At 46.3% G+C, this 288,358-nt stretch overlaps 1 protein-coding gene across 5 annotated transcripts; it reads left to right on the top strand.

Annotated features, from left to right (window-relative positions):
- The first annotated feature begins 1,422 nt into the window (after positions 1–1,422).
- On the top strand, positions 1,423–155,323 carry LOC115465071 (gametocyte-specific factor 1-like). 5 transcript variants are annotated; one of them, XM_030195471.1, is made up of 10 exons: positions 1,423–1,575; positions 2,299–2,429; positions 18,475–18,583; positions 44,615–44,715; positions 58,383–58,509; positions 75,191–75,274; positions 81,479–81,536; positions 103,553–103,641; positions 125,063–125,101; positions 154,675–155,323. In XM_030195471.1, exons 2-9 carry the CDS (start codon positions 2,340–2,342, stop codon positions 125,080–125,082), a joined length of 678 nt encoding a protein of 225 aa, XP_030051331.1. In that variant the 5' UTR covers positions 1,423–1,575; positions 2,299–2,339; the 3' UTR covers positions 125,083–125,101; positions 154,675–155,323. The 5 variants fall into 5 exon arrangements, with proteins under 5 accessions (XP_030051331.1, XP_030051332.1, XP_030051335.1 ...); XM_030195472.1 differs by having other exon boundaries at positions 2,312–2,429; XM_030195475.1 differs by lacking the exon at positions 154,675–155,323 and adding an exon at positions 133,943–134,001.
- The last annotated feature ends 133,035 nt before the right edge of the window (positions 155,324–288,358 follow it).

A 288,358-nucleotide genomic window follows, 5' to 3' on the forward strand; every position in this document is an offset into this window, starting at 1 on the left:
TGAGTAGGGCTGCAGTGAAGAGATCAGCATATGGTTTGACTTAACCATAGTCCTAGCTAGTTCTGTGTATGGAGCTGATGGGTGAAAAGGGTCAAGAAAAGTCTTGATTAATTATAGCTAAGTATAGGAATGGTCCTGAAAATAATAACAAACTATAAGCTGTATGCCATTAAGTAAGATTGGCCCTTGACCCTTTAATGAATGCCAGAGTTCAGTTAGCAGTTAGTACTAGGGATATGAGAAATTAATCATAATGACATGCAGGAGTTCTGGAGCCCAAATGTCTGGTGTGAGGGGCCCAGGTCATAGGTCAGTTTAGGAAATATCGAACCTATGTAACTGATATTTTTATAGAGCTGATTGGCTGAGGCAAGGTAACCAATCTATTCTTTACCATCTGGAAAGTAAGGGGGGCTAGGAGGGGGCTTAGGACTGTCCTTCTGTGACTGTTCTCTTGTGCTTGACTGCTTAAATATTTTAAATTTAAATGCTTTACTTTTTGTCTATTAGATTGTAAGCTCTTTGAGCAGGGACTGTCTTTCTTCTGTGTTTGTACAGCGCTGCGTACACTTTGTAGCGCTCTAGAAATGTTAAATAGTAGTAGTAGTAGTATTTAAGTGGGAGTAGAAGCAGCTTACAGTCAGAAGGAGAGCAGAAGGAACAGACAGAGGGAGAGACAGCAGAAGGAGAGAAGCAGCTGAGACAGAAGCCACAAAGACACAGAGAGCTGAGAAAGAGAAGAAGAGACTTAATGCTGATGTTCTACTTTGTTTGCTGGCAAATAAAGAAGATTTCTCTCTCATTTTGATGTGTGCTGTCTGACTCCTGAAGTACCACAGATTCTGCTAACAATAGGGGTAATTCATGCATCAATTCCTGCAACACAACCACCAGCCCCGCCTCCCGATCTTGACTAAGCTCCTTTTAAATATACAAATTAAATATACTTTTAATTTTCTATTATCCCCTTTTCTCTTAATTTTTGCAATAAATGCAACATGGGTCCGATCCCGAGGCTCCCGCTGTATCCGTTTTTTTTTTTTTTTTTTACCTTTTCCCTGCAACATGTCACATCGCGGGATTCTCAACTGTAAGAAGCTGGTACCGATCTTAACTACTGTTTTCTAAAGCGCCTTTTAATGAACAACCGCTTCGTGACAATGAATAAGAAAAGCAGTAAAGTCGAAAAATGAACGAAACATCTCGATCCGAAGGTTAGCGTGCATCGTCGGGCAAAAGATACTGAACAGCGTGCATGACAAGTGCGGGGGGTGGGTACTCAATGTGACCTCCCCTTGGGGGTGTCTGGATTTCTTAATTCTTTTCAGGCCGGGAGGTGAAAAAAAAGTGCACTACGCTGGGCCCCCCCCTAGGCTCCGCCCCTTAGGCATTTCCTTGAATCCACCTGGCTGCAGACGCAGCACGCACAACAGTATTGCTAGGAAGGAGGACGAAGGACTGGGCAGTGTGGGAGGTGCTTAAGGAAGGTTAAACCCTTGATTGTTGATTGAGGAGTATTGCTGGAGAAGAGAGATCCATCCGTTAAACCTCCTCGGTTTGAACGCAGGAAATCAGGTAAAGAGAAAATGGGCAACGATGGAGTCTGAATTCAGGAAGGAAAGTGAAGGGAGCGGATTCTCTGGAAGGGCTCGAGGGTCGGAAAAGGAGAAAACTAAATAAGTAGTAGAAATATGTCCAAGGGAGGTAAACGCGAGAATGAGCCAGCAACAGGGCAGTCATTATTTGGTTTTAAACATGTATGTATATTTTTTATGCTAACAATAAGCTGAGTAATGCAAAAGCTAAGTAACATTATTTTATTTAAACAATTGCCTGATATCACATCTAGTTGATTTCTTAAGTGATTCATTCAACTTTAAACACAGCCCCTTACTACACACAAGTGGAGTTTTCTAGACCACAATGCTGCCACGCGATGACTACTACTGAGGTCGTTTCTCCACTTTAAATAAGAAAAAAAGAAAAAGTGTATTCCTTCACTTAACACTACGTAATTTGAAGAGAATTGAGCGTGTAAGCACATTTCAGCTTATTGTTAGTATTATTACTCCCTTTTGCTGCAATTTCGTCTAGTGTTATCAATATTTTTTTATAGTCTTGAGTCTACCGCTGAGTGGAGCGCAGGAGGTTTCATTCAGTGCATGTGTTCTCCAGCCGTTCTTGTGGGGAGAGCGTGGTGTATCTTTATTTCTACTTATTAAAATGTGCAATAAGTCTTTTAGTCTTTCTTTGGCTAAACTTGCATGTACTTTTTCCGATTTCTTGTCACTTATTTAGTTGCACGTTACAGGCACCGGTTTTGTTTTTGAAGAGCTGACATGGATACACTGCAGCCAATCGCGTGTCCCTATAATCCAGCGCATAAAATGAGTGCTGCGGAGTTCCGAGTGCATATGCTGACTTGTAAAGTAAGAGAACTTAAAACAGCAACTTTTGTTTTCTCATTTTCAATTTTTTTTTCTGTAGAAATGTTTGCAATACTGATGGAAATATAGTAAATATGAGTTGTGGAAAAAAAAAAGAATAAACTGTGGTAAAATGACAAAGTATGAAAATTTTAATGCAGAAAGCTTAAACTTTGTGTTTAAAATATTTTTAAAGATTTATTAAAAACATACAGAACTGTGCATGTTACTTCTAAAAACCATTCATACCTACACACAACCGTGTAGAAAATTCATAAAATATAACGTTTAATCCAGCTGTAATATGCTTTTTACCGGAGGAATCATGCGATTTCCTCTTTTTTTTCAATGCTGCATGGGTGGCTCAACACCATGGTCAATAATCACTTATATATAGTAAATGACAGCAGATAAAGACCTGTACGGTCCATCCAGTCTGTCCAATAAGATAAACTCATTTTACATGGTATGTGATACTTTATATGTATTCCCGATTTATCCTTGCCTTTCTCAGGGCATAGACCGTAGAAGTCTGCCCAGTACTGTTCTTGTACTAAATCCATGTCCTCTAGTTTTACCGCCTTCCCATCTCTGGAAAAGGTTCATTTGTGGATTAATACCTTTCAAATATTTGAATGCCTGTATTATGTCACCCCTGTTTCTCCTTTCCTCCAAGGTATACATGTTCAGGTCAGCAAGTCTCTCCTCGTACAGTTTGCAACACACATCCCATACCTTTTTCGTAGCTTTTCTTTGCACCGCTTCCAGTCTTTTTCCATCTTTAGCAAGATACGGCCTCCAAAACTGAACACAATACTCCAAGTGGGGCCTCACCAACGACTTGTAGAGGGGCATCAACACCTCATTTCTTCTGCTGGTTATGCTCTTCTCTACACAGCCTAGCATCCTTCTTGCCACGGCCATCACCTTGTCGCATTGTTTCTTCACCTTCAGATCCTCTGACACCAGCACCCCAAGGTCTCTCTCCTGAGTCGAGCTTACTAATCTTTCCTCTCCTATCCGGTATCTCTCTTTTGGGTTTCCTCACCCCAAGTGCATCTCTCTACACGTCTTGGCATTAAATTTTAACTAAGCCTATTAACTAGGGGAAATGCTAAACCACCAGAGTCGTATCGTTAATACACACATTAAGACTCCAGAATTATATCACAAATACAACTTTTATTGCATCTATGTGGCTTTACAAATCAAATGACACATCTACACAACACATATAAATACACCACCATTCATTGACCATTCACACTTCACCAGCGATAACAAACAGTGCAAAGTAAATGTCATTAAACATCATAAATGTAATTCATGCAATATGGCTACTACAGTGCACAAATATCCATCAGCAAATGTCCATCAAAAATGAACTGGCACTTATGTACTGTTCTTTCTGTAAGCGCATTCAATAGCGCTGATCCTGAGTTCATGCGGCACAAAGCATACCCTTGCTTGTGCTCCACAGCCAATGTGACTCTCAGCAGTCTAAATCAGCCGCTGCGTTCATTAACGCTCAAAATAAATACATCTGCTGAACTCAAATAGTACATTTCCAGTTTTCAACTTTTACAACCAGTTGCAGGTCACGGGTGAAGGGTGACTAAAACCACCTTCAAAGCAGATGTGCTTTTCATATTCACCACAATTCCCCGATGCTGGACCGCATTTCAGTACTCTTCCTCGGGAGGAATCATCTTTTCACCTACACCATTATAATATTCTTACCACCTTCTAAACCAAACCTTAACAAACAATATCACTTCAAAATTACCCAAAATACATATTGCTTACTGTCATTTTTCTGATTGACTGCTTGCCAGGTGGGAACTCGCATGAGCGAGGATCGGAAACCGCACCACAGAACTTTACGTCAGGGGCGTGAGCTTCTCAATTTAAATACCAGGCAATACTGACCACGCCCAGTACTATTTAAAGGCATACATTATTATACCCATTCCACCTCTTGATTAAGGCCATACGGGGGGGCCATCGTCCCCCAAGTGAAAATGTAACGTTGCTCAATTATGAGCAACCAGGCACTAATATCTGCCCTTCTACTGAGGGGAGGAACCTGCATCAATATAACACAACGAAGCTGATCAATCGAGTGATTACATGCCCTCCAATGGGCCACCAGAGGGACTTCCAATTTATGACGTATATTGCTGATATTTTCAGCCAGCCTGTTCTTCAATTGCCTCTTGGTGTGCCCAATGTAGTGTAAATCACACGGGCATGTAATACAGTATATTATACGTTCGCTGGTACAAGACGTATTATGTCTCAACAAAAACTGTCTATTAGTGTGGGGGATGGTGATCATATTAGTGTCACGGGAATACTGGCAGTATACGCACCTGCCACAAGGGGAGTGCCTACCACTGCCCGTATCTTATTAGATTGACGTTTGTAAGCCACCTTTGGGTGCTCGCTGAACTCAGGGTGCACCGCTAAAATGTGCCAATATTTATGCATGATCGAGCATAGATCAGCAAGGACCAACCTTTGGTAGGGTAGGGTGTTCCTGTCAGTGGGCTTACGAAAGATGGTTGTAGCGAACTCAGTCTACAGATCTAACGATTTTTATATAAAAAAAATCGATTTCTACTTGATTTATCCTCGAAGTAAACTTAATATGAGAATCAGCCACGTTAAGAGCCTCCATGAAGGTCTTCAGTTTGCTCAACGGGCCACGCCAAAACAAGATTATATCGTCGATGTATCTTTTCCACATGACTACATATTTATATAGGGAAGAAGTATACACATATTGCTTTTCAAACTGGGTCATATAAAGGCATGCCAATGAGGGCGCTATAGTCGCCCCTGTTGCCACACCTTGAACTTGTTCATAAAATCGGTCACAAAATTCAAAATAATTGTGACAAATCACTAGGGCCAACAGTTTTTTTTTTTTTTAACACTTCAATTTTTTGATCAGGTACATGTATCTCAGCAAAATGATTACAGGCCGATTCTATGGCCTTATCTTGTGGAATATTAGTATAGAGCGCGGCTACATCAAGACCCACCATATAGAAATCATCACCCTTCTGAGGTTCCATCTCCTCCACTATCTTTAAAAAATGCATAGTCAGGTATATATGACTCTGCTTTTTTAACTAATGGATTTAGCAACATGTCCATATATTTAGACAGCGGCTCTAGAACCGAGTCTTGAGTGGACACTATGGGGCGACCGGGCGGATCCATGAGAGACTTATGAACTTTGGGCACAAAGTAAATGTAGGGGACCTTAGGGTAAGGATGACACAAATATCGCTGTTCTTGTTTTGTCAATATACCATGTAAGATGGCACTATTAACACAGTTCTCAATCACACGTTTTAAAGAAACTGTAGGGTCACAATCAATTTGTTTATAATGAGTTTGCCGTAGTTGACCAAAACCCTCCTGCATGTACTTGTGCCTGTCCATAATCACCGTTGATCCGCCCTTATCAGCCTGTTGAATTACAATGTGGTCATCCGCAAAAGGGCACACTTTTCCTTCAAACCCTTCAGCAATGTCTCCCACAAATGTATTAAACAGAATAGGCCCCAGCACCGACCCCTGAGGAACTCCACTGCTCACCTTCCTTTCCTCTGAGCAGATTCCATTTACCACCACCCTCTGCCACCTGTCGGTCAACCAGTTTCTTATCCAGTTCACCACTTTCGGTCCTAGTTCAACCCTTTCAGCTTGTTCACGAGTCCTCTGTGGGGGACCGTATCAAAGGCTTTGCTGAAGTTCAAGTAGATTACATCTAGCGCACGTCCCTCATCCAGTTCTTTGGTCACCCAGTCAAAAAAGTCAATAAGATTCGTTTGGCAGGATTTTCCTTTGGTAAAGCCATGTTGCCTCGGGTCCTGTAACCCGTCGGTTTCTATAAAGTTAACTATACTTTCTTTCAGCAGCGACTCCATTATTTTTCCTACCACTGATGTGAGACTTACTGGTCTGTAGTTTCCCACTTCTTCCCTGTCTCCACTTTTGTGAAGAGAGACAACATCCACTCGTCTCCAGTCTCGTGGAGCCTCTCCGTCTCTAAAGAGCTATTAAATAAATCTTTAAGAGGTCCCGCCAGAACCTCTCTGAGCTCCTTCAGTATACTGGGATGTATCCCATCCGGCCTCTTAGCTTTGTTCACCTTCAGATTCTTCAACTGTTTATAAACTCTTTCTTCCGTAAACAGCGCAGTATCCACTCCATTCCCAGACGTTCCCTCGGCAGCCAACCGCGGTCCTTCTCCAGGATTTTCCTCCATGAATACCGAAGAGAAATAATTGTTTAGCATGTTTGCTTAATCTTCATCACTCTCCACATAGTCATTCTCATTATCTTTGTCTCGCAATTCCATTCCTATCTCTTCTCCTTTCTCCAATATATCTTGAGTCATCACCTCTTTTTACATCTTTAGCCATTTTTTTTCTTCCGCTCGCGCTTTCGCTAGCCGTATTCCCTTCTTCGCTTCTTACTACTACTACTACTATTTAGCATTTCTATAGCGCTACAAGGCATACGCAGCGCTGCACAAACATAGAAGAAAGACAGTCCCTGCTCAAAGAGCTTACAATCTAATAGACAAAAAATAAAGTAAGCAAATCAATTATTGTGTACAGGAAGGAGGAGGGTAGGTGGAGGCAGGTGGTTACGAGTCAAAAGCAATGTTAAAGAGGTGGGCTTTCAGTCTAGATTTAAAGGTGGCCAAGGAAGGGGCAAGAGGTAGGGGCTCAGGAAGTTTATTCCAGGCGTAGGGTGCAGCGAGACAGAAGGCGCGAAGTCTGGAGTTGGGAGTTGGCAGTAGTGGAGAAGTTTAATCCGATATTCCTTGACATCAGCAGCAGATGAATCCATTACAAATGGGTTGTGTCCACCTACCAGCAGGGGGAGATAGAGAACACTGAAAACCATAGTGCCTCTAGGACGGCTAGCTCCATCTGCCTGTTAGTATTTCTCTATCTGCCAGCAGGGTTGGACGCAGCTTGTTCAGCTCCTTGAAGATTCTGCCTGAGGTGGCTCCTGTGCTTTTGCCAGTTGTAGCAGGGGTGTTGTGGCTAAGTGGAGCCCAATTTAAAGGCACATAGGTTCGCCCTTTCCCTGCCTTACCCTTCCTCCTGTGTGGATGCAGGCATATAGGCTCGCCCTTTCCCTGCCTTTCCCACCCTCTTCTGCCTCCAGAGTACCTCTGTAGTTGTTTGCCCCCAACTTTCCTCACAGCGTTAAAAAAAAAATCGTGCTTTGACAGCGCTGCTATTTCTGAGGCTTTTCCTGACTGTGCAGTGTGACCGGAGCTCGTGGACTCGGTCCTTTGAGGTAAGAGCGGTACTCAGCTTCTCCGGGGCGGGCCCGTGGACGGCGTTCCGATCAGGGTGATTTTGGCACAAAGCCGCCATTTTGAATTTTATTCCGCCGTTTTTTCGGCGATGGCTGCTGAGGGAGTTAAGCGCTGTTCCTGTTGTGGCAAGCACAGATCAGCAGCGGGGCTCTGTAAAATGTGCTGTTTAGACGGTAGAGCCAGTACGAGCATGGCGAGCGATGATTCTTCCCGCTCGATGGAGCTGGCGCCATCTTGGAAGTGCCGCATGGCTCGACCCCCGCGGTTGTGGAGGTGTCGGAGAGCAGAGGGGCGCCTCGGGTCGAGGCTACCAGAGGAGCTCCGTTCCCTGTGGTTTCTAATTCGGAGACGGGAGGTCAGGGTGAGTTTTTCTCCCCCGAGTTTGTGCTTATTTTACATAAAGCCTTCATGCTGAAAAGAGCTCTGCTGCAGGTGTCTGACACTGTGTTGCTACCTGGTCCCCCTCCGACTGATGATGGCCCGGGGCTGATGTCACGTGGATTCCCCTGAGCATTGGATGCACGCTAAACATAGACAGGTAAATTCCCCGTCGGAGAGTGGCGCATCCCCCTTTCCCCCCCGTGGTCGGGCTGTTGGGACCATCATGGTCTGAGGAGCCAGAGGAAGGTGCTGGTTTGCCACTGGATCTGGATGATCCCACTGCGGTTTGGTACTAAGAAGCCTGCTTGTGCTTTTCCTTTGCATGACTCCATCCAAGAGCTTATTTCTGCTCAATGGGCTGACCCTGAGGGGCCCTTGAAAGTGGGCAGGGCGATGGGGCAACTTTACCCTCTGAGTGAGGAGCACTTGGCCCGTTTTGGGATGCCTAAAGTGGATGCCTTAGTCACAGCGGTGACAAAAAAGACCACCCTCCCAATAGAAGGAGGGGTCGCCCTGAAGGACATTCAGGATCTGCGGCTGGAATCAGCGCTAAAACGGTCTTTTGAGATTTCGGGGCTAGTCTTAAGGGCATCTGTTTGCAGTTGTTATGCTGCTCGAGCCTGCCTCTCTTGGTTACAACAGGCAGTGGAACAGCCTTTGGATGGTGCACAGTCCCTCGCTGAGGTTGCACCGCGCATGGAGTCGGCCTTGTCATTTTTAGCTGACACCCTCTATGATATGGTCAGAGCTTCGGCTAAACAGATGTCTGTGGCGGTGTCCGCCCGCCGCCTTCTATGGCTACGGCATTGGGCGGCTGACATGGCCTCTAATCAAAGGCTGGTGAAGTTGCCCTTTCGGGGCCTTCTGTTATTTGGAGAGGAGTTGGAGAAGTTTGTTAAAGACCTGGGGGATGCTAAACCCCAGAGGTTACCTGAGGATGGGCCGCGGCCTTCTTCCAAGGGTCAGGTGGTTCCCTCCTCCTCCAGACCTTGCTTCCGTGAAGCTCGAAGGTATCACGCCTGGGGTGCTCTGCTGGGTTTACTCAACGTGCCCGTTTTCAGCAGCAGAACTCCTTTCGCTCGGACAAACGCTCTGCAGTGGCAGGCTCAAGGCCAGGAGTTCAGGGCCGTCCTCCACAATGATGGGACGCCGGTCCACTCTTCCTTTACAGCTGTAGGAGGACACCTTTCCCTCTTTCTCGAGGAGTGGACCAAGATTACCTCAGATCAGTGGGTCCTGGACCTGATCAGAGAAGGTTACCGATTGGAATTTGGTGCCCCGCTGAGACGCGTTTGTGGAGTCCCGATGTGGCACTGCCGTCAAACGGGCGGCGGTAGAGGAGACCTTACAAGTGTTGTTGCACCTTGGAGCGGTGATCCCTGTGCCTCCCGCTGAACACAGCTGCGGTCGTTACTCCATTTATTTTGTGGTGCCGCGAAAAGGCGGTTCTTATCGGCCCATTCTCGACTTAAAGAAAGTCAACGAGTCACTAAGAGTGCAGCATTTTCACATGGAAACCCTGCGCTCTGTCATTGCGGCGGTTCAGCCAGGAGAGTTCCTCACGTCTCTGGACCTGAAAGAAGCTTACTTGCACATTCCTATATGGCCCCCGCACCAACGGTTCCTCCGGTTTGCGGTGTTGGGAAAACATTTCCAGTTTCGGGCCTTGCCTTTTGGCCTCACCACAGCTCCCCGAACCTTTTCCAAGGTAATGGTGGTGGTAGCTGCCTTTCTCAGGCGAGAGGATATCTGGGTTCACCCGTACCTCGACGACTGGCTCATCAGAGCGGACTCTACAGAAGAGAGTCGTTGCGTAACATAGTAGATGACGGCAAAAAAAGACCTGCACTGTCCATCCAGTCTGCCCAACAAAATAAACTCATATGTGCTACTTTTTGTGTATACCCTACCTTGATTTGTACCTGTCCTCTTCAGGGTACAGACCGTATAAGTCTGCCCCGCCTCCCACCATCGGCTCTGCCACCCAATCTCGGCTAAGCTCCTGAGGATCCATTCCTTCTGAACAGGATTCCTTTATGTTTATCCCACGTAACAGCCAGAGTGGTCTCAGTACTTCAATCTCTGGGCTGGGTCGTCAAAATACCCAAAAGTCACCTGACCCCCTCTCAATCTGTAGAATATTTGGGGGTCCGGTTTGACATGGCCTCAGGGTTTGTCTTTCTACCCGACCAAAGGCGGTGCAAGCTTCAGAATCAGGTCCGTCTGCTCCTGCGGATGCCTCGCCCGCGAGCTTGGGACTTTGTCCAGCTGTTGGGGGTCGATGACGGCCACCTTGGAAGTGGTGCCATGGGCGAGAGCACACATGAGACCTCTGCAGATTGCCCTGCTTCAACGATGGTCTCCTATGTCCCAGGATTATCAACGCAGACTTGCGTGGCTCCCTGCGGCCCGACTCAGTATGGAGTGGTGGTTCTCTGACAGCATGCTGCGGCGAGGAATGCAGCTAGCGCTTCCCTATTTGGTGCCTGGTGGTAACGGATGCCAGCCTGAAGGGCTGGGGAGCACATTGCCAGGGAAGCTATGCCCAGGGTCTGTGGACACCCGAGGAAACGGGGTGGTCCATCAATCGCTTGGAACTGAGAGCGATATCCCAGGCTCTTCTGGCCTTTCACAAGACTCTGGAGGGACTGGCTGTCAGAGTTCTGTCGGACAACACGACAGCAGTGGCCTACGTAAATCGTCAGGGCGGCACTCAGTGCCACTCACTGGCCGCAGAGGCTGCTCAGATATGCCACTGGGCCGAGCTACATCTGCAGCTTCTGTCAGCAGCTTACATAGCAGGTCAGAGCAACGTGCAAGCCGATTTTCTAAGCAGGTATCAAATCGACCCTGCGGAGTGGGAACTGGCAGACAAAGTGTTCCTTTAGATCTGTGCCAAATGGGGAACGCCCGTATCGGTTCTTATGACCTCAAGCACAAATGTCAAAGTCCTGTTCTTTTTCAGCAGACTGAGAGATCCTCGCTCGGCGGGGTTGGATGCTTTGGCTCAACCCTGGCCTCCGTGCCTCCTGTATGTGTTCCCTCCTTGGCCCTTAATAGAGCGACTCCTCCTTCGAATTCGGCTGCATCAAGGAGTGGTGATCTTCATTGCCCCGGATTGGTGCAGGCGGCTGTGGTATGTGAACGTTCGGAGGATGCTGGTGGAGGCTCCCCTTCCCTTGCCTCTGGTACCGAACCTGTTGACGCAGAGTCTGGTGACCATGGAGGATCCATGCCACTTTGGTCTTACGGCATGGCTATTGAGAGGGCGCAATTGAGAGACCAGGGCTATTCTAACAAGGTCATCTCCACTCTCGCAGGCCCGCAAGCGTTCCACTTCCGTGGCCTATGCTCGGATCTGGCTTCAGTTTGAGGCTTGGTGTGCTTCTAAAGCGATCACACCCATGCTGGCTTCTGTCTCGCCGATACTTGACATTTTGCAGGATGGTGTACAAAAAAGCTTGGCCTATAATTCCCTGCGTGTTCAAGTGGCAGCGTTGGCATGTTTTCGGGGGAAGGTCTCGGGCCGCTCCCTGGCTGTGCATCAGGATATTGCACGGTTTCTTAGAGGGGTGCTTCAGTTCCGGCCTCCCGTGCGGGCCCCTTATCCGGCTTGGAACCTGGGGCTAGTATTAAAGGCTCTTCAGTGTTCGCCCTTCGAGTCGCTGAGGCAAGCTTCGGAGAAGGATGTGACTCTAAAGACATCTTTTTGGTGGCCATTACATCGGCGAGACGGGTGTCTGAGCTCCAGGCGCTGTCCTGTTGAGACCCATTTCTGCAATTCTCAGAGTCCGGAGTTACGGTACGTACTGTGCCTTCCTGCCTAAGGTGGTTTCAGCGTGCCTAAGGTGGTTTCAGCGTACCTAAACCAGCCTATTTTTCTGCCCTCCTTTACTAGAGAGGAGTTTCCGGAATCTTTTGGGCAGTTGCACCTTCTGGATGTGCGCAGGGCTCTGTTGCAGTATCTGCAGATGTCAAATGCTTTCAGGACCTCTGATCACCTTTTTGTATTGTTGTCAGGTCCTCGCAGAGGGTCTCCAGCGTCTAAAGCCACTATAGCCCGTTGGCTTAAGGAAGCCATTTTTTCTGCATATCTGCTATCTGGCCGGCCTCCACCTGATGCCTTTAAGGCACATTCCACAAGAGCGATTTCCTCCTCTTGGGCTGGGACGGGAGCACTCTCTCTTCAAGAGATATGTAGTGCAACTACTTGGGCTTCTAAGCTCTCTTTTGCCCGCCATTACAGGCTGGATGTGGCTGCCAGGTGGGATGCGCTTTTTGGAGCACAAGTGCTTGTGTGTGGTGTGGCTTGTTCCCGCCCTATCTAGAGATTGCTTTGATACATCCCATTCGTAATGGATTCATCTGCTGCTGATGACATGGAAGGGAAAATTAGGTTCGTACCTTGGTAATTTTCTTTCCTTTAGTCACAGCAGATGAATCCATGATCCCTCCCTGATTGACTCTGTTTTGTGTTCAGTTTTTCCTGCAGATATGTTCCCTCATTGGGAGAAGTTGGAAAACAAGTCTTCAGGTTTTCTGTTCTGCTACAAGGAGGTTGAGTTCGTCCCTCCTTTCTGTTATTGTTCTGGGGCATTCGTTCGCTGTGAGGAAAGTTCATGCTATGCTACTTTGCGGTTTAACACTGCTTTGGAAGCTTCAAAATACTGAGAGGCAGATGGAGCTAGCCGTCCTAGAGGCACTATGGTTTTCAGTGTTCTCTATCTCTCCCTGCTGGTAGGTGGACACAACCCATTCGTAATAGATTCATCTGCTGTGACTAAAGGAAAGAAAATTACCAAGGTAAGAACCTAATTTTCCCATCTTTTCTGTGATCCTCTTGTTGCGTTCTTTTGTATTTCTTGAAAAAAGCTTCTTTTGCTCTTATTTTTTCAGCTACTTGTTTGGAGAACCATATAGGCTTCCTGCTTCTCTTGTTTCTCACAAAAAGATCAGTCGCCATATTTAGAGCAGCCTTTAGCTTGGACCACTGTTTTTCCACTTCTCCGCCTTCCCACGCTAACTGCTCCTTCAGGTATTCCCCCATTTTGTCAAAATCAGTATGTCTGAAATCCAGTACTTTGAGTTTTGTGCGTCCATACCTTTGCCCTTATATCACACTTCACATAGTCCAGCTCAATTACAATCTACCAAACTTGGTAAGTGTTAAACATATAGACTACAGAATGGGATGGGGACAGAACCCACAAGGACGGGGAAAAACATTGAAGACTGTGTTAATGAACTGGAGTGTTATTTATGTTTGATGCAGACGACAATATTTTTACTTTCTTTGAAAAACAAGCAAACATGCTGGCCACCAACTAGCAAAATTTGAATGGGGGATCCTCTACATCCTGCTACCAGCACATCTTCTAAGAAGACATCTTCTGTTGCAGGAAGGACTGTGGAAGACAGGAGAGCTAGACTGAATCCTGAGATTGTTGTTGACTTCTTATTCATCCATAGGTTAAAAAAATCATAACAGTACTTCATAGGGCATATTTCTTCCCTCTAGGGCATACAGAAGGGGTTGTATTTGTACCCCTGGACATTTTGACAGGGTGGATTAAGATTCCTTGGGGTAGTATAAATAAGCTATTGTTGGGGTTGGAAGGCTTAGAGGGTGGTGGTGAGGAGGATTATTATAGCTGCTTGCTGTTGTTATTGTTTTCTATTTGTAATTTATATAGAATAGTTGCACAGCATATTGTTCCTTTTTATACTTTAATAAAATTTAAATATAAAATCATAATTGTTCAAGGCTTCTGCAGATGAGCCCATGGGGACAGGACGGAGACGGGTTGGGAACAGAGACAGAGCCTGTGGGGATGGGGCGGGGACGGAGACAAACTTTGTCCCTGTGTCATTCTCTAATGTAGACCACTTATGCTTTTAAGGAACAAAACTTAATTGGTCCCCTTAAGGAACTGTGAAAAGTATATCTTGATCGTCACTCGGCTGTCTTACCATTCAAACTACAAGTCTGGTGCAGATGAGTTGTCCAAGAACAGCAAGATTCCACATCTTGGCTCCTCAATGCGGAGCCACATTTTGCATAAAGCTTCATCAGGAGGAGCAATCCCATGTCCTTAATCAAGTGGAGGAGTGGCCTAGTGGTTAGGGTGGTGGACTTTGGTCCTGGGGAACTGAGGAACTGAGTTCGATTCCCGGCACAGGCAGCTCCTTGTGACTCTGGGCAAGTCACTTAACCCTCCATTGCCTGCCGCATTGAGCCTGCCATGAGTGGGAAAGTGCGGGGTACAAATGTAACAAAAATAAAATAATCTATAAATGAATATAGCCAAAATTACAATCTGAAAAACATCCAAACTATCTACAGCAGCTTACCGATGAGATGATTTCCAAGCCTGTCTCCCAGAGACTGCTATATTCAAACTGATCAAAAAGCTCTTCTATTTCTGGGGGTAGAGTAATCCACCCACCCTAATGCTGAAACTACCCATAATTCACCATTCCACCTCCACATGTAAACCTGCTGGGGCTATAGTGTCCCACTGGAATATCAAGTGTTCTTTATTAAGCAAAACCCCCGTGATGTCACGACCTCTGTGCAACGTGACCTGCATGACTACTACTACTACTTAACATTTCTAGAGCGCTACTAGGGTTACGCAGCGCTGTACAGTTTAACAAAGAAGGACAGTCCCTGCTCAAAGGAACTTACAATCTAAAGGACGAAATGTCAAGTTGGGGCAGTCTAGATTTCCTGAATAGATGTAAAGTGGTTAGGTGCCGAAGGAGACATTGAAGAGGTGGGCTTTGAGTAAGGATTTGAAGATGGGCAGGGAGGGGACCTGGCGTACGGGCTCAGGGAGTTTATTCCAAGCATGGGGTGAGGCGAGGCAGAAAGGGCGGAGCCTGGAGTTGGCGGTGGTGGAGAAGGGTACTGAAAGGAGGGATTTGTCTTGAGAGCGGAGGTTACGGGTAGGAACGTAAGGGGAGATGAGGGTAGAGAGGTAAGGAGGGGCTGCAGATCGAGTGCATTTGTAGGTTAGTAGGAGAAACTTGAACTGTATGCGGTACCTGATCGGAAGCCAGTGAAATGACTTGAGGAGAGGGGTGATATGAGTATATTAGTCCAGGCGGAAGATAAGACGTGCAGCAGAGTTCTGAACGGACTGAAGGGGGGATAGATGGCTAAGTGGGAGGCCAGTGAGGAGTAGGTTGCAGTAGTCAAGGCGAGAGATAATGAGAGAGTGGATGAGAGTTCGAGTGGTGTGCTCAGAGAGGAAAGGGCGAATTTTGCTAATGTTATAGAGGAATTAGCGACAGGTCTTGTCTATCTGCTGGATATGCCAGAGAAGGAGAAGGAGTCGAAGATGACTTTGAGGTTGCGGGCAGATGAGACGGGGTCGATGAGGGTGTTATCAACTGAGATGAAGAGTGGCGGGAGGGAAGACAATAAGCTCGGTCTTGGCCATGTTCAGTTTCAGGTGGCGGTTGGACATCCAGGCAGCAATGTCGGACAAGCAGGCCGATACTTTGGCCTGGGTTTCCGCAGTGATGTCTGGTGTGGAGAGATAAAGCTGGGTGTCGTCAGCATAAGTGTCAACCTAATATCTTCCAGAGAATGACACACCGGTACCCAGTGGGACACTAAAAAAGCCTCCTTTTGTCAAATTTTTAATATTACTAATGTGCTCAGCCAAATGTTTGTTTCCTCTTAGTTTGACCTATATAATATAAATTACACAGGTACATAATACAGTAAAGTACTTGGCTACTTTTCACATGTGGTTGTATAGCTCAGATAAAATTTATTCATTGTACGTGGAATATCAATATGACTGGTGGTCAAAGCAAATTTACAGTACATACATCGTCCAACAGACTGCACAAATCTGGATGCTTTTAAAAGCTCATCAGTATTGACACTTCTCTTATATGCAATTATGGGGTGTTCCTGGAGCTCAGAATGAACCCTGATAACACCCCAGTGTTTGCAGATACTGTTACAAATGACATGACCACAGTTCGAATATGGAAGAACACACACTGGAACCATCTGCACAGCTTTTTGCTTGGGTAAAAATAACCACGGACGTTGGGCATAATGAGCCCTTTTATACACCCTTTTCACTACTTTGACAGGGTACCCCCTCTGAATAAAATGCAGCAACCCTTTGCCTGAACCTTAAACTTAGTGACTGAACAATCCAGTCTCCTCAGTCTAAGAAGCTGTCCTATGGGGATACCTTGGTTCAAAGATCTAGGATGAAAACTGCTAATATATTACTGTCCGTGCTCTTCCTATATACAGACGTAGTAAGAAAATTCCCAGGGGAAAATTGAATCTGAATATCCAAAAATTTACTGAGTTTGGTAGATTGTAATGTGAAGTGATTATCTTACATGGTGTTGAGCCACCCATGCAGCGTTGCAGCACTGACAAAAGCGTAAATCATATGATTGCGCCGGTAGCGGGGCATTTATTAAACATTTTAGCGGGTTTTTGTGAAACTTTGTTGTATGCATTTTCTACAAGGTGGTTTGTGTGTAGGTTTGAATGAATGATTTTGGAAGGAATGATGCACAGTTTTATATGTTGATTAGAGCATTTATTTCTCAATAGCTTTTTATGCCACAAATCATGGCACACTGATTCCCAACTTGCTTCTTTTAATGTGCCCCTGACACTTGAAATGGCTGGTTTTATCCCCATCATCTTTGTTTCCTTTAGAGAACCAAAGTTTGATTTAGATTGTAAGCTCTTTTGAGCAGGGACTGTCTTTCTTCACGTTATTGTAAAGCGCTGCATACGACTGGTAGCGCTATAGAAGTGATTTATAGTAGTAGTAGTAATTCTGGTGTGATTCAGGTAGGTTTGAGCATACTGAGCTTGATACAATAAAGCATGAGTAAAAATGTGCACGTTTTTTGATGTTGAAAAATAAGTCCCATTACAATAAGCTAATATGTAAATTTATTGAGACTTTAAAAGGTGCAAAAGCATGAGTAAGTCATACTAAGTTTAGCACACTTTGTTGGAAGGTGTGTTTAATATTTATAAAAATTTGCTAGACTAAACTGTCCTGATGGTCTTACTGTTCCAAGAGCAAATTCATAAAATAAGTAGTTATGAGGCATATATCTAGCCATTGAATTAAAAATATATATATATATATTGGAGGCTGGCTGGGATCCCTAAGACAGAAGGACTGTAGTCTGAAAATCCCAAACAGTTGCAGGACAAAATGGTACTTAGAACCAGGATTTTTTTTGTACCAGCTCTCTTTTCAGTTTAGGGTTTGTGTACCTCAGAAGTGCAGCATACTACCCAGAGCAGATATTTTGCCTGCCTGTGCCTCCCCCCCCCCCCCCCCCCCCCCAGCCAATGAGACTGTGTCCTGGGTCCAGTTCCCTCCACGCATTTAGGATGTATTGGCTTTTTTTTCCCCCGGCCTTAGCTAGGGAGGACAGAGAGATATCTTCGTTGAGGCCCTGTGAACAGTTACTTTTGATAACCTGTGAGCAGCTATATGTCCTGATCTCCCCAGATACTATTTAGTACACAGATGTTTAGATAGTGTTATAATTGATCCATAATTCAGTACCTGTTATTATTTTGCTGATTGCATCTTTTCTGTTCATTGTTCTAATTTTTCATGACAAGCATTTTTAGTTTGTTGCCTCCGCTTGTCTGAACTAAGAATCCTGGTGGTTTGTGTGTTGGGTCTGTGGGTGCTTTCTAGGAATTGTGGGACCACTGGGAGCGTTGCCCCAGTAACCTTAGGAATCACTGGGGCTAATTTGAGAGTGGGAGACTCGCCTAGAGGCAGTTGGAATCCAGTCGGTGGGAGGAGGGTGCTAGTGTAGAGCACAAGTGGCAGGTACAGGCGGATCTGAGTTGTGCTTGGGATAGACCCTCTGAGTGGTTGCGGGGTAGCCGCAGGTGGATACTAGGCGCAGAACCAAGCCAGAAAGAATTTAAAATTTTAATAAAAACAAACCAACCAAAAAACCCTAAACTAAACCAAAGCTAGAATTGTGTGTCAATCTAAGCATGTTTAATGAAAAAGTGATTTGATATAACTTGAAAAGGTTTGTTAAACCAGACCAAGGTGTGAAGTGGGAGAGAGCAACACAAATATGATGTAAATGCCTAGTTATGGCTCTGGCATAGTGTATTCAGATAGGGAACATTACATTCAGATCATGATAGTATTTGTTAACAATCCCTGATCTTTAATCACAAGACAAATTTTTTAAAACTCAACAGACCATAAACTCAATTTATGCCCTTCTCAAGCAATAAACATTTTATTCCAGTTTTTTTCTCCTTTCCTGTAGGAGAAAGATACCCAGCTGAATTCAAGGTTTCAGAAAACAAAATTACAATGGTGGAAGTTAGAAAACAGAAATAAACCAGCAGAGAGTATGAATGTGCCAGACACTTCTGGTAAGTAACATATCCTTTATTTGCATGCTAAGAGCATAATCGTATTTTGAGCTCTGATTTTATTAGAGTGCTGTGCCCCTAATGCACAGTTTTTTGCCAATATGATGACATTTGGTAGAATAATTAAGCCAAATGGATGGGAAAAGTGAAGCAAACAAAATAGAATTTAAATAAAACTTTAAATCTTTTGAATAGCCTAGTGGTTAGTGCAGTGGACTTTGATCCTGGGGAACTGAGTTCGATTCCCACTGCAGCGCCTTGTGACTGTGGGCAAGTCACTTAACCCCCCATTGCCCCAGGTACAAAATAAGTACCTGTATATATGTAAACTGCTTTGAATGTAGTTGCAAAATACCACAGAAAGGCGGTATATCAAGTCCCATTTTCCTTTCCCTTAACTAATGAAAGTTTAACCGCTGTTCATCATGGACAGCAGCCCAGTGCACAAATAAAAATAAAAAAGTTAAATATGTAGCATAAACACTTTTTACAACCAGACAGGGTATTCTCCGAGGACAAGCAGGCTGCTTGTTCTCACTGATGGGTTGACGTCCTCGGCAGCCCCCTCCATCGGAAAGTTTACTAGCAAAGGCCTTTGCTAGTCCTCGCGCACCCATGCGCACCGTGCATGCGCGGCCGTCTTCCCGCCCGAAACCGGCTCGAGCCGGCCAGTCTTCTTTCGTCCGCACTCGGTACGGTCGTGTTACGCCGTTCGTGCCCCAGAGAGTCGACCTCGCGCGTCCTTTTCGACGTGTTTTTGTCCTTTTTTTCCTTGAGAAAAGTTCGGGAAGCGCTCCGGTAGTATTCCGGAAGACCCTTTCGGGTTTTCTGCCCTTCCCGTATTTCTTAGTTTTTGCCCCGTAAGTTTTCTTTCGTTGTCGGGGTAGGCCTCTTTTGGCCTCGGTCGAGATTTTTCTCCCTCTAAATTTTGGTGCTTCAATTTTCGCCATTTCGGCTTTTGATTTTGCCGGCGTGATTTTTCCGCCCATGACATCGAAGCCTTCCAGCGGCTTCAAGAAGTGCACCCAGTGCGCCCGGGTAATCTCGCTCACTGATAGGCACTCTGCGTGTCTTCAGTGTCTAGGGGCCCAGCACCGCCCTCAGAACTGCAGTCTGTGTTCCCTGTTACAAAGGCGGACTCAGGTAGCGAGATTAGCCCAGTGGAACGTTTTGTTCTCGGGCTCTTCGTCGGCATCGGCACCGGAGGCATCGAGTGCATCGACGTCGTCAGCGTCCGGACCATCTTCCTTGGCTGCCGCTCCATCGACTGCATCGAGGCATCGGACCTCTGCATCGGCGCCGAGGCATCGGGCGACTGTATCGACGTCAGTGGTACCGAGACTTCGTCTGCTGATGTCGTCGGACGGAGGTGCATCGTCAGGAGTGCAGGTGAGGGCTGTCCATTCCCCTGCTGGTGGCGGTGAGCCTTCGGGTGGGTCTCCTCCTACCCTGAGGGCTCCTGCGGTACAGCCCCCCCGGGATCGACCCTCTTCGGTCTCGGCCCCGAGGAAGCGACGGATGGATTCTACGTCCTCCTCGTCGGTGCCGGGGAGCTCCGGTGACATGCTTCGGAAGAAGTCGAAAAAGCATCGACACCGGTCTCCTCCCCGCGTCGGCACCGAGAGCTCTGGGTCGCCGAGGGATTCGGCACCCAGCAGGCATCGGCACCGAGAGGACCGCTCACCCTCTGTTCAGGAGGTGTCGATGCGCTCCACTCTGGACAGCCCGGAACAGCCTCCTCGCCCGGAACAGGTTCTGGCGTCGACGCCTGCATCGACCTCTCAGCCTTTCTCTGCAGCCGCTCTAAACGAGAGCCTCCGGGCCGTTCTCCCAGAGATTCTGGGAGAGCTGTTGCGCCCTACCCCTCCGGTACCGTCGAGCGTGGCGCCGGCTGGCCCATCGCCCAGGTTGAGGTCCCCGACGTCGGTACCGCGTGCGGTGCCGACCGCGGCCACCTCCCAGGAAGGCTCCCCGACTACGTCGGCGGAGGGAGCTTCGCCGATGCGGGCGAGGGAGTCTACCTCTCGACGCCCCCACCGTGGATGGGGTTCCACCGAGTCGAGCAGGGCGAGGTTGCAGACACAGGTCCGTGAACTTGTGTCTGACACCGAGGGTGAGGCCTCGTGGGAGGAAGAGGAGGACCCCAGATATTTCTCTGACGAGGAGTCTGAGGGTCTTCCTTCTGATCCTACTCCCTCTCCTGAAAGACAGCTTTCTCCTCCCGAGAGTCTGTCTTTTGCTTCCTTTGTCCGGGAGATGTCTACGGCCATCCCCTTCCCGGTGGTTGTGGAGGACGAGCCCAGGGCTGAAATGTTTGAGCTCCTGGACTATCCTTCTCCACCTAAGGAAGCGTCCACTGTTCCCTTGCACCATGTCCTGAAAAAGACATTGCTTGCGAACTGGACCAAGCCACTAAGTAATCCCCACATTCCCAAGAAGATCGAGTCCCAGTACCGGATCCATGGGGACCCAGAGCTGATGCGCACCCAGTTGCCTCATGACTCTGGAGTTGTGGATTTGGCCCTAAAGAAGGCTAAGAGTTCTAGGGAGCATGCTTCGGCACCCCCGGGCAAAGACCCTAGAACCTTAGACTCCTTTGGGAGGAAGGCCTACCATTCTTCTATGCTCGTGGCCAAGATCCAGTCTTACCAGCTCTACACGAGCATACACATGCGGAACAATGTGCGGCAGTTGGCGGGCTTGGTTGATGCTCTTCCCCCTGAGCAAGCCAAGCCTTTTCAGGAGGTGGTCAGGCAGCTGAAGGCGTGCAGAAAATTCCTGGCCAGAGGAGTTTATGACACTTTTGATGTTGCGTCCAGGGCCGCTGCTCAAGGTGTGGTGATGCGCAGGCTCTCATGGCTGCGTGCCGCCGACCTGGAGAATAGACTCCAGCAGCGGATTGCGGACTCGCCTTGCCGTGCGGACAACATTTTTGGAGAAAAAGTCGAGCAGGTGGTAGAGTCTCTCCACCAGCGGGACACCGCATTCGACAAGTTCTCCCGCCGACAACCTTCAGCCTCTACCTCTACAGGTAGAAGATTTTTCGGGGGAAGGAAGACTGGTCCCTATGCTTCTGGTAAGCGTAGGTACAATCCTCCTTCCCGACAGCCTGCGGCCCAGGCTAAGCCCCAGCTCGCTCGCTCTCGTCAGCAGCGTGCGCCTCAGCAAGGCCCCGCGGCTCCCCAGCAAAAGCAAGGGGCGAGCTTTTGACTGGCTCCAGCAGAGCATAGCCGACATCCAAGTGTCAGTGCCGGGCGACCTGCCGGTCGGGGGGAGGTTGAAAGCTTTTCACCAAAGGTGGCCTCTCATAACCTCCGACCAGTGGGTTCTGCAAATAGTCCGGCAAGGATACACCCTCAATTTGGCCTCAAAACCTCCAAATTGTCCACCGGGAGCTCAGTCTTTCAGCTTCCAGCACAAGCAGGTACTTGCAGAGGAACTCTCCGCCCTTCTCAGCGCCAATGCGGTCGAGCCCGTGCCATCCGGGCAAGAAGGGCTGGGATTCTATTCCAGGTACTTCCTTGTGGAAAAGAAAACGGGGGATGCGTCCCATCCTAGACCTAAGGGCCCTGAACAAATATCTCGTAAAAGAAAAGTTCAGGATGCTTTCCCTGGGCACCCTTCTCCCCATGATTCAGCAAAACGATTGGCTATGCTCTCTGGACTTGAAGGATGCCCCTACACACATCCCGATACTGCCAGCTCACAGACAGTATCTGCGATTTCAGTTGGGCACACGCCACTTCCAGTACTGTGTGCTACCCTTTGGGCTCGCCTCTGCGCCCAGGGTGTTCACAAAGTGCCTAGCTGTGGTAGCAGTGGCACTTCGCAGGCTGGGGGTGCACGTGTTCCCATATCTTGACGATTGGCTGGTGAAGAACACATCCGAGGCAGGAGCCCTGCAGTCCATGCAGATGACTATTCGCCTCCTGGAGCTACTGGGGTTTGTGATAAATTACCCAAAGTCCCATCTTCTCCCAGTGCAGAAACTCGAATTCATAGGAGCCCTGCTGGATTCTCGGACTGCTCGCGCCTATCTCCCAGAGGCGAGAGCCAACAATTTGTTGTCCCTCGTCTCGCGGGTGCGTGCGTCCCAGCAGATCACAGCTCGGCAGATGTTGAGATTGCTGGGCCACATGGCCTCCACCGTTCATGTGACTCCCATGGCCCGCCTTCACATGCGATCTGCTCAATTGACCCTAGCCTCCCAGTGGTATCAGGCCGCTGGAGGACTAGAGGACGTGATCCACCTGTCCACGAGTTTTCTCAAATCCCTGTATTGGTGGACGATTTGCTCCAATTTGACTCTGGGACGTCCCTTCCAAATTCTTCAGCCGCAAAAAGTGCTGACAACGGATGCGTCTCTCCTGGGATGGGGAGCTCATGTCGATGGGCTTCACACCCAAGGAAGTTGGTCCCTCCAAGAACGCGATCTACAGATCAATCTTCTGGAGTTGCGAGCGATCTGGAACGCTCTGAAGGCTTTCAGAGATCGGCTGTCCCACCAAATTATCCAAATTCAGACAGACAACCAGGTTGCCATGTACTATGTCAACAAGCAGGGGGGCACCGGATCTCGCCCCCTGTGTCAGGAAGCCGTCAGCATGTGGCTCTGGGCTCGCCGTCTCGGCATGGTGCTCCAAGCCACATACCTGGCAGGCGTAAACAACAGTCTGGCCGACAGGCTGAGCAGGATTATGCAACCTCACGAGTGGTCGCTCAGTTCCAGGGTAGTGCGACAGATCTTCCAAGCGTGGGGCACCCCCTTGGTGGATCTCTTCGCATCTCGAGCGAACCACAAAGTCCCTCAGTTCTGTTCCAGGCTTCAGGCCTCCGGCAGACTAGCATCGGATGCCTTCCTCCTGGATTGGGGGGAGGGCCTGCTGTATGCTTATCCTCCCATCCCTCTGGTGGGGAAGACTTTGTTGAAACTCAAGCAAGACCGAGGCACCATGATTCTGATTGCTCCTTTTTGGCCGCGTCAGATCTGGTTCCCCCTTCTTCTGGAGTTATCCTCCGAAGAACCGTGGAGATTGGAGTGTTTTCCGACCCTCATCACACAGGACGAGGGGGCGCTTCTGCATCCCAACCTCCAGTCTCTGGCTCTCACGGCCTGGATGTTGAGGGCGTAGACTTTGCCTCTTTGGGTCTGTCAGAGGGTGTCTCCCGCATCTTGCTTGCTTCCAGGAAAGACTCCACTAAGAGAAGTTACTTCTTCCATTGGAGGAGGTTTGCCGTCTGGTGTGACAGCAAGGCCCTAGATCCTCGCTCTTGTCCTACACAGACCCTGCTTGAATACCTTGTGCACTTGTCTGAGTCTGGCCTCAAGACCAACTCTGTAAGAGTTCACCTTAGTGCAATCAGTGCATACCATTACCGTGTGGAAGGTAAGCCGATCTCAGGACAGCCTTTAGTTGTTCGCTTCATGAGAGGTTTGCTTTTGTCAAAGCCCCCTGTCAAGCCTCCTACAGTATCATGGGATCTCAATGTCGTTCTCACCCAGCTGATGAAACCTCCTTTTGAGCCACTGAATACCTGCCATCTGAAGTACTTGACCTGGAAGGTCATTTTCTTGGTGGCAGTTACTTCAGCTCGTAGAGTCAGTGAGCTTCAGGCCCTGTTAGCCCAGGCTCCTTACACCAAATTTCATCATAACAGAGTAGTCCTCCGCACTCACCCTAAGTTCTTGCCAAAGGTCGTGTCGGAGTTCCATCTGAACCAGTCAGTTGTCTTGCCAACATTCTTTCCCCGTCCTCATTCCTGCCCTGCTGAACGTCAGCTGCACACATTGGACTGCAAGAGAGCATTGGCCTTCTACCTGGAGCGGACACAGCCCCACAGACAGTCCGCCCAATTGTTTGTTTCTTTTAATCCCAATAGGAGGGGAGTGGCTGTAGGGAAACGCACCATATCCAATTGGCTAGCAGATTGCATTTCCTTCACTTACACCCAGGCGGGGCTGGCTCTTGAGGGTCATGTCACGGCTCATAATGTTAGAGCCATGGCTGCGTCGGTAGCCCACTTGAAGTCAGCCTCCATTGAAGAAATTTGCAAAGCTGCGACGTGGTCATCTGTCCACACATTCACATCTCATTACTGCCTGCAGCAGGATACCCGACGCGACAGTCGGTTCGGGCAGTCAGTTCTTCAGAACCTGTTTGGGCTTTAGGATCCAACTCCACCCCCCGAGGGCCCTGTTTGTTCTGTTCCAGGCTGCACTCTCAGTTAGTTGGTAAATTTTTTAGGTCAATCTCAGTTATGTCCTCGCCGTTGCGAGGCCCAATTGACCATGGTTGTTGTTTTGAGTGAGCCTGGGGGCTAGGGATACCCCATCAGTGAGAACAAGCAGCCTGCTTGTCCTCGGAGAAAGCGAATGCTACATACCTGTAGAAGGTATTCTCCGAGGACAGCAGGCTGATTGTTCTCACAAACCCGCCCGCCTCCCCTTTGGAGTTGAGTCTTCCCTTGAAGTGTATTGTTTTGTTACATACTGGACTGGCCGGCTCGAGCCGGTTTCGGGCGGGAAGACGGCCGCGCATGCGCGGTGCGCATGGGCGCGCGAGGACTAGCAAAGGCCTTTGCTAGTAAACTTCCCGATGGAGGGGGCTGCCGAGGACGTCAACCCATCAGTGAGAACAATCAGCCTGCTGTCCTCGGAGAATACCTTCTACAGGTATGTAGCATTCGCTTAATACAGTGTGTTAGGGTTTTTTTTTTTTGTATTAAGCTGAAACAAAAGGTAACAGATAAAGTAAACTGGTAGCCCTTAAAATAAGGAGTTGAGAACTAGGTTTTCAGGATATTCCTAATGAATATACATTATGTATGCATTGTCTCCATTGTATGCAAATCTATATACTACATATTAGGGATATCCTGAAAACCTGGCTGGATAACAATGCTCAGAGGACTCTGGGATGAGAGCCACCGACCTAAGGAAGATACTTCCCAAAAATTGACAAATCATAAATGACAATTACAAATGCAGAATACCCAGTTCAGAAATCAAATTTATCAAAAGCTAGTTTTGCTGTAGTATCTTACCATTTCCTATCAGGATTGAAGGGCTGTCGGTTCAGCCCTCTCATTAGAAGGAAAAGTGTGGGGGGGGGGAGGGGGGAAGCATTTATATTCTGAACACTAAGCTCATTGACCTTTTCTTTTCTTGGCTGATTTGCCTACTTAGTAATTTGTTTCCCTTTATTGTTGCTCACCATTTACTGTACCCCTACTGTTGTATTCCTTATAAGAGTTTCTTGAATATGATAAATCAATTTGAAGTCTAGGACCCTAGAATCTGTATCATTCTGTTTCAGTCTTAATCTAATATTAAACCAAGTGATATCCACTAGATGCGGTTTTTTGTTTCTTACCACGAGGACAGTGGTACATACATTCACTGTTCTTAGTGTGAGCAGCAGATGAAACCTGTGGGTTGTGTCCATCTGCCAGCAGGTGGAGATAGAGAGCAATGTTTTGCCCAGTTCCTTATAGGACGTGACACTCCCTGGCCAGTCAGTATTCTCTGTCTCCAGCAGGTGGATGGATGTGTGCCACAGGCTCCTGGCTTCTGGATAGCTCCTGTTCAGGCTTGGCCGGTTCAGTAGAGCTGGGGATGCTCTGGCTATGCAGTGCCAGTTTTAGGGGGATACCTGGTTGCCAGGTCCCTCCCTCACCCCTTCTCTCCTGGCTTTCCCTCGGCCATTCCTTCCTCATAGATTTGCCCAGTTTTGAGACGCCTGAAAAAAATTTTTTTTTTGAAGATTCCTTGAGGTGGGCTCGCACTCTTCATACCTGCCAGCTGTATTGAGTGAGGTCTGCTCCAGCTTCCTTCCTGCCAACACCTGCTGGTTCAGCTGCAGTGAAGTGTATCTTTCCTTTCTGCCTTGCAGCATCTTTTTCTTCTCTGTGGCGGCAGAATTCATAAAGCACTGCTCTCGCTGTGGAAAACGGAGCAGCATCCGGTTTTTAGGAGTGTGCTCGAGTCAGGAGGCCCTTAATTTTTCGACCTCCAAGGTTGAGGCCGAGTCTTCCACGCGCAGGAATTGACTTTTGCTCCTTCAACGATGGAGGCATCAGCCATTTAGAATTTGACCCCCTCGGTTTCCGTGGTGGAAGCTCGGCTCCCCTTACCCCAGCTTGCAGCTTTTCCTACTCCTGCAGTTTCCACAAGCAGTACTGGGTCAATTCAGATGGTTTCCTTTGTTGAGGAATTGGAGGTTTCATTTTCCACAGAATTTCTTTATGCTGCATCATGCCACCTTGCTGATGCTATCTGCGCTAGAGGCTGAGGTGTTTCCCCGTCAAATTTGCTCACGCTATGAGCCTCCCTGTACTGAGTTTGAGGCCATGGTTTCTAAGCGCCGGTGCTGGGAGTCCAGCTTGGACGGGGATTTGGATGCCCCTCTGTCTCCTGGACCTTCTATGGAAGGCAGGAACTCATCCTCTCTGGCTGTGGCAGACTTGGACAGTGTAGAGGATTTGGAGGCGGACAATCCCTTAGTAATACGGGTTTTCCTTAGGGATGGATTGCCCTCCCTTATCTCTGAAGCTTTAAATATTTCCTCTCCTGATGTGCTAGTGGTGGCTTCCTAAACCAACAATATGACTAGTACTAGAACGCCCTCTAAGGCCTTTCCTCTTCATGAAGCCATGCATGAGTTCTCAGCGCAGTGATCTACCCCGGATGTTGGGCTTCGGGTGGCGATGGCTATGGTCCGCCTGTACCCGATAGTGCACAATGACTTGAAGCACTTGAGGCTGCTTAAGGTGGATGCCTTGGTACCGGCAGTGACTAAAAAGACCACATGCTGGTGGAAACTGGTAATAGCCCTCAAGAATGTGCAGGACCATAATCTCGAGTCTACTCTTAAAATGTCCTTTGAGATGGCGCCCTTGGCTTTCAGCCAGCCATCTGCTGTTCTGGGTACAACAGGCGGTTGCCTCCTTCCTTGCCTCTGGGACACTACCTCCCCCTGAGTTTCCTGATGCGGAAACGGGGTTGGCTTACTTAGCAGTCAGGCTCTATGACTTAGAGCTTCGGCCAAGCGCATGGCTTGAAAAGTGATTGGCCGTCACCTGTTCTGGCTCTGCCATTGGGCTGTGGACTTTGCTTCCAGGCAGCTTTGGGCCTGCTGCCCTTTAAGGGCAAACTTTTGTTTGGAGAAGGACTTTGGAGATTTTAGACTCTGCATTTGCCAAAGGACAGGCCTTGCTTCTCTCTGCAGGGAAGCCAACAAATGCCACAGTTTTGTGTTAACAGAAGGTATTGCCTGGGCTGTCCTTCTCTCCTGGCAAAATCGGGCCCTTCTCAGCAGCAGTCCCTTTGGGCTGATATATACTGCTCTGGGGCTGCAGGCAGATATCCTACCCCCCAGCCTTCACATCGATGGGGTGCTGGCCCTGTCCGAGGTTATAGTAGGGGGACGTTTGTCCTGCTGGTTTGAGGAGTGAGCCAAGTTGACCACGAACCAGTGGGTTTTAGAGCTTGTTCTAGATGGCTACAAGCTTGAGTTCTCTCCTATCAGAGATTTTTTCTTGGAGTCACCGTTCGCCATTTCCTTAAGCAGGCAGCAGTTTATTCCACTCTCTATTGACCGGGTGGTAGTGCTAGTACCGACTGCAGAGCACGGCCTCATCCGCTACTCCATTTATTTTGTGGTGCCTTGGAAGGGAGGTTCCTTCCAGCACATGCTGGATCTTAGGAGGCTAAGTGTCTCTGTATATACGCCTTTTTCACATTGAAACTGTGAGATATATCTTTGCTGCAATGCAGCCCAGGGAGTTCCTCACTTCCCTAGATATCAAGGAGGCTCACTTGCATTTTTCCTTTTTGGCCTACTTGTCAGAAGTTTCTGCGTTTTTCGCTGTTTTGGCACAGCACTTCCTATTTCAGGTGCTACCTTTTGGCCTGGCAACGGCGCCACAGACATTTTTTAAGGTGATGATGTTCGTGGCGGCAGCTTGTGCCACAAAGGGATTTAGGTTCTTCTCTCTCCGGGCGATTGACTCATCTGGGCTTTCTCAGTCCAGGACAGCCTACAGGCCACGGCTCGTGTGGTGTCTTTAATCCAGTCATTGGGCTGGGTGATAAATTTTCCCAAGAGTCGTCTGGTGCCTTCTCAGACCTTGGGATATGTGGGAGTTCTTTTTGACCCTGCATATGGCTTTTAACCAGAGGTGCCTCAGGTTGCAAGCCATGTGTGCTTCCTGTTGAGGAGCGCCCCCCCCCCCCCCCCCGATTTTGGGACTATGCCAAAGTGTTGGGTTTGATGGCAGCCTCTCTGGGGATCATTCCATGATCTTTTCCGTGGGCTCTCTCCAGTGTTCTCTGAGCTGCTTGTCTCCAGTCTTGGAAGACTATGAGAGACGTCTTGTTTGGCAGGTGCCTGCCCGGCACAGTCTACATTGGTGGCTTCTGTCAGCCAGTTTAATTTAGGGCTCTATCCTTCAGGAGGCCAACTAGATGGTGGTAATCACAGATGCCAGCCTTTCTGGGGATGGAACACATTGTCTCTCCTGGTATCGACAAGGCCTTTGGTCCCCCCCCCCACCCCCGGAAGCTCAATGGCCTACCCACCTCTTGGAACTTCGGGCTGTCCACAAGGCTCTTCTGTCCTTTCAGCTATGCCTCCTGAATATATCAGGGTTCTGTTTAATAGCCAAGCAAGAAAGCTTTTCTTCCAAAGCTCTAGTCGCAGATCAGGTCCCTACTACAACATTCTCCTAAAGCCTGGAACTACATGCAGGTTTTGGCAGTGGCGTACCTAGGGTAGTTGACACCCGGGGCCAGTTAATTTTTAACACCCCCCTCCAAAATCCAGTACTAGGCATACCGAGAATATAAAACACTGAGGACCTATAGAGCAATTCTAGCATACCATAAGCAGTAATTTGTACGAGTCACACAAGGAAAAGAAAAGCATCTTAAACACTACAGTGAGCACTAGAACATCAATTCATCTATTGTAAAGTGAAACCAGACAGAATAGTACAGATCATCAATCCTGCACAGTCAATGCCAACTGAAAGCCATGTCTTTTTCACAAACAGATACACCCTAATCCACTATAGAATAAGTAATCATAAACTTTCTATTTAGACAAAAATTAAAGTGAAACCCCAAGATGCTAGATTCTGCATACAATGCAACACCACAGAAACAGAAAATGTAAATTTGAAAAAACTAACAAATACCAATCATCACTTTACAAATTAACAAATAGAAATAAAACAAATATAGAAAATAAAATACCATTTTAATGGACTAATACATTTAGCTTTCAGAGGCCAAAATCTCCTTTCTCAGGTCAATACAGTATAGTGCTGTTACAGTATCCTATCCTGACCTGAGGAAGGGGGTTTTGATCTCTGAAAGTTAGTCAAAATGTATTAAAATTAGTCCAATAAAAAGATGACCTTATTTACATGTTCTATTTATAAACATTTATTAATACATCTACAATATTACTTTATCCTAAAGCAAAAAAATAAAAAAATATATTTTATTTACAATTTGTTGTCTCTGGTTTCTGCTTTCCTCATCTTCTTTTCACTGTCTTCCTTCCATCCAGCATCTGTCTTCACTCCTCTCTCTGCCATCCTCTCCATCCAATGTCTGCCCCCTATCTTTCTCTGCCCCTTCCATCCAATGCCTGCCCCCTCTTTTCGGCCCCAAGTTCCAGCCCCATTATCCCATCAGTCCCCAGTTTCAGCTCCAGCCCTTTTCTAAACCCAAAGGTTTGTCTGTTGAGATAGAGACGGATTACAGTCTTTACAAGAGCTTGCTTCTCCTATGGTGGCTACCCTTGAGAATATCTGGAAGGCTATTCAAAGGTTTAACTTCAACAGTTAAAATGTGAGGAGATGGAAGCTATTAGAGCTAAAAAAAAAAAATGATAGAAGGATCCGACTGAAAATAAGAAACTGCATAAGGAATGGCAAGTCAAATGCAAAGCGCTGATGATAAAGGCAAAGAGGGACTTTGAAAACAAGATTGCATTGGAGGCAAGAACACATAGTAAAAGTTTATTTTATTTTTTAGGTATATTAAAAGCAAGATGACCAAGGGATAAAAAGGGGCACTCGGGGAAGACAAAACCATAGCGGAGAGATTAAATGAACTCTTTGCTGGTCTTCATTGAGGAAGATTTGGGAGAGATACTGGTGCCAGAAATGGATTAAATGCTGATGAGTCAGAGAAACTAATGAAATCTCTTTAAATCTGGAGGATGTAATGGCACAATTTGACAAATTAAAGAGTAGCAATTTGCCTGGTCCGGATGATATTCATCTAAGAGTACTGATACAATTGAAAAATGAACTTGCAGAACTATTGTTAGTAATATGTAATTTATCTTTAAAATCAAGCATGGTACCAGAAGATTGGAGGGTGGCCAATGTAATGCTGATTTTTTTTTTTTTAAAGAGGTGATCTGGGAATTTATAGACTGGTGAGCCTGATGTTGGTGCCAGGCAAAATGGTAGATTATTATAAAGAACAAAATTACAGAGCATATTCAAAAGCGTGGATTAATGAGACAAAGCCAACATGAATTTAGTGAAGTGAAATCTTGCCTCACAAATCTATTTCATTTCTTTGAAGGGGTGAATAAACGTGTGGATAAAGGTGAGTTGGTAGATAGAGGCTTATTTTCAAAGCACTTAGCTTTCCAAAGTTCCTGCTCAGTTTTTTTCTATTCCGCGCTGGAGAGAGACGTGTTACTGTCTCTCTTTGTCAGCCCCGGAAACCGGATTGTGGCCTAGCCGCGGTTTTTTCTTTGTTTCGCGTACGCGTGTTTTTTCTTAGAAAACTAAAAAAAAAAAAAAGGAGTTGTCCTCGTCGTTCTTAGCCGTGAGGGCGCTTCGTCGCGGCCGCATTTTCTTTTTTGGGTGTGCTTTTCACCGCCACCATCGACGACTTTGACCTCACCGACGCGATTTTTCCGTCGATGTCCTCGAAGGTCCCGAGCGGATTCAAAAAGTGTGGTCGGTGCGGCCAGCAGATCTCGCAGACCGATACCCACGCTTGGTGCCTCCAGTGCCTCGGCCCGGAGCATAATTCCAAGACGTGCACCTTGTGTCTCGGCTTAAGGAAGCGGACACAGGTGGCGAGGCAAGTTCTTCGGGATTGTCTTTTTGGAATTTGCGCCGGCCCTTCGACGTCGACCTCGACGGCATCGGTGTCGACGGCCGGGTCTTCGGTACCGATGTTGACGAAATCGGCGCCGACTCTGGCACCGACCCCAGGAGTACAGGTACCTTTGGCTCGCCGGACTGCCGGTGACGGCGAGCGGGCAGTCTGCCCCGGCCACTCCCTCTAACCAGGGCCATCGGGACCGAACCCTGTCGGATCCGATTCCTCGAGGCCGGGGGTTCCACCTCCTCCTCGTCTCTTCTGCCGAGCGCCGATGACGGGCATCGAAAGAAAGCAAAGAAGCACCATCATCGGTCGCCCACGGTGCACAGGACTGCCATCTCCGGTACTTCGAGGGACGACTTGACGCCCAGGGAGCGGCAGTGCCGGGAGGAGCGTTCCCCCTCGGTTGAAGAGGTGTCGCTGTGTCAGTCCGCGGGTACTTCGGTACCGTCTCATGGATCCGAGCAGTTTCCGCACGAGCACCCACACCGGCCCCCCTGCCTTTCCCGACAGTGGGCCTTGACGAGTGCCTCCGAGCCATCCTCCCGGAATCCTGAAAGGGCTGGTGCGCCAGGCTCTGCCGGCACCGGGGGTGCTTGCACCCCCGGCGCCGTTGATGGAGGCGCCGGTGTGCTCTGGCCCGATGCTGAGGCCTCCGACGCCACTTGCGGAACCGGTGTCGACCGCCACGCAGGTGGAGTCGACGTCGATGGGGGAAGCTTCGTCCCCGCTGGCGCGGGAGTCCACCGCTCGGCGCCATCATCGAGGACGTGGTTCCTCGTAGCCGAGACGGGCCCGTTTGAAGTCTGAGCTGAGAGACCTCATGTCCGACACCGAGGAGGAGGCCTCGTGGGGGGAGGAGGAGGACCCCAGGTATTTCTCCTCAGAGGAGTCTGTGGGCCTTCCCTCTGACCTACACCTTCACCGGAGAGGAAGCTCTCGCCTCCTGAGAGCCTCTCCTTTGCCTCTTTTGTCAGGGATATGTCTATCTGCATTCCCTTTCCCGTGGTTACTGTGGATGAGCCGAGGGCGGAGATGCTCGAAGTCCTCGACTATCCATCACCACCTAGAGAGTCTTCCACAGTGCCGTTGCACAATGTCCTTAAGGAGACACTGCTTCGGAACTGGCTGAAGCCACTATCTAATCCCACCATCCCCAAGAAAGCGGAGTCCCATTACAGGATCCACTCAGACCCAGAGTTGATGCGGCTTCAATTGCCTCATGACTCAGCGGTCGTGGACTTTGCTCTCAAGAGAGCACGGAATTCGAGGGATACCGCCTCGGCGCCGCCTGGGCGGGAGTCTCGCACTCTGGACTCGTTTGGGAGGAATGCCTACCAATCTTCCATGCTCGTGACCCGCATCCACGTGCAGAACAATGTGAGGCAACTGGCGGACCTGGTCGACAAGCTACCTCCGGAGCAGTCCAGGCCTTTTCAGGAGGTGGTCAGGCAGCTGAAGACGTGCAGAAAGTTCCTGTCCAGGAGTATCTATTACACCTGTGATGTGGCATCTCGAGCTGCGGCCCAAGGTATAGTGATGCGCAGACTCTCATGGCTACGTGCCTCTGCCCTGGACAGCCGCACCCAGCAGCGGCTGGCGGATGTCCCTTGCCGGGGGGGATATCATTTTCGGCAAGAAGGTCAAGCAGTTGGTGGACCAACTACACCAGCGGGAAACCGCTCTCGACAAGCTCTCCCGGGCGCCTTCAGCATCCACCTCTGCAGGTGGATGTTTTTTCTGGGCCCGGCAAGCTGCGCCCTACAGCAAGCGTAGGTACACCCAGCTGGCCCGAAGGCCTCCTCAGGCACAGGGACAGTCCCAGCGCGCTCGTTCCTGTCAACAGCGTGCGCCTAAGCAGCCCCCTGCGCCTCCACAGCAAAAGCAGGGGACGGGCTTTTGACTCGATCCATGGGAACATAGCCGCCATCAAAGTACCCGTACCGGACGACCTGCCGATCGGGGGGAGGTTGACAGTTTTTTCACCAAAGGTGGCCTCTCGTAACCTCCGACCAGTGGGTTCTCCAAATAGTGTGGTGTGGATACACCCTGAATTTGATCTCCACCCCACCAAATTGTCCACCAGGAGTTCAATCCTTCAGCTCCCACCAGGCAGGTACTTGCAGAGGAACTCTCCGCCCTTCTCAGCGCCAATGCGGTCGAGCCCGGGCAGGAAGGGCAGGGATTCTATTCCAGGTACTTCCTTGTGGAAAAGAAAACGGGGGGGGGGGGATGCGCCCCATCCTAGACCTGAGAGGCCTGAACAAATATCTGGTCCGAGAAAAGTTCAGGATGTTTTCCTTGGGCACCCTTCTACCCATGATTCAGAAAGACGATTGGCTATGTTCCCTGGATTTAAAGGACGCTTACACTCACATCCCGATACTGCCAGCTCACAGACAGTATCTCAGATTCCGTCTGGGGACACGGCACTTTCAGTATTGTGTGCTGCCCTTTGGGCTCGCCTCTGCACCACGGGTGTTCACGAAGTGCCTTGTGGTGGTTGCGGCGTATCTACGCAAGCTAGGGGTGCATGTGTTCCCGTATCTCGACGATTGGCTGGTCAACAGCACCTCAGAGGCAGGAGCTCTTCGATCCATGCACTGCACTATTCACCTTCTGGAGCTGCTGGGGTTTGTGATAAATTACCCGAAGTCCCAACTCCAGCCAGTCCAATCTCTGGAATTCATAGGAGCTCAGCTGAATTCACAGACAGCTCAGGCCTTTCTTCTCGAAGCGATGGCGCACAATCTCCTGTTTCTCGCTTCCCAGACCAGAGCGTCTCAGCAGGTCACAGCTCGGCAGATGTTGAGACTTCTGGGTCATATGGCCTCTACGGTTCATGTGACTCCCATGGCTCTCCTTCACATGAGATCTGCTCAATGGACCCTAGCTTCCCAGTGGTGCCAAGCCACCGGGAATCTTGAAGATGTCATCCGCCTGTCCGTCAGTTGCCGCAATTCGCTGCACTGGTGGACGATTCGGACCAATTTGACCCTGCGACGTCCATTCCAAATTTCGCAGCCCACGAAGGTGCTGACGGATGCATCTCGCCTGGAGTGGGGAGCTCATGTCGATGGGCTCCACACCCAGGGACTGTGGTCCCTCCAGGAACAAGATCTTCAGATCAACCTCCTGGAGCTCCGAGCGGTCTGGAACGCGCTGAAGGCCTTCAGGGATCGGCTGTCCTACCAAATCATCCAAATTCGGACAGACAATCAGGTTGCAATGTATTATATCAACAAGCAGGGGGGCACCGGATCTCGCCCCCTGTGTCAGGAAGCCGTCAATGTGGCGTTGGGCTTGCCAGTTCGGCATGCTTCTCCAAGCCGCATACCTGGCAGGCGTAAACAACAATCTGGCTGACAGACTGAGCAGAGTCATGCAACCGCACGAGTGGTCGCTCCATTCCAGAGTGGTACGCAAGATCTTCCGAGAGTGGGGCACCCCCTTGGTGGACCTTTTCGCCTCTGACCAACCACAAGCTGCCTCTGTTCTGTTCCAGACTACAGGCGCATGGCAGACTGGCGTCGGATGCCTTTCTCCTCCATTGGGGGAACGGCCTCCTGTATGCTTATCCTCCCATACCTTTGGTGGGGAAGACCTTGCTGAAGCTCAAGCAAGACCATGACACCATGATTCTGATAGTGCCTTTTTGGCCCCGTCAGATCTGGTTCCCTCTACTTCTGGAGTTGTCCTCCGAAGAACTGTGGAGATTGGAGTGTTTTCCGACTCTCATTTCGCAGAATGACGGAGCGCTTCTGCACCCCAACCTTCAGTCTCTGGCTCTCACGGCCTGGATGTTGAGGGCGTAGATTATGCTTCGTTGGGTTTGTCTGAGGGTGTGTCTCGTGTCTTGCTTGCCTCTAGAAAGGATTCCACTAAAAAGAGTTACTTTTTCAAGTGGAGGAGGTTTGTCGTTTGGTGTGAGAGCAAGGCCCTAGAACCTCGTTCTTGTCCTGCACAGAACCTGCTTGAAAACCTTCTGCACTTATCAGAGTCTAGTCTCAAGACCAACTCAGTAAGGAATCACCTTAGTGCTTACCATCACCGTGTAGAGGGTAAAGCCATCTCTGGAGAGCCTTTAGTCGTTCGATTCATGAGAGGCTTGCTTTTGTCAAGGCCTCCTGTCAAGCCTCCTGCAGTGTCATGGGATCTCAACGTCGTCACCAGCTGATGAAACCTCCTTTTGAGCCACTGAATTCTTGCCATCTGAAGTACTTGACCTGGAAGGTCATTTTCTTGGTGGCAGTTACTTCAGCTCGTAGAGTCAGTGAGCTTCAAGCCCTGGTAGCTCATGCTCCTTATGCCAAATTTCATCATAACAGAGTAGTACACCGCACTCACCCTAAGTTCCTGCCAAAGATGGTGTCGGAGTTCCATCTTAACCAGTTAATTGTCTTGCCAACATTCTTTCCCAGACCGCATACCCGCCCTGCTGAACGTCAGTTGCACACATTGGACTGCAAGCGAGCGTTGGCCTTGTATCTGGAGCGGACATAGCCCCACAGACAGTCCGCCCAATTGTGAAACGCACCATCTCCAATTGGCTAGCAGATTGCATTTCCTTCACTTACGCCCAGGCTGGGCTGGCTCTTGAGGGTCATGTCACGGCTCATAGTGTTAGAGCCATGGCAGCGTCAGTGGCCAACTTGAAGTCAGCCACTATTGAAGAGATTTGCAAGGCTGCGACGTGGTCATCTGTCCACACATTCACATCACATTACTGCCTTCAGTTGGTGTTGCAGAATCTGTTTGGGGTTTGAATCCAACTCCACCCTCCAGGACCCGATTTTATTCTGGTCAGGCTGCACTCTCAGTTGTTCTTCGTAGGTCAATTTCTGTTCTCCGAGGACAAGCAGGCTGCTTGTTCTCACGACTGGGTGACGTCCGCGGCAGCCCCCACCAACCGGAAAGAAGCTTCGCGGGACGGTCGGCACGCAGGGCACGCCCACCGCGCATGCGCGGCCGTCTTCCCGCCCGTGCGCGACCGCTCCCGCCAGTTCCTTTTTTTTCCACGTCTGGAGAGAGTTGTGCTTTGCCGCTCTCTCTGTTTCAGCCGCCGGAATTTCGATCGCGTTTACGCGGATCGTCGCTTTTCTTTTTCTCTCTTGTTTTTGGGTTATCGCCGGTTTCCTTTTCAAAAAAAAAAAACAAAAAAAACCTGAGCGTGTGGAGCACGCGCTCCCCTTTTCCCTCGCTTCCAGCGGGGACGCCGCGTTGCGGCCTAGTGGCCGCTCGGTCGTTTCTTTTTTCGAGGTGTGATTCCAGCCACCATTGACGACTTTGACTTCGCCGATGCGATTTTTCCGTCGATGTCCTCGAAGGTCCCGTGTGGATTTAAAAAGTGTGGTCGCTGCGGCCGGCCGATCTCGCAGACCGACACCCACGCTTGGTGCCTCCAGTGCCTCGGGCCGGAGCACAATATCAAGTCGTGTTCCCTGTGTCTCGGTCTCCGGAAACGGACTCAGATTGCGAGGCAAGTTCTGCGGGACCGTTTTTTTGGAACTTGCGCCGGCCCCTCGACGTTGACCTCGACGGCATCGGTACCGACGCCCGGTCCTTCGGTACCGGTATCGATGCCCGAGACATCGGCACCGATGGCATCGACCCCAGGAGAACAGGTCCCGTCGGCCCGCCGGTCCTCCGGTGAGAGTGGAGGTGAGAGGCCGCGTGGGCAGTCGGCCCCGGTCACTCCCTCAGCTCGTGGGCCACGGGACCGAACCCTGTCTGACCCGGTACCTCGAGACCGAGGGGGATCGACCTCCTCCTCCTCCATGCCTTCCGGCGCCGGTGACGGGCATCGCAAGAAGGATAAGAAGCGTCGTCACCGGTCGCCCTCGGTGCATCCGGATATCGGAGAGGAGGCGACGCCGAAGCGTACTCGTCGAGAGGAGAGGTCCCCGTCGGTTGTGGAGGTACCGACGCGTCGGGGTTCCGGCACCTCGGTGCCGTCTCCTGGCCCCCATCAGCTTCTGACGCCGACACCCCTACCGGCCCCACCGCCTTTCCCGGCAGCGGGCCTGGACGAGTGCCTCAGAGCCATCCTTCCGGGGATCCTGGAAGGGCTGATGCGCCAGGCTGTGCCCGGCGCCGATGTCTGTGGCGCCGGCGAGCTCTAGCCCGGCGCCGGGGCTGTCGACACCGCCGCCGCTTGCGGCGCCGGTCTCGACCGCCACGCAGGTGGAGTCCACGTCGATGGAGGGAGCTCCGTCCCCGCCGGCGCGGGAGTCCACCGCTCGACGACACCGAGACCCTGGTGCCTCGACGTCGAGCCGGGCCCGGTTCAGGACTCAGCTACATGAGCTTATGTCCGATACCGAGGATGAGGACTCATGGGGGGAAGAGGAGGACCCTAGATATTTCTCCTCAGAGGAGTCTACGGGCCTTCCCTCGGACCCCACGCCTTCACCGGAGAGGAAGCTCTCACCTCCCGAGAGTCTCTCCTTTGCCTCCTTTGTGCGGGATATGTCTATTAGCATTCCCTTCCCCGTGGTCTCTGTGGAAGAGCCGAGGGCCGAGATGCTCGAGGTCCTCGACTATCCATCACCACCTAGAGAGTCCTCCACGGTGCCGCTGCACAATGTCCTCAAAGAGACACTGCTTCGGAACTGGGTGCGACCGTTAACTAACCCCACCATTCCCAAGAAAGCAGAGTCCCAATACAGGATCCACTCCGACCCAGAGTTAATGCGGCCCCAATTGCCTCATGACTCGGCGGTCGTGGATTCTGCTCTCAAGAGGGCACGGAGTTCGAGGGATACCGCCTCGGCGCCCCCGGGGCGGGAGTCTCGCACTCTGGACTCGTTTGGGAGGAAGGCCTACCAATCCTCCATGCTTGTGACCCGCATCCAGTCATACCTGCTCTATATGAGCATTCACATGCGGACCTATGTGCAACAACTGGCGGACCTGGTCGAGAAGCTCCCGCCGGAGCAGTCCAGGCCTTATCAGGAGGTGGTCAGGCAGCTGAAGGCGTGCAGAAAGTTCCTGTCCAGGGGTATCTATGACACCTGTGACGTGGCATCTCGTGCTGCGGCCCAAGGTATAGTGATGCGCAGGCTCTCATGGCTGCGTGCCTCTGACCTGGACAACCGCACCCAGCAGAGACTGGCAGACGTCCCTTGCCGGGGGGATAACATTTTCGGTGAGAAGGTCGAGCAGATGGTGGACCAACTGCACCAGCGGGAAACCGCCCTCGACAAACTCTCCCACCGGGCGCCTTCAGCATCCACCTCCACAGGTGGACGTTTTTCCCGGGCCCGGCAGGCTGCACCCTATTCTTTTGCAAAGCGTAGGTACAACCAGCCGACCCGAAGGCCTCGTCAGGCACAGGGACAGCCCCAACGCGCTCGTTCCCGTCAACAGCGTGCGCCTAAGCAGCCCCCTGCGCCTCCACAGCAAAAGCCAGGGACGGGCTTTTGACTGGATCCACGGGAACATAGCCGCCCTCAAAGTGTCCGTACCGGACGATCTGCCGGTCGGGGGGAGGTTAAAATTTTTTCACCAAAGGTGGCCTCTCATAACCTCCGACCAGTGGGTTCTCCAAATAGTGCGGTGCGGATACGCCCTGAATTTGGCCTCCCTGCCTCCAAATTGTCCTCCGGGAGCTCAATCCTTCAGCTCCCATCACAAGCAGGTACTTGCAGAGGAACTCTCCGCCCTTCTCAGCGCCAATGCGGTCGAGCCCGTACCACCCGGGCAGGAAGGGCAGGGATTCTATTCCAGGTACTTCCTTGTGGAAAAGAAAACAGGGGGGATGCGTCCCATCCTAGACCTGAGAGGCCTGAACAAATTCCTGGTCAAAGAAAAGTTCAGGATGCTTTCCTTGGGCACCCTTCTGCCAATGATTCAGAAAAACGATTGGCTATGTTCCCTGGATTTAAAGGATGCATATACTCACATCCCGATACTGCCAGCTCACAGACAGTATCTCAGATTCCGCCTGGGCGCACGGCACTTTCAGTATTGTGTGCTGCCCTTTGGGCTCGCCTCCGCCCCACGAGTGTTTACAAAGTGCCTCGTGGTGGTGGCGGCGTACCTACGCAGGCTGGGAGTGCACGTGTTCCCATATCTCGACGATTGGCTGGTCAAGAACACCTCGGAGGCGGGAGCCCTCCGGTCCATGCAGTGCACTATTCAACTCCTGGAGCTGCTGGGGTTTGTGATAAATTACCCAAAGTCCCATCTCCAGCCAACCCAGTCTCTGGAATTCATAGGAGCTCTGCTGAATGCCCAGACGGCTCAGGCCTTCCTTCCCGAAGCGAGGGCCAACAACCTCCTGTCTCTCGCTTCGCAGGCCAGAGCGTCTCAGCAGGTCACAGCTCGGCAGATGTTGAGACTTCTGGGTCATATGGCCTCCACAGTTCATGTGACTCCCATGGCTCGTCTTCACATGAGATCTGCTCAATGGACCCTAGCTTCCCAGTGGTTCCAAGCCACCGGGAATCTAGAAGATGTCATCCGCCTCTCCACCAGTTGCCGCACTTCACTGCTCTGGTGGACCATCCGGACCAATTTGACTCTGGGACGTCCATTCCAAATTCCGCAGCCCACGAAGGTGCTGACGACGGATGCATCTCGCCTGGGTTGGGGAGCTCATGTCGATGGGCTTCACACCCAGGGTCTGTGGTCCCTCCAGGAAAAGGATCTGCAGATCAACCTCCTGGAGCTCCGAGCGATCTGGAACGCGCTGAAGGCTTTCAGAGATCGGCTGTCCTGCCAAATTATCCAAATTCGGACAGACAATCAGGTTGCAATGTATTACGTCAACAAGCAGGGGGGCACCGGATCTCGCCCACTGTGTCAGGAAGCCGTCGGGCTGTGGCGCTGGGCGTGCCAGTTTGGCATGCTCCTCCAAGCCACATACCTGGCAGGCGTAAACAACAGTCTGGCCGACAGACTGAGCAGAGTCATGCAACCGCACGAGTGGTCGCTCCATTCCAGAGTGGTACGCAAGATCTTCCGAGAGTGGGGCACCCCCTCGGTGGACCTTTTCGCCTCTCAGACCAACCACAAGCTGCCTCTGTTCTGTTCCAGACTTCAGACACACGGCAGGCTAGCGTCGGACGCCTTTCTCCTCCATTGGGGGACCGGCCTCCTGTATGCTTATCCTCCCATACCTTTGGTGGGGAAGACCTTACTGAAGCTCAAGCACGACCGCGGCACCATGATTCTGATAGCGCCCTTTTGGCCCCGTCAGATCTGGTTCCCCCTTCTTCTGGAGTTGTCCTCAGAAGAACCGTGGAGATTGGAGTGTTTTCCGACTCTCATTTCGCAGAACGACGGAGCGTTACTGCACCCCAACCTTCAGTCTCTGGCTCTCACGGCCTGGATGTTGAGGGCGTAGACTTCGCCGCGTTGGGTCTGTCGGAGGGTGTCTCCCGGGTCCTGCTTGCCTCTAGGAAGGATTCCACTAAAAAGAGTTACTTTTTCAAGTGGAGGAGGTTTGTCGTTTGGTGTGAGAGCAAGGCCCTAGAACCTCGTTCTTGCCCGGCACAGAACCTGCTTGAATACCTTCTACACTTATCAGAGTTTGGCCTCAAGACCAACTCAGTAAGGAATCACCTTAGTGCGATTAGTGCTTACCATTATCGTGTGGAAGGTAAAGCCATCTCTGGAGAGCCTTTAGTCGTTCGATTCATGAGAGGCTTGCTTTTGTCAAAGCCCCCTATCAAGCCTCCTACAGTGTCATGGGATCTCAACGTCGTCCTCACCAGCTGATGAAACCTCCTTTTGAGCCACTGAATACCTGCCATCTGAAGTACTTGACCTGGAAGGTCATTTTCTTGGTGGCAGTTACTTCAGCTCGTAGGGTCAGTGAGCTTCAAGCCCTAGTAGCTCATGCTCCATATACCAAATTTCATCACAACAGAGTAGTGCTCCGCACCCACCCAAAGTTCCTGCCGAAGGTGGTGTCGGAGTTCCATCTTAACCAGTCAATTGTCTTGCCAACATTCTTCCCCAGGCCGCATACCCGCCCTGCTGAACGTCAGTTGCACACATTGGACTGCAAGAGAGCATTGGCCTTCTACTTGGAGCGGACACAGCCCCACAGACAGTCCGCCCAATTGTTTGTTTCTTTCGACCCTAACAGGCTAGGGGTCGCTGTCGGGAAACGCACCATCTCCAATTGGCTAGCAGATTGCATTTCCTTCACTTACGCCCAGGCTGGGCTGGCTCTTGAGGGTCATGTCACGGCTCATAGTGTTAGAGCCATGGCAGCGTCAGTGGCCCACCTGAAGTCAGCCACTATTGAAGAAATTTGCAAAGCTGCGACGTGGTCATCTGTCCACACATTCACATCTCATTACTGCCTCCAGCAGGATACCCGACGCGACAGTCGGTTCGGGCAGTCGGTGCTGCAGAATCTGTTTGGGGTGTAAATCCAACTCCACCCTCCAGGACCCGAATTTATTCTGGTCAGGCTGCACTCTGTTAGTTGTTCTTCGTAGGTCAATTTCTGTTATACCCTCGCCGTTGCGAGGTTCAATTGACCTGGGATCTTGTTTTGAGTGAGCCTGAGAGCTAGGGATACCCCAGTCGTGAGAACAAGCAGCCTGCTTGTCCTCGGAGAAAGTGAATGATACATACCTGTAGCAGGTGTTCTACGAGGACAGCAGGCTGATTGTTCTCACCTACCCTCCCTCCTCCCCTTTGGAGTTGTGTGTTTCATCTTTTGCTAGTCATTCAACTGGCGGGAGCGGTCGCGCACGGGCGGGAAGACGGCCGCGCATGCGCGGTGGGCGTGCCCTGCGTGCCGACCGTCCCGCGAAGCTTCTTTCCGGTTGGTGGGGGCTGCCGCGGACGTCACCCAGTCGTGAGAACAATCAGCCTGCTGTCCTCGGAGAACACCTGCTACAGGTATGTATCATTCACTTTATGCCCTCGCCGTTGCGAGGTTAAATTGACCTGGGTTCTTGTTTTGAGTGAGCCTGAGAGCTAGGGATACCCCAGTCGTGAGGACAGCAGGCTGATTGTTCTCACCTACCCTCCCTCCTCCCCTTTGGAGTTGCGTTTTACTCATTCCTTTGCTTGTCATTCAACTGAGCGGGAACGGTCTCGCACGGGCGGGAAGACGGCCGCGCATGCGCGGTGGACGTGCCCTGCATGCGGGACCGCCCGCGAAGTTTTGTTCCGGTTGGTGGGGGCTGCCGTGGACGTCAGCCCCCCAGTCGTAAGAACAATCAGCCTGCTGTTTTCGGAAAACACCTGCTACAGGTATGTATCATTCGCTATACGTTGCAACCCTCTGCTCAATGGGTGGCTGTTAAGAAAGCAAACAGAATGTTACGTATTAGGAAAGGAATGGAAAACAAAAATGAGGATGTTATAATGCTTTTGTATTGCTCCATTGTGCAACCGCAACGTTCAGTTCTGGTCGCCAAAAAATATAGTGCAATTAGAGAAGGGTGACTTGTATGATAAAGGGGATGGGATGACTTACCTATAAAGGCTGAAGCGGTTACAGCTCTTCAGCTTGGAGAAAAGATGGCTGAGGGGAGGTATGATGGAGGTCTATAAAATGAGTAGAGTGGAACGGGTAGATGTGATTCATTTGTTTACTTTTTTTTTTTTTTCAAAAATACAAGGACTGGTGGGGGGGGGACACAAAGATACAAATTAGTACATTTAAAACAAATCGGACAAAATATTTCTTCAATCAACAAGTAGTTAGACTCTGGAATTTGTTGCCATAGAGTGTGGTAAAGCACACAGTTAACTTAGCGGGGTTTTAAAAAAGTTTGGATCGCTTCCTAAAAGAGAAGTCCATAAGCCATTATTAAGATTGGACTTGGGGAAAATCCACTGCTTATTTCTAGGATAAGTAGCATAAAATGTATTGTATTGTCTTGGCATCTTGCCAGGTACTTGTAACCTGGATTGTCCACCGTTGGAAACAGGATTCTGGGCTTGATGGACCTTCGGTCTGTCCCAGTGTGGCAACACTTATGTACTTACGGAACAAACTAATGCAGAGATTAGAGCTGAAAGGTTCAGTTTCCATTATTAAAGACAACACCAGGATTTCTGAAAGGATTCAACATATAGATAACTATAATAGAAGATTGAATCTTCGTGTGCTGAATTTTACTAAATCAGGTAGGATGTCTCCTTTTGATGTCTCTGAAAGAATACCTTGTGGAAGTGTTAAAGTATTCCTCGTCAGCTGTTCCCCCTTTAAGTAAGGCTTATTTCCTGCCCCATTATAAAAAAAAACACAGACGTACCAGCTGAGGGAGGGCAGGTTCACCACGGTAATGATGCTCCAGCTGGCACAATTCAAAAGCATGTATAAAGATATCCATCTTGGGATTACCACATGTGAGAATATGGCCGCCTTGTCCTCTAAGAAAACAAAGATACTCACCTGTAGCAGTAGTCCTTAGTGACAGATCGTTCATTCTCACATACCATTCCTCCTCCCCTTGGAGTTGCTTTCCATGCTCTAGTATTGTACTGCTGGCCCTGTTCTCTCACGGCGGCTGGGAAGGTATTCACACCTGCTACAGGTTAAGTATGTTTGCTTTCTCAGAGGATAAGCAGGCCATATTCTCACATGTGGTAATCCCAAGCTGGATATCTTTATGTATGTTTTTGAATTGCGCCACCTGGAGCATGTTCAGTAAATAAGGTACAAGTGTATATTTGTATAGTGACTTGCATGCAAATCATCATATTTTCTCATTGCTTAAGATTCAGAGTTAGGTTATGACTTTATGCATGAGGGCAATCTATATGCAAGTATCTATGGTAAATAGCAGTATATCATAAAATACAAATACATCAAGCACTGCAAAAATGAGAGAATTTCTCAGCTTTACTAACCTGTTTTCTTAGACCCCAGAGAGCCACAGTGGTTCTGTATTTAAATAATGTATTTTATTTTTCAGCTGACACGTTAGATCCAGAGGCCCTACTTCAATGTCCGTATGATTCAAATCATCAGATCCGAGCCTGCAGGTTTCCGTATCACCTTGTCAAGTGTAGAAAGGTGGGTTGTGTCAGAGAGCAGTTTTAAAGAAATGCCCCCTTCTTGGGCACTCATTGAGAGGTGGCAAAACCATCATTGTGAAGCAGCTAATCAGGTAGCCAGTTTTGTTGCCTTTGAGGTGGGTGTTACTGTGCTTAATTTACAGTAATTTATTCCTGGAAGCCTTTTGTTTTGGATCATTTGTTTTCACTGACATCCAGTTTGCTGGGCTGTGTGGTATTCAAGGGTAAAACTGAGAAAGTGAGGATACCTGTAATAGTTCTCTGTGGACAGCAGGATAAATCGACTGGACATGGTGACTTCATACCTGGTGGTGCCAGATTTGGATCTGTTCTCCCAAAGGCCCAGAGAGTCTAGAAAGCTGTCTGGGCAAGTGCAGGTATTCCCTCCTGTGACCATTGCTCCTCTGCCTTCAGTCTATTCCATAGCTTAGGCAACTTCAACCATAAGGATAGGTGGGAGCAGACTATAGAGAATGTAAAGAGGGTCTTGCACCTCATATGGGGTGGAAGGATGAGCCTTACCACGCTGTTATTAATTGTTATGGAGCCAATGGTGTAGATAACTAGACAATAGCAATAGAACAACGTAGAGTATGGGGAGACGTGCATAAAATCTGTTGTCATTTCATCTTTGACTTGACTAGAAACATTACTTCCAGTGCTTCATAAAGAATTTAAGGCACATGGGAGATTTCTAGATTTGAAATCTACATGGACAAAATGGAAGTTTTAAATGCTAGCCTAGGATAGGGTGAAACATAAGCAGCTTGAAGAGCTTTCCATTTAGATTGGTTAAAGAGCACTTGAAGTACCTGGGGGTAATTACAAGTCACAGCTCATGTGTATGGAGCACCTTTACACCCCCTTATTGAAACTGATCTAGGAAGACCTGAGGTAATGCAGTAGTGACTTCTGTTGTTGCTGCTATCAAAATGAATCTGCTACCAAGGCTTTTATAGTTATTTCAAGCATTGTCTGTATAATTCACTTTTTGTCTAGTGAACTGAAAGCTTGGCAAACCATCATTCTCAGTTTAATCTGGAGACATCGTCCATTAGGAATAGCTTGGGCATTATTAGCAAGGAGGAAAGAGGTATGAGGATTAGGGCTTCTGGACCTCAGTTTGTGGCAGCACAAGTCTAACATGTGGGACTGGATGGAGGAAGGGAGAGGGCAGGGGTTTGTTACAGCATTATTTTGTCTCTCAGATTCAGCTTCAATATCTCTTGACTCTCAGTGAGAGGTTCTATATGGGGATTTTCAGTAGACTAAAGGTATGGGGCAGCATGCAGGCTGGGGCATCAGTTTGACAATTGGGGGGAATGAGGTCTGACTATTTGGAATCAACTGGTGGAAGGGGGAATACAGATTTAGCAGAATCTTCAGAATGCTTATCTCTGGTCAACTAAGGAATTCAGTGTTAATTTGTACATAAAGGAAGTGGAAGTGTGGGGGCAGTGGCAGGTCTGGAAGTGAACTTGGTCTTGTACACACAGTACTCTATTTGTGGATAAAAAGGAAGCTGGTATGTACATATACTTGGGGAAAACTCATATTTAATAAAGCTATTTTAAAGCATATCACCGGTAGTAATACACATTTGCAGCTACATGACACAAATCTAGGATTAATCAATGTGTTTCTCAACACACATTTGATGAAAGTGTCTCCCCAGAAATTTTTGGCACCCTGATGACCTGGATTAGCTAGGTTGGGATGGAGAAATACTGCACGGTATTAGGAAAGTTAATTTATAAATGCAACTGCTCTATCTCTGTAAACATGGATTTAAAGTATATGCATGATCCAGGGGGGCAGTTAATCAATGTGGGTTATATATGTACTTATGACTTGTGGTAATATAAGTACATAAGTAATGCCATACTGGGAAAAGACCAAGGGTCCATCGAGCCCAGCATCCTGTCCACGACAGCGGCCAATCCAGGCCAAGGGCACCTGGCAAGCTTCCCAAACGTACAAACATTCTATACATGTTATTCCTGGAATTTTGGATTTTTCCAAGTCCGTTTAGTAGCGGTTTATGGACTTGGCCTTTAGGAAACCGTCCAACCCCTTTTTAAACTCTGCTAAGCTAACCGCCTTCACCACTTTCTCCGGCAACGAATTCCAGAGTTTAATTACACGTTTGGTGAAGAAATATTTTCTCCGATTTGTTTTAAATTTACTACACTGTAGTTTCATCGCATGCCCCCTAGTCCTAGTATTTTTGGAAAGCGTGAACAGAAGCTTCACATCCACCTGTTCCACTCCACTCATTATTTTATATACCTCTATCATGTCTCCCCTCAGCCGTCTCTTCTCCAAGCTGTATAGCCCTAGCCTCCTTAGTCTTTCTTCATAGGGAAGTCGTCCCATCCCCGCTATCATTTTAGTCGCCCTTCGCTGCACCTTTTCCAATTCTACTATATCTTTCTTGAGATGCGGCGACCAGAATTGAACACAATACTCAAGGTGCGGTCGCACCATGGAGCGATACAACGGCATTATAACATCCTCACACCTGTTTTCCATACCTTTCCTAATAATACCCAACATTCTATTCGCTTTCTTAGCCGCAGCAGCACACAGAGCAGAAGGTTTCAGTGTGTTATCGACGACGACACCCAGATCCCTTTCTTGGTCCGTAACTCCTAACGTGGAACCTTGCATGACGTAGCTATAATTCGGGTTCTTTTTTCCCACATGCATCACCTTGCACTTGCTCACATTAAACATCATCTGCCATTTAGCCGCCCAGTCTCCCAGTCTCGTAATGTCCTCTTGTAATTTTTCACAATCCTGTCGTGATTTAACGACTTTGAATAACTTTGTGTCATCAGCAAATTTAATTACCTCGCTAGTTACTCCCATCTCTAAATCATTTATAAATATATTAAAAAGCAGCGGTCCTAGCACGGACCCCTGAGGAACCCCACTAACTACCCTTCTCCATTGTGAATACTGCCCATTTAACCCCACTCTCTGTTTCCTATCCTTCAACCAGTTTTTAATCCACAATAGGACATTTCCTCCTATCCCATGACCCTCCAATTTCCTCTGTAGCCTTTCATGAGGTACCTTGTCAAATGCCTTTTGAAAATCCAGATACACAATATCAACCGACTCCCCTTTGTCCACATGTTTGTTCACTCCTTCAAAGAATTGAAGTAAATTGGTCAGGCAAGATTTCCCCACACAAAAGCCATGCTGACTTGGTCTCAGTAATCCATGTCCTCGGATGTGCTCTGTAATTTTGTTTTTAATAATAGCCTCTACCATTTTCCCAGGCACCGACGTCAGACTCACCGGTCTATAATTTCCCGGATCTCCCCTGGAGCCTTTTTTAAAAATGGGCGTTACATTGGCCACCCTCCAATCTTCCGGTACCACGCTCGATTTTAAGGATAAGTTGCATATCACTAGCAGTAGCTCCGCAAGCTCGTTTTTCAGTTCTATCAGTACTCTAGGATGAATACCATCCGGTCCAGGAGATTTGCTACTCTTCAGTTTGCCGAACTGCCCCATTACGTCCTCCAGGTTTACCGTGAAGTCAATAAGTTTCTCCGACTCGTCCGCTTGAAATACCATTTCCGACACCGGTAACCCACCCAAATCTTCCTCGGTGAAGACCGAAGCAAAGAATTCATTCAGTCTCTCCGCTACGTCTTTGTCTTCCTTGATCGCCCCTTTTACCCCTCGGTCATCCAGCGGCCCAACCGATTCTTTTGCCGGCTTATTTAAGCGTAGGGTCTTGATGCAGAAAATGGGATCTGTGCTAAAATAGCACAGCTTGTGGTAAATAACCCATCTTAACAATAGCCCATTCTCTCCCCCCCTCCTTAATGATTTTTGTTTTACAAAATAGTATTGAAAATAAAATTTCCATACTGGCCACTTATTTAAATAATAATATACATGAAAAATGAAAACAATAAATATTAAACTGTAAGCATAACAAATTTTTCAAGGATCTTTGGTCTGACACAGAATAGTAGTTCTATGAGCTGCATCCACAAAAATCCAACTCCTTCCTCCCCCCCCCCCCCCCCCCAAAAAAAAAAAGCAATAGCTAGAGCATTTCTCCTTAAGTTACCATTCAAAAACAAATGCGGATTCTCATGCCATCTGAACAATCGCAATATAAACCTCTTCACTACCAGACACACTGACATACAAAACCAGAAAAAGAAATCCCACTTCAACATGTAGCAGACCTGTCATACAAGAGTAGCACTAAAACCTCAAGAACCCTTTCTATGAACAGCCAGCATTACATACTGCGCCATAGAACACCAGTATACTTACTGCTGGTTTTACAGACAAGTTGGACTTCTACAAAAGTCTGCACAAACTACAAGCAAACAGAATACTGTACCTTGATCACAGCCAAAACATAGCTACATCTGAGCCAGCTCTGTGGATGGAAGTGGGAGCTGAGCACCCCAACATTGAGGAAGAAGCTCCTTCATTGTGTCCAAGGAGGGGCTATTGTCTGGCACCCCCAATCATTTTGAAAAGCTGGCACTTCTGCACAAACACTCGCCGAATACAGAGTACAAATAAGAAATAGAAATATGAAAACAAATTGAACTAGGAACCCCAAGAAGTTCAACTTGGCATGTACCACAACACTGGAGAAAGAGAGAAAAAATTCATTTACTTGCGTTTTTTTTTTTTAAACAAATCCACAATGCGCATTTCCCAAAACTAACACATTCCAGTTCATAAATTCAGAATAAAAAGCTTTTTTTCTACCTTTGGGCATTTTATTTTTCTAATCATGTTGGTCCCAGTCAGTTTCTCTTTCCTGGCTCTTCCCTCCATGTGTAGCAGTCCTACTTGTTCTGTTTGACATTAAATCGGACATGGATGTTTAAAATTACCATCGTAGAATCCCAAACCAGATGTATTGTTAATGGTCCCAGGTCCACTTCTCAGAGGCACAGGGTTTTGTAGCACAATAATACAACACACAAGTGTGGCTTGGAAAAAGGGTATTTTCTATAGAAATAGGCTTACAGCACGTGGGGCAGAAAGGTATTGCAGCGCTGCTTCTATGTGTGTCTGATTTTGTGTGTCTCAGTGAATGAATGTCTCTCTGTCAGAGCTGAAGAGGGAGTGTGTCTGTCTTGAGTGTTCTATGTGTGAATGTCTGTGTCCCTCTCTGGGTTTAAATATCTGAATTCTTTTTCTCAGTACCAGCCTGTGTACAATTTGTTTGGTTTGATTCTGATATCTTCTGATTACCAAAGAGGTGTGAATTCCTTTGAAGACCCAGTTTATGGAGACTGGCTTCTGTTTTCCTGAGCACTAGTTCTTAAGACATGTAAACTACGCCCAAAAGGGGTAGGAGACATCTTGTGTACCTGTACTGACATCACCAGGCATCAGACCAGGGAGGGTGAAGGAATGTCAGAGCTGCGTGTATTATCTCCCAGAGGCCTCTGGGTAGGCCCTGGATCCTTAGGCTAACTTTGTTGAGCTCTGAACTTCTGCACAAGGTAACGCTGACTTCCTTGTCATCAGCAGCAGATGAATCCATTAACTGATGGGTTGTATCCGCCTACCAGCAGGTGGAGATAGAGAAATACTGAAGGCAGTTGGGGGCTAGCCGTCCAAAGGTCACTGTGGTTTTTCAGTATTTTCTATCTCCCAGCAGGTGTAGACATAGCTTGATCAGCTCCTGGATTTCAGACTGCCTGGGGTGGCTCCTGTGCTTTGCCAGTTGAGCAGGGGTGTTGTGACTGGTGGTGCCCACTTTAAAGCCATATAGGTTCGCCCTTTCCCTGCCTTACCCATTCCCCTGCCTCCCGGAGTCCCTCTGTTGCTGCCTGCCTCCAATTTTCCTCACAGTGTTAAAAGAGCACACTTTTACTGCGTGGCTGTTATGAGGCTTTCTGGTTCTGTGCAGCTTGACCGGAGCTCGTTGACTCGGTCTTTTGAGGTGAGAGTGGTGCCTAGCTCCTCCGGGGGAAGTCCCGTGGACGCCGTTCCGAACAGGGTAAGTTTTGGCGCGAAGCTGCCATTTTAGTGCCATATTTCCGTCCAGTCTAGTGATGGCTGCTGAGGGAGTTAAGCGCTGCTCCCATTGTGGTAAGCGCAGATCATCAGCAGGGCTGTGTAAAACGTGCTCCTTAGACGCTCACGCTAGTATGAGCATGGCGAGCGATGTTTCTTCCCGCTCGATGGAGCTGGCAGCGGGCGCCATTTTGGAAGCGTCGCATGTCTCGACCCTCGTGGTTGCGGAGGAGTCTGAGTGCAGGGGTACACCTCGTTTAGAGGCTGCCAGAGGAGCTCCTACATCCGTTTCTCCTAATTCGGAGCCGGAGGGTCAGGGTGAGTTTTTCTCCCCTGAGTTTGTGCTTTTAATGCATAAGGATTTTATGCTGAAAAGAGCTCTGCTGCAGGTGTCTGACACTGCGTTGCATCCTGGGTTCCCTCCAGGTGTTGATGCCCCGGGGATGGCTTCAGGGGTTATTTCCTCCCCCGAGCGTTGGAAACACGCTAAACTCCATTCACTTGGACAAACGTTTCCGCAGGGGCCGGTTCAAGGCCAGGAGTTCAGGGGTGTCCTCCACAATGATGGGACGCTGGTCCACTCCTCCTTGCCTGCAATAGGAGGACGTCTTTCCCTCTTTCTAGAGGAGTAGACCAAGATTACCTCAGATCAGTGGGTCCTGGACCTGATCAGAGAAGGTTACCGACTGGAATTCGGTGCCCTGGTGAGAGACGAGTTTGTGGAGTCCTGATGCGGCACTGCCTTAAAATGGGCGGCGGTAGAGGAGACCTTACGAGTCTTGCTGCACCTCGGAGCGGTGATCCCGGTGCCTCCTGCCGAATGCAGCTGCGGCCGCAGTTCCATTAATTTTGTCGTGCCTTGAAAAGACTGATCCTCGACTTACGAAGAGTCAACAAGGCCCTCAGAGTACGACATTTTTGCATGGAAACCCTGTGCTCCATCATTGCGGCGGTGCAGCCAGGAGATTGTCTCACGTCTCTGGACCTAAAAGAAGCTTATTTGCACATTCCTATCTGGCCTCCACACCAGCGGTTCCTTCGCTTTGCGGTGTTGGGAAAACATTTCCAGTTTCAGGCTTTGCCTTTCAGCCTAGCCACAGCTCTCCATACCTTTTCCAAAGTAATGGTGGTCGTAGCTGCCTGTCTCAGGTGAGAGGGTATCAGAGTTCACCCTTATCTCGACGACTGGCTCATCAGAGTGGATTCGGCAACCGAGAGTCGTCTTGCCACAGCCAGAGTGGTTTCAGTCCTGCGGGCGCTAGGCTGGGTGGTCAATATACCCAAAAGTTACCTGACCCCCCCCCCCCCCCCCTCTGTCTCTAGAGTATTTGGGGGTCCGGTTCGACAAGGCCTCGGGGTTTGTCTTTCTCCCAGACCAAAGGTGGTGCAAGCTTCAGAATCAGGTCCATCTGCTCCTGCGGATGCCTCGCCCGCGAGCTTGGGACTTTGTCCAGCTGCTGGGGTCGATGACGGCCACTTTGGAGGTGGTTCCTTGGGCGAGAGCGCATATGAGGCCTCTGCAGATGGCTCTGCTTCAACAATGGTCTCCAATGTCCCAGGAATATCAACGCAGACTAACGTTGCTCCCTGTGGCCCAGCTCAGTATGGAATGGTGGCTCTCTGACAGGATGCTGCGCCAGGGAATGCCTCTTGCGCTTCGTTCTTGGTGCCTGGTGATAACAGATGCCAGCCTTGTGGGCTGGGGAGCACATTGCCAGGGAAGCTATGCTCAGGGTCTGTGGACACCCGTGGAAGTGGGGTGGTCCATCAATTGCTTGGAACTGAGAGCGATATTCCAGGCTCTTAAGGCCTTTCAAAAGACTCTGAAGGGGCTTGCTGTCCGGGTTCTGTCAGACAACACGACAGCGGTGACATACATAAATCGTCAGGGAGGCACTCGGTGCAGTGCCCTGGCTGTGGAGGCCGCTCAGATTTGCCACTGGGCCGAGCTCAACCTGCAGCTTCTGTCGGCAGCTCACATAGCAGGTCAGAGCAACGTGCAAGCCGATTTTCTCAGCAGTCATCAAATTGACCCGGCGGAATGGGAACTGGCAGAAGAAGCTTTTCTTCAGATTTGTGCCAAATGGTGGACTCCCGGAATGGATCTAATGGCGTCAAGTGCAAACGCAAAAGTACCTTTTTCAGCAGAAGGAGAGATCTTCACTCGGTGGGGTTGGATGCTCTGGCTCAACCCTGGCCCTTGGGCCTCCTGTATGTATTCCCTCCTTGGCCCTTGATAGGGCGAGTCCTATTGTGGATTCGACAGCACCGAGATCTGGTGATTCTCATCACTCCAGATTGGCCAAGGCGTCCGTGGTATGCGGATCTCCGCTGGATGCTGGTGGAGGCTCCTGTTCATTTGCCCCTGATGCCGAACCTGTTGGTTCAGGGTCCGGTGGCTACAGAGGATCCCTGCCGATTTGGTCTTTTGGCCTGGCTATTGAGAGGGCGCATTTGAGAGACAAGGGCTACTCTTAACAAGGTCATCTCCACTCTCTTGCAGGCCCGCAAGCGGTCCACCTCCGCAGCTTATGCTCGGATCTGGCGCAAGTTTCAGGCGTGGGGTGTTTCAAAGGCGATCACACCAACGCGGGCTACAGTCTCGACAGTGCTGGATTTTTTGCAGGAGGGCTTACAAATTCCTTGCAGGTGCAAGTGGCAGTGTTATGCTATCGAGGGAAAGTCGCTGACTTGTCCCTTGCTGCTCATCCGGACATTGCCCGATTTCTCAGAGGGGTGCTTAGGCTCCGTACTCCCATCCGGTTGCCCTGTCCGGCCTGGAACCTGGGGCTGGTGTTGAAGGCTCTCCAGTGTTCGCCCTTCGAGCCGCTTAAGCGAGCTTCGGAGAAGGATGCGACTCTCAAGACAGTCTTTTTGGTGGCCATTACTTTGGCTAGACGCGTGTCTGAGCTGCAGGCGCTGTCCTGTCGGGACCCTTTTCTGCAGTTCTTGGAGTCCGGAGTAACGGTACGTACAGTGCCTTCCTTCCTGCCTAAAGTGGTTTCAGCGTTTCACCTGAACCAGCCCATTTTTCTTCCTTCCTTTTCTAGGGAAGAGTTCCCAGACTCCTTTGGGCAGTTACATCTTTTGGATGTCCGCAGGGCGCTGTTGCAGTATCTACAGATGTCAAATGACTTCAGGACTTCTGATCGCCTTTTTGTCTTATCAGGTCCTCGGTGTGGAGGTCCGGCGTCTAAGGCCACTATAGCCCGTTGGCTCAAGGAAGTCATTTTTTCTGCTTATCTGCTTTCAGGTCGGTCTCCGCCTGAAGTGTTTAAGGCGCATTCCATGAGAGCGATTTCCTCCTCGTGGGCTGAAACAGGTGCACTCTCTCTTCAGGAGATCTGTAGTGTGGCTACTTGGGCTTCTCAGCTCTCATTTGTCCGGCATTACAGGCTGGATGTTGCAGCAAAGCAGGACTCTGTTTTTGGAGCACAAGTGCTTGCTCACGGTGTGGCCTGTTCCCACCCTAAGTAGGGATTGCTTTGTACATCCCATCAGTTAGTGGATTCATCTGCTGCTGATAACAAGGAAGGGAAAATTAGGTTCTTACCTTGGTAATTTTCTTTACTTTAGTCACAGCAGATGAATCCATGATCCCTCCCTGTCTGACTTTGTTTTTTGTTCAGATCTTTGCTGCAGATATAAATCTCATTGGGAGAAGTTGGAAACCAGTTCTCAGAATTTCTACTTGATGTTCTACTACAGGAGGTTGAGATCGTCCCTCCTTTGTATGGTTCTTGCTCCTGTTCTGGGGCATTTGTTTGCTGTGAGGAAAGTTTGTTATACCTTTATGGTTCACTCTGCTTGGGAAATCTCAAATACTGAAGGCAGTTAGGGGCTAGCCATCCAAGGGTCACTGTGGTTTTTCAGTGTTCTCTATCTCCACCTGCTGGTAGGCGGATACAACCCATCAGTTAATGGATTCATCTGCTGTGACTAAAGGAAAGAAAATTACCAAGGTAAGAACCTAATTTTCCCATATTCTATGTATTAACAAAGGTGGAAAGAGCAAATGACAGCATGGTTAAAAAGTGAAGCGAAAAAGGCTTTTACAACCAAAAGAACATCCTTCAGTGACTGGAAAAAGGTTCCACATGAAGAAAATAAGCAACATAAGCACTGGCTAGCAGATGCAAAGCATTGATAGAGGGCTAAAAGAGAATATGAAGAAAAACTTGCTGTAGAGGCAAATTCACAGTAACACCTTTTTCAGGTACATCAGAAGCAGGGAATCGGTGGGACCATCAGATCATGAAGGAGCAAATGGGGCACTCAGGGTGTACAAAGCTATAGCAAAGAGATTGAATAAATTCTTTGCATCAGTCTTTACTGAAGATGATGTAAGATCTACCTGAACCAGAAATGATTTTACAAGGGTGGTGATGTGGAGGAACTGAAAGAAATCTTGGTGAACCTAGAAGACATACTGAGCCAAATCTACAAAATAAGAGTGATAAATCACGTAGACCTGATGATATACACCAGTGTTTCTCGTCCAGTCCTGGAGTGCACCTTGTCAGTCAGGTTTTCAGGGTATTCACAATGAATATGCATGAACCTGATTTGTATACACTGCCTCCATTATTTGCAAATACTACTACTACTACTGATCATTTCTATAGCGCTGCTGTACACATTATATGCAGGCACTTTATCTGTTCCTAGAGGGCTTACAATCTAAGTCTTGTATCTGGGACAATGAAGGTTTAAGTGGCTTGCATATTCATTGTGGACAGCCTGAAAATCTGTCTGGTGAGGGGTACTCCAGAATCGGACATAGGAAACGCTGGGGTACACCCCAGCGTACTGAAAACTCAAAACATGAAATTTCTGATCTGCTGTTAATATGTAACCTGTCATCAAAATCGTCCATAGTACCTGAAGATTGGAGGGTGGCTTAAGTAATTTTGATTTTTAAAAAGTGTTCCAGAGGAAATTACAGATCAGTAAGCCTGACGTCTGTGCAGGGAAAAATAGTGGAAACTAGTATAAGAAGGTGTGGATAAAGGTGAGCCAGTGGTTGTAACGTATCTAGATTTTCAGAGGTTTTTTTTTTACAAAATTCCTCTTGGGGCTCCTGAGAAATTAAAAAGCCATGGGGATAGGAGGCAAGGTTCTGGTGTTAATTAGAAATTGGTTATTGGACAAAAAACAGAGGGTAGGGTTAAATGGTCATTTCTCTCAATGGAGGAGGGTGAACAGTGGAGTGCTGCAGGGAGCAGTACTGGGACCGGTGCTATTTTCCATATTTATAAATAATATGGAAATCAAAACGAGTGAGGTGACTAAATTTGCAGATAGCACAAAACTATTCAAGGTTGTTAAAACATGTGCAGACTGTGAAATACTGCAGGAAGACCTTAGGAAATTGGAAGACTGGACATCCAAATGGCAGGTGAAATTTAATGTGAACAAGTGCAAAGTGATTCATGTTGGAAAGAATAATCTAAATCGTAGTTACCTGATGCTCATCATTATCCACATAGCGGTTCACAGCATCTTTCAGTCTCCATTTTTAGTCTTCCTCTTTTCACTAATATACCTGAGAAACTTGTCACCCCCTCCTTACATTTCTAGCCATTTGTTCTTGCACTTTTTTCCAGATGTATATCTTTCTTGGCTTCTTTCAATTTCATCTGGGCTAGATGGATCACTGGTCTGACCCAGTATTGCTTACTCTCATGCTCTTATGCATAAGATAGGACTTTATGTGGCCTAGTTTATGCAATTTATCTTGTGTGGTTAGAGGCTGAATAGCAGCACTTAACTTCATAAGTGTCAGCTCCATCCCTGGAATGCCCACAAGGTAGCTGGTTTTGGCTCAGACCCTAACTGAATTTTCAACTGGTTAAGTGCCACTGAACATTTGCAATTGGCTAGGGACAAGCGATTTAAGCAGCCAGGAGCCTCTCTGGGTGTCGTGCCCGATTTTCATTTTAAAGATAAAACATTTGCATTTTGGCTCTCTGGCGCCCCTTTGCCATTTCCGTCTCCTGTTATTCTTTTTGGTACATCCATCATTCAATTCTCCAGTTTTCGATATTTAGGCTTCGTCTTTGACTCTTTTCTTCCAAAGACCAGTTTTTTGGTTTTCCATCAACTTAGAGCCGTTTGACATCTTTGATACCTCTAATTTCCATGCATTAATTCTTGCTTTTTTTTCACATCACACGTTGATTGCAATATTGTTTATGCTGGTTTACCTCACTCTACAGTGTGGAAATTACAAACATTATAGAATACAGCCATTGGGTGGTTATGTCATGCTCATCGTTCTGACCATTGGTTTCCCGTTGAACAATGGATTATATATAAAGTTGCATTACTTTTAAGGCTCTTTGAACTGGTATTCCTGATTCTTTCTTGCTTGACCATTCCCTATTGCCCTACTTGGACCCTTCGTTCAATAAATGACCATCGATTGGTATTACCTAGTCCAAGGTTAGCTTACTTAGAATCCACATAGCACAGGACATTTTTCTTTCTCTACTCGTATGCTCTTTTAAGAGTTTTAAAGCCGAATTAATTACCTGGCGCTCTTAACAGGCATTCGTTGAGATTGTATAATAAGCTGAGGAAAGGGGGAGTAGGCTCTTGAACAACACTAGTAGGTGACGTAGATTAGGAACAATCTTGAACAACACTAGTTGGTTTGGCTTGATTGTATAATAAGCACCAGATACCCATTCCTTTGTAATCCTACCCTTGTTTGATCCTTCTCTGCCCACCTTTACCTTTCTCTTAGTTGATTTTTGTGTGATTGTTATCCCTTCCCATTTTGAAATGGAGTTTTTTCTCAACCCTTAGTGTGATCGACAATTTCCTATGCTCTAATGGAGTTTTTCTTTTTATTTTAGGCTGTATACAGCTCTGCTGGTCAGAGCGGTATTGAAAGTTTTGGAAATACATATTGTCAGCACCCTAAAATTTTGCAGTGTGCGGTTTATCACTGTGCTTCCTTGGCATCATTGTGGTGGTCTGAGGTTTTGTCTAGCATGGCCTACAAATCATGAATAGACTTCTAATGCATTCTCGTTTTTCATGTCTGACTTGCTTGACCTATCTGATCAGCTGCTTAATCCAGTTGTGATATGTGTTGGCCACAGGCTGAATGTGTTCAGGAAGCAGAGTGTTCTGGCAAGATCTGGAAATGGGAAATGCGGAGTGGAGGAGTGGCCTAGTGGTTAGGGTGGTGGACTTTGGTCCTGGGGAACTTAGTTTGATTCCCACTTCAGGCACAGGCAGCTCCTTGTGACTCTGGGCAAGTCACTTAACCCTCCATTGCCCCATGTAAGCCGCATTGAGCCTGCCATGAGTGGGAAAGCGCGGGGTACAAATGTAACAAAAAAAAAATATTTTACTTTTTTAAACATATACCTACTTGAGTTGCATGTTTTTTCTGAGACTCGAGTGAAAAGTTGTGGCAATAAGCATTAGCTGACAAATTTGCAGTATTAACAGAGAATCATGAGCTAAAGTTTTGCCTGTTATATAGCTAAAATGATTCCCTGTAAATCTGAAGGGCTTATTTTATTTTTCCTCGTTTTCTGGAGATTTAAATGGAGATTAGTAGTAGAACTAGAATGTAGGATTTGGAGGAAAGTGTTTGTAATTGGAGATTTTCATTTGCAATGTCTTCTGCAGAATCATCCTGATGTGGTGAAGCAGCTGGCAACATGCCCTTTTAATGCTCGCCATCTAATTCCCAGAGCAGAGATTGGCCACCACATATCAACCTGCGATGACAAGAGCTGCATTGAGCAGGACATTGGTAAGGACAAGATTGGAAATATGCACTCTATAAAAGTGTTTCTCAACTTCTGCAAGCCAAGTGCATTCCAAAAATGTGCATATTCTAACTACAAAATAGGAAATAAATTACTTTTCTAACTTCGATCATTTTCTTTTCTAATCATATTGGTCTCAGTATCTGGTTTATGCTTTTTGTCTCTTCTCTTGCCAGAGTCTCCTGTCCATCATCTACCTCCCTTTTCTGTGTCTCTGTCTTTCCCCATGCTCAGTAACTCTCCTCTGGGCATATCTTTCTCTTCCTCCTCCTCCCCTCCCCCCTCACTAAGCCATGCAGCTTCTCCTTTCCTCCCCTCTTTCCTACCTCACTTCACCCGTGGTCACTCATTCTTTTGACACCTCCTAGCTATCTGTTCTCGCTGCTACTGTCTCTGCAGCGGCAAAATTAAACAAACTGTGTCCTTTCCTTCTCTGCCACCTACCTGTTCCCTCATCCATCGCCTCCTTGACTCCATGGCTACAAGCAATCTGAAAGCAGTGGTAGGGCCATACATAGCCTTGTGCGCACTGCTGATGGCTTTTGCCAGTTCTGCCTCTCTAAATTAGGAAGCTAAATCATAGGAGAGCAGGGCCAGTAAGAGCTGCCAGCAGCTTTCACAAGGCTATGGCCCCGACCCTGGTTTTGATTAGCATGTAGCCACGAAGTCAGGGAGGCAGTAAGTGAAGAAGCACGTAGGCATCAGGGAGGGAAAGGATGTAGTTTCTACTTGAGTCGGTGGTTGGGCACTGTTTTGTACCCCCTGTTTGATATCTCATACTTTTGGTGTACGCGTAACGTGTATTGGGAACCTATGCTCTGGGGAAGGCTCTCCACAGAGTGGATGAACACTAAATCCCATGAGTTATAGATACAAAGAACAAAGTGGGAAGTGGACCAATGACTTCATGGCGTTGAGACTATGCTGGTTTATAAAGGAGTAAACTTTATTGTAGACTCGACACAGTACATTGAGGCATGCAGCCCCAGGCTCGAGGATCTTTGGAGAGAGAGTTTTGCATCTGTCCTTAGCTCTGGCTGCTGCAGCGGTGATAAGAACTGGAGATTCTAGCACAGACTCCTGAGGCAGGCCTGTGGCCGAAACACACTACTGTGTCGAGTCTACAATAAAGTTTACTCCTTTTTATATACCAGTGTAGTCTCAACGTTCTGAAGTCATTGGTACACTTCCCACTTTATTCTTTGTAACCTATGCTCTGGAGCAGGGGTTCTCAACCCAGTCCTCGGGACACACTTAGCCAGTCAGGTTTAAAGAATATCCGCAGGGAATCATGCATTACCTCCATTCTGTATAAATCTATTTTATGCATATTCATTGTGAGTATCCTGAAAACCTGACTGGCTAGGTGTGTCTTAAGGACTGGATTTAGAACCCCTGCTCTAGTGTATACATTTCCAGAGAGGCCCCTTACACTAAGCAACAATTTCCAAAATGTATTTTTCCTTGTCCTTTGCCAGCTTTGAAAGCTACAGATTAGTACTGTTATTTTTTTATGGACTTAAAAGTAGCACCTACGAAGCCTTATATTGGACATTTATGTGAGTGTCAAACTCTTTATTTGAGAGAGACAGATTCATATTGTTGGTGGATATTGATACATATAAAATAATATAGAAAAACAGAAATAGGGAGCTCCATTTTGAAACCAACAATCATAACAGCTTTCCATACACGCTCATATCATGAATTCCCTCCTTGGTGAAACGAGGGAATTCATGATATGAGCATGTATGGAAAGCTGATATGATTGTTGTTTTCAAAATGGAGCCCCTATTTCTGTTTTTCTATTAAATAGGGAGTTAACTTATTTTATTTTTTTAATTACTGCTAAACACAATCGCGTATGTGATCAGCCTGGTTAGAATAAGGCTTTCCAAACCTATTCTGGGGACCCCATACCCAGTCAGATTTTGAGTATCTACAATAAATTATGCATGGTGAAATGTACATATTCTGAACCCCTAATGTGTGCTAACTTTATCTTGTGCATATTAATCATGGCTATCCTGAACACCCAAGTATCTGGGGGATCCCAAGGAGTTTGGGAAGCCCTGGGTTAGTGACCTTCCTTGTGATCTTGGGCAAGTCATGTCACCCTCCATTGACTGTACCTCTGGGGCACACACAACTTGAGCTTGATTTTTAGAAAAGTGAGAAAGTTAAATATTCTTAGAGGCATATTTTCAAAGCACTTTGGGAGGCTAAGTTCCATAGGTTTCTATGGAACTTTGGGAGGCTAAGTGCTTTGAAAATGAGCCTCTTAGTCTAATTTTTCAACTTTGGCATCTTAACTCTCAAAGTTATTGAATCAGGGTACGTTGGATGTCTTTCAGTCCCTGGGGAGCTCACAATCAGAGTTTGTAGTTGAAGCAGTAGAAGGTTAAGTGAGTTGCTCAAGCTCAAAAATTTGAAACTGGTTCTTAGGCCACTGCTGTTTCCATATATGCTTCCTTATCCCACAGATCAGTCCAGAACCAGCAGGTGGAGATGAAGATACATCTAAATTTAACTCTGCCATATAGAACGGCGTGCAGATGCTGCAAATTAGTAGTTCTCTGTCTCCAGCAGATGATAGGACACTGTACAGCTCTGGGCTTATCTGTAGATATTGGGACAAAAAAAGAAAGCAGGAGCTAGTTGTGCTGGGGGACAAAACTACTTCTGCCATACTCTAAAGGGTATACCTAGTGGTGCCAGGTCCCCTACCCCACTCCATTGCAAAGTTTCTCTCCTCTTTAAAACAAAAATGAAGCAAAAAGCTGCAGTACTTTTTTGTGGGGGCTCAGTGGCGGCAATTGATGTATGTGTACAGGGATATGTCCTTTAACAAGAGAATTCTGAATAGAAAGGGTCCTGTCAGATATTGGTGAGTACACAACTACTCTTAAGTCCAGTTCGGCTGCCCTTACCATCTTCTCTGTCTTTGACATCTGCTTGCACTCTTTCTTCTCCCTTGTGGTGGCAGAAGTGCTTTAATATTGCTTCAGCTGTGAAGCAAGAAGAGTGGCTTCAAATCATTATGCCTCTTTTTCTGTGTCTTTCCCTCAGCCACAGCATTTGGCAGACACTCCCAGAGGGGGTTTAAACAGCGATGTTACAAATTGATCTGACTCTTTATGGCCACTTCAGGAGGCAGATTTTCCTTGCAAAGTGCAAGAACGTCTGCCATTTTAGAGCCCTGTTCTTCAGCTGCAGCTTTGTTCAATCCTGGTACCTCCTGTTTTGCTGCCTAATGTATCAGCCAATACTGTTGAAGTGCCTCATCCTTTTTCCCCTGAGTTTTTGTTATGCACCAAGGCCATTTATTTTAAATGCCATTCATCTCAGGAGGGCATAGGGATAGCGCCTCAGCTTCAGGAAGTTTTTTATCTGCTAAAAGGAAGAGTTTGGCAGTGGATGTGGAATCGGTTTTTCAGGTTCTCATTCAGATGGTGTTTTTATCTGTGACTGGATCTTCACCTATTAGGGATGTTTTGGAAGAAGGGGCACTCTTTCCCCCCCCCCCCCCCCCCCCTCCCTCCCGATGAAGGGAATGACCCCTTAGCAGCCAGGATATTTTATGAGGGAAACGTTCCTTAATAACTAAGGTGTGGAATGCTTCCTTTCCAATGACCCAGGCATCAGCCTCTACATCGGGTCCTAGTATAGCAGTTACCTAAAGCTTTTCCTGTGCATGAGGCCATGCATTAACTCATTTTTGCACAATGGAAAACATCTGATGCCAGTCTGGAAGTAGCAAGAGCTATGGCTAAATTGTCCAATTCTCCCAGAGGAGTTGGAGACCATTACAGCACTGACTAAAAAGACTACCATTCCAGTAGAAGGTACAGGTCTTAAATATGTACAAGATAGATGATTGGAAGCAGCATTTACAACTTTCCTCTGAAGCGATTGCATTATCGCTTCAGGCTGCAGGTGTTGCTCTTAGGTGGTTAGAACTTGTCTCCACTGGGTACAGCTTGCGAGTGAAGCTAGATAATCAGAACTTCACGGTTTGCTTGGATTTTTACATGTTTAGAAGTAGGTTGGCATACCTGGCGGACACTGTTTATGATCTCTTAAAAATTTCAGCCAAGGCAATGGGTTTGACTGTTAGCCAGGTGACTATTATGGCTTTGTCATTGGGTTGCAGAATCTGCATCGAAGTATAGACTCGGTAGTCTGCCTTTCAGACGTGTTTCTCTCTGGAGAAAACAAGAGACTGTTGAAGGACTTAACTTAATCGGTGCTTCCTGGAGGACAAACCTAAAGGGTGGACTTTTTTATTTTTTTAAATGTTTATTCTAAGCAGTGTTTCTCATTTCAGAGAAGAGAGATAGTCCAGGCAAGTTTTGCTCTAACCAGAGGCCTAGATTTCAGAATAATCTTCCTGTCACAGGATAAGAGGCTTCCCTCAGCCCTTCTACTCTTAATAATGATATGGTTCTGGTCCACTCTCCTCCTCCTCCCCCCCCCCCCCCCCCCCCCGACCTAATAGGGACTTCTTGAGGGTTTTTAGAAGAGTGGACCAAGATAATAGATAGTGGGTGCTGGAGGTCATTTGGGACAAATACAAGCTGGAATTTTCTTGTTCTCCATTGTGTTTTTTTTTTTTTTTTTAAAGAATCCCCTTGCAAAGCCCTGTGCAAAAAGATGACTGAATCTACTTTACACTCTTCTGCAGCTGGGGACCATGGTTCCAGTTCCTCACCAAGATTGAATATGTTCTGAGACTCCAGTCTATTTTGTCATCCCAAAGAAGAAAGGCACCTTTTGTCCAGTCTTGGACCTCGGGCATGTGAACTGGGCCATAGATAACTGACGTCAGAGGAGGGTGGACACAGGAAGAAGAAGGAGACATCGGAGGAGACAGAAGAGATCAAGAACAGCTGATCCATCCCGTGCAGCGCCTTCAAACATAGGTGAGAGGCGCTGCACCGGCCATTATGGTGGAGGGGGGGTCCGGTGGAGGGGGGGAGCGGCGGGGACGAACTCGGGGGGGCGGGGCACGGAGGTGGAGGAGGGCAGGAGGCGGAGCATTGCTGACTGAAGAAGAGAGAGACAGGAAGGGAGGGGGAGCCCAGCAACTGCAAAGGTTTCATTTTTAACAGCTTTTATTTCACAATCGGAGCAGCGGGGACTTCGGGGGGGGGGGGGGGGGGCAAGGCAAGGCCGTCCATACAGGACGCTGCTGATGAGTGCCTTTGCCCCCTCCCGATCCTTTTTTAATTTAGTTTCGTTTTTTATTTTAGGCACAGGGAAGCAGGGAGCCACTTTTCTTTTTAAACATGCCAGCAATTTGGTTTTTCATCGTGCAGGGGGCAGCGGGGAGATGACGGCTCAGGCTTTAACGACAGGTCTGAGCTGACGTTAAATTTCTGGCGGTAAGTGAATCGTTGCTATCATTCGTATGGTTAGTGCATTCCGAATTGTCTACATTTCAATGGTAGTTTCTCATTTGCATTCCAGTTTCGTTAGCTGCTAGCTTCCTCGGAAAATGGCCTTTGATGCATGCTACATTTGAAAATTTCTTCGTTAAGGGTCATTAAAAGGGTCGTTCAGGTTTAGTGCATCTGGGCCTTACTCTGAAAATATTTTTTCTAGTAGTTTTTACTACTTCTAGAAGAATTCCAGAGCTACAGGTTCTCTTGTATGAATGGATCCTTTTCTTTGCTTGACAGAGGCAGGTGTTTAAATTTTGGATGTTTCCATCCTTTTTACCAAAAGAGGCTCTGTATTTGAATCTGCCTTTGCTTCTATCTTCCTTCTGCAGTTGAGGATCATTCGTAAGAATTTTCTTTGAAATAGTTGGATGTTTGTTGTGTTGGTGTGTATGAATGACTCATTGTTTTGATCATTTATTTTTGTGGGCCAGAACAAAGGGTTTCCAGTCTCTTAAGGCCACTATTGCTAGATGAGAATTTCTTTCAACCAGCTTATACTGTGTATGAGTAAGGAAGCAACCTCCTCCAGTCTTGAAAGTTCATTCCAATTGAGGGCTGTAGCCTCTTGGGTGTAATTTTCAGCTATTTCTTTGAGGAAATTTACAGGTTGGCCACATATCTTCTCTGAATATCTTTGCCAAACATTACAGGCTGGATATTGCTTCTGTCCCTTTCTTCTCGAGGATTGCTTTGCTACATTTCACATATTCTGCACTGATCTGTGGGATGATAAAGGTAAAATTCTTACTTGATGATATTTTTTCCTTTAATCCCAACAGGTAGTTCCATGTTTTTGGTTTCAAGGTGCATATTCAGTTCTACGTGGTTTTAGTTTATGAAGTAAATCACCAGGACCTGATGGTATTCATCCCAGAGTATTAATAGAACTGAGATCACCAGGACCTGATGGTATTCATCCCAGAGTATTAATAGAACTGAAAAATGAACTTGTAGAGCTACTGTTAGTAATATGCAATCTATCCCTAAAATCGAGTGTGGTACCAGAAGACTGGAGGGTAGCCAATGTTACGCCGATTTTTAAAAAAGGTTCCAGAGGAGATCCGGGAAATTATAGACTGGTGAGTCTGACATCAGTACCGGGCAAAATGGTAGAGGCTATTATCAAGAATAAAATTAGAGCACGTACAAAAACATGGGCTGATGAGACAAAGTCAGCACGGATTTAGTGAAGGGAAGTCTTGCCTCACCAATCTACTGCATTTTTTTGAGGGGGTGAACAAACGTGGACAATGGGGAGCTGGTGGATATTGTGTATCTGGATTTTCAAAAGGCGTTTGACAAAGTGCCTCATGAAAGACTCCTGAGGAAACTGGAGAGTCATGGGATCGGAGGTAGGATATTACTATGGATTAAGAGTTGGTTGAAAGATAGGAAGCAAAGAGTAGGGTTGAATGGTCAGTATTCTCAGTGGAAAAGCGTAGTTAGTGGGGTCCCACAGGGGTCTGTGTTGGGACCGCTGCTTTTTAACATATTTATAAATGACCTAGAGATGGGAGTAACTAGTGAGGTAATTAAATTCGCATATGACACAAAATTATTCAGGGTCGTCAAGTCGCAGGAGGAGTGTGAAAGATTACAGGAGGACCTCGAGAGACTGGGGGTTGGGCGTGCAAGTGACAGATGAAGTTCAATGTTGACAAGTGCAAAGTGATGTATGTGGGTAAGAGGAACCCGAATTACAGCTATGTCATGCAAGTTTCTGCATTAGAGTTACAGACCTAGAAAGGATCTGGGAGTAATCGTTGATAAGACGTTAAAAACATCTGCCCAGTGTGCTGCGGCGGCTAAGAAGGCGCACAGAATGTTGAGTATTAATAAAGGGTTGGAAAACAAACACGTGGATGTTATAATGCCGTTGTATCGCTCTGTGGTGCTACCGCACCTCGAGTATTGTGTCCAATTCTGGTCGCCGCATCTCAAAAAAGATACAAAGGAATTAGAAAAGGTGCAGAGAAGGGCGACGAAAATGATAAAGGGAATGGAACGTCTTCCCTATGAGGAAAGGCTGAGAAGGTAAGGGCTCTTCAGCTTGGAGAAAAGGCGGTTGAGAGGTGATTTGATAGAAGTCTACAAGATAATGAGCGGAGTAGAGCGGACAGATGTGAAGCGTTTGTTTACACTTTCAAACAACAACAAAACCAGGGGACACAAGATGAAGCTAGAATATGGTAGATTTAAAACAAATTGGAGAAAGTTTTTCTTTACTCAGCATGTAGTTAGACTCTGGAACTCGTTGCCGGAGAATGTAGTGATGGCAGCTGGCCTTACGGAATTTAAAGGGGGTTTGGACAGATTCCTGAGGGGAAAAGTCCATTGAACATAAATTTTTTTTTTTTTTTTTGTGGGGGGGGGGGGGGGGGGGGGGGTTGCCGGGTTTTTGAAGCCTGGATTGGCCGCTGTTGGAGACAGGATGCTGGGCTTGATGGACCCTTGGTCTTTCCCAGTATGGCGGTGCTTATGAAGTTTTGGCTTTTTATGTTCATAAATTTAAGAGGAGAAGCTTTCTGTAGTTTTTTTTTTACTGCTTTGGTATCAAAGTACTAAAATGCAGCTGCACACCATTCTCTGACAAATCTCAATTTAGATAGTTCAGTCTTCACCTGCTGGTTGGTAGATGCGTGTAACCCACATATTCTGGACTGATCTGTTGGGTCTTAAGGAAAGAAAATTATCAGGTAAGATATTATGGAAAAATTATTTTTAAATATGGAATGATGTGGACATTTCTTGGTGTGCATACTAAAAAGAAGGCCTTAAGAGCTCAGGAGTAAGTAATTGAATGCAGAAATAGGATATTTTACTTCTATTAGTTTTTAGACAGCAACATCAAAAGTCTTTGTCTATTAGCTTACGCTCATGTTTTGGTTTGCGAGCTTTTTTGGGGGGCTGATTTCCTGCTCCTGCATTTTAATATATAGATTAAGATGAAGATTGCAGTTCTAAGAGGAAGTGGCAGCTGCATAATGCAGGTCTCTTGAAAATCCCAGGTTTACACCTCTGGGACTTTCAAGTCAGGGGTTGTGAAAAGGAGGAGGGGTAGTCATTCTTCCTCATCTATACCCTTCCTCTTTGATGCTCATCTATTATATCCCTTTCTATCATCCACTGTGTTTTCTTACTGGTCGTTCTGCCCCAACAATTATCTTTCTCAGTGTCTCTTCTCTTCCCCCCCCCTCCCCCCCCCCCCCCCCCCCCCGGTCTCTTTGTTGGTCTACAGTTGTGATTCTGAAGCTTCACCTTTTTTTATTTTTATTTTTTGTAATCCTTCCCAATATAACCCAGTTGGCCATCCATAAGGCATTAGGTCAACTGAGGGTTTGTGCTTATTGATCCTTTGTGACCATGACTCCATGATCAGACAAATAATTTCAACCTCCTCCATCCCTACCCCAGAGGTGCAGAATGATGCACCTATGTGGAGATCCCACTCAAGTCACAACCCCAGTCATGGATTTTGTGATCCTGACCCACAATGTGGTTATTTCTAGTTTTATACATTAATAGATGAAAATTGGAGGGGTGGGAGACTTTTTTTTTAATACATATATATATGTGTGTATATATGTATACACACACAGTGCAATCCGCTCAAGTGCAAGGGTCTGGGACCAAAGAAATGCATGCGGTTAACCGGAGCGTGCACTTACCGTTGTGACCCAAAGAAGCTTGATATCTGATAAACATATGTACAGTACTGTTTTATTATACATACAGTATACAGTCTCCGTTAACTAACGTTAGGCTTACTTGAAGTTATAGTCCTCAACGCTATTGGGTCTGTGAGTTCCATAGACTGCCAGATGGTAAAAACTGTCATAGCACTGACATCCAGTGGCCCGCATGGTTTTCAGACTCTCCAGCGCTCTTGCAAAAGTGACAGGAGGAGGTTGTTGAATTTCATCAGCATGTGCCTCACTGCTCATTTCATCCTCTGTTTCATTATCAGTTATTGTTGCCTATCTTGACATCAGTGCTGTCAGTTGTTTGTAGATTGAAATCAACAGCTACGTAGCAATGGAACTCCTCTTCAGTAACACTGGCTGGGATTTCATTAACCTGTTCATCTGATGCGTTTGCAACAGCTGCATCTGTTTCATCCCTCTCCACATCCTTAACGAAGCTTGCCCGCTTGTAGCAGTTCACAATGGTTGCCTCTGTTACATGGGTCTAGGCTTCTTTCTGCATATGTAGGGAATCCAACAGTGATAGCTTACGAGCCAGTTCAGCCGCACGTTTATCCTTCCCAGTCTGGTCATCCATAACGCTCATCAGACGACGTAGCAGAAGAGCCTGATAATGTTGTTTGAAATTGGCAATTATGCATTTTATGCTGTTCCTCTCCTTCCATCTTTCCAACCATCCAACAGTGGCTTTGAATTCAGTCAGTCCAAGACTTTCTGCTACCTGGTTAGCTTTCTCCTTAAGCAGTGGACCACTGACAGGAAACTGCTCCTGACTCGAGAAAACCACCGAAGATGAGCATCTTCTACCTCCTCAGTTTTTCCCGCACGTTTTCGTTTCTGTTGTGGATTTGTATTGTTTTGCCAGTCTTCCAGAAGCTGGTCTTTCTGCTTCAAGACACGTGAAATTTGACTGGGATTGACACCATATTCTTTAGCAATAGATGCTTGACTTTGTTTTCTAATTTAAGAACTTCTATTCATTCAGCCAGTGTTAGTCTTACAGTTTCATGGCGACAAAGACCCCCGACCCCAGTGTACACTCTTAACAACATTCTTTCACTTATTCTGCTTGTGGCAGTTAAAGGGGCGGTAAATTTGAAATCTCATTGGTTGTCACGCGCCAATCGGCTTCTATATTCCATGCATGCGCTTATGCGGAGTCTTCCCTGCAGAGGAGCGGTCTTAAACCATGCATATAAGCGAATCTTGCACTTATCAGTGGTGCGCTAAACCAAAGTTTGTCCCCATAGAAATTGATGGCACCAAAAACGGGACCGAAGTACGGCATGCAGTTAAACAGAGCATGCTCTTGAGGTCACGTGACGCTATGGTGGAGAGAGGGTGTCGGTGAACGTCTCTCCGAAACCTACCTGATCATCCCCACAGCTGCGAGAGAATCATTCCCACCAAAATCGCATTACTGCATCGAGTAAGACTTCGTGCCGGTTACTGGCTACCTAGAGCGGGCGAAAACTCGGTCATGGCAGCAAAGTCAGCTCAAAAGGAAAGGCAGCGGGGACGGATAACAGAAGACAAGATGGCGGCGACTTCCCCCGAAACGAGCCCATCGGTGTCGTCCGCATGGATCGCCGAGATCACTTCCGAATTAACGGGAGTGATGGAAGAATTGTTAGACCGCCGACTGGCCCCACTTGACTGGAAGTTAGATAGTAAATTGGAACAACTAGATGCAAAATTGGAGAGCCTGACCAAGGAATGCATGGCGTTTCAATCCAAAGCTAGTGAGGTGGAAAACAGAATACCAGGAGTGGAAGAAACGCAACAAAATCTACAGAAAAAGGTATCAGATCTAGAAACCAAAATCGAAGACCTGGAAAACCGCTCCAGGCGGAATAATATCCGCTTAGTAGGTCTCCCCGAAGCGCTGGGTGGAAAACAGCTGGAGAAAGTCCTAGAACAATGGCTGACTCACATCATTGACTTTCCAGCAGAGCTTGGCCCCTTACGAATTGAACGAGCACACCGGTTGGGAGTACGCCAGATGGATAATCCTAAGCCACGAGTAATTATCTGCAGAGTGCTTAATTTTATGCACAAACAACATATATTGCAGGCAGCAAGATCAAATAAGGCTCTGGCATATGAAAATACCAAAGTACTCTGCTTTCAAGATTATTCGGCAGGAATTGCGGCTAAGAGAAGGGCATTCTCACCGGTGTGTTCAAGGCTTTTTGAAATGAAGATCCGTTTTACCTTGCAGTACCCTGCTACTCTGAAAGTAACACACAAAGGTAAACTTCACTCCTTTATGTCAGACAAGGAGGCCAAAGACTTTCTGAAAAAGTTGGAACACTCTGACAATAATAACTTTGAGGATGGGGAGCCTGCATGAGCCAACAAGATCTGGCAGCAATGAGTACAGAATGATATAAATCTGGCGATGGACACGATTTACTGCAACACTGCACATGGTGCCTGGGAAGTCCTTTGGCGAAAAACAGAAAGTGCCTCTGGAACTGAAGATGGCAGCTCTATTGACTGTTCATGTTGGTAATTAAATTCACCTGTTAATGATGTTGCAATTAAAATGTGTAGAATGTTGGGGGAATTCAAGACGGAGACTATAAAGAATATTTCATTTAGGGAATGTTAAAATGTTATATTGTTACACCGCAGGGATAAGAGGAGAGTTTAAGATTTGGGATTTTACTGGTTCGGGACTGGGGGACAAGGTGGGTTAGCGTTATTAAGTGACGGCTTCATACAAGGAAGCACACGGAAGGAGGATAGGGGGAGGGGGATTTGGGAAGGGAAGGTAAAGGGGGGGGGGGGGAAACCGACGACGAAGGGGGGCAATGCAGGGGATTATACTCGTGACTGTGGCTGTTGAGCATACACGATGGACCATTATATATATGGTACCCAGACGAACGAGACAACTAAAGTATAAGAAAGAGGGAAGCCATAGGCTGGGATGGCTTCTCTCACACACAAAAACAGTTTTTCCATCTAAAGATAAGGGGAACTTACACCATGTAAGATGATCAAAATAATGACATGGAATGTGGGGGGAATACACTCCCCCATCAAAAGATCAAAAATCTTACAGTATTTACAAAGATTAAGAGCAGACATAGTATTAATGCAAGAAACCCATTTATCGGATGAAGAACACGCAAAGTTGATTAAATGGTGGGTAGGGGACTGTATCGCCTCACCAGCGGCGGGCAACAAAGGGGGTGTGGCCATTCTTTTGAGAAAGGGGGTAGTATCCAAAATTCATAACATACATAAAGACACAGAAGGGCGTTTTGTTTTTTGTACAGCTACTATTGCTAGAAAACAAGTAATATTAGGTAGTGTGTATGCCCCAAACACGCTGAACCTCAAATTTTACAAAAAAGTAACTGCGACTATAGCCAAAATGGAGGCCCTCCCGGTAATGATAGGTGGAGACTTCAATATGACATGGGATCCTCTAGTTGATAAATCACATCCGCCATTGGTGCGAAAGAACTCTAGTACTAGAGGGCTACCAGATATGTGCAATACATTAGACTTGATAGATGTTTGGCGTACTCTGCACCCAACAGAAAGGGAATACACACACCAATCTAGAGCTCACCAGACCCACTCCAGGATAGATTATCTGTTAATCTCACGTACGATGTTTACGTATGTAGATAAAGCGGAGATAGGTCCTTGCGTGATATCTGATCACGCTACAGTTTGGATGACCTGGCAAGAGGGGGGCGACAATTCCCAGAGAGAGGGAGGTTGGACATTCCCTAGCTACCTCTATTCGAATGGGAAATTTAAAGATTACCTAATAGCTAAATGGGACGAATATAGACAATTCAACGAGGGGTCCGTAATGGAGACAACTACATATTTGGAAGCAGCAAAGGTGGTCCTCCGAGGGGAGGTCATTAGTTATGTCAGTAACTACAAAAAACAACGGGATAGAGAACTACTGCGGTTGGAAAAACAACTTGCACGCTTGAAAAAACAATATGGGCAGAATCCGACCTCGGGGGCATAAAGAATTAATCTCGATTCAGACCGAAGTAAATTCAATATTACATGAGAGGGCAGTGAAGTCCCAAACTTATTACCGCTTTCAACTTTATAAACATGGTAATAAGGGTGGCAAATTCTTGGCTAAACTGATAAACCCCCCATCTATATCAAGACATATAGCTGCTATTAAAGGCAAGGACGGCAAATTATTAAATAAGGATACAGAAATTAGCAATATTTTCCAGGAATAATATCAACAATTATATAGTGCTGGGGATAACCAGGGAGTACAGAATGACTCTTATTTGCAGAATATCGACATACCATCGTTGGACCAGATAGAGTTGGAACACCTGAATGAACCCATAAGTTGTGATGAAGTCACTTGGGCAATTACCCAAAGTAAACTGGGGAAAGCGCCGGGGCCAGACGGGCTAAAAACCGAATTTTATAAATTAATGAGCGACCACATTACTCCGATATTAGCGGAGGTTTTCAATGAATGGGTGATAAAGGGGAAGCTGCCGGAACACCTTAATTTAGCCCAGATAATAGTGCTGCCAAAGCCGAAACGTGATGAGCAACTTGTGTCATCATATAGACCTATTTCCCTATTAAATTATGAGGTCAAATTGCTAGCAAAGATATTAGCTAAGAGGCTAGGAAAAATATTACCGCATTTGATTCATGAAGCTCAAGTGGGATTTGTTCAGGGACGTTCTGTAACTAAGAACATGCGAAGTATCATATTGGCCCTAGAACACCTCAGGAGGAACTCAGAACAAGCGCTGATGGTCAGCTTTGATGCCGAAAAGGCATTTGACCGCGTGGAGTGGCCTTTTTTGTTCTCAGTTTTGGACAATTATGGCTTCTCGGGTTGGTTTGTGCAAGCAATTAAAGCCCTATATACTTCGCCTCGAGCAAAAGTCTTGGTCAATGGGAGGTGGTCTGTGAGCTTCGAGATCTCTAGAGGGACCAGACAGGGATGCCCTCTCTCCCCATTACTATTCGCATTATACCTAGACCCCTTGATTCGAGACATAATCTCAGCTAGATCCATTAGGGGAGTCGCGGTAGGAGCAATGGGATTTAAAGTTGCAGCATTTGCCGATGATTTATTAGTGATTCTCACTAATCCCAAACAATCACTTGAAGATCTTATTGAAGTATTTAAGGAGTATGGGGATTACTCAGGATTCAAATTAAATCTCGATAAATCTGAGGCCTTGGCAATTCCATTACATACCAAAACCCTTTGGAAAAATGATTTCCCTTTGAGATGGACGGAAGGCCCTTTCCGCTATTTGGGAGTCTTTTTGGCTTCACAGACAAAGGATATCTATAGAATAAATGTCACCGAGCTGTTAAGCCAAACAGAACAACAATTGACAAAGTGGAAGTTGCTTCCAGTGCCATTGATAGGTCGGGTCTGTCTTATACGAATGGTAATTCTGCCCAGGTGGCTATATGTGCTACAAGTTTTGCCGCTGAAATTACTACAGAAAGATATCAAGCGTTTTTATAAGCTAGTGGGGCGGTTTTGTTGGGCACAAAAAAAAGCTAAGCTCAAGATTCAGTTTCTGCTGGGAGCCTGGCAACAGGGCGGTCTTGGTTTGCCTAACTTGCAATATTATAATATAGCTAGTTTGTTACGGCTGGTGAGAGATTGGATCTTTTCCACAAACACACATTCACCACTACAGTTGGAAAAAACATACTTTAGTCCTTATAATTTAGTCACCTTGCTGCATCTCACTACTACCTGGATACCCAAGACTTTTAGAAGTAGTATTCTATTGCTCCCCCTACAAGAGGCATGGAAAATTTGGGGGAAGAAAATAGGGGGCAAGCCACATACATCAGAATTGTTGACCATAAGAGGAAATCCGATGTTCGCACCGGGTATGGATAATCCAGTTTTTCAGCAATGGACAGCTAGAGGTATCACATGTCTACGGACACTATTAGACGGGGAAGGGAAAATTAAGCCCCTCAGACAACTCATACCAGCTGAGGGTGGGGGCTGGGGGGATGCTTTTGGGTATGGTCAGGTAAGACACTATGTCCACTCCTTAGATGAGGAAGCGCTAAAGTTTCAACTGGGAGAAAAAGTCAAACAATTTTATGATGACATATCAGATGAGGCTCCCTCGATCTCCCAAATCCAAAAAAAACTGTGGACACTGACGACACAAAGGGAGTGATTGCCACTCCATGAACGGTGGGAGGCAGATACGGGGGCAAATTTAGATAACTGGGATATAACAGCCTATATTCGGAGCATCCCCAAACTGATCAGTGGTGTAACTTATAGAGAATGCGCATTCCGGGTGATACATAGAGCATACTTTACACAGCTCCAGCTCTTTAGAATGGGAGGGATCGACACGCCAACCTGTTTGAAATGCAAGCTAGCTGAAAATTCCTTTTATCATGCATTTTGGGAATGTATAAAAGTGAGGTCATTTTGGAGGAAAGTAGTGAATTTTTTGACTTCCACCACATCACGGAAAATAGTGGGCACCCCCCTACAATTAGTACTGGACTGCCCAGGGGCATTTCGAGGCCTTACGACAGATGAGACGTTGCTATGTCGTAAGCTCTGCTTAGTAGCAAAAAAATGCATCTTACAAAACTGGACGTCAGATAGGCCCCCTGAATATTGGCATTGGCGCAACCAGATACACCTCTTGCTGACATGGGAAGCAAGAGAAGCAAAAGGTAGCTGCCGCCGGAAAAAATGTTTTCTTAAAATCTGTGGACCTATGATAGATACATTGTCTCAGAGAGGCCGGAGCCTAGTACTTAATACGCTTTGAGATGTGGGTATACACTGATAGGACAACAACCACAGTTAAACTTTATTGGATCATAGGGGAGGGGTGGGGAGGGAGAGGTAGGGATAGGGGGAAGAGGGGAAAGGGGGAAAGTTCATAAAGAATGTCCATTTTCGAACAAGCTTTAAAGAATTACAATGATCAATAGCCTAACTCAGATACAACAATAATACCTATCACACAACAAGGAACATCAGTTGATTTAATCACTTTATTGTGCTGTTAGTTTCACGATATCTGTAAGCATTTGGGTCATCATGGGGGAAGATGAGAGGGAGGGGAATTAAAACACTGAGGATAACAGTTCAGGTTGTATATACATAAGTAGGAAGTATAATACCAAATGTCAAATGTTAATTACACATTTTACAACTGTTAAAATATCAATAAAAACTGTTGAAACTAGCAAAGAGGAAAGGGGAGGGGTGGGGAGGAAAATGTTAAAAAAAATTTTTTTGATGGACTATATAAGTTTGTATAAGTTGTGTACAATTTCTTATTTGAATCTCTGTATACTTATATTATCTGGAGGTGTTTATTATGAACTGTCATCAATAAAAATGTTGAAATATAAACAGAGCATGCTCTTTTCTGACGTGCACTTTAAATGGAGTGCACTGTATATCCTTTTGAAACATTTGCCTTCTTTTTGATTAAATTGGGTATCATTTTGCTTATTCGCTATCTTGGTTATTTCAGTTCAGGAGACCAGAAGTTACCGGAGAGAGGAGGTTATACCAGAGAGATGGCAACCACCACCATGTGATGAAGACTGGGATAAAGGTAAGGAGACAGCAACCTAGGAGCCTTGATTATCAAGGCCATTGTTGCAGTGAGTGAATTGTGAATAGCAGCATGTTGAGACTGCAGTCCAGTCCTTCACCATACTTGGTTTGTTGGCAGAGATGTAACAAGTGGTGTGAGTGGACTACTTTCTGGTTGAGGCCCAATCTACTAATGTATGTTCCCAATGTCAAGTATGTTTGTTTTTTAAATTCTGGCCACTTAAATGGATTCTGGCAGTTTTCTTCAAACGGGGGAGGGGAGGGTTGGTTTCTATGGCAATAGTCAGCCAAAAATATTTAAATTAAATATCAAGCTGCACAAACAGCAGGTATAGCTTGAAATATCTATCTAATTTGGGTATTCAAGTTGTGTATGTATTCAGTGGCACTGCCTCAACAGATAATTTGACATGTTTAAATGAAACGACCCAAGTTTGTATGAAGTTGGGAGATGTGAGAACGGTGGGTGCACTGAAGAAAAAGCTTTTAGTATATTAAAAAAAAAATACAGAGAGGAGACACATTGTGACACATTTTAAGTTAAAAAGTATTTCGGAAGTGACGTCATTGCTCAGAATGGCAGCCTAGCTCTTGAGCTCCCACTTCCTGAACCTCCAAAAAGTAACTACCAGCGGTCCCCGGTTCCGCAGTGGGCTGAAAAACGGGAGACGCGATCACTAAAGCGCCAGCAACAATGAGTAAATCCGCTGCAGCGCGAAATAAAGAATCGGAGCGGCCACCAGGAGGAGGGCTTCTAAGTGCCATGAATCTGCAGCTCGAGCGTCTCCGTCTGACTCTGATTCTGCATTATCTTTGGCCGAATCGCGGCAGCCCCCCCACTAAAAAAAAAAGGTATTTCCTCCGAGCTCCGTCAACTTCTGTCTAAAATACAAGATATCAAGGGATCGAAGGACGAGATCCTCGATCGCATGGAAGCGCTGAGCACAGACCTGCGTGAGGTGGGGGGGCAGGGTAGAGGACGTTGAGACGAGACTGGATGAACATGCTGAAACCCTGAGCGCCCACGAGAATACACCGCCAAGATTTGGCAAAGAAAAACGCTGAATTGGAATACAAACGCGACAATTTAGAAAATAGAAGCAGGAGGAACGATCTAAGGTTCAGGGGGGTGCCTGAAGGTGGTGAGACCGAGGATGTTCCGCAGATTGTGAGAACCATGTGTGCAACGCTACTGGGCCCAGAGGAAGGAGCGGTGGAGAGGGCACATAGAGCACTTGGCAAGAGGCAGGACAATAGAGTGCGGACATTATCACAAGATTTCACAAATATGAGGTGAAAGAGAAGATACTTAATCGAGTGCGGAAGGCGCAGGACTTTGAGTATGGCGAAGCTAAAATATCAGTTTACCAGGACCTCTCGTAATTTACTTTACAACAGAGACGTCTGATGAAGCCGGCTCTGGACATATTAGCTAAAGAGCGCATCCCTTACAGATGGGGTTTCCCTTTTTCGCTGTTGTACACGCTGCAAGGAACTAAGCACAGAGTTCAGTCGTTGAAAGAAGCATGGGGGACTCTCCATGAAGCGGGACTGGCCTCAACAAATGCGCTGCAGGGGGCATTGGCGCCAGCTACAAAGATGGAAGTGGGTCCCTGAGTCCGCCAATCGGCGCAACCCGAAAAAACGTGAAGGAGCAGAGGAGACCTGAACTATCCTGAGGAAGGTTTTAAGAGACTTAGTCCAGGTGACAAACCTGAGTGGAGGGTTCGTGAGCTTTTGGACAGTGTTATGGGGACTGAAGTTCTAATTAGGGAGACTTGCAACTGTTCTGCCGTGCAGGGCAATGCTCTGTTTGGAGCCCGGGTTCTGGGGCACAATTGGGTACAAGTACTGGGACTGTAAGAGGGCTATGGGGAGTGTGTGCTGGGGGGGAGGGAATAGAAAGCGGAGGAAGGGAGGGAGGGGAATGAATGAATGAATGGTCTAGGATTGATTGTAGTATGCTGCGGTGGGCTATGGTATGGGACTGGGGAGTTATGGGGTGGAAGATGGGGCGGGGTTGGGGGAGTCGGGGAGTGTAGTGGGTTGGGCTGTCGGGAGTTGGTGGGTTGCTTCCTCAATTCCCATTTAGGGGATATGTCTCCTCTGACTGGTGTTTCCGTGGGGGAAAAGGGAGGGACTGAGTGGGAGGGAGGGGTAGTGGGTGGGGGAGGGGAGGGAAGGTTGGGCCCGACCTACTGCTTGGAAAATGTGGTTTGCTATCACGATGCGGGCTGGCTCCTCTCGCAAGAATGGCGGGGGACCTTGTCACCAATTAGACATGAGTGCTGACTTAAAGATTATGTCCTATAATGTTAGGGGCCTAAACATGCCTCAGAAAAGGCAAAAGACTTTTGAGGAGCTGCTGCACCTAAAGCCACAAATAGTTTTGTTACAGGAAATGCACCTTCGCCGGAAACATGAGAAACTCCTTTCTCACCCCAGCTACCCGCACATTATTTTTGCCTCTTCTACCGAAGGTTCAAAGCGAGGGGTGGCGGTGATGCTTCATGCATCGGTGGCGGCGTAGATAATTTTTATTTTTGTTACATTTGTACCCCGCGCTTTCCCACTCATGGCAGGCTCAATGCAGCTTACATGGGGCAATGGAGGGTTAAGTGACTTGCCCAGAGTCACATGAAGCTGCCTGTGCCTGAAGTGGGAATCTAACTCAGTTCCTCAGTTCCCCAGGACCAAAGTCCACCACCCTAACCACGAGGCCACTCCTCCACCATGCGGATTAAACGAGACCCTGGGGGAAGGTTCCTGTTTGTGCGTATAGTGCTAGACCAAGTAGATCTAACTGTGGCCTCTGTGTACGCCCCGAACGAGCAGCAAGGGGCCTTTTTTTTACTAAAGTGAAAAGCACACTTGCCACTTTTGTACAGGGTTCCCTGATTTTGGGTGGTGGTTTTAACGCTGTAATGGACCCAGCATTGGATCGGTCTGGAGCTAAACTTTTTAGCCTTTCCTCTTATGGGTCCTTCCATCCCCTCATTTGCTTTGATTTTTTTTCTGTGCCATTCCAGTTCTTTTTTTTTTTTTTTTTAAGATGCAGAGACCAAACTTGCACACAATACTCAAGGTGCAGTCTTGCCATGAAGAGGTATTGTTTGCTTTATTCTCTTATTTCTTTCCTAATAATCCCCAACATAGTTTGCTTTTTTTGTTGTGACCATACACTGAGCTGAAGGTTTCAACATATTGTCCATTACACTTATGCCCAAATGATCAGAAGCAAACGCAGGTGCTAGAGGCTGTTAGTGCCATACTAGCGCCTGCATTTGCTATCGCCCCATGATCAGAGCCCCCAAGTGCGTGAAACAAAGTGCTTGCGAGCTCCGAATGCAATTAGCATGCAAATGGATGCAAAACGGGGCTTTTAGTTCAAGTAGTATGCAAATGCATGCTAAATGTATTCCTCCCCGATGATCAGCGAACACCATGGCAAACATTGTTGTGCTGTCTGCAACAACCCCTACACCAGCTCGGAGCTGGGATTAGGGTTTGCAGACCATTGTGGAGGAATGGTGAGCCCTGTCCAGCATGTATTTGCATGCTAGCAGGCTCCCCATCCCCCCCCCCCCCCCCCCCACCCAGTGTAGCAGCAGCCCCCCTCTCCCCCCCCCCCCCCCCCCCCCCCCCCCCCCCTGTAGGAGCAGAAACCATGACCCGACACCCCACCCCCAGGCACAGATTCGTGGGGGGGGGGGGGAGGGAGGGCTGGAGAGTCATCTCGGAGAAAACGTGCTACAGGTATCTGCTTCTTGGAAAGTATACTCTGCCTAGTTTGACATGCCATTGCACTTATATAGCAGTTGGTTGATGTAGACATTGTGCTTTTTTTGTTAAGATTGTTTTACAATGGTTTGTTGTAAGATTTTTCTTTTTGTAAAAGTGATACACTTTTTGATTGCAGTTATAATTAAGTCTTTAAAAAAAGGGGGGTGAGAGGATGGGAAATGTTACCCTCTCTTCCACATCTCCAGCTTTATACACTTTGATCTGACAAAGAGGAGCCGGTTGATATTGTGTATCTGGATTTTCAAAAGGCGTTTGACAAGGTGCCTCATGAAAGGCTACAGAGGAAATTGGAGGGTCATGGGATAGGAGGTAATGTCCTATTGTGGATTAAAAACTGGTTGAAGGATAGGAAACAGAGTGGGGTTAAATGGTCAGTATTCACAATGGAGAAGGGTAGTTAGTGGGGTTCCTCAGGGGTCAGTGCTAGGACCGCTGCTCTTTAATATATTTATAAATGATTTAGAGATGGGAGTAACTAGCGAGGTAATTAAATTTGGTGATGACACAAAGTTATTCAAAGTCGTTAATTGGCGAGAGGATTGTGAAAAATTACAGAAGGACCTTACGAGACTGGGCGGCTAAATTGCAGATGACTTTTAATGTGAGCAAGTGCAAGGTGATGCATGTGGGAAAAAAGAACACAAATTATAGCTACGTCATGCAAGGTTCCACGTTAGGAGTTACGGACCAAGAAAGGGATCTGGGTGGCGTCGTTGATAATACACTGAAACCTTCTGCTCAGTGTACTGCTGCGGCTTGGAAAGCGAATAGAATGTTGGGTATTAGGAAAGGTATAGAAAACAGGTGTGAGGATGTTATAATGCTGTTGCTGGGGAGCCGCAGGGGCTGGCTTGGTTGCATGCTGTTGATGCGAACGAGCGCGCTGGGGCAGAGCCTGGGCAGGCTGACGGGCAGGAGGATTGTACCTATGCTTGAGTATTGTGTTCAATTCTGGTTGCCGCATCTCAAGAAAGATATAGTGGAATTGGAAAAGGTGCAGCGAAGGGCAACAAAAATGATAGCGGGGATGGGACGACATCCCTATAAAGAAAGCCTAAGGAGGCTAGGGCTTTTCAGCTTGAAGAAGAGACGGCTGAGGGGGAGACATGATAGAGGTATATAAAATAATGAGTGGAACAGGTGGATGTGAAGCATCTGTTCGCGCTTTCCAAAAATAGCACTAGGGGGCATGCGATGAAATTACAGTGTAGTACATTTAAAACAAATAGGAGAGAATTTTTCTTCACCCAACGCGTAATTAAATTCTGAAATTCGTTGCCGGAGAATGTGGTGAAGGCGGTTAGCTTGGCAGAGTTTAAAAAGGGTTTTGGACGGTTTCCTAAAGGACAAGTCCATAGACCGCTACTAAATGTACTTGGAAAAATCCACAATTTCGGGAATAACATGTATAGAATGTTTGTACGTTTGGGAAGCTGCCAGGTGCCCTTGACCTGGATTTGCCGCTGTTGGGGACAGGATGCTGGGCTTGATGAGTCTTTGGTCTTTTCCCAGTATGGCATTACTTATGTACTTAATGCATAGAGCCAAAAGAGCAGGGTTGATGGATATGATTTGGGGAGATCACAAGGCTGGTAAGATTTAACACTGCAGTGCTGTCTTTTTTAAATGTAATGACCAAATTGGGAAGCAAGAGGATAGATGGACTTGTAAGACTACCTGTATTGTCAGTTAAAAGTAGTACTGGTAAAAGTTGGAAGACAACACTGCCAGCAGAGATGAGATGGTTTAGAGATTAATGGAACAAGTTACTGCATGTAGATGATATAGGTGAATAAATTGGCAGAGCACTGAAAATTCTGAGACCGTTTCATGTTATGGTGGAAATCACAAGCTGAGAGGGTCATGATCATATGACGTATGTTGACTAGGAATGACTTTTGGAAACATCTGTACCTGGATACCCAGGGGTTGGGAGGAGTATCAACAGTATGTTGATGTGTTGAAGTTGTGGGGAGGAGGGGAATTGAAGAGAAGATCTAGATTTAATACACAATTGGTTTTTAGCATTATTGAGCGGGGTCCTCTGTTTATGGAGACCAGTTTTTGATCATGGATAGATCAGATTGTTAGAATTGTACTAATGAATATAACCAAATGGAAGGTAAGTAACTGGTCGCTGATGCTCTCAGAGAAGGATCACTCCTTTTACAAGAAGTGCTATAATTAGTTGCTTAAGAACAGATTGAATTGTCTGAATCTAACTTTATAAACAGCAGGATGTGAAAAAATGTACAAAGCCCCTGTATATTTTATGTAAACAGGGGTACTAATTAGATGTGATGTAACTTTTTTTTTTGTGTGTGTGTGTGCAGTAAAGTTTTTTTTGTTTTGTTTTGTTTTGTTTTTTGTAACAAAAACAACCATGTTTCCTTTGCAGAGCTGCAGGAGCAGCCGGGCCCAACATTTATTTGGGGCACAGGAGCTGCATTTAACAGGTAATGACTATTCCTATTTTGAATAGACTTTTTTTTTTTTTTTTTGTGCTCCACTTACATAGATATAAATGGTTCCCAAACCTGGTCCTGGAGGCACCCCAGCTAGTCGGGTTTTCAGGTAATCCACAATGAATATTCATATGAGATTTGCATGCAGTGGGGGCAGAGCATGCAAATTTGTCTCATGAATATTCATTGTGGATATCCTGAAAACCTAACTTGCTGGGGTGCCTCTAATACCAGGTTTGGGAACCATTGGTATGTTTTCTTAGTAGCCAGCAGAATTATAGTACAAGTTTTACTCTCGAGAAAATTCTGCACAAGAAAATTGCAAATAGTGTGCAGAATTTTATAGAAGTCCCCCATTATAAGGGATATCCCTTATAATGGGGGACTTCTATAAAATTCTGCACACTATTTGTAATTTTCTTGTGCAGAATTTTCTCGAGAGTAAAACTTTTACTATAACTCTGCTGGCTACTAAGAAAACATACCAGGCATGAAATACCACTCCACACCACCATCACAGCGGTTTCCCTCAGGTTCCACCTTCTCCATTTCCCTTCGGTAGTATCCCTTCCCTTGTTAAATTCAATCTCCAGCTTTTTCTACCCCTTTTCTAAGGTAGTCTCCTGTGACAGAATGCCTAGAAGCTTCTACCCACCTTTTGTTCACCTGTTATGTACCCTCAAACAGCATTCTGCCTTCTAGAGTGTTCTCTCCTCATCCCTCAGCCTTCACTGCCTTTTATATGCTTCCCCCTAACTCCCAGCAAGACTCCTGTTCTGTCCACTCCTAAGGTATCTTTCCCCCACTCCCTGGTAAACCCACACCTTATTTTTCTCTGCCTCAATCCCCACAGCGCACACACACTCCATCCACCTTTTTACAGCCCCCCCCCCCCCCCCCCACTCCCTCCCTCCTGCAATCACACCACTACAGCGCACCAAGAGGAGGAGCTGCACAGTCACATTTCAGGCTGCATCCCCCTCCTCTGCTGTCCCAGGTCCGAGTATTCCTTTGAGCTGCATTGGCCCTCTATACAGCTGCTTGGCTTTAAGGAACAGCTAGGCCAAGGTGGCAGAGGAGGAGGAAGCAGCAGCCTGATGTGCGGCTGGGCAACTCCTCTCACACTTGCCATGCGGAAGCGTTAAGTGTGCTGGGAGGGAGGTGGCTGGAAAGTGAACACTTTGTACCGCCATGCACTGGAAAAGCAGAATGCACAAAGTTCTGCATGGGATGGCAGAATTCTGCAGAAATAGGGAATTCTTTGCACATTTTGGAGAAATCTCCTAGAAGTAATGTTCCTCTTAAACTAAATGTTATAAAAGTTCACTTCTCAAGTTACATACACTAGTAGGTGTAATGGATGAGTTTAGTTAGAATGAGTGGCTGATCGTACATATTTTGATCCATCATCAGAGTGGGTATTTTAGTGGATGTATGATTTTATCCTGGTTATAGCAATTGATTTTACACAAATTATAGAATATTTGCATGCTGGGGAATTGAATACACTTGCATATTTTCCTGCATAACCCTGCAAAATATATTCTTCCCTTCCCAATCTCCTCTTCCTTAGCGTCCCTCCGGACCGGCCCAGAATGTGACTGATGGGTTGTGTACGCCTTCCAACAGGTGGAGACTGAGAAAAAAGTTGACTCTAGCCAGCCAAAAAGAGCCCTTGCCAGCTAGAGAAAGATCCAGTAATCTCAGTCTCCAGCAGGTGGAAGGTGATGAGCCCTTCAGTCTGTCTTTTTTCTATACTTTTTTCTCTTTTGGTTAACTTTTAAGTGTTGGTATCCTTTTTGTTCTGTGTCCCTGTCATTTGTTTGAAAAAAAAAAAAAAACCTGCTATTTGACGCCTGAAACCCCTGTGGGTCCCTCAGAGCCTTGGGGCTGCTGCACTCGGAAGGCCGAGTCACTCCCCCCCCCCCCCCCAATCTCCCTGGTGCTGGCTCATTTGTCTTCCGCTAGCCTGTTTGCTTTCTCAAGCAGTTTAAGAGTTTCCTAAAGCCCCTCGAGGAGGGAAGCTTTAGAAGAGGGAGAGGCAGCTGCTGTTAAAAAAAAAAGAAAAAAAAGAAAAGAGAGCCTCCCGGTCTGCTGTGTATGCAGAGCCGTTTCTGGGCAGTGAGAAGGAGCAAGGCAGCTCCCTAGCGATCAGCTGTTAACTGGATCAGCTGTTTCTTGTTTATTTTGTTTTCCCGATGTAAGGGAACTCTGTAGCTATTCAGTTGCAGCCGCGAGATTTAGGGGCTGCTGTGTGGTCCGTTTTCTGTTCAATTCTGAAGGACTACCAGGGTGCTGGTTTTTTTTGGTGTATCATGAGTGCTGCAAATATGTAAGAAAATGTGTGATGCAAATGCAGCAGATAAATAAATGCTGTGGCTATGTTATTATTCTCCGAGGACAAGCAGGCTGCTTGTTCTCACTGATGGGTTGACGTCCTCGGCAGCCCCCTCCATCGGAAAGTTTACTAGCAAAGGCCTTTGCTAGTCCTCGCGCGCCCATGCGCACCGCGCATGCGCGGCCGTCTTCCCGCCCGAAACCGGCTCGAGCCGGCCAGTCTTCTTTCGTCCGCGCTCGGTACGGTCGTGTTACGCCGTTCGTGCCCCAGAGAGTCGACCTCGCGCGTCCTTTTCGACGTGTTTTTTCCTTGTTTTTCGTTGAAAAAGTTCGGGAAGCGCTCCGGAAGTGTTCCGGAAGACCCTTTCGGGTTTTCTGCCCTTCCCGTAATTTTCACAGCTTTTGCCCCGTAAGTTTTCTTTCGTTGTCGGGGTAGGCCTAGTTTGGCCTCGGTCGAGATTTTTCTCCCTTTAAATTTTGGTGCTTCAATTTTCGCCATTTCGGCCTTTGATTTCGCCGGCGTGATTTTTCCGCCCATGACATCGAAGCCTTCCAGCGGCTTCAAGAAGTGCACCCAGTGCGCCCGGGTAATCTCGCTCACTGATAGGCACTCTGCGTGTCTTCAGTGTCTAGAGGCCCAGCACCGCCCTCAGAACTGCAGTCTGTGTTCCCTGTTACAAAGGCGGACTCAGGTAGCGAGATTAGCCCAGTGGAACGTTTTGTTCTCGGGCTCTTCGTCGGCATCGGCACCGGAGGCATCGAGTGCATCGACGTCGTCAGCGTCCGGACCATCTTCCTTGGCTGCCGCTCCATCGACTGCATCGAGGCATAGGACCTCTGCATCGGCGCCGAGGCATCGGGCGACTGCATCGACGTCGGTGGTACCGAGACTTCGTCTGCTGATGTCGTCGGACGGAGGTGCATCGTCAGGAGTGCAGGTGAGGGCTGTCCATTCATCCCTGCTGGTGGCGGTGAGCCTTCGGGTGGGTCTCCTCCTACCCTGAGGGCTCCTGCGGTACAGCCCCCCCGGGATCGACCCTCTTCGGTCTCGGCCCCGAGGAAGCGACGGATGGATTCTACGTCCTCCTCGTCGGTGCCGGGGAGCTCCGGTGACATGCTTCGGAAGAAGTCGAAGAAGCATCGACACCGGTCTCCTCCCCGTGTCGGCACCGAGAGCTCTGGGTCGCCGAGGGAGTCGGCACTCAGCAGGCATCGGCACCGAGAGGACCGCTCACCCTCTGTTCAGGAGGTGTCGATGCGCTCCACTCTGGACAGCCTGGAACAGCCTCCTCGCCCGGAACAGGTTCTGACGTCGACGCCTGCATCGACCTCTCAGCCTTTTTCTGCAGCCACTCTGAACGAGAGCCTCCGGGCCGTTCTCCCAGAGATTCTGGGAGAGCTGTTGCGCCCTACCCCTCCGGTACCGGCGGTGCTTGCGCCTCCGGTACCGTCGAGCGTGGCGCCGGCTGGTCCATCGCCCAGGTTGAGGTCCCCGACGTCGGTACCGCGTGCGGTGCCGACCGCGGCCACCTCCCAGGAAGGCTCCCCGACTACGTCGGCGGAGGGAGCTTCGCCGATGCGGGCGAGGGAGTCTACCTCTCGACGCCCCCATCGTGGACGTGGCTCCATGGAGTCGAGCCGGGCGAGGTTGCAGACACAGGTCCGTGAACTTGTGTCTGACACCGAGGGTGAGGCCTCGTGGGAGGACGAAGAAGACCCCAGATATTTCTCTGACGAGGAGTCTGGGGGTCTTCCTTCTGATCCCACTCCCTCTCCTGAAAGGCAGCTTTCTCCTCCTGAGAGTCTGTCTTTCGCTTCCTTTGTCCGGGAGATGTCTACGGCCATCCCCTTCCCGGTGGTTGTGGAGGACGAGCCCAGGGCTGAAATGTTTGAGCTCTTGGACTATCCTTCTCCACCTAAGGAAGCGTCCACTGTTCCCTTGCACCATGTCCTGAAAAAGACATTGCTTGCGAACTGGACCAAGCCATTAAGTAATCCCCACATTCCCAAGAAGATCGAGTCCCAGTACCGGATCCATGGGGACCCAGAGCTGATGCGCACTCAGTTGCCTCATGACTCTGGAGTTGTGGATTTGGCCCTAAAGAAGGCTAAGAGTTCTAGGGAGCATGCTTCGGCGCCCCCGGGCAAAGACCCTAGAACCTTAGACTCCTTTGGGAGGAAGGCCTACCATTCTTCTATGCTCGTGGCCAAGATCCAGTCTTACCAGCTCTACACGAGCATACACATGCGGAACAATGTGCGGCAGTTGGCGGGCTTGGTTGATGCTCTTCCCCCTGAGCAAGCCAAGCCTTTTCAGGAGGTGGTCAGGCAGCTGAAGGCGTGCAGAAAATTCCTGGCCAGAGGAGTTTATGACACTTTTGATGTTGTGTCCAGGGCCGCTGCTCAAGGTGTGGTGATGCGCAGGCTCTCATGGCTGCGTGCCGCCGACCTGGAGAATAGAATCCAGCAGCGGATTGCGGACTCGCCTTGCCGTGCGGACAACATTTTGGGGAAAAAGTCGAACAGGTGGTAGAGTCTCTCCACCAGCGGGACACCGCATTCGACAAGTTCTCCCGCCGGCAGCCTTCAGCATCTACCTCTACAGGTAGAAGATTTTTCGGGGGAAGGAAGACTGGTCCCTATGCTTCTGGTAAGCGTAGGTACAATCCTCCTTCCCGACAGCCTGCGGCCCAGGCTAAGCCCCAGCGCGCTCACTCTCGTCAGCAGCGTGCGACTCAGCAAGGCCCCGCGGCTCCCCAGCAAAAGCAAGGGGCGAGCTTTTGACTGGCTCCAGCAGGGCATAGCCGACATACAAGTGTCAGTGCCGGGCGACCTGCCGGTCGGGGGGAGGTTGATAGCTTTTCACCAAAGGTGGCCTCTCATAACTTCCGATCAGTGGGTTCTGCAAATAGTCCGGCAAGGATACACCCTCAATTTGGCCTCAAAACCTCCAAATTGTCCACCGGGAGCTCAGTCTTTCAGCTTCCAGCACAAGCAGGTACTTGCAGAGGAACTCTCCGCCCTTCTCAGCGCCAATGCGGTCGAGCCCGTGCCATCCGGGCAGGAAGGGCTGGGATTCTATTCCAGGTACTTCCTTGTGGAAAAGAAAACAGGGGGGATGCGTCCCATCCTAGACCTAAGGGCCCTGAACAAATATCTCGTAAAGAAAAGTTCAGGATGCTTTCCCTGGGCACCCTCCTCCCCATGATCAGCAAAACGATTGGCTATGCTCTCTGGACTTGAAGGATGCCTACACTCACATCCCGATACTGCCAGCTCACAGACAGTATCTGCGATTTCAGCTGGGCACACGCCACTTCCAGTATTGTGTGCTACCCTTTGGGCTCGCCTCTGCGCCCAGGGTGTTCACAAAGTGCTTGGCTGTAGTAGCAGCGGCACTTCGCAGGCTGGGGGTGCACGTGTTCCCATATCTCGACGATTGGCTGGTGAAGAACACATCCGAGGCAGGAGCCCTGCAGTCCATGCAGATGACTATTCGCCTCCTGGAGCTACTGGGGTTTGTGATAAATTATCCAAAGTCCCATCTTCTCCCAGTGCAGAGACTCGAATTCATAGGAGCTCTGCTGGATTCTCGGACGGCTCGCGCCTATCTCCCAGAGACGAGAGCCACCAACTTGTTGTCCCTCGTCTCGCGGGTGCGAGCGTCCCAGCAGATCACAGCTCGGCAGATGTTGAGATTGCTGGGCCACATGGCCTCCACAGTTCATGTGACGCCCATGGCCCGTCTTCACATGAGATCTGCTCAATGGACCCTAGCCTCCCATTGGTATCAGGCCGCTGGGGGTCTAGAGGACGTGATCCACCTGTCCACGAGTTTTCTCAAATCCCTATATTGGTGGACGATTTGATCCAATTTGACTCTGGGACGTCCCTTCCAAATTCCTCAGCCACAAAAGGTGCTGACCACGGATGCGTCCCTCCTGGGATGGGGAGCTCATGTCGATGGGCTTCACACCCAAGGAAGCTGGTCCCTCCAGGAACGCGATCTGCAGATCAATCTCCTGGAGTTACGAGCGATCTGAACGTTCTGAAGGCTTTCAGAGATCGCTGTCCCACCAAATTATCCAAATTCAGACAGACAACCAGGTTGCCATGTACTATGTCAACAAGCAGGGGGGCACCGGATCGCGCCCCCTGTGTCAGGAAGCCGTCAGCATGTGGCTCTGGCTCGCCGTCACGGCATGGGGCTCCAAGCCACATATCTGGCAGGCGTAAACAACAGTCTGGCCGACAGGTTGAGCAGGATTATGCAACCTCACGAGTGGTCGCTCAATTCCCGTGTGGTACGACAGATCTTCCAGGTGTGGGGCACCCCCTTGGTAGATCTCTTCGCATCTCGAGTGAACCACAAAGTCCCTCAGTTCTGTTCCAGGCTTCAGGCCCACGGCAGACTGGCATCGGATGCCTCCTCCTGGGACTGGGGGGAGGGCCTGCTGTATGCTTATCCTCCCATACCTCTGGTGGGGAAGACTTTGTTGAAACTCAAGCAAGACCGAGGCACCATGATTCTGATTGCTCCTTTTTGGCCGCGTCAGATCTGGTTCCCTCTTCTTCTGGAGTTGTCCTCCGAAGAACCGTGGAGATTGGAGTGTTTTCCGACCCTCATCACACAGGACGAAGGGGCACTTCTGCATCCCAGCCTCCAGTCGCTGGCTCTTACGGCCTGGATGTTGAGGGCGTAGACTTTGCCTCTTTGGGTCTGTCCGAGGGTGTCTCCCGCATCTTGCTTGCTTCCAGGAAAGATTCCACTAAGAGAAGTTACTTCTTCCATTGGAGGAGGTTTGCCGTCTGGTGTGACAGCAAGGCCCTAGATCCTCGCTCTTGTCCTACACAGACCCTGCTTGAATACCTTCTGCACTTGTCTGAGTCTGGTCTCAAGACCAACTCTGTAAGGGTTCACCTTAGTGCAATCAGTGCTTACCATTACCATGTGGAAGGTAAGCCGATCTCAGGACAGCCTTTAGTTGTTCGCTTCATGAGAGGCTTGCTTTTGTCAAAGCCCCCTGTCAAGCCTTTTACAGTGTCATGGGATCTCAATGTCGTTCTCACCCAGCTGATGAAACCTCCTTTTGAGCCACTGAACTCCTGCCATCTGAAGTACTTGACCTGGAAGGTCATTTTCTTGGTGGCAGTTACTTCAGCTCGTAGAGTCAGTGAGCTTCAGGCCCTGGTAGCCCAGGCCCCTTACACCAAATTTCATCATAACAGAGTAGTCCTCCGCACTCACCCTAAGTTCTTGCCAAAGGTTGTGTCGGAGTTCCATCTGAACCAGTCAATTGTCTTGCCAACATTCTTTCCCCCGTCCTCATTCCTGCCCTGCTGAACGTCAGCTGCACACATTGGACTGCAAGAGAGCATTGGCCTTCTACCTGGAGCGGACACAGCCCACAGACAGTCCGCCCAATTGTTTGTTTCTTTGATCCCAATAGGAGGGGAGTGGCTGTAGGAAACGCACCATATCCAATTGGCTAGCAGATTGCATTTCCTTCACTTACGCCCAGGCGGGGCTGGCTCTTGAGGGTCATGTCACGGCTCATAATGTTAGAGCCATGGCTGCGTCGGTAGCCCACTTGAAGTCAGCCTCCATTGAAGAAATTTGCAAAGCTGCGACGTGGTCATCTGTCCACACATTCACATCTCATTACTGCCTGCAGCAGGATACCCGACGCGACAGTCGGTTCGGGCAGTCAGTTCTTCAGAACCTGTTTGGGCTTTAGGATCCAACTCCACCCCCCGAGGGCCCTGTTTGTTCTGTTCCAGGCTACACTCTCAGTTAGTTGGTAAATTTTTTAGGTCAATCTCAGTTATGTCCTCGCCGTTGCGAGGCCCAATTGACCATGGTTGTTGTTTTGAGTGAGCCTGGGGGCTAGGGATACCCCATCAGTGAGAACAAGCAGCCTGCTTGTCCTCGGAGAAAGCGAATGCTACATACCTGTAGAAGGTATTCTCCGAGGACAGCAGGCTGATTGTTCTCACAAACCCGCCCGCCTCCCCTTTGGAGTTGAGTCTTCCCTTGAAGTGTATTGTCTTGCTACATACTGGACTGGCCGGCTCGAGCCGGTTTCGGGCGGGAAGACGGCCGCGCATGCGCGGTGCGCGTGGGCGCGCGAGGACTAGCAAAGGCCTTTGCTAGTAAACTTTCCGATGGAGGGGGCTGCCGAGGACGTCAACCCATCAGTGAGAACAATCAGCCTGCTGTCCTCGGAGAATACCTTCTACAGGTATGTAGCATTCGCTTTATGCTGCTGAGATCTGTAATGTCATACAGTTCTACAGATGGCTAGTTTGGGGGTACAGCCAGTTTGGTTGTCCACTGTCTGCGATTCTTTTGTGGGGAGCACTATATATATATTCAGATAAACCATCTTTTCTGTTCTCTCTTTCCTCCTCCCCTCCTCCTTTTTTCCACCTTTCAGTGGAATAGGTCTAGAATACGTAGCTTTTAAGGCAGTCTTTTCAAGCTTTACTTTACAATTATTTTTGTATATCCTTAGTCCAATGCTGGGCCAATAAACAGCAGCAGCATTAGATTTCTAGGGGGTGTGCACAGCTGTCTCCTACCTGTTTTAGTGTTAACACTGACTTCTAACTAGCCAGTTCGTTTCAGCCATAGGTAGGGCTAGTAGTTATTTTTGTTTGATCAGATTCATGTGCTAGAAGCTGAATGGGAATATAAGAGCATAATTGGTTGTCATTCTTGGACAGACAGTAGGTCCATCATGCTCAGACTCCCGCCTCCAATAGTAGCCACTTCTGCTCCCAGGCGGTCCATTGAATGTCTGGCTTTCATTTACTTAGTGATGATTTTCGCAGCATTATCCAGTTAATCCTCTTTGAATTCTGATTCCTTTGGGGGGTTTTCCCCCCAACAAGTCGCCTACCAGTAAGATTCTGTATTGGCGCAATTTCAAGTGTTATAGCATTTTGGCATACCTCTGTTTTTATATGTCTTACTGCGGTCACACGCATGCAAATTGGTACTCCTGCTCTCAGCAATGAAGTTGTGCAGGTTTAGTATCTTCTCCCTGTTGGCGCTTCTTGGTGGGCCCAGACTGCTTCGGCTCAGTGGGTATTGGAGATTATTCAAGTAGGGTACGCGTTATTCGCTCTCCCTTTGCTGGTGGTTTTCCGCAGAATCTCCTTACCATGTTAGCAGCAAATGCCGGGGCCGTCAGAGCTTCTCTCTGCAGGGTTCTGCACTTTCAAGCCATTTCTCCTGTCTCTTGGGAGGATCAGTGTCAGATCTTTTCTCTGTTTGCTTTCTAGTTCACAAGAAAGAGGGTTCTTTCCGTCCAATTTTAGATCTCATGGCGGTTAAGCTAGCCCTTTAGGTGCTCTCTTATCGGTTGGTACCTTATGGCTTGTTTATTATTTAGTGTGGGGGAGTTTCTGACCTCTCTCGATCTTACAGAGGCCTACTTTCACATTCCTGTTCATCCTGCACATCAACGTTTCCTTCGTTCTTTTTGTTTTGCAGGGCTACTCCACCATTTTCAGTTGGCATTTGTTCCTCGTGCCTTTACTGATGTCAGGGTAGTTATGGTGACAGTTCTCTCAACGGAGCCCTTTGTAGTTCATCTTTATTCGGGCGATTGGTTGCTGGTACAGTCCTTGCAGTCCCTATGTTGGGTAGTCGATGTACAGAAAAGCAATCAAGGTGCAGAAAAGCAGTCTTCTACTTTCTCAGTTCATAGAGTATTTGGGGGTGAGGTTCGACACGAGGTAGGGTCGCCTGCTCTTCTGTTGGCTCCAGACAGCAGGTTGCAGACTCAAATTTGTCGCTTTGGACTGATTTCCAGCCCACCAGCGGTAGGTTCTCTGCAGGTTTGGTAGCTATGTTGGTAGCGATCTAGGCGATGACAGGACCTGGACTCAAGTGACGTTTTGTCAGAGCTCGCTGTTGGTCAAGGTGCTCATCTCAGAAGTTTTTTTTCCCACATCAAACTTTGCCTCTTTCGCTCCTAGTGAAGACCAGTCTACATTGGTGGCTTCGGGAGTCCAATTGGTCCAAATGTATTCCTCTAGCTCAGTCCAGCTGTTCTGTAGTGCCAACAGTTGCCAGTCTCCTCGCCTGGGGAGCTAACTGTCAGAGGCAGTTTGCTCACAATTTTTGATCTTGTCAGAATACATTGGTTTCAATCAACCTTTTCGATGATACAAACATTCTTCTGGATTTCCAGAGGTGTTTTCTTCTTCTCAGAGGCCGAGTATCTCCAGTACGGTCGGACAAGGCCACAGCGGTCGCAATTTTCAATTGCTAAGGAGGAACGGGGAGTCTCCCGTTGGAGCGAGAGGTGGTGCTACTGTTTCAATGCATGGAGATCCATCTGTTGGTTCTTTCATCGGCTCAAGTAGCAGGGATCCTAAATGGTCAGGCAGTTTTGTTCCTCTCGTCTCACACTGGTGGTCGCTAAGTGAAGTGGTGTCTCGGCTGTTAGTCGATTGTTGGGGGACTCCTAGAATGGATTGGTTTGCCTCCTCTGGCAATGCAAAATTTCCTCTATGCTTCGGTTGTCGCAAGGATTCCTTAGTGCAGGGCGTGGGAGATCTTCTACAATCCTGCTCAGCCGGTCTACGGTATGCTTCTGATAAAGCATTTTCGTGAGAAGGTTCAGACGCACAGGGGTCGTCTGTCTTTGGTGGAACTGGACGGGCCTCCAAGCACGTGGTGAGCCGATCTTCGACGTCGTCTGGATGACCTTCTCTTCAGACTTCCGGTCCGGCGACATTTCTTGTCGTATAGTTCTGTCGTTAATCCGCTTTCGGATTGATTCTTACGGCCTGGCTCTGGTTCGTGCTAAACTGGTTAAGTAAGGTTATTCTGAGCAGGTCGTTGAGTTTAGGCTTCGTTCTCATCAACGTTCTATGTCGTTATGCCCCCTCCCCCAGAGTGATCCAGCCGGGTATCTGCGGTGATATTGAAATCCCCGCCCACGATCACCTGCCCTCCAGAAAATCCTTGAATCTCCTGCCATAAAGTATGATAAAATCCCCACTGCCCTACATTAGGGGCATAGATGTTAACCAATGTAATCTCCTTTCCCTGCAACAGTCCCCTAATGGCTACACATCTCCCTGTTGTGTCCTTAAATTTGTTAGTAATGGTCAACCCGCAGATCTGCCCTGTAAGGATGGCCACTCCTCCTGTCCTCCCCCCCCCCCCTCGCTCTGATGCACCACCACCTCCCTATAAGGTTTTCCTCGTAACAAATGCGCATCCCTCAGTCTCAAGTGTGTGTCTTGCATAAAGGTCACATCCCACTTCAGCTTATACGATTCCTTCATAACTACTTCATTCTCCATGGTTATTAAAAGTCCATTCACATTCCAAGATCCCATCCCCAATGTCTCTCCTTTCCCCTCCTTCTCTTGCCCACTCCCCCCCCCCTTTTGTTCCCCCCCCCCTCGTGCTGATCTTGATCGAATCGATCAGCCTAATAAAAGGTACTTCCTTCTCCCCCCCCCCCCGAGGCCCCCTCGCAACTGTAAACCCCAGACCCCTCTCATACAGTCCTCTAGATATGGCCGTTACTCTATCCCTCCTTATCTCCCCCCCCCCCACACACACACTTTTTATCACCCATTCAGACATCCATTCCCTTCTACTTCCAGTCCCTTCCTCTCCTCTGTATTCCTAATGACCTATAAGTGTCCCCCTCCCCTACCTACCCTTATCCTCCCCCAGCTCCTTACAATTCCCACCTAGGATCCTCTCTTCACAAAACATTGCGAATGTTCATTGTCCTTGCAGTTTCAGTAGTCATGTCTCTGCTCCTGCTCCCTATGGTTATCAGGAAGCCCTCTTGTCCACCTTCTTCCCACGAGCTGCCACCACCTGCCATGCTGAATCCATTCTTGGTTCCACCACCGACTGTGCCTGCTGCTCCTAGACTGGAACGCCCGCACAGCCCAGCGCTCTTAATGCCTCCCACGCTTCCTCCGGCGTCTTCACTTTTCTCAATTTTCCCTCCACTGTGAGCCACATAGCAAAGGGGAAAAGCCATCTGTAACGAATCCCCTTAGCTCGCATGAATACTGTGACCTCCCTAAATGATCTGCGTTTTTGTAGCGTACTTCTAGCCAAATCTTGGTATACTCCAATCCTATAGTTTTTCCATTGAATCGCCTTCTGTTGTCTTGCTTTAGACAAAATAATTTCTTTAGTAGGAAAATCCAGAAAACAAGCTATTGTGTCTCTCGGGGCAGAATCACGCTGCAGCCCCGCACTGTGATGCACTCTCTGAAGACGGATGTCCTGCACACTCCCCTCATCGAACTCAAAATATATTGGCACAGTTTTTTAATCACCACCTTAGTAAAAATGCCCAGCTCCGATGTCTTCTTTGGGGGACAAAGATGTCGTCTGAGTAGGTAGCGTCGGAAACAGCTCTGGACTTACCCGCTCATTATTCCTGGAACTTGCTATTTCTTTGTTCATAAATAATGCCTAAGAGAAGGGGCAAACAACGTGTCAGTCCTGCGACTCCCATTTTGCCAGTAGCTGGAACGATAGACCGTTTCCTAACTCCAGGTGCAACTGCAGGTCTGTCTTCACTGCTGAAAAATGTGGGGAAAAGTGTCCCACTCTTCCGGCTTGAACAAGAAACATCTTTCAGCCCCGAAACGAGGAATCCTCCTCCCATGCCGGCGACGGCATTGAGTGCGGCCCAGAGTACCCTGGATTTACAAAGAACGATGGGGTCTCCTGGCGTGGGTGCCGAATCGCTGCCGGAGACGCCGACTTACCCTGCTGTAGAAACAGCGGGTGCAAGTGGAGGAGATAACGTCCTTGGGGAACACCGTGAGGCAGCCGGAATACAATCAGTGTTGGCTCCTTCCTCTGACTTGGAACTACCAAGTCATATTTACCAGATAGACCTCAAACAGTAACGCTGAATAATATCTGGGAGGCACTAGTAGGGTTGGAAGCCTCTTTCTCTCAAAACTTTACTTATTTCAATCAGAAATTCAACTCTGACTTTGAAAAATTTTCAGTAATAGATACAAAATTTAATATCTTTGGGAAAAGAAACTGAAGCTAACTCTACCTTAATACAAAACTGTCAGCAGATTCAAATGAATCTTATTAAAGAAAATCTTTTCCTGCAAGTACCCTCAGATTGATAAACTTTCTACAAAGCAGGTTTCAATCTCACCTTTGATAACTTTTAAACAATATCTAACTGAGGTGTTGAAAATTCCAGAGAAATCACACCCTCCAATTTCAAAATTTTTCTACATAGAGCCTTTTCGGAAGAAGGAACTTGAGCATGGAGAGAGAGGGTTTGCACCAACAGAAACTTTAGATATGAACTTAACCCAAATAATTGAAGATAAAGTGGGATTGACAACCGCTACACTTAGTGTTAATTATTCTACAACCTGATAGAGACTGGATACTCAAACAATATTTTCTACATAGAGGACAAGATTTCCTGAATTGTAAAATGAGAATGTACCCTGATGTCTCTAGAACTACACAAAAGAAGACAAGAATTTCTGAAATTGTGGCGGAAGGCACTGCAACGCAGCACTTTATTTTGGCTGAACTTTCCATGCAAGTGTGTGATAAATTTAAATTCTGTTAAATATGTATTTTTTGAGGCTAAACACATTTTTTGGAAGCTAAACTGATGGATTCACCTTTGCCACTACCAAGGACTATAATAACTTCAACTCCGTAATTAATAAAATACACCTGGTCGCTCTTATCAGCCGCCTAATTCTAGAATTAGAAGTTTAATTCTATTCTAATATATTTAATTTCCTTAAATATTGTATATTTGTCCCGGAATTGTGATCTAAAGATGAGTAAAATAGCCAATAATTTAATTATGTAATATATACTATTTCCCCTTTTGTTTATGTATTGACTAATAATCATCTTGCTCTGAACTCAAGATTTGTGCTTGAACCAAACTGTAAACATTTAATTAAAAAAAAAATGTCCAGCTCCTTTGAACCGAAAATTATTGCGTCGTGATCTGTTTTGTAGATCCTCCATTTGTTCCTTTAACTGCTTCCACATGCTTTTCTGCTTGCTTTTTTTTTTTTTTTTCATTTCTGCCTGGGCCATTTCCATCTTGTCCTCCACTTCATCCGCGCAAGACCCCAGGTCTCTGATCTCTGCCCGGATCTCTCTGAGAGCTTTGAATATCTTTCCGGACTCCCTCCATTTCTGACTTCAGTTCCTTGAACCAGCCTACTATCTCCGCTTTCGTGATTTCCTCAGTACTCTCCGGGACCACCTCCTGTGATTCCTCCTCTGAATCAGAAGGGTTTGCCTCCATCTTGTCATTTCTCTGACTTGGTCCCACCGCCTCTGGCTGTGCCTTTCCAGTCTGTTCCGCCGTATACTGGAATCTCTCCAAATTCTTTTTTGGTGGCATCCTGAAGTGCTCCTATCTTCCTTGTTTGCTCAATAGTCCAATTTGTCTTTCAGGGTGCAACCCTTTTATTATTCATCCCCGCGGAACTTCACCACAAAGCAGCCCTCCCAGGCAACGACTTCCTAGCCTCTTTTTTTTTTTTTTTTTTTTTTTATATCTTCTTTCTTCCAGCCCTACCCTGAGGCAATGTGGAATGCTGCCGACCCAATAGCCCAGCTGCCCGTATCAGGCTGCTGTACCAGTAAGAGACTCCTCCCTGCTATGCTCAGTCCCCGGCCTTTCACCCGCACTTTTTTCCTTTGGAGCACTTCAGTGGCTTGTACTCCAGCTTCCCTCTTCCCTTTGATTCCGCCTCTCCCTCCGGTATTGCCACTGCACTGCCGGTATGGCAGTCTACTTCCCTCCACCACACTCCGTCAAGCTATCGCACTGCCATCCACTCTTCATCTTCACTCCCTACCTCTTACATAGCCTCCTCGTGGTCTTCAACGTAGGGGAGGGGAAATCCGCCACGTCCACTTTCAGCGACTCACACCGACCTTTCCGGTCCCCTTCCGCCGCTCCTCCCCCGCCCTAGCTGCAGGTGCTATTTTCACTCCGCTGAGGGGAGTCTGGAGCCCTCGGGTCCGGGGGCCTCGCTCAGGGCTCTCCGGAGCTCACTCCACAGCAGCCAACTTAACCCGCGGCTCCACCGGAAGTCCTCTGCTTTTTATATTTTTATTTTGCCTAACACCAACCTACAATTCCTCCTTTAAACCCCATTCTTTAAGTTCCCAAAGCACAAAGCAAAATAGCATTCACTTACCAGAGAAATGTCCTCTTCTCTCGGAACTTCTCAGAAAGAAAGTTCAGTGGGACCTTTCCTCTTTATATAGTTTTTGAATCTAAGGGGCCTTTTTTAAACAGGCTCTTTGAAGCTGACTCAGCAACCTATGCAAGTATTCTACTTCCCCACACCATAACACTTAATTGAGGTCGCTGGATGAGCTACCTCTCCAGTAGCCAAGGAACAGAAAATAACTGCCTTTTAGAACAATATGTAAGCAAGTTGTAAAAATATGTGTGTAAAATGAAAGTACAGTGCACGCCATTTAAGTGCATGTCGGATAAGAGCATGTTCTCTTTAACTGCATGACGTACTTCAGTCCCGTTTTTGGCAGCATCAATTTCTATGGGGACAAACTTCCATTTTAGCGCGCCACTGATAAGTGCAAGATTCGCTTATATGCATGGTTCAAGACCGCTCCTCTGCAAGAAAGACTCCGCATAAGCGCGTGCATGGAATATGGAAGCCGATTGGCACGTGACAACCGAGATTTCAAATTTACCGCCTCTTTAACTGCCCCAGGCAGATTAGGGGAAAGAATGTTGTTGGAGCATGCACCGGGGTCGTCGTCATTGTGGCGGCGGCGGCGGAACTGTAAGACTTTAACACTGGCTGAACGAATAGAAGTTCTTTAAAAAATTAGAAAACAAAGAAAGTCAAGCATCTTGCTAAAGAATATGGTGTCAATCCCAGTCAAATATCAATATCGCGTGTCTTGAAGCAGAAAGACCAGCTTCTGGAAGACTGGCAAAACAATACAAATCCACAATGGAAACGAAAATGTGAGGGGAAAAACTGAGGAGGTAGAAGATGCTCTTCTTCGGTGGTTTTCTCGAGTCAGGAGCAGTTTCCTGTCAGTGGTCCACTGCTTATGGAGAAAGCTAACCAGGTAGCAGAGTCTTGGACTGATTGAATTCAAAGCCACTGTTGGATGGTTGGAAAGATGGAAGGAGAGGAACAGCATAAAATGCAAGAAACAGCATGGTGAGAAACAAGATGCTGATGACTTTGGTGCTGAAAATTGGGTTGTTTCAGTTCTTCCTACCATCTTGAACGAGTTTGCACCTAGTCACATTTTCCATGCTGACGAAAATGGTCTCTACTGGCAAGTGATTCCAGATGGAACACTTGCATTCAAACATGCTGAAACTACTGGAGGTAAAACATCGAAGGACAAACTAACAATCCTCCTTTATTGCAATATGGATCGGAGTGAGAAGTTGGAACGCCTCATAAGTACATAAGTACATAAGTAGTGCCATACTGGGAAAGACCAAAGGTCCATCTAGCCCAGCATCCTGTCACCGACAGTGGCCAATCCAGGTCAAGGGCACCTGGCACGCTCCCCAAACGTAAAAACATTCCAGACAAGTTATACCTAAAAATGAGGAATTTTTCCAGTCCATTTAATAGCGGTCTATGGACTTGTCCTTTAGGAATCTATCTAACCCCTTTTTAAACTCCGTCAAGCTAACCGCCCGTACCACGTTCTCCGGCAATGAATTCCAGAGTCTAATTACACGTTGGGTGAAGAAAAATTTTCTCCGATTCGTTTTAAATTTACCACACTGTAGCTTCAACTCATGCCCTCTAGTCCTAGTATTTTTGGATAGCGTGAACAGTCGCTTCACATCCACCCGATCCATTCCACTCATTATTTTATACACTTCTATCATATCTCCCCTCAGCCGTCTCTTCTCCAAGCTGAAAAGCCCTAGCCTTCTCAGCCTCTCTTCATAGGAAAGTCGTCCCATCCCCACTATCATTTTCGTCGCCCTTCGCTGTACCTTTTCCAATTCTACTATATCTTTTTTGAGATACGGAGACCAGTACTGAACACAATACTCCAGGTGCGGTCGCACCATGGAGCGATACAACGGCATTATAACATCCGCACACCTGGACTCCATACCCTTCTTAATAACACCCAACATTCTATTCGCTTTCCTAGCCGCAGCAGCACACTGAGCAGAAGGTTTCAGCGTATCATCGACGACGACACCCAGATCCCTTTCTTGATCCGTAACTCCTAACGCGGAACCTTGCAAGACGTAGCTATAATTCGGGTTCCTCTTACCCACATGCATCACTTTGCACTTGTCAACATTGAACTTCATCTGCCACTTGCACGCCCATTCTCCCAGTCTCGCAAGGTCCTCCTGTAATCGTTCACATTCCTCCTGCGACTTGACGACCCTGAATAATTTTGTGTCATCGGCGAATTTAATTACCTCACTAGTTATTCCCATCTCTAGGTCATTTATAAATACATTAAAAAGCAACGGACCCAGCACAGACCCCTGCGGGACCCCACTAACTACCCTCCTCCACTGAGAATACTGGCCACGCAATCCTACTCTCTGCTTCCTATCTTTCAACCAGTTCTTAATCCATAATAATACCCTACCTCCGATTCCATGACTCTGCAATTTCTTCAGGAGTCTTTCGTGCGGCACTTTGTCAAACGCCTTCTGAAAATCCAGATATACAATATCAACCGGCTCCCCATTGTCCACATGTTTGCTTACCCCCTCAAAAAAAATGCATTAGATTGGTGAGGCAAGACTTAGTACATAAGTACATAAGTAGTGCCATACTGGGAAAGACCAAAGGTCCATCTAGCCCAGCATCCTGTCACCGACAGTGGCCAATCCAGGTCAAGGGCACCTGGCACGCTCCCCAAACGTAAAAACATTCCAGACAAGTTATACCTAAAAATGAGGAATTTTTCCAGTCCATTTAATAGCGGTCTATGGACTTGTCCTTTAGGAATTTATCTAACCCCTTTTTAAACTCCGTCAAGCTAACCGCCCGTACCACGTTCTCCGGCAATGAATTCCAGAGTCTAATTACACGTTGGGTGAAGAAAAATTTTCTCCGATTCGTTTTAAATTTACCACACTGTAGCTTCAACTCATGCCCTCTAGTCCTAGTATTTTTGGATAGCGTGAACAGTCGCTTCACATCCACCCGATCCATTCCACTCATTATTTTATACACTTCTATCATATCTCCCCTCAGCCGTCTCTTCTCCAAGCTGAAAAGCCCTAGCCTTCTCAGCCTCTCTTCATAGGAAAGTCGTCCCATCCCCACTATCATTTTCGTCGCCCTTCGCTGTACCTTTTCCAATTCTACTATATCTTTTTTGAGATACGGAGACCAGTACTGAACACAATACTCCAGGTGCGGTCGCACCATGGAGCGATACAACGGCATTATAACATCCGCACACCTGGACTCCATACCCTTCTTAATAACACCCAACATTCTATTCGCTTTCCTAGCCGCAGCAGCACACTGAGCAGAAGGTTTCAGCGTATCATCGACGACGACACCCAGATCCCTTTCTTGATCCGTAACTCCTAACGCGGAACCTTGCAAGACGTAGCTATAATTCGGGTTCCTCTTACCCACATGCATCACTTTGCACTTGTCAACATTGAACTTCATCTGCCACTTGCATGCCCATTCTCCCAGTCTCGCAAGGTCCTCCTGTAATCGTTCACATTCCTCCTGCGACTTGACGACCCTTCACTAAATCCGTGCTGACTTTGTCTCATCAGTCCATGTTTTTGTATATGCTCTGCAATTTTATTCTTAATAATAGCCTCCACCATCTTGCCCGGCACCGACGTCAGACTCACCGGTCTATAATTTCCCGGATCTCCTCTGGAACCTTTCTTAAAAAATCGGAGTAACATTGGCTACCCTCCAGTCTTCCGGTATTACACTCGATTTTAGGGACAGATTGCATATTTCTAACAGTAGCTCCGCAAGTTCATTTTTTAGTTCTATTAATACTCTGGGATGAATACCATCAGGTCCCGGTGATTTACTACTCTTCAGCTTGCTGAACTGACCCATTACATCCTCCAAGGTTACAGAGAATTTGTTTAGTTTTCTCCGACTCCCCCGCTTCAAATATTCTTTCCGGCACCGGTGTCCCCCCCAAATCCTCCTCGGTGAAGACCGAAGCAAAGAATTCATTTAATTTCTCCGCTACGGCTTTGTCCTCCTTGATCGCCCCTTTAACACCATTTTCGTCCAGCGGCCCAACCGACTCTTTGGCCGGTTTCCTGCTTTTAATGTATCTAAAAAAGTTTTTACTATGTATTTTGCTTCCAACGCTAATTTCTTCTCAAAGTCCTTTTTTGCCCTCCTTATCTCCGCTTTGCATTTGGCTTGGCATTCCTTATGATCTATCCTGTTACTTTCAGTTGGTTCTCTTCTCCACTTTCTGAAGGATTGTTTTTTGGCTCTAATGATTTCCTTTATCTTACTGTTTAGCCACGCCGGCTGACGTTTAGTCTTTTTTCCCTTTTTTCTAATACGTGGAATATATTTGTCCTGAACCTCCAGGATGGTGTTTTTAAACAGCATCCACGCCTGATGCAAGTTTTTTACTCTGCGAGCTGCTCCTTTCAGTCTTTTTTTCACCATTTTTCTCATTTTGTCGTAATCACCCTTTCTATAGTTAAACGCTAGCGTACTTGATTTCCTAGTTTCACTTCCTTCAATGCCAATATCAAAACCGATCATATTATGATCACTGTTATCAAGCGGCCCTCGTATCGTTACCCCCTGCACTAGATCATGAGCACCACTAAGGACTAAGTCTAGTATTTTTCCTTCTCTTGTCGGCTCCTGAACTAGCTGTTCCATGAAGCTGTCCTTGATTTCATCAAGAAATCTTATGTCCCTTGCGTGTACAGATGTTACATTACCCCAGTCTATATGCGGGTAATTGAAATCCCCCATTATTATTGTGTTGCCCAGTTTGTTTGCGTCCCTGATTTCCTTTAACATTTCCGCATCCGTCTGTTCGTCCTGGCCTCGTCATTGGAAAGAGCAAACAACCCCGTTGCTTCAAGAAAGTTAAGCGACTTCCTGTGTCATATGAGACTAACGCAAATTCGTGGATGACTGGGGAAATTTGGAAGCAGTGGCTAAAGAAGTTAGACACTAGAATGCGGGCACAAAAGCGTCAGATTTTGCTGCTTTGTGGTAACTGTGCTGCACACAGGGATGGTGTCAGGCTGTCTACGTCAAGGTGGTCTTCCTGCCAGCAAACACTCTCTCTCTGATCCAAGCTCTGGATCAGGCCATAATAGCCAATTTCAAACAACATTATCGGGCTCTTGTGCTATGAGCGTTATGAATGACCAGACTGGGAAGGATAAACGTGCTGTTGAACTGGCTCGTAATCTATCACTGTTGGATTCCCTACATATGCAGAAAGAAGCCTGGAATCATGTTACACAGGCAACCATTGTGCACTGCTACAAGCGGGCAATCTTTGTTAAGAATGTGGAGAGGGACGAAACAGGTGCAGCTGTTGCAAACGCATCTGATGAAGAGGTTATTGACATCCCAGCCGGTTTTACTGAAGAGGAGTTCCATCACTACGTAGCTGTTGATTACGACCTACAAACAGCTGAAGACAGCACTGATGTCGAGATGCTCCTGCACGCAGGCAACAACGGCTGATGATGGAAGAGGTGAAGAAATGAGCAGCAAGGCACATGCTGATGAAATTCAACAACTTCCTCCTGTCACTTTTGCAAGAGCTCTGAAGAGTCTGAACACCGTGCGGGCCTATCTGGAGGCCACTGGATGTCAGTGCTATGACAGTTTTAACCGTCTGGCAGACGTAGTCTATGGAACTCACAGACCCAATAGCGTAGAGGATTAACTGATTACTTCAAGTAAGCCTAACGTCAGTTAACTGAGACTGTATACTGTATGTATAATAACAGTACTGTACATATGTTTATCAGATGTCAAGCTTCTTTGGGTCACAACGGTTAAGTGCATGCTCTGGTTAACTGCATGCATTTCTTTGGTCCCAGACCCTTGCACTTAAGCGGATTGCACTGTATTTACTTTCATTATTTTGCAGGGACCCTCATTTTATTTATTTGTAAGTTTGTTCCCAGCGTTTGAACACTTAGGAAACCATAAAATGTAGGTTAAGGAGACCTGTAACACAGAACTGGAGGGAGAAAATTCTACTTAGAAATGGTGATGCCAAACTTTATGTTACAAAATAGAATTTCTCTGCCGGTTTTAGTATCTTGGTGATGATTCAACCATCTACCTATGAAAATAATGGTCAAATTTTGTGTGCTCTGAAATTCTAGATTTTTGGCTTCTGGCTGTATTAAAATAGTTTGCTTTACTGGTGTGATTATTACAGCAGATCCTGCACTGTACCTCAGCAGAAGAAGCGGAGAATGCAGAATATTGTGGGCTTTGACAGAATGCCAGTTGGTGCTAGCTTTCTGCAACTTGTTCAGGGATGCAACATAATACACAATGTATCTTGGATGTATAGTAACAGAGAAAATAGTCATGTGGAAAACAGATTTACTTCTCTAGTCCTGCATATAGTGCGTGTTTTAGATTAATGAATTTTAACGTTTGTTCTCTTGCAGTGGGATCAGTAAAATGGAGCCAAAGTGCAGTCTTGGCTCCAACATAAGAGTGCCCAAAACCTTGCCATATGTACTGTCTTGGAAATGCAGTAAGTACAAGTAAAATACATACAGATCACTAGTTATACGAAATAATGTCAAAACAGCATACCTGTATACCTCATTTATGTCTTTTACACTCTGGTCTTCTAGCTCTGTTTTATTTTACATTTTTTAAGTTTGGACGGTTTTTTGCATAGGGAAGTACATAGGGCCTGATGTTCAGCCTGTGGTGAGCAGTTTTTAAGCCATTGACAGCTGAGCTGAATTAAGCCCTGATATCCAGTGCCAGGCGTTGTCCAGGCTCCAGTATTGAATATCTAGGTAAGTGCAACCGCCTGGAAGTTAACCATGTACTGACTGATATTCAGACCGGTACACAGCGGATAAAGTTAGAACAGCCTTTTTGCTTTCCTAACTATATGCACTTGTTAGCAGACTGAATATTGCTGCTAACTGGATAAGTTCCAGCTCCGCCGAAGCTCCATTCCTGGACTGCCCTGGAAATAACCAGACAGTGCCACATTGGTCACAGCCAATATTCAACAGTACTACCTACTTAAGAGCCACTGAATATTGGTGGATGGTCAGGATCCTCTCCTGACCAGAACCCTTTTGAATATTTTGCCCATAATATTTAAAATTCTAAGGTCCTTATTCAGAGTTCACTTCCCGTCCTGTTTGTAGGGGGAACAAAAACTGTTGAAGGTGGAGTCGGTTTTTTCCCCTGATACTCTTTAGCCATTAACACTTTGGTTTATGTAAGACTAGAAAAGCCCTATGACAGTTAATGTAGATCAGGGATGTCTGAATCAGTCACTGGGCAGCAATCTTTCAGGATTTCTACAACAAATATGCAAGAGATCAATTTTCATATACAGCCTCTATTGTGCACACACATTTATTCACTACTAAGCCACCTCGTCCTCTTCACCCCTAAACCCACTCCCTCAACCAACCAACCAACCCAGGCCTCCTTCTCTTTTCCTGATATCACCGAGGAGGAAACCGCCCACCTTCTTTCCTCCTCGAAATGCACCACCTGTTGTTCTGATCCCATCCCCACTAACTTACTAAACACCATCTCTCCTACTGTCACCCCCGCCCCTATCTGTCATATCCTCAACCTCTCTCTCTCCACTGCAACTGTCCCTGACTCCTTCAAGCATGCTGTAGTCACACCACTCCTCAAAAAACCACCACTAGACCCTACCTGCCCTTCCAACTACCGCCCCATCTCCCTCCTACCCTTCCTCTCCAAGATACTTGAACGCGCCATTCACAGCCGCTGCCTTGATTTTCTCTCCTCTCATGCCATCCTCGATCCGCTTCAATCCGGTTTTCGCCCTCTACACTCGACAGAAACGGCACTCACTAAAGTCTGTGATGACCTGTTCCTTGCAAAATCCAAAGGTCACTACTCCATCCTCATCCTCCTCGACCTATCCGCTGGTTTTGACACTGTCAATCATAATTTACTTCTTGCTACACTATCCTCATTTGGGTTCCAGGGCTCTGTCCTCTCCTGGTTCTCCTCTTATCTCTCCCACCGTACCTTCAGAGTACGTTCTCATGGATCTTCCTCCACCCCCATCCCGCTCTCTGTTGGAGCTCCTCAGGGATCTGTCCTTGGACCCCTTCTTTTTTCAATCTACACCTCTTCCCTTGGCTCGCTGATCTCATCTCATGGTTTCCAATATCATCTTTATGCTGACGACACCCAGCTTTATCTCTCCACACCAGACATCACTGCGGAAACCCAGGCCAAAGTATCGGCCTGCTTATCCGACATTGCTGCCTGGATGTCCTACCGCCACCTGAAACTGAACATGGCCAAGACCGAGCTCATTGTCTTTCCACCCAAACCCACTTCTCCTCTCCCTCCACTCTCTATTTCAGTCGATCCCTCATCCTCCCCGTCTCATCTGCCCGCAACCTCGGAGTCATCTTCGACTCCTCCCTCTCCTTCTCTGCCCTTATCCAGCAGACAGCCAAGACCTGTCGCTTCTTTCTCTATAACATCAGCAAAATTTGCCCTTTCCTCTCTGAGCACACCACCCGAACTCTCAGCCACTCTCTCTCATTACCTCTCACCTTGACTACTGCAACCTACTCCTCACTGGCCTCCAACTTAACCATCTATCCCCCCTTTAATCCGTTCAGAACTCTGCTGCGTGTTTTATCTTCCGCCTAGACCAATATGCTCATATCACCCCTCTCCTCAAGTCACTTCACTGGCTTCCGATCAGGAACCACATACAGTTCAAGCTTCTACTACTAACCTACAAATGCACTCAATCTGCAGCCCCTCACTACTTCTCTACCCTCATCTCCCCTTATGCTTCTACCTGTAACCTCCGCTCACAGGACAAATCCCTCCTCTCAGTACCCTTCTCCACCACCGTCAGCTCCAGGCTCCGCCCTTTCTGCCTCGCCTCACCCTATGCTTGGAATAAACTCCCTGAGCCCATACGCCAAGCCCCCTCCCTACCCATCTTCAAATCCTTGCTCAAAGCCCACCTCTTCAATGTCGCTTTCAGCACCTAACCATTGTACCTCTATCCAGGAAATCTAGACTGCCTCAGTCTTGATTGACTGCACTTTTTGTCCTTTAGATTGTAAGCTCCTTTGAGCAGGGACTGTCCTTCTTTAATTGTACAGCGCTGCGCAACCCTGGTAGTGCTTTAGAAATGTTAAATAGTAGTAGTATTTGAGAAATTCTGAAAACTCGGTCGAGTTGCAGCCCTTGAACAGTTTGGACAATACTGATTTTATGTGTTAAGATTAAAACAGATAAGTAGGAAGAGTTTGGAGTGTAAAAGAGAAAAAAATACACACACACGTTCATACATTTCTACTTGGGAGTAGTAGAGACCAGAAAGAATGCTGGTTTATTTCAGTGGTCAGAAGGGTCTTAATTTCTGACCATATTACATTTGGTAGAAAAATTGAATTCATATTTTATTAACCACCAGACCAAATTATAAAGCGAATGAGTTATGCTACTTAGCCAACAGATGGAGACAGAAAACAGATTATGACTTAAACAGATTGTGAGCCCTGCCCTATATAAGGTACCAGGGAACTATTTGTTCTTCAGTATTCTGTGTCCAGCAAATGGTGATTGAACTATTGTACAACTGATTCTGGATTTAATATCTCAGTTCTTGGGCCCAGTTCGAGAACTGGTCACCTAGTAGAATGTGGATTTCTGGGGGGTATGCAGATTCCAGCTGGTGGTGACACCATGCATGGGGAGGGAGGAGTGACACTGGAGGAGTCCAGCACCTCCCCTCCTTTGCCTGGCAAATATTTTATTGTATGCACCGTACCCCCAAATATTTATGCTTATGACACTTTTTTGTTTAAAAAAAAAAAATAAATAAATAGCAGAGGCAGCTCCCCGGTTGGTAAGGGAACCTCCAAGTAGGGGTCAGAACCACTATTACAGCAGATCGTGGCCACAAAAGGAGCACAGTACAGCAGGAGGGATCTTCAGCAGACCATTCATTGTTTTGGCAAAGGGACAAAGCTGCCTTTTGTTCCAAGGAATTGTACTACTGGTGGCAAGGGCAGCAGTATGCAACAAATAATGGAGGTGCTTTTCTGAGTGCACCAAGTGCTACTCTGAGTAACTACTGAATCAGTTTAGGGCAGCATAGCTCCTGCCACAGCTGAGCACGGGCAGTGTGCCTGAAGCATTGATTGGAGGTGGCTGAGAAGTAGCTAGTGGCCAAGATGTGAAGTAATACAAAATTCCTTGCTGGGACATGTGGAGTCTCCCAACACTGAGCTCACCTACTAACCTCCCCCCCCCCCCCCCCCCCCCCCCACCTCCACACACAGACACACACACACCAACCTCCAGGAGTTGTCCTGTGCCTCCGACCCCTTGCCTCCTGAGAGCAGATGGAGACTACCAAAAAAGAGAAACAAAAGACAAACCTAAAAAAGTACAAGGAGCTTTCAACAGTGGAGACATCAGCTTGGTATTTTTGTTAATCAGACCCAACAGTCTGTATTTTCAGCAAAGTCGTCTGCATCAGGGGCCTAAATATAAAAAATTAAAAACATAAATATACATAAAACTAGTGTTAACAAAATCCAGAGTAAAATGTTAAACATGAAAGCAAGTAAACTGATGTCTAAATACATAATACAATGGAGAGCATAAAAAATGATATAAAAAATAAAATGTTACATAATATATGATAAAATCAATAAGACAAAACATGAAAAAGCTACTAAAAGTGGATATGCATTTGGTAGACTAAAACAAATGAAATCTGCATATAATCTCATACCTTACAATGGTCACAAAATCCAAAAGTATCAAACAATGGAGATTGCCAAATCTGATTTAAAAGGGGACACACCAAATCGGATATTTAAAGGCAATTAAAAGTGGGAAAAGAACATTCAGATAACACACAAATTCTGATTGTATATGAATGAAGTGTTATTAAATGTGGTTCTGAATAAACGTGGATACAGTATTAAAAATAAACTGAATATTGTGATTCTCCAAAGACAAGCAGGCTGATATTCTCACAAGTGGGTGACGCCACGTCGGCCCCGGAGGATTTTAAAGCAAAATCTAAAAATCTCTTTTATGGTGTTCCGTCGCGCGAGCGATCGCACTGCGCATGTGCGCACACCTCTTTTCGCTCGCTGTGCGGACACGCCCCTCAGTTTTTCTTTTTCCGCGTCTGAGGAGACACTGAGTTCGTTAGTGCTTCGTGTTTTCTTCAGGTCCTCGGAGTAAAATCTCTTTTTTTATTTTTTCATTTGTACTTTTTCATGGCAGGCTCATTGTGGCTTATATATACAGGTACTTTTTGTACCTGAGGCAAGGAAAAGTTAAGTAATTGCCAGAGTCACAAGGGGCTGTGCCTGAAATGAAAACAAAGCATTTAAGTTTCTCTTTTTCTTTTTTCTTATAAAAGTGCTGGTATATTGTTATCTGTGGGCTCTCTCTCGCCAGCAAATAAAACAAGCCCACATTTTTAGGATCCATTTATTAAAACTTAACAAATGGCTCTCGAGAGCTGTGAGAGCCTGCTTCAGCACACCACTGTCTTTAAGCCTCACAAGTGGTGAAGGTGTATGTCACAGGAGAAAAGCAGGAGCCTAAGCAGGTGCAACCCTGGTCAGCCACTGAATGGGCAACCTGGTGACACAAAATCAGTGGTGTAACCTTTGAAGTGAGTCTCCACCCGCCTCTGCGTCTCCTGCGCTGCAGGTCATTCGGGCGCATCGGCGGATGTGTCTTGGACCAGATCATCTCCCTGTGAAGCGCAAGTAGTGTCTCAAAGACGAGACGTATGCTACTTGTCAGGGATGCCCGAAGGAGATCAATTCTGGAGTCCGACAGAGACCGATGCACGCTGGGTATAGTTATGCATCGAGTAGGTCTCCACCTGCCTCGGCGCCTCCTGCTTGGCAGGTCATTCGGGCGCATCAGCGGGTGTCGGTACCATCGGTGCCCAGAGCTTTGCTCCCTCTGTTATGGAGGTATCCGGGCTTCAGACATCAGTCGGTGCCGAGAGCGTTGCTCCCTCTGTTATGGAGGTATCCTGGCATTGGACGTCGATACACCGGTACCAGGTATCAACGGTGCCATCTGTACCGGGTATCATCGGTGCCATCAGTACCGGGTGTCATGGGTACCGTCGGTACCGAGTATCATCGATACCATGGGTGCCGTCGGTACCGAGTACCATCGGTGCCATGGGTACCTTCGGTGCCGAATATCATCGGTGCGTCGGTACCGAGTATCGGTACCAGGAACATTGGTACCATGGTCGGTGCCATGGGTCCCGTTGGTACCGGGTATCATAGGTACCATGGGTCCCGTCGGCACCGTGTATCATCGGTACCATGGGTACCGTCGGTACCGAATGTCATCGGGGCATGGGTGCCGTCGGTACCAGCTATCATGGGCACCATCGGCACCAGGTATCATGGGCACCATCGACCATCGGTACCAGGTATCATCGCCCATCGGTACCGAGTACCATGGGTACCATCGGTATCGGGTATCGTCGGTACCATGGATACCATGGGTATCAGGTATCATGGATATCGTCGGTACATGAGTACTATCGATACCAGATATCATGACCAGGTACCATCAGTGCCATGGGTGCCATTGGTACCAGGTGTCATGAGCACCGTCGGTACCATGTGTACCGTCGGTGCTGTTGGTGCCGGATATCATGGGTACCATCGGTACCACATGTCATGGGTACCATCGGTACCAGGTATCATGGGTACCATCGATACCAGATATCATGACTATCATCGGTACCAAGTACCATGGGTACCATTGGTACCGGGGGTCATCAGTACCATGTGTATCATTGGTACCGTCGATGCCATGGGTACTATCGGTACCATCGGTCACATCTCTGTTATGGAAGTCATCTGGCAGTCTGGTTTCGATTCCCTTGCATTTCCAGATTTTGTCCTTGGCTTCGGGACCATGGATACCATTGGATGCCATGGGTGCTACTGCCTCCTGCGGCATCTAGCTTTTCACCTGGTCTCCTTCACCGATGCTGCCTCTGGTAGGGGTGTTCGCGGCCTACTGGGGCAACTTCTCGACCCCGTCGTAGAACTTACCGCGCCTCCATATCGGACGCGTTTGGATCTGAGCTGCTCGGTTTGAGTAGTTAGCTCAGTTCAATGATGGTTCATCTGATGAACATGAAGGTCATGGGGTTTTCTCTGCTGAGAATCCTCTAGATCTTCTATCTGTCTTGACATTACAGTGGAGATTATGAATCAGCCCAATGCCCAGATGCTCGAGGTCCTGGACTACCATCTTCACCTGAGTCTTCTGCCACTCAGAACAGATAGGAGTTCTAAGAACTTGCTTCGGCGCCCCCGGGGCCAGAGCATACATCCTTAGCCTCTTTTGGAGAATGGCGTACCAGGCTGGCATGATCGCGTCCACAATCAAGTCCTGCCAGATCTTTACGAGCATTCCCACCGGAGTAGGCTAAACCTTTTCACCAAGTGGTCAGGTAGCACACGGTGTGTCGCAGGTTCCTGTCCAAGGGCATTTTCGACACTTGTAATGTAACACCTAGATTTCTGCTCTAGGTACAGTGATGTGCAGACTCTCATGACTGTGTGCCTCTCACCTGGAGGAGGAGACTCAGCAGAAAATTGTAGATATGCTGTGCATACACTTCCTCATCTCGGAAGTTCTTTAGAGAGAAGAGTAGTTTTCCTTGTGCCTTAAGGGGTCGTACCTATACTCCTACTTCTCGACAGCCGGTTCAGGCTATGCCTCAGCACGCTCGTTCTAGTCAGCGGAGTGCACCTAATCAGGCCCCTGCAGCTATTCCGCAGGAACCAGAGAGGGGTTTTTGACTGGCTCCAATTCAGCATAGCCACTATAAAAAAAAAAAATGTCCGTACCGGCCAATCTGCCTGTCGGGGGGGAAGTTTAAATTTTCTCCACCAAAGGTGACTTCTTTTATCCTCCAACCGGTGGGTTTTTTCAAATAGTCCGGTTAGGATACATTTTCAATCTGGAATCAAACCCTCCACATTGTTCATTGGGAGCTTAATCCTTTAGCTTCCATCAAAAGTGAGTACTTGCAGAGGAACTCCCTGCCTTTCTCAGCGCCAATGCAGTCGAGCCCGTTCCACCAGGGCAAGAAGGGTTGAGATTCTATTCCAGGTCCTTCCTTGTGGGTTGCGTCCCATCATAGACATAAGGGGCCTAAACAGATTTTGGTTCAGGATGCTTTCCCTGGGCATCCTTCTTCCCATACTTCAGGAAAACGATTGGTTATGCTCTCTGGACTTACAGGATACTTATACTCTCTTTGCATCCAGAGTATGTTTTTCCTAGTGCCTGGCTGTTGTTGCAGCGTATCTTCATGGACTGGGAGTGCATGTGTTCCCTTAACACGATGATTGCCCGTCTCAACAGATTACAGCACAGTAAATATTGAGACTTCTAGACACACGGCTTCCACAGTTCACGTAACTCCCATGGCACTTTTGCACATGACATCCGCTCAGTGCATCCTAGCTTCCCAGTGGTATCAAGTTTAGGGTATCTAGAGGATGTAACCCAACTGTTCGCCAGTCTTCGGAATTCCCCTCAGAGGTGGTTAATTCTCTCCATTTTGATTCTGAGGCGTCCCGTCCACCTTACTCAGTCAAAAGCTGCTGACGAAGGTTGCATCCTTCCTGGCTATCAACCAAACAATCGGGTTGTGATGTACTCGATAACAAAGGAGTACTGGATCTTGCCCTCTGAGTCAGGATGCCATGCAGATGTAGCGGTGGGCCCGCAACGCGGCATGTTTTCTCCAAGCCACTTATCTAATTGGCGTAAACAGCAGTCTGGCCGACAGGCTGAGCAGGATAATGCTACAGTCATGGTTGTTGAGCATGCCTATAGTTTCGATAGATCTTCCGGAAGTGAGATACCCCCTCAGTGGATCTTTTTGCTACTTAGTCCAATCGCAAAGTCCCTCAGTTCTGTTCCAGGCTGCAGGTTCACGGCAGGCTACCATTGGATGCCTTTCTCCTTCTTTGGGGGACAGGTTTTCTGTATGCGTATCCTCCCATACATCTGGTGGAAAAGACTTTGCTGATTCTCAAGCAAGACTGTGGAGCCATGATTCTGATTGCTCCTTTCTAGCTGCGTCAGATAGGATTCCCTCTTCTTCTGGAGTTGGAATGTTTTCCAGCTCTCATTACGCAGAACGAGGGGGCACTTCTACATCCCAACCTCCAATCTCTGGCTCACACGGTCTGGATGTTGAGAGTGTGGGTTTTGTTGAGTTTTCCAGAGAGTGTCTCCCGACTCTTGCTTGCTTCCAGAAAAGATTTCACAAAGAGGTGTTATTCTTTTTCATGGAAGAGATTTGCCGTCTGGTGTGACAGCAAGGCCCTAGATCCTACCTCTTGTCTTATACAGACCTTGCTTGAGTTCTTTCTACACCTGTCTGAGTCTGGTCTCAAGACCAACTCTGTCAGTATTCATCTTCGTGCAATAAGAGCTTATCATCAACGTGTAAAAGGTCAGCCTTTAGCTGTCCACTTCATGACAGGTTTATTTCTCCCTCAATATTGAGAGAATTCCTTGTATGTGTCTAGGGGGGATTCTTTCTGTTGGGCTTAGCACCCCCAATAATTTTGACAGTTGGCTCTTCTGCTTCGGTCAGAGCCCCTATCACTCCTTATCCAGTATCTTGGGGTCTCAATGTCATTTTCATCCAGCTGCTGCAAGCTCAATTCGGGCCACTGGATTCCTGCCATCTGAAGTATTGGACCTGGAAGGTCGTTTTCCTTAGTGGCTGTTCCTTCAACTCGTAAGGTCGGTCAGCTTCAGACTCTAGTAGCTCAAGCGCCTTAACTTACTTCTCATCTTAACAGAGTAGTTCTCCGCATGCAGACAAAGTTCTTACTGGCGCTGGAATCAGAGTACCAGCTGATACAGTCAATTGTCTTGCCAACATTCTTTCTCCCTCATCTTACAAGCCCTGGCGAAAGCAAGCTGCGCACTTTTTGCGTGGAGCAGACGAGCTCCCTCGGACGGTCCGCCCAGTTGTTTATTTCTTTTAATGCCAGTTGCTGTCGGAAACCGCATCATTTCTTCTTGGCTAGCAGATTGCATCTCCTTCATTTTTGTCCAAGCTGGACTGACTCTAGAGGGCCATGGCTCACAAAATTAGAGCCGAGTCGGTGGCTCATCTAAGATCAGTCACTATTGAAGAGATCTGCAAAGCTGCGGCGTGGTCATCAGTCCACACATTCACATCTCACTACTGCCTTCAGCAGGATAACCGATGCGTCAGTCGGTTTGTGCAGTCGGGGCTGCAGAACTTCTTTGGGGTTTAGAATCCAACTCCAACCCTCCTAAGCCCATTTTTGTTCTGTTCCAGGCTACACTCATTTAGATGTTTCTTCTTTTCAGGTCAATTTTTATTCTGGCCTCGCCGTTGCGAGACTCAATTGACCACTGTTTGTTGTGTTGTGTAAGCCTGGAAGCTAGGGATACCCCACTTGTGAGAATATCAGCCTGCTTGTCTTTGGAGAAAGAGTAGTTACTTACCTGTAACAGGTGTTCTCCGAAGACAGCAGGCTGCATATTCTCACAAACTCTCCCACCTCCCCTTTTGGAGTTGTCTCCTCCATCTTTTGGATTTAACTGAGGGGCGTGTCCGCACAGCGAGCGGGAAGAGGTGTGCACACATGCGCAGTGCGATCGCTCGCGCGACGGAACGCCGTAAAAGAGATTTTTAGATTTTGCTTTAAAATCCTCCGGGGCCGACGTGGCGTCACCCACTTGTGAGAATATGCAGCCTGCTGTCTTCGGAGAACACCTGTTACAGGTAAGTAACTACTCTTTACTATTACTACTACTTATCACTTATATAGCGCTACAAGGCATATGCTGCGCTGTACACCATACACGAAAAGACAGTCCCTGCTCAAAGAGCTCACAATCTACATAAGACAGGTAGAACAACTAAGAGGTAAGGGAATTAAGGAGGTGAGGATAAAAGGAGTGAGTAGAGGTTAGGAGTCAAAAGCAGCGTCAGAGGTGGGCTTTTAGTCTGGACTTGAAAACGGCCAAAGATGGGGCCAGACGTACAGAAAGTGTACTTAAATGTGCTTCTGAGAGAACGTAAATATAATATTACAAAAGGTAATACAGTGGTGAAATTATAAACAGTGATACCAACTGTTGAAAAGGGGAAGGAATTTAAGTTCTTGCAAGCAGTGATGCCATGAACAATGGAGAGCTATTTTTAAGCAAAATGCTGTGCTTGTGAGTATAATACATGAGTAACGCAACACTGGAAATACTACGAGCAATTGTAGGTAAAGTAGCAATGCTAATTTCAAAATAAAGGTTGAAGTTGAGTAAGAAATGACAGCGGATCATACCTTAATTCACAGAAAAGACGCTGACAAATGGTGCAGTACTGAAAAGGAGGTTGGCGAATATGTGATCAAGCGTAACACATTGACATTGTCTGAAAAAATCTGTTGTTGAGAATAAAAAAACACATACCAAAGGTAAAAGCGCAAAAAAAAAATACTCCTCTGTAGTAAAATGCTGTGCTGTAGTGCTGCAAACAATCGCTGAGTAAAAGTGAAACCATTGTGACTGAATGTGAATAAAAGGCTATGTGCATCTGAAGTCACATGCAAAAGCATGGGTTTCCTAAGCCTCTGCAGCAGATGAATCCAGAAACTGGTGGGTTGTAGCTGCCTATCAGGAGGTGGCGATAGAGAACACTGAAATAAAGGCAGTGACCCTGGACGTCCAGCTCCTCAGCCTTTCAGTATATCTCCTTCCCTCTAGTAGGTGGTGGATGGATTCTCTACAGCTCCTGGACTCCTGGATTCTGCATTGTGGGGGATCCTGGACTGGTTTGGCCAGTTGAGCCGTTGGGGGGGGGGGGGGGGGAGGGTAGCTGAAAGAGCAGCTTTGAAGGTATACCTGGGCTCTGCCTTACCCCCCCATTTCCCCTACTCTGTGTTCTTTCTTAGGTTTCCTGGCTGTGCTGCCTTAGCCTTCCTCTCAAAAAACAAAACAAATCTCTGCTGCTATTCAGCTGATTTAAAAAAAAAACCCAAAAATTAAAAAAAAAAAAAAACCCGAAACTTTTGAGACAAGGAGCCCTGTGTCTGAACGTGAAGTGCCATTTGGGCTCCTCCTGGGAAATGCCGCTGTGTTCGGGGGATTGTCTGATCTTCTCAGGTGCATGCCTTGCCTTTGGTTTTGTCGGCACTCCAGGCGTCGCAGGTGGCAGCTTGGTTGCAGAAACGGTTTAAAAAGTGTTCCCGCTGCGGGAAGAGATGTTCCGCAGTGGGTGTGTGTAGTGCTAATTGTTCTGAGGGCTTGGGGACTGGTGGCGCTGCGGTGCCTACCGATAGAGGAGTTTTCCGCGTGGAGGATTTTGCCATGCGCATCATCTTGGCAGCTGCAGCTGATGCAACTTCAGATCCTTTTTTCCTGATGTTGAGGATCTCAGGCATTGTTCTGGCCTTTCGAGCAGGACAGTTTGATGGTGCAGGGGCAGCCTCTGGTCTGTTCCAGGTGTGACTTTAGGAGCAGACCTGGCTGAGGATTTTGTTTCTCCCCTTGAATTTGTTCTGCTCATGCATCAGGCATATTTGTTGAAGCAGGTCCACCTACAGGCAAAGCTGGCTCCCGTGCTCAGTGTCCAGGATTTGAATTCTGGATCTGGTGATCTGATTTCTCCAGCCTTTTTGGAGGATCCTGTGCAGAAGCGCAGGAGGTTGGCCTCCATATCTGAAGTGAGGTCGTTGGGGCCTCATTACATAAGTACATAAGTAATGCCACACTGGGAAAAGACCAAGGGTCCATTGAGCCCAGCATCCTGTCCACGACAGCGGCCAATCCAGGCCAAGGGCACCTGGCAAGCTTCCCAAACGTACAAACTTTCTATACATGTTATTCCTGGAATTGTGGATTTTTCCCAAGTCCATTTAGTAGTGGTTTATCGACTTGTGCTTTTAGGAAACCGTCTAACCCCTTTTTAATCTCTGCTAAGCTTAACCACCTTCACCACGTTCTCCGGCATCGAATTCCAGAGTTTAATTATGCGTTGGGTGAAGAAACATTTTTTCCGATTTGTTTTAAATGTACTACACTGTAGTTTCATCGCATGCCCCCTTAGTCCTAGTATTTTTGGAAAGCGTGAACAGACGCTTCACATCCACCTGATCCACTCCAATCATCATTTTATATACCTCTATCATGTCTCCTCTCAGCCGTCTCTTCTCCAAGCTGAAAAGCCCTAGCCTCCTTAGTCTTTCTTCATAAGGAAGTCGTCCCATTCCTGCTATCATTTTAGTCCCCCTTCGCTGCATTCTCCCCCTCCTTCGCTTTTTGTGGCTTCGGGGAGTCTTCTCGCCCATCGAGGTTGGAGGAGAGTGAGCTCCTCGAGGACTAACAGGATGACCCTACACCGCACATGTTTTTCACTGGAATGAGCTGTCAGCCCTTATTTCGGACCCGGAGGTGCAGTCGGCCTCTATGGTCAGTTTGAAGATGGCGAGCACTAGGAAGCCATCTAAGGCCTTTCTGGTACACGAGTCCATACAGGAGCTGATTATGGCCCAGTGGTCTGATCCGGATGGTGGCTTCAAGGTAGTGAGGGTGATGGCCAGCCTCTACCCGGCTGCATTACTCATGTTGACAGCTTTTCTTTCTCTAAGGTGGATGCTCTGATGATGGCAAACACTAAGTTCACCACTCTTCAGTGGAGGGAGGTGTGGCATTGATATGCAAGACCAGCGCCTGGAAACTTCCTTGAAGGCTCCTTTGAGGTGTCTGTGCTGGCCTTGCAGGCTTTGATTTGTAGCTCTTATGTGGCCAGGGCATGTCTTTCCTGGCTTCAGCAGGCTCTAGAGCAGGACCAGGAGTCGACCTCCTCATTGACAGTCGCAGCTGTCAGGATTGCGGGAGGTCAAACTTATTGCTGGACATACTTATATTAATATGAAACCAGCTTGACATACTTAGATTAATATTAGACCAGCTTCTGATAAACTCTCCCCCCTTCCTCAGGAACCACTGAGGATGACATGGACCAAATGGTGCTGAGAGGCCTAATAGCCCTTTTGTCTCTCAGTTGCTCCTGATTAACATACCTTTTGTCATATCTGGGAGCAAGGCTAGCTAAGAACAAAGGAAGCCAGACATAGAGGCTCCATCACTAGGGACTTCAAACAGGAGAACCTGTGAAAAAGCTTACCTTCCTGACTTCAGAAAGCAAACTGGAGTTTGGCTGGGAAGGAAGATAAGTTTTTGATCTCTTTCTGTTCTTGAGGCATAAAAACAGAGCACTTGGTGCTCGGGGCATCTCTCCCCCTCTCTCTCTGTCCAGGGCACTATGTCTCTCTGTGTCAGAAATTTTAATATTGGGAGGGTTTGAGCATTTATAAAGATTGCAACAAGGTTCAAGTGGAGTGTATGCATTTGTTTGGCTTTTCCCTTTGCTCCATTTTCTCAGTTTCATGAGTGACGCTACAGAAAACTCAAGGACTAAGGATGAGAAAATATATTGCAAGGACTAACCCCCAGGTATTTTTATAATGGAGTAGAGGGGAGGGGGTGGCTATGTTGTTTTGAAAGGATTGTAATTTGTGGGTGGAAGATCCCTATAGGGATAAAAAGGGGGTAGTGTATACTGCTCAAAGGTAGCTGTTGAGGTGATAAATGTAAATGTTTATGTACCTAATGCAAACCAAAAGAGAAAATGTTTTCAGAAATTGGTATGGGACTTCTGTTCAGGGGGAGTTAATGATGGGAAGGGATTTCATTGTGGCTTTAAACATGGGGGTTTAAATCATTCAAAGCCACGATAGGGGGGCAGGGTTTGAAGTACATTATGAAGCTATTAAATTTGGTGGATATCTGGAGGCTGCAGCATGCCACACAAGACTGCATATTATCTGCCCATGTGCACAATAGCTAAGCATGGATTATTTCTTTAACTAGAAATTTATTTTATTGGATGGTCAGTTGACAAATGGGTCATAGGGTCTTTACAGATCATTTCCCAATATGGTTGGATGTCCAGGGATTTAGGGGTGATTAAAAAACAGGACTTTTAGGAGACACCGTGAAACATGGGACAAAAATGTTGTGGAGAATGTTTGGAGTACAGTCCTAGAATTTTGGAAGATGAACAACTATGGCAAGTTGAGCTTGGAACACTTTTTGGGATACCATGAAGGCATAGTATGGGGACATTAATGGGGGGACAAGGAAAAACAGCAGATCACCTCGAACAGATAACACCCCAGGGTACTGAAAAAACTCAAAAATGAAATTGCAGCTCTACTATTAATAATCGGTGCCACTGATACCTGTTTCTGCGTCACTGATACTGTTTCTGCCAATTCTAGCATGATATTGTGGTCCACAGTGCCAAACACTGCTGAGAAATCCAGCAGTACTAACACCAAGGCAAATCTCTGTCTTGGTTTCTGTGAAGGTCATTGGGATATGAGAACCACTTCTGATCTGTTATGGGTCTAAATCCAGATTGACATGGATCTAGCCAGTTTCTCTTTTTTAGGCAACTGTTGAGTGCACACACTGTTCTATAAGTCTTCCAAGAAATGGAATGTTTGATACTGGCTGGTTACTTTTGAATTACATAGTAACATAGTAGATGACGGCAGAAAAAGACCTGCACGGTCCATCCAGTCTGCCCAACAAGATAACTCATATGTGCTACTTTTTGTGTATACCTTACCTTGATTTGTATCTGTCTTTTTCAGGGCACAGACCGTATAAGTCTGCCCAGCACTAACCCCGCCTCCCAACCACCAGCCCTGCCTCTGCCATCCAATCTCCGCTAAGCTCCTGAGGATCCCTTCCTTCCGAACAGGATTCCTTTATGTTTATCCCACGCATGTTTGAATTCTGTTACCGTTTTCATCTCCACCACCTCCCGCGGGAGGGCATTCCAAGCATCCACCACTCTCTCTGTGAAAAAATACTTCCTGACATTTTCCTTGAGTCTGCCCCCCTTCAATCTCATATCATGTCCTCTAGTTCTACCGCTTTCCCATCTCCGGAAAAGGTTCGTTTGCGGATTAATACCTTTCAAATATTTGAACGGCTGTATCATATCACCCCTGTTTCTCCTTTCCTCCAGGGGTATACATGTTCAGGTCAGCAAGTCTCTCCTCATACGTCTTGTAACGCAAATCCCATACCATTCTCGTAGCTTTTCTTTGCACCGCTTCAATACTTTTTACATCCTTCGCAAGATACGGCCTCCAAAACTGAACACAATACTCCAGGTGGGGCCTCACCAACGACTTTTACAGGGGCATTAAACCCTCTTTTCTTCTGCTGGTCACACCTCTCTCTGTACAGCCTAGCAACCTTCTAGTTACGACCACCGCCTTGTCACACTGTTTCGTCGCCTTCAGATCCTCAGATACTATCACCCCAAGATCCCTGTCCCCATCCGTACCTATCAGACTCTCACTGCCTAGCACATACGTCTCCCGTGGATTTCTACTCCCTAAGTGCATCACTTTGCATTTCTTCGCATTGAATTTTAATTGCCAAACCTTAGACCATTCTTCTAGCTTCCGCAGATCCTTTTTCATGTTTTCCACTCCCTCCTGGGTGTCCACTCTGTTACAGATCTTAGTATCATTCGCAAATAGGCAAACTTTACCTTCTAACCCTTCGGCAATGTCACTCACAAATATATTGAACAGAATCGACCCCAGCACCGATCCCTGAGGCACTCCACTACTCATCTTTCCCTCCTCCGAGCGAATTCCATTAACCACCACCCTCTGGCGTCTGTCCGTCAACCAGTTCACCACTTCGGGTCCTATCTTCAGCCAGTCCAGTTTAAGAGCTTCCTGTGGGGAACCGTGTCAAAAGCTTTGCTGAAATCTAAGTAGATTACGTCTATAGCTCGTCCCTGATTTAGTTCTCCGGTCACCCAATCAGAGAACTCAATGACATTCGTTTGGCACGATTTCTCTTTGGTAAAACCAAGTTGTCTCGGATCTTGCAACTTATTGGTTTCCAGGAAATAGTCCTTCAAAAGAATTCCTACCTCAGAGTAAAACTGGTGTCTCAATGCAGACCAGACACATTTTTGTAATCAAATATTTGAGTTGTTGATAGCCAATGTAGCTGTATTTTTAAAATAAAAAATTGGACATTCCTTGAAGAAAAATCTATAAACCGTTAAGCAGTGGCTTTCCCCAACTCTGCTTTATCCCTGGGGTTAAGTAGCATGGAATCTCATCTTTTTGAGATTCTGCCAGGTACTTATGACCTAGATTGACAATTGTTAGAAACAGGATCTTGAGATAGATGGACCTCTTTGATGTGATCTAATATGGCAGTGTTCTTCAGTGAAATGCCCAGGAGCCAATGGAAGGCCGTGGAGACCGCTGGGGCTGCCCCCATTGTAATTCTGGGTTTTCTTTTTTGCTACTCACTGTCTCTGTACCCAGGGTTGTGGCACACAGGGGTAAGTGGATGGGGTGAAGTGCTGCTTGTTCTCACAACTGGGTTGACGTTCACGGCAGCCCCTCAAACCGGAGTAAAAATCTCGTGGGAGGTCCAGCACGCAGGGCACGCCCACCGCGCATGCGTGGCCGTCTTGCCGCCCGTGTGTGACCATTCCCGCTCAGTTTTTCGCTTTCCGCGCTGGAGAGAGATGCGTCTTCGTCCCTGTCCGTGTCAGCCCCAGAAAACCGATTTGCGGCCTAGTCCCCGCTTTCTTTATTTCTTGTTTTCCAGATCTCGCCCTCTCTGTCAGGAAGCCGTCAGGATGTGGCGTTGGGCAAGCCAGTATGGCATGCTTCTCCAAGCCACATACCTGGCAGGTGTAAACAACAGTCTGCCCGACAGGCTGAGCGGACTCATGCAACTGCACGAGTGGTCGCTCCATTCCAGAGTGGTACGCAAGATCTTCCGAGAGTGGGGCACTCCCTCGGTGGACCTTTTCGCCTCCCAGACCAATCACAAGCTGCCTCAGTTCTGTTCCAGACTTCGGGCACACTGCAGACTGGTGTCGGATGCCTTTCTCCTCCATTGGGGGACGGGCCTCCTGTACGCTTATCCTCCCATACCTTTGGTGGGGAAGACCTTACTGAAGCTCAAGCAAGACCGCGGCACCATGATTCTGATCGCGCCTTTTTGGCCCCGTTATATCTGGTTCCCTCTTCTTCTGGAGTTGTCCTCCGAGGAACCATGGAGATTGGAGTGTTTTCCGACTCTCATTTCGCAGAACGACGGAGCGCTTCTACACCCCTGAATGTTGAGGGCGTAGACTTTGCCTCGTTGGGTCTCTGAGGGAGTCTCCCGCGTCTTGCTTGCCTCCAGGAAGGATTCCACTAAAGAGTTACTTTTTTAAGTGGAGGAGGTTTGTCGTTTGGTGTGAGAGCAAGGCCCTAGAACCTCGTTCTTGTCCTGCACAGACCCTGCTTGAATATCTTCTACACTTCTCAGAGTCGGGTCTCAAGACCAACTCAGTAAGGAATCACCTTAGTGCAATTAGCGCTTACCATCATCGTGTAGACGGTAAAGTCATCTCTGGAGAGCCTTTAGTCATTCGATTCATGAGAGGCTTGCTTTTGTTAAAGCCCCCTGTCAAGTGTCCTGCATTGTCAAGGGATCTCAACATTGTCCTCACCCAGCTGATGAAACCTCCTTTTGAGCCTCTGAACTCCTGCCTTCTGAAGTACTTGACCTGGAAGGTCATTTTCTTGGTGGCAGTCATTTCAGCTCGTAGGGTTGGTGCGCTGCAAGGCCTGGTAGCTCATGCTCCTTATACAAAATTCCATCATAACAGAGTAGTCCTCCGCACTCACCCTAAGTTCCTGCCAAAGGTGGTGTCCGGAGTTCCATCTTAACCAGTCAATTGTCTTGCCAACATTCTTTCCCAGGCCGCATACCCGCCCTGCTGAACGTCAGGGGCACACATTGGACTGCAAAAGAGCATTGGCCTTCTACCTGGAGCGGACACAGCCCCACAGACAGTCCGCCCAATTGTTTCTTTGGACCCCAACAGGAAGGGGGTCGCTGTCGGGGAAACGCACCATCTCCAATTGGTTAGCAGATTGCATTTCCTTCACTTATGCCCAGGCTGGGCTGACTCGAGGGTCATGTCACGGCTCACAATGTTAGAGCCATGGCTGCGTCAGTGGCCCACTTGAAGTCAGCCACTATTGAAGAGATTTGCAAGGCTGCGACGTGGTCATCTGTCCACACATTCACATCACATTACTGCCTCCAGCAGGATACCCAACGCGACAGTCAGTTCGGGCAGTTGGTGCTGCAGAATCTGTTTGGGGTTTGAATCCAACTCTACCCTCCAGGACCCGATTTTATTCTGTTCAGGCTGCACTCTCAGTTAGCTGTTCTTCGTTGGTCAATTTCTGTTATGCCCTCGCCGTTGCGAGGTTCAATTGACGTGGTTTCTTGTTTTGAGTGAGCCTGTTAGCTAGGGATACCCCAGTCGTGAGAACAAGCAGCCTGCTTGTCCTCGGAGAAAGCAAATGATACATACCTGTAGCAGGTGTTCTCCGAGGACAGCAGGTTGATTGTTCTCACCTACCCTCCCTCCTCCCCTTTGGAGTTGCGTTTTTTTCTTCATTTCTTTGCTTGTCATTCAACTGAGCGGGAACGGTCGCGCACGGGCGGGAAGACGGCCGCGCATGCGCGGTGGGCGTGCCCTGTGTGCGGGACCTCCCGTGAGATTTTTACTCCAGTTTGAGGGGCTGCCGTGGACGTCAACCCAGTCGTGAGAACAATCAGCCTGCTGTCCTCTGAGAACACCTGCTACAGGTATGTATCATTCGCTTTCTCAACAGAAGAGATTGAATTTGGAAATACCCACTTCCTTGAGGACACCCAAAATAGAAAATTTGAAGGGAGACAAGAAGGATGGAAGTCATTGACACACACTAGTTGTCAGTGTCGCAGCCATGCATGGGAGATATTTGGTCTTCTTCAGCTTGTTTGGATCTATAGTGGCCCAGCTTAAAAATTAATGGAGAACACTGCAATATGGCAATTCTTACAACTAAATACACACAACACACACACCATTTACATAAAGCAAGCAAGGATAACTAATTCTAGTACACGGACATATATTTTGTAAGTGTTTAAATAAAGGACACATTACATGGTATTTTAAAACTACGCTTACCTTTGAAAAAATGTGCACATATGATGTGGCAGCACCCTGTAACAGTGAAAATTTAGATTAAACTTTGACAATAACAGTTTGTTTTATTTATGAATCCACCTTGCAGATAAAATATCCTTGAGAGTACATAGCATGAAATATAGTTTTAGCTTGTACCCTCCGACAGTATTTGTCATTACATATCTTCATTACCACTGCTTAAAATCTGCATGCCAAAATAGGGGCAGTTCTGCAATTTCTAGATCTTCTAGAAAGCTTTAGCTGTGCGAGGTGACATTATAAGTGAGTCCAACTTCATCAGGTAGCAAGACAAGCACTGAAAAAACTAGTATCCATGCCCCTTCCCAGCTCATCCTTCCAGTTGGAATTCTCAGGGAGTCACCTATATAGACAGCAAACAGATTTGTGTCGAACTGAAGGGAAACAAGTTCCTTGTCAAGATCTCTTGAGAGTTCTAAATTAAGTTTTCTATATCAGCATTTTATGTCACTGGGTCTCTATGGGACCCTCTCCCATTACAAAACAATTTTGAAAACTTTTTTATGGAAGAAATCTGTTTAATCTTTGTCATGGGGCTTTCCAAGCCTTGTTTGTTTTTATGTTGTTTATATCAAGTTTAAAATTCCACAGAAATAAGGATGGCAAGGGGATGCACATTTCCTGTTGGCTGTTTGCTGATTGACTTCTGATTGTAGGGAATTTACAAACTTTAAATATGGGTGTTTATTTTCAAGCTAACTAGATGCTTTGGAAGAATACTAAAAAAAACAAAAAACAACCCAGTATTTTTGCACTGCAGATTTAGACACTTTTACATGCATTTTATTATTAGTGTACTTTATCAGTCCTGCTTATTCCTAGCAATCATACAGCCCCCATCATATCCAGCATCTCCCTCTTCATAGACCCCAGCACTGTATTGTCGCCTCTACAGGGCAGAGGCAGCTGCCATCGTTCAGTCTGGCTACTGATTTCCTCCTGCTTAACACAGCAACAACTGTCTCCTGCTCAATTTAGCAAGGACATCAGCTGTTGTGTTCAGTGTAGTTGTAGAGGGTGAGAAAAATTGGTCTTGCTTTGTCGGCTTCTGGCCACAGCAGCAAAATTCAGATAACTTCCATGCAGAGCAAGGTAGAACAATTTTCAGGGTTTATTGGTTATAACGGGGGGAAAAACAAAGCACCCCCAATGGGGAAAGTATCAGGATATTTATAGCCAAGAATCGGCTCTATGATAAATGTAGGAAAAACTTTGGAAATATTACTCCCTTTACAGGAAGTGTGTTGGATGCATGGAATATCTTCCCATTAGAGGAGGTGATCAGATCTGAATCCAAGAAAGCTTAGAACAAACACTGAGAAATCTCTGAAGGAGAGGATGGGATTGTAGATCTTAATTGGTGTGGATGGAAAAGCTAGATAGGCTGTGTCTTTATCTGCCATCAGTTAGTATGCTTATTCCATTGTTAGAATTGTTCTACAAACTTATTGATTGATAAAAGTGAGGGATATTCAGTTTGTTTTTTGTATGAAGAATTGAAATTTAACATTTTTCTCTCATTGTGAACTAATAGTTTGTGAAATATTTTTTTGCCTCGTATCTTCTGCAATTTTCTATTGCTACACTTACCTTTAATTTTTTTTATATTTTCATGATATATTTTAAAATTGATTTGTAGCTTGAAATGAAATATGATTTTTGTAATATTTAGCTTCCTTTGAGGTGTTAATTTTTGAAATATTTTGTGCCTTAGATACAACCAGCCAAAACTGAAGTATTCCAGAACTATTGTGTAAGTTTGACACTTCTGTTTTGTCTTCAATTAAACTTTTATTATATGATACGTGATTTATTCAGAACTAGTGGATTTACATGACTGATATTATGTATTGATTTCTGCAGTGCGTTGTATTTGGGTTTGCCAAAATCAAAAATACAGGCATTGCAGGTGATAACAAAATGTGTCTGCACGATCGTTGGCGGGTGTGTCCTGATTTGAGCTTCCATCTCCCATCTTATGCTCTGCACTGTTTGCCAGTACACGATTGAGTACAGTACAGGGTGGTAAGGTTGGTGTACTGAGCACTGTATTCTGATTGTGTTCCTCTTTTAAAGATGTAATTCAGGAATACCAACCCTTTAGATCCTTGTGGTCTGAAAATTTTGAAGTTTTTGGCGAATGCTAAACTGTACTCTGTGGTATATGCTAATACATGGACACTGCATTCTCCATAGGTCCACAAAGCGGTTATTTGAGACTATGTAGTAGAAGGGTTCAATTCAGTAAGTTACTGAAGACATATTTTTTTGAGCATGCATGGGGCTGACTTTCTTGTATAATTCAGTGCCTGTTATTATTTTGTTGTCTTTTATTCTCCGAGGACAAGCAGGCTGCTTGTTCTCACTGATGGGTGACGTCCACGGCAGCCCCTCCAATCGGAAACTTCACTAGCAAAGTCCTTTGCTAGCCCTCGCGCGCCCGCGCGCACCGCGCATGCGCGGCCGTCTTCCCGCCCGAAACCGGCTCGAGCCGGCCAGTCTTCTTTTGTCCGCACTCGGTACGGTCGTATTTCGCCGTGTCGGGCCCCGGAAAGTTGACCTCGCGCGTCCAAATTGTTTTTTGAGCGTGTTTTTTTCTTCGGAAAAGCTTTTCTAAAGTCGGGAAGTGCTCCGGAAACCCTCTACCGGGTTTCGTGTCAATCCTCCCCGTACTTCCAGCTTTTTGCCCCGGTAAGTTTTCTTTCGTCGTCGGGGTAGGCCTCTTTTCGGCCTCGGTCGAGATTTTTCTCCCTCTAAATTTTGGTGCTTCAATTTTCGCCATTTCGGCTTTTGATTTCGCCGGCGTGATTTTTCCGCCCATGACATCGAAGCCTTCCAGCGGCTTCAAGAAGTGCACCCAGTGCGCCCGGGTTATCTCGCTCACTGATCGACACTCGTCGTGTCTTCAGTGTCTGGGGGCCGAGCACCGCCCTCAGAACTGCAGTCTGTGTTCCCTGCTTCAAAGGCGGACTCAGGTAGCGAGACTAGCTCAGTGGAACGTGTTGTTCTCGGGCTCTTCGTCGGCATCGGCACCGGGATCTTCGAGTGCATCGACGTCGTCAGCGTCCAGACCATCTTCCTCGGCCGCCCCGGCATCGAGTGCATCGAGGCATCGGGCCTCTGCATCGGCGCCGAGACATCGGATAGCTGCATCGACGTCGGTGGTACCAGGACCTCGTCTGCTGACGTCGTCGGACGGTGGTGCATCGGGTGGAGTGCAGGTGAGGGCTGTCCATTCCCCTGCTGGTGGCGGTGAGCCCTCGGGTGGGTCTCCTCCTACCCTGAGGGCTCCTGCGGTACAGCCCCCCCGAGATCGACCCTCTTCGGTCTCGGCCCCGAGGAAGCGACGGGTGGATTCGACGTCCTCCTCGTCGGTGCCGGGGAGCTCCGGTGACATGCTTCGGAAGAAATCGAAGAAGCATCGACACCGGTCCCCTCCCCGCGTCGGCACCGAGAGCTCTGGGTCGCCGAGGGAGTCGGCACCCAGCAGGCATCGGCACCGATAGGACCGCTCACCCTCTGTTCAGGAGGTGTCGATGCGCTCCGCTCTGGACAGCCCGGAACAGCCTCCACGCCCGGAACAGGTACTGACGTCGACGCCTGCATCGACCTCCATGCCTTTCTCTGCAGCCGCTCTGAACGAGAGCCTCCGGGCCATTCTCCCAGAGATTCTGGGGGAGCTGTTGCGCCCTACCCCTCCGGTACCGGCGGTGCTTGCGCCTCCGGTACCATCGAGCGTGGCGCCGGCTGGCCCATCGCCCGGGGTGAGGTCCCCGACGTCGGTACCGCGTGCGGTGCCGACTGCGGCCACCTCCTAGGAGGGCTCCCCGACTACGTCGGCGGAGGGAGCTTCGCCGATGCGGGCGAGGGAGTCTACCTCTCGACGCCCCCATCGTGGACGTGGCTCCACGGAGTCGAGCCGGGCCCGGTTGCAAACGCAGGTCCGTGAACTTGTGTCTGACACCGAGGGTGAGGCCTCGTGGGAAGAAGAAGAAGATCCCAGATATTTCTCTGACGAGGAGTCTGAGGGTCTTCCTTCTGATCCCACTCCCTCTCCTGAGAGACAGCTTTCTCCTCCCGAGAGTCTGTCTTTTGCTTCCTTTGTCCGGGAGATGTCTACGGCCATCCCCTTCCCGGTGGTTGTGGAGGACGAGCCCAGGGCTGAAATGTTTGAGCTCCTGGACTATCCTTCTCCACCTAAGGAAGCGTCCACTGTTCCCTTGCATCATGTCCTAAAAAAGACATTGCTTGCGAACTGGACGAAACCTCTAACTAATCCCCACATCCCCAAGAAGATCGAGTCCCAGTACCGGATCCATGGGGACCCAGAGCTGATGCGCACCCAGTTGCCTCACGACTCTGGAGTTGTGGATCTGGCCCTAAAGAAGGCTAAGAGTTCTAGGGAGCATGCTTCGGCGCCCCCGGGCAAAGACTCTAGAACCCTAGACTCCTTTGGGAGGAAGGCCTACCATTCCTCTATGCTCGTGGCCAAAATTCAGTCTTACCAGCTCTACACGAGCATACACATGCGGAATAATGTGCGGCAGTTGGCGGGCTTGGTTGATGCTCTTCCCCCTGAGCAAGCCAAACCTTTTCAGGAGGTGGTCAGGCAGCTGAAGGCGTGCAGAAAATTCCTGGCCAGAGGAGTTTATGACACTTTTGATGTTGCGTCCAGGGCCGCTGCTCAAGGTGTGGTGATGCGCAGGCTCTCATGGCTGCGTGCCGCCGACCTGGAGAATAGACTCCAGCAGCGGATTGCGGACTCGCCTTGCCGGGCGGACAACATTTTTGGCGAAAAAGTCGAACAGGTGGTAGAGTCTCTCCACCAGCGGGACACCGCATTCGACAAATTCGCCCGCCGGCAGCCTTCAGCTTCTACCTCTACAGGTAGACGATTTTTCGGGGGAAGGAAGACTGTTCCCTATACTTCTGGCAAGCGTAGGTACAATCCTCCTTCCCGACAGCCTGCGGCCCAGGCTAAGCCCCAGCGCGCTCGCTCTCGTCAGCAGCGTGCGACTCAGCAAGGCCCCGCGGCTCCCCAGCAAAAGCAAGGGGCGAGCTTTTGACTGGCTCCAGCAGAGCATAGCCGACATCCAAGTGTCAGTGCCGGGCGACCTGCCAGTCGGAGGGAGGTTGAAAGCTTTTCACCAAAGGTGGCCTCTCATAACCTCCGACCAGTGGGTTCTCCAAATAGTCCGGCAAGGATACACCCTCAATTTGGCCTCAAAACCTCCAAATTGTCCACCGGGAGCTCAGTCTTACAGCTTCCAGCACAAGCAGGTACTTGCAGAGGAACTCTCCGCCCTTCTCAGCGCCAATGCGGTCGAGCCCGTGCCATCCGGGCAAGAAGGGCTGGGATTCTATTCCAGGTACTTCCTTGTGGAAAAGAAAACAGGGGGGATGCGTCCCATCCTAGACCTAAGGGCCCTGAACAAATATCTCGTAAAAGAAAAGTTCAGGATGCTTTCCCTGGGCACCCTTCTCCCCATGATTCAGCAAAACGATTGGCTATGCTCTCTGGACTTGAAGGATGCCTATACACACATCCCGATACTGCCAGCTCACAGACAGTATCTGCGATTTCAGCTGGGCACACGCCACTTCCAGTACTGTGTGCTACCCTTTGGGCTCGCCTCTGCGCCCAGGGTGTTCACAAAGTGCCTGGCTGGGGGTTGTTTTAATTCCCTCCTCTTATAGACCTCTTTCTGACTCCGTCACACGGGGGACTAAAGGTACTTATTTCATATATCAAGTTCTGTATAGTTTCTCTAACTTCCATTGTCACCCAATCATAAGGGGGTCTGTTCTGGGGTGGCATTAGGAGCCGTAATTGAAAACTAATTCCCATAACTACAGCTTTCTGTTTTTCTAGATCTAGGTATATTCTGGGCCATTTATGTTCCCACCTAAATCTTATTAAACATCTGTCTAAGTTTCTGCAAAGACTGAGTGTCACTTGTATGTGATCTACCTTGTAGACTAAATGTTAGGTAAAGAGAAGATAGAATCAATAAAAATAAAGACAGAGATAGGTTTAGATAGATAGGTACATTTTATTTCTTACCCAAACACAAGTCTTCAAGTTGATACAAATACAGACATCAGATTCTGGTTTCAGCCGCACAGGGCTTCGCCGTCTGACAGAAGCTTTGGAGAGGACTCTCAAACTAAGCCAAAATCTCCCCTCTTTTATACTCTATCTTCTCCATAGAAGTGAATGGTGAGATACCTAGCTCCTAATATTTCGCAATTTCTGAGAGCATACTTTCCCATGCGGTCTGCTGTCTGATGTGCCCACCTCCTTCCGTTCTCAGCTACTGCTAATTATCAACATGTTTTGGGAAGCGTTGAGATAACAGTTTCACATCTTCCGGCTGCAATACTTTTCATACCTTTCATACTTTTCATACCATCTCATGAACTCTGTATTACCTCTGTATCATTGTATACCAAAATTATAAGCTCCATTTTATTCATCTGATCCATCATTCTTTCATTACAGGTGCTGTAGTTGATTTAAAAATTGTACCAATTTGTGGCAGGACTCATTGTTCAGACCTGCTTTTTGCAGATTCTCAAATATTAAATCATTTACTTGTTGTTTGGCCTAGTCAGTACTTTTTCAGTTGTTTTAGGCTGCATAGCTTTACCCATCACTATTCCAGTGGTAGATCTAAAGCCAGGCCATATATTAACAGGGTGCACGTGTTCCCATATCTCGACGATTGGCTGGTGAAGAACACATCCGAGGCAGGAGCCCTGCAGTCCATGCAGATGACTATTCGCCTCCTGGAGCTACTGGGGTTTGTGATAAATTACCCAAAGTCCCATCTTCTCCCAGTGCAGAAACTCGAATTCATCGGAGCCCTGCTGGATTCTCGGACGGCTCGCGCCTATCTCCCAGAGACGAGAGCCAACAACTTGTTGTCCCTCGCCTCGCGGGTGCGAGCGTCCCAGCAGATCACAGCTCGGCAGATGTTGAGATTGCTGGGCCACATGGCCTCCACAGTTCATGTGACTCCCATGGCCCGCCTTCACATGAGATCTGCTCAATGGACCCTAGCCTCCCAGTGGTATCAGGCCGCTGGGGGTCTAGAGGACGTGATCCACCTGTCCACGAGTTTTCTCGAATCCCTGTTTTGGTGGACGATTTGCTCCAATTTGACTCTGGGACGTCCTTTCCAAATTCCTCAGCCACAAAAAGTGCTGACCACGGATGCGTCCCTCCTGGGATGGGGAGCTCATGTCGATGGGCTTCACACCCAAGGAAGTTGGTCCCTCCGAGAACGCGATCTACAGATCAATCTTCTGGAGTTGCGAGCGATCTGGAACGCTCTGAAGGCTTTCAGAGATCGGCTGTCCCACCAAATTATCCAAATTCAGACAGACAATCAGGTTGCCATGTACTATGTCAACAAGCAGGGGGGCACCGGATCTCGCCCCCTGTGTCAGGAAGCCGTCAGCATGTGGCTCTGGGCTCGCCGTCAGGGCATGGTGCTCCAAGCCACATATCTGGCAGGCGTAAACAACAGTCTGGCCGACAGGTTGAGCAGGATTATGCAACCTCACGAGTGGTCGCTCAATTCCCGTGTGGTGCGACGGATCTTTCAGGCGTGGGGCACCCCCCTGGTGGATCTCTTCGCATCTCAAGTGAACCACAAGGTCCCTCAGTTCTGTTCCAGGCTTCAGGCCCACGGCAGACTGGCGTCGGATGCCTTCCTCCTGGATTGGGGGGAAGGTCTGCTGTATGCTTATCCTCCCATACCTCTGGTGGGGAAGACTTTGTTGAAACTCAAGCAAGACCGAGGCACCATGATTCTGATTGCTCCCTTTTGGCCGCGTCAGATCTGGTTCCCTCTTCTTCTGGAGTTATCCTCCGAAGAACCGTGGAGATTGGAGTGTTTTCCGACCCTCATCACGCAGGACGACGGGGCTCTTCTGCATCCCAACCTCCAGTCCCTGGCTCTCACGGCCTGGATGTTGAGGGCGTAGACTTTGCCTCTTTGGGTCTGCCAGAGGGTGTCTCCCGCATCTTGCTTGCTTCCAGGAAAGACTCCACTAAGAGAAGTTACTTCTTTCATTGGAGGAGGTTTGCCGTCTGGTGTGACAGCAAGGCCCTAGACCCTCGCTCTTGTCCTACACAGACCCTGCTTGAATACCTTCTGCACTTGTCTGAGTCTGGTCTGAAGACCAACTCCGTAAGGGTTCACCTTAGTGCAATCAGTGCATACCATTACCAAGTGGAAGGTAAGCCGATCTCAGGACAGCCTTTAGTTGTTCGCTTCATGAGAGGTTTGCTTTTGTCAAAGCCCCCTGTCAAGCCTCCTACAGTGTCATGGGATCTCAATGTCGTTCTCAGCCAGCTGATGAAACCTCCTTTTGAGCCACTGAATTCCTGCCATCTGAAGTACTTGACCTGGAAGGTCATTTTCTTGGTGGCAGTTACTTCAGCTCGTAGAGTCAGTGAGCTTCAGGCCCTGGTAGCCCAGGCCCCTTACACCAAATTTCTTCACAACAGAGTAGTCCTCCGCACTCACCCTAAGTTTCTGCCAAAGGTCGTGTCGGAGTTCCATCTGAACCAGTCAATTGTCTTGCCAACATTCTTTCCCCGTCCTCATTCCTGCCCTGCTGAACGTCAGCTGCACACATTGGACTGCAAGAGAGCATTGGCCTTCTACCTGGAGCGGACACAGCCCACCAGACAGTCCGCCCAATTGTTTGTTTCTTTTGACCCCAATAGGAGGGGAGTGGCTGTAGGGAAACGCACCATATCCAATTGGCTAGCAGATTGCATTTCCTTCACTTACGCCCAGGCGGGGCTGGCTCTTGAGGGTCATGTCACGGCTCATAATGTTAGAGCCATGGCTGCGTCGGTAGCCCACTTGAAGTCAGCCTCCATTGAAGAAATTTGCAAAGCTGCGACGTGGTCATCTGTCCACACATTCACATCTCATTACTGCCTGCAGCAGGATACCCGACGCGACAGTCGGTTCGGGCAGTCAGTTCTTCAGAACCTGTTTGGGCTTTAGGATCCAACTCCACCCCCCGAGGGCCCTGTTTGTTCTGTTCCAGGCTACACTCTCAGTTAGTTGGTAAATTTTTTAGGTCAATCTCAGTTATGTCCTCGCTGTTGCGAGGCCCAATTGACCAATGTTGTTGTTTTGAGTGAGCCTGGGGGCTAGGGATACCCCATCAGTGAGAACAAGCAGCCTGCTTGTCCTCGGAGAAAGCGAATGCTACATACCTGTAGAAGGTATTCTCCGAGGACAGCAGGCTGATTGTTCTCACAAACCCGCCCGCCTCCCCGTTGGAGTTGTGTCTTCCCTTGAAGTGTATTGTCTTGCTACATACTGGACTGGCCGGCTCGAGCCGGTTTCGGGCGGGAAGACGGCCGCGCATGCGCGGTGCGCGCGGGCGCGCGAGGGCTAGCAAAGGACTTTGCTAGTGAAGTTTCCGATTGGAGGGGCTGCCGTGGACGTCACCCATCAGTGAGAACAATCAGCCTGCTGTCCTCGGAGAATACCTTCTACAGGTATGTAGCATTCGCTTTATGTATGTTGATCTTTGATCTGCCTAGTTGTAGGCAGACTGGAAATTTTTAAATAAAATTATCCACTTCAGTGTATCACACACACATTTTTTTGGCTGTATAATGACAGCTCTCACAGTAGATTTTTTGGGGTGGGTTTTTTGTTTTGTTTTGTTGTATATTGCTATTGTTGAGATGCAGTGCTTTAGATGAAAAATGCATATGAAATACAGAAAGAATTCATACAAGTGGGAATCGGTACCTCCAGGGTCAAATACCAAGTAATGGAAATAATGCTCTTAAGGAAGAAAGACTAGGAAGTGTGGACATGAGTAGACATCCAAATGAGCAACTAAGAGGTTGCAGCAATGTCAAGGTTAAAGACGGATGGAAAGCATGGTATATTGTTTTGTCTGTCCCCTTCTCCTCTACTGCTAATTCCAGACTCTGTTCCTTCTATCTCGCTGCACCACATGCCTGGAATAGACTTCCCGAGCATGTAAGTCTAGCCCCGTCTTTGGCCATTTTTAAGTCCAAGCTTAAAGCCCACCTCTTTGACGCTGCTTTTGAGTCCTAACCACTGCTCACTTGCCTGTACCTTTATCCCCTCCTCTTTAATTCCCCTTGCCTCTTAATTGTTCTGTCTGTTACCTGTCTTATTTAGATTGTAAGCTCTTTGAGCAGGGACTGTCTTTATGTGTATGATATACAGTGCTGCGTATGCCTTGTAACGCTATAGAAGTGATAAGTAGTAATAGTATATTGTTAAAGCTGAATTTGGATAATAGGTCTGTAAAAATACATTGATTGCTCAGTATGAAGCTCTAGACATGGTAACAGATGCATTAGCAATCAAGTATCAGTTTGGCCCTTCAAATATCAACTCTTCATGGGCAAGTGGTGTTCCCCCATTTACAGGAGTCAAGATGGAAAGTGCCAAAGTAGCCATTTCCAAGCTGTATGGGATGCTAATTGCACAGCAATCTGTCGACTCTGGTTGTTAAAGGCATTGGATCCAGATTCTCGGATTCAGTATTCTGATGTCATCTTTCTTTTTATTTCTAGCAGTGAGGTTCTCTTGGACAACAAAGTGTTTTATCCTTGTTCATCAGAAGCTTCATAATTTCATATCATAAAAATCTTGATCATTTCACTTCTAGAAATTTGGGCTACCTCTTGGCAAATAACATCTCTTGTCAAGTATCTAGTTAAATAAAAGTGGATATTTTGTCACTATTCAAGTATTTTTAAACTGACAAATAATTGGAGGAGTTTGGAAATGAATATTCAGTGTTCACAAGAGGTGGAGCTAATCCATCTGAGTGTTAAATGAAAAGTAAGGCCTTCATCTCTAACTTAAGTGAAGATATTGTAGTGAATAAAAAATGAAAACAGTGCTTGAAACTTGCTCTTTTATTATGTCACCACCATTTGCCAAACATTTCTGCCACCAATGGGCTAGTTTTTGAAAGCTGTCACAAACACTGCACATATTGTCTCCTCAACCAGTTACTCAGTTATTTTTACCTCTTCATTCAAAGTCGAGCAGATGCCCCCAAAGGTATTCCTTCAATTTTGGAAAAAGATGGAAATCTGTGACCATAAGTGATGTCACCGCTAGAACATGGTAGCTTAAGGCTATAGCTCTGGCGGAGCAAAGACTTTTACGCCTGTTTTGCCTCCCCAGTGGAGGTTATGTAGTGTTATCAAGTGCATGAAAGCAGTTATGCATACTCGGAAAAGTCTTGATCACTTTAAATATTTACCAGACAAAGGAGCGCAGTAGAGTAGTGAGTTGCTGTTCAGGGAACTGCATGGCCAATATGGCGGTGACACACACTGAGTCAGAAGATGAAGATTTGGCAAGCAACTTGGGACTAGTAGAAGAAGACATAACTAAGCAGGAAGTTATGGGCTGGATCACAGACTTAAAATATGAAATGTAAGCCACGCAGGGAGAGCTGCAGAAGGCAATGACAGAGCTAAGGAGAGATGCGATGGAGGAACATGAGGATGTGGTAGAAAGACACCTCATTGCTCTGAAGAAATCAGATACCTGAGACAAACAGGAGAGAGCAGAGTTAATGGACCTGGTTGAAGATTTAGAAAACTGGTCCAGAAGAAATCATCTCTGGTTTCAGGGTGGCTGAGAAGTGGAACAATGTCAGGACTGTGCTCAGACAGTTCTTGAAATTTGCATGTTCCTCATGCAAATGGATGAACAGGGAACTACTGCAACGTAACCTCTGATGATAATGCTGAAAAGGACAGATACAAATCAAGGTAAGGTGTACACAAAAAGTAGCACATATGAGTTTATCTTGTTGGGCAGACTGGATGGACCGTGCAGGTCTTTTTCTGCCGTCATCTACTATGTTACTATGTTATGTTTATAATGCTGAATAGGGTGTTCAGGCACGTGGGATCTCGTAAGGGTTTCCCTCAGAGAGATATATTAGCATGTTTTCAGGATTTTAGCAGATTGCAGGTATTGAGTAATCAGAGACCGGTGGCTTTTTCCGTTTGGAGTTTTGCTGATCCACTGGAGGGGAAGTTAAGAAGGTTCTCCGAGGACAAGCAGGCTGTTTGTTCTCACGACTGGAGTGACGTCCACGGCAGCCCCTTCCAACCGGAAGAAAAGTCTCGCGGGAGGTCCCGTACGCGGGACACGCCCACCACGCATGCGCGGCCATCTTACCGGCCGTGCGCGACCGCTTCCGCTCAGTTTCTTGTTTTCCGCGCTTGGAGAGAGACGGAGTTTCGTCCCTCTCCGCTGTCAGCCCCGGAAAACCGGTTTTGCGGCCTTGTCCGCGGGTTTTTTGTGTACTGTAGACGCTTTCGCGTTTTTTCCTTCTCGTGTTAAAAAAGAAAAAAAGTCTCCTTTCCTTCGAGTTGTTTCTTGTCCTTTCTTTTCGCCGCCGTCGCAGCCACAGCCGCGCGCCCATAATTTTTCCTTTTTTTTTTGTGGCCCTTTTTACCGCCGCCATCGATTGATTTTGACCTCACCGCCGCAATTTTTCCGTCAATGTCATCTAGGGTCCCCAGCGGCTTTAAAAAGTGTGGTCAGTGCGGCCGGCAAATCTCGCAATCTGACACCCATGCTTGGTGCCTCCAGTGCATGCACCTTGTGTCTCGGCTTGAAAAAGTGGACACAGGTAGCGAGGCAAGTTCTTCGGGACCGTCTTTTTGGAACTTGCGCCGGCCCTTCAATGTTGACATCAGCGGCATCGGCGCCGACTGCAGGAGCTTCGGCATGGATACCGGTGATGACGATTTCAATGCCGATCATGGCATCGACCCCAGGAGTACAGGGTCCTTTGGCCCGACGACCATCCTGGTGAGCAGCCGAGTGGGTCTCCACCTGCCTCGGCTGGTCCCACTGTGCAGGGCCATTGGGACCAAACCCTGTCGGACCCGACCCCGAGAAGGCATGTGGATTCCACGTCCTCCTTGTCGGTACCGCGGAGCGCTGATGACGGGCATCGCAAGAAGGTTGCCAAGAAGCAGCATCATCGGTCGCCTCCGGCGCACGGTACCGGGAGCTCCGGGGCATCAAGAGAGTTGGCCCCCGAGAAGCGTCAGCGCCGGGAGGAGCGCTCCCCCTCCATCGAGGAGGTGTCTCTGCGCAGGTCGTCGGGCACTCTGGTACCGTCTCCTGGACCCGGGCAGATTCGGGCACAGACGCCTACACCGGCCCCCCAGCCTCTCCCGACAGCGGCCCTGGACGAGTGTCTCCAAGCCATCCTCCCGGGCCTCCTGGAGGAGCTGCTGCACCAGTCTTTTCCGGCGCCGGGGGTGCTTGCACCCTCGGCACCGTTGATGGAAGCGCCGGCTGGCTCTGGCCCTGTGATGCGAACCTCGACACCGGTACCGCTTGCGGCGCCAGTCTCGACCACCACTCAGGTGGAATCCACGTCAATGGAGGGAGCTTCATCCCCGCCAGCGCGGGAGTCCACCTCTTGGCACCATCATCAAGGACGTGGTTCCTCGGAGTCGAGACGGGCCCGGTTTCGGACTGAGGTCAGGGAGCTCATGTCCGACACCGAGGAGTAGGCCTCGAGGGGGGAAGAGGAGGATCCCAGATATTTCTCTTCCGAGGAGTCTTGTGGTCTTCCCTCCGACCCCACGCCTTCACCGGAGAGGAAGCTCTCGCCTCCAGAGAGCCTCTCCTTTGCCTCCTTTGTCCGGGACATGTCTGTGAGCATTCCCTTCCCAGTGGTTACTGTGGATGAGCCGAGGGCTGAGATGCTAGAGGTCCTCGATTATCCATCACCACCTAAAGAGTCTTCCACGGTTCCACTGCATAATGTCTTGAAAGAGACACTGCTGCGGAACTGGCTGAAGCCCTTATCTAATCCCACCATCCCCAAGAAAGCGGAGTCCTAGTATAGGGTCCACACTGACCTGGAGTTGATGCGGCCTCAGCTGCCGCATGACTCAGCGGTCATGGACTCTGCTCTCGAGAGCCAAGAGTTCGAGGGATTCCGCCTCGGCGCCCCCGGGGCGGGAGTCTCGCACTCTGGACTCGTTTGGGAGGAAGGCCTATTATTCTTCCATGCTCGTGACCAAGATCCAATCCTACCAGCTCTACACGAGCATCCACATGCGGAACAATGTGCGGCAACTGGCGGACCTGGTCGACAAGCTCCCGCCGGAGCAGGCCAGGCCTTTTCAGGAGGTGGTCAGGCAGCTGAAGGCGTGTCGCAAATTGCTGTCCAGGGGTATTTATGACACTTGTGATGTTGCATCCAGAGCCGCTGCCCAAGGATGCGCAGGCTCTCTTGGCTGCGTGCCTCTGACCTGGACAACCAGACCCAGCAGCAGCTGGCGGATGTCCCTTGCCGGGGGGATAATATTTTCGACGAGAAAATCGAGCAGTTGGTAGAGCAGCTCCACCAGCGGGAAAACGCACTCGACAATCTCTTCTACCAGGCGCCTTGCATCCACCTCCACAGGTGGACGTTTTTCCCGGGCCCGGCGGACTGCACCCTATGCCTACAATAAGCGTAGGTACAATCAGCCGGCCCGAAGGCCTTCTCAGGCCCCAGCGTGCTCGTTCCTGTCAACAGCGTGCGACCAAGCAAGCCCCTGCAGCTCCACAGCAAAAGCAGGGGACGGGCTTTTGACTGCATCCACAGGAGCATAGCCGACATAAAAGTGCCCCTGCCGGTCGGGGGGAGGTTAAAAGTTTTTCACCAAAGGTGGCCTCTCATAACCTCCGACCAGTGGGTTCTCCAAATAGTGCAGTGCGGGTACACCCTGAATTTGGTCTCTACTCTGCCAAATTGCCCACCGGGAGCTCAATCCTTCAGCTCCCACCTCAGGCAGGTGCTTGCAGAGGAACTCTCCACCCTTCTCAGCGCCAATGAGGTCGAGCCCGTGCCACCCAGGCAGGAGGGGCAGGGATTCTATTCCAGGTACTTCCTTGTGGAAAATAAAATGGGGGGGTGCGCCCCATCCTATACCTGAGAGACCTGAACAAATATCAGGTCCGAGAGAAGTTCAGGATGCTTTCCTTGGGCACCCTTCTCCCCCTGATTCAGAAAGACAACTGGCTATGTTCCCTGGATTTAAAGGATGCTTATATCCACATCCCGATACTGCCAGCTTACAGACAGTATCTGCGATTCCGTCTGGGAACACGGCACTTTCAGTATTGTGTGCTGCCCTTTGGGCTCGCCTCAGCGCCACGGGTATTCACGAAGTGCCTGGTGGTAGTTGTGGCGTACATGCGCAAGCTGGGGGTGCATGTGTTCCCGTATCTTGACGATTGGCTGGTGAAGAGTGCCTCGGAGGCAGGAGCTCTTCGGTCCATGCAGAGGACTATTCAACTTCTGGAGCTACTGGGGTTTGTAATAAATTACCCGAAGTCCCATCTCCAACCAGTTCAGTCACTCGAATCCATAGGAGCTCTGCTGATTTCACAGACGGCTCATGCCTATCTCCCCGAGGCGAGGGCACAGAATCTTTTGTCTCTTGCCTCCCAGGCCAGAGCGTCTCGGCAGATCACGGCTCGGCAGATGTTGAGACTCCTGGGCCATATGGCCTCTATAGTCTATGTGACCCCCAAGGCTTGTCTTCACATGCAATCAGCTCAATGGACCCTAGCTTCCCAGTGGTGCCAGGCCAGTGGTGTCATGGGATCTCAACGTCGTCCTCGCCCAGCTGATGATACCTCCTTTTGAGCCACTGAATTCCTGCCATCTGAAGTACTTGACCTGGAAGGTCATTTTCTTGGTGGCAGTTACTTCAGCTCGTAGAGTCAGTGAGCTTCAAGCCTTGGTAGCTCATGCGCCCTATACCAGATTTCATCGTAACAGAGTAGTCCTCCGCACTCACCCTAAGTTCCTGCCAAAGGTGGTGTCGGAGTTCCATCTGAACCAGTCAGTTGTCTTGCCAACATTCTTTCCCCGGCCTCATACCCGCCCTGCTGAACGTCAGTTGCACACATTGGACTGCAAGAGAGCATTGGCCTTCTACCTGGAGCGGACACAGCCCCACAGATAGTCCGCCCAATTGTTTGTTTCTTTCGACCCCAATAGGAAGGGGGTCGCTGTCTGGGAAACGCACCATCTTCAATTGGCTAGCAGATTGCATTTCTTTCACTTATGCCCAGGCTGGGCTGACTCTTGAGGGTCATGTCACGGCTCATGGTGTTCGAGCCATGGCAGCATCAGTGGCCCACTTGAAGTCGGCCACTGTTGAAGAGATTTGCAAGGCTGCAACGTGGCCATCAGTCCACACATTCACATCACATTACTGCCTCCAGCAGGATACTCAACATGACAGTCTGTTTGGGCAGTCGGTGCTGCAGAATCCGTTCGGGGTTTGAATCCAACTCCATCCTCCTAGGCCCTATTTTTATTCTGTTCAGGCTGCACTCTGTTAGTTCTTCCTAGGTCAATTCTTGTTATGTCCTCGCCGTTGCGAGGCCCAATTGACCCTATTTGTTGTTTTGAGTGAGCCTGGGAGCTAGGGATACCCCAGTCGTGAGAACAAGCAGCCTGCTTGTCCTCGGAAAAAGTGAATGATACATACCTGTAGCAGGTGTCCTCCGAGGACAGCAGGCTGATTGTTCTCACCATCCCTCCCTCCCTCCCCTTTGCAGTTGTCTTTCTTATTCCTTTGCTTGTCATTTAACTGAGCGGGAGCGGTCGCGCATGCACGGTGGGCATGCCCCGCGTGCAGGACCTCCCGCGAGACTTTTCTTCCGGTTGGAGGGGGTTGCCATGGACATCACCCCAGTCGTGAGAACAATCAGCCTGCTGTCCTCGGAGAACACCTGCTACAGGTATGTATCATTCGCTATTTCTGCGAGGGTGGGACAAAGTGAGGGAAGGCCGGCCGATGAGGTGATTTTTCTTTCTTTACACGCAGAGCAGGCGCCGCGCCGCCGCGTCACAGATTTTTTTTTTAAGGCTGGGTCAGGTGCCGGGTGGCAGGAGAAGAAGGTCGTCTTGCGATGGAGCTGGTAGGCAGGTGGGGACTGGGGGCGCCAGTAGTGCACCCCCCCAACCCACCCGCTGACACCCAGGGCAGACCGCCACCACCGCCCCCGCCCTTGGTACGCTACTGCCTCCATATATGGTGGCCCTGCCCCATTACCCACACATTTTGGTTGAGGGTGGTGCACATTGCGGGGACCAATATGGATCATTTTCCAGGACTTTGTGGTTTGAGGAGTTTAGTGTCTCTTAGCATCAGCAAAAGATTTTATTGACTTGCCTTGTAGTAGCTAATGAATGGAAATCTCCTCACCTTCTGACCATTGGAGCCTGGCATATAAAGCTGCACTTGGTGGTACTGATGGAAAAGCATGTGGCCTACCAGAAATGTTCTTCCCAGACACTTTCAGAATGGTGCAAACATCTTCAGCTTAACCGAGATTGGATAGCAGAGCCGGTAGTGGGAGGTGGGGCTGGAGGTAGGGAGGCGGGGATAGTGCGGGGCAGACTTATACGGTCTGTGCCAGAGCCAGTGGTGGGAGGCGGGACTGGAGGTTGGGAGGCAGGGATAGCGCTGGGCAGACTTATACGGTCTGTGCCAGAGCCGGTGGTGGGAGGCGGGGATAGTGCTGGGCAGACTTTATACGGTCTATGCCAGAGCCGGTGGTTGGGAGGCGGGGCTAGTGCTGGGCAGACTTATACGGTCTGTGCCCTGAAGAGCACAGGTACAAATCAAAGTAGGGTATACACAAAAGTAGCACACATGAGTTGTCTTGTTGGGCAGACTGGATGGACCATGCAGGTCTTTTTCTGCCGTCATCTACTATGTTACTATGATATAAGTGCTACCGTTAGACCCTGTTGTTGTCTGTAGCACTATCCTAAGGTTGCTACTGGGCCCTGAGGACTATACATGATGCTCATAAGGTTTTTTAACCTCATGCCACAGGAGTGGGAGGGGGGAATTAAAGGGGTAGTTGGAATGGGGGGTTATAAAATGATTTTTCAGAGTTTTGGGGGGTATTGTAGTTGTAACAGCTCATAGTTTGTATGGTTTTGCTTTGACTTTAATAAAACTTTTCAAGTAAAAAAAATAAATAAAAGGCTCTCCACATTCATAAGCACTAAGTCCAATATGGTGTCCATCCCATGTGGGTTCCATTACCAACTGCTAGAATAGTTCTCCCTGTAGAGAATCCAGGATCTATTGTGAAGCGCTGCGTACGGCTGGTAGCGCTGTAGAAATGATTTGTAATAGTAGTAGTTCTAGAAGACCCTGCAGTAGGAGTACCCAATCAACATCTGGCATATTAAAATCACCTATTAATAGTGCTTCCCTTTTCACAGCTATATTTGAATTACTTCAGTTAAATCTGTGACTCTCTTTTCTGTCTAAAGGAGGCATGTTATCACACTAGTGTAAATAAATTGGCCACTCCTCCTTTCCAGACTCACCCACAGTGCTTCTTTACCCTGTATGTCCTGCAATTGTTTTGCTTTAATATTATCTTTACTTTACGTTGGATTTCTAGGCGAATCCGGAGAAAATGTTTCTTCAACGTGTAATTAAACTCTGGAATTCGTTGCTATAGAATGTAGTAAAAGCGGTTAGCTTTGCGGGGTTTTAAAGTCCATAGACCATTATTAAAATGGACTTGGGAAAAATCTACTGCTTATTTCTAGGATAAGCAGCATAAAATGTATTGTACTTTTTTGGGATCTTGCAAGGTACTTGTGACCTAGATTGGCCACTGTTGGAAACAGGATGCTGGGCTTGGTGGACTTTCGGTCTGTCCCAGTATGCAATACTTATGTACTTATGCTTATACCGGAGATTTCAACGCCATTTATAGAGTTTCAAGAGATAAGAGCCACCCAACTTAAAACACAAGCTAGTGAGAAGCAAGCTCCCAACAGAGACTCAGAAAGAAGAGTGGCACACATCCTTGTAATATATCCAGTTGCAAGCTATGCTAGAACATTTCAAAGGATCCCACAGTCATTCACAAAGGAAAAATATTCAGCATAAAGGAATCCTTCACATTCTCATTTTCCAATGTGGTATATATCATTCAATGTAAAAAGTGTGACGAAGAGTGCTATATTGGAGTAACAAGCCAGATGCTAAAGAAGAGATTTAATTTACATAGACATATGAAAAATGCCAGTGCCAACCAGGATGTCACCCCTGTGGGACAGCACTTTACAAAACCAAAACACTGCACTGTGTCAATGATTTTATGGTTCGACTACTAAAAGGAAACTTAAGACAATACAGGAACGCAAGACCTTTGATAACAGAATGGTTAAATATTTTGACACCCACGAGACAGGACTTTACTAAGATCTGGGTTTTCTAGCTCATTATAAACCATAAAATTCTACTGCTTTGTCACCCTCTGGTCAGTCATCCAGCTCTCCCTGTCCCTCATCCACTCAGCTCTCCATCTCTCACCTAACCCACTCCACCTTCTTCCTGTGAGACTGTCATTGGAATGCTTTGATGTTTCACTTGTATATACTGTTATTAACATTTGTTTATGTCTGATCTGATGAAGAGCTATCTTTGAAAGCTAATCATAAAATGTATTGTTCAATAAAAAAGGTATCATCTTATTTTCTTTTCTATGTTTTATTTTATTACTATTGATTACCTAAGAGATAACCAAAGACAGTCCCTCGGGGATTAAAAGTGGTTACATGTACAGTTACTATCAGACGATGAAATTTTTCACAGTAGGGGGTTGTACAGTCTCATAACAGGAGGTACATTTTAGACAGAAAAGTTTTGAATACAGTTGTCTTAAGTTGTTTTCTAAATAGGGTATAATTTTTTTAGGTTTTCCAAACTTAAATGTCTTTCCATATTCTAGGGGCTTGGTAAGCCAGTAATTGTGCATAAATACTGACTTTTTTTTTTCTCCCTTTGGGTGAAGGAAATGTAGTTGATAGATCTTCTTCACTTGATGGTAGAATTATACTCCAGATGAGATTAGGTAGCTTGGACATTCCCCTGTTAAGGTTGGCAGCCAGTGTAGTTCTACATATAGATGAGTGATATAATTGTGTTTATGCAAAGAGAAATTAAGCATACTGCCATGTTTTGGATAGACTGCTGCTTTTGTAACTGTTTTCTTGGAGCTCCAAGTAAGAAGCAACCTAAACTGAATGGTCTCAAAATATTTTTTGTTTTCACCATAGCTTTCTTAGCAGTGAGGTTTTTACCGTCATTGAAACGTGCAGGTTGAATTATAGCGTCTGATCTAAGTGAACTCCCAGTAATTTGGTTGCAGGCTGCAGTGGAAATTGAGTATAACCAGCCTTGATGTGACTTTGCAGTAGGTGTGGTTTATAATTGAAGATCAAAAATGTGTTATTCTTTAATTTGTGCCTTCTCATACAAGAGCTTATAGAGTTATGCTGTTTTCTACCAATCTCGACACCTGTGATAAAGAAGAGAAAACAAGAATAACTGAGATGTCGTTCACATAACTATAAATAGAGAAGCCCTCTTGTGAAAGTTCCATCCCTAACATATGCAGATATATGCTAAATAAAGTCTGGGAGAGAGGGGATCCCTGAAGAACCCCACAAGGACTTCTCCAGCTCTCCAATAGGACCCCCTTTTGTTTTACTATACAATCTGCAGACGAGAAAGCCCTTAAACCAGTTAAGCAACTTATCTCAGATTCCAATCCCCTCCCATTCTTCCTACCCTGTCCTTCCTGAACAGATTATAGCCCAGTATAACTATATCCCAGTCTCTGACAGACACTAAATGCAAATCTGCCTCTTCTGTCACAGCTTCTAGATCCAAAACCTTGTTTCTCATACTTCGAGCATTAGTATATACTGCTTTCCAGACGTTGCCTCTTTTTTTCCTATTTGTGTAGAGGTATTTAATGCTTCATTTACCTGACAACTTATACTTAACTGGGGGCTTTGGCCGGTAAGCCTCGCTTCAGTTATTGGAAAAGTAATGGAAGCGATGCTGAAGGAAAAGATAGTGAATTTCACGGAAGCCAATAAGTTACAAGATCCGAGACAACATGGTTTTACCAAAGGTAAATCGTGCCAAATGAATCTCATTTAATTCTTTGACTGGAGAATTGAATCAAGGATGTGCTATAGTTGTAATCTACTTAGACTTCAGCAAAGCTTTTGACATGGTTCCCCATAGGAGGCTCTTGAATAAACTTGACAGACTGAAGATAGGGCCCAACGTGGTGAACTGGATTAGGAACTGGTTGACGGACAGACGCCAGAGGGTGGTGGTTAATGGAATTCACTCTGATGAGGGAAAGGTGAGTAGTGGAGTGCCTCAGGGATCAGTGCTGGGGGCGATTCTGTTCAATATATTTGTGAGTGACATTGCCAAAGGGTTAGAAGGTAAAGTTTGCCTTTTTGCGGATGATACCAAGATTTGTAACAGTGTGGACACCCCGGAGGGAGTGGGAAACACGAAAAAAGATCTGCAGAAGCTAGAAGAATGGTCTAAGTTTGGCAACTAAAATTCAGTGCGAAGAAATGCAAAGTGATGCACTTAGGGAGTAGAAATCCACGGGAGACGTATGTGTTAGGCGGTGAGAGTCTGATATGTAGAGCAGGGAGAGGGATCTTGGGGTGATAGTATCTGAGGATCTGAAGGTGATGAAACAGTGTGACTAGGCGGTGGCCATAGCCATAAGGTTGCTAGGCTGTATAGAGAGAGGTATGACAAGCAGAAGAAAGGAGGTGTTGATACCCTGTACAAGTCGTTGGTGAGGCCCCACCTGGAGTATTGTGTTCAGTTTTGGAGGCCGTATCTTGCTAAGGATGTAAAAAGAATTGAAGCAGTGCAAAGAAAAGCTGCAAAAATGGTATGGGATTTGTGGTACAAGACACATATGAAGAGGGTAGGTGTTCAAATATTTGAAAGGTTATTAATCTGCAAATGAACCTTTTCCGGAGACGGGAAGGCGGTAGAACTAGAGGATATGAAATGAGATTGAAGGGGGGCAGATTCAAGAAAAATGTCGGGAAATATTTTTTCACGGAGAGAGTGGTGGATACTTGGAATGCCCTCCCGAGGGAGGTGGTGGAGAGGAAAACGGTAACAGAATTCAAAAATGCGTGGGATAAACATAAAGGAAACCTGTTCAGAAGAAATGGATCCTCAGAAGCTTAGCAGAGATTGGGTGACAGCACCACTGCTCACTTGCCTGTACCTTTATCCCCTCCTCCTTAATTCCCCTTGCCTTTTAATTGTTCTGTCTGTTACCTGTCTTATTTAGATTGTAAGCTCTTTGAGCAGGGACTGTCTTTATGTGTATGATGTACAGCGCTGCGTATGCCTTGTAGCGCTATAGAAGTGATAAGTAGTAGTAGGAGGAGGCGAGGCTAGTGCTGAGCAGACTTCTACAGTCTGTGCCCTGAAAATGGCAGATACAAATCAAGGTCAGGTATACATATAAAATAGCACATATGAGTTTATCTTGTTGGGCAGACTGGATGGACCGTACAGGTCTTTCTCCGAGGACAAGCAGGCTGCTTGTTCTCATGACTGGGTTGACATCCACGGCAGCCCCCACCAACCGGAAGAAAACTTCACGGGCGGTCCCGCACACAGGGCACGCCCACGGCGCATGCGCGGCCGTCTTCCTGCCCGTGCGCAACCGTTCCCGCTCAGTTTTTTTCTATTCCGCGCTGGAGAGACATGTTATCGTCTCTCTCTGTCAGCCCCGGAAACCAGAGTGCGACTTTTTTCTCCTTCGCGTATCTCTTTTTTGATTGTAAAAAAAAAAAAAAAACAGTGTCCTTGTTGTCCTTAGCCGCGAGGGCGCTTCGTTGTGGCCGCGCGGTCGTTTTCTTTTTCAGGTGTGCTTTTTCACCGCTACCATCGACGACTTTGAGTTCGCCGACGCGATTTTTCCGTCGATGTCCTCGAAGGTCCCAAGCGGATTCAAGAAGTGTGGTCAGTGCGGCCGGCAGATCTCGCAAACCGCTTGGTGCCTCCAGTTCCTCGGCCCGGAGCGTAATACCAAGATGTGCACCTTGTGTCTCGGCTTAAGGAAACGGACACAGGTGGCGAGGCAAGTTCTTCGGGACCGTCTTTTCGGAACTTGCGCCGGCCCTTCGACGTCAACGACATCGGTGTTGACGGCCGGATCTTCGGTACCGATGTCGACAAAATCGGCACCGACTGCACCGACCCCAGGAGTACAGGTACCGTTGGCCCACTGGCCTGCCGGTGATGGCGGGGGTGAGCGGCCCCGCGGGCAGTCGGCCCCGGCCACTCCCTCTACCCAGGGCCATCGGGACCGAACCCAGTCGGATCCGATTCCTTGAGGCCGGGGGGGTTCTATCTCCTCTTCATCTCGAACGCCGATGACAGGCACCGAAAGAAAGCCAAGAAGCACCGTCATCGATCGCCCACGGCGCACGGAACTGCCAGCTCCGGCACCTCGAGGGAGGACTCGACGCCGAGGAAGCAGCAGTGCCGAGAGGAGCGTTCCCCCTCGGTTAAAGAGGTGTCGCTGCGCTAGTCCGCGGGTGCTTCGGTACCGTCTCCTGGACTCGAGCAGCTTCCGACACCCACACCGGCCCCCCTGCCTTTCCCGACAGCGGGCCTGGACGAGTGCCTCTGAGCCATCCTTCCGGGGATCCTGGAAGGGCTGATGCGTCAGGCTCTGCCAGCACCGGGGGTGCTTGCGCCCCCGGCGCCGTTGATGGAGGCGCCGGTGTGCCCTAGCCCGACGCTGAGGCCTTCAACGCCGACGCCACTTGCGGCGCCGGTGTCGACCGCCACGCAGGTGGAATCCCCGTCGATGGAGGGAGCTTCATCCCCGCCGGAGCGGGCGTCCACCGCTCAATGCCATCACCGAGGACGGGGTTCCTCACAGTCGAGACGGGCCCGGTTGAGGTCTGAGCTGCAAGAGCTCATGTCCGACACCGAGGAAGAGGCCTCGTGGGGGGGAGGAGGGAGGACCCCAGATATTTCTCCTCAGAGGAGTCTGTGGGCCTTCCCTCCGACCCCACTCCTTCACCGGCGAGGAAGCTCTCGCCCCCTGAGAGCCTCTCCTTTGCCTCCTTCATCAGGGATATGTCTATTTGCATTCCCTTTCCCGTGGTCTCTGTGGATGAGCCGAGGGCTGAGATGCTCGAGGTCCTCGACTATCCATCACCACCTAGAGAGTCTTCCATGGTGCCGTTGCACAGTGTCCTCAAAGAGAGACTGCTTCAGAACTGGTTGAAGCCATTATCTAACCCCACCATCCCCAAGAAAGCGGAGTCCCAATACAGGATCCACTCTGGCCCAGAGTTGATGCGGCCTCAATTGCCTCATGACTCTGCGGTCGTGGACTCTGCTCTCAAGAGAGCATGGAGTTCGAGGGATACCTCCTCGGCGCCCCCTGGGCGGGAGTCTCGCACTCTGGACTCATTTGGGAGGAAGGCCTACTAATCATCCATGCTCGTGACCTGCATCCAGTCATACCAGCTCTACACGAGCATTCACATGCGGAACAATGTGAGGCAACTGGCAGACCTGGTTGACAAGCTCCCCCGAGCAATCTAGGCCTTTTCAGGAGGTGGTCAGGCAGCTGAAGGCGTGCAGAAAGTTCCTGTCCAGGGGTTTCTATGACACCTGTGATGTGGCATCCCGAGCTGCGGCCCAAGGTATAGTGATGCGCAGACTCTCCTGGCTGCGTGCCTCTGTCCTGGACAACCGCACCCAGCAGCGACTGGCGGATGTCCCTTGCCGGGGGGATAACATTTTCGGCGAGAAGGTCGAGCAGTTAGTGGACCAACTACACCAGCAGGAAACCGCTCTCGACAAGCTCTCCCGGGCGCCTTCAGCATCCACCTCTGCAGGTGGACGTTTTTCCCGGGCCCGGCAGGCTGCACCCTACGTCTACAGCAAGCGTAGGTACACCCAGCCGGCCCAAAGGGCTCCTCAGGCACAGGGACAGTCCCAGCGTGCTCGTTCCCGTCAACGGCGTGCGCCTAAGCAGCCCCCTGTGCCTCCACAGCAAAAGCAGGGGACGGGCTTTTGACTGGATCCATGGGAACATAGCCGCCATCAAAGTGTCTGTACCGGACGACCTGCCGGTCGGAGGGAGGTTGAAAGCTTTTCACCAAAGGTGGCCTCTTATAACCTCCGACCAGTGGGTTCTCCAAATAGTGCGGTGCGGATACACCCTGAATTTGGTCTCCACTCCACCAAATTGCCCACCGGGAGCCCAATCCTTCAGCTCCCATCACAGGCAGGTACTTGCAGAGGACCTCTCCGCCCTTCTCAGCGCCAATGCGGTCGAGCCCGTGCCACCCGGGCAGGAAGGGCAGGGATTCTATTCCAGGTACTTCCTTGTGGAAAAGAAAACGGGGGGGATGCGTCCAATCCTAGACCTGAGAGGCCTGAACAAATATCTGGTCAAAGAGAAGTTCAGGATGCTATCCTTGGGCACCCTTCTACCAATGATTCAGAAAGACGATTGGCTATGTTCCCTGGATTTAAAGGACGCTTAACTCACAACCCGATACTGCCAGCTCACAGACAGTATCTCAGATTCCGTCTGGGGACATGGCACTTTCAGTATTGTGTGCTGCCCTTTGGGCTCGCCTCTGCACCTCGGGTGTTCACGAAGTGTCTCGTGGTGGTTGCGGCGTATCTACGCAAGCTGGGAGTGCATGTGTTCCCGTATCTCGACGATTGGCTGGTCAAGAGCACCTCAGAGGCAGGAGCTCTTTGGTCCATGCAGTGTACTATCCACCTTCTGGAGCTGCTGAGGTTTGTGATAAATTACCCAAAGTTCCATCTCCAGCCAGTCCAATCTCTGGAATTCATAGGAGCGCTGCTGAATTCTCAGACGGCTCAGGCCTTCCTTCCGGAAGCAAGGGCGCAGAACCTTCTATCCCTTGCCTCTCAGACCAGAGCGTCTCAGCAGGTCACAGCTCGGCAGATGTTGAGACTCCTGGGTCATATGGCCTCCATGGTTCATGTGACTCCCATGGCTCGCCTTCACATGAGACCTGCTCAATGGACCCTAGCATCCCAGTGGTGTCAAGCTACCGGGAATCTAGAGGATGTCATCCGTCTGACCATCAGTTGCCGCAATTCGCTGCACTGGTGGACCATTCAGACCAATTTGACCCTGCGACGTCCATTCCAAATTCCGCAGCCCACGAAAGTGCTGACGACAGATGCATCTCGCCTGGGGTGGGGAGCTCATGTCGATGGGCTCCACACCCAGGGACTGTGGTCCCTCCAGGAACAAGATCTTCAGATCAACCTCCTGGAGCTCCGAGCGGTCTGGAACGCACTGAAGGCCTTCAGAGATCTGCTGTCCTACCAAATCATCCAAAGTCGGACAGACAATCAGGTTGCAATGTATTACATCAACAAGCAGGGGGGCACCGGATCTCGCCCCCTGTGTCAGGAAGCCGTCGGGATGTGGCGTTGAGCTTGCCAGTTCGGCATGCTTCTCCAAGCCACATACCTGGCAGACGTAAACAACAGTCTGGCCGACAGACTGAGCAGAGTCATGCAACCGCACGAGTGGTCGCTCCATTCCAGAGTGATACGCAAGATCTTCCGAGAGTGGGGCACTCCCTCGGTGGACCTTTTCGCCTCTCAGACCAACCACAAGTTGCCTCTGTTCTGTTCCAGACTACAGGCACACGGCAGGCTGGCGTCGGATGCCTTTCTCCTCCATTGGGGGACTGGCCTCCTGTATGCTTATCCTCCCATACCTTTGGTGGGGAAGACCTTACTGAAGCTCAAGCAAGATCACGGCACCATGATTCTGATAGCGCCTTTTTGGCCCCGTCAGATCTGGTTCCCTCTACTTCTGGAGTTGTCCTCCGAAGAACCGTGGAGATTGGAGTGTTTTCCGACTCTCATTTCGCAGAATGACGGAGCGCTTCTGCACCCCAACCTTCAGTCTCTGGCTCTCACGGCCTGGATGTTGAGGGCGTAGACTTTGCTTCGTTGGGTCTGTCTGAGGGTGTCTCCCGCGTCTTGCCTCTAGAAAGGATTTCACTAAAAAGAGTTACTTTTTTAAGTGGAGGAGGTTTGTCTTTTGGTGTGAGAGCAAGGCCCTAGAACCTCGCTCTTGTCCTGCACAGAACCTGCTTGAATACCTTCTGCACTTATCAGAGTCTGGCCTCAAGACCAACTCAGTAAGGAATCACCTTAGTGCGATTAGTGCTTACCATCATCTAATAGAGGGTAAAGCCATCTCTGGAGAACCTTTAGTCGTTCGATTCATGAGAGGTATGCTTTTGTCAAGGCCCCCTGTCATTGCTGCTTTTTCATACACTGACAGGCAGGATGGTGGAAGGTTTGTGTAAATGTATTTTTTTTTTGGGGGGGGGGGGGGGGCATTGTATTCTAGACCCCAGTAGTGCAATATGAATATCAGGGCTGAAGATGATGTTGCAATTCTGCAAATCTCAGATGGTCTTATCAGTGCACAGGGTTGCCATTGGGACAGTGTTGGAGAGTGGAATAAGTTATTTAGTGGGTGTAATCAGGTGGGAGTGGGTGGTAGTTGGTTTGTGTTTAATTTTTTGGGGTGAGGTATGGCATGTTTGGGGGGGGGAACGATCTGGAAGGGGAAAGGGGAGGAGTTAAAACTTCAGGTAGTGATGCTTCATGATTAAGGGTGGGAATTGGTTAGGCGGTAATTTTTTGGGGGTTATGGCTGGGAATTGAGTCAGTGGGAATTGTCCAGACGGGAGGTGACCTAGAACCCTACTTCACAAGTAAAAGTGACAAAATTTAAGTACAGTAACTAATTCCATTTACGTAGCTACTGTATAACACTGGGAAATAGATGAATGATGAAATGTGAATATGAGCACCTTTGCATAGCCCAGTGGTTCCCAAGCCTGGTCCTGAAGACACCCCACTCAGTCAGGTTTTTGGGATATCCACAATGAATATTCCACCCCCTGCAAATCTCTCATGAATATTCATTGTCGATATCCTGAAAACCTGACTGGCTGGGGTGCCTCCAGGATCAGGTTTGGCTATTCGAAAGCTAGTATAATTTAGATTATCCAGACCATCCTCGGCAGGGGCTAGTCTGGATAATTATAAATTCAGATGATTGGACAAACCTTTATCCACAACCACCAACACTAGAACCCGCCACCGTGCACGACTTCAGCCAAACAGTCTTTGTCCCCGATGCAGCAAATACTCAAAAATTAATTAACCTTGCAAAAAAAAAAAAAGAGCAAATGTAGAACTTGGGGTGCTGCACTCTCTCCCACGACCCTCCACACTTCCCAACTGACTCATCCACCTCCCGATGTGCAAGGACTCGCTTGCTGCAGCGGCACCAAAAGCCCTCACCACACCAGCTGACTCGCCAGCAAGAACTCGGACACCAACAGACACACACAAACCACCAGTCTGGATAAGTAGACATCCTATTAATCGGTGGTGTTCTGTACTGAGCATTCTAGGGCTGCATGATGCCCTTAAGGGGTGAATCACACACAACTACTTTCTCTGTCTTCATCTGCTGGTCAGTAGCCATAACCCGTACGTTCTGAATTGGTGTGGTAGGATGAAAGGAAAAAAATTTCAGGTAAGACACAACTTCACTCCCAGTTTTGTCAAGAAAGGAAGACGAGACCAAGCAGTAAATGGTCTACCACCTTGGCCTGATCTGTGTTTGTTCAAGGTGGTCACTACTACTACTAGAAAAGTTGGTAAATATGCTTGGCTTTAATATAGCATTAATTAGAGGCAAGCCAAGAGGATCATTTGTATTGTAATTCCAGTAATGGATTTGGATGATATTGAGTTCATAGAACACAGTGATTCTGTAGTCTTCTGAAGTATCTTCTCTGTGTCATCAATTCAGATCATTCTAATCTCAGTAAATTGTATAGTCATGTTATGATTGTCTCAGTTGATTGGTTCACTTTCCTCCAGTTCCTTTCTTGCAAGCAAGGTAGTCGATATACGGCTAAAAACTGAGTGAATGGACACAATTTTGGATTCAAACTGTTCTGTAGAATCCTCTGCAGATACCTTGTCCCACTGCATTACAAGATTGTTGAGACTTGGGGCTCAAAAGTTTCCTCACTAACTGAAATAACTTTCAATGTTGATTTCCTGCTAGTGTTAATTGAATACAGAATGCATCTCTGCTTTCTTTTGTATGCTAATTGCACAACTGTTTAATTATATTTTATTTCTCTCCTACTCAAAAGGACTGAGTTATATAGTTTCAATGTGCAAATGTTTTTATTGAATTTATCTACCAACCAGCCCCATATCTATATAAATAAATCCCACCTCCAACGTTCTGAAGCCGTGAACCCATGAGGCCCTGTAGTGGTCGTAGGCTCAAAGTACCAGTCATAGATCCTCAGCCCCGCCCCACCCACACAAAATTCGCAACTCCAAAGTTCTGAAGCTGCCTCCGTCCAAGTGAAGCCCTATAGTGTTCGTAGCCTCACAGCCGCACTCAGCCCCGCCCCTTTGCACAATACGACATTCAATCACTCAGCACCCCTCTCACTCCCGCTCCAGCCAACCCACCAGCACTCAACGAAAGCTGCCGACCCCCGCTGCCACCACCACCAACTTTGCACCCCCCCGACAACCCTCCTGCCGCCAACCCGCTGTTGCCCTCCTCGGTGCATCAACCCCCCCCCCCCCCCCCCCCCCCCCCCCCCCCGGGCACATCAACCCCCTCGCCACCCGCACCTTTTGCCGCCGCTGCTGCTTCTCCTGTTCAGCAGCAGCATTGGCCGCTACAAAAATAAAAAAAAAAAAGCCATAAATGTTTTTAAACCTGAAACGCGGCACCATAGACAGCCATCAGGCATTGGCTGTCAGCTCTGCAGCTGCTCCTCCTCTCGCCTCCATGTCACTGCCCCTGGAGTAAGACCCCGGAGGAGCGCAGCGACGTGAGAGGAGGAGCAGCTGCAGAGCCGACAGCCAATGCCTGATAGCTGTCTACAGTGTCGCGTTTCAGGTTTAAAAACATGTATTGCTTTTTTTCTTTTTGTAGCGGCCGCTGCTGCTCAACAGGAGGAGCATTGGCCGGACAGCGTTACCAGTGGCAGCTGCAGGTGGCGAGGGGGTTTGATGCGCGGGGGGGGGGAGGGGAGGGTCGCTGGACATGGGTGGCTGGAGGGGGGGGCAAAAGGAAGGGAGGGTCACTGGACATGGGTGGCTGGAGGGGGGCGAGGGGAGGGTTGCTGGACATGGGGGGGCGTCGGGGAGGGTCACTGGACATGGGTGGCTGCAGGGGGCGAGGAGGGTCGCTGGACATGCATGGCTGGAGGGGGGCAGGGGAGAGGTGGGGGTGGGGTCCTGAGACCAGAGAGGTGGGGGGGGGGACCTGCGAGAGGGGGTGTGGGGGCGCACACTCACTCACTGTCTCTCACATACACTCTCTCTGACACACTATCACACTCTCTCACACACACAGACACTGTCTCTGTTTCTGTCTCTCATTCTCTCTCTGACACACACACACTCCATCTCTCAAACATACACACTACGAGGAAAACCTTGCTAGCGCCTGTTTCATTTGTGTCGGAAACAGGCCTTTTTTACTAGTTATCTATAATTTCAACAGCCCCTCCCACCCAGCCAACACACCTAAAATCTAAGAAAATAAGATAAAAAGGTCAACATACATTTAGAAAAAACCTCACCAATGAAGTTGGATAAAAGCTCCAGATTATTTGTTCTACCGTCCACATTCAAGCTAGTAGACCCCTTGCTATACAAGTCACAGCCTCTCTAAGATCAGTACAGCTGACTTAAATCCACTGTTTCATAAATGGATGAGCTGGCTAAGTTTTCCCAGATTGATGCTGTAGATAAATTAACAACCTCCATGATTTTCATTGGTAACATTTTTCACATTTTTAATCATAAAGTTGGTGTCTGGTTGCATAGTGCTATGTGATGAATAAAAACTTCATTTGAAGAAGACCTTTAGTTTCCAGACCTCATTGTTATAAAGATTATTGATGTTTCTTGATTAAGAATTTGATGCCTGAATAAAAGTATTCCAAAATTGCAACCTTTTTTTTGAGGGATAGTGCTGTAATTTTCATATGCATCAGTTGCTTTAAACTCTGTGAAATCGCAGTTAAGCATCTCCTCACTCCAGGCATTGGACTGACCATTGGGACAATAGGGCAATGCATGAGGGCTCACAGCAGTAGGGGAGCCAACTCTCCTCTAGTCTCTATTTGCTTTAATCACTTTTGATGGGTGGTTAGGGGCCCAGATCTCACACTCTGTTCCTGCGCGTGTCTCTATTTAAAAGATGACTCTCTTAAAATGTCCGTCAGAACTGATAGGTTTGTTTCCATTTCATTTCTTCTTTGCAGATGCTCAGAGGCGAGATGGGACTTTGGGACCTTCTCATGAAAAATATTCTTTCAAGCTTGCAACTTTTGTTTTGGAAAAACAACCGACTGTGGACCTCCATTACTTTAAATGAAGAAAATTGGCATTTTTTATTTTTTTTTTTGTACAGAGGAACAGTTTCTTTTTAAAGAAAATTGTAGTTAAAAATAAAGTATTCGTTTTCAGGATAGAAAAATTAAAAAAAATCTATCAAAGTTCTACTTTTCACTAAAATATGTTCCCAAACCAAGCCTTTACAAATTTCTAGTATCTAAATAACTAACATAAATAAAGGATGAATGGGTGGAAACGCCTCACAAGATTTAAAAAAAAAAAAAAAAAAAAAAAAAGCACTATAGCATTTGCTCAACAAACTTTCAAGATCCTAATAAATCCAGAAAGCATCACAAAATTATTAGTTGCAGTGATTAGAATTAAACAAAATCTAATGTAGCTTTTGCTGCTTAGGTTTGATTTAACAAATGTAGGTGCACACCCACTCTTCCAACAGTGGCCAATATTTCACAGTGCTCTCAGGGAAACTATGGGCATAAATTGCACACTATCTGCTGGATTCTATATATGGTGCTGAAATTGTGTGTTCAAATTTGGGCATGTGCTCTTGCGTGCACAATTTAATTAATGAGAATTCTGATATTTGGGTGCTAATAATTATTGGCACTGATTAGCAACAATTAGAATTTACACATGCATTTTTCTAGGCGCTTATTCTATAAAAATGCGTGCACAAAATTCTTATGTGCAGATCTGAAAAGGGAGCATGAGCGTTCCACGAATTTGTGTACATTATTATAGAATACTTCAGATCTGCGCCTAATTTAGGCATGAGGATTTACACCAGGTTTCAGTTTGTATAAATTCTCACACCTAAAAGTTAGGCGCAGATCCCCAAGCTAATCGCTATTCTATAAACAGTACCCAACTTGGAGCACAATTTATAAAATAGCATTTATGGGTGAATGCTATATATGGCTCCTAAAATATTGGCGCTTAAGCACAGGAGGTTGTATGTAAATTTAGGCACGATGCCCCAGTTGCATTCGTATCGCAAAACCATTCCTACTCTGCCCCATATAACGCCCATGACCCTCCCATTTCTGTGCTGCGCATAAAATTTAGGCACATAAATACCAATTCAATCTAATTAGTACCAATAACTGCTTGTTAAGGCTCAATATATATTTTTCATTTTGAAAATTGAGTTAAGTAATAGCCATATTTGAATTTTTTTTTCTTTATTAATGGCAGTTGGGTTTTTTTCTCCCCTTGGGAGTTGTTTCCAACTGCAGTTTTTACAATCTGCCATTGAGCTGATGAGAGCGTGCCCTAAGGGGTTGCTTCTTGTAAAAGTCTAAGACTTATCTCGGGGCTATTGAGGTTCTCTTTGATTAAGAAATAACATTCTGGTGACATACTGTTTCTCAATTTTCAAGAGCAATACAATTTTTATATTTTTGTATTTATTGCTCTTCCATTGATGCATTTATGATTAGCTTTTGAGCATTCAACTCTTATTTTTTATTGGACCATAATGTTTTACCTACAGTTTTGGGGGGTTTTTTTTGGTTTTTTTTTTTTGGGGGGGGAGGGGGTGGGTTGGGTGAATAAGCCACCTCTGTTTTGAGAACTGAAGTACTGTACGTTACATGATGCCGACAATGGTAACCTGTGTTGAAAATTTCAAGTGTTGTGTTAAACCAGTTATTGTTTACTTGTATTGTCTAGTAATTTGAATAAAGTACTAGCTTGTGTTTGAAGTGTGTTTATTTTGCCATTTATACTTGTTTTATTGTGACGAGGAGCTATATTTTTTGTGTTTACCACTTTGCTTAAGACGAGAGGAACGGATACTTGAAGACACACAGCTTCGCTCCAGGATTTGGATGATTTGAAGAGATTGACACAAAACTGGATGGCTCAGACAGGTGTGTGTACATGCAGGATGAACCTCCATGTTCTCCCTATTACACAGGAGCCACCCAAGAACAGGACTTAAGGCACATTGGCAGTGTGTGGGCAGGGCCGTGCCAATGCGGTAAGCAGGGTAAGCAAGGCAGGGGGGTGCCTGCCTTTGAGGGGCGCCGCTGCCCTGCTGTCCCTGCCTTCCGCTCACTTGCAAAATCTTTTACCTGAAGTTGCAATTCTCCTATCTCCCCTGCCCTCCTTTTCATGGCAAACCGAAAGTGAAAGCAACGCAGCAGTATTCACTGAGGCAGGCAGGATCTTCAAGTTATTTGAGATAATGCAACCAGATTGCTATATATGCTTTGGTTTGGGGATAACTCCTCACTCAGGGTGAGCTTCAGAGCTTGAACAGCATTCAAATTAAAGAGAACCTGAAATTTTAAAAGTGCTAAAAATAAGTTTTAAAAGTATTTGCATTAAATTTAATAGCAGAATTCAGGTGCTGGGAGTCTACTTGGTTGTCATATGCTCAGATTTGTTTAAATCATATGCAAATTAGTCTGTTTTGGGGAGGTTCTCATTTGCATATTTATGGATAAAAAATGATGGAAATATTTACAGCCTTAATGTTAGGTCATGGCTCTGATCAAAAGTGTGAAGTTTGATCCAAAAACGAAGGGTTTATCTAGTGTTTCTGACTGAAAATTCCCATTACAGTGTCTGTATGTTAATCAGCATTCAAATAGAGCTCTCTGATTGGATGATCAGCTTCTGTTAGAAATCTGCCGGGAAGGGAACAGAGTGAGACAGCAACTGACCGTCGGTTTGGCCAAGAGAGACATGCAGCTGTGAGTTCCTGTGTGTGTTGACTGAAATTATAAAAGAGTGCCTGATTATGTGGTAAATGAGAAAATACGAATGAAAAGAGGTTGGTGGAGATTGGAGATTGAAGTTTGAGATTTCTCTAGTGAGAAAAGGATCTGAATATTTCAGGATTACTTGAAGTTTATGAAGTATAGAAAAGGGTGAATTTCAGTTTGAGTGTTTAAATCCTATAAGCTATATAAAGGCTGGGTAGATTTAAGTGACTGTAAGCAAGGAAACCTTAATATTTGATCTGAGATAGTTGATCAGAGATAAATGTTTGATCTGAATTATATCCTTTGGTGCAAAGGAGATTAGAAAAAGAATCTTTGGAAACTAAGAGGACTTTGCGCACATTTTGAATTAGCATTCCTATTTTGAGTTGGAAATCTTTGAAGTGTTATGAAAATACATTTTACTTTAATGAAATTGCTAAACTTTAGAGTCAGAGACTTATCAATGAGGGATACATACAGTGCTATTTTTTTCTGAGGTCCGGCAAGTGCTCCCTTCTGTTCCTGCTCTGCTAGACGGAGGGGGGGGGGGGGGGGGTGCCAACTGATAGTCTGCAGGGGGGCACCAGAGACCCTAGGCACGGCCCTGTGTGTGGGTAAAGTTGTATTCCCTGCTACTGCCCTCTTTGCAGTGTGCATAAATGGAAGACCTAGTTCATAGCCTTGTAGCTTCTGTAGTTTCCACCAATATGGCAGCTACTTAAAAACAAACGTGGAAGAGCATTTTTGCAAGCTTTCTTTCAGTAGCCAATATTTTCACAAGGTTTCATCAGTCCATGATGCTCTGTAGTTGTCAAAATAACTTACTTTTTATTATCAAAAATTTAACATGACAGCATTCATGTTAAGAAATCTCTGTTTTTAGGTTACATTTAATCAAACACATGAACAGAGTCCTTTGGGGACTAAGCAAACCAAAGTTAATAATCACTTGTAGGGTATAGATATTCAATATGGAAAAATGAAAGTTAAAAGGGAGCATGGTAACACTAATGTTCAGGAGCCTGACCAATTCATGCAAGGGCCTATTTCTAATCTAATCCATTGCTTACATGCTGCCAGCTCCCCCTAAGGTCCAAAGCAGATTGAAATAGTTATAAGAAGTATACATACAACAGTACAAATTTTTTAAACATGGTTCCTAAGAATTGAAATTAAGATCAAATTTGAATCATTTAAAAAAAAAATTTTTAATAAGTAAAGAGAGACTGTAAATAGGGCTTCAAAATTCTCAACTCCCTAGGCGGTGTTCCAAAGTGCCACTGCTTGATAATTAATAGAAGCTTCAAGCAGTTTTTAAAATGTACTCTTATTTCCAGTGAAGGAAAGAGTAGGATTTTATTTATTTGTTACATTTGTATCCCACATTTTTCCACCTATTTGCAGGCTCAATGTGGCTTTCTGATGGAAACAGATTATAGTAAACTTTGAAAGCTGGTAATCTAAGCTAGAGGACAGTGATGTGGGTGGGAGGTGAGGTCATTTAAATGTAAGTGAAGGGCTGTTAAGATTCTTTTTTTTTAGGCTGGCTATGTGTGCTTAATGTCGAGATGTTTTATTTATAAACTACCTTGATTCAATGTTTGTGTTTTATAGGCAATAAATAAGAACTATATATATATATAAACCAGCTAACTCCCATAGCAATGAATCGGTGACTTGTTGGACTTTTTCCAGACTTGTGTGTATGACATATAGCATATAATTGATAAGCCATTATCCTTGTGTTAAGAAAGGAACAATACAGTAGTCATTAGATCTTTGGCAATTACATAAGTAATGCCACACTGGGAAAAGACCAAGGGTCCATCAAGCCCAGCATCCTGGCCACGGCAGCAGTCAATCCAGGCCAAGGGCACCTGGCAAACTTCCCAAACGTACAAACATTCTATACATGTTGTTCCTGGAATTGTGGATTTTTCCCAAGTCCATTTAGTAGTGGTTTATGGACTTGTCCTTTAGGAAACCATCTAACCCCCTTTTAAACTCTGCTAAGCTAACTGCCTTCACCACGTTCTCTGGCAACGAATTCCAGAGTTTAATTATGTGTTAGGTGAAGAAACATTTTCTCCGATTTGTTTTAAATTTACTACACTGTAGTTTCATCGCATGCCTCCTAGTATTTTTGGAAAGCGTGAACAGACGCAAAATTGGAATGAGAAATTGTAGGGTTAATTGAGAGAGAGAACAAATGAATTAAACATTAATGCAAGCTACTATGAATTCTATTCATGCAGAAACTGACATCCAATGTGACTTAGCAATGAAGTGGCCCTCATTTATGACAACAAAAATAATCAACTTTGCTGCTGCTTATACTGCAAGGTTTGCAATTTTGATCGTAAGTGTTTGATCCATAGAACTCATAAAGCTAAATTTTATAGATCGATGCTAATCGGAAATTGAAAAGAAGCACAGTGGAAAGCCTATATGATGAGGTAGTTCTACTCTTAGTGTACCCAGAACTGTGGTTTTGTTTTTTGTGAGGCCAGAGGTTAACGCTTATTACCTAGTGCCCATTCATTTTACAGTGTTTGTAGTTATCCTTTCATTGATGGATGGGCCTACTGTGACCTGAGTGAGCTTGACTCCAAAGTGGAGGAACTGAGCCCACTCTTGGCCACACTTCTGCATACCGTTAGATTTAAGACAACTTCCGAGCTGGTCCTGAGGCTGGCTGGAGCTGTGGTGGATATAGTGATCAACCCTAGTGAGGAAAGAATGAAGAAAAACCCCAGCCATGATCAAATAGTGATACCTAACTGTGAAACACAGAATCCATATGTATTATCTTATGGAGAAAGCCAAAGTCTGGTCCCTAGTCAAAGGTCAGCCACTATAATGGTTGAACATGGGTAACCTTCTTGTAGTTGAATGGAGGTTGATGGCTCTTTTAGATTTAGTAGGGGCCACTTCCAAATTAGGATTGAACCGGAAGACCCAATGTAGAAGGCAGCTTTTGCCCCAAAACAGATTTGTATGAGCAGGTGGAACAGATAGCAGCTATCCCAAAACATAAGGTGGTGGCTACAGCTACTTGTATGCCACTGTATTGAAAAACATTGATCCAACTGTATTACTGTATGCTAATGTCATTAATGAACATTATTAGTAAATAGGTACCATTGCATAAAATGAGACCTGTGCTAAAATAACACACAATGCACAGGGCCGCTCAGGGCTAGGGACCACCTGCAGCTGAATCCTCTTGCTCTTCCCCCATGCCTGGGTCTGGCATATCTATAGCTCCTCCCCACCTCTCTGATTCAACTTCCTGTGGTTGGATTGTGGCAGAGGAAAGGCACTTTGTCTTCTGCAAGCCGCCTAACCATGTGGAGGATGCAGCGGGGAGCTGTAGAGATGCTGGACCAGAATACAGGGGAGAAAAGAGGAAAGAGAAAAAGACCTGGAGCAAAAGTGGAGTGGGTCATGAGGGAAAGCAGAGGAAAGAGAAAAAGAAACCTAGACCAAAAGGGAGGGGGAAGAGGGGGCGTATGCTGGACTTGAGGGGGGGGGGTGCAGAGGGGAGAGAGAGACCCTGGACCAAGGCGGGAAGGAGAGAAAAATGCCAGACCAGGGGGGAGGGGGGGTTAAAAAAACCTGAAATAAAGATGGAGGGGGACACGACCGTGGATGGGGGTAGAGTAAGCACAGAAAGAGCGAGCCCTGAACCAAAGGGGAGAGAGAGCAAATGCTGGACTGGGGGGGGGGGGGGGGTACAAAGGAAAAATGGGGTGAGGCTGGTACAAAGGAAAAAGGGGATTGAGTGGAGTATAGGAGGAAGGCAAGCGAGGAGAGAAACCAACCATGGGCAGGGATGGGGACACAAGATATGCTGGGTGTGGAGGGAGCATAGAGACAGGGTCACATAGGGGCAATGCTGGACACAAGGGGAGGGAGAGAGACATGGGGATGCTAAGACAGAGTAAGATAACACAGAGGGCAGATGCTAAATATGAAGATAGGATAGGGATACCAAACATGGGGGGAGGATAGAGAGACGGGGGCACAGAAGAAAGACACTGGACATTGAAGAAAAGGTGGATACTCAGGATAGAGAAAAGCTCAGAAGGACAGGAGACGCTGAAACAAGAGCTAAGAAAAGCAGAAAAGAGACCCTGGGACCAAAGCAATGCTCAGACAACCAAGATAGAAAAAAAAAAAAAGGTATCTTTTGTTTCTGACGTTAATTGTAATAAGTCAGTTTTGGGAAATGTGCATCTCTGATATCTTGCACTTCAGTTTGTATTTGTGTTACTATGATAGGCTTTCTATATAGGCCTGGAATGTGGCTACTTTTTGCAAGGTTTTGTTTATTGGCGCTCTAAAAGGGTGTCTCATCTTCCACCCCCACCCCCACCCCCCCACCCCGGCCCCCACCGCTCTGGGAGAGATGATGTTATAAGGGGCCAATCAGTTTTCCCTCCCAGGGCCCATTCAGTCCTAGTTATACCACTGCTCTAGCCCTTAAAAGAGACCATGGTCATCTAAAAAGGAGGTTGAGATTTAAGAGTCAAGGAATTGGGAGTTCTGCATACCTATGATCCTACTGCTAATGTACCTGGTACCAAATATTTGCGGGCTCAGTGTGGCTTACAATAAGACTTGAATAATAGAAATACATTTGTTACAACTAAGTTATGGAGTTGAATGGAGTTGTGCGAGGCATTCGAATATCATTGGTAGTATAACAATGGGACAACAACATAGAAACATTAGAAAGAGACAATGGGGAAAAAGGGCATTATTAGGCGCCTAGACATATAGTGTACATAGTTCCGTGGATGAATGTATGGTTGACTGGATAAAGGGATGATGGATCAGATGTGGATGTGTATTGCATTGTGAACAGTGAGTGGTCTCTATGTGTTTTGGCTCTTTCCGTAAGTTTGTTCGAACAGGTGTGTCTTCAGTAGTTTACGGAAGGAGGCTTGTTCGTTAATCATTCTTAGGTTGCGTGGTAATGTATTCCAAGACTTTGTGCTCTTGTAGGAAAAGGTTGACGCGTGTATCGTCTTGTACTTCAAGCCCCTGCAGGTTGGGTAATGAAGGTTGAGGTGAGTTCGGGATGATCTTTTGGCGTTTCTAGGTGGTAGGTTTATTAAATCAGACATGTACGCTGGGGCTTCACCGTAAATGATCTTATGGACTAGTGTGCAAGTTTTAAAAGTAACGCGGTCCTTGAGTGGAAGCCAATGTAGTTTCTCTCGTAGTGGTTTTGCCCTTTCATATTTAGGTTTTCCGAAGATGAGCCTGGCTGCTGTGTTCTGGGCTGTTTGAAGTTTCCTTAGTATTTGCTCTTTGCAGCCAGCGTATAATGAGTTGCAGTAATCCAAGTGGCTAAGGACGAGGGATTGCACTAGGCTGCGGAAGACGAATCTTGGGAAGAATGGTCTAATCCTTTTCAATTTCCACATGCTGAAGAATACAAACAACAAAGTAACAATTAGTAATAACAGCAGTATTTTCAAATATATCTCTTGTACCCCATAACCTACATCCCTTCCCCCACCCCAATCCACAAAGAAGATTAATTGGAATTCCCAGGCTTAGTGGACTCTTATCCAAGCCTAAAATTAAACACAAGAATCTGAGAGTTCTGTAGTGAACTGTAAGTTTAACAATGGAAAAAATCCAACTGGGTGGTAGCACTGTCCATAAGGGTTTCCATATTTGTAGAAATTCCTGCCAGCGAGTGGGGTGATTCCACCCTGCCCTATGGTGTAAATCGCTTTGATAGCATTGCCTTAGGCGGCAACCTTGACCATCACAACATAGAGCAAGTTCAACCATGCATTCGATTGGGTACAGTTTCACTTATACATTGCCCCATGTAAGCCGCATTGAGCCTGCCATGAGTGGGAAAGCGCGGGGTACAAATGTAACAAAAATAAATATTGTACCAAGATGACTCTCCTTGCAACCAAAAACAAGTAATGTAGGAGAGGTCGTGTTAACTTATTTGGTTTGGGTATAACAGTATGTCATAGCAATCAAATAAGAAATATGTAGAAGAGGGAGATCAAAGATTTGTTGAACTTTGAGATCTCTCCCCAGCAATGTTGTATTACTGAGCATGACTAGATCATGTGTCCTAAAGTCACTTCACGTTCTGTACATTTTAAGTACTGACTATTTTGTGCTACTCCCATCAAAAATACTCTGCAAGGTGATATGTAAGCTCTCTAGAGGAATTTATATTGTTGCTCTCTATATGTTGTTGAAGTCTGTTTTACTAAAGGTTTACATAAAAGTTGCTGAAGTCTGCCGAAGTTATTGTACTTAGATCTCTGGATCAAGCTTCAGCTGGTTTCTGAAAGCTTAAAGATGGTAAATCAGCTCTTAACATCCTAAAATAAAAGGATACTCTCAGGATTCTATCACTATCCAAAAGAAAGACCTTCCTCCACTTGTTCAGATGCATCTTTTGTCAATGACTCTACAGGCAACAAACATATAATATTTAATTTGCAGATATGCCAAACTGGCCTTATTCACAATATGGTAGTCGGCACAAAGTTTATTAAGAGTAGAGAATGACATGGGGTTGGGGATAGATTCCACGGGGATGGAGACAGAGCCTGTGAGGAGGGGGACAAACCTTGTCCTCGTGCCACTTTCTACTTTGAAGCCTGTTAATGAACTGGACTGTTATTTATGTTTGATGCAGACAATATTTTTATTTTTTAGAAAAACAAGCAAACATGCTGGCCACAGCTAGCAAAATTTGCATGGGGGATCCTGTACATCCTGCTACCAGCACATCATCTAAGAAGACATTTTCTATTGCAGGAGGGACTGTGGAAGACAGGAGAGCTAGACTGAATCCTGAGAGCGTTGATGACTTCTTATTCATCCACAGATTAAAAAACCATAACAGTGCTTCATAGGGCATATTTCTCCCCTCTAGGGCATACAGAAGGGGTTGTATTTTGTACCCCTGGGCAATTTGACAGGGTGGATTAGGATTCCTTGGGGTAGTAGAAGTCATCTATGGTTGGAGTTGGGTGGTGGTGGTAGGAGGGTTGTTTTCTATTAGTAATTTATACACAACAGTTGCACAGCATATTCCTCTTTATACTTTAATAAAAAGATTTAAATATAAAATCATAAGTGTTCGAGGCTTCTGCAGATGAGAACAGAGCCCACAGGGATGGGATTGTAATGGTATCAGTTTATTACTGAAATATGTAGCATATTTGCTGGATTATATATACACCAATATATTTGTGTATCTTTTAAAAATATATATTTGACACTGCAGCAGAGAAAATAGTCTCATTCCAAAAGCCCTCTTCCCTCCCCCTTTGGGGCCTCACCTTGCCTTTTCTCATTCCTCAAACAAAAGACTTAAGACTGCTTTAAAGTTTTAAATTGACTCTATTCCTCTGTCCTCCCACCTAACAAAAGATGGACTAAGGTGGGCACCTGAATAAAACAAAGAACTCAGAGGAGACCATAAACAGGACATTTGCTTGTCAAAGGTATACCTGCCCCTCCCATCAGCTTCCAGACATGTGCAGAAAGGAAGGACTTGTAATGTGTATCTGCCCCAGAGACTGAACAGGACATCAAAAGACATTTGCCAGCAAAGTCCAGACTGTAAGTCTCGTGATGTCATAAGACATGGGACCAACTCAGGGGTCGTGTGCAGACCAAGATACCACAATGCTTTGCAAATGCTCAAGGGTCGTGTGGAAACCAGGAAATCAGAACAAAGATCCACATGGCATATCCTCCTGCAGATTGCAAGATATAAAAGGACAAGCTGTTTCCCAAGACTCAGATTCTCTTCAACTGCAAGCAAGACTCAGATTCTCTTCACTGCAGCAAGTCAGATTCCCTTCAGCTGCAGAAGCCCTCCTGTCCTCAACATGTGCTCATCAATCAGCTGGACCACAGCATGCTTGTAACAAGGACTTGTAAGTTAACCTATATGCTACTTTGTTCTATTTTATGCACAGATTACCTGTAAAGATTTCTTAAAAACCTACCTCTCGTGTGCAATTGTATATTAAATCAACCTTTTTTGAAGCTAAAAATACAGTCTCTTTGTGTTCTGAGTATATTGAAGCTATATATATTTAATTTATTTAATTTATTGCAATTATCACCTTTGGTGATTGGTGGAGAAATTAATATCCTAAAACTTATACATACAGCACCTGCTCTTAAATTATAAGCAGTGGCGAGTTGCTCTAGAGCTATTTTCCCCAAAATAAATCATTTCTTCCAACATATTAATTGCTGGAGAAGTGGGTAGAATTTCTTGTAACAGGATGGGGACAGGGCCTGCGGGGACGGGGACATATTTTGTCCCTGTGTCATTCTCTAATTAAGAGGAAATGGCTTCCCATCAGCATCGACACAATGCTTTAGTCGTGGGATGCCTTTTCAGGCCCAGATTCCCACTGGAAAGGCCTGGTTAACCCAAAGTGGAAGCCAAATTGTCTCTCTTCTGTCAATATGCTTTGCCTTACAACGCCATAAGCAGTCTCTCAGTAAAGGTGCAGTCAAACAGCTTGTTTTAGATAAAAGGGTAACTTGCCTGGTGCAGCAAGCAAAACATAGCTTGAAGCGAGGAGTGAGACCAAAACAGCTTCAAATTAAATTGGATGTAATGAACTTTTCCTCCAGAAACTTGTCCAAACCTTATTTTAAACCCAGATATGCTAACCGCAGTTACCACATCCTCCAGCAACAAGTTCCAGAGCTTAACTATTCTTTGAGTGAAAAAAATATTTCCTATTTGTTTTAAAAGTATTTCCATTCAATTTTATTGAGTGTCCCCTGGTCTTTGTACTTTTTGAATGACTAAAAAATAGATTCACCTCCACCCCCTCCACACCTCTCAGGATTTTGTAGATCTCAATCATATCCCCTCTCAGCTATCTCTTTTCCAAGCTGAAGAGCCATAACCTCTTTAGCCTTTCCTCCTATGAGAGCAGTTCCATCCCCTCTATTATTTTAGTTGCGCTTTGAACCTTTTCTAATTCTGCTATACAGTGACCAGAATTGAATACAATACTCAAGGTGAGGTCGCACCATGGAGCGATACAGAGGACTTATAATATTTTTGGTCTTATTTTGCATCTCTCTCCTAATAATTCCTAGCATTCTGTTTGCTTTTTTAGGCCTGACTTTGGTATTAATGTAATAATTGCCTGATTGGCTTCAGATTGAAAAGTACCTTGTTGGATTACTTGCACAAAATATTGTTCAAGTGTCAGAGTCAGCTGTGCTTCTAAAATGTTTATAGAATTTGCTCGAATAGCCATCAGGGCCTGCTGCCTTGCATAAAGGAGCGAATCACTTGTCTCATTTTGCCTGCTGTGATGGGACTATTTAGCAAGTTTAAATCCTCTTCTGTCAATTTTGGCAATCTGAGGCCATCCAAATCAAAATTATTGAACTGTAACCCAACCCCTTGGTCTATATAAAGCTGTTGAAAGAATTTTGTAAAAATTTAGAGAGAACCTTGGTTGTGGTACAAGTTTGACAAGTAATATCAAAAATGGAGTCTATATCTCTAGCTCTTAGCCAGGTATGAATCAACTTGGACATAAGCTTGCTGGCTTTATTACCATAAGTATATAATTTAAACTTGTAATAAGTGTAAGCCTTTTTTGCTGTCATGTAATTTAGTATCAAGGGCCATTTGCACTGACAAAAGTCTCTCTGTGATAGATTGTATGGAGCGTCATATAGTATCGACACTCTCATGCTAGGTCTTTCTCTAATGATAAAATAGCTTGATTGTATTCTTTTTTTCCACTTTATAGTGTAAGCAAGGATATCTCCCTGCAGCAGTGCTTTGGCGTCTGCCAAAAAAGTGTTAGAGTGTCTTTATGTTGCACATTATGAAAACAGTAAAGATCCCACCATTCTGACAGGTATTTCTGAAAGTGTTCATCCTGTCCAGCATGGGGATTACTCAAAACCTGTAGCACCCTGCACCTCCACCCAAACTAAAGAATGATCTGCAATTATTCGATCTTCAATGTTAGCTTGCAAAATCCTAGAAAACCAGCTTCGAGAAACAAAAATATAGTTGGGCCTGGAGGCTGTGTTGTGTACATGAGCCAAATAAATATAACGTTCAGGGTGGGATGTAAAACCCTCCAGGTATCCATCACATCCAAACTGGAACTCAGGTAAAGGAGACCTCTCGTAGGATTAATCTTGTCTAGTGATGGTAACAAAGAAATTAGTTGTTCCTTGTACCACAATCTATGACAGTTCCTAAAGAAACATACTGCTTGATGCCAAGCCCTGAAGATGGCAGTATAGGACTATATTGAATTTTTTTTCTGTGAGATTAATATACATTAAGAATATTGCAGCAGTGTTAGAAACAGATGAGTGCAGAGAAAGCTTAACAAAAGTTAAACACTAAATATGAGGCAAGAAACTATATCAGATTACACCTCCCAAATTGCAAAAAAGTGATCTACAAAACTGTCCACTCTGCAGACTTCACTTACCTAGGAACCAAATGGTGGAACTCCTTACCACTCAAAATAAGAAATATACAGGAATATACTAGATTCCGCAAAATCCTCAAATCGTTCCTACTCAAACAAACCCTCACAAAGAACGACCATATCTCAAACAATGAATTATTACCTGAATTGGTTATTACTATATTTACCATTAACTTTCTCTTTGCTTCATGTACAATTTCTCATTCATAATAGATTTTCTAAATGTTAAACATCCATAGCTATCCCAGTATGTTAATGATATTGTATTGTAAAATTGAATTCTTATAACAAATTACTTTCTTATGCATTATTCTTTGTTATGTATCCTATATTGTTTATTGTAAGCCACATTGAACTCAAACTTGTTTGGGATAATGTGGGATATAAATGTCACAAATAAATAAAAGTTATAGGAAACCTTTTTTAAAAATGAGACGGCCTTTTTAAGTACTTAAAAAGGCTGTCTCATTTTAAAGTAAAGGTTTCCTATAACTCATGTAACTTACCTGCTAAATTTTGCAAGGGCAGAAGGATAGTGCATTGTATTTTTGTGTACTGATACTGTGAGAGCAAAACAGATTCTTGGATTGCTGTGAAAGAAAAGGAAGGGGGGAAGAGACTTTGCATTGAAGTCATCACATCTTTTTCAGTTGTAGCTCATAGATACAGTAAGTATTTTCTTGTCTCCAGAGGGCTTATAATCTAACCCCCCTGTTTACAAGGCTGCACTAGCTGCTGTGATGCACTATTGCCAACACAGCCCATTCATTTTGAATGGGTTGTGTTGGCATTGCCGCCGCACAACTTTGTAAATAAGGGGGTAAGTTTGTACCTGAGGGTAGAAACGGTGATTTGCCCAAGATCACAAGGAGCCACAGTGGAGTTTGAACTGGGCTGCCTCGTTCTTAGTCCCTTGCTCTAATCATTTTTGTGTAGGTCTTGTTAGCTATTTCAAAGAGCACTACACAACCAAGGGACTGATTTATTTCTCTAGAGCTGAGGTTCTCGACCCAGTCCACGGGACATACCCAGGCAGTCAGATTTTCAGGATACCCACAATGAATATGCACGAGACAGATCTGCTATAATAGCAGTGCATGCAAATTTATCTCATGCGTAGTCATTGTAGACAACTCGGAAATCAGACTGGCTTGGTGTGTCCCAAGGACTAGGTTGAAAACACTTGCTCTAGAGCAGTGGTTTTCAACCCAGTCCTCGGAGACCACCTGGCCAGTTGGGTTTTCAGGATACCCACAATAAGTTTGCATGAGATATTTACATGCAATGGAAGAAGAAGTGCATGCTAATACATCTCATGCATATTCATTGCGGATAGCCTAAAAACCTGACTGGCCAGGTGGTCCCTGAGAACTAGGTTGAAAACCGGTGCTCTAGAGTCTAGTTAACTAAAAAGTTATTCCAACCTCGTCAACTTCGTGTTAGCCAAGCCAATCCACACCACTAACACTACCCTTATCTCAATCCCCACCCCCCCCCCCCCCCCCACACACACACACATCTCTTCCTCTTGTCCTACTCTATACAATTGTATTATCTCTGTGATATTTGGTACCATCCATTGTAAGCCGCACTGAACCTGCTATCAAGCGGGAAAGAGCGGGGTAGAAATGCTACAAATAAATAAATAAAATACTATGCTAACCCCCATTCTGTTTTCTTGGATGCGTATTATTGCATGGGAAAGAGTGGTTGAGAGAAGGTGCATAACTAGTGAGTGGGCATTGAAAATGCATGAAATAAAGGGAGGTGCATGAATGAAGTGAGAAACGTTGAATGAGTGAGTAGAATAGTACAAAGGTATGTGAAGGGATAAATGTAAAAGGTGCTGCCTGCACTAAGTAGTGTGTATGAACTAGTTACGTTTTTGCAAGGGCAAGTAGAGGGCTACTGACTTAGGGGCCCTTTTACTAAGCCGCGTAGGTGCCTACATGCATCCAACATGCTCCAATTTGGAACTACCGCCCAGCTACCGCGTGGCCTGTGCGGTAATTCCATTTTTTTACACGCATCCAATACGTGCTCCAGAAAATAATTATTATTTTCCAACACGTGGTGCTAACCAGGCGCTAAGCAGCAGGGTATGTGCGCTGACGATTATCGCCCGGTTAACACGTGAGATCTTACTGCTAAGTCAATGGGTGGCGGTAAGGTAGACCCAAAATGGACACGTGCCAGTTTTTATTTTGCCACAAGTCCATTTTTGGCCAAGAAAAGAGGCCTTTTTTAAAGGCGCGCTGAAAAATGGATCTGCACACATCCAATACACGCGCCTACACTAGCGCAGGCCATTTTTCAGCGCAGCATTGTAAAAGGACCCCTTTTGGTGTGCATAGCGTAATATAAGGGATTGAAAAGGGAAAAAGCATGGTACATTTATAAAGTAAGATGTAGAAAATTCTTAAAGCTTGCATCTTGGCAGATTGTGAGACTGTAATGTGATATTCTCAAACAGCATTTAAAGCTCCCCGATTTCTATATAAAATTCCTTTGTCCAGGCCTGTTGACATTTGTAACTTTGGGGCCTGCACCTGTTAAGAATGTCCATGCTCCACCTACTGCTGGAAAGCAGATATGTCTTTTTCATGCCAGCCTTGGACCTGCTGGGTGAGGGGGGAATTTTAAGAGCCATTTATATTTGTAAGACAAATGTATATGCACAGAAATGACATGTTAAAATTGTTCAGAATATGTGTGTAAAAATATGCACGTGAAGCCATTGCAAATATTTAAACCTATGTAGACACTCTTGGAGCTATAGTTTGGACTTTCGTTGGAAAATCCAGAATTATGTATGTGTAAATTGTTTTGAAAAATCAGTGCATAGTAAATGGTAGATGTAAATATGCGCATGCAGTATTAATGGAGTAATTTTAATTTAATTTGTAGACTATGCTAGTGAGCCAGTACAAGCCAAAGTACAGTGACCAAGTAAAAAAAAAAGTACAACTTTAAAAATAAACCGAAGGGAAAACTAAAAAGGATTTGTGCTTTAAGCAGAATATGTATTCACAAACATTAACCCCTCCCCCGTTTACAATCCCCAAAGGGATGGAAGTAAAGGTTCATTGACCAAGAACCAATTAGCTTATGGTATGGTTATATCCCCAAATCATTTTACTTTGCTTGATTCATTATGCTTTAGTGTCATTTAAAAAAAAAAATTGCATTGCTTTCAGCTGCTACTGAAAAAGGTGTGAGCAAAATCCAAATTAATAATATATGCACACCACAACAAATACAATTTTAAAAAAATAGAGCTATCATTAAGGGCCTCTTTTACCAAACTGTGCTAGCGATTCTCAGTGTGGCAGTGCCGACAAAGGCCTCTCATTTTGAATGGTTTTCATTGGTATTGCCGCATTGGAATCACTAGCACGGTTTGGTAAAAGAGGCCCTAAATTAACATGACTACCTAAATACAAAAAAATTATAAATTATTTATTTATTTGCATTTGTATCCCACAGGCTCAATTATCAGCATAATATACACAAAACTAACAAATAGAAACAAAAACAAAACTTCTAAACATTTTTCTTGCTAACCTTAGTCATGCATTCTGAAGGAAATTCTATAAACGGTGCTCAAAATTAAGCACCAGAAAAAAATCATTGCTAAGTATGATTCTATAAAACGTGCATGCCCTTTATAGATTGACGCTTAGTACCAATTTTATGTTTCAGTCTTTTTTTAATTGGAAACCATTGAACAATCCAGAAACTGGTCATTATACAACTAACATATCATGGAACATTGAACCAATGATATTGAGAACCCTCCCGTATCCCCCTCCGACCCAAATAAACACCAAAATGAGCAAAGTGGAGTGGAGGAGTGGCCTAGTGGTTAGGGTGGTGGACTTTGGTCCTGAGGAACTGAGTTCAATTCCCACTTCTGGCACAGGCAGCTCCTTGTGACTCTGGGTAAGTCACTTAACCCTCCATTGCCCCAGGTACAAATAAGTACCTGTATACAATATGTAAGCTGCATAGAGCCTGCCATGAGTGGGAAAGTGTGAGGTACAAATGTAACCAAAAAAAGTGCCAGAGTCTTAGCCACCGCAAAACAATTAAACATTTAAAAAGCGATTATGTGCTTGAGAAGGTAAGGTTAGCCAAAACAAATCTCCCAATTCTCCTGAAATAACAAACCAGGAGCATGAGAAAAATTGTGAATACCCATCTCACATAATCAATATCTACTGTGGTTTCCTTGAGAAATCTGTGATGAAAAGTTAAGGGAACCTGCAGTTGTGACCCTAAGATGCCTCAGCAATAGTTTCCTGTACATCTTCTGTTAGTTCCATCCAAGGCAATGATGACACATAGTTTTGCTTACCTGTAACTTTCTCACTATCTTGGTTAGTGAGAAAATACTCCTGTTGCAGGGTAAGAAAGGATTTCATCTTACCCTCTTCAGTCAACACTTGTAGCAAATACTTCATTCCTTTATGCACCCACTGGGTGACTCTGCTCCAACCCTGACCTCCAGCAAAAGAGGGGTTATCACAAATCGGCAAGTAAGGAGTAACAGAAGCAGAGAAATGATGTCTCTTACGTAGCCACTACCAGAGCACCCTTTTCGTTTTCAGTATAGGATAAGATTTAAACACACCAGGAGGGGTAAACCAGAGGTAGCATGCAACAGGCAGCTACAGTACACCTGAGGAATTAGATGAATCTCAAGATCAGTAACCGAAAAGTGTTGTGTATCCCCGAACCAATTGTTAATGTGGCACATACCACTAGCCACCGTCAAGTATTTTAAGTTTAGGAGGTCTATACCACCATGATCCTTAGGGGGTCTGCAGCACTGCCATTGAAAGACTAGGATTTTTCCCTTACCAAAGGAAGTGCTGCAGTATCCTATGTAGAAGCCACTCTTCTCTCTTATATAAAAATAAAGGTAGCATTTGGAAAACATAAAGCCAATGAGGAGCCAGAAGCATGTTAAGCAAGTGGATCCATCCCCAGAGGGTTTAGGGGTAAGAAGTTCAGAGTTGTAACTTTAACGAAGCATCTTCTAAAAGAGGCTGAACATTAATGGTGAACAGAGAGGACAAGTCCAGTGAAAGTAAAATACCTAGATATTTCAGTGCACTATCTTCCCAGGCCAGTGGAAAGGGACCCCTCCATGTAGTGCAGACAGCAGGGAGCACAGGCAAGACCTTCGACTTAGACAAGTTACTTAGCGTCAAATTTTTTTTTTCATGTCTAATTTTGAGCACCAGATGTAATTTCAGCTGAAACCTGGTATAAATGCTGGCACTCAAACTAGACACCACGCCACTATTCTATAACTATTTATGCAAATTTTTGGAACATCTATGGCCATGCCCCCTTTTGACTTACGTGCTAGCAGAGTTGGGTGCCATGCCTGTGCAAATTTCAATAATTATTAGCACCCAATTATTGATGGTTAAGGGCTTGTTAATTTGTGCATGCAAATCTGGGTGCAATGTGTAGAATCTGGGGGGGGGGGGGCTGTGTTCAACAAATGCCCTTTAAAATTAATACTCTCCACTGCCTAGTGAATAACTCAAAAACACCTCCTTCAGATTTTCTTAAACTTCAAATAATTTGACTTAGGACCCTGTTTACTAAGCCACATTTACATTTTTACCATATGTTATCCATGTATGTGTGTTAACTGTGTACGTGCCTACATTATCCCTATAGGCACCTACACGGCTAACCTGCACGCTAATTGTAGGCGCGTTAAAAACAATAATGGGACTTAGTAAACAGGGCCCCTTAGCTTGTGCGGAAGAGGATTCCAAGTAAGCAGGGCACATCCTTATAGAGTACATTCCTGAATAGACAAAAGTCTACATTTTTTGGCAGATGGGACATAATATTTGATGTGCTGTGTAAGATTCTTTGTTCCCAGTGCCCTTAACAGATTTAAAAACTATGGTCAAGAAGTTTAAAATAGAATTGTATTGGGTTCCTGGCCATCAGATAAAGAAAGGAGAAGAGAAGAAAATTGTTCCCTACTCTTAATTCCAGTATGCAACTTTGCCACAGTATTTTGAACTAAATGAGGATGATCTAGTCTTCTTTGGAAGGCCTACATAAATGTTAAAAAAAATAATAAATCTAAACCTGAAAACATTTATTTATTTTTATTTATTGCATTTATATCCCACATTTTCCCACTTATTCGTAGGTTCAATGTGGCTTACAGGGTTCCAGATTCCAGCGTAATCAGTTACAGAGTGCATAGTATAATTGGTTATAGATTAAATAGTCTGAATTAACAGTTTGTATGGGACTATTGAGATATTGTAGGGGATTTGAGACATTTGAGTGGAAAGACTGTAATTATGTTTTGTGTAGACCGGTGGCTTGATCCCTGAATAATCTGTGGTTGATCAGATTGGCAAAAACAAAGGTTTAATCTGCCTAATCAATGTAAATACATTCTTGAATAAATATATGGTTTCTTAAGAGTCAGGACTCCCAATCTTCGAACTTACTTCTAAAGCAGAAGCACCATTCCTGACACTGTTGGGAATCGGTTTCGCAGAATTGTTTTTCAAATGATTGACATCCTTTTGTTGATCATTTGAAAGCAAACTTTCTCTTTATGATACGTATCCTGAAGCAAAATGCCTCAAGGAATGGTCATTTTGACATCATCAACATAAATCAGAAGCATCAGGACACCTTTTTGGTGTTGGTTTGTTTCACTCCTCCAGTCTCTGTCTCCTCCCTAGGCTTTGTAGCTGCTGATGCTATGTTGAGCAAAATATTGATTGGTCCATAGCCCCAATGGCTCATTCTATTCCACTAACTGTAATAAAATATTTGAACCAAGCTCCCTAATGACCCCTCCTACAAGTTGCAGAAACACATGAAAAAGTATAGGGGAGAAAGGAGAACCTGTGGAACACCACATTTGACTGCAGAAAACAAAGCAAAAGCTTTCTTCCTAATTCTGCCTATTTACAGAGAGCTGGTGATTTTCAGCTATCTGTAACACGGTTTGATTTAGGCAATGGCGTAGCAAGGGTGGGGCGGTGGGGGCGGTCTGCCCCGGGTGTCAGCAGAGAGGGGGGTGCTCCACCGCTCCCGCTGCTCGCTCCTCTGGTACCCCCCCCCCCCCGCACCAGCCCTTTAAAAAGAAATCTCCGACACAGTAGCAAGCGCAGCACCTCATGTCTGCGACTGCAAGCAAAAGAAGCGGATCATCTCATTGGGCCTTCCCTTCACCTGTCCCGCAACTTCCTATTTCCGCAAGGGCGGGACAGAGAGGGAAGGCCCGATGAGAGACGATCCACTTCTTTTACATGCAGACCAGTGTTGCCAGGTGGGCGGTTTTCCCGCCCAATTGGGCGGTTTTCCGCGACCCGCCGCGGGAAATTTTTGCCCGTGGCGGGTCGCGGTTTTTTGGGCTTCTTTTTCTTCTTTTCCGCGGTTTTTTGGGCGGTTTTTTTTTGGCCGCGGGGGGCGGGGTTAGTGACGTTTTGGGCGGGGTTAGTGATGTTTTGGGCGGGGCCGATGACGGGGAGGCGGGGCCGATGATGGGGAGGCGGGGCCGGTGACGGCGGGGGCGGGGCCGGTGACGGCGGGGGCGGGGCCGGTGACGCCGGGGGCGGGGTTGATGACAGCGGGGGCGGGGTTGATGACGGCGGGGGCGGGGTTGATGACGGCGGGGGTGGGGGTGTCAGGGGCGGGGTTTGAGTTTGGGCGGGTTTTGGGCGGTTTTTACTCTGGATTGGGTGGGAAAAAAATTTTCCACCTGGCAACACTGATGCAGACACGAGGTGCTGCGCTTCTCTATCGCGTCGGAGATTTCTTTTTAAAGACCAGGTGGCAGGGAGAAGACGAGGCAGGGTGAGGGTGGGAGGGACTCGGATGGCAGAAGGGACTGGGTGGGGGACAGATGGGGTGAGAGGGACTCGGATGGCAGAAGGGACTGGGTGGGGGACAGATAGGGTGGGGGGACTCGGATGGCAGAAGGGACTGGGTGGGGGACAGATGGGAGAAGGGGCATGGAGCTGGAACTGGGGTCTGAAAAGTGGGCAGGAGGGAGAATGGGGTCATGCCTGGGGCAGGGGTAGGTGGGAAAATCAATGGATCTGGAACTAGGGGCAGCCGCAGGTGGGATAATGGGGCTGAAACTGGGAGCTGAAAAGAGGGGGCAGTGAGAGAGGGGGAATAGATCCTGGATGGAAGGGGGAGTGAGAGGGAGGGCAGACCCTGAACGGATGGGAGAGGGAGGGCAAATGGTGGATCGAAGGAGCAGAGAGAAAGGGCAGACAGTGGATAGAAGGGAGTGAAAGAGCAGACAGTGGATGGAAGGGGGCAGAGATAGAGGGCAGATGCTAGATGGAAAGGAGAGAGAGAGGGCAGATGCTAGAAGGAAAGGAGAGAGAGAGCGGGCAGACAGTGGATGGAAGGGGCAGGGAGAGAGGGCAGACATTGTATGGAGGGGACAAGAGAGAGAGAGCAGACACAGGATGGCAGGGAAAGAGAGAAGGCAGATGCTGGATGGAAGGAAGACAGTGAAAAGAAGATGAGGAAAGCAGAAACCAGAGACAACAAACTGTAAATAAAACATATATATATATATTTTTTTTTTTTTTTTTTGCTTTAGGATAAAGTAGTATTGTAGCTGTGTTAATAAATGCTTATAAATAGAATATGGAAACAAGGTAAGCTTTATTCTCCGAGGACAAGCAGGCTGCTTGTTCTCACTGATGGGGTGACGTCCTCGGCAGCCCCTCCAATCGGAATCTTCCTAGCAAAGACCTTTGCTAGCTCTCGCGCGCCCGCGCGCACCGCGCATGCGTGGCCGTCTTCCCGCCCGAAACCGGCTCGAGCCGGCCAGTCTTCTTTCGTCCGCACTCGGTACGGCTGTGTTTTTTGCCGTGGTGAGCCCCGGAGAGTCGACCTCGCGCGTCCGTTATTTAATCGACGTGTTTTTTCTTCGGAAAAGTTTCTTTTCGTTCGGAAAGTGCTCCGGAAACCCTCTTGGGTTTCGTTTGCCTCTTCCCGTATTTCCAGTTTTTGCCCCGGTAAGTTTTCTTTCGTTGTCGGGGTAGGCCTCTTTTCGGCCTCGGTCGAGATTTTTCTCCCTTAAAGTTTTGGTGCTCCAAATTCGTCATTTCGGATTTTGACTTCGCCGGCGTGATTTTTCCGCCCATGACATCGAAGCCTTCCAGCGGCTTCAAGAAGTGCACCCAGTGCGCCCGGGTAATCTCGCTCACTGATAGGCACTCTTCGTGTCTTCAGTGTCTGGGGGCCGAGCACCGTCCCCAGAACTGTAGTCTGTGTTCCCTCTTACAAAGGCGGACTCAAGTAGCGAGATTGGCCCAGTGGAACGTTTTGTTCTCGGGCTCTTCGTCGGCATCGGCACCGGGGTCATCGTGTGCATCGACGTCATCAGCGTCCAGACCTTCTTCCTTGGCTGCCAGTGCATCGAGTGCATCGAGGCATCGGCCCTCTGCATCGGCGCCGAGACATCGGATAGCTGCATCGACGTCGGTGGTACCGGGACCTCGTCTCCTGATGTCGTCGGACGGTGGTGCATCGAGTGGAGTGCAGGTGAGGGCTGTCCATTCCCCTGCTGGTGGCGGTGAGCCCTCGGGTGGGTCTCCTCCTACCCTGAGGGCTCCTGCGGTACAGCCCCCCCGAGACCGACCTCCTTCGGCCTCGGCCCCGAGGAAGCGACGGATGGATTCTACGTCCTCCTCGTCGGTGCCGGGGAGCTCCGGTGACATGCTTCGGAAGAAGTCGAAGAAGCATCGACACCGGTCTCCTCCCCGCGTCGGCACCGAGAGCTCTGGGTCGCCGAGGGAGTCGGCACCCAGCAGGCATCGGCACCGAGAGGACCGCTCACCCTCTGTTCAGGAGGTGTCGATGCGCTCCACTCTGGACAGCCCGGAACAGCCTCCACGCCCGGAACAGGTTCTGACGTCGACGCCTGCATCGACCTCCATGCCTTTCTCTGCAGCCGCTCTGAACGAGAGCCTCCGGGCCGTTCTCCCAGAGATTCTGGAAGAGCTGTTGCGCCCTACCCCTCCGGTACCGGCGGTGCTTGCGCCTCCGGTACCGTCGAGCGTGGCGCCGGCTGGCCCATCGCCCGGGGTGAGGTCCCCGACGTCGGTACCGCGTGCGGTGCCGACTGCGGCCACCTCCCAGGAGGGCTCCCCGACTACGTCGGCGGAGGGAGCTTCGCCGATGCGGGCGAGGGAGTCTACCTCTCGACGCCCCCATCGTGGACGTGGCTCCACGGAGTCGAGCCGGGCACGGTTGCAGACGCAGGTCCGTGAACTTGTGTCTGACACCGAGGGTGAGGCCTCGTGGGAGGAAGAAGAAGACCCCAGATATTTCTCTGACGAGGAGTCTGAGGGTCTACCTTCTGATCCCACTCCCTCTCCTGAAAGACAGCTTTCTCCTCCCGAGAGTCTGTCTTTTGCTTCCTTTGTCCGGGAGATGTCTACGGCCATCCCCTTCCCGGTGGTTGTGGAGGACGAGCCCAGGGCTGAAATGTTTGAGCTCCTGGACTATCCTTCTCCACCTAAGGAAGCGTCCACTGTTCCCCTGCACCATGTCCTCAAAAAGACATTGCTGGCGAACTGGACCAAGCCTTTAACTAATCCCCACATCCCCAAGAAGATCGAGTCCCAGTACCGGATCCATGGGGACCCAGAGCTGATGCGCACTCAGTTGCCTCACGACTCTGGAGTTGTGGATCTGGCCCTAAAGAAGGCTAAGAGTTCTAGGGAGCATGCTTCGGCGCCTCCGGGCAAAGACTCTAGAACCTTAGACTCCTTTGGGAGGAAGGCCTACCATTCCTCTATGCTCGTGGCCAAAATTCAGTCTTACCAGCTCTACACGAGCATACACATGCGGAATAATGTGCGACAGTTGGCGGGCTTGGTTGATGCTCTTCCCCCTGAGCAAGCCAAGCCTTTTCAGGAGGTGGTCAGGCAGCTGAAGGCGTGCAGAAAATTCCTGGCCAGAGGAGTTTATGACACTTTTGATGTTGCGTCCAGGGCCGCTGCTCAAGGTGTGGTGATGCGCAGGCTCTCATGGCTGCGTGCCGCCGACCTGGAGAATAGAATCCAGCAGCGGATTGCGGACTCGCCTTGCCGTGCGGACAACATTTTTGGAGAAAAAGTCGAGCAGGTGGTAGAGTCTCTCCACCAGCGGGACACCGCATTCGACAAGTTCTCCCGCCGGCAGCCTTCAGCTTCTACCTCTACAGGTAGACGATTTTTCGGGGGAAGGAAGACTGTTCCCTATACTTCTGGTAAGCGTAGGTACAATCCTCCTTCCCGACAGCCTGCGGCCCAGGCTAAGCCCCAGCGCGCTCGCTCTCGTCAGCAGCGTGCGACTCAGCAAGGCCCCGCGGCTCCCCAGCAAAAGCAAGGGGCGAGCTTTTGACTGGCTCCAGCAGAGCATAGCCGACATCCAAGTGTCAGTGTCGGGCGACCTGCCAGTCGGAGGGAGGTTGAAAGCTTTTCACCAAAGGTGGCCTCTCATAACCTCCGATCAGTGGGTTCTGCAAATAGTCCGGCAAGGATACACCCTCAATTTGGCCTCCAAACCTCCAAATTGTCCACCGGGAGCTCAGTCTTACAGCTTCCAGCACAAGCAGGTACTTGCAGAGGAACTCTCCGCCCTTCTCAGCGCCAATGCGGTCGAGCCCGTGCCATCCGGGCAAGAAGGGCTGGGATTCTATTCCAGGTACTTCCTTGTGGAAAAGAAAACAGGGGGGATGCGTCCCATCCTAGACCTAAGGGCCCTGAACAGATATCTCGTAAAAGAAAAGTTCAGGATGCTTTCCCTGGGCACCCTTCTCCCCATGATTCAGCAAAACGATTGGCTATGCTCTCTGGACTTGAAGGATGCCTACACACACATCCCGATACTGCCAGCTCACAGACAGTATCTGCGATTTCAGTTGGGCACACGCCACTTCCAGTACTGTGTGCTACCCTTTGGGCTCGCCTCTGCGCCCAGGGTGTTCACAAAGTGCCTAGTTGTGGTAGCAGCGGCGCTTCGCAGGCTGGGGGTGCACGTGTTCCCATATCTCGACGATTGGCTGGTGAAGAACACATCCGAGGCAGGAGCCCTGCAGTCCATGCAGATGACTATTCGCCTCCTGGAGCTACTGGGGTTTGTGATAAATTACCCAAAGTCCCATCTTCTCCCAGTGCAGAAACTCGAATTCATAGGAGCTCTGCTGGATTCTCGGACGGCTCGTGCCTATCTCCCAGAGGCGAGAGCCAACAACTTGTTGTCCCTCGTCTCGCGGGTGCGAGCGTCCCAGCAGATCACAGCTCGGCAGATGTTGAGATTGCTGGGCCACATGGCCTCCACTGTTCATGTGACTCCCATGGCCCGTCTTCACATGAGATCTGCTCAATGGACCCTAGCCTCCCAGTGGTATCAGGCGGCTGGGGGTCTAGAAGACGTGATCCACCTGTCCACGAGTTTTCTCGAATCCCTGTATTGGTGGACAATCTGGTCCAATTTGACTCTGGGACGTCCTTTCCAAATTCCTCAGCCACAAAAAGTGCTGACAACGGATGCGTCTCTTCTAGGATGGGGAGCTCATGTCGATGGGCTTCACACCCAAGGAAGCTGGTCCCTCCAGGAACGCGGTCTACAGATCAATCTCCTGGAGTTGCGAGCGATCTGGAACGCTCTGAAGGCTTTCAGAGATCGGCTGTCCCATCAAATTATCCAAATTCAGACAGACAACCAGGTTGCCATGTACTATGTCAACAAGCAGGGGGGCACCGGATCTCGCCCCCTGTGTCAGGAAGCCGTCAGCATGTGGCTTTGGGCTCGCCGTCTCGGCATGGTACTCCAAGCCACATATCTGGCAGGCGTAAACAACAGTCTGGCCGACAGACTGAGCCGGATTATGCAACCTCACGAGTGGTCGCTCAACTCCAGAGTGGTGCGCCAGATCTTCCAAGCGTGGGGCACCCCCTTGGTGGATCTCTTCGCATCTCGAGTGAACCACAAAGTCCCTCAGTTCTGTTCCAGGCTTCAGGCCCCCGGCAGACTAGCATCGGATGCCTTCTTCCTGGATTGGGGGGAGGGCCTGCTGTATGCTTATCCTCCCATTCCTCTGGTGGGAAAGACTTTGTTGAAACTCAAGCAAGACCGAGGCACCATGATTCTGATTGCTCCTTTTTGGCCGCGTCAGATCTGGTTCCCTCTTCTTCTGGAGTTATCCTCCGAAGAACCGTGGAGATTGGAGTGTTTTCCGACCCTCATCACGCAGGACGAAGGGGCTCTTCTGCATCCCAGCCTCCGGTCCCTGGCTCTCACGGCCTGGATGTTGAGAGCGTAGACTTTGCCTCTTTGGGTCTGTCAGAGGGTGTCTCCCGCGTCTTGCTTGCTTCCAGGAAAGATTCCACTAAGAGGAGTTACTTCTTTCTGTGGAGGAGGTTTGCCGTCTGGTGTGACAGCAAGGCCCTAGCTCCTCGCTCTTGTCCTACACAGACCCTGCTTGAATACCTTCTGCACTTGTCTGAGTCTGGTCTCAAGACCAACTCTGTAAGAGTTCACCTTAGCGCAATCAGTGCATACCATTACCATGTGGAAGGTAAGCCGATCTCAGGACAGCCTTTAGTTGTTCGCTTCATGAGAGGTTTGCTTTTGTCAAAGCCCCCTGTCAAGCCTCCTACAGTGTCATAGGATCTCAATGTCGTTCTCACCCAGCTGATGAAACCTCCTTTTGAGCCACTGAATTCCTGCCATCTGAAGTACTTGACCTGGAAGGTCATTTTCTTGGTGGCAGTTACTTCAGCTCGTAGAGTCAGTGAGCTTCAGGCCCTGGTAGCCCAGGCCCCTTACACCAAATTTCATCATAACAGAGTAGTCCTCCGCACTCACCCTAAGTTCTTGCCAAAGGTCGTGTCGGAGTTCCATCTGAACCAGTCAATTGTCTTGCCAACATTCTTTCCCCGTCCTCATTCCTGCCCTGCTGAACGTCAGCTGCACACATTGGACTGCAAGAGAGCATTGGCCTTCTACCTGGAGCGGACACAGCCCCACAGACAGTCCGCCCAATTGTTTGTTTCTTTTGACCCCAATAGGAGGGGAGTGGCTGTAGGGAAACGCACCATATCCAATTGGCTAGCAGATTGCATTTCCTTCACTTACGCCCAGGCGGGGCTGGCTCTTGAGGGTCATGTCACGGCTCATAATGTCAGAGCCATGGCTGCGTCGGTAGCCCACTTGAAGTCAGCCTCCATTGAAGAAATTTGCAAAGCTGCGACGTGGTCATCTGTCCACACATTCACATCTCATTACTGCCTGCAGCAGGATACCCGACGCGACAGTCGGTTCGGGCAGTCAGTTCTTCAGAACCTGTTTGGGCTTTAGGATCCAACTCCACCCCCCGAGGGCCCTGTTTGTTCTGTTCCAGGCTGCACTCTCAGTTAGTTGGTAAATTTTTTAGGTCAATCTCAGTTATGTCCTCGCCGTTGCGAGGCCCAATTGACCATGGTTGTTGTTTTGAGTGAGCCTGGGGGCTAGGGATACCCCATCAGTGAGAACAAGCAGCCTGCTTGTCCTCGGAGAAAGCGAATGCTACATACCTGTAGAAGGTATTCTCCGAGGACAGCAGGCTGATTGTTCTCACAAACCCGCCCGCCTCCCCTTTGGAGTTGTGTCTTCCCTTGAAATGTATTGTCTTGCTACATACTGGACTGGCCGGCTCGAGCCGGTTTCGGGCGGGAAGACGGCCGCGCATGCGCGGTGCGCGCGAGAGCTAGCAAAGGTCTTTGCTAGGAAGATTCCGATTGGAGGGGCTGCCGAGGACGTCACCCCATCAGTGAGAACAATCAGCCTGCTGTCCTCGGAGAATACCTTCTACAGGTATGTAGCATTCGCTTTGGACTAATTTTAATACATTTTGACTAACTTTCGGAGAACAAAACCCCCTTCCTCAGGTCAGGATAGGATACTGTAACAGCACTATACTGTATTGATCTGAGGAAGGAGGTTTTGGCCTCTGAAAGCTAGATGTATTAGTCCAATAAAATGATATTTTATTTTCTATTTTTGTTTTATTTCTATTTGTTAATTTGTAAAGTGATTGGTATTTGTTAGTTTTTTCAAATTTACATCTGCTGTCTTTATATTTCGCACAGTACTTGGGGACATTTTCTGTTTCTGTGGTGTTGCATTGTATGCTCAGTCTGGCCTCTTGGGGGTTCAGTTTAATGTTTGTCTAAATAGAAAGTTTATGATTACTTATTCTATAGTGGTTTAGGGTGTATCTGTGTGTGAAAAAGACATGGCTCTCAGTTGGCATTGACTGTTCAGGATCGACGATCTGTACTATTCTGTCTGGTGAAGTGGGGCACCTATATGTGGGTACAGTGGGTTTCTGGTGGGTTTTGAAGGGCTCACATTTACCACCACAAGTGTAACAGATAGGGAGGGGGATGGGCCTGGGTCCGCCTGCCTGAAGTGCACTGCACCCACTAAAACTCCAGGGACCTGCATACTGCTGTGATGGAGCTGGGTATGACATTTGAGGCTGGCAAAAAATATTTAAAAAAATTTTTTTTAGGGTGGGAGGGGGTTGGTGACCACTGGGGGAGTAAGGAGAGGTTATCCCCGTTTCCCTCCAGTGGTCATCTGGTCAGTTCAGGCACCTTTTTGAGGCTTGGTTTTAACAAAAAATGGACCAAGTAAAGTCGCCCAAGTGCTCATCAGGAACGCCCTTCTTTTTTCCCATTATCAGTCGAGGACGCCCATGTGTTAGGCATGCCCCAGTCCTGCCTTTGCTATGCTTCTGACACGCCCCCGTGAACTTTGGTCGTCCCCGCGACGGAAAGCAGTTGAGGACACCCAAAATCGGCTTTCGATTATGCCGATTTGGGCGACCCTGAAAGAAGGACGCTCATCTCCCGATTTGTGTCGAAAGATGGCGCCCTTCTCTTTCGAAAATAAGCCTGTATGTATTTCCCTGGGCTCCTAATCTAATTTTGGCTATGGAGGGTTAAGGGGTCCTTTTACTAAGGTGTGCTGAAAAATGGCCTGTGCTAGTATTGACACATGTAGGTCCATTTTCAGCGCACCTACAAAAAAGGCCTCTTTTTGGGGGGGCCGAAAATGGACATGCAGCAAAATAAAAATTGGCGTATGTCCATTTTGGGCCTGAGACCTTATCGCCACCCATTGACCTAGTAGTAAGGTCTCAAGCATTAGCTGTGAGGTAATGGTCTACGTGCATACAATGCCGATTACCGCTCAGTTACTACTGCGTGCCAGAAAATTTCCAGCGCACTTAGTGGATACTAAACATGCCATAGTCACACCACTCCTTAAAAAACCTTCACTGGACCCTACCTGTCCTTCGCCCCATCTCCCTCCTCCCTTTCCTATCCAAGATACCTGAACATGCTGTTCACCGCTGTTGCCTTGACTTTCTTTCATCTCAAGCTATTCTTGATCCACTTCAATCTGGCTTTCGCCCCCTTCATTCAACTGAAACAGCGCTTGCTAAAGTCTCCAACGATCTGTTCCTGGCCAGATCCAAAGGTCTCTATTCTATCCTCATCCTTCTCGATCTATCTGCTGCTTTTGACACTGTTGATCACAGCCTACTCCTTGATACGCTGTCCTCACTTGGATTTCAGGTCTCTGTTCTTTCCTGGTTTTCTTCTTACCTTTCCCAGCGTACCTTTAGTGTATACTCTAGTGGATCCTCTTCTACTTCTATCCCACTGTCAGTTGGTGTACCTCAGGGATCTGTCCTGGGACCTCTTCTTTTCTCCATCTATACTTCTTCCCTTGGTACTCTGACCTCATCCCATGGTTTTCAATATCATCTTTATGCTGATGACTCCCAGATCTACCTCTCCACACCAGGAATCTCAGCCGAAATCCAGGCCAAAGTATCAGCCTGCCTGTCTGACCTTGCTGCCTGGATGTCTCAGCGCCATCTGAAACTAAATATGACCAAGACTGAGCTTCTTATCTTTCCCCCTAAACCAACCTCTCCTCCTCCCCCATTCTCTATTTCTGTGGATAACACTCCCATCCTTCCTGTCTCATCAGCTCGCAACCTTGGGGTCATCTTCGACTCCTCCCTCTCCTCTGCACATATTCAACAGACTACTAAAATCTGTCATTTCTTTCTCTATAATATAAGCAAAATTCGCCCTTTCCTTTCTGAGCACACTACCAGAACCCTCATCAACACTCTTATCACCTCTCGCTTAGACTATTGCAACTTGCTTCTCACAGGTCTCCCACTTAGCCATCTCTCCCCTCTTCAATCTGTTCAAAATTCTGCTGCACGACTAATATTCCGCCAGTGTTGTTATGCTCATATTAGCCCTCTCCTCAAGTCACTTCACTGGCTTCCTATCCATTTCCGTATACAGTTCAAACTCCTCTTATTGACCTATAAGTGCATTCACTCTGCAGCTCCTCAGTACCTCTCCACTTTCATCTCTCCCTACATTCCTCCCCGGGAACTCCGTTCACTGGGTAAATCTCTCTTATCTGGACCCTTCTCCTCCACTGCTAACTCCAGACTCTGTTCCTTTTATCTTGCTGCTCCTTATGCCTGGAATAGATTTCCTGAGCCGGTACGTCAAGCTGCATCTCTGGCCGTCTTCAAATCTAAGCTAAAAGCCCACCTTTTTGATGCAGCTTTTAACTCCTAACCCTTATTCACTTGTTCAGAACCTTTATTTTATCATCCTCACTTTAATATTCCCTTATCTCTTGTTTGTCCTGATTAGATTGTAAGCTCTGTTGAGCAGGGACTGTCTGTTCATGTTCAAGTGTACAGCGCTGTGTACATCTAGTAGAGCTTTAGAAATGATAAGTAGTAGTAGTAGGATACACGTAAAAAATGAAATTATTGCCCGGGCCATGCAGTAGCCAGGCGGTGGTTCAAAATTGACGCAAGTAAGCACCTACGTGGCTTACTAAAAGGGCCCCTAAGTAACTTGCCCAAGATCACAAGGAGCAGCAGTGGGATTTGAAGCAGGCACCCCTGGATACCAAGCCCAGTTCAACAAGGACTAAGTTACTCCTCCACTCCCCTGCCTTTGCCATATTTAAACAAAAATGTTGACTGCAGCGCTTGAATATTGACCAAAAAGTATTTTTGTAGCCTGAACAAAGCAGAGATGTCACAGGCATCTTAAAGTCCGATCAAATTATCCCCCTTTTGTCATCAGGGAGACATTTGTCTAATAGCTGCCCTTGTGGAGAATGAATATCTTTTCACCTTTCCTGTAAATCTGGGAGACTGAACTGAGCCAGCCTTCCTGGCAGCTGTAATCTAGCTCTCTGTCTCCTGCAGTAATGCACATATTAGCAGTGTTAAACCATGCTTTTATACTGCCCATATCCCTTCTGTAATGAATGATGAGACTGCCTGGGGCATCATTTGTTATAAAGGACTTTGTGCTGAAACGGGTGCTTGTCCAGAGGCTGAGCTGCCACCACAGATTATTTGAGAGCAGGCCTGTAAAGCAAAGTTATCAAAAGAAGATGGAGCCGAGATTTACAGCATGCATACTTTTCCAGATGTGTTTTGCTTTCTGGGTGGATTTTTGAATTTTAAAAATAGAGCAGCCTTTTTAATGTAACCAGGCATTGTTTTCTTCCGTTTGTCAAATTCATCATTTTTTAAATATATATTAGGATATAAATGGGTCATGGCAGATTTGGAGAAAGGGTGAGGGTTGGAATGCCGACTTAGTCATGGTAAAAAAAAAATTCCTGTGCTAGGGAAAAACATGGGAAAAAACTGGGGGGCTGCTGAGATATATATTAAGGGCAAAAGTTTTGTGTTTTACAGTGTTTGCATTGGAGACAGTTTTAAGGGAAGGAAGTGGAAAACGTGTTGCTAAGGAACAAAATCTGGAAAAAGAAAGCAAGATTTGTAGCGTTACCTCAGAAAAGGAGGCTGAAAGTGGGATCTGACCTTCAGGTCAGCATATGCTTCCTGGAAAATCATGTAAAAAGTTCATAGCTTCCGTAACAGCCACAGTAAACCAGTCTTCATAATGATGCAGAAAAATCCTTGTGCAAACTGAATTTCTACTTATTGTGATCGTTATAGCAGCAGTGCCTACTAAAGATATAATTAGGGCTTCTCTTCTTACGGTAGGTGTTTTGTAAATATAGGTGTTTTTTTCCCTACTAATTAGGGGTTCTTTGGGGAGGTTCAAAAAAATCAGTGTTTGCCAGTGTTATTGAGTCACAGGCAGGGCCGCAGAGAGACTGAGCCGGGCCCGGGGCAAGGCTGCCCCCGGGGCCCTGCCCCTGCCGCCACCCCTCCCCGATGCCACCGCCCCCCCATTGCTACTTAGGCCGCCAGCACCGTAGTTCCCAGTCTCTACCCACCCAGCCCCGTCGACAGCCACCTTCCATCCGCTATCAGGCTCCCTGCATTCAAATCGGCAGCGCCTCACCTCCATATGAAAGTGCAGCAGATCGCTCTCACTTCGGGCCTTCCCTCCCTGTGTCCTGCCCTCGCGGAAACAGGAAGTTACATCAGACGAGGGTGGGACACAGGGAGGAAAGACCTGAAGGGACGCAATCTGCCACTGAGCTTTCACATGAAAGTGAGGTGCTGCCGATTTGAATGCAGGGGGCCCGGTAGCGGATGGAGAGGGGCTGTCGACGGAGCCGAGGGCGGGCAGGTGAGACCGGGGACTGTGGTGCCAGGCCCCCCTTGGAGGCCCAGGGAATTTTGTCCCCCCTGCCCCCCTCCCTCTCGGCGGCTGTGGTCACAGCAGGTACTAATGCTGGGCATGTCTTCCAGTGGAATCAAATATGCACATTTGTGTCGAGAGCTGTCAGTGCAGAAGCAGCACAAAAACTGAGTGCAGGATACAAAACAAGTCAGGGAAGAAAGGAGTACAGGGAGGTGGTGTTTTCTGGTGTTCATCCAATAAACATCTATGTTTCTGGGGTTTTATCAATGTTTGTGGTTAAAACCTGGCATCAGAAATCATAAATACAGTGTTTGTGGATACTAAAATATTCCTCTCCACCCCTCAGGAAGGTTTCTGTATTTCTCTCTGCTTCAATAACTTAAGGCTTAAATTTGCTTGCAGGAAAACTGACTTTTTAAGATCAAGTATTCCGTGTGTTCACTCTCCTTCCACTGCTCTCCCTACCCCTTCCCACCCAAAATTACAATTTAATTCAAATGTTTGCCACAGATCATAGAGCACCCTGTGACCCCCAAACTCATGTTTTTTTTTAATGTGCCCCGAGCACTCCCTATAGTCAGAATTTGATGTTTGATTACAGACCAGTCCAGTTATAATCTCAGGGAGGTTTGGAGTTCATTGTGGTGTCACCAAGTCCTTGGTTAGTGCCTATAAGTCCTGCTTATTTAAGATTAGACTTACTAAAAGGCACTTTTATGCATTAATATGTTATTTACTGCAGATGCCATTTTATGCAATGGGACCTTTTCACCAATAGCAGCTTGTCAACTACATTAGTGTACACTAAAACAGTGGCACTCTTTAGTAAATCTAGCCCATAGCTGGAAATATGTGATCAACTCTGGGGAAAGATGACTGAAGTCTCTAGAAACTAAAAATAAGGTTTTATTGAATTCTATTAAAATAATACTACAGTCCAAACCCCATCCTTTTATGTGAAAAAAATAAGTGACAGAAGTTCAAACATGTAACTTGCAGACTGCTAGTGGACTCATTTATTTATTTGTGACATTTATATCCCACATTATCCCAAACAAGTTTGAGTTCAGTGTGGCTTACAATAAATAGTATAGGGTACATAAATTATAATGCATAAGAAAGTAATATGTTGTAAGAATCGCCTTGACTACTGCAACCTACTCCTCACTGGTCTCCCACTTAGCCACCTTCAGTCCGTTCAGAACTCTGCTGCACGTCTCATCTTCCGCCTGAACCGCTACACTCATATCACCCCTCTCCTCAAGTCACTTCATTGGCTTCCGATCAGATACCGCATTCAATTCAAGCTTCTGCTACTAACCTACAAATGTACTCGATCTGCAGCCCCTCCTTACCTCTCAACCCTCATCTCCCCTTACATTCCTACCGTAACCTCCGCTCTCAAGACAAATCCCTCCTTTCAGTACCCTTCTCCACCACCGCCAACTCCAGGCTCCGCCCTTTCTGCCTCGCCTCACCCACGCGTGGAACAAACTCCCCGAGCCCATTCGCCAGGCCCCCTCCCTGCCCATCTTCAAATCTCTGCTTAAAGCCCACCTCTTCAACGTCGCCTTCGGCACCTAACCTCTACACCTCTACCCAGGAAATCTAGACTGCCCAACTTGACATTTCATTCTTTAGATTGTAAGCTCCTTTGAGCAGGGACCGTCCTTCTTTGTTTATTTTGTACAGCGCTGCGTAACCCTAGTAGCGCTCTAGAAATGTTAAGTAGTAGTAGTAAGAATCCAATTTTACAATACAGTATCATAACATGAAATGAAAAATCGTCCATTCTCAACATTTTCCTAGAGAAGGTCACATATATGATAAGGACATCTCTAAAGGGTCTTTTTACAAAGGCACACTGAAAAATGGCTTGCGGTAGTATAGGCGCAGGTTTTGGGCGCGCACTGATCCATTTTTTAGCGCACCTGTAAAAAGGCCTCTTTTTTTATTTTTTTTGCTGAAAATGCACATGCGGCAAAATGAAAATTGTCGCTGTTCCATTTTGGGTCTGATACCTTATTGCCAGCCATCGACCTAGCGGTAAAGAATCTGGGCGGTAATGACCTACACGCGTCAAATGCCACAGACGTGCGCCAGAAAATAAAAAATATTTTTCAGACGTGTGTAGCGGATGTGCGCCAAAATTGAAATTACTGCAAGGGCCACAAGGTAACCGGGCAGTAACTCCAATTTGGCACGCATTTGGCGTGCGTAGGCACCCACGTGGCTTAGTAAAAGGGGCCCTAAATGAGTAAAAGAGGAAATGTCGAGGAGGTTAAGAGTACATTATGATGTCATTCAGCAGTCATAATCATATGCAAATTTCTGTTTCAGTATAGGAAACTAGGCTATCATGTCCTTGATTTGTAATGAGAAGTGGGTTTTTCATATACCAAATAAATTTAACCATCTTATGCTCTAAAGCTGCTCTTCAGCTGTCCATGCTGTATTCACAGAGTTCTGATGAAGATCTGCTTGTCCGTTGTCCATGCTTTATTCATGCTCTGCTTGTGTCAGTGGTGCCTCCACAGGACTCTGATAAAGAACCCTAGTTCACAAAAACATTCACGGAGACGCCCCAGCTTACATGTCAGACCTGATACACCTACCACCCAGGAATGCAAAAAAATCATCCCGCGCATTCCTTGATCTTCACTTCCCCAACTGTAAAGGTCTAAAATACAAATTAACGCATGTGTCAACCTTTTCCTACCGAGCACACAATTCTGGAACGTGCTACTGCGCAACTTAAAAATGCTCTATGAACTAACTAACTTCTGCAAACTACTGAAGACCCATCTCTTTGATAGGGCATACCACAAAGATCATCAAATGTGAACTCCTGTACAAATATCCAGAACTGACTACAATATTCGATTGTTAAATCTACTAATATGTTTTATCATTATCAAGTAACCCAAGAGCCTCCTGTAATGCCAAATATATATTTTCTTATATGTTTCCACTATTCATGATGTATTGTAAGCCACATTGAGCCTGCAAAGAGGTGGGAAAATGTGGGATACAAATGCAATAAATAAAATAAAATAAACCACTGTTCAAATGTCCATGTTGTGTTAATGCTTTACATGATTTTAACACTTACCTAGTTAAAAGCAATCTCCCCACCTGAATGAAACATGATTTATCCAAACACAGCTATCAAGACATCTGGTTTGCAAGGGAAATTGTGAGTGTAAACTTGCCATTCTTGACAGGGTTCTCACAGGGGTTTCTTGGCATGGGATGTAGTCCACAGATGTACTGCAAATGAAATACACACTTGTTCTGTAATATGGGACCAGCTCAGGGGAAGATCTGTGTGCTGCATGTTTTATAAACCACAGAATGCTGAAGTGGTTCAAATGCAGATTTTACGGCAATTCTGTAGAATATTTGGGAAATGATCTTGGGGATAGATTCGTCAAGGGTTGTGTGATGGTAAAAAAAATAATAAGAATTCTGTGGTTCCTTTCTTCAGCCTTCCTTTGACAAATATTTTGCTTCAATTTACACGTCAGTCTGACAAAGTGACTGTAGCCGTGCTCCGGTTCTCTAGCTTGCTAATAGTCTCCTGGGTGTAGAAAGCAATGTCAAGCCCATTAAGAAGCTTGTATTACTAAATAATGTCCAAGTTTGGACTTTGGCTGCTCTCCCTCTACCCCGATGCTGAATTATGTGGGCAAATCAGTGTGTGGTTTCAGCCGAGCATCTGGGAAGAGGAAGAAGGGCCCAAGGGCCAAACTTAAACAGTATTTGGTAATACAAGTTTCTTTAACAAAGTAATAGAGAAATCATGCAATTTTCATAATCTGCATTGGAACAAAGTGTGCAAATGTGTTATATCCATAGAGCTTTCACCACATTTTTAAAAAATGCATATACTTTTCTCTTTGAAACTTGCTGAAGATATAACAACATATCCACAGAATTTTGCGGCTGCTTTTTGGGTGAGATTTTCCATACATAATAGTGCATGTAGATTTGAAAATGCAGTCTATAAACCAGTGGTGTAGCCAGAAAACAAAATAGATTCAAAAAGGTTACTCTAATAATAGTAAATAAGGAAAAAGTAAAGAAAATGGTAATCTGGAGGAGGGCCACTGGACCATCGGTCTACTTTGGCAGATAGAGAAGAATGGGAGGAGGGGGCTGATGGAGGAGGCATTTTAGGCCTTGAGACCACCAGTATCAGGATTCCTGACATTGCTTGCAGTTTTGTGCCCATTTATACTCTTCTACAACAGCACATGGTCAATGGTTATTATTATTATTATTTATTGCATTTGTACCCCACATTATCCCACCTTTTTGCAGGCTCAATGTGGCTTACAGAGTTGTTATGATGCAGTCATTACATGATCTTAAATACATAAGCTGAAAGTAAATGATTTAGATGCAAGGTCATTATATGATTTTAAATACATAAGCTAGAAGTAGATGAATTAGATACACGGTGCTAGAAAGGTTCCCTTTGGTGCCACTTAATTGGTGAGATAGGCAAGAGAAAGATTAAATCTAAAGGCATACATGGGACTGTAACTGCAGAGCCGATGGATAAACATCCGCAGCACCTCTCAGGTATGCCCTCTCTTAATATGTCATTATCTGTGTTGAACTCACATACATCGGGATCTTCTTTAAATTTACGTATTAGAACTCTGCTTATATACCGAAATCATTAGATTTTAGTTGGTCTCTGGTAGTGTGGACTGCGTAATTGGGAATATATTTCTTTTTGGTGATTGTGCGAGTAGATTTCATCAATTGATTGTTTCTTTTCTACAGAAGAGTCAATCAGGACAACTCTTGTGATGGCCAGTATTATCTCTGATGATATAACTCTATAGGAGATCATTCTGGGTATCAAGATAGTGCTTCTGTATCCTTGCAGCATCAGGGGAGTTTTTCCTGGGGTGGTGTTAGGGAGATTTGCTGCTGCTCATTGTTGCTTCTTCCACTGATTCTATCAGTACTCTGCGACCAGCAATTGTTACATTTTAGAAAGATTTAGCAGTGATGCACAAGTCACTGAGAGGGTCTTTTACTAAGGTGCGCTCATGTTTTTGGCGTGCACTAAAATTGGTGCGCTAAACGTTACAGATGTCTATGCATTCCTATGTGCGTCTCTAACATTTAGTGTGCTCACAATTTTAGCGCGCACTAAAAACGTGAGCGCGCCTTAGTAAAAGACGCCCTTAGCAATTGGTACACTGAGCGCTATTATTTATTTTATTTTCTCCGAGGACAAGCAGGCTGCTTGTTCTCACAAATGGGTGACGTCCACGGCAGCCCCTCTGATTGGAGATCTTCACTAGCAACAGCGTTTGCTAGCCCTCGCATGCGCATGCACAGTGTGCATGCGCAACCGTCTTCCCACCCGAACGCGAGCGTGTTCGCCAGTCTTCTTTTTTCCGCGGCTCAGGACGGCTGTTTATCGGTCGGTCTGCGCCTCAAGGAGACCCCTCGCGTCTTTTCGCCGCGTTCTTCCGTTCGGAAGTGTCCGGAATCCCTTTCCGTCGTGTTCTTTGTCTTTTAAAAAAAATTCCTTTATTTCGAGTGTTTTTCCCGCTAAGGTTTCTTTTGTCGTCGGGCGCAGCCCTTTTGGCCACCCGCATGGGTTTTTCTCACTTGTTTTGGTGCCCATTGCCATCATCGCGAATTTTGACTTCGCCGGCGTGATTTTTCTGCCCATGTCCTCGAAGCCTGCCAGCGGCTTCAAAAAGTGCACCCAGTGCAGCCGGACTATCTTGCTTACTGATAGGCACGTTTCGTCTCTTCAGTGTCTGGGGGCCGGGCATCGTCCCCAGGCCTGTACTCTCTGTCTTCTGTTCAAGAAGAAAACTCAGGTGGCGAGATTGGCCCAGTGGAACATTTTGTTCGGGGCCTCGTCCAGTTCTTCAACGTCTATGGTACCGAGGTCATCGTTTGGTGCGTCGACGTCTGCGGTACCAAGGTCATCAGCCAGTGCTTCAACGTCTGCGATACCGAGGTCATCGGTGGTATCGATGTCGTCGGAGGGTGCATCGTCTTCCGGAGTGCAGGTGAGGGCTGTCCATTTCCCTGCTGGTAGCGGTGAGCCCTTGAGTAGGTCTCCGCCTGCCTCGAGGGTTCCTGCGGTACAGGCCCCCTGGGATCGACCTCTTTCGGACCCGGCCCAGAGGAGACATTTGGATTCGACGTCCTCCTCTTCGGTACCGGGAGGTACCGGTGACGTGCTTCATGCGAAGGCAAAGAAGCATCGTCATCGGTCACCTTCCAGACGCGGTACCGAGAGCTCTGGGTCACCGGTGGAACCGGCAGCCACTAAGCATCGATGCCAGGAGGACCGCTCACCCTCCATACAGGAGGTGTCGATGCGCTCCACTGTGGCGTCCCGGACAGATTCTGAGCTCGTCGCCGGTACCGGACTCCTTGACTTCCTCGACAGCGACTCTGAACGAGAGCCTCAGGGCCATCCTTCCAGGGATTCTGGAAGAGCTGTTGTGCCCTTCTCTTCCGGTACCGGGGGTGCTTGCGCCAGCGGTGCCGTTCAGTGAGGCGACGGCTGGCCCCTCGCCTGTCGTGAGGTCTCCGGTCCCGGTACCGCTTGCGGTGTCTGCATCGGTGGCCTCCCAGGCTGACTCCCTGACGACATCGATGGAGGGAGGTTCATCGCCGCCGGTGCGGGAGTCTTCCTCTCGACGTACACACCATGGCCATGTTTCCACAGAGTCGAGGCGGGCCCGGCTTCGGACTGCAGTCCACGAACTAGTGTCCAACACCGAGGGTGAGGCCTCGTGGGAAGCAGAGGAAGACCCAAGATATTTCTCTGACGAGGAGTCTTGTGGTCTTTCCTCTGATCCTACTCCCTCTCCTGAAAGGCAAATTCCTCAGCCACAAAAGGTGCTGACGATGGATGCGTCTCTGCTGGGGTGGGGAGCTCATGTCGATGGGCTTCACACCCAAGGGAGTTGGTCCCTTCAGGAAAAAGGTTTGCAGATCAACCTCCTGGAGTTACAAGTGGTCTGGAACGCTCTAAAGGCCTTCAGGGATCGGCTGTCCCATCAAATTATCCAAATTCAGACAGACAATCAGGTTGCCATGTATTACATCAACAAGCAGGGGGGCACCGGATCTCGCCCCCTGTGTCAGGAGGCCGTCAGAATGTGGCTTTGGGCTCGCCGGAACGGCATGTTTCTTCAAGCCACGTATCTGGCAGGCATAAACAACAGTCTGGCCGACAGATTGAGCAGGATAATGCAACCTCACGAGTGGTCGCTCAATTCCCGAGTGGTATACGAGATCTTCCAAGTGTGGGGCACCCCCTTGGTGGATCTCTTTGCCACTCAAGTCAATCACAAGGTCCCTCAGTTCTGTTCCAGACTTCAGGCCCACAGCAGGCTAGCGTCGGATGTCTTTCTCCTGGATTGGGCGGAAGGCCTCCTGTATGCTTATCCTCCCATACCTTTGGTGGGGAAGACTTTGCTGAAACTCAAGCAAGACTGAGGCACCTTGATCCTGATCGCTTCCTTTTGGCCGCGTCAGATATGGTTCCCTCTTCTTCTGAAGTTGTCCTCCGAAGAACCGTGGAGATTGGAGTGTTTTCCGACCCTCATTACTCAGAACGAGGGGGAGCTTCTGCATCCCAACCTCCAGTCCCTGGCTCTCACGGCTTGGATGTTGAGGGCATAGATTTTGCCTCCTTGGGTCTCTCCGAGGGTGTCTCCCATGTCTTGCTTGCTTCCAGGAAAGATTCCACTAAGAAGAGTTACTTTTTTCTCTGGAGGAGGTTTGCCGTCTGGTGTGACAGCAAGGCCTTATATCCTCGCTCCTGTCCTACACAGGCCCTGCTTGAATACCTTCTGCACTTGTCCGAGTCTGGTCTTAAAACCAACTCTGTAAGAGTTCATCTTAGTGCGATTAGTGCATACCATTACCGTGTGGAAGGTAAGCCGATCTCGGGACAGCCTTTAGTTGTTTGCTTCATGAGAGGTTTGCTTTTGTCAAAGCCCCCCCATCAAACCTCCTACAGTGTCATGGGATCTCAATGTCGTTCTCACCCAGCTGATGAAACCTCCTTTCGAGCCACTTAATTCGTGCCATCTGAAGTACTTGACTTGGAAGGTCATTTTCTTGATGGCAGTCACTTCAGCTCGCAGAGTCAGTGAGCTTCAAGCCTTAGTAGCTCATGCTCCTTATACTAAATTTCATCATAACAGAGTAGTCCTCCGCACTCACCCTAAGTTCTTGCCGAAGGTGGTGTCGGAGTTCCATCTGAACCAGTCAATTGTCTTGCCAACATTCTTTCCCCGTCCTCATACCCGCCCTGCTGAACGTCAGGTGCACACATTGGACTGCAAGAGAGCATTGGCCTACTATCTGGAGCGGACACAGCCCCACAGACAGTCCGACCAAATGTTTGTTTCTTTTGATCCCAACAGAAGGGGAGTGGCTGTCGGGAAATGCACCTTATCCAATTGGTTAGCAGATGACATTTCCTTCACTTACGCCTAGGCTGGGCTGACTCTTGAGGGTCATGTCACGGCTCATAGTGTTAGAGCCATGGCGGCGTCAGTGGTCCACTTGAAGTCAGCCACTATTGAAGAGATTTGCAAGGCTGCAACATGGTCGTCTGTCCACACATTCAGATCTCATTACTGCCTTCAGCAGGATACCCGACGCGACAGTCGGTTCGGGCAGTCGGTGCTGCAGAATCTGTTCGCGGTTTAGAATCCAACTCCACCCCCCTAGGCCCATTTTTATTCTGTTCCAGGCTGCACTCTCAGTTATTTGAATAGTTAGGTCAATCTCAGTTATGTCCTCGCCGTTGCGAGGCCCAATTGACCAATGTTTGTTGTTTTGAGTGAGCCTGGGGGCTAGGGATACCCCATTCGTGAGAACAAGCAGCCTGCTTGTCCTCGGAGAAAGCGAAAGCTACATACCTGTAAAAGGTATTCTCTGAGGACAGCAGGCTGATTGTTCTCACCTACCTGCCCGCCTCCCCTTTGGAGTTGTGTCTTCCCTTGTCTTTGCTATTTACTGGACTGGTGAACACGCTCGCATTCGGGCAGGAAGACGGTCGCGAGGGCTAGCAAACGCTGTTGCTAGTGAAGATCTCCGATCGGAGGGGCTGCCGTGGACATCACCCATTCGTGAGAACAATCAGCCTGCTGTCCTCAGAGAATACCTTCTACAGGTATGTAGCTTTCGCTTTAAGATCCGTGCTCCATTTTTTAAGCACTGGCTTCATACTATTGAGAGGCTCATTGATAATCGTGCAGTGACACCTGTTTTCCGCCTTCTGTCTGTTCTCGACGCAACTCCCTTTTTGAGTAATTTTTGAATGTTCGTTTTTTGAACACAGTGTCATTCAGTTGAATATACCAAAGCCTTCTTATCATTATCATTTAAGAGTTCTTTAATTTCAGTGGTAAGTCAGGACATGCCATTTTTATTTTTACTTTTATATATATATATTCCTCCATTTTGGCAATATAATCTCATAACAGCACATTTCTTGTTTATATTTTGAAATTCACTCTTTTATTCTATATTGTATGTTGTACTTTTTTATGAATATTCTAATGATTTGCCTTTGGAAGTCAACTAATTAGGAATTTTAATTACATTTATTTGCATCTATTTGAACACGATGTAACAATATAAGTTTGTTCTGCTTTGTTAAATAATTTGGAACTTTAGTAATTATTATTCAGAAATGATGTTGGAAGGTGTTTTGATGGTTGGATTGGGTAGACTGGAACATGATGGGAAGGAAGGGGGGTTTGCAGGGGAATTAATATAAAACTTTTGCTCCACGTGTTGACATTTGCTTATGTGAGATATTTAAACAAACCCAATGTCCCAATAGCTTGCAATATTTTTAAGCATTCCGAGCAGATTCACTGTATAGAGTCAAATACCTCAGTGGTGACTCGTTTCACAAGAGCCAGAAATACTCTTGGCTCACCTTGCTTCCTCACTGGTCTATAATGACTTTAAATATGACTTAAACTTCATATTAGATGCAATTGTCCAAATATTTATCAAACTTTTTTGTTTAGCTGTTTTTAAAAAATAATGCTGATTACCTAGAGGAGCATAATCGAATGTCGCCGGCGAAATAGATCGCCAGCAATCTATTTTGGCTGCGGTGCTACAGCTGGCCGTAACCGTATTATCAAAAAAGATGGCCAGCCATTTTTTTTTTCGATAATACGGATTAGCCTGGCCAAATGCCAGAGTTCGCCGGGTTTGAGATGGCCGGTTTTGTTTTTCAGCGATATTGGAAAAAAATGCCGGCGATCTCCAACCCGGCGACATCCAAGGCATTTGGTCATGGGAGGAGCCAGCATTTGTAGTGCACTGGTCCCCCTGACATGCCAGGACACCAATCGGGCACCCTAGGGGGCACGTCTAAAAATTTTAAACAAATATACAAATACCTCCCAGGTGCATAGCTCCCTTACCTTGGGTGCTGAGCCCCCCAAATCCCCCACAAAACCCACTCTCCACAACTCTACACCACTACCATAGTCCTTATGGGTGAAGGGGTGCGCCTACATGTGGGTACAGTGGGTTTTAGGGGGGTTTGGAGGGCTCAACACTTACCACCACAAGTGTAACAGGTGGGGGGGGGGGGATGGGCCTGGGTCCACCTGCCTGAAGTCCACTGCAACCAACATAAACTGTTCCAGGGACCTGCATACTGCTGTCAGGGAGCTGAGTATGACATTTGAGGCTGGCATACAGGCTGGCAAAAAAGGTTTTTATTTTTATTGTTTTAGTATGGGAGGGGGTTGGTGACCACTGGGGGAGTACGGGGAGGTCATCCACCATTCCCTCTGGTGGTCATCTGGTCAGTTCGGGCACCTTTTTGAGGCTTGGTCGTGAAAATAAAAGGACCAAGTAAAAGCGGCAAAATACTGATTAACGCTGCTCTTTTTTTCCCATTATCCGCAAAAGCCGGCCATCTGGTAGCCACGCCCATGCTCACCCATGTCCCGCCTTCGCTTCGCCGCTGACACGCCCCCTTGAACTTTCGCCAGTTCGACGACGGGAAAGCGGTGATGGTGTCAAAAAAGCAGCTTTCTATTATACCGATTTCGCCGCTTTTGTGAGATCGCCGGCCATCTCCCGATTTATGTCAGAAGATCGCCGGCGATCACTTTAGAAAATAAGCCTGCTAATTAGCTTATCATTTTCAAATTGTAGGACATCCTTTTTGGTTAAATTGAAAGGAATTATTTTTTGTTTGGACAACAATTTCAACAGAAACGTTGAGTGGCAATGGGAGCATCATTAGCCCCGTCGGCAGCTACTCTGTTTGTTGCTAAATTTGCAGAAAAATGTACCATATTTTTCGGACTATAAGACGCACCGGACCATAAGACGCACCTAGGTTTTAGAGGAGGGAAATAGGAAAAAAAAAATTTTTCCTTTTTCCTTCCTCTAAAACCTAGGTGCTCCGGTGCGTCTTGTCCGAGTTCGGGATCGCCCTCCCCCCGGCCCTGTCACCACTTCTCCCTACTCACGTCACGCGATCTTCCCTGGTGGTCTAGTGACGTCGGGGCAGGAAAGAGCCCCCTCTTTCCTGCCCAGCGCGCTGCTCTCCATCCTCCTGTATGCAGCCTGACGGTCTCGGCGAGATTCAAAATGGCCGCCGAGAATTGAAGTCTCGGCGGCCACTTTGAATTTTGGGGGAAAAAAGTGCGTCTTATAGTCCGAAGAATACGGTATATATTCGTCTGAGTGGTTTTCCAAGATTAGTGTATGGTGTCGTTTTTTTTGTATGACATCTTTTTTCTGTGGGAAGATTCAAATGAACAATTGCAGGAATTTTTGAGTTGGCTGAATTCTTTAATGTCTTCTCTACAATTCACTATGACTTTTGACCAACGAACAATTGATTTTTTTTAGATGTTCGTATATATAGACAAGATAATATGATTCAAACAACACTATACTGTAAAACTGTGGCTCACAATTCTTTATTGCATTACACTAGTTCACATCCCTGCAGTTTGAAAAAGGGTCTGACAATAAGTTAATTTTTCAAAATTAAACACATTTGTTCTACAGCTGTCCAGTTTGAAATGCATGCAGAACAACTTACTGATCGCTTACAGGACAGAGATTATCCATATCATATAATTTAAAAGGCTTATTTGGCAGCAAAATTTGCAAATTGGGATTTGCTATTACAATATACACCTTAGGAAGCTGAAGATCGAGTTGTGGCTGTTTTGCCTTATAATACAAGCAGCGCTTTTGTAACTTCATTGATTCACAAATATTGGAGTGTTTATCAATCCATTCCTGTTTTCAGGAGCACCCTATAGTTGCCTATCGGAGGGCTATTGGTGAAGTCTTATCTTATAAACGCTTGGACTATGAAATGGCTCCTCAATTACAGGCACTATTCAGGCAAAGATAGTATTTGATAAAACTGGATATATGTTCACACAGATAAAGACTCTTCCTATCCAATCCAAACGTAATTCATATATAATGTTCAATAGTATTCAATACCCCACATTCTTCACATTCTTCATTCTATGTGATGATATACATTCCCCATGAACCTCAGTGATGTGCAATCACCAGCAATTTCTCAATCTGGTGATAGTAGCAAACATCCACCTCTTCATTGGTTCATTAAAATATTCTAAACTTATTCATTCTATTTATTAAAGCTCATAATTTAAATTGAAATTATCTTCTTTCTTTCTTTTAATTTTATCAGACCCAGGGGTTAGGCTGCCCGACATGCACGTTTCGCTCCGAAATGAGCTGTCTCAAGGACATCCCCCCATGATCTCACTAGCGTCCGCTCAGCAAAAGTTATTCAGTAGCTCAATTACAGGAACATGTCATTTGCACTCACTGCCAATGGTGTACTTCAGCCATTACTAGAATATCCTGGTTTGTACCTGGTTTAAAAAGAACTATCTATACTTGTTCAGATACCACTTGTGACAGTATAAATGTGGTTTATGCTCTTATCTGCCCGTGTGATCTGATATATGTTGGGCGATCCACTCGTCCTGTAAAACATAGATTAGTTAGCAGAACATAGATCATGAATAAATACTAAAACATTGGCAGCACCCATTGTACAGCATTGGTTGGACCTTAAATATTCTATATCATACTTCTGTTGGCGTGTTATTGATAAATTTGACTTGGGGCGGGAGGGTTGCGACATTGAAAAACTTTTGAATTATAAAGAACAACGCTGGATTTATACACGTAATACTTTAGCCCCTAGTGGTATAAACAATGAACTGGATTGGGTATCTTTGCTTTGATATATGTGCCCTTTTTGCTCTGATTGGGTGTTGTAGTGAACATTTAATTAAAATGATTGGTTAGAGATCATGTGACATTATATTTTAAAGCATCTTTGCCTAGCCACCATATTATAAAGATTGTGATTATATTGTGTGAACATTGGTGAGTGAGTTATATGAATCATTTTTAAGCAGCACATCTTTTATAACTCAGACTATTTTTTTATCATTTCAGAGGACTAGACCCTGACACAGCTGGATGCGAAGCATGCCGCATGTCGGCCAGCTGTCCTACAATTTTAAAATGATAAGCTAAATAGCTAATCAACGTTATCTTTTATAAAAAGCTAAACAAAAAAGTTTGATAAATATTTGGACAATTGCATCTAATATGAAATTTAAGTAAAGTTTAAGGCATATTTAAAGTCATTATAGACCAATGAGGAGGTAAGGCGATCCAAGAGTATTTCTGGCTCTTGTGAAACGAGTCACCACTGAGGTCTTTGACTTTATATAGTGCATCTCCTCAGTATGCTTAAAAGTATTGTAAACTATTGGGACATTGGGTTTGTTTAAATTTGTTTGTGCTTGGCTAACCCTGTCCTTTAAAAGAAAAAAAGTTTTGACCTATTAATTAGATTCATTGTGTAAGATATTTGACATGTTCATGTTTTGTTTATATATGTTTCTTGCACTTTCAAGTGACAATAAAGAATTTTAAGTGACATAATAAAGAATTTTAAACATAAAGTTAGGCATGTTAAATATAGACATATTAGTATTCTATAGTGGCAATTGCGCTCATAGAAATCTGCACTTAGCATGCCTCATCCTGGTGCCTAACTTTAGGCGATTATTGAGAATTATCCCCTGTATGTCTGATTCTTAGGGTATGCCCCTTAGTCATTCACAGGAATGTTTGGATGCCATTATAGATTGGTTGGGTCAGCAAAGTTTGAAAGTGAACCTGGATGAATCAACTGGTTTAACGCAGGGCTCCCAAGGGGAGGGGCAGGGGGGGAATTCCCCGGGTCCAGCCTCCAAGGGGGGGGGGGGCAGCGCTGGCAAGCTTCTTCTTGCTTCCTGCTTCTGGGTTTGTCCTCCCTTGCTCCTGCGTGGCGCCCAGGACCCAGCTGATTGCATTAGCGCAATATTGTGTTAATGCAATCATCTGGGTCCTGACTCCTGGCATGGACAGGAGCAGGAGAGGACAGACTGTGGAAGCAGGCATGCAAAAGCGGCTTGCTGGCGCCAGGCCCGGGCCTCCCCCCTTGGAGGCAAAGCCAGAAAGGTAAGGGGGTGGGTGGGAGTGGCGGTGCAAGTGAGGTGGCAGTCCAGTTTTGTCCCGGGCCTGGCTATGTCTCTAAGCGGCCTTGGTTTATCAATATCTATATAGAACAGAGTGCTGAGTAAGCTTTCACCTTTAATGCAAATTGGCACTTATGAGCAGATAGAAGATAAAAACCCATCTCTGCTCAGCCTTTAGGTGTTCACTTTGGGCCTGATTCAGAAAGCTAACACGAGTCTAACCACATGGTTTGTGCTGGTTGTATGAGCCAAGCAATACAGAAAGGGATTTGTTTATTTATTTGTTACATTTGTACCCCGCTCTTTCCCACTCGAGGCAGGTTCAGTGCTGCTTACATAGTAATAGGGGTTACAAGGTATAGCAGAGAGAGTACAAGCTGTGGTATAACAGAATGATGGAGATATGCAGATAGGTGGGATGGGCAAGTAAGAAGGGGGTAGGAGAGACAGGAGGGGGAAGGTTGAAATGAGCAAGGGATAAGGGGGAGGAGTGGCCGGATGTGATGGAAAATATTAAGGATGGCTTTTCAGTCTTGCTTTAATCGATAATACATTTTTAAAATCTTCTGTCTTTGATCAAAAGTGACTTTCCTGGTATATCTCAAAGAACAGGCTGGAATGTAAGGCACATCTTAAGAACATTGTATGAGATAAGGCACACTCAAGAGCAAGGCACACTCAAGAACAATGTATAAGATAAAGCACATCTTAAGAACAGGTTGGAATGCCTCTGAAGCCAGCTTGTGCAGGAGGGAGGCGGGGTTTGTTTGAGGTTCGGGAGATAAGCCACCTGGCCAGTGGTTTGTTTATCTGAACTGAGAGGATATGACTGAATCCTCACGTACCTGGATAAGTTTTAGCTTAATAAAAGGGGGGCTTTTTGCAGCAGAGCCTTGGGGCTCATTCTGTGGAAAGATGCATCGTGCAGAAAAGACTTGTTCCTGGTCTGGAGACTTCGGGCTTTTCGCTGCAACGGGCCCCCCAGCTGATGAGATAAGGGCCTGAATGATGTAATTCCTGACCAGTGATGATGTATGTTTATATGTGTGTGTGTGTGTATATATATATATGTATATATATATATATATATATATATATATATATATATATTTCTTATTTTACTTTTCTATAGCCTTCCTTTAGTAATGTACTCAATTAGTGTGTGTATTTATTAATCATTGTGTAGTTGGAACAATAATGGCTTATACATTCTCTAATTAAAGTGCAAATAAAGAGTTTCATTTACCCAATACGAATCTAAAAGAATCTGTAGTATTTTAGTCTTTGTGCAGTCTGTGGTGATCAAGTGAGCAGGCTGCAATACCGAAGCAATACAATAGTTGGTGCTGTGAGCAAGATTCGTAGAGGGGAATGGAATTTTTTAAGCTAAAAATTGGGAAAAATAAAGCAGAGAGTGTTATTGAGATCCCAGGATGGGATGCAGTACTATATGATATAATAGCCACTGAGTGGTCAAAATGTGCAGGTTTGTGTGAGGAGTGGGACTCCTGTTTAAAGGGGTCAGAACCCTTAGATGTAGTTAGATGTATGCAAAAAATTAAGATAGAATGGGGGAAGGAACAATATTCTGTCAGAAGGCGTGGATGGATTCTGTTAACCGCTTATTGGAAAATCCATCAGAACCGTGACGAACAGCATAGGAAATTGCAGAATTACAGCGACAAATGTGTGACTTGCATAGTCAAAATGTAATGCTTAATTGTCAAAATAAATTATTTGCTGATAAGCTGGATAAATATCAGACCATTGCAGAGCGTGCCGCAGTAAGGGTGGCACAGTATAAATACGAAAAGCGGAAAGGGAAAGTTAAAAAGCGGGGATTAAATGGGGGCAAGGTAGTACGCAGTCAACAAGCTCAGGTAAATATCGACAGATCAGTTCCTCCTCCCCCTGAGGCGGAACCCCTAGTGCTAGAGTTAGTGCTAGCGCGCCCCCACAAGAGGAAGAGGAATGGCAGGGGTATGAGGATTTGTATCCCTGGAAAGAAGTGCAGCACCTTTAAAAAAAAACAAAAAAACAGGAAAATATGATTGACAGAATGACCAGGCTTCCACCCACTTAGCGCGTTTAGATTTGCGGCCCCATGTAAATATAAACATTTGTTGGAAAAATAGGTCCTGTCAGAAAGTGCGTGCTCTAGTGCATACTGGAGCTGAGGCCACTTTATTATATGGGAATCCACGTAAATTTAAGGGTCAGAGGGCTGTCATTACTGGGTTGGGGGGAAAACAAATTGAAGCTGTACAGACCTGGGTGGAATTAAAAATTGGAAATTTCTCTAAAAGGGAATACAAAGTTATGATTATACCTGTGCCTGAGTATATATACTGGACATACATATATTAAAGGGATTGTCATTAACGTTAGAAGATGGGAGGTATCAATTTGGAGTTAAACCTTATATCCAATCTCGTCTAATTACTGTGGGAAAGGTGAAAATGACCCCAATAGAGATTCCCCCAACTACACGGACTATTCATGTGAAACAGTATAGAATACCAGGGGGGCTACCTTGAGATCAGTCAAACTATAAAAGAGTTAATGGAGAACGGGGTTATTAAAACTACCACCACAGATTGGAATAATCCGGTCTGGCCAGTCCGAAAACGTGACGGTTCCTGGCGTATGACCGTGGATTATAGAGAACTAAGCAAAGTTACACCCGCTTTAACTGCTGCAGTCCCAGATACTATTACTTTGATAGAGAGAATACAGACACATTCTGGCAGATGGTATGCTGTAGTAGATTTGGCTAATGCCTTTTTCACAATGCCAGTCAATGAGAAATATTGGGATCAATTTGCTTTCAGTTGGCAGGGCAGGCAATATACATTCACCCGACTACCACAGGGCTGGATTCATAGCCCTACTATCTGTCACCGGACGGTGGCAGATCATTTAGATGAATTTCTTCTAGCTGATCATATGCAAATTGTGCACTATATTGATGATATTATGATTCAAGGGAAAACACAGGAAGATGTTCAGACCCAGTTGGAGTTGTTAATATTTAAAGGACAAAGGATGGGAAATAAATCCTGATAAGATGCAAGGACCATCCCAAACAGTGAAATTTCTTGGCATTCAGTGGCATAATGGTCTGAGGGAAATTTTACCAAAAGCTAAACAGAAAATTTTGGAATGTTGTTCCTCCTTGTAATAAAAAGGAGGCACAACGTTTTATTGGATTATTTGGCTTTTGGAGACAACATATACCCCACCTGGGGCAAATTTTAGCACCATTATATAAAGTGACTAGGAAAAAATATAATTTTGAGTGGGGAGAAAAAGAACAACAGGCTTTTGAAGCAGCACAGAAGGCATTACAAACTGCCTTAGATTTGTGGCCAGTGCAGCCAGGAGAGGTAGAGCTAAGTGTCCAGTAAGTGAGTCAATATGCAGAGTTGTATGCTGCCTATATGGCTTTGAAAACAGAAACTTTAGGACAATGTTACATTTATACTGACTCATGGTCTGTTGCAAATTGATTAGCCACATGGCTACCTACCTGGTACCAGAACAATTGGAAGATTAATGCCAAAAATTTGTGGGGTAAAGAATTGTGACAAGACATTTGAAATTATGTGCAGAATACTAATGTTATTGTTTTTCATGTAGATGCTTATTGCAAGGGTGATACTCTAGAACACCTTTACAACCCAGTGGCTGATGAACAAAGCAAAATTTCACCTCTCAAGGTGGAAACTTTGGAAGAACCGGATAACTGCTCAGGTTTAGTGACATGGGTGCACCAGAAATGTGGACATTTGAGAGAAAAAATGGCATATTTTCAAAGCACTTAGCCTTCCAAAGTTCCATAGGTTTCTATGGAACTTTGGAAGGCTAAGTGCTTTGAAAATATGCCTCATGGCCACTTACAGGTGGGCAACAGATTGTGGTATTAGTTTAACTATGGATATTATTAAAACTATCATTGCAAAATGTTCAGTCTGTCAACATCAGACTAGGCATCTGTTCCCCACGTGACTAAGGGGCAGTTTACAAAGGGGAAAGTTACCTGGACAGATTTGGCAAATGGATTATATAGGACCTTTACCCAATTCACAGGGATGTCAATATGTATGCACAGCAGTAGATACTTATTCTGGATATTTAATTGCATATCCTTGCAGACGAGCTACCCAGATTAATACCATCAAAACTTTAGAACTGATATCCCTTTACTGTGGTATTCCCCTCCAAATTCAGACAGATAATGGTTCCCATTTTAGGGGTCAAGTAGTACAACAATACACTTCAGACCATAATATATATTGGATTTTTCATATCCCCTAATTTGTCTGCAGGTGCAAAGGTGTGGGTTACCCAAGAAAATGGGCCCCCCACAGCCTGCTGAAATTATTGCCCAAGGGGCAGATAATACTGTCTTGATCCTTCGATCTGGGCGAGAAAAATGGACTTATGTTCCAGCAAATAAATGTTATCTTAGAGAGTAACTAATCTGTTGACATGTTTCATTCATAGATCCTTGTAAGAGCCAGCTCCTTCTTATGGTACCTTTGGGTATTGTCATTACCCCGGGTGGACGACTACATCTTACCACCGAAAGACAAGGCAAGCTGATTTGGCAATGGAAGAATCAGAGTGAAATCCGAAAACAAGACAATTACACATGCACGGCTTATCGAGCTGTGTGGTAACTATGGTTTTCACAGGAACAAGGATACGATTATGGAAAGGAGTTCAGCCATATGAACGAGCTTATGTTCAACCGCAAAATAAACAGTTACTTTCTGCTCGGGTTACTAATAACACCCAGTTCCGGTGTTGTCGATTTAATATGACTTGCATAGCTAAGTTTCGCTCAAACCAGAGACAGACAATACAACAGTGCTGTCCTAAAATTGTAAGCATTCTGGACATTTATACTACTAATGTATCATTAGCAAATGTCTATACACTTTTTTGTGTAAATGCTACACCTATCAAAAACCATACTTGGTGGGTTATGTTACTATACTTGACTCAAATCCAGGGGTACACACTAACAACCTAGTCCGTGTACCTTCTACCTGTTTAAATACTGCTATAAATCACCAGAAGAATGTTATTCATTTCAATATTACTTTTCCTCAACTGCCCAAATGTAGAGTTAAACGAGCTTGGTATGATACATTATTGGGAGCTTTTGGTGCAAGTGCAGGAGTAATAAATGCTATTGATTCTGAGACTTTAGCTTATAAAGCTAAGCGTATTGGAACTGATATTAATCAGCTTATTACTTTGCAAGCTCAGTGGATGCCAACGGCGTTTGAACCACAACAGATGACTTTACAATATGATAAAAGTTTAATAAACCTTTTCAATTATACTCAAATAGCCCAATTACAAGTAGATGTCAATATAACATATTTTATGAATTGGACTACATGCACGTTGCAGCATTTATTTGCCCTCATACAAAGGAATAAGGCTCAGGATGATTTATTGACTAATTCTGAATATTTGTGGAGGCAAATCTTTCACCGGTGGATTCCTTCCGCAAATTGGATTTTAATAACTCCAAATACTGTAATATGTACTGACCTCTTTGGTTCTGGGCAAATTGTGCATTTCAATGTAACCAAGCAACGTGTTTTGTGTAAATTTATAATTTTGCCCATTGTTTTTGCTAATGAATTTTGGTTACATTTTTCTGGAAATTATATTGGGACAGATAATATTACTTATAACTTAGAATTTTGCCAACATACCATTAATGGGGCTATTTGTGGGCAACATTCTCCTTTATATGAACAGTGTTTATTACAGCATTCTATTAATGTTTGCCCTTGGACCATACTCCCTACTAATTTTAGTATGTTTATTGAAATTAATGCTCAATATATTTGTTTAGCTTCTTATGATGCCATTATAACCCATTTATATAATTTATCTTATCCTTTTTCTGGTTGTTTTACCAACGTCACTCATTTATGGTGGCATGGACAATTATATATCTTTGTACCAGATATGGAGCAACAATTGACCCTATATTGGTATCTACAAGTACTGAATATAGCCAACATTTCATTAAGTTTACAGCCTTTGAGAGATGCTATACAAAAAACTGAACTTTTACAACAATATTTGCAGAAGCGCAATAAAACTTTGATTCAAACACCAGATTGATACAACTCTCACTGGAGATACATGTGTGGACATTTCTTCACGCTTGCAAAAAGCTACCACCTATAATTGGTGGGACATTTTCTCTGGCTGATCAGGGCCAATGACTTTAAATCGTTCTGTATTTACAGTCTGGAAGTGAAGGTAAGTCAACAGAAGGCTAATGCCGAGAAAACATAAAAGATCTCTTCTCCAAGAAGTTTCAGGAAAATCTATCTCTAGGACCTCTCATGTTCATTCTTCTCAGAACAGTCTCTCTGCAGTTTCAGGAAGTGCAGATCCCACAAGATATGTCGAATCTCCGACTCCGCCTCTCCTTCATAATGCAGAACTTTTTGAAGTCCAAATTTTAAGATGGTGTCCAAATAGGACGCGGTTGCAAGAGCTCCAGGCTCGAGGGTGTAGACCGGTGGTCATGGCCAGGGCTGCGAAGGAGGCGGTGCTCCCAAGCTAGATTGATGTGCCCGTGGAGGCCCAACTCGTAGGCATGATTGGAGCTGTGGACGGCGCTCCCGTGCAGCTATCGGAGAGCTCGTTGAGTGGCCCCTACCACCCAGAGCGGGAACCGCGTGGATCCCGTCGGTGTTGGCTGTGCGCCGGCCCTGCCTCCCGCCTGAGAGCCGCCGAGTTGTTGTTAACAAGTGCAGAAAACATGGCCGTACACTGAATTAACATGAATTCATATGAGGCCAAGAAGGAAGCAGTGGTTTTTCAATCAGGCACTGACAGGAAAGGTGGACATTTAAAAAATAAAAATTGGTGGTCTGCATCGCCCTCTCCTAAACCATCCCCTAAACCCTGCCCTGATAAACCGCCCCAACCCCTGACATAAAACATATCCCTGGTCTCTTTTGCAACCCATCCTTCCCTTCCGTCCAGACTCCAACACTGACTCAAAAAAAAAAAAGTACATTAAAGGAAGTAGTGGTGACGCCCACTCGCTCCTGTCTCCAATGCTGCTATCTTTGGAGGCACCAGTCAGGGTCAGTCTGCCATATAAGGGAATTTTTTTCCCATTATTTGGTAGTTGGGCTGAGATTATGAAATAAGGGAATAATTCCCTTATATGGCAGATTGACCCCGCCCATTGCATCATGTCACTATTTTTTAAACTGGAAGCAGGAGTGAGTAGACATTGCTTTTGCCTCCTTTAAGGGATGAAGGGTGGGTGGTGGTGGGAGGGTGGTGCACTAGACCCTAGTGAAAGATGTTTTTTTTAACAATCAGTCGAGACGGGGCATGTCAAAGGAGGGATCAGCTACCTTGTCTGGGGGGATGGGTCAGGTCAAGTGAGAGATGGGGTCTTTTAGAACGGGGCCATTGCAGACCCAGAACTTTTTTATTTGCTTGGTTTTTTTTACGGTCCATGTAGTAAATTAACAGTATGTTGTAAAATGCCTAGATCCTAGATAAGTAATACAAAAGGACTTGGAGTTTGTGTGTGCTATATTTTTATTGTGTATGTTTTTATTGGTTTCCACCTAGGTTATAGGTGGAATATAAATAGTAAAAATAAATAAATAAATAAATAAATAAGGGAGCATAAAAGATGTTAAACGGAGGCCAAAACCAAGCCCTTTGGCATCCCACAATTCACCATTTGTGGGATTGAAAGGGAAGAAGGTAGTTCAACCATGAAGGATTTGTCTTTACAGGAAAGAGGAAAAACATTTGAATACAGTACCTGAGATGCCAATTATTGCTCACCGAGAAAGTAAAGAGTATGATTAAGTAGATTGAATGCAGATGTTAAATCGAGTGATGCTATAGTGTATTACAGAATAGAGGTCATTGAATAAGGCTGCCATAATTGTTTCTGTGCTATGTCCTGGTCTAAATCCAGATTGATGCAGCTGCAGGACCTGGGTATTATCCGCATATTGAAGTAGTTGTTGGAAAACTAATCTTTCTGCTAATTATGGAGCACACAGAGATTTAGAGATCAGATGATAGATAGAGAAGCAGGATGTAATGTTGGTTTATTTAGTTTTGGGTGAACCAATGCTCATTTCCAAGGAACTGGACAGTACCGGTAGATAGACCACTGTTGACTAATGTCATGACCAAAGGCAATAAGCCATAAAATGTGATACTGGTCTAGGAAGCAAATGGACAGGGTCAAGGGGACAAAGGGGCTTGATTGTTGCTTAAATTACTTTAGTGAAATTGGTCTGGGTTGTTAAAGAGAAGTATGACCAAGAGGTGAAGGGGCATAATCAAAAGGGACACCCAAGTTTTGCTGAGGACATCCTCGCAAAACGTCCCGGCGAAGGGGCGGGGAAACCCGTATTATCAAAACAAGATGGATGTCAATCTTTCAATTCGATAATATGGTTGGGAACACCCAAATCCTGAAATTTAGGTCATCCTTAGAGATGGTCATCCCTAGACTTGGTCGTTTCTGATTTTCGGCGATAATGGAAACCAATGACACCCATCTCAGAAATGACCAAATGCAAGCCTTTTGGTCGTGGGAGGAGCCAGCATTCGTAGTGCACTGGTCCCCATGACATGCCAGGACACCAACCGGGCACCCTAGGGGGCACTGCAATGGACTTCATAAATTGCTCCCAAGTACATAGCTCCCTTACCTTGTGTGCTGAGCCCCCCAAAACCCACTACCCACAACTGTACACCACTGCCATAGCCCTTACGGGTGAAGGGGGGCACCTAGATGTGGGTACAGTGGGTTTGTGGTGGGTTTTGGAGGGCTCACATTTACCACTACAAGTGTAACAGGTAGTGGGGGGATGGGCCTGGGTCCACTTGCCTGAAGTGTACTGCATCCACTAAAACTGCTCCAGGGACCTGCATACTGCTGCAATGGATCTGAGTATGGCATTTGAGACTGGCATAGAGATTGGCACAAAAGATTTTTAAAGATGTTTTTTTAGGGTGGGAGGGGGTTAGTGACCACTGGGGGAGTAAGGGGAGGTGATCCCTGATTCCCTCCGGTGGTCATCTGTTCAGTTCAGGCACCTTTTTGTGGCTTGGTCATAAGAAAAACAGGACCAGGTAGAGTCATCCAAGTGCTCGTCAGGGACGCCCTTTTTTTTCCATTATGGGTCGAGGACGCCCATGTGTTAGGCACGCCCTAGTCCCGCCTTCGCTACGCCTCCGACACCCCCCCCCCCCCGTGAACTTGGTTGTCCCCGCAACGGAAAGCAGTTGGGGACGCCCAAAATCGGCTTTTGATTATGCCAATTTGGGTGACCCTGTGAGAAGGACACCCATCTTCCGATTTGTGTCGAAAGATGGGCATCCTCTTTCGAAAATAAGCCTGACAGTAACCTTCGATCAGGATGGAGATTGGGATTCCAAATTATTAGAAGAGGGATCTGGAACAAGCACAAGAGGGGGAGAGTTTGTTGCAAGCTGGCTATTTTAGTGGCAAAATAGTAGCAAGCTGATCAGCTGTAGTTCTACAGCAGAAGAGGCCTCGCATTGTGGAGCATTAAGCTCTAAGATTGAAAAATTAGTTTGGGCTTGTTGACTGAGATTTTTTTTTAATATCATGTTTATTGTGACAGTTACAAAAAGGTGTAACTATCTTTGTATTACTTGAGGGCAACAGAAGCTCATTTCTTTCATCATACTCTCTCAGAAGGGGAATGAATGTCTACATCCAAAAAGATGAACGTCAGGAGTTAGAACTGCTACTCAGGACATTCATGTTTTAGAAAAATGCTCCAATAACAATTAGGCAGTGCTGTACTGGAAGGATTAAGGGAGGTCACTTCTTCATCCCCCAGTGGTTGTCCCCCCCCCCCCAATCAAAAATGTCAAGGGATACTGGGCTCTGTGACAGTTTTGTATTTTGAGGGGGAGAAATAAACATCGCTGTTTCTGAAATAGCAGGGAAAACCATTTATGTTCCGGCACATAAACGTCTATGTTGTCATTTCATAACAGAGACATTCATATGCTGCCACAGAGATGTTCAAGTTCCTGTGTTGCCCCATTGATATTTTAGACTTCTATATTTCTAAAATGGATATTCAGTCTTTATGTCATCAGCACATGGAGGTCCATTTCACCATCCAGTTCTAAGATACTAGCAAAACTTCAGAGATCCAATTTGGACGTCCTTTCTAAAACACCCCTCTAATCTCCATATCCCACCTCCCATTTTCCTAATGGGGAAAACACATTTACATATGTAGCAGGCTGCCAAAATATTATTTTGTATGTAATTTCAAGGAGAATGTTCTGGGCCTCTGCTCCAGAAAGGTGCCAATAAAACCTAAATAGTGGGAAAGTGGCCCAATAGAATTGAAGCTTTAATTTTAGGAGGAGAGATTAAAAAAACTGGGTTGATGGAGGAGTCTTGTCTTCCTCCCTGAGAGAGTGTCAAGTAAGGAAAGATGCAGAACCACACAGGATGGGTCCCACATGAGCTTTGGCTCCCTGATGTAGGAGCTAAGGGGAAAAGAGAAAGCACAGAGGTTGCCACTCTGGTCCACAGCTGTTCTCTGAGGTATGCTAAAGGAGAGAGGCTGGGAGATCTGATCCTGATCTTCTGAAGGGAGGGTAACTGAGTGCTGGACTTCAGTCCTTGTCAGGGAAAGGATTGGACACTGGGAGTAGTGGAACTGGTGAGTGCTATGATCCTAAAATAGCTAGGAGGTAAGGACCAAGTCTTGGATGCTGTTAAACTTGCCGGATCTAATAAAAGGGGAGTACTGGGCAACACAAAGTCACAAAAGAGGAGGGGGAGAGAGAGAGAATGTGATTGGAGCACAGAAAACCTGTTTGCCTACTAGATAGAGTGAGAGGAATGAAATACAGGACAACACCTAAGCCCGGGAGCTTAAGTAAGAGTCATGGACTTGATATACCGCCTTCCTGTGGTACAACCAAGGCAGTTTACATATTTTGTGCAGGTTCTTTCTCTGTCCCTACTGGATTCACAATTTGTCTTTCTACCTGGGGCAATGGAGAGATAAGTGACTTGCCCAGGGTCACCAGGAGCTGCATTGGGAATTGAACCCAGTTCCCCAGGTTCTCAGCCCACTGTACTAACCATTAGGAGAGGAGAGAGACTGCTGACTAACTTAAAGGAGACTGAAGATATTACTGAAGAGTAAGGATTGTAATAACTGTCTAGTCTGCAAAGAGGCGCGAAAGATGTATGATCTTGAAGGAGAGAGCAATGCCCAAAGGAGACCAAGAATTATAAATCCTTTGAAACTTTTTTTGCAAGTATTTTACTTGGACTATTTTCCTCATGGTTTTCTTATCCCCACCCCCTTCTATATATGCTTGTACAGTTTTGGAGAGCCCAATAAATGGGAATTTTATTTTACTTAGGACAGACTCCCAGTCACATTTTTTTTTACCTTTGAATTTACTGTGTCTGTCTAATAACATTTAAGTCTGCCATTAGGGGACCCTGTAATAGTCTGTGTGCATAGAGAGAGAAGATGAGAGATTTGAGGTGTTTTAACCACAGACCATACTTACATTGTTTGTGCACCTGCCTCTGGGATATCCCTCAGCCCCACTGACCTGAGAAGACCCCTGCAGGTACACTGTCACACACCTTCAGTCTTCACCAGGATTAGCTTTCCCTGAGGCCGCAAAACTCCATGTGTCAGCAGTTGCTGAAATAATCTGAGGCAGAACTACCCGCACAGACATTTTAGTAAATGGGTTACACATATATTAAGTAAAATAAGTAATGAAAGAAATAATCTAGGTCACACAGGAGCACTCACTTGTCTAATGTGCAATAGCTGAAAAAATTCCAATTCAAGTCATAGGACACAATAGTATCATATGTTAAATATTTGGAAGAAAAATTCAAAGAGATGTGAAATCCAATTGCAGATCCCAACTCATGTTTCAATAGTTTGGTCTAATTCTAGACTGCCTCAGGGGAATGTGGTATTGTGTGAACAAATAATCGCATGAGACTTTTCTAATATTCTCTATATAAAGTTCTCAGTGTTACTAAATTTGTCTAAAAAGCAACTAAAATTTGGAAGAAACACCTCTCTTCACAGAACACTTGGAATGCTGAAAGCTTATTTTTCTTTTCTGTGAATTGGTGGTTTCTACCTATTCTTTGAAGCCTCTAGCTAAATTGGGACCAGACTGGGATCTGGTGTCCCTGAACCTTCATTCACAACTACCCAGGGACTTTTCCATGTTTTAAATCCCCTCCCAATGTGCTTTAGTGCAGACATTGCAGTGACAGTGATTATTGCCCATATCACAGAGCTCTTTCTGGAACCCTGCAGTCACAGGGCTTGATGTTATAACAGGATGCATATGTAAGAAGGACAAAAAGTGCCTATGTTAAGCCTTTTAAACAAAGGCATATTTGGCTTTCAGGTCCAGCTCACAACTGCGCAAAAATGCTGATGCACAAATTTACACCTGCTCCAAAGAAAAGGTAAATGTGTCCATGTACTCTACAGGTGTACTCATTCAGATGCAAAGTCTCCCTCAGGAGGAGTGTGTCACACTCATTTGAAGGCTCTTATTCACTCTGAGCCCCTTTTCTCCCTCATTAGGGCCCTTTCGCTCCCTCATTAGAGCCTGAGGGGTCAATGCACAGCAACACCCGGTAAATACGGGTGCCGCTGGAAAAATTACCAGGTCACAAACGATGATCAATGCTCAAAGGGGATCGTATGCAAATGAGATGCATGGATCCCCTTTCATGCATCGATCATTATTTGTGACTGGAAGCTGTCAAATGCATTAGACAGCTTCTACCAAATCCCTGGTGGTCCAGCGGATTGCCTCACCCCCTCCCCACCAGAACAAGAAAATCCCTGGTGGTCCAGTGGTCCACCTCCTGACTCCCTCCCCCCCCCGGCACTCCCAGGAACTGAATAATCCTGGTGGTACAGTGGACCGCCTCCCAACCCCCCTGCACCCCCTTGCAACAAATCCCTAGTGGTCCAGTGGACCCTGCACCCCCTCCCAGCCCCCCAAGCAAGAATCACTTAATGCCTATTTTATAGAACTGACCCTTAAATCTGCATCTGCAATAGGGTAGACTCCCCCAGGGCCACCGAGAGACACAGCTGGGCCTGGGGCAGGACTGGATTGTCATGTGTGCCCTTCTGGGCCTCCACCCCCACACCTTTCTGTCTCTGAGTCACTGCTGCACTGCTCCCTCACTCTATCCTCTCCTGATCCTGTGTGCCAGGACTTGGGACCCAGATTATTGCATTAACGTGATATCGCATTAATGTAATCATCTGGATCCTGGGCAGCGAGCAGGAGAGGACAGACCCAGAAGCAGGCAGGAAGAAGCTTTCCAGGCCTGGGGAATTTTGCTCCTCCTCTTGGCGGCCCTGGACACCCCTGATGGTGTGGATAACATGAAGAACCTAGTGAAACTTGAAGAATGGTCCAGAATGTGACAGCTAAGGTTTATTGCTAAAGAAAATGCAGAGGGTGAAGCACTTTTGTGCACAAAAGAGGAGAGGGACTTGGGTGTGATCATATGTGATGATCTTAAGGTGGCCAAGCAGGTAGAAACGGTGATGACGAAAACTGGAAGGATGCTTGGATGCACAGACAATCGTGACTCAACTCTTTAGGGAGGCTAAATTGGGATGGAATGGGCTAATCTGGGGCAAGTTAAAATCCTTAGGGTGGGGGAACACCTATGGCAGCTGTAAAGGGATAGTAAGGACACTTTTGAACACAGCAGGGAATGACTCCACTGTATATCAACTGCCTCCTCCTCCTAGTACCTCTGTTACTGATGGTATGATACACACTGAATATATTCCAGGAAGTATGTACCAAAAATAAAAATGATGCCCACCAAAATAATACAATATATTAAACAGAATAATATTTGCAGTATCCTGGAAATATATACAGCTACTTTCACACGTGGCTTCCAGTTAGCCCTATCTCCCTAATCTAGCATCTTCCTGTTGACTATGTGAACAGTGGTGTTCTGCAGCACTGGAATAGAAACTCTGTGGTTATTGGCAACCATAAATTGACCTATCATTGTTTTTGGTAGGTTGACAAATGGCCACCAGGCTTCAACTCTGCTAGACTTTGTTTTACAGTGATACATGCTCCCCTGTACTGTGCAAAATATAAAGATAGCAGACATAAATTTCAAAAACTGGCATATTTCAATCAGTACACTATTACACTTTAACAGATACAACTAATAACAATGGAAAATAAGATACCTTTTTATTGTACTAACCTAATACATTTTTTGATTATTTAGATTTTGCTCACACCTTTTTCAGTAGTAGCTCAAGATGAGTTACATTCAGGTACTCTGGATATTTCTCTGTCCCAGGAGGGCTCACAATCAAAGTTTGTATCTGAGGCAATGGAGGGTTAAGTGACTTGCCCAAGATCACAAGGAACAGCAGTGGGATTTAAACTGGCCACCTCTGGATTGCAAGACTGGTGCTCTAACCACTAGGCCACTCCTCCACTCAAGGAATTTTATGTCCCTAGCATGCCATGTTGTTACATTTACCCAGTCAATATCGGAGTAATTGAAATCACCCATTATTATTGTGTTGCCCAGTTTGTTAGCCTCCCTAATTTCCGATAACATTTCTACTTCTGTCTGTTCATCCCGGCCAGGCAGACGGTAGTACACTCCGATCACTATCCTTTTCCTTTTTACACATGGGATTTTAATCCATAGGGATTCCAAGAAGTGTTTTGTTTCCTACAGGGTATGTTTACTAAGGAGCGTTAGCATTTTTAATGTGCCTTTAAAGTTAAGGTGCGTTAAACGTTAACTCTCCAATACATTCCAATAAGCGCATTAGCATTTCATGTGCATCAACCATTAACACACGTTAAAATGCTAAAGCGCCTATAATCTGCCTTTGTAAACACAGGTCTAAATTAGGTGCAGATCCCCTTTATTCTATAACAACATGCATAAATTAAAGAAACACCCCCCCCCCCCCGATCCACCCGACCCTCCCATGGCCACACCCTCTTTTAGACCTGCACGTGTAAATTTTAATTAAATCCAATTAGCGCCAATCATTGCTTGTTAAAATCTCAATTATTGGCACTAATTGGCTCGTTCTTCAATTCAATTGCGCACGCAAATTGGGCATATGCCTAAATTTGCACATGCAATTTTTACCAACTTTTAGAGAATTCGAGGGACAATGTCTGCAAAACACAGCAGCCAGGATTATCAAGAGATTAATTGTTCTTGATCGTACCTCATCTTTCTCTAAACTGCTGGGTACAGTAGCCAATTTAAACTTTTGTGCTAGTCTTTTAAGAAAGGAAGATAAGGAAGATAAGATAAAACACAAGCTAATTAGAAGTAAGCTCCCAACAAAGACTCAAAAAGAAGAAAATGGCATACATCTTTGCAATATATCCAGCTGCAGACTATGCCAAAACATTTCACAGGACCCCACAGTCATGCACAAAGGAAAAATATTCAACATAAAGGAATCCTTTACATGCTCATCTTCCAATGTGGTTTACATCATTCAGTGTAAAAAATATGACGAAGGATGCTATATTGGAGAAACGAGCCAGATGCTAAAGACAAGATTTAATTTACATAGACATCACATGAAAAATGCCAGTTCCAGCCAAGATGCCACGTCTGTGGGGCAGCACTTTACAAAACCAGAACACTGTACCAGTGACTTCATAGTAAGAATCCTGAAAGCTAACTTTAAAACAATACAGGAACGTAAGACCTTTGAAGTCAGAATGATCAAATATTTTGACACCCACCAGACAGGACTTAACAAAGATCTGGGTTTTCTAGCCCATTATAAACCATAAAGTTGTAATGCTCTGTTTGTCTCCATGCTTATCTACCTGTCTCTCACCCATCCACCCCCATCCTGTTAGACTGTCACTGAAATGTTTTGATGTTTCTCTTTCTCTGCACATAGTCAGCTGCTAAAACCTGTCGTTTCTTTATAATATCAGCAAAATTCGCCCTTTCCTTTCTGAGCACACTACCAGAACTCTCATCCACACTCTTATCACCTCTCGCTTAGACTATTGTAACGTGCTTCTTACAGGTCTCCCACTTAGCCATCTCTCTCCTCTTCAATTTGTTCAAAATTATGCTGCACGACTAATATTCCGCCAGTGTCATTATGCTCATATTAGCCCTCTCCTCAAGTCACTTCACTGGCTTCCTATCTATTTCCGCATACAGTTCAAACTCCTCTTATTGACCTACTAGTAAAAAAGGCCCATTTCTGTTAGAAATGAAACAGGCGCTAGCAAGGTTTTCCTCGTAGTGTGTATGTTTGAGAGAGTGTGTGTGAGATTGACTGTGTGAGAGAAAGTGAATGTGCGAGTGTTTGTATGTGACAGAGAGAGACTTAGACTGGGTGCGAGTGTGCCGGGAGAGAGAGAGTGTGTGTGTGACTCAGAGTGTGTGGCAGGGGCCCCTCCCTCCCCCCTCCATCCCTCCGAGTTCCAGGGTCATGAGAGAGAGTGAATGTGCGAGTGTTTGTATGTGACAGAGAGAGACTGAGACTGGGTGTGAGTGTGTCCGTGAGAGAGAGAGTGTGTGTGTGAGAATCAGAGTGTGTGCCAGGGGCCCCTCCCTCCCTCCCTCCCTCCGAATTGCAGGGTCATCCCCCTTCCCTCCCTCCTAGTTTCTCCCCGACGTACAGGGCTATATGTGCAGTTACTCGAGGCTGGACTTAAAAACCTCCTTGAACTTGATACTGCAAAACCTGGCATCGTCTGTACCGGGTAGGAGAAGTTCAGAGAACAGTTCTGCTGGCCCATCTGTGTCTGTTGTGAGTAGAAGAACATTTCTTGTGCTCTGATCTTCAGCTCAGGCAATTCTTTGTTCTGAGGATCCAATTGTTTGTTAAAAGTTTGTCACTCAGTCCCGTTTAGCATACTGACAGAACAGAAGTGGCTGTAGAATGTGGGTGTAGTGCTCCCATTGACAGCCAGCAGCACAGAAAAAGAAACGATTAGGGGTAGAGGATGTGTGAAGAAGAGAAGATCTGCAGCTGACTGTGTGTCAGGACCAAAACTGTCTCCCAGCCTTCTTTTGCCATTAGCATCACAAGTGATCAAAGTTTATGTATAGGTACAGAGAAAAAAACGGGAAACAATAGAATTCCCCTCACCAGTTAGCCAAAGTCCCTGCAGAGGTGTGGTTGACTTTTTTTTTTTTGTGTTTTGATTAGTTTCAGGACTCCTCTGACTGCTCCTCCCCGTCATTCAACCTGCACCATGCTCTCTTCTAGTAGCTTAGCTGAACCCGTCCTGTTGTTATTGAAAGAAACTGGCTCGCCCTGAAGGAGGACAGAGCTTATTGATTGGCTGATTCCTGTTAGTAGATGGGTCCTATCTTAGCATTTTGGTACGACTGTTCAAGTGTCCTTCTATGAAACACAGCACGCCCTCAACAACGACGGGCTTTTAGATTGTCTGGTTGCTGAGGAGGCGGGTCTTATTGTAACAGTAGTAAAAGAGGGCGGGGCCCGGAGCGATTTCCCACCCCCCTGCCTCCCTGCCTCCCTCCCTGCCAACCCCTTCGTTGTTCTGCCATTGCTCTGCCCTCGAGGGCGGGGCCCGGAGCGATTTTGGTGGCTTCACCACCACGAACCTTCGAACCTTTTTGAAGGAAGTCAGGGCTTGGCTTCACTGACGTCAGTGTCCTCAGAACGTTGAGGGTGAGTTTTATTATAGTAGATAAGTGCATTCACTCTGCAGCTCCTCAGTACCTCTCCACTCTCATCTCTCCCTACATTCCTCCCCGGGAACTCCGTTCACTGGGTAAATCTCTCTTATCTGCACCCTTCTCCTCCACTGCTAACTCCAGACTCCGTTCCTTTTATCTTGCTGCACCATGTGCCTGGAATAGACTTCCTGAGCCGGTACGTCAAGCTCCATCTCTGGCCGTCTTCAAATCTCAGCTAAAAGCCCACCTTTTTGATGCTGCTTTTAACTCCTAACCCTTATTCACTTGTTCAGAACCCTTATTTTATCATCCTCACTTTAATATTCCCTTATCTCTTGTTTGTTTTGTTTTGTTTTGTTCTGTCTGTCTGTCCTAATTAGATTGTAAGCTCTGTCGAGCAGGGACTGTCTCTTCATGTTGAAGTGTACAGCGCTGCGTACATCTAGTAGCTACATCTAGTAGCGTACATCTAGTAACATTTTATAAATGATAAGTAGTAGTAGTAGTATATATATCGTCATCTACCAACATTTGCCTATTTCCGATCTGATGAAGAAGGGCAACCTTCGAAAGCTAATCAAGAAATGTATTAAGTTATGTCCAATAAAAAAGGTATCATCTTATTTTCTTTTCCATGTTTTATTTTGTTTTATTTCTATTGATTACCTCTAAAGATAAGGAATGAAAGAGATCCTATTCATTTAGCAGACAAATTGAGATTGCACATCCCAACTCATCCTTTACTCCTCATAGGGAGATCTTTTATACATTTCATCATCCTTCATTATAAAATAGTTTGCCTAGGGCCATCAAGGTTCAAAAGGATTGCTTGCACAATCATAAGGAAGAAAATCATGGCTGTTTAGCAGGCTGTTTCCACATAATTGAACAGATTCTTTGGCTTATGAAGAAGTCATTTGTTACACATTGGTGCATACAATGATTAAATGCAGCAAACAAGTCGATATGATCTCGCCTGAAGATGAATGAAGAATTGTTCTCCACAGCAAACAAACAGTATGCAGGCTGAACAATGGAGCAAAGACAGATTCTGTGATAACCTGAATGATGAGCTTAGTCTGTAAACAGTGGCACAGACCTTTATCTTACAACAGGCACAGTGTCTGACATGTCACAAGGAACAATGATTTGACATATGAGATCAAAGGAAGATCTGAGTTGCTTGCCCAGGACCTGAAGGAGAATCCAACACACAGGGCTTGTGTGTGTGGAACAGGAAGCATATAAATCTTAATCATTACCCTCTTCTGTACATTTGGAAGAAGGACAGTGAAGACACTCGATCTGGCTGCCTGTTCCAGGTAATTGGATAAATGTTAAACTTTACATTGCTTCTTGGTTTGCACACTTAGGCCATAGGAATATACACTGAAGTGTGTTTTATTATAGTTATGGGGAATTTTTTAATAGTTCTGCTCTATGATTTGATATAGCTGTATAAGAATTGTGATTATATTTCACTACATTGATGTACATTGACTACATTTGTCTACGTTGGGGGCAGTTTGGGATGATCAGGCAGTTATGGGGGTAGTTTTGGTGGATAGGGAAGTTAGGGGTAGTTGGGGCAATTGTGAGGGGCATTTAGAGGAGTGGGGTTATTTTGAAAGGAATGGGGCAGTTGCAGGAAGTTATTTTAGGAGGGTGGGGCAATTTGAAAGCGGAGGTGTTGGGATAGTTTTGGGGGTGGGGCAGTTTGGGAATGCTGGGGCATTAGCAAAGGATATTTTTATGAGGTATGGTTCTTTTTGGTGCTGATAAGGCAGTTGTGGGGGATAGTTTTGGAGGTTGGGGCAGCTATGGGGGTATTTTAGGACAGTGGAGGCAGTTGAGTATGGTAGTTTTGTGGAGTGGGGCAGTTTGAGGGGTGGTGAGGCAGTTGTGAGGTAGTTGTAGGAGTTTGGGAAGGTTAGGGGTAGAAGAGCTTGTTTTGGGGGTTGGGGCAGCATGGAGGTAGTAGGGCAGTAGGAGGTGGTAATTTTGTTGGGTAAGGCAGTTGTGGAATTAGGTTTTGGGATTGGGGTAGTTTGGGAGTGGGTGGTAGGTGCAGGGGATAGGTTTTGGGGAGGGATAGTTTGAGAGTGGTGAGGCAGCTGTGAGGGAAAATGTTTTGGGGGTTTGGACAGTTTGGGGTAGTGGAGCATTCACAGGTGGCAGTTTGGGGAGATGGATGGTAATTGCAGGGGATGGGAATTGGGGCAGCTTGGAGAAGGGGAGCAGTTGCAGGAAGTTTGGGGGGATTTAGGGACAGTTGCCGGAGGTTATTTTGCAGGGTGAGGCAGGTGTATGGGAGGGTTGAATAGTTGCTGGGGATACTTTTGGGAGATTGGGTCACTTTGGGGTTACCAAGATAATGGCAGGGAGTAGTTTTGGGCAGTTTCAAGGGTGGTAGGGCAATTGCAGGGGAGTAGAGTTAATGAGTGGTTGGGCATTTGTGGGGGCATAGGTCTGGGGTGCTGGAGCAGTTGTTCAGGGTAGTTTTGAGGGTGGGGCAGTTTGGAGAAAGAAAGATTAAAGAAAGGTGGGCCGATGATCAAAAGCAAATTTAGGCGCTAGAAGCTATTAGCACCATACTAGTACCTGTATTTGCTCCCGCCCCATGATCAGAGCCTCCGAGTGCATGAAACAATGCGCTCACAAGCTATGACTACAAGTAGCATGCAAATGCATGCTAAACAGGTCATTTATTATTCCTCCCCAAAGCTCAGTGGACAATGTGCCAAACATTAGCGCTGCTCAGAGCTGGCGTTAGGGTTTGCAGAGCAGTGGGGAGGAATGGAGATCCAGTGGATCTCCAGCCCCCCCCCCCCGACAGCATAGAAAACACCCTGATGGCCCAGTAGCCAACCCTACTGCCAACCGCCCTGGTGGACTAGCGGCTCCCGACTCCCCCACCCCCATGTACCTTAAATGGTGGAAGAGAAAGTAGCACTCCCTCCTCCATCGAGCGCTGCCTCCAAAATGGTGGCTCCCTGCCCAGTGCATCCTGGGATGCAGCTTGTTAATATTAATCTAAGCAAAGGTTGGATACCTAATTAGCTACCTGTCCTGAATATTAAGCCTTTTCTTCCTGACTGCCAACCTTGTCAGGGTGAACTAAGCAATGCAATTAAATTTGTATTATGGAGGTATCCTGCATTTTGGTGGTGAGCTGGGACACTGTCTGGCTTGATGCCTTTTCACCTTTTCTTGGAGGCCAATGCATCTGTGTAAGTATGACACACCAGGATGCAGTCCGAAAAGACTTTTTTGATGAATGCTTGCCCAAAAGCGAAAGAGTGTCCAACTATAATCATTTTCAGGACCATCAAGGTAGAGAAGAGTCAGAAGACCTCTGCAACTGCTTTTGATAGTGTTTGCTGATGAACTGATTTTTGTTGACTGTTTGGAATGTTGTTGTTGCTGCTGCTGTGGATGTTACTACAGAAAGGTGTTTGTTTTACCACATCATTGTTGTGGTACTTGTAAACTTAATTTTTGGAACATGGGGTGTCTGATGACCCTGCACTCTCACTTCCTTTACCATCAATTTGGTCCAAAGCCAGTGTTTGCAATCTTGTTAACTGGCATGTGTTAAAGAAATTTTCATTAATGTTTCAGGCAGCTATACCATCAGTTCGGTCCAAAGTGACAATGACTTTGCTTTGTCTACTCTGTCGCTCCTATTTGTGTATGCCCTGAAGAAGGAATGGGTGACAAGGCAAAGCTTATTTTTATTTATTTTCCTTGGAGGTCATGTGTCTGCTGCTCTCTACTGTTGTGTCTTGTTTGTGAGTACAAAGGAGTCCGTAGAGGTGGAAGACAGTGGTCCATTACTTACAAAAGTGCACACAAAAAAAGAGTAGTGTGACCAGCAGGTCTCTCCAATAACAACAGGAAGACGAGGATATAGTGATGAAACTTTATTCTTATAATGCCTGACACGGCACCATGTTTTGGCCAAGTGCCTGCTTCTGGGCTCTAAAATTTAAAAAAACAAAATCATCTAAAAACAGTGTACATGTATAAAAAAATCAATATGTACGTACATGTATAAAAACATACAGTGGTGGAAATAAGTATTTGATCCCTTGCTGATTTTGTAAGTTTGCCCACTGACAAAGACATGAGCAGCCCATAATTGAAGGGTAGGTTATTGGTAACAGTGAGAGATAGCACATCACAAATTAAATCCGGAAAATCACATTGTGGAAAGTATATGAATTTATTTGCATTCTGCAGAGGGAAATAAGTATTTAATCCCTCTGGCAAACAAGACCTAATACTTGGTGGCAAAACCCTTGTTGGCAAGCACAGCGGTCAGACGTCTTCTGTAGTTGATGATGAGGTTTGCACACATGTCAGGAGGAATTTTGGTCCACTCCTCTTTGCAGATCATCTCTAAATCATTAAGAGTTCTGGGCTGTCGCTTGGCAACTCGCATCTTCAGCTCCCTCCATAAGTTTTCAATGGGATTAAGGTCTGGTGACTGGCTAGGCCACTCCATGACCCTAATGTGCTTCTTCCTGAGCCACTCCTTTGTTGCCTTGGCTGTATGTTTTGGGTCATTGTCGTGCTGGAAGACCCAGCCACGACCCATTTTTAAGGCCCTGGCGGAGGGAAGGAGGTTGTCACTCAGAATTGTACGGTACATGGCCCCATCCATTCTCCCATTGATGCGGTGAAGTAGTCCTGTGCCCTTAGCAGAGAAACACCCCCAAAACATAACATTTCCACCTCCATGCTTGACAGTGGGGACGGTGTTCTTTGGGTCATAGGCAGCATTTCTCTTCCTCCAAACACGGCGAGTTGAGTTCATGCCAAAGAGCTCAATTTTTGTCTCATCTGACCACAGCACCTTCTCCCAATCACTCTCGGCATCATCCAGGTGTTCACTGGCAAACTTCAGACGGGCCGTCACATGTGCCTTCCGGAGCAGGGGGACCTTGCGGGCACTGCAGGATTGCAATCCGTTATGTCATAATGTGTTACCAATGGTTTTCGTGGTGACAGTGGTCCCAGCTGCCTTGAGATCATTGACAAGTTCCCCCCTTGTAGTTGTAGGCTGATTTCTAACCTTCCTCATGATCAAGGATACCCCACGAGGTGAGATTTTGCGTGGAGCCCCAGATCTTTGTCGATTGACAGTCATTTTGTACTTCTTCCATTTTCTTACTATGGCACCAACAGTTGTCTCCTTCTCGCCCAGCGTCTTACTGATGGTTTTGTAGCCCATTCCAGCCTTGTGCAGGTGTATGATCTTGTCCCTGACATCCTTAGACAGCTCCTTGCTCTTGGCCATTTTGTAGAGGTTAGAGTCTGACTGATTCACTGAGTCTGTGGACAGGTGTCTTTCATACAGGTGACCATTGCCGACAGCTGTCTGTCATGCAGGTAACGAGTTGATTTGGAGCATCTACCTGGTCTGTAGGGGCCAGATCTCTTACTGGTTGGTGGGGGATCAAATACTTATTTCCCTCTGCAGAATGCAAATAAATTCATATACTTTCCACAATGTGATTTTCCGGATTTAATTTGTGATGTGCTATCTCTCACTGTTACCAATAACCTACCCTTCAATTATGGGCTGCTCATGTCTTTGTCAGTGGGCAAACTTACAAAATCAGCAAGGGATCAAATACTTATTTCCACCACTGTACATGTATAAATATGTATATATAAGTAATAATGACATACATGCATGTAAAGTACATTTACATAATTAAGAAAAACAAAATATACATTGAACTGATATGACACTAATAATATACATAGTAACATAGTAAGTGACGGCAGAAAAAGACCTGTACGGTCCATCCAGTATGCCCAAAAAGATAAACTCATATGTACTACTTTATATGTATACCTGACCTTGATTTGTATCTGCTATTTTCAGGGCACAGACCATAGAAGTCTGCCCTGCACTAGCCTCGCCTCCCAACCACTAGCCCCGCCTCCTAACCACCGGTGCTGCCATCTAATCTCTGCTAAGCTTCTGAGGATCCATTTCTTCTGAACAGGATTCCTTTATGTTTATCCCACGCTTTTTTTAATTCCGTTACCGTTTTCATCTCCACCACCTCCCTCGGGAGGGCATTATAAAAAAAAGTAACCTTTATAGTGTAATTAAAAGAGGAGATACCACCAAGTTGATAAAATAATCATAAATGAAAAACAAGTGAAAAGGATAAAGGAGTAAAATGCACCTCAATGCGTGTAGCAAATATGTATAGACTTGAAAGGTTAAAGCGCCTGTCTGCAACAGGATGAGAAGAAATATGAGAAGGGATGCACATAGTGTATAAAAACAAAGTGATCCTAAAAAAAGAGAATATTGTGGACAAAAGGACTGAGGGTGCAGTATGTGAGTACACAACTTGCTGATTCAGCCTCAGAATATTACAGAAAGCCTGTATTGCTCTCAGTACTTTTATATGGAATCTACAGTTCTACAGCACATAATGTCAGTCTGTGTATAACTCTGGACAGATTTCAGAAAGGTGGGGATGATACAGAACATCCGTTTCTTCACATCCACACAGAAGTCAAAAGGAGAAGTGGAAAATGTTATAGGTAATTCTCAGAAAAAGACCAAGATGTGACATCGTCAGCACAGTGAGTACATTAACCTTGGTTAAGGTTATGCATTGCACCAATGTTTAGCACAGGGTGTCCAACTTCGGACCTCGAGGGCTGCAATCCAAGTTTTCAGGATTTCCCCAAAGAATATGCATGAGATCTATTTACATGCACTGCCTCCATTGTATACAGATAGATCTCATGCATATTCATTGTGGAAATCTTGAAAACCCGACCTGGTGAAAGCTGAGGTTGGACACTCCTGGTTTAGCACATCTACTGAATCCTCTGCTATAAATGTCACCACATGCCACTGGTATGTACTTTTACCCACAAGTAGTATAGGCAGTTTTTGGAAATTGCCTTCATTATGTATTTAAAAACGTGATGTCCAATTATGCATTTTTACGAGGTTGTTTTATGAGGGCTATTAGATAATTATGACTATTGAGTTTAATTTTGAGAATCTCAAACGAGGGGGCTTAAGGACCTGAACATTTTTTTTTTTTTTGGGGGGGGGAGGTTAGGCACAAAGCTGAAGGTTTGCCTAGGTTACTTTTATACTCTAGCACTGGCCTCAATTACACATTACATTGTCTTTTAATTTGAAATTCTAAAGGCCAGCCTGAGCCAGTCATTGCTTCTAAGGCAGGGCATCCTAGAGCTGTCCTGATAACACCACAGCTAGTTGCTTTTTCAGCATAAACACAGTGATGCATGAGAACTATTCTCTACATACACTAGGTCACCAGTGTATGCAACTCTATTTCATGTATATGCATAGTGGATATCCTGAAAATCAAACTGGCTTAGAGGTCCCCAGGACAGCATTGGAAAGCCCTGACCTATATTTTTAAAGAAAAGTTAAATAAAACATGGAAAAGAAAATAAGATGATACCTTATTTTCTTTTCCATGTTTTATTTTGTTTTATTTCTATTGATTACCTTTAAAAGTGGACTAACACAGCTACCACACCTCTGTACTAAAGAAAAGCAACAGGGTTAATGCCAGAACTCACACTGTCTGGCCCTCATCACATGATGAAACTTGGTGGTGACCCTGGAATGAAAGTGTACAAACTTATTCCAAGAGAGCTGTTAACTAGCCTAGTTTTCAAGCTATCCATGATTTGCTGTTTATCCTTCATTTGAACTGAGACCCAGCTTTATTTGAACAGTTTGATTACCCAGAAAACCAAATCTTTTTTGCAGCCCTAATGGATTGTGCACCTCTGCCCAAGAAAGTGGAAAGAAAGCTGTCTGATAGTCCATATCATGTAAGTTTGTAGCATTGGGAAACCTAGGATTTCTTAAAGGCAGGGCTGGCTATGCAGACATACTATCCTCTGTTCACCCCTAGTCCCATCCCTTGTTTTTAATGTATTTTTCCCACTCTGCTTTGTTCTTGGTTTCAGGCCTGATTGTTGTCCAGGACAATTCAAGGACATGTGTCATTTTGTTCCTGCTGTGGAAAACAGCTTTAGATCCTGCCAAGTCGGCACTGGAAGGCTCTGAGAACCCTCTGGCAGGCAGCCAAATGGCCTTGGAAAAAAACCCATAGAGGGGTCAGGATTAGAGAGTCCTGTGTTTGTAGCGGAAATCCTGGAATGCAGCATTTTCTTTAACTATGTGTGATACCTACCTCTGATTTGTTGTTTGTTTACATTCTCCTGACTCTTTCCTGTCCAGCTCTCATCAGGGAAGGAACTGCCATGCACAGCCTCTGTCCTTACTTCTTCCCATTTGATTCTGTTAAAGGCTTTAATGCACAGCCTCTTTCTTTATTCTTTCCTGTTAAACTGTCATCAGATCATATGCAAACCCTCTTCCCATATTCCTTTGTATCCAGTTGTCATCAGGGACTCATCATGCATGGAATTTATTCTTAACCATTTGCAGTTATTCCCTCTCCCCCACATCCCCCACAACCAGTGCCTTAGTGAGGGCGCCTGACACCTGGGGCGGGTTGCCGCTGCGCACCCCCCCGGGTGCAGCACGGTGCCCCCCCCTCAGCGCGCACCCTCCCCCCTCTGGAGCGCACCCCCCCCCGGACCGCATTCTTACTTCAATTAGGAAGTGAGGGGAGGGCGAGAGGGCCGATCCGCCCCCGAGTGCACGGTCGCTGGGAGCTGCGTTGGCTCTGCTGGTTTCTTGCTCTCTCTGCCCCGGAACAGGAAGTAACCTGTTCCGGGGCAGAGGGAGCAGGGAATCAGCGGAATCAACACCCCCCCAGCGGCGAGCACCCGGTGCAGACCGCCCCACCGCCCCCCCTTCCTACGCCACTGCCCACAACACATCTGATCCCCTTTCTGCCACTAAGTCAGGGAAGATACCTGATTCTCCTTGAACTGAGCAAGTGTGGGAATGACGGCATCAGCGTCTGAAGCAAACCGCCGATTTTCTCACTGTTCAGGCAGCATGAAGCTCGGGGCTCTGCCAGTGGACCACTTGAGTTGGCAGGGCTTGGGCATCCCTGACACCCGCTGGCAAAGGTAGGACTCAACACCGCCACTGCAGCTGGGAAGGTGGGAGGAAAGAAGACCTGAGAAGAAATGTGTGGCTTAGAGAAGCCGTGAAAAAAAACATTACTTAGAATCTAAGGCACCATGAACTGAGAAAGTTTGGGAACCACTGAGATAAGGTCTTACCAGGCACCAGTTGTGTGCTGGGGCTGGCTCGCACCAGCTCGCAAGAGCCGGTTGTTAAATTTTTTGGCATCTTGTGAGACGGTTGTTCTGGGAGTACGAACTGGCTTGCCTCTCCTCCCTCCTCCCCTCCCCCCGAGCTGCAGGGTCACAGACTCCCAGTGCATACCTGAAGGCAGCGTCCCTGGTGGTCTAGTCTCATTTGCCTGCAACCTCGGAGTCATCTTCGACTCCTCCCTCTCCTTCTCTGCGCATATCCAGCAGACAGCCAAGACCTGTCGCTTGTTCCTCTTCAACATCAGCAAAATTCGCCCTTTCCTCTCTGAGCACACCACCTGAACTCTCATCCACGCTCTCATTACCTCTCGCCTTGACTACTGCAACCTACTCCTCACTGGCCTCCCACTTAACCATCTAACCCCCCTTCAATCCATTCAGAACTCTGCTGCACATCTTATATTCCGCCTGAACCAATATACTCATATCACCCCTCTCCTCAGGTCACTTCACTGGCTTCCGATCAGATACCGCCAGTGCTTTTTTTGTAGAAAAAAAGGTGCCGGTACTCATTATGGGCGGGGTCACCACATATGGCTCCACCCCTATGATAGCCACACCCACATTAACCACACCCCCTACACCAGCCATGGCGCATATAAACAGACATCATTGAAAATATTACAGTACTATAGGAGAAAAAAAATATCGTGATTTTTTTCATTATAAATAATCAATGTAAGCTCTTACAGCTCCAGTATACCCAGTGCAAAATAAGACAGCCAATGTAAATTCTCAAATTGGACATATTACAAACACTAAAATGAAAATAAAATGATTTTTTTTCTACCTTTGTTGTCTGGTGACTGTTTTTCTTTCTATATTGGTCCCAGTCTGTGATTCTGCTTTCCTTTGTTTTCGCTTAACTCTTCTGTGCCATTTGTCATTTTTGTCTCCTTTTTCTTTGCTTTCTTCAATATTTTTCAGGCTCTCTCTGTCCAGATTTAATTCATTCTTACTATCCATTCTTTAATTTCCTTCATCTACCTGTGGCTTTTCATCTTTTCCTCACCCTTGTTCTCCCCATGCCCTTCCTCTTATTCTCCAGTCTTTCTCTATACCCCTTTTCCATCCAGCAGCTCTGCTTTCTCTCCCCTATTTCTTTCTGCATTCTTCCATCCAGCGTCTTCCCTCTTTCTCTCCCCATCTTTCCGTTTTCCCTCTCTCTCTCCCCATCCTTCCATCTGTTTTTCCCCCTCTCTCCCCATCCTTCCATCTGTTTTCCCCCTCTCTTTCCCCATCCTTCCATCTGTTTTCCCTCTCTCTTTCCCCATCCTTCCATCTGTTTTCCCCTCTCTCCCCAATCCTTCCATCTGTTTTCCCTCTCTCTTTCCCCATCCTTCCATCTGTTTTTCCCTCTCTCCCCAATCCTTCCATCTGTGTTTTTCCCTCTCTCTCCCCATCCTTCCATCTGGTTTCCCCCTCTTTTTCCCCATCCTTCCATCTGTTTTCCCTCTCTCTTTCCCCATCCTTCCATCTGTTTTTCCCTCTCTCCCCAATCCTTCCATCTGTGTTTTTCCCTCTCTCTCCCCATCCTTCCATCTGTTTTCCCCTCTCTCCCCAATCCTTCCATCTGTTTTTCCCCTCTCTCCCCAATCCTTCCATCTGTTTTCCCTCTCTCTCCCCATCCTTCCATCTGTTTTCCCCTCTCTCTCCCCAATCCTTCCCTCTGTTGTTTTCCCCTCTCTCTCCCCAATCCTTCCCTCTGTTGTTTTCCCTCTCTCTCTCCCCCCAATCCTTCCCTCTGTTGTTTTCCCTCTGTCTCTCCCCCCAATCCTTCCCTCTGTTGTTTTCCCTCTTTCTCTCTCTCCCCAATCCTTCCCTCTGTTGTTTTCCCTCTCCCCAATCCTTCCCTCTGTTGTTTTCCCTCTTTCTCTCTCTCCCCAATCCTTCCCTCTGTTGTTTTCCCTCTTTCTCTCTCTCCCCAATCCTTCCCTCTGTTGGTTTCCCTCTTTTTCTCTCTCCCCAATCCTTCCCTCTGTTGGTTTCCCTCTTTCTCTCTCTCCCCAATCCTTCCCTCTGTTGTTTTCCCTCTTTCTCTATCTCCCCAATCCTTCCCTCTGTTGTTTTCCCTCTTTCTCTCTCTCCCCAATCCTTCCCTCTGTTGTTTTCCCTCTTTCTCTCTCTCCCCAATCCTTCCCTCTTTCTCTCTCTCCCCAATCCTTCCCTCTGTTGGTTTCCCTCTTTCTCTCTCTCCACAATCCTTCCCTCTGTTGGTTTCCCTCTTTCTCTCTCTCCCCAATCCTTCCCTCTTTCTCTCTCTCCCCAATCCTTCCCTCTGTTGTTTTCCCTCTTTCTCTCTCTCCCCAATCCTTCCCTCTTTCTCTCTCTCCCCAATCCTTCCCTCTGTTGGATTCCCTCTTTCTCTCTCTCCCCAATCCTTCCCTCTGTTGGATTCCCTCTTTCTCTCTCCCCCCAATCCTTCCCTCTGTTGGTTTCCCTCTTTCTCTCTCTCCACAATCCTTCCCTCTGTTGGTTTCCCTCTTTTTCTCTCTCCCCAATCCTTCCCTCTGTTGGTTTCCCTCTTTCTCTCTCTCCCCAATCCTTCCCTCTGTTGTTTTCTCTCTTTCTCTCTCTCCCCAATCCTTCCCTCTGTTGTTTTCCCTCTTTCTCTCTCTCCCCAATCCTTCCCTCTTTCTCTCTCTCCCCAATCATTCCCTCTGTTGGTTTCCCTCTTTCTCTCTCTCCACAATCCTTCCCTCTGTTGGTTTCCCTCTTTTTCTCTCTCCCCAATCTTTCCCTCTGTTGGTTTCCCTCTTTCTCTCTCTCCCCAATCCTTCCCTCTGTTGGTTTCCCTCTTTCCCTCTCTCCCCAATCCTTCCCTCTGTTGGTTTCCCTCTTTCCCTCTCTCCCCAATCCTTCCCTCTGTTGGTTTCCCTCTTTCTCTCTCTCCCCAATCCTTCCCTCTGTTGGATTCCCTCTTTTTCTCTCTCCCCAATCCTTCCCTCTGTTGGTTTCCCTCTCCCTGCCAAGCTTCCCTCGAACGGCGCGAAGTCGCGACACACGCGGCACCAGCCCCTATTTCCGGCCGCTGCTGCTTCTCCTATTGAGCAGCAGCGGCCGCTACACAAAGAAAAAGTTTAAAAAAATTGAAACCTGGCTGAAACGCGGCACCCCGGCACTGTAGACAGCCATTAGGCATTGGCTGTTGCCCCGCAGCCGCTCCTCCTCTTGCCTCTACGTCACTGCCCCTGGAGGAAGACCCCGGAGGAGCGCAGTGACGTAGAGGCAAGAGGAGGAGCGGCTGCGGGGCAACAGCCAATGCCTAATGGCTGTCTACAGTGCCGGGGTGCCGCGTTTCAGCCAGGTTTGAAGTTTTTAAAAAAATCTTTTTCTTTGTGTAGCGGCCGCTGCTGCTCAACAGGAGAAGCAGCAGCGGCCGGAAATGGGGGCTGGCACTGCGTCCGTCACGGGGCGGGGGAGCAAAAAAAAAAGGTGCCGGTACGCCGTACCGTTGCGTACCGGCACGCCGTACCGTTGCGTACCGGCACAAAAAAAGCACTGGATACCGCATACAGGTCAAGCTTCTCCTTTTTACCTACAAATGCACTCAGTCTGCAGCCCCTCATTACCTCTCTACCCTCATCTCCCCTTACGTTCCCGCCCGAAACCTCCGCTCACAGGACAAATCCCTCCTCTCAGTACCCTTCTCCACCACTGCCAACTCCAGGCTCTGCCCATTCTGCCTCGCCTCACTCTATGCTTGGAATAAACTTCCCGAGCCCTTACGCCAAGCCCCCTCCCTGCCCATCTTCAAATCCTTACTCAAAGCCCACCTCTTCAATGTTGCTTTCGGCACCTAACTTTTATACCTTTCAGGAAATCTAGACTGCCCCAATCTGACGACCCCTACTTGACTGTTTGTACATTTGTCCTTTAGATTGTAAGCTCTTTGAGCAGGGACTGTCCTTCTATGTTAAATTGTACAGCGCTGCATAACCCTAGTAGCGCTTTAGAAATGTCAAATAGTAGTAGTAGTAGTAGTCTAGTGGAGTCTTACGGGGTGTAAAGGGGTCCGCTTCCTCCGCTCTGGGTTGGGGCTGGCAGCCCTGTTAGGCTCACAGGTTTCCAGCAAAGAACCAGACTGACATACAGACTTAAGACCAAAGTGCTTTATTCTCAATTCAGTTCCACTCTCAAAATTATCAATAGAAATCAAACAAAATAAAACATGGAAAAGAAAATAAGATGATACCTTTTTTATTGGACATAACTTAATACATTTCTTGATTAGCTTTCGAAGGTTGCCCTTCTTCGTCAGATCGGAAAGAAGGGCAACCTTCGAAAGCTAATCAAGAAATGTATTAAGTTATGTCCAATAAAAAAGGTATTATCTTATTTTCTTTTCCATGTTTTATTTTGTTTGATTTCTATTGATAACCTTAAGAGTGGACTAACATGGCTACCACACTCCTCTACTCTCAAAATTGAAATGCAGTTCACAAACAGGGTTCCAAACTCCAGCCAACATTCAGTTCCTTAACAGTTCAGGCCCACTTCCTTTGCACTACCTTCCCCTCTCCCTCAGAAGGGTTCAGTCAAAGTTCAGCCTGCTGTTCTATACATCCCAATAATTCAACCCCTTCACAAACAATCTCTTCAAAGGAAACCACTACTTAATGCCCCTGTCCTCTTCACAGCACCCAGGAGGACCCTGTACTTATTGGTGGCATTTTATCCCACATTAAACATGAATTAGACTGGAACCTGGGAGCATTTACATTTTTTTCCCCAGAGAGAGTAATGGACTGCCCCCCCCCCCCCCAGGCTCTCGCCCTGGGTATAGCCAGCTCTGCAATTTGGGGGAGGCACAAAGGTGGAGGGGGCGCAGTGGTAGACAGGGGGGGGGGGTGCAAAGGTGGATTGGAGAGAGAGCTTGTTGTTAAAAATTTACCAGCACATCACTGCCACGCACCCTCTAGGTGCCCATATTTGGGTGCTCATTTATAGAATGGACCCCTGTGTAACACAGAGATTTCCTTAAATAGGAACTAAACAGAGCTAGCACATTAGCTTTACAAATCAACAGGTAAAATATATCTATAGTCAAATTATGGTGTGACCTCAGAAAGGCAGCTCAAATTCCCTCCACTGCGGGCCACTTTGAGAGAAATTTTATAACAGGCCACATCAGATATTGTTGCAGGAATTGATGCATGAATTACCCCTATTGTTAGCAGAACTTGTGGTACTTCAGGAGTCAAACAGCACACACCAGAGTGAGAGAGAAATCTTCTTTATTTGCCAGCAAACAAAGTAGGACATCAGCATTAAGTCTCTTCTTCTCTTTCTCAGCTCTCTGTGTCTTTGTGGCTTCTGTCTCAGCTCCTTCTCTTCTGCTGTCTCTCCCTCTTCTGTCTGTTCCTTCTGACGTAAGCTGCTTCTACTCCCACTTATATACAGTGCTATCCCCCTCTCTAGCCCCCCTTACTTTCTAGATGGTAAAGAATAGATTAATTACCTTGTCTCAACCAATCATCTCTATACATATGTTCAAAATATCAGTTACATAGGTTCCAGACATATCCTAAACTGACCTATGACCTGGGGCCTCTCACACTAGACATTGTGGCTCCCATCTCTTACATTTTCATTATGATTAATTTCTCAGCTATAGCTTAAACTGAGTTCATTTAGGGGCTAAGGGACATTCTCATATTCCTAGTCAACTTCATACTAACTGCTAACTGAACTCTGGCATTCATTAAGGGGTCAAGGGCCAGTCTTACTTAATAGCATACAGCTATAGTTTGTTATTACTTTCAGGACCATTCCTATACTTAGCTAATCAATCAAGGAGAAGAGAGTTGACTTCTCTGACCTCTTAGCTTCATACACTGAACCAGCTAGGACTGTGGCTAAGTCAAACCATATGCTGACCTTTTCACTGCAGTCCTACTCAGAACGTAAGGCAAAGAGTTGAACAAACATTAGATTTAAAAAGGTATTCTACATATTAACTACACAGAATAAACATATTCTAAAATAAGCATCCTTATAAGACATATTCTAAATATCAAGAACTTCTAAAATCTAACTATTGCCTCTTTCTAAACACTTTAAACTAATCCTTTAATCTGCCTACAGAGCCGTTCAGTATGCCTAATGGTATACAGATGTATGTGCTAGCATTAGCAATCCATCACTCACAAGGGGTCAAAGAAAGTTTCTGTCTCTGACCTTTCTAAGTAATTAAATCCAGCTGGCATTCCTTCACTTGCAGGGTGAAAAAGTTGAATTCAAACACCAAACTTTTAAACCCCAGATTTTTAAACAGAATTAACACTTAATATAATTTCTTATATATGTATAATTATGCCCATGCCGCCTCATTCCCCCCTTTGAGACTAAAATCAGCTTATGCAGAGATAAGTCTCACAACTCAAACTCTGGAGATTATAGTGATCCTAACTAGGAATAGGTTTATGAATCACCATTACCCTACTTGTTAAAGTCCGACGGCATACTGCCGAAGCACTTGAGGCCAGGAAACAAAACAACAACCCTGCTAAAACTAAGACTATTAGGGAAATGAACAAAGGACGTATCCAGGAGGTCAATGACCACCACCAGGAGGTAAGGTCTAATCCTCCTCGGTAATCCTCCACATTAAGGCTGGCCAACTGTAGGACTTTATCCATAGCATGCCTAACTACATGCGTCCTATTTATGACAATAGTACAGCACTCTGAAGAATTTAGCACTGTGCAGAGGCCACCCTGGGCTGCAAAGAGATAGTCAAGACCCATACGGTTATACCGAGAAACTATACTTAATTCATTAATTTGATCCTGCAATGCATTGACTACCACGTTCAGCTCATGAACTAAAACATGGAGTAGAGACTGAAGTCTCCGGGTAGCCATGCCTAGTTCAGTAATACCCGCTACCGGGCCCCCAATTGGAATCCAGGCCGTGGCAGAAAGGGCTACAAGTCTCTTTTTAGTCAGAGGATAAGTAGAGTTAATATACTGGAGAGCTAATTCAATCGCCTCATCCTCTGTGGCAACGGAGGAAGGTAAGGACAAGGCCTCTCGCTTAGAGCGGTGCGGGGATGGTGGCCTGAGGAGAGGAATAACTTTAGGAAAATAATTCAAGGTTACCAATACACAAAAATCATATGTGGGGGGAAGAATCATGTGGAGGACATTATCACAAAGCCAGTAATGACCAAGGAGAGGGCGAGGAAAGTTCCCAATAAATGTTGGCACAGGATGGACATTAGGATGCCCATAATGCGAGCCCCTATCCCAGGGGGAACGAAGAAGAAATGGAGACTTTGTACACCATAGGTGCCAATCCCCAATTGTGACAAGCTGCTCATATGTTGTAAACCTTTCATACCCCGGGGACTTATGAAAGTAGAAAATAGGCCGGGACACTATAGTCTTCTCAGTAGTACGGTTAGGAGCCAGATAATCACCTTGGTCATAATCTGCAGGTATGGTAGTAGGGCACATAGGAGTACCTGGAGAAACTACCCACACAGATTCCCCTTTTTCTGGGAGAACATTAGTATAGTTACAGGGAATGGGAAGAACAGTTGAGATGTTTCTTGTTAAACAAAACACTCCAGAAGCTGGATAGGGAGACGTAAAGACTGGCCTTAGAGAAGATTCAGAGGGGGAAGTAGCATTATAAAAGGACCACCAAGTATAATCCTGGCTCCAAGGGCCTGAACTCGAAAAGTAGGGAGGTATAAGAGCTGGGAGCTGCACAGGGACAGGAACAGCTGGGACATCTGTAGTATAAGGAGAAAATCGGGAACACACAATACAAGGGGAAGTAATCTTTGCCTGGCTAATTAGTTCCTGGACAGAGTGTAACCAAAGGTTGGAGCGAGTTGGGGTATTAGGAAAAAGGAGGCAAGGAGTAGAAAACAACAAAAGCATCCAAACTACTAACATTTTCTTTCTTCCTAATCTAAAACAAATACAGCAAACTAATTAAGCAATAATATTTCAATAGTCTGTGCTAATCACAGATTACTCTAATATAATGTTCTCAGTCTTTGAGTTCTTATACCAGTTGGAATAGACCCTCAACTGACAAGGATCAAGCTCTCAAATTCCAGGAAAGCCAGAATCAGGGCAAGAAAGAGTCTCAGTGTGAAGCCGAAGTTCAGCAGCTCCTGCAGTATGCAGTTGACCCTTCTTTTCAGCTAGTAGATTCTTTGGTTCGGGTCAAGCGCAACTTCAATGGCTCCGCTGGATCACTTTCTGCTCTCCACTGTCTAGGCTCCGTCTGATCCGTGCTGGGCTCAGTCTGGTCAGCAGACTTGATTCGAGACCAATGGACCCATGGAGTTATCCCTGCGACCTTCACAGCTGTAGGGGTAGAAAGCAAAACAGTAAAAGGTCCTTTCCATCGGGGCCCCAGAGGCTGGAGCCTCCAGTCTTTCACCCAAACTCTATCCCCTGGCAGGAAGGAATGTACCTGAGCCTGGAAGGGGACAGGGTTTATTTCTCTCACATAAGACTGAAGCTCAGAAATTATCCTGCCCAAGAGGGCTACCTGCTCCTGCACCTGGGCAGACCCTAAAATCCCTATGTCTCCCTTAATTCCCTGCAAAATGGCTGGGGGCTTCCCATACACAATTTCAAAGGGAGAGAGGGCTGTTCCTTTAGTTGGGGTGCATCGGAGGCGGAAGAGGGCTAATGGCAGTGCCTGTGGCCATTTCAGTTGGGTTTCCTGACAAATCTTTGCTAGGCTATTTTTCAAGGTTCTGTTTGCCCGCTCAACCTGCCCTGAACTCTGGGGACGGTAGGCACAATGCAATTTCCAAGTAATGCGCAATGCGCGGGACAGGGCCTGAAGTGTGGCTTCAACAAAGGCGGGACCATTATCTGAACCTATGGCAAGGGGCAGTCCATACCTGGGGATGACATCCCTAAGGAGGGCTCGAGCTACTTCTGTGGCTTTCTCAGTGACTGTAGGATATGCTTCCACCCACCCAGAAAAGGTACAGACCATGACCAAGAGGTATCGGAGCCTACCACTCCTGGGCATTTCTGTGAAATCTATAACTAGGGACTCAAAGGGTGTTAGTCCTCTAGACTGAACTCCTGGTGGAATACGGGGTCCCTGACGAGCATTATTCTGGACACAGAGAGTACATCGGGCAGAGGCAGTGGCAACCAGACTATCCAACCCTTCCAGCACCACTACTCGACTGAGTAGGCGGGCTAGTGCTGTTTTCCCTAAGTGTGATAGGTCATGAGCTTGAGACACTACAGGCCAAGCTAGGTGGCGTGGCACCAGAACTCTGGTATCAGGGAGATGTAACCAGCCATCAGGTCTCCTTACTGCACCTTCCTCTTGAGCCCATTTCTCTTCCATTTGGGTGTACATAGGCGTCCATTCTTGCAGTCGAATTTGGAACAGGGGAGTCACAGTACTTGCTGGGGGTCCTCGAGCAGCTTCCTTGGCCACCCGATCAGCATGGCGATTCCCTCGGGCCACTGGAGTATCTATCCTTTGATGTCCCCTGCAATGAATGACAGCTACCTTTTTAGGGGCCCAAACAGCCTCTAGCAGCTGAAGTATTTCAGGTCCATACTTAACAGGTTGGCCTGCGGCATTTATGAGTCCCTTTTCTTTATACAAAGCTCCATGAGCATGTAGAGTTGTGAAGGCATACTTGGAATCAGTATAAATGTTGGTTACCAGTCCTGCTGCTAGCTCCAGAGCTCGTTTGAGGGCCACAAGTTCTGCTTTCTGGGCTGAAGTTCCTTGGGGCAGGGCTCTTGCTTCTATCACCTTGTCCTCTGTCACCACAGCATAGCCTGCCAATCGCTTGGAGTTCTCCACATAACTGCTTCCATCTGTGAAATAAATTACATCTGGGTCCCTCCAAGGAACATCTTTAAGATCTGGTCGACTGGAGTACACTTCATCCATGGTTTGGATACAGTCATGATCCGGTGGTCCCTCAGATGCTGGCAAAAGAGTGGCAGGATTGAATGTAGCCACTGTTTCCAGGTGTATCCGTGGATTCTCACACAAACTAGCTTGGTACTTAACCATGCGGTTATTTGTAAACCAATGATTGCCCTTATACTCCATGAGGGTGAGAACTGCGTGGGGGACTTTAACAACCAGTTCTTGCCCCAAGGTCAACCTATCAGCTTCCTGGACCAGTAAGGCTGTTGCTGCAATAGCCCTCATGCAGGCTGGCCATCCTTTAGCAACTCCATCCAGCTGTTTAGACAGGTATGCAACAGGCCTCTGCCAGGATCCCATCATCTGGGTCAGCACACCCAGAGCAACCCCCTGTCGCTCGTGGACATACAGTGAGAAAGGTTTCTCCACATCAGGAAGGCCTAACGCAGGGGCTTGGAGTAGGGCTTTCTTTATGGCAATGAAGGATTGTTGAGCAGTAGGTCCCCATTCAAATGGTTCCTTTTCACCCCCCTTTGTGGCCTGATAAAGGGGTTTTGCCATCAATGCAAAATTTGGAATCCAAATTCTGCAGAATCCGTCTGCTCCCAGAAATTCCCTAACTTCCCTTCTGGACTTGGGTTGGGGAATTGCAGCAACCGCTTGCTTCCTACTGACATCCAGTCTCCGACTTCCCTGGGAAATGCAGAAGCCCAGATACTTCACTTCTGACTGACAAAGTTGGCCCTTTGAGCGTGAGACCTTATAGCCTGCATCCAAGAGTAGCTCCAGCAATTCTCTGGTAGCCTCAAAACACTCTTCCTGGGTCACTGCTGCAATCAGGAGGTCATCTACATACTGGAGTAAAACTCGCCTGGAAGGCTCAGATTTAAAAGTCTTAAGGTCTTGCCCTAGGGCTGTCCCAAAAATGGTGGGGGAGTTCTTAAACCCCTGTGGCAGGCGGGTCCATGTATACTGAAGCTTCCTTCCTGTTACTGGGTTTTCCCATTGAAAGGCAAAGAGCAGTTGACTGGCGGGGGCCACCCGAATACAAAAGAAGGCATCTTTTAAGTCTAGTGTCGTGAAATGGGTAGCTCCAGAAGGTATCAATCCTAGCAGGACATATGGATTAGGCACTACAGGGTGTAATGAAATAGTGGATTTGTTGACCACTCGTAAGTCTTGGACTGGCCGGTAGTCCTCAGTCCCTGGCTTCTGAACCGGCAATAGTGGCGTATTCCATGGAGACTGGCAAGGACGAATAATTCCATGGGATAACAAACGATTCAGATGTGCTTGAATCCCTTCCAGAGCCTATCGGGGAATTGGGTATTGGCGAAGATGGATTGGCCGGGCACTTGGAAGTAAATCTACATGGACAGGAGGAATATTTCGGGCCAACCCTGGGGGATTATCTTCTGCCCATACCCCACTGACCTGAAAGCTGTCTGCCAGGGGTAGGTCAACTTGGCCATGCGACTGATGCAGCCGCCATTCTTCTTCAAGGGGGCAGCAAAAACTCAATATACCCTTAGGGCTGGATGTCGGGGGCCGAAAGGAGACTGAAGTCTGGCCATCAGAGTCAAAGGAAATTTGGGCCCTAAGCTTGGACAGCAGGTCTCGACCTAACAAAGGGATTGGACAGTCTGGCATATACAGGAATTCATGAGTGACTGTGTGTGAGCCTAATTGGCATCTACGGGTCGTCAGAAAGGGCCTCCGGTTCTGCACCCCCGTGGCTCCCACCACTCGGACAGTTTTTCCAGACACAGGCGCTAATCGCTCCGTCACAACAGAATGTTCAGCTCCTGTATCAATCATGAATGGAATTGAGCGGCTCCCTATAGTTAACTTGACCATAGGTTCCTGGGAGCCCAGTTTGTAGGAACCCGGTCTGTCCTATTCGTCCCATTCTGCCATCTCGGCTATCCCAATGATGTCAGATTCAGGAGGCTCATACCTTCCCTCTCGAACTCGGCCTCGGCTTCCTCGATCTCCTGGTCCCCTTCTCAGTCCCTGGCGCCTCTGGGGGCATTCATCTTTCCAGTGCCCTCTTTCCTTGCAATAGGCACACTGGTCCCTCTCCAATCTTGGTCTGGGATTCTCCCCCCTTGGCCGGGATTGATTGAAAGAATCTCGGGGCCTGGCTGGTGGTCCGGGGTCCCACTTTGGCTTTCCATTAGCTAGAGGTCGACCTCGGTTAAGGGTGGAATTAGTAATGGCTGCTGCTAAAAGGTCGGCCTTCTTCTGCATCTTCCGGTCAGCCTCTCGGCGCACCTCCTGATCCCTATTAATGAAAACCTTGGTTGCGATCTCAATTAGCTGGGTGGTATTCATCCCTGCGAATCCCTCCTGACGCTGCAACTTCTTCCGGATATCTGGCATACTCTGGGCCACCAATGCACTATTCACCATTCTCTGGTTTTCTAGTGCCTCAGGGTCAAATGGGGTGTATGTTCTGTAGGCTTCAATTAGTCGCTCTAAAAAGGCCCCAGGGGATTCAGTTGCCCCTTGGAGAATTTCAGAAACCTTTGCCAGATTAATGGGCCTCTTTATGCCTTTCCTCATACCTTCCAGCAAGTCCCGGCAATAGCCAGACAACAGTTCATAGTGCTGCTCATTATTTGGATCCCAAGCTGGAGCTGCACGAGGGAACCGAGCTCTAACCCATTCCTCTAGGTTCTGTGTCCCCTCGGGGGCACGCGCTCGCGTGATGGCCTCAGCATTTTGCAAAATCTTCTGCCTCTCCTCAGTTGTGAAGAGGGTCAGGAGAAGTTGTTGACAATCAGTCCAGGTTGGGTTATGGGTGGCCATAATGCTAGCCACTAGGTCCACCACTGCCTGAGGCTTTTCAGTATACGAGGGGTAATGCGTCTTCCAATTCAGGAGATCGGTGGTTGTGAAGGGTACATACTGGTAGGCCTGTGCCTGTATAACCTGACCCTCATTATTAGGATCCGGTCGAGTGGTGGTTACCTGACGCAGGGGCAGAACTCTCGAGGAGGTAGGAATGGAACCTGAGGTAGAGCTAGGAGCTACCCTCCTATCATGCTCAAAGGTGATTGCAGCAGGTCTAACCCATTCAGTGGAGGTATGTTGAAACCCTGAGGGATGGGGAGGGGTACTCATAGACTGAGAGGTGGTCACAGGTGATTCAGTCCATTGAAAAGGATGCCGGGCCCCTAATGAGTGGGTAGGGGTTCTAGAGGGAAAGGCTGGGCTGTCAGGAGTTGAGGAGTCAGGGAGTGGAGCCCAAAGCGGGTCTTCGGAGGTTAGCAGGGAAGGATGTGGCACAGAAGGGTAGAGGCTGGCTGAAAGGTCCACCCTAGGATGTGACGGGGTTTGCACAGAAGAGGAGCTATCCGGAGAAGCCTGTGCTGGAGAAGCTTGGGCTGGGTGGCGTGGATCTCTGGGGGTGGCACGGAACCCCAACAATGGGCCATAAGGTGGTGGCTCAAGATCTGAGGGGTCATCAGAGAGTATGGGTTTTTCGGACAGGGTAGGGGCGGAAGCCACCGATTGGGTGGTAGGCTTCCTGGGGCTCTTTCCCTCTTCCAATTTAGATTTTCTAATCTTTCTTTGAACACGGCCCAACATGAACTTTACTGGGGATCCCATATAAGTTTTCAACCAAGAGGGAGGGTCAGTCACAAGGCTGTCCCAGGAATCTATATAGGGGAGTTGTTCAGAATATTCTGGTTCTCCTACAATTATGCTGTAGACCTTCCGGATTACTTCAATATCTAAGCTGCCACTAGGGGGCCACCCCACTCCCATAGATGGCCACTCAACTTCACACAAGGTTCTTAGAGTACTTGAGCTTAAAGTCTGTCCATAATCATTAATTAAAAATCCTTTTTTGAAATTCTTAAGCATACAATCTAGGGGAGTATCAATTTTTCTAGATGATGTCCCTCCCATAATGCTTACAGTTACAACACACAAAAGGGAGGGAGTTTTTGGATTTGTGGTAAGGGGTCCACAGATCCGAGACACAAGGTAACACAAACAACAATCGCTTCCTTCTGTCGCTGGCCAATTGAACTCGCGTTAATTGGAAACGCAGCTATAAGAAGTCCGCACTCATTAACATTCAAGCATCACACATTCCATACAGAAAATCCCACCCAACAATTTCAAATTTCTCAGATACAGATAAGCTCAAGCGGTTTCGCTTCTAATCTCCACTAGACTAAAAGCTACTAAGGCCTTCGCTGAGAGTTGATCAGACTCCCCTTCCCTCAATTTGTGAGGGGCTGGTTTACAGTTTCCTAGCTAGGATTACAATACAGAATACAGAATACATACCCGGCGAATGTTCCTCAGTCAGTTGGGTGCCAGAAATTGATGCAGGGTCCGGGATCCCACCGCTGGCACCAAGAATTGTTGCAGGAATTGATGCATGAATTACCCCTATTGTTAGCAGAACTTGTGGTACTTCAGGAGTCAAACAGCACACACCAGAGTGAGAGAGAAATCTTCTTTATTTGCCAGCAAACAAAGTAGGACATCAGCATTAAGTCTCTTCTTCTCTTTCTCAGCTCTCTGTGTCTTTGTGGCTTCTGTCTCAGCTCCTTCTCTTCTGCTGTCTCTCCCTCTTCTGTCTGTTCCTTCTGACGTAAGCTGCTTCTACTCCCACTTATATACAGTGCTATCCCCCTCTCTAGCCCCCCTTACTTTCCAGATGGTAAAGAATAGATTAATTACCTTGTCTCAACCAATCATCTCTATACATATGTTCAAAATATCAGTTACATAGGTTCCAGACATATCCTAAACTGACCTATGACCTGGGGCCTCTCACACTAGACATTGTGGCTCCCATCTCTTACATTTTCATTATGATTAATTTCTCAGCTATAGCTTAAACTGAGTTCATTTAGGGGCTAAGGGACATTCTCATATTCCTAGTCAACTTCATACTAACTGCTAACTGAACTCTGGCATTCATTAAGGGGTCAAGGGCCAGTCTTACTTAATAGCATACAGCTATAGTTTGTTATTACTTTCAGGACCATTCCTATACTTAGCTAATCAATCAAGGAGAAGAGAGTTGACTTCTCTGACCTCTTAGCTTCATACACTGAACCAGCTAGGACTGTGGCTAAGTCAAACCATATGCTGACCTTTTCACTGCAGTCCTACTCAGAACGTAAGGCAAAGAGTTGAACAAACATTAGATTTAAAAAGGTATTCTACATATTAACTACACAGAATAAACATATTCTAAAATAAGCATCCTTATAAGACATATTCTAAATATCAAGAACTTCTAAAATCTAACTATTGCCTCTTTCTAAACACTTTAAACTAATCCTTTAATCTGCCTACAGAGCCGTTCAGTATGCCTAATGGTATACAGATGTATGTGCTAGCATTAGCAATCCATCACTCACAAGGGGTCAAAGAAAGTTTCTGTCTCTGACCTTTCTAAGTAATTAAATCCAGCTGGCATTCCTTCACTTGCAGGGTGAAAAAGTTGAATTCAAACACCAAACTTTTAAACCCCAGATTTTTAAACAGAATTAACACTTAATATAATTTCTTATATATGTATAATTATGCCCATGCCGCCTCAATATGAGCATAATTGTACCTATTATTTTATTTATTTATTTAGATTTTGCTCACACCTTTTCCAGTAGTAGCTCAAGGTGAGTTACATTCAAGTACTCTGGATATTTCTCTGTCCCAGGAGGGCTCATAATCTTAGTTTGTATCTGAGAAAATGGAGGGTTAAGTGACTTGCCCAAGATCACAAGGAGCAGCAGTGGGATTTCAACTGGCCACCTCTAGATTGCTCTAACCACTAAGCCACTATGCTTATAAAATTTACATACTTTGCCTTTTTTATGTTTAAATCTTTTTTTATTATTAATAAACAACACATGGTAAATATACATTGTATGTTTTCTACCAGTTCTACAATCATTCATATTAAACCATATTTGGAAAACAGTGTTTTTAATTTTCACCCCCCCTGCCCTTAACTTCCTCCCCCCCACCCACCCCTACCCTCCCTCTCTCTTTCCCACTCCTACATCCACTTATTTCCAAAGTCTTATTATCAGGGATTTAAGATATGACTTCTCGCTGCTGCTGTCATGGTAATCCAAAACGGGTTCCAGCGTTGTTGGAATTGTGTTCCTTCTGTAGAATCTAGGTCCCTTATAGCCATGCGTTCCATTCGCATCATGTGTATCATATGTGTCCTCCACTGTTGCACCCTGGGGGGTTGATGGGATATCCATTCTGACAGTATTGTCTTTTTACCTGCAAGTGTGGCTCGCATCACAAATGCTGTGTATCCTCGTTTGGGTCTTTTCCCCAGTTTTGGTTGTCCAAATAATAATTGGGCATCATAATGCCACGTTTGTCCCCACATAGTGGTTACCTGGGTCACAATCTGCCGCCAAAAACTTTGCGTATATTTACAATGCCAGAGCATGTGTCCCGTTGTCGCTCCTGGAGCTCCGCATTTTGGGCATTCGCCCCAAGGGGATAGTCCCATGTGGAATGCCCTTCTCGGTGGCACGTGAAGTCTCAAAGCCACCTTATATTGTAGTTCCCAGTGTGCAGCTGCATTTGTGGTCTTCCGAATCTGCAATATGTGAGATTGTAACATCTGTGCAGTTATTTTAGTTTGTAAATCCAGGGTCCAGGTATGTGCTAATTTGGCATAGTCCAGTTCCAAAGCTGTATCTCGTATATGTCTATGGTGATATGCCATAGGTACTTTTTGCTGGGATTCCAAAGAATATGCTGAGGAGATTTCTTCCTGTACGTCTTCTGTTAATGATGTCCATGGTAAGGATGACACGTAATGTCGTAGTTGTCTATAATAAAACTCATCACTGGCAGGCAAACCATATTTGGTTTGTAGTTCATTGAATGATTTGAGTCTGCCTTCAGCAGTCACCACCTGGAGAAGGTATACCACACCTTTCCTTTCCCACCTCTTGAATACAGTGTACATTTGTCCGGGTATAAAGGAATGGTTGTTACAGATAGGCAAATATGGTGTCACCTTAGGTGAAAAATGGTGGAGGCGGCACACCCATTCCCAGACAGCCCTGGCAGTTGTCATTATCCCAGAGTGCTTCAGGGGGTATGGAACCTCCACTCCAGTGCCATGCAGATAGTTACTAAAATGCATCCCCGGGGACACCCCCAGCTCCAGGGCTGTGTTAGTATAATCACTGGTCTGCCTGAACCAGTCATTTATATGTCTCATGCCATTAGCTATACTCATGAAGCGAATATTCAATAATCCTAGCCCCCCATATTCCACCGGGATAGTCAATATAGAGATCGGTAGTCGTGCTTTCTTCCCCCGCCAGAGAAATCGTTGCGTGTGGCGGTGTAATGTGCGCTCATCTTTTTTTTTCAGGTATAGAGGTAAGGTTTGGAATATATATGTCCATCTTGGTGCAATGATCATGTTAAAGAGTGCAATCCTACCCAATAGGGATACTGGAAGGGCGCCCCAGGTCCGCAATGTCTGTATGGTCTCTTTGAGTAAGTTGTTTACATTAAGATCGTATAGCTGAGAAAGATCTGCCGGTATTTGCACTCCCAAATATTTAACAGAATTTAATTCCCAGACAAGGGGAAATCCAGCAGTCCATCCCCTGTGTGGATGTTTTACTATTTCCAGGGCTACAGTCTTAGTCAAATTTAATTTAAATCCTGAGATTTGTCCAAATCGCTCGATCTCCTGTATCAGACGTGCCATGGATCTAGGGGGGTCTGTTATGGTCATCATTAAGTCATCTGCAAAAGCTAATACCTTTATATGTTGACCTGCTATCTGTACTCCCGTGATGCTTGTCTGTTTTCTTAATATATGTAACAGCGGCTCCAATGATATCACAAAAAGGGCAGGGGATAATGGGCACCCCTGTCTAGTTCCCCTCATTATTTTAAATTCAGTCTCTTTTATACCATTGACAATAATACTCGCCCCCGGGTTACAATATAGTGTTTCTATTGCTTGCATGAACCAGCCCTCAATCCCCATCGTCCTCATAGTCTGGAAGAGATAGTCCCACCCCACCCTATCGAATGCCTTTTCTGCATCTGCACTCATTATTACCGCTGGCGTTTCCTGCCCCTGACATGACGCTATAGCCAATAACAACCGCCGGACATTGTGTGTGGCTTGTCTATTTCTAACAAATCCAACTTGTTCCGGACTTATTAGGTTAGGGAGGCATTTTGCCATTCGGTCTGCCAACATTCCTGCCAGTAATTTAATGTCAACGTTTATGAGGGATATTGGGCGATAATCTTCTGCTTTAGCCAGCGATTTCTTTGGTTTAGGGATTAAAGTAATTAAAGCTGTATTTGCATATTTGGGAAATGTCCCTGCATTGATCACCTCTTCGTAGTACTCCAACAGTGTCTTTTGGCCTTCTAGGGGTAAGATTTTATAGAATTCCCCAGTATATCCATCTGGCCCTGGTGCCGTTCGGTTTTTCAATTTTTTTATAGCCTGTTGGAGTTCCGTTAGGGTTAATGGAGCATTGAGTATAGCTAAGTCTTCAGGTGTTATAATGGGCAGACCCGCCTGAGTTAAGTAGTCTTGTATCACTTGCTTATTTACTTGGTTTCCTGGTGTGTACAGTTGTGTAAAGTGTGTAGTAAAGATTCTCCCAATTTCACTTTGTGTTACTCTAAGCCTACCCTGCTCATCTTTCAGGGCCGCCACCGTCCGGGAGCCCCCCCAACGTTTTATGACTTTACTCAGTAAGCGTCCCGCTTTGTTCCCAAATCTGTGTAATTTATATTTATAATACACTGCTGATCTTTGTTCTTTTTCATGGAGCAGAGTATTAAGTGTGACCTGTATGGTCTTTAAATGTTCCAATGTGACCTGGGAGGGTCTTGAAATGTGCATGCGCTTAGCTTTGGAGAGCTGTTTTTCCAGTTGTAATATTGTTGCCATTCGGCGTTTCTTTTGGGTACTACAATATGCAATAATATTCCCTCTAAGAACCGCCTTTAGTGCGGACCAAAACAAGATTGGGTCTGTCTCTGCATGTTCTTTATTATGAAATGAGTAGTCTCCCCATTTATCCAGTAGATATTTTTGAAATTGAGGGTCTCCGTCTAAATATGCCGGGTATCTCCACCCTGCCCCTCTCGGCCTGTCATCTGGTAACTCTAAATCCATCCATACCGGAGTATGGTCAGAGATCTCCTCCGGTCCTATGGTTGCCCCCCTCACCTGGTGGAACATAGTACGACCTAAGAGAATATAATCCAATCTCGATTGTGTGTCATGGGCCCTTGATCTATGTGTATAATCACGTTCCCCAGGGTGTAGTGTTCTCCACACATCCACCAGGTCTAACGTCTTTAACAACATTGGCAGCTCTCCTGCTCGTTGTCCGGAGTAGTGTGCCGACTGCGGATTAGTGGTGTCCTCTCTTGGGTTAAGAACTAAGTTGAGGTCCCCAAGTATTAAAATCCTACCCTGTTGGTATTGGAGACATTTACTTCCCAGCGTCCGGTAAAATTCTTTATCATATTCATTAGGCCCATATACCCCAATCAAGTAAAATTCAAACCCTTGTAGCCATACTCGTAGTGTTATATATCGACCTTGTTTCTCTTTTTCTACCACTGTTACTTTACAGGCCAACCCTTTACGAATTAGGACCGCAATTCCTCCCCTCCGCCCCTGGGCATTCACCGCATAGCATTCTCCAACCCATAATCTTTGTAATTTAGAATGTTCTATATCATTTAATCTGGTTTCCTGTATGCAGGCTATATCTGCCCGGTGTCGCTTGAGGGCTGTGAGTATTTTGTTCCGTTTTATAGGGGATGTTATGCCCCCTACATTCCATGTTATAATTCTAATTGGCATTGTTGCATGGCTATACACATATTTTTACGCTTATAACCCATAACATTTGTGCCCGCTAGGGACCTTGCATATATCTTGATCAACATATTTCCATGTTTTACCATAACCTCAATATTTCTGAAGAGTTCTGTCTTTTGTCCCTTATTTACCATATTTAGAGTAGGTTCTTCTTCCCTAATCCCCCCCCTCTCCCTACCATCCCATCCACGCATGTGACCTTTGTACATCCACCTGGATATTCCAGGTGGATGTCCTGTGACTTCGGTGATCACCTGGAGCTCCCGATTCCCCAACATTTTTAAACAATAAACAATAATCTTGCTATCCACATATTCAGTAATACTTGCTGTGATTTGTATATTATTTCAGTTGTGCCAAATGGCTAACTTAAACTGCCTCCAAGATTTTATTGTCCGTTAAATGTTTCCTGGCTTCAGTTGCCGTTGAAAAATGCTGCCATTTCTCCTGTATATATATTCTTAATTGAGCTGGGTATTGTAGTCGAAATCGAATTTTTTTCTGTGCCAGTTCTGAGCAAAGCGGATGGTATTGTTTTCTTTTTTCTTGGACAGCAGTAGAGTAATCTTGAAATATCAAAATATTCCTCTGGTTATACTGTAGCGAGTCCCTTTTAATTTTGAAGCCTTGCATTATCTCTACTTTATGTCGGTAGTTCATTATCTTCGCTATGACTGCACGTGGCCTATTTCTATTCTCCATTTTCCTGCCCATGCGGTGTGCTCTTTCGATGACCATTGGGCCCATCGTGTCCGTGAGCGCCAGCTCTTTAGATAGCCAAGTTTCCAACCATGTTTCAAGGTTGCGCTCCGGGACAGATTCATCTAGTCCAATAATGCGTATGTTATTCCTTCTTGCTCTGTTTTCATATTCATCTAGGAGGTTGCGCTGCTCCACCACTTGTTGCCTTAATTCTGCGATATCGGGGCCATATCCTCGCGTGTCATCCTCCGTTGCCGAGACCCTCGTCTCTAAATCTCCAAGCCGGATACTGAACCCGTCCAGGGTCGTCTGATATGCCTCCAGTTTGCTATTCAGGCTTATCCATTTGGGTTCCCAGGCCCTCTCGGTCGCTTGCGTCAGTTGGTGGAGCTGAGCCTCTGTAAATATAGGCCCTATTGGCGCGGTTTCCTCCAGCGTCTTAGTGTCGCCGCTACTCGCTTTGCTTCTATCTTTTTTCAGCGTTTTTTGCGCCATATTTGTGGGCGAACTTGTTAAGTATTTTTCCATATAAAGTAAGTACCTTGCTTTGATTTTTATTGTGGATTGCGGTGGTTTAAGGGGGATTAGGCTCGGAGCTTCAGTATCGAGCTGCACTCGAGCTCATGACGTCACCGGAAGTCCCATACTTTGCCTTTTAAAAATTACCCCCGAGACTACACAGATTTCTCAGCTTATTTTACATACAAAAGGGGTCGATACTCAAACCGATTTAACTAGCCAGGAATGGCTCCTGGTTAAATTGCCTGTTTAGGGCTCTCTGCTAATTTTCAGCGGCACGTAACTGGTTATTACCGCTGAAACTAACTGGTCAGCGCTAAACTGAAAACTGACTATTTTGGGGACGTTCCAGAGGCAGAGTCAGCACTTGGCCTGTTAAGAATTTAACCGGCCAGGTTACCATGGCATCAACTGAAACACCACCCACTGGGAACGAACTAGCTCAATATTTCAAACAAAAAATAACAAAAACAAGATGCAAACTCGCAACACTGCAAATGCCCATCAATGACTTCCCACAAGACTGCAAAATAACTACCCCTACGCACCATCGCAGACAGAATCTGGACCACATTTGAACCACTCAAAATGAGCACAGTAAAGGCACTAATGACAAAATATGCACATGTGAACTGTATGCTAGACAAATGCCCAAACTATTTGATGAAAAACCCACCAGAATGTTTCATCGAATGCATCACCAAACATATCACATATATACTAACAAAAGGAAATTCCTCAAAGATAAAGGCAAAATCATACTCACCCTAATCCCCCAAGAACACAACTAATAAGATCAGCAATATCATAAACTATAGACAAGTGGCCTCAATACCACTACTGACCAAAACGATGGAGGGATTAGTAACACAAGAACTAAAGGAATACCTAACAAATTCTCAATCCTATATAAATTCCAATCAGGCTTCAGACCACAATACAGCACTGAAATGGTCCTAGCCACTCTGATAACGAAGTTCAGAAGCTTAATAAGCTAAGCTCAGAACATGCTATTAATGCAACTTGACATGCCAAGTGTGTTCGACCTAGTAGACCACGAAACACTGATGACTCTGCTCGATTACATAGGAATCAACAGTACAGTGGCCGCATGGTTCATTGGCTTCCTAAAGAACAGATCCTATATTGTTAAGATGTCCAACCAACTGTCAACATCCGAGTTGCGGGGCTGGTGGTTGGGAGGCGGGGATAGTGCTGGGCAGACTTGTACGGTCTGTGCCCTGAAAATGACAGTTACTAATCAAGGTAAGATATTCACAAAAAGTAGCACATATGAGTTTGTCTTGCTGGGCAGACTGGATGGACCGTGTAGGTCTTTTTCTGCCGTCATCTACTATGTTACTATCCAGCTTATAATCGAAAGTGATCGCCGGCCATCTTCCAACACAAATCGGGAGATGGCCGGCGATTTTTTAAAAGTGGCGAAATTGGTATAATCGAAAGCGGCATTTTTGACTGCATTGCCGCTTTCCCGTTGCTTTGCCGGCGAAAGTTTAAGGGGGCGTGTCGGTAGATTAGCGAAGGTGGGGCACGGGCAGGCATGGGCGTGACTACCAGATGGCCGGCTTTCGCCGATAATGGAAAAAAAAGCGGCGTTAAGCAGTATTTCGCCGGCTTTACTTGGTCCTTTTATTTTCACGACCAAGCCTCAAAAAGGTGCCCCAACTGACCAGATGACCACTGGAGGGAATGGGGGATGACCTCCCCATACTCCCCCAGTGGTCACCAATCCCCTTCCAAACTAAAAAAATAAAACTAAAAACCTTTTTTGCCAGCCTGTATGCCAGCCTCAAATACCATACCCACCTCCATGACAGCAGAATGTGTTGAATCCTCCGACAGCCTTTCCCTGGTTGTGATGTGGCTCTCGGGTGAGTGTGACACCTTTTCTGTTAGGTGCCCTGCAGAGTCACATTAGCAATGCATTGTGGTGGGTGTAGGGTACTGGGCTCTACTCCCATGGTGCTTTTCCCCCCTGCTAACTGGGTCAGAGTGTGCCCTGTTTTGTTTCCTGTTGTAGTCCATGCGGTAGTGGCCATTTTTGTAAGCCAGTTTTAGTTCCCTTTCCTGTGTTACCCACGTTAGAGAACGTAGTTCTTACCTTGCATGGTGCTGAAAGAGGACATTGTACACCATTGTGCCAGCTCTGACCTACTGCTAATCTTAGTACCTGGGGACTCTTTGCCAGTGGGGCACAACCTCTGATCTGCAGTTAACTGTGAGTAAACGTGGTTATTTCAAGAAAGGAGTTTTTCAGAGAGATTAGTCTTCAGGTGTGAACTGGTGTGCCAAAGTTATACAGCAGCAATAAGTCCTAGAGGCTGTATGCAGGTCCCTGGAACAATTTTAGTGGGTGCAGTACATTTGTGGGTAGTGGGTTTGGGGGGGTTTGGGGGGCTCAGCTCCCAAAGTAAGGGAGCTATGCACGTGGGAGCTTTTCTGAAGTCCAGCACAGTGACCCCTAGGGTGGCTGGTTGGTGTCCTGGCATGTCAGGGGGGCCAGTGCACTAAAAATGCTGGCTCCTCCCATGGCCAAATGCCTTGAATTCGGCCAGGGTTTGAGATGGCTGACATAACTTTCCATTATCGCTGAAAAACAAACCCAGCCATCTCAAACCTGGTGAACTCCACAGCATTTGGCCGGACTAAACCGTATTATCGAAAAAAAGAGATGGCCGGCCATCTTTTTCGATAATACGGTTCCGACCAGCTGTAGCGCCGCCGCCAACATAGATCGCCGGTGATCTATTTGGCCGGCGACGTTCGATTATTCCCCTCTATGTTATGTTACTATGTGTGGAGTACTGCAGGGTTCTCCTATATCATCAACACTGTTCAATGTAATGATGGCTCCACTAAGAAAAACACTGGATAAAATGGGCTTCAACCCATTCATCTATGCAGATGATGTCTCTATTGACATACCTTTCAACAAGAATATCACAGAAATAATGAACAGAGTCAAAACAGGACTGGACATCATGGAAAACTGGGCAGAAACTTTCAAACTCTAATTAAACAGAGACAAAACCAAATTACTGGTTCTGTCAAGCCTGCACTACCCTACAGCCCACCAAAACTTCACAATCAACCACAAACCATACCAAATTGAAACACAGGTAAAAATACTAGGAATCATTCTCGAAAAACATCTAACACTAGATAGCCAAATATCGGCAGTAACTACACAATGCTTTAGAACACTATGGAAACTGAGAAGAATCAGAGACTATTTTCCAAGACAATCATTCAGGTTAATAGTACAATCGACGATACTATCACAACTAGACTACTGCAATGCAGTATATGTTGGTTGCAAGGAAAGCACTCTGAAATCACTACATACCGTCCAAAACATGTCAGCAAGGCTAATCTTCAAGAAGTCAAAATATGAAAGAGCCACCCAAAACTGTTCTTTAAAGCGACCTCATCTTCTACACAGCACTATTCGGTATGTCGCCAGAGTACATTCTAGACTTGATAGAACTATCACCAAGAAACGCAAGTCCGAAAACCAGAAGCTACCGACTTCTCCACATACCAACTTGCAGAAACCTAGCATACAAATCCATGTACATGGCCAGACTTAACTACCTGGGTTCCAAATGGTGAAACTCAATACCAAAGATCACAAGAAGCATAACGAACCGGCTACAATTCAGAAAAGAACTGAAAACATACCTTTTAAAAAAATTCTACAACAAATAATTTAACCATTAATGTCTATTCTGATTACTAATCATAAACCATCACTTAAATCCCCAACCGAAATATAAACTGCACTTGTAAACCATCAATATAAGTCACATCTAAACTGTAAATATAAACAATTACTGTAACTGCTAACCAGAATGTAATTTATAAGCCACTTTGAACCGAAATATGTTTTTGGATAACAGTGGGATACAAGAATGCATAAATAAACAAATAAAAACTGCATAAATGGAACCACATAAAAGTCAGTCCTATCTTTGTGTGGTAAACAATAGACGGTTAAGTACTAAATATTGGTCTTAACCGGCTATGCATTTATCCGGCTACACAAAACTGGATATTCATAGATCGTTTTACAACGGTGTGCTAGCATTTTTAGTGCAAGCTAATGATTTGCATGCACTAAACACTAGAGAAGCCCATACAAATAAATGGGCATCTCTAGCATTTTGCGTGTGCTTATTTTTAGCATGGGCTAAAAATGCTAGTGCACCTTTGTAAAAGGACCCCTCAATGCGTTTAATAAAGTAGTGAGGTAAACCAACCTAGATTGTATTACAGTAATCAAGTCGTGAAATGATTAATGCATATAGAAGAGTCAGCTGAGATGAGGAATTGAGATAGGTACGTACTGTGTGAAATTGATGCAGGACAAAAAAAGCAAGTTTAGCAAGGGAGGAAATTTGAGTTTTGAATGGCAGATCATGATCAAGATGGATTCCCAAATATTTGAATGAAGAAACCATAGTGATAGGGGTAATGCCAATGAAGGCTTGAAGAGAAGGACAAGGTGAATTACTAGTTATCCACATGGCAACTGTCTTAGCAGGACTGAGAAGAAAATCATGTTATACTTGGCTTTCAGACAATCATTATTTAGACAACGTTGGACATTAGTAACATTAGGATAAAGAGAGTCAGAGTAGGTGATAAGTAACACATCATCGGCATAGTAATAGGCACTGATTCTGTGGTCTTGTATCAATGTGGTAAGTGGGCTCAGGAAAATGTTAAAAATTAGTGGGGCCAGAACTGACCCCTGAGGGACACCACAAGAAAGAGGGGAGGAAGAGGAGAAGAGATGAACTGAGAATGACCTGTCAACTAAAAAAGAATAGAACCAATGGTAGACGGTACCCATGATACCAGTAGATCGTAGACAAGAGAGAAGAAGGGCGTGATCAATTAGATTGAAGGCAGCAGTTAAGTCAACTGAAATTATAAAGGCAATATGGCCTCTACATCTATTTCTATGGGGTTGCAATGAATGTAGAGTCTGACTTCTTGGAGTTGCCATTTTAAATTTTGTTTACATATTCTATTTTGTGGTCACTTATTCTGTATTTGCTGAGGGTCTGTCTGTATTGCATGTGTGACTGAGGTGAGGCATTTTGTAATCATACAGGTTCTGTATAGGGACTGGACCAGTACACCTGCATTCTAGGTATAATGGTATTCAGGGGCACATTACTATATTTATAGCACTGCCGTTTCATAGGGAAGATCCTTGCGAAGTGAGTTCTGGGTGTTAATGCTATTATGGTATGGTAGATTTACTCAATAGGCCCTGAATTACTTAAACACAGAAACATAGAAATGATGGCAGATAAATACCATATGGCCTATCCAATCTGCCCATCTACTATTTCTTCCTGTCCCATAGAGATCCTATGTGCTTGTCTCAAACGTTTTTGAATTCAGATACAGTCTTCATCTTCATCACCTCCACCGGTAGGTCAGTCCACACATCCACACATCCAAAACCCATTTCCTTAGATTATTTCTAAGTTTCTCCCCTTTCACCTTCATCTTATGCTCCCTCATTCCAGAATTTCCTTTTGCTTGAAAGAGACTCTCCTCCTGTGTATTTATGCATGGAGGTCTTTAAATGTCTCTATCATATCTTGTTTCTCCATCTTTCTTCCAAAGTATACATATTGAGATCTTTAAGTCTGGCCCTGTACACTTTATGACGAAGACCACTGACCATTTTAGTAGCCACCCTCTGGACCGACTCCATCCTGTTTATATCTTTCTGAAGGTGCAATCTTTCATACACAGTACTCTAAATGAAGTCTCACCAGAGACTTATACATTCCCTTCCCCTTCTGAAATTGGAACTAGACATTCATATTTTGGCCCCTCCCTAGTCCTGCCCAAAACACACCCAGACCATTTCCCGTTGCCATACGGAAGTTCTACAGTTTTAGATATCCATATCGTGGATTTATAAAATCAGGATTTTTTTCTGTGCAATATATATATATATAAATCTAAATGCTGGTTTTCAACAACCAAAACATGACTAGAGCTTCTAAAATAAGGGCCTATGGTGCTCATTTTCAAAAGAGAAAAAGTCTCACGGCACAAAGTGTAAGATGAATGTTTTTCATGGGAACACATCCAAGTTGCAATTTTCAAAACTCAGATTTGAGGCAGTTTTCTCTACAGTTTGTCTAAATCGCAAGGGGGGAGGGGTGTCTTCACCACCCCATCTCTGTGGAATACACTTCCTCGCCCATTGAGCTCCAAGCTTTCCTACCAAAAGTTTCAAAATGCATCTCTTTTCCTTTGCTTTCCCTAGGTCATGAGACTGGTGGGGAGTATGGAGTATCCTGGCTTGCCTCATATTTTTTCTGTGCATAGTCTAGTCTGCTTCCTTGTTGTCTTTTTCTACTTATTCTGTGCTTTCCTGCCAATAAATGGAGTTCTGGTTGCTTGTACTTTTATTAGTTTTGTAAACCGCTTTGTTTCTTGCTGTGAATGGTGGTATATCAAACACAATTAAATAAACATAAAAGGTTATGGTAGCTGATCATACTAAAGGGGAACAACTCTCAGAAGTAAGGGGGGGGGGGGGGAGATCTTAGCATCGACATGCCAAGGGTGGCCCAATACAAAGCTGGAGATTTACCATCACTATACTGAAGGTTATTCTTGTGGGCACCAGCCATGTCTAAAAACAGCTCTGGAAAAAGTACCCCTTCCAAAAACTGACATATTCTAATCAATAACTAGAAAATGAAATTCCTTTTTCTATCTTTGTTCTCTGGTCATTTTATTTTTCCAATTGTGTTGATCCCAGTCTTTGGTTTCTGCTTTCTCTGTCTTCTCTTAAACTCTTTTGTCCATTTGGCATTTCTTCTCTCTATATCCACCATCCACCTTTCTTCTGTGTCACTATCCACCCTGTCTAGTATTTTTCCTATATCTCTGCTCCTATTCTCCCTCTTCTCTGAGTCCATATTCTTGCCATGTCCAGTATTACTCTTCTGGGTCCCTATCCCTGCCCCCCACCTGTCTGGCATCACCCCTCTGTGTCCTTATCCCCTCCAACATCTCCAGTATCCACTTTCTGTGTCCCTATCCCTCCCCATGTCCAGCATCTCTCCCCTCCCTCCTCTTTCTCATCCCTCTCCCCCCCACCTAACTGCAGGTCCAGTATCTCTCCCTTTTCCTTCCTCCCCCACAGGTCCCGGCATCATTTCCTTCCTTCCTCCCTCCCTCAGTTCCAATATCTCTCCCTCTTGCCAGGTCCTGCATCATTTAGCTCTCCCCCCTCCTGTGTGGTATGGCAACTCTCACTTGCTTCCCTCCTCCTCCCCCTCCCTTGATTTGGCATCTCTCACTCACTTCCCTCCTCTTCCCCCCCACCCCTAATTCAGCTTCTCTGGCCCAATTCCCTCCCTCCTCCCTGGTTCAGCATCTGTCACTCGCTCTCCCTCCTCCCTCCCCCTCAAAGTCCTTTAAACATGCCCTCGATCCTCACTGGCACTGGAAACAGCAGCAGCCTCAATGCTGAAAACAGGCTGCATTTGAGTGGTTCGCAGGGCCTTCCCTCTGCCAGTCCAGAAACAGGAAGTAGAATCAGAGGAGGCAGGACAGATAGAGGGGAAGGCTACACAGACTTTCCACAGGCAACCTGCTTTCAGCGCTGCGATTGCTGGTGCTGGAGCTAGCGAGGATCGAGGGCACGTTTGAAGTACCCCGGGGAAAACAAGTGACAGTTGCAGAACCGGGGGAGTGGGGGAGGGAAGTGGGTCAGAGATGCTGAACCGGGGGCTTGGGGTAGAGGAGAGGAGCCAGTGCTAGAGGGAAGGCACTTTGGTGTGTGAGCTAGAGAAGGGCAGCAAATGAGTGTGTCTTGGCATGTCTGGTAATATGGCTGGAGTACTGGGGTGAGGGAGGGGACACTCTGAGGTCTGATGTGGGAAAGTACTGGTGACAGAAGATGGTGGCATCTGCCTAAGGAGAGCATGGGGGTCTTGATTGGAGAAAACAGAGGTTAGGGAGGAGGGTTGCTGAGTCTGGCTGGGGAGAGGAGAGTGGTCAGTATTTTTTATAACTTATACTCTCAGGCCACATATGTTTTTTTTTTATTATCATGTAGTCTGGGGTTTTAAGTTGTTTTATATTTTTAGGGGGTAACAGCTTGATCAGTGTACTAAGAGGGAGTTTCCTACTTCTTGACTGAAGCTCTGACAATGGTCTCTGACAATGGTCAGACCTGTGGTGCAGACAAGAGCCTCAAAAGTGGCCCTGTGTAAAAGCATTTGGTCCACCCCTGCTCTAGTGGCCATGTGCTTCAGCAAACAGCCAGAGGCACCAGAGTTTTGTCTGCTCCGTGGCACTTGCGTGAGTGAGAAGATATAATTGGTAAGATGCCTTTATAGTGCCAGATCATCCTTCAATCCAGTCAAAAGTCAAGGGATCCTGGCAGAAAATGAACGGAGGCAGCAACAGCACAGTTATGATGGAAGCCTGAACAGGCGCCATCTATCTTCATGACAACAGACAGGACTCTAATAAACAGATGTTGTTTCTAGCAGAGTTGTCTCTGTCAGCATCTGCCAAGAGCAGGGATGAGGAAGGAAGTACATAAGTACATAAGTAGTGCCATACTGGGAAAGACCAAAGGTCCATCTAGCCCAGCATCCTGTCACCGACAGTGGCCAATCCAGGTCAAGGGCACCTGGCACGCTCCCCAAACGTAAAAACATTCCAGACAAGTTATACCTAAAAATGCGGAATTTTTCCAAGTCCATTTAATAGCGGTCTATGGACTTGTCCTTTAGGAATCTATCTAACCCCTTTTTAAACTCCGTCAAGCTAACCGCCCGTACCACGTTCTCCGGCAACGAATTCCAGAGTCTAATTACACGTTGGGTGAAGAAAAATTTTCTCCGATTCGTTTTAAATTTACCACACTGTAGCTTCAACTCATGCCCTCTAGTCCTAGTATTTTTGGATAGCGTGAACAGTCGCTTCACATCCACCCGATCCATTCCACTCATTATTTTATACACTTCTATCATATCTCCCCTCAGCCGTCTCTTCTCCAAGCTGAAAAGCCCTAGCCTTCTCAGCCTCTCTTCATAGGAAAGTCGTCCCATCCCCACTATCATTTTCGTCGCCCTTCGCTGTACCTTTTCCAATTCTACTATATCTTTTTTGAGATACGGAGACCAGTACTGAACACAATACTCCAGGTGCGGTCGCACCATGGAGCGATACAACGGCATTATAACATCCGCACACCTGGACTCCATACCCTTCCTAATAACACCCAACATTCTATTCGCTTTCCTAGCCGCAGCAGCACACTGAGCAGAAGGTTTCAGCGTATCATCGACGACGACACCCAGATCCCTTTCTTGATCCGTAACTCCTAACGCGGAACCTTGCAAGACGTAGCTATAATTCGGGTTCCTCTTACCCACATGCATCACTTTGCACTTGTCAACATTGAACTTCATCTGCCACTTGCACGCCCATTCTCCCAGTCTCGCAAGGTCCTCCTGTAATCGTTCACATTCCTCCTGCGACTTGACGACCCTGAATAATTTTGTGTCATCGGCGAATTTAATTACCTCACTAGTTATTCCCATCTCTAGGTCATTTATAAATACATTAAAAAGCAACGGACCCAGCACAGACCCCTGCGGGACCCCACTAACTACCCTCCTCCACTGAGAATACTGGCCACGCAATCCTACTCTCTGCTTCCTATCTTTCAACCAGTTCTTAATCCATAATAATACCCTACCTCCGATTCCATGACTCTGCAATTTCTTCAGGAGTCTTTCGTGCGGCACTTTGTCAAACGCCTTCTGAAAATCCAGATATACAATATCAACCGGCTCCCCATTGTCCACATGTTTGCTTACCCCCTCAAAAAAATGCATTAGATTGGTGAGGCAAGACTTCCCTTCACTAAATCCGTGCTGACTTTGTCTCATCAGTCCATGTTTTTGTATATGCTCTGCAATTTTATTCTTAATAATAGCCTCCACCATCTTGCCCGGCACCGACGTCAGACTCACCGGTCTATAATTTCCCGGATCTCCTCTGGAACCCTTCTTAAAAATCGGAGTAACATTGGCTACCCTCCAGTCTTCCGGTACTACACTCGATTTTAGGGACAGATTGCATATTTCTAACAGTAGCTCCGCAAGTTCATTTTTTAGTTCTATTAATACTCTGGGATGAATACCATCAGGTCCCGGTGATTTACTACTCTTCAGCTTGCTGAACTGACCCATTACATCCTCCAAGGTTACAGAGAATTTGTTTAGTTTCTCTGACTCCCCCGCTTCAAATATTCTTTCCGGCACCGGTGTCCCCCCCAAATCCTCCTCGGTGAAGACCGAAGCAAAGAATTCATTTAATTTCTCCGCTACGGCAGCACCATGGAAGAGAAAGGCAGGCAAGGTGTGAAGTCACTGCTTCCTGTAGATCTCATCTGTGCAGATTGTACAATGCTATTTTTTTATATTTAATTTCTTATATACTGCCTTCAAGCCTAAAAACTATCCAAATGGTGTATTTACTGTAAGTCTCTGGAAAACAGCAAAGCAGATCAGTGGAAATTAAAGAAAGAAGCCAGAGGGTGGTGGTGAATGGAATTCGCTCGGAGGAGGGAAAGGTGAGTAGTGGTGTGCCTCAAGGATCGGTGCTGGGACCGATTCTGTTCAATATATTTGTGAGTGACATTGCCGAAGGGTTAGAAGGTAAAGTTTGCCTATTTGCGGATGATACTAATATCTGTAACAGAGTGGACACCTGGGAGGGAGTGGAAAACATGAAAAAGGATCTGAGGAAGCTAGAAGAATGGTCTAAGGTTTGGCAATTAAAATTCAATGCAAAGAAATGCAAAGTGATGCACTTAGGGAATAGAAATCCTCGGGAGACATATGTGTTAGGCGGGGAGAGTCTGATAGGAACGGACGGGGAGAGGGATCTTGGGGTGATAGTATCTGAGGATCTGAAGGCGACGAAACAGTGTGACAAGGCGGTGGTGGTAGCTAGAAGGTTGTTAGGCTGTATAGAGAGAGGTGTGACCAGCAGAAGAAAGGGGGTGTTGATGCCCCTGTATAAGTCGTTGGTGAGGCCCCACCTAGAGTATTGTGTTCAGTTTTGGAGGCCGTACCTTGCGAAGGATGTAAAATGAATTGAAGCGGTGCAAAGAAAAGCTACGAGAATGGTAAGGGATTTGCGTTACAAGACGTATGAGGAGAGACTTGATGACCTAAACATGTATACTCTGGAAGAAAGGAGAAACTGGGGTGATATGATACAGACGTTCAAATATTTGAAAAGTATTAATCTGTAAACGAACCTTTTCCGGAGATGCGAAGGAGGTAGAATGAGAGGACATGAAATGAGATTGAAGGGGGCAGACTCAAGAAAAATGTCAGGAAGTATTTTTTCACGGAGAGAGTAGTGGATGCTTGGAATGCCCTCCCACGGGAGGTGGTGGAAATGAAAGCGGTAACAGAATTCAAGCAGGCGTGGGATAAACATAAAGGAATCCTGTTCAGAAGGAATGGATCCTAAGGAGCTTAGCCGAGATTGGGTGGCAGAGCCGGTGGCGGGAGGCAGGGATGGTGCTGGGCAGACTTATATGGTCTGTGCCAGAGCCGGTGGTGGGAGGCGGGACTGGTGGTTGGGAGGTGGGGATAGTGCTGGGCAGACTTACACGGTCTGTGCCCTGAAAAGGACAGGTACAAATCAAGGTAAGGTATACACAAAAAGTAACACATATGAGTTTATCTTGTTGGGCAGACTGGATGGACCATGCAGGTCATCTACTATGTTACTATGTTTATTAGATAAACACCTTTAATTAAGACTAAGCCTGACACAGGCCATATTTCGCCCAGCAGGGCTGCGTCAGGGGCTATAGAGAATAAATAAAACAACAAATAAATAAATATATAAATATCGGTACAATAGAAACATAACAAAATCAAACAGATAAACAACAGATATATATATATACATCAAAAACATAAATAACATATCAAAACTCGGCTGGAAACATAATACACCATGGCTTTGGCTAATATAAAAAATATATTAAAAAATCTTTATATAAAAAACATAAATATAAAAACATACCTATATCAAAATTTCAAAGCAATTTTTCATGTTAAAATTGTCTTTAAATTGTAGCAGATAAAACACCCACATAAAAATATACAACAACCACATATAGAATTATTATAATTGTATTATAATGAATAATAACCACACTAAAATATATATATAGAAGATATTAAAAAATATAAAATATATAAAATAAATTATAATAACAAATAACATATACACAGAATTTGTATAGCAAAAACATACCAAATATATACCTGATATATTGTCATACAAAATATAATTAGAGTCTCAAAAACAAACATATGTTATACAAACATGTAAATTTGAAATAGTAACAGATAGGACACCCACCTACTCAATGCTCCTTATTGTCAATGTCTATGAATATGCATACCAGTAAAAATATAACTGAAAAGAAAAATTTGATAGATAATAGATAAGTGATTAGAAAAAATAATAAAATAAACAAATATGTAAAAAACTAGTAAAAGAGGCCCATTTCAGAGCAAATGAAATGGGCGCTAGCAAGGTTTTCGTCGCCAACACCCCCCCTCCCCCCCTGGCCAACCCCTTCATTGTTCTGCCATTGCTCCGCCCCCAATGTCATGACGTTTGACGCGAGGACGGGGCTCGGAGTGATTTCCCACCCCCCCGCCTCCCTGCCTCCCTCCCTGCCAACCCCTTCGTTGTTCTGCCATTGCTCCGCCCCCAACGTCATGATGTTTGACGTGAGGGCGGGGCCCGGAGCGATTTCCAACCCCCCGCCTCCCTGCCTCCCTCCCTGCCAACCCCTTCGTTGTTCTGCCATTGCTCCGCCCTCAAGGGCGGGGCCCGGAGCGATTTTGGTGGCTTCACCACCACGAACCTTCAAACCTTTTTGAAGGAAGTCAGGGCTTGGCTTCACTGATGTCAGTGTCCTCAGAACGTTGAGGGTGAGTTTTATTATAGTAGATATAAGAAGATAAACTCACATGTACAGGACAATGAAAATTAATATCTTCTCAAGCATAAGGTTAAAAAACAGGACAAGCTAAATGATTCTAGCGGATGATGACCTGAATCAAAACAGGAGAAAATAAATTTTAATTTGTAATGCATACATATTCTAGCTCTTAACCTGCCTATATACTATAATCATAGACTCACTACGAATGAAGGGAGTAGAGCTCAATGTCTATAGCGACACCATTATATATCTTCATAACTCAGCAAAATATTAGAGACAGACTATTTGCTACTGACATTTACCGACCCCCTCCCACCCTAAAAAAAACCTTTTAAAATATTTTTTGCCAGCCTCTATGCCAGCCTCAAATGTCATACCTAGCTCCACAGCAGTATGCAGGTCCCTGGAGCAGTTTTATTGGGTGCAGTGCAGTTCAGGCAGGCGGACCCAGGCCCATCCCCCTCCCTACCTGTTGCACTTGAGGTGGTAAATGTGAGCCCTTCAAAACCCATCAGAAACCCACTGTACCCACATGTAGGTGCCCCCTTCACCCCTTAGGGCTTTGGTAGTGGTGTACAGTTGCGGGGAGTGGGTTTTGGGGGGCTCAGCACACAAGGTAAGGGAGCTATGCACCTGGGAGCAATTTGTGGAGTCCACTGCAGTGCCCCCTAGGGTGCCCGGTTGGCGTCCTGGCATGTCAGGGGGACCAGTGCACTACAAGTACTGGCTCCTCCCACGACCAAATGGCTTGGATTTGGTTGTTTCTGAGATGGGCGTCCTTGGTTTCCATTATGGCCGAAAATTGGGACGACCATCTCTAAGGTTGACTTAAATTTCCATATTTGGGCGTCCCTGATTGTATTATCGAAACAAAAGATGGACGTCCTCAGGAAACGTGGGCACCCCTTTCGATTATGCCCCTCCATCTTTTCTGGTGCCACCCAAGTAATTACAAAAAAACTTCAGTCTGCAGAATACGGCCATTAGGGTCCTTTCCATTCCAGTAAGTATGATCAGGTTTCTCACCTTTTCAAAGACCATCATTGGTTACCTGTTGCCTTTCGGGTTCCATATAAGGTTCTTCGGTTGGCTTTCGTCTTGGTCTTCCACCCTATCTTGCCTCCCTCACTATCCCCTACTCCCCCTCACGCACGTTATGCTTGCTAAATGATCATTACATGGTTTTCGCAAGGTTCTAGGCCTGTAAAACATAGAAGAACTAGAAAAACCACTTTTTACGTTCTTGCCCCTGTGCTGCGGAATAGCCCTCTGGTTCATAGTAATGCAGAATTGTCTCTTTCAAGATTCAGAACAGCAATTAAGACCAGACTTGTTTATTTTTATTCACGACTGGATATACCGACTTTACTTCAATGAAGATCAAAGCGGTTAACACATGCTAAAATAAAATTTCAGGGAAAGGAGCACCATAATCAACAGGAAAGAGTACACTCACATATACTGAGGGAGAAAAAGAAAGGGAGGGAAGGGGAAAAGTTGTTGTTTTTTTTTAAATGCCCTCTTAATCTGATACAGAATAAGCCCCCAGGGCAGGCTGGCCTTTTATGCCATCTCAAAATTGTAAGTTTTCAATTTTGCCTTAAATTTAAGAAGGGAGAGTTCATTCCTGATATCCGAGAGAAGACTGTTCCAAAGACTTGGGGACAAAAAGAAGAAAGCCGATGCATGGGTGAACTCGTAATCAACTTGTCTGAGAGAAGGTAACACTAAACGGTTAGAACCCAGAGATCGAAGCACGGGTGGGGGGGTATATGGAATAACAAGCATAGATAGAATGGATGGCTCACCTGCATAGAATGTTTTATGTGGAGAAGAACATTGAACCAGATCTGATACAAGACTGGTAACCAGTGCAGATTCCTGAAAAGAGGTGTTACTGGATTGCACTGAAAAGAGGTGTTACTGGATTGCACTTGGATTTATAAAGCATCCTAGCTGCTGAATTTTGTAAAGTTTGTAAATGATGCAGGGCCGCCGAGAGACTGAGCCGGGCCCGGGGCAGGGCCACCACTGCCAGGCCCGGGACAGAATAGTCATCGCTGCCGCTCCCTCCCCCCCCAAATCATCATCGCCACCACCCCCTCTTCCCTCCTGCCCGCCCGAAGTACCTTGGCTGGCCCTGCCAGCTGCAGGCAGCGTGGCTCCTTCCTTTGCCCAGCATTGCCTGCCCCTGTGGCTGCTTTCCTCAGGTCACACATGCTCAGTCTCAAAACTGAGCATGTGCGGCCTGAGGGCCCAGTAGCTGCTAGGCAGGCAACGTGAGGGGGGGCCTGGTGCCAGAGTTTTCTCTCTCCTGCTCCTGTCGGGACGCAATCACCCGGGTCCCGTCAGGAGCAGGAGAGAAAGAGAGAGAACCCTGCGCCGGGCCCTCCCTGGAGGTCCGGGCCCGGGGAATTTTGCTTCCTACACCCCCCTCTCGGCGGCTATGAAATGAAGCAATTGAGTCTTAGGCAGACTCGCATAAATTGTATTACAATAGTCTATACAAGACATGATAAAAGTGTGAGACAAGAAAAATCTTGTCTCTTTTGCTGGCTGCAGCAGCAATAAACACATGCTGACTTCAGCTGGCACCAGAGCCTTTCCTCTGCCTCATCCTGCCCCCTGAGTGCAACTTCCTGTTTGTGCAGTGGAGCCTAGCAGTATCTCAGGAGAATCAGCAAATTATTCAGTGAAGTACCACCAAATAGCCACCAGATGGGAGTGAGGATGCTGAAAATAATTGCTATAATCCTGGCTGCAGCAGTTGTGCCTAACAACATCAGCAATTGTTTCCTTTTGAGTCTACCTCACCTTAGTAATGTTGACTACTTCTGGGCAATATTCAGCCTGCAGCAGTTTTAATGTCACTGACAGCCACGGGCTGAATTAGACCCAGACATTCAGTGCTGGGTCATGTCTAGGCACCTAAACTGAATATCTGTGTCTAATTCAGTCCATTGCTGTCAGTGCCAACATCCATGTATCTAACTGGGCAAAGATAACATAGGTACCATCTCTGTGGGTGCTGGGGGTGCCAGAGCATCCCCAATATTGTTTCAGCATTGTCCAGACAGATTTGAAAGCTTCAAGATACAGAGCTGCAAGGGAAAACAGGAAGAATGGTGGTGTCCAAGGAGGTTTACTGACAGTGTTGCCATATAAAAAAAAAAATTCCCACCCAAAACAGCCCAAAACCCGCCCAAAAACCGCACACACCCCACCCCCGATGTCATCACCCCCGCCCCTTCCGTCATCACCCCCACCCCCGCCGTCATCAACCCCGCCCCTTCCGTCATCACCCCCGCCCCTGCCGTCATCAGCCCCACCCCTTCCATCATCACCCCGCCCCGCCATCATCAGCCCCACCCCCGCCATCATCGCCCCGCCCAATACATCACCTCGCCCTGCCTAATACGTCACCAAACCCCGCCTCTGTCGCCGTTAGCCCCACCCCACGCCGGCCGAAAAACCGCCCAAAACCCGCACGAAAAAAAAAACCAAGCCCAAAAAACCGCAACCTGCCGCGGGCAAAAGTTTCCTGCGGGCAGGTTGCGGAAAACCGCTCAATTGGGCGGGAAAACCGCCCATCTGGCAACCCTGTTTACTGACAGGAGAGGCATAAGCCTATCTGGCCCATTATCTGGGTTGAAGGCAGTGGGTGGAGCTTGCCGCCATATTGGTTTGTCCAAAACAATAGCAAACGCTATTGAAAACAATAACAAACTTGTGAGGTTTATATTGTTTTATTAAACCTCCTAGGTTTTGCATTTCTCTGTTAGGAGGGGATTGTGGGGGGGATTCGGGAGTTTTCGAGGGGTCTGTGAAGGGGAAGGGTTATATTCAAAACTTATGTGTCAGTGCTGCAGAGCTTGCTTTGTTATTTGCAATGCTGTATTACATAGTAACATAGTAGATGACGGCAGAAAAAGACCTGCACGGTCCAACCAGTCTGCCCAACAAGATAACTCATATTTGCTACTTTTTGTGTATACCCCAGTGGCGTTCCTAGGGGGGGCGGACACCCGAGGCGGCGCCCCGCCCCCCGATGCAGCGCAGACCCCCCCCCCGGTGAAAGACCCCCCGGGTGCATGCCGCTGGGGGGGGGGGGGGGGGTGCCGCAGCGCGCGCCTGCTGCTAGTTTACTAACTTTGCTTGTTCGCTGCAGCTCCCTCTGCCCCGGAACAGGAAGTAACCTGTTCCGGGGCAGAGGGAGCTGCAGCGAACGAGAGAAGTTAGCGAACTCTCGCAGCAGGCGCACGCCGCGGCACCCCCCAGTGGCGTGCACCCGGGGTGGACCGCCCCCCCGCCCCCCCCTTGGTACACCACTGGTATACCCTACTTTGATTTGTACCTGTGCTCTTCAGGGCACAGACCGTATAAGTCTGCCCAACATTATCCCCGCCTCCCAACCACCAGCCCCGCCTCCCAACCACCGGCTCTGGCACAGACTGTATAAGTCTGCCCAGCACTATCCTCGCCTGCCAACCACCAGCCCCGCCTCCCAACCACCGGCTCTGGCACAGACCGTACAAGTCTGCCCAGCACTATCCCCGCTTCCCAACCACCAGTCCCGCTTCCCACCACCAGCTCTGGCACAGACCGTATAAGTCTGCCTAGCACTGTCCCCGCCTCCCAACCACCAGCCCCGCCTCCCGATCTTGACTAAGCTCCTGAGGATCCATTCCTTCAGCACAGGATTCCTTTATGCTTATCCCACGCATGTTTGAATTCCGTTACTGTTTTCATTTCCACCACCTCCCGCGGGAGGGCATTCCAAGCATCCACTACTCTCTCCGTGAAAAAATACTTCCTGACATTTTTCTTGAGTCTGCCCCCCTTCAATCTCATTTCATGTCCTCTCGGTCTACCATCTTCCCATCTCCGAAAAAGGTTCGTTTGCGGATTAATACCTTTCAAATATTTGAACGTCTGTATCATATCACCCCTGTTTCTCCTTTCCTCCAGAGTATACATGGTTAGTTCAGCAAGTCTCTCCTCATACGTCTTGTAACGCAAATCCCATACCATTCTCGTAGCTTTTCTTTGCACCGCTTCAATTCTTTTTACATCCTTAACAAGATACGGCCTCCAAAACTGAACACAATACTCCAGGTGGGGCCTCACCAACGACTTATACAGGGGCATCAACACCCCTGTATTGTGGTTTTCAGTGCTGCGTTACATGCCTTTATTTTTGCTTATGGTGACAATAAATATATTTCTATGTAAAAACAATAGCAAATGTTTATGTGTGGTGCATCTACACTTGAGGGACACAGCGGTGAGAGCTCCAGGGTTAGAGGGAACTGCGGGTGGTGAGGACTCTGGGGTTAGAGGGAACTGCATGCGATGAAGGCTCCAGGGTTAGAGGGAACTGTGGGTGGTGAGAGCTAGGGTGCCCCTCGAAATAACACACTGATTGTGATTTCGGACAAATTACTACTCTAACCAATGAAAGATTATTCTGTTGTGATACCTCCTCTGTGTACATCCGTATGCTGTACAAACCGACATGTTTCTAACTATAACTGCGATAAAATAACAATGAACAACGATAACGTGGATACAGCAACTGATTGATTGTTTTGTCCTGACCAATATGGCACTGGGGGAGGGGGGTTCGGTTTCAGCCTTTTGACGTCATGCCAGCTCCTGTCTTATTAAACCTCCTTGGCAGTGTCTCCCTAAGCTACTGCTCCTGCCTCCCCCTGAAACCTGTTGGCTGGCTAAGGAAAGTCTGACCAATGGGCTAACAGGAGGAGCAGAGAACAGTAACGATGTAGGCCAGATAGGCTTCCTGCTTTTGGTCTACCATAGAGAGTAGAAGTGCTGATAAAAGTACTGGTGGTCCCCTACAATCTATCAGTCATTACCCCCCACTGGTACAACATCTCTCTTCTCTCTTCCCTCCCCGCCCCTCCCGTGTACCTTCTCTTTTCCCTCCTCCCTCCCATGTCAGTGAGAACAACACAAACTCCCTCCACTCCCAGACACAGAGAAGTAACACAAGACCTTGCAAACAGACACTCAAACTTCACTAACCCTACTCAAACTACACTAACCCTACCTATGAAAATCACCACTGCAAATATTCTAGAACACCGGAATACTTCCAGTTGGGAAAAGAACAACCATTCACAGAGTCTATGTGCTAAAAGAATCCTTCTCTCTGGTTATAAAAGGAAAACACAATCACCTAGTAAAAACATAAAAGACTACAGATTAGAAACAAATACCTAGACTAGACAAAAAAATTGATTGAAACTCCAAGGGACCAGACTGTGAGTTGTGGAACGCTGAAAAAATAGAAAGACAAAATACAAGAAATCCACATTTTCAAAACCAATATCTAATTTCTTTAAATATTAAAAATGAGCTGTTTTTGTACCTTTGCTGTCTGGCCATTTTGGTGTTCCACTTGGTTGGTCCTGGTCTCTCTTTATTATATCTTTATTGTTTTTTCTCCTAAATGGTTTTCCAGGATCTTATTTTCATGTATATTTTTGATGCCGTTTTCACAGTAGTCCTATTACTAGGTTTCAGTTCATCATTTCCAAGTATACCTCATTAATTGTATTTATGTTTATATTTGTTCATTTTACTATTGTTATTCTGTTGGGTGAATCTCTTCATAAAGGTGATTAATAAATCCCAATAAATAAATAATTACATTTTCTGCTTTACACTGTCTTCTTCCATTCTTCTCATGACTGATCCTTCTCATGATCTAATTTTTCTCCATTTCTTTCATCAGTCTTTTTTTTACCTGCCTGTAGCTAGATTTCATTCCTCCTTCTCCCTCTCCCCATCCTCAGTCTCTGTTGTTCACCCACTTACCAGCTTTTTACTTCTTGCGCTTACCTTCCTAGTTCTCCTATTCCTACCTGTGACTTATTCTTCCCCCAGTTTCTTATTTCCCTTCACGCCTTTTTTTAGTGAACCATTTCCACCCTCTATATTTATTATATCCCCAGCTTATCTGTCTCCATAGGAGCCAACTTTTCAAAATGATTGGGGGTGCTGAATTTTTTTTTTAACAGGTGGTGCATTCCCCCATCCCCTCCTTTCCCCCTCCTTTCCCCCCTCCCTCCTTTGAGTTCCAGGCCCCCTCCCTCCGAATTCCAGGTCCCCTCCCTCCCTCTGAGTTCCAGGCCCCCTCCCTCTCCTCCGAGTTCCACCCCTCCCTCTCCTCCGAGTTCCAGGCCCCCCTCCCTTCCGAGTGCCAGTCACAACCCCAGCCCGACCTCTTCTCCCACAACAGTCCTCTGCCCTCGCCTTCCTGTGTGCCACCCAGAATTTAAAACTCATGTTACCTCGGGGTCCCGGTGGCAGCAGTGAAAGGCAAGCATGCTCGGCGCTTCAGCCTTCCCTTCTCTCTCAGCTCTGGTCCCAATTTCTCAGGATCAAAGTCCACTGCACTAACCACTAGGCCACTCCTCCACTATTGGGGAGGGAGGTTGGAGGGAATGGAGAAAAGGAAGGAGATTGTGGTTACATGCAATACCATGAACTTAAAATACCCTTTAAAATTTCCTTTCCCATGGTCACTCTGATATTGAAAAGAGCTATGGCCAAGAATTGATCTGAGAAAGAATGGAGAATAGCACTATTGACACTCTTCACAAAAAAATAAATACAAATATTTCCCCCCATTGTAAGCTGGGACATTGGGTTAGGACAGCAGGCAGCAGTAGTAGGAAGAAATGACAGGAGACCACTGGCAGAGTTTATGGGGAGAGCAAGGGGCATATTTTCTCACAGACACTTTCCTGCTTATAATCGAAAGAGAAAAACGCCTATATTGTGACCCAAATCGGGAGATGGATGTTTATCTCACAAAAACGAATAAAGCGGTATAATCGAAAGCCGAATTTGGACGTTTTCAACTGCACTCCGTCGCGGATGCGGACAAAGTTGATGGGGGCGTGTCGAAGGCGTGGTGAAGGCGAAACTGGGGCGTGGTTATCGGCCGATCAGAGATGGGCGCCTTTCGCCAATAATGGAAAAAAAATATGCATTTTTAGCGAGAATTTAGGGCACTTTTCCTGGACCCGGTTTTTCGACGAATAAGGCCCCAAAAAGTGCCCTAAATGACCAGATGACCACTGGAGGGAATCGGGGATGACCTCCCCTGACTCCCCCAGTGGTCACAAACCCCCTCCTACCACAAAATATGCCGTTTCACAACTTTTTATTTTCACCCTCAAATGTCATACCCACCTCCCTGGCAGCAGTATGCAGGTCACTGGAGCAGTTATTAGGGGGTGCAGTGGACTTCAGGCAGGTGGACCCAGGCCCATCCCCCTCCACCTGTTACACTTGTGCTGGTAAATGGGAGCCCTCCAAACCGCCTCCCAAACCCACTGTACCCACATGTAGGTGCCCCCCTTCACCCCTTAGGGCTATAGTAATGGTGTAGACTTGTGGGCAGTGGGTTTTGAGGGGGATTTGGGGGACTCAACACCCAAGGGAAGGGTGCTATGCACCTGGGAGCTGTTTTACCTTGTTTTTTTTTTTTTTTGTAAAAGTGCCCCCTAGGGTGCCCGGTTGGTGTCCTGGCATGTGAGGGGGACCAGTGCACTACGAATCCTGGCCCCTCCCACGAATAAATGTCTTGGAGTTATTCGTTTTTGAGCTGGGCGCTTTCGGTTTCCATTATCGCTGAAAAACAAAAACGCCCAGCTCAAAAAAAGATAAACGTCCATGTTTTTCGAAAATACGCTTCATTCCGCCCCTTCACGGACCCGTTCTCGGAGATAAACGCCCATGGAGATAGACGTTTCCGTTCGATTATGCCCCTTTTTGTGTTTCCTGGTTTGACTCCCTGGCTTTCTTCCTGCTTAACTGCTGAATCTTTGTTCTCCTCTTTGTTCTTGGTAAAGCTCTGCGGCCACCTCTCAGATCTCGACTGGACTCCCTGATCTGGATACTTGTACATTGGCCACTGGAGTAGTATCATGCAGACAGGCCAGAACACAGTGGCTTAGTATGAGTGTATGCTTCCATGCCCTGGTGTGCTGGAACATGTTTTCCCACTGAATGTGTAATCTCTGAAGCTTCAAGCTGTGATCCATGCAGGGCTTCCAGGGCTCAGGGTGGAATCTCATGTGGATTCTGCAGGCAGAGGTTGCCACTGGCCTAGAATTTATGAGTACCAGGAGAAGTGCTGCAGTGGAGGTCATGGGGAACCAGTCCAAGAAAACAGGATGTGCCTGGAGCCAGGGAGAACAGAGCAGGGAAATGATCCAAGCCTGTGAGTGATGGGGAATAAGGAGGGGAAAAGAGGAAAAGGGAGGGAAAAGAAATTAGAGAAAAGTGAAAGAATGGGGAGAGAGAGAGAGAGTGTGTGTGGTTAGATGGGCTGAGAGAAGAGAGAGACAAGTGAAGACTAGTTGGCGGGGAGGGGGGAAGTGTGGTGTGTGGATGAGGTGAGATAGAGACAGGGGCAGCCCGAGGCAGGGATGAAACGTCCCTCACCCCATGCCCGGTCTAGCAGCTCCCTCCTTCCCCGCGTTTACCTTATCTTTTTTCCAAAAGATGGATTCCCATAGGCTGCCCTGCCACTGACACCAGTTTCTTCACTGCTGCATCCCGCCGCTGAGGAAACAAGAAATTACGTGAAGAGGCAGGCCACAGTGGGGAAAAGAGGCCAGTGCTGGCAGCAGGGCAGCCTATGGGAATTGCTGCCACTGTCACCTTTTGGCACTCCTGGACTGTGCCACCTGAGACTCCCGCCTCAGGCGACCTAATGGTAGGGACGCCACTGGATAGAAAGTATGATATGGATGGGCTGGAGGGGGTGAGAGGGAGGAGGGGCTAGCAGGACCCTAGCTTTTGATTTGGTCACATGTCTTCCCCATGCCCACATTACCTGCCCCTGATACAGGCTGGCCACTCACAACCAGCATTCCTTTTTTTTTGCTGGCAAGGGGAAATTTGTGTTGAGTTCATGAGTGCAGCACCCCGAATCATTTTCAAAAGTCGGCTCGATTTTCATCGGCACTGTGTAGTTAAGTGCCACTGAAAATCTGGGGAGGGCCTGCTCAGTGTAGTTTAAGCAGGCAGAAGCCTCTTCTATCTACCTAAGGCACACTGACTATGGACCCATTATTTTTGTAGTACTGGTTTATTCAAGAAGATTAACTGTAAAGCAACAAGTTAATGTATCTTATGATATACTATCATCTTATTTGAAAGAATGTGCTGCATTAATTTTCTAGTGAGCATAAGTACATAAGTACATAAGTAGTGCCATACTGGGAAAGACCAAAGGTCCATCTAGCCCAGCATCCTGTCACCGACAGTGGCCAATCCAGGTCAAGGGCACCTGGCACGCTCCCCAAACGTAAAAACATTCCAGACAAGTTATACCTAAAAATGCGGAATTTTTCCAAGTCCATTTAATAGCGGTCTATGGACTTGTCCTTTAGGAATCTATCTAACCCCTTTTTAAACTCCGTCAAGCTAACCGCCCGTACCACGTTCTCCGGCAACGAATTCCAGAGTCTAATTACACGTTGGGTGAAGAAAAATTTTCTCCGATTCGTTTTAAATTTACCACACTGTAGCTTCAACTCATGCCCTCTAGTCCTAGTATTTTTGGATAGCGTGAACAGTCGCTTCACATCCACCCGATCCATTCCACTCATTATTTTATACACTTCTATCATATCTCCCCTCAGCCGTCTCTTCTCCAAGCTGAAAAGCCCTAGCCTTCTCAGCCTCTCTTCGTAGGAAAGTCGTCCCATCCCCACTATCATTTTCGTCGCCCTTCGCTGTACCTTTTCTAATTCTACTATATCTTTTTTGAGATACGGAGACCAGTACTGAACACAATACTCCAGGTGCGGTCGCACCATGGAGCGATACAACGGCATTATAACATCCGCACACCTGGACTCCATACCCTTCCTAATAACACCCAACATTCTATTCGCTTTCCTAGCCGCAGCAGCACACTGAGCAGAAGGTTTCAGCGTAACATCGACGACGACACCCAGATCCCTTTCTTGATCCGTAACTCCTAACGCGGAACCTTGCAAGACGTAGCTATAATTCGGGTTCCTCTTACCCACATGCATCACTTTGCACTTGTCAACATTGAACTTCATCTGCCACTTGCACGCCCATTCTCCCAGTCTCGCAAGGTCCTCCTGTAATCGTTCACATTCCTCCTGCGACTTGACGACCCTGAATAATTTTGTGTCATCGGCGAATTTAATTACCTCACTAGTTATTCCCATCTCTAGGTCATTTATAAATACATTAAAAAGCAATGGACCCAGCACAGACCCCTGCGGGACCCCACTAACTACCCTCCTCCACTGAGAATACTGGCCACGCAATCCTACTCTCTGCTTCCTATCTTTCAACCAGTTCTTAATCCATAATAATACCCTACCTCCGATTCCATGACTCTGCAATTTCTTCAGGAGTCTTTCGTGCGGCACTTTGTCAAACGCCTTCTGAAAATCCAGATATACAATATCAACCGGCTCCCCATTGTCCACATGTTTGCTTACCCCCTCAAAAAAAAATGCATTAGATTGGTGAGGCAAGACTTCCCTTCACTAAATCCGTGCTGACTTTGTCTCATCAGTCCATGTTTTTGTATATGCTCTGCAATTTTATTCTTAATAATAGCCTCCACCATCTTGCCCGGCACCGACGTCAGACTCACCGGTCTATAATTTCCCGGATCTCCTCTGGAACCCTTCTTAAAAATCGGAGTAACATTGGCTACCCTCCAGTCTTCCGGTACTACACTCGATTTTAGGGACAGATTGCATATTTCTAACAGTAGCTCCGCAAGTTCATTTTTTAGTTCTATTAATACTCTGGGATGAATACCATCAGGTCCCGGTGATTTACTACTCTTCAGCTTGCTGAACTGACCCCTTACATCCTCCAAGGTTACAGAGAATTTGTTTAGTTTCTCCGACTCCCCCGCTTCAAATATTCTTTCCGGCACTGGTGTCCCCCCCAATCCTCCTCGGTGAAGACCGAAGCAAAGAATTCATTTAATTTCTCCGCTACGGCTTTGTCCTCCTTGATTGCCCCTTTAACACCATTTTCGTCCAGCGGCCCAACCGACTCTTTGGCCGGTTTCCTGCTTTTAATGTATCTAAAAAAATTTTTACTATGTATTTTTGCTTCCAACGCTAATTTCTTCTCAAAGTCCTTTTTTGCCCTCCTTATCTCCGCTTTGCATTTGGCTTGGCATTCCTTATGATCTATCCTGTTACTTTCAGTTGGTTCTCTTCTCCACTTTCTGAAGGATTGTTTTTTGGCTCTAATGATTTCCTTTATCTTACTGTTTAGCCACGCCGGCTGACGTTTAGTCTTTTTTCCCTTTTTTCTAATACGTGGAATATATTTGTCCTGAGGAACTTTATTCTTCCAGGAGTGTCAAATCTTCACTATGAAGTAATAGGCGATCATTTGATGTAGTATGCATTACGTATATTTGCTATTTAATGTTAAAGGTTTTCCATGAATTTCCAATGAACTGCCAAAGTGAAACCCCAAAATAATGATATTCTTCTTAAGTGGAATTTATTTATCTTGTAACATTGGCTGAACATTTGTCTACATTCAAAATCAGATCATGATCACCCAACCATTTTACTAACACAACAAGCTTTCAATGAACTGCCAAAGTGAAACCCCAAAATTATGATTCAATACAGGAGAAAATGCATTTATTTTTCTCTTTTACTGATATTTCCCTGCTTATAGAGTCTGGATTTCTTGGGCAGAGGGGAGAGGGTCTCCATTTCAGTTTCTGTCTGAATGTTTTTTTTTTGGTTCCCCATTCTATATTAGTTGAGGGTCTGTCCATGTTCTGCATATGGCAGGGACACCAAATCATATAAACACCCAAAGGATGATAGAGGCCTTTGCATTTTATTATTGCACTTGCTTTCATGGAGCCTGGGATTAAATGCATTTATCTATATATAGTATAATATTGGGCTCAGTTATTAAAATAAATAAAATATACCCTTAGGAGTTGTGGAGGGACATAATCGAACTGGGCACCCATCTTTAAGGACGGCCCGGCAAAGGGGTAGGGCATCCTGTATTATCGAAACAAGATGGGCAACCATCTTTCATTTCGATAATATGGTTGTGGACGCCCAAATCTCAACATTTAGGTTGACCATCTTGAAATTTAGGTCGACCTTAGAGATGGCCGACCTCGGTTTTCGCTGATAATGGAAACCGAGGACAGCCATCTCAAAAATGACCAAATCCAAGTCATTTGGTCGTGGGAGGAGCCAGCATTCGTAGTGCAGTGGTCCCCTCTCACATGACAGGACACCAACCGGGCACCCAAGGGGGCACTGCAGTGGACTTCACAAATTGCATAGCTTCCTTACCTTGGGTGCTGAGACCCCCAAAACCCACTCCCCACAACTGTACAACACTACCATAGCCCTTAAAGGGTAACGGGGGGCACTTAGATGTGGGTACAGTGGGTTTCGGGTGGGCTTTGGAAGGCTTCCATTTACCACCACAAATGTAACAGGTGGGGGGGGGGGGGGGGGGATGGGCCTGGGTCCGCCTGCCTGAAGTGCACTGCAGTACCCACTAAAAACTGCTCCAGGGACCTGCATACTGCTGTGACGGAGCTGGGTATGACATCTGAGGCTGGCATAAAGGCTGGAAAAAAAAAGGTTTTTTTAATTTGGTTTTTTTTAGGTGGGAGGGGGTTGGTGACCACTGGGGGAGTAAGGGGAGGTCATCCCCGATTCCCTCCGGTGGTCATCTGGTCAGTTCGGGCACCTTTTCAAGGCTTGGTCATGAACAAAAAGGGACCAAGTAAAGTCGGCCAAATGCTCGTCAGGGACGCCCTTCTTTTTTCCATTATCGGCCGAGGACGCCCATCTCTTAACCACACTCCCGTACCGCCTTTGGTACACTGCCGACATGCCCCCTTGAATTTTGGTTGTCCGTGCGATGGAAAGCAATTGAGGATGCCCAAAATCGGCTTTCGATTATGCCGATTTGGGTGCCCTTAGGATAAGGATGCACATCTCCCGATTTGTGTCGGAAGATGGGCGCCCTTCTCCTTCGAAAATAAGCTGGATAGTGAGCTCACTGGTAATTTAAAGTATACCAGTCCTTGGTACCAGTAAATGAAAGGCTATATATATAATTTGCAGTCTGTGGGCAAAGTTTAAGATATAAAATAAATTAATCTTGTCATTTTCATATCAAGCAATTAAGGGCAAGATGCATCAACAAAACGTAAAACAACTGAAAACATAAAAGTCATTACCATTTTAGAAAAAACAAAGGATGCACTAAAAAAAAAGATGCACATGTTTGGTGCGGTATTCAAATGTGGGACACATGAAAGTATCATTAATCTGGTGTAATCTCCGCCAGCGGTATAGGAAATGCATGCGCACAATTGCCAAACCTAAGATATCACCTTGCCCAAAGACGCCACGCCGCCAATCAGCTGGTATCGGAGAGTGCAGTTGAAAGTGTGCATCACAAAAATAGCCTTCCATTTTGGCCATTATTCACACGCTGTGATTGGCTCAGAGACTTCCAGATCTCTCAGCTGAGTGAAGCATGGCCAAAAAGGAAGTTTTTATTATTTGGCCAAAATGGAAGGCTATTTTTGTGAGGCATGCTTTCAACTGCACTCTCCGATATCAGCTGATTGAAAAACGGGGAGGTGAGCGGCACGGCGTCTTCGGGAGGTGTATATGACATAAGTTTTTGACAATTTTTCAATCTAGCGCAGCCCCAACGAGAGGTACAACCTCTCGTTAAATTTTCCGGCGATTTCCAACGTTAAGGCAATCGGAAAAGGTTAGTGCATCTCATTACAATAGGGTTTCTGCACAATTTGCTCATCTGCATTCCGTTTTCGTTAGCTGCTACTGCCGTCGGAAAATGGCCTTTAGTGCATGCCACGGTTTAAAACTTGTTCGTCAAAGGCTCGTTAAAGGCTCGTTTAGTTTAGTGCATCTTGCCCTAAGTGATGGAATGAGTTGCCAACAGAACTTAAGCAATTATCCCTCGATAGACTGTTCTGTAAAGCTCTGAAAATATTTTTATTTCAGAAATTTGTATTGAATAATTTTTAATTGTTTTTATAGTACGATTGTTAATTCCTAGGTATTCCTAGTTTATTTTTTTTATAAACCACATTGAACTTGCTAAGTATATGTGGGATATAAATATTTTTAATGTAATAGCCAAAATTGTTCTACGTTGTGGAATGTTCATGTGCAGCTCGCTTACTGCAATCCTGGTTCCCGAAATAACAATTCTGCCACCCTGTTTTACTGTGTTCACTGACTCATGGATAAAGAGGCTGGGTGCTCTGTTAGAATTCTCTGTTTAGGGACAAATTTCTTCTGACATCTATTCAAAGACAGGGAACCCATCATCATACAGGTCACAGCTCAATGTAAGGCTACCTAGGTTTGAAAGTTTATGTGCATGGTCACAGATTTGGTTTATTTTATGCAGAGAAAGTGCAAACAACTTCTGTAACCTTTCTGCTAAAGTAAAAGAGCTGATCCTTGATCAGCTGTAATCTCTCTTTGGAATCCGCAGGGGAGAGAAAAATAATGCTTTAGAGCCTCTATGCCTACCCATAAAGAAGGGAGACAAAAATATACAAAGACTGTTATCTATGAAGATAGCAGAGTAATTTATAACTGAAATAACAGAAAAGTCAATAACCCCAGAAAGACAAAAAATGCAGTCAAAGTAGTTCAGATCACAGATTGTAAAGAGGCTGCAAAATACCCTGGAGACTGGTGAAATAATTGACTTTAGTTTATCACGGCAACTTCTCTACTGCCAATGAGTGCAGCTACTCATTTGAGTATACTGAACTCTGAGAAAACTGCTTAATGAATTTAAAATGCTGAGGCAAACAATTGAATGTGGGGAATAATGGACTCAATTGAATCAGTTAATGAAAAGCTGGATTTGGTTACCCATAGACAGTCTGAAGTTAAACAGAGTCAATGATGTAGACGACAAAGGACCATTTGCATCAGTCACCCTGTCCAAACTCAGAGAAGCAGAGAGAAGATAGACTGTTTGATAAGGCTGATAATTTAGAGGCTCACTGTAATGGACAGAATGTTCACCTTCTGCAAATTTCTGAGGGAAAGGGATGCTCCTATATATGTCTGCTTGTCCAGCTCCTTCTGAGATTACTGCTAGCATCTCAAAGGGGAACTCCTGGGCTGACAAGAAACCAGGTACCCAGAACATCGAGTTCTCATAGACAAGGGGATAAAACATAGATTAGCCTGATCACATTCCATCCATTTCAAGATAACAAGTGGATCCCGAGGAAGCCAAGTGATCTACATGATTCGTACTACAAAGACCAGTGTCTTTCGATTTTTCTGGACTATGGCTTTGAATTCCAGAGAAAAAGGAAAAAGGGATAGAGTTTGATATACCACCTTTCTGTAGTTATAATCACAGTGGTTTACATACTATATACAGGCACTTATTTTGTACCTGGGGCTATGGAGGGTTATATGGTTTGACCAGGGTTACAAGAAGCTGCAGTGGGAATTGAAGCTAGTTCCTGTGGCTCTCAGGCCACTGCACTAACCATTAGGCTATTCCTCCACTAGCATGTGCATGTAAGGGGGGGGGGGGGGCAATAATTTCCTCTCACTTCACAGTCTCTACTAGCAGTGATTGGCAGTAGTAGAAGATATTCCAAAAGCATAGTCCAAAAGAGAGGTTTACAGAATAGAGTATAGAACGCCCTTTAAGGTAGGAGACTAGGTCCTTTCTTTCTCCCATTCCTTAGGGCAGTGATTCCCAAACCTGTCCTAGGGGAACCCCCAGCCAGTCAGGCTTTCAGGATATCCACAATGAATATGCATGAGATAGATCTGCATACTAAGGAGGCAGTGTATGCAAATTAATCTCATGAATATTCATTGTGGATATCCTGAAAACCTGACTGGCTGAGTTCCCCTAGGACAGATTTAGGAATCACTACCTTAGGGGTTCCAGGAAAAAATAGAGAATGCCTGGAAGAGGGTTTTGAGACTTGCAAGGTCCATCGTTGCTTGGACTTTTTATCCTGGGTTCTGTATTATTATTATGTATCATATTTTTGTGGAACCTGCCCTGAGCATTTTGGGAGGAGGGCTAAAGGGCTAAAAATCGAAATAGATGAGATGAAAATGAAATATCTTCCTCAGATCTATAGAATAGAGCTATATCTAAAAGAGGTTCTCTGAAGCAATGAGAAGAGCAGAGAGTTCAAAGTGGAAAGACTAGTGGTCCAAAACAGCCACTAGCCTGCTCAGAAAGCACAAGACACCAGGAAGACGAGGTGCCTGGATTTTTGTGCCTGAAGATTGGAGGCTACATTGAAGAGTTTAAGGATCAGAGAATTATTGTCCTGTGCTTATTCTGTTTATGCTCTGAATTGTGTTAAAGGAATATTTTCATTTGTCTTGTCCAGCAGAAATTCATCAGTGAACTCCTTTTTATTTGAACAGCCACACAAACTGGGCATTTGCTGCTTTGGGATGAGTGAGCAGGTTGCTGAAAAATTGCAAAAGTGAGAGGAGAATCCACAGAGGTAAAGCCTCATCCAACACAGCCTCAAATGTTTTGGGTATTGAGTGAGAGCCTCTATCCACATAGAAACCCTGGCTACCACTGAAGATGTACTCTATGGTCACATTCAGGAGCCAGAAATCTGCACATGAGCTTAATTTAATATCACACTGTACCGTATTCACAAATCCTAGAGTAGTTAAGAAATTCCTAGCGGATTATGGTAAATATGGCCTCAACTAATATAGTAATGGAATTAAAACCAGTCAATAATTGGCTGTAATGTGCCAATCCTAAAGACATAACAATAAATAATAATCATGATAATTGCATGATTTTATGGAAGTCAGAGAAGCCAGGTGATGGAAACATCTGGAGATGGACCCAAAATAAGGAGACAGAGAGAAACACAATGCTACCAAAACACACTAAGAACTGCTGCCGTTTGAGGAGGGCAGGGGATGATGGACTTGCTAAAGAAAGTTCTTGAAGGCAGGGTTGGATTCAGTAGCATACTGTGGGACTCCAGCAACTGGGGTCAATGTTTACATTTGCATGTCTTCCCCTCCCCCCCCCCCCCAAAACACACACACATCTCTCTCTGGCCCCCTGCATTCCAGTCCTAGCTGACAGCAGGAGGAGAGTGTAGCTAGTAGTTCAGCAAAACTACTAGCAGGCCTAGTTCTTTAACCTGTTCCGTTCTTGCCCAGACAGTTCACAGTTGAGATAAACTGTTTGACCTGCATGATGTTCTCTTCTGCAGATTTCTACTGTACACCAGGAGAAACACTGGTGACATGAAGTGCAGGTTAGAAAAGCACCTAGCCTGATAAGTCACCAATTCCATCCCCCTGTGATTGGATACCAGAGTATAAGTAGGAAACTGGAGAAATAGAAGAAGAAAGAGAAGTGATGGATATACCAATGAGCGGTAGACAGAGGAATTCTCTCTCTCGTTCGTCTCTGCTGCTCACAAACAGCTAACTGTGAATGGCTTATGGGGCCGTCACACAAGTGTCATGGTTTCAACGGTGGCCCTAAATAGGGTAACATTGCCAGCACTACCCCTTCCAGGTAATGTAGGGTTAAGTGACTTGCCCAAAATCACAAACAGCCACTGTGGGATTTGAATCTGGGCTATCTGGTTCCCAGTCCACTGCTGGACAAAAGAATTTTAAAAAGTACTTAAAAGAATCAGATCCTGAAACCCCATCCAAGATTTTCATTATTCTAATCATGACCCTTTTAAAAGTCATAGGGGCCCTTTTACAGAGCGGTGGTAGTGGGCTTACCGCTCGCTCTTCTAGGGCTACCGCCAGCCCAACGCGGCTGCCAGTGGTAGTTCCACCCTCAGCTCACACTGTTTCCAGGGTAAAAAGAAAACCCCTGGAAATGGCTTGAGCGGCGATAACCTGGCAGTAATCGGGCATGGCCGTGTGCTGCCCAGTTACTGTCAGGTTAGCACGGGAGCCCTTATCGCCACCTCAATGGGTGGCTGTAAGGGTTCCCCACCGCATGGCCACGTGGTAAGAGTTCTCTTACCATGTGGCCATTTTTTGAGGCTTTTACTGGCTGCAGAAAAAAGGGCCCTGGCGAGTGGGAAAAATGGCCCCCGCTGTTACCGCAGGGCCCTTTTTCCCACAGCTTAGTAAAAGGACCCCATAATTAGACGTTGTACTCTTAAAATATTCAATTAAATGTTTAATATTAAAATTCGGTGTCACCAAATTTAGGTTGTAGTCATGGTCAAAGGTGGTTAAGGCGATAGATTAGAAATCCATTAAGGTCTCCTTGCACAGATTCAAATCCTGCTGACTACATGGCTGCTCATTTGTCTTACTAGCAGTGTTCTTTTATGGACAAACTGGGTGGACTGTGCATGTCTTTATCTGCTTATACCAACAATAAACTCCAACTGTGTTTAATCCAACTGCTGCTTATCAGGTCAGAAAACCTTGACCTAATCTTCATCAGTGAAACCTGGATCCATGATCAATAAGACCCTATAATCCTTGACCTATGCCCTCCAGGATACAAAATTATTCACTGGACAAGAAGGGAAAAGAGAGGTGGAGGCATAGCACTAATATACCGATCCCACTTTATAACCGAAACCATTGCCGAGTTCAACTTGAAATTGCCTCAATCAGAATCCACAGCAAATCCCTGTTTGATCACTTGAATTGCATCTTGTTTTACAGACCACCAGGCAACTGGAATGAAAGCCAGCCAACCTTCATGGACTTCATTTCAAATACTTGCGCAACCAACTCAAACATTCTAATACTAGGAGACATCAACCTTCACCTAGAAGATTCAAACTCTGCCAACGCACGTGAATGCAAGGATTTCCTACATTTATGGGATCTCAAATGGCCACACATGCAAGCAACCCATGCCAAAGGGCACACATTAGACCTCATCTCACACAAATTGGCCACAGAACAAAATCTAATAATAAAGGATACTACATGGCATCTCACACAAATTGGCCACAGAACAAAATCTAATAATAAAGGATACTACATGGACAGAAACACCATGGACCGATCTCTACAAACTAAACCTATCACTAAACTGGCGGAGGAAGGGCTCATGCCATACATAAGAACATACCACCTACAGCACAAGAGGCCAAATAGACCCAAAAATATTCTGGCAACAAATATACAATAACGAATGGACAACACAAACGGACAATATACAGTACCTCACCAACTGGGACAAAAGATGTAGAAGTATACTAGACGACATAGCACCCTTACAAACAAGAACATCACGAAGACATATCATGTTACCATGGTTCAACGATGAACTGAAAAATCTAAAAACACAATCCAGGCAACTCGAAAGAGCATGAAAAAAAATAAAAGATGAACACACGTTCAACGCTTGGAAACAAATACAAAGAAAATACAAATACGCAACAAGGCAGGCCAAAAGGGCATACTAAAGAACCAAAATAGGACCAGATTACAAAGACACGAAGAAACTATACCAACTCGTAAACAAACTACTAGACACCACCTCGATCACCACAACCAACACAGATATCCCATCCGCAGACAAACTTGCTAAATACTTCAATGAAAAAATTGTAAACCTGCGCAACACACTCCCTCTTGACAATACTGACATTGATGACTTCATCGACGGCCTGGACCCAACCCCCCGGAGAATACCCAGCGGATCGAATTTGGTCAAACTTCACTCTCCTCACCACTAAAACAGTTACCCATGCGATTCATAAGTTCTCCAACACCCATTACAAACTGGATACATGCCCCAGTTATCTATTAAAATCCGCCCCTGACCGCTTCATAGCAGACCTTACATCCCACCTAAACTACTTATTCCAACAAGGTCTCTTTCCTAAGGAAAACGGCAACATCTTACCCCAATTCCCAAAGACACCAAGAAAAAGACAAGTGAACTCACCAATTACCACCCAGTAGCATCTATCCCACTTGCAATCAAACTGATGGAGAGCATAGTAACCAAACAACTAGGCGAATACATAAACAAATTCTCAATCTTACATGAATCACAATCAGGATTTCGTTCCCTTCATAGCACTGAAACAGTACTCACAACTCTCCTGGCCAAATTCAAGCAGGAAATAGCAATAGGCAACAGTATACTTCTCCTTCAATTTGACATGTCTAATGCTTTCGCCATGGTAAACCACAATATACTAATTAGACTCCTAGACTACTACAGCATTGGTGGAAACATACTAAGCTGGATCAAGGGCTTCCTAACCACGAGAACATACCAAGTGAAATCTAAATCAAAAATATCATCACCGTGGAAAGCCGACTGCGGAGTACCTCAAGGATCACCACTATCACCGACCCTCTTCAACCTAATGATGACACCACTAGCCAAGTCCTTATCCAATCAAGGCCTCAACCCATTCATCTACGCAGACGACGTCACAATATACATACCTTGTAAACATGACCTGACAGAAATCACAAATGAAATCAAGCTCAGTCTAAACATCATGAACTCATGGGCAAATGCATTCCAACTAAAACTCAATACTGACAAAACACACTGTCTCATCCTCTCATCCCAATATAATACATACAAACCCACAAATATAAGCATACCAAACTACACCCTCCCTATCTTAGACAGCCTGAAAATCCTCGGCGTTACTATTGACCGTAACCTCACACTTGAGAGCCAAGTTAACTCCATAACCAAGAAAATGTTCCACTCAATGTGGAAACTCAAACGCGTGAAACCATACTTCCTGAGGAAAATATTTTGCAGCTTGATACAATCAGTGGTACTAAGCATGCAGACTACTGCAATGGACTCTACATGGGATGCAAAGAACAACTCATTAAGAAACTACAAACTGCCCAAAACACAGCAGCCAGGCTTATATTTGATAAAATGCAATTTGAAAGCGCCAAACCCCTCCGAGAAAAACTACATTGGCTACCAATCAAAGAACGTATTGCTTTCAAAATCTGCACCCTGGTCCATAAAATTATCTACGGCGAAGCCCCGGGATATATGACAGACCTCATAGACCTACCAACAAGAAACGCAACCAGATCAACACGAACTTACCTAAATCTCCACTACCCAATCTGCAAAGGTCTCAAATACAAATCTACTTATGGATCCAATTTCTCCTACATAAGCACACAACTGTGGAACGCACTACCAAAAGTCGTGAAAACAACGTACAACCACCGAAACTTCCGGACATCACTAAAAACCTATCTGTTCAAAAAGGCGTACCCCACCGATCCAACTTAAGTGCCTATACTCCACAACTCAACGAAACCAAAGCTTATAACAGACTATCCAGCTTATTTTCGAAAGAGACGGACGCCCATCTTCCGACACAAATCGGGAGATGGACGTCCGTCTCAAAAACAGGTATAATCGAGAGCTGAATTTGGACGGCCCCAACTGCTTTCCGTCACGGGGACGGGCGAAATTCTTGGGGGCGTGGCCGAACGGTAGTGAAGGCGGGACAGGGGCGTTCCGGGGCGTGGTTAACAGATGGACCTCCGTGCCTGATAATGGAAAGAAGCAAGACGTCCCCGATGAGCATTTAGTCCACACAAAGTTGGTCCTGTTTTTTTCACGACCAAGCTTCCAAAAAGTGCCCAAACTGACCAGATGACCACCGGAGGGAATCGGGGATGATCTCCCCTGTCTCCCCCAGTGGTCACTAACCCCCTCCCACCCTAAAAAACAAACTGTTTAAATATTTTTCCAGCCTCTATGTCAGCCTCAAATACTATACCTAGCTCCATGACAGCAGTATGCAGGTCCCCAGAGCAATTTTAGTTTAGTTGGTGCTGCGCGGGACCCATGCAGAGAGCAAAAATCGGAAGAAAAAGAAAACATGCAAGTGCAGTCAGGGACGTCCAAAAAAAAAACATGCAAGTGCAGTCAGGGACGTCCAAATTAAAACAATAGTAATAGGGGGATTCGAACCAGAGCAATTTTAGTTTAGTTGGTGTTGCGCAGGACCCATGCAGAGAGCAAAAATCGGAAGAAAATAAACATGCAAGTGCAGTCAGGGACGTCAAAAAAAACCCAATAGTGATAGTGGGATTTGAGCCAGCCACCTTCTGATTACAAGACTTGTGCTCTGACCACTGCACCACTTATTTAGACATTTCTTCCCTTTCCATTAAGTCCCTCCAAGTTTCTGTCAGCCAATCACAGCTCATTTACCTGACATCGGTGTCAGCTAAACAAGCTGTGATTGGCTGACAGAAACGTGGAGGGACTTAATGGAAAGGGAAGGTGGTTTAGGCAGCTGAATAAGTGGTGCAGTGGTTAGAGTACAGGTCTTGTAATCAGAAAGTGGCTGGTTCAAATCCCACTACTACGCTTGTTTTAATTTGGACGTCCCTGACTGCAGTTGCATGTTTTTTTTTTTTGGACGTCCCTGACTGCACTTGCATGTTTTTTTTCTTCCGATTTTTGCTCTCTGCATGGGTCCTGCGCAGCACCAACTAAACTAAAATTGCTCCGGGGACCTTCATACTGCTGTCATGGAGCTAGGTATGATATTTGAGGCTGGCATAGAGGCATCTCAGGGGGACCAGTGCACTACGAATGCTGGCCCCTCCCACGACCAAATGGCTTGGATTAGGTCCATTTTTGAGATGGCCGGCAGTGGTTTCGATTATTGCTGAAAACCGCGGACGGCCATCTCTAGGTCCAGCGATCTCACCATTTGTGTCGTCTATCTCTAGAGTCGACACAAATGATGGGATTTCAGCGGGCCGAACCGTATAATCGAAACCGAAGATGGACGGCCATCTCATTTCGATTTTACGGTTCGCTCCGCCTCTTCGCGGAGCCGTCTCCGGAGATGGACGTTTTTACACATGGGCGTTCGCGTTCGATTATGCCCCTCTCTATGTACCTCTTCCCCTTGTAATTCCCAATGTGTCTATAACACATGAACCTTATCCGACCACATTAACTCCTTATATCTGTTTCTATGCTGCAGACAGCGAACGCCTCTATGGTACAATGTAAGCCACATTGAACCTGCAAAAAGATGGGAAAATGTGGGATACAAATGTATCAAATAAATAAATAAACACTTCTATAAGTATATGTATAGTATGCTCATTGGTTTGTTATAGGACTTTCACAGACCAATGGGTATAACTGTGTCCATTCATTTTAATCATCGCACACAAATTTTGCACTTTCCCAAAATACTTTTTCTATATTAATATTGTTTTTCTATATTATTTAAGTGCTCCAATTGAAGAGTGAATATAAATTAACTTAAAATGGGACCCATGACATACCATTTTAAGTTAAGTTAATTTATATTCACTCTTCAGTTGCAGCACTTAAATAATATGGAAAAACAATATTAATATAGAAAATATTTATTGGAAAAATTCAAAATTTGTGTGCGATGATTAAAATGAATGGACACAGTTAGATCTGTTGGTCTTTGAAAGTCCTATAACAAACCAAAGAGCACACTATACATATACTTATAGAAGTGTTGAACTAATTACATAAGAAGCAGTTGGATTAAACACTGTTTGAGTTTAAGCTTGGTATATGTTATGTGATTTTTCCCATCTGAAAATTGGGGTATTTTCCTTCTTTTCATGTTGGTCTTTATCTGCTGACATTTACTATGTTACTATGGGGCTCATTTTCAAAAGAAAAAAATGTCCAGAAAGTGGCATCAATCTACATTTGGACATTTTCCTCACAAAAATGTCCACATTGGTATTTTTGAAAACAATTTATAGATGTTTTTCTATGAAGTCCATCAGAAGAGCATTCAAATCACAAGGGGGCATGTCAGGGGAATGTTAAGGGTGTGATCTGGGCGTTCCTAACACTTGGACATTTTTCT

The sequence above is a fragment of the Microcaecilia unicolor genome, chromosome 3 (genome assembly GCF_901765095.1).
Source record: "Microcaecilia unicolor chromosome 3, aMicUni1.1, whole genome shotgun sequence".
Lineage (NCBI taxonomy): Eukaryota > Metazoa > Chordata > Amphibia > Gymnophiona > Siphonopidae > Microcaecilia > Microcaecilia unicolor.

Excerpts from the sequence above, each read along its gene's own strand:
- LOC115465071 (XM_030195471.1), top strand. The coding sequence starts at position 2,340 with ATGGATACACTGCAGCCAATCGCGTGTCCCTATAATCCAGCGCATAAA. Across the intron at positions 2,430-18,474 it reads TGCATATGCTGACTTGTAAA|GAGAAAGATACCCAGCTGAA; the intron begins GTAAGAGAACTT and ends CCTTTCCTGTAG. Across the intron at positions 103,642-125,062 it reads TGTACTGTCTTGGAAATGCA|ATACAACCAGCCAAAACTGA; the intron begins GTAAGTACAAGT and ends TTTGTGCCTTAG.